General features: G+C 42.1%; 23 protein-coding genes, 3 long non-coding RNA genes and 6 other non-coding genes across 65 annotated transcripts; 21 read left to right on the forward strand and 11 right to left on the reverse strand.

Annotated features, from left to right (window-relative positions):
• The first annotated feature begins 1,298 nt into the window (after positions 1-1,298).
• agxtb (alanine--glyoxylate and serine--pyruvate aminotransferase b) lies at positions 1,299-4,656 on the forward strand. Its single transcript, XM_034614421.1, has 11 exons — positions 1,299-1,665; positions 2,132-2,324; positions 2,434-2,498; positions 2,629-2,729; positions 2,825-2,895; positions 2,985-3,069; positions 3,201-3,299; positions 3,497-3,566; positions 3,731-3,826; positions 4,020-4,148; positions 4,339-4,656. Exons 1-11 carry the CDS (start codon positions 1,393-1,395, stop codon positions 4,444-4,446), a joined length of 1,290 nt encoding a protein of 429 aa, XP_034470312.1. The 5' UTR covers positions 1,299-1,392; the 3' UTR covers positions 4,447-4,656.
• Positions 4,657-5,868: 1,212 nt separating this feature from the next.
• thap4 (THAP domain containing 4) lies at positions 5,869-8,476 on the forward strand. Its single transcript, XM_034613989.1, has 5 exons — positions 5,869-6,005; positions 6,792-6,948; positions 7,260-7,369; positions 7,853-7,956; positions 8,301-8,476. Exons 1-5 carry the CDS (start codon positions 5,981-5,983, stop codon positions 8,415-8,417), a joined length of 513 nt encoding a protein of 170 aa, XP_034469880.1. The 5' UTR covers positions 5,869-5,980; the 3' UTR covers positions 8,418-8,476.
• A 1,208-nt stretch (positions 8,477-9,684) lies between these two features.
• On the reverse strand, positions 9,685-16,573 carry bokb (BCL2 family apoptosis regulator BOK b). Its single transcript, XM_034613988.1, has 5 exons — positions 16,126-16,573; positions 15,378-15,709; positions 13,883-14,011; positions 11,426-11,589; positions 9,685-10,762 (listed from the first exon to the last, which is right to left on the reverse strand). The coding sequence occupies exons 2-5, from the start codon at positions 15,598-15,600 to the stop codon at positions 10,637-10,639; spliced, it is 642 nt and encodes a 213-aa protein (XP_034469879.1). The 5' UTR covers positions 15,601-15,709; positions 16,126-16,573; the 3' UTR covers positions 9,685-10,636.
• A 4,545-nt stretch (positions 16,574-21,118) lies between these two features.
• Positions 21,119-25,089, forward strand: elovl1a (ELOVL fatty acid elongase 1a). Its single transcript, XM_034614429.1, has 8 exons — positions 21,119-21,473; positions 22,247-22,345; positions 22,462-22,652; positions 22,973-23,053; positions 23,610-23,666; positions 23,785-23,890; positions 24,057-24,196; positions 24,293-25,089. The coding sequence occupies exons 2-8, from the start codon at positions 22,285-22,287 to the stop codon at positions 24,602-24,604; spliced, it is 948 nt and encodes a 315-aa protein (XP_034470320.1). The 5' UTR covers positions 21,119-21,473; positions 22,247-22,284; the 3' UTR covers positions 24,605-25,089.
• A 72-nt stretch (positions 25,090-25,161) lies between these two features.
• LOC117778685 lies at positions 25,162-25,626 on the reverse strand. Its single transcript, XR_004616830.1, has 2 exons — positions 25,358-25,626; positions 25,162-25,326 (listed from the first exon to the last, which is right to left on the reverse strand). It is a non-coding gene; the product is annotated as an uncharacterized LOC117778685 (long non-coding RNA).
• A 1,311-nt stretch (positions 25,627-26,937) lies between these two features.
• cdc20 (cell division cycle 20 homolog) lies at positions 26,938-30,521 on the reverse strand. Of its 2 annotated transcripts, none has more exons than XM_034614451.1 (11): positions 30,380-30,521; positions 29,845-30,061; positions 29,605-29,747; positions 29,418-29,514; positions 28,863-28,988; positions 28,434-28,630; positions 28,240-28,334; positions 27,898-28,135; positions 27,665-27,790; positions 27,331-27,448; positions 26,938-27,235 (listed from the first exon to the last, which is right to left on the reverse strand). In XM_034614451.1, exons 2-11 carry the CDS (start codon positions 30,032-30,034, stop codon positions 27,057-27,059), a joined length of 1,509 nt encoding a protein of 502 aa, XP_034470342.1. In that variant the 5' UTR covers positions 30,035-30,061; positions 30,380-30,521; the 3' UTR covers positions 26,938-27,056. The 2 variants fall into 2 exon arrangements, with proteins under 2 accessions (XP_034470342.1, XP_034470343.1); XM_034614452.1 differs by lacking the exon at positions 30,380-30,521 and adding an exon at positions 30,214-30,330.
• A 3,263-nt stretch (positions 30,522-33,784) lies between these two features.
• On the reverse strand, positions 33,785-37,881 carry LOC117778674. Its single transcript, XM_034614419.1, has 6 exons — positions 37,615-37,881; positions 36,633-36,815; positions 36,292-36,549; positions 35,129-35,227; positions 34,806-34,823; positions 33,785-34,532 (listed from the first exon to the last, which is right to left on the reverse strand). The coding sequence occupies exons 1-6, from the start codon at positions 37,679-37,681 to the stop codon at positions 34,447-34,449; spliced, it is 711 nt and encodes a 236-aa protein (XP_034470310.1). The 5' UTR covers positions 37,682-37,881; the 3' UTR covers positions 33,785-34,446.
• A 4,028-nt stretch (positions 37,882-41,909) lies between these two features.
• Positions 41,910-46,949, forward strand: ppp1r7 (protein phosphatase 1, regulatory (inhibitor) subunit 7). Its single transcript, XM_034614027.1, has 10 exons — positions 41,910-42,044; positions 42,650-42,745; positions 42,969-43,024; positions 43,600-43,665; positions 43,804-43,934; positions 44,107-44,269; positions 44,436-44,552; positions 44,656-44,760; positions 44,900-44,986; positions 45,894-46,949. The coding sequence occupies exons 1-10, from the start codon at positions 42,005-42,007 to the stop codon at positions 46,068-46,070; spliced, it is 1,038 nt and encodes a 345-aa protein (XP_034469918.1). The 5' UTR covers positions 41,910-42,004; the 3' UTR covers positions 46,071-46,949.
• Positions 46,950-49,986: 3,037 nt separating this feature from the next.
• On the forward strand, positions 49,987-60,263 carry ubxn7 (UBX domain protein 7). The gene is made up of 11 exons (XM_034614113.1): positions 49,987-50,114; positions 52,245-52,398; positions 52,659-52,723; positions 52,848-52,913; positions 53,592-53,704; positions 54,527-54,673; positions 54,834-54,924; positions 55,899-56,029; positions 56,342-56,846; positions 57,322-57,401; positions 57,808-60,263. Exons 1-11 carry the CDS (start codon positions 50,009-50,011, stop codon positions 57,967-57,969), a joined length of 1,620 nt encoding a protein of 539 aa, XP_034470004.1. The 5' UTR covers positions 49,987-50,008; the 3' UTR covers positions 57,970-60,263.
• Positions 60,264-63,022: 2,759 nt separating this feature from the next.
• On the forward strand, positions 63,023-70,434 carry tfa (transferrin-a). Its single transcript, XM_034614112.1, has 17 exons — positions 63,023-63,273; positions 63,359-63,504; positions 64,696-64,792; positions 64,912-65,103; positions 65,340-65,466; positions 65,603-65,658; positions 66,331-66,497; positions 66,847-66,997; positions 67,111-67,271; positions 67,384-67,480; positions 67,574-67,594; positions 67,963-68,127; positions 68,468-68,609; positions 69,157-69,224; positions 69,361-69,542; positions 69,994-70,180; positions 70,333-70,434. Exons 1-17 carry the CDS (start codon positions 63,234-63,236, stop codon positions 70,365-70,367), a joined length of 2,034 nt encoding a protein of 677 aa, XP_034470003.1. The 5' UTR covers positions 63,023-63,233; the 3' UTR covers positions 70,368-70,434.
• Positions 70,435-74,567: 4,133 nt separating this feature from the next.
• Positions 74,568-95,912, forward strand: eif4g1a (eukaryotic translation initiation factor 4 gamma, 1a). Of its 19 annotated transcripts, none has more exons than XM_034614103.1 (34): positions 74,568-75,021; positions 76,926-77,052; positions 77,148-77,234; positions 77,478-77,510; positions 78,284-78,304; positions 78,582-78,764; positions 79,913-80,012; positions 80,887-80,997; positions 82,403-82,554; positions 82,787-82,879; positions 84,377-84,452; positions 84,563-85,531; positions 85,623-85,708; positions 85,824-86,025; positions 86,766-86,899; positions 87,168-87,287; positions 87,394-87,786; positions 88,019-88,165; positions 88,282-88,518; positions 88,706-88,810; positions 89,613-89,733; positions 89,770-89,924; positions 90,199-90,316; positions 90,401-90,497; positions 90,577-90,980; positions 91,119-91,240; positions 91,372-91,544; positions 91,654-91,779; positions 92,261-92,342; positions 92,469-92,567; positions 93,094-93,237; positions 93,377-93,458; positions 93,581-93,721; positions 94,486-95,912. In XM_034614103.1, exons 2-34 carry the CDS (start codon positions 76,978-76,980, stop codon positions 94,668-94,670), a joined length of 5,373 nt encoding a protein of 1,790 aa, XP_034469994.1. In that variant the 5' UTR covers positions 74,568-75,021; positions 76,926-76,977; the 3' UTR covers positions 94,671-95,912. The 19 variants fall into 19 exon arrangements, with proteins under 19 accessions (XP_034469994.1, XP_034469983.1, XP_034469985.1 ...); XM_034614092.1 differs by having other exon boundaries at positions 82,403-82,557; positions 94,486-95,520; XM_034614094.1 differs by having other exon boundaries at positions 82,403-82,557; positions 84,563-85,425; positions 85,462-85,531; positions 89,613-89,924; positions 94,486-95,520.
• Positions 87,831-87,914, forward strand: LOC117778968. Its single transcript, XR_004616872.1, has one exon. It is a non-coding gene; the product is annotated as a small nucleolar RNA SNORD66 (small nucleolar RNA).
• On the forward strand, positions 88,545-88,619 carry LOC117778966. Its single transcript, XR_004616870.1, has one exon. It is a non-coding gene; the product is annotated as a small nucleolar RNA SNORD66 (small nucleolar RNA).
• Positions 95,913-96,839: 927 nt separating the features above from the next.
• Positions 96,840-102,660, forward strand: fam131a (family with sequence similarity 131 member A). Of its 2 annotated transcripts, none has more exons than XM_034614115.1 (5): positions 96,840-97,068; positions 100,195-100,306; positions 100,402-100,584; positions 101,384-101,521; positions 101,677-102,660. In XM_034614115.1, exons 2-5 carry the CDS (start codon positions 100,216-100,218, stop codon positions 102,216-102,218), a joined length of 954 nt encoding a protein of 317 aa, XP_034470006.1. In that variant the 5' UTR covers positions 96,840-97,068; positions 100,195-100,215; the 3' UTR covers positions 102,219-102,660. The 2 variants fall into 2 exon arrangements, with proteins under 2 accessions (XP_034470006.1, XP_034470007.1); XM_034614116.1 differs by lacking the exon at positions 96,840-97,068 and adding an exon at positions 99,369-99,422.
• Positions 102,661-103,998: 1,338 nt separating this feature from the next.
• Positions 103,999-141,865, reverse strand: clcn2a (chloride channel, voltage-sensitive 2a). 3 transcript variants are annotated; one of them, XM_034614105.1, is made up of 27 exons: positions 141,728-141,865; positions 138,963-139,150; positions 138,737-138,884; positions 122,161-122,332; positions 117,912-118,043; positions 116,966-117,094; positions 116,465-116,598; positions 116,024-116,113; positions 114,454-114,477; positions 113,150-113,228; positions 112,544-112,669; positions 112,013-112,097; positions 111,541-111,642; positions 111,243-111,327; positions 110,771-110,926; positions 110,619-110,688; positions 109,999-110,109; positions 109,432-109,645; positions 109,115-109,248; positions 108,350-108,582; positions 107,907-108,018; positions 107,786-107,832; positions 107,261-107,323; positions 106,684-106,722; positions 106,463-106,567; positions 106,073-106,159; positions 103,999-105,959 (listed from the first exon to the last, which is right to left on the reverse strand). In XM_034614105.1, exons 2-27 carry the CDS (start codon positions 139,034-139,036, stop codon positions 105,444-105,446), a joined length of 3,267 nt encoding a protein of 1,088 aa, XP_034469996.1. In that variant the 5' UTR covers positions 139,037-139,150; positions 141,728-141,865; the 3' UTR covers positions 103,999-105,443. The 3 variants fall into 3 exon arrangements, with proteins under 3 accessions (XP_034469996.1, XP_034469997.1, XP_034469998.1); XM_034614106.1 differs by lacking the exons at positions 138,737-138,884; positions 138,963-139,150; positions 141,728-141,865 and adding an exon at positions 133,272-133,707 and having other exon boundaries at positions 111,243-111,345; XM_034614107.1 differs by lacking the exons at positions 138,737-138,884; positions 138,963-139,150; positions 141,728-141,865 and adding an exon at positions 122,411-122,966 and having other exon boundaries at positions 111,243-111,345; positions 122,161-122,365.
• Positions 122,641-125,236, forward strand: LOC117778504 (zona pellucida sperm-binding protein 4-like). Its single transcript, XM_034614114.1, has 8 exons — positions 122,641-122,947; positions 123,042-123,229; positions 123,785-123,882; positions 123,953-124,110; positions 124,192-124,384; positions 124,475-124,622; positions 124,710-124,785; positions 125,081-125,236. Exons 1-8 carry the CDS (start codon positions 122,659-122,661, stop codon positions 125,176-125,178), a joined length of 1,248 nt encoding a protein of 415 aa, XP_034470005.1. The 5' UTR covers positions 122,641-122,658; the 3' UTR covers positions 125,179-125,236.
• LOC117778506 lies at positions 138,576-139,182 on the forward strand. Its single transcript, XR_004616796.1, has 3 exons — positions 138,576-138,634; positions 138,815-138,915; positions 139,049-139,182. It is a non-coding gene; the product is annotated as an uncharacterized LOC117778506 (long non-coding RNA).
• LOC117778500 (solute carrier family 12 member 9-like) lies at positions 141,528-149,000 on the forward strand. 4 transcript variants are annotated; one of them, XM_034614108.1, is made up of 14 exons: positions 141,528-141,894; positions 142,575-142,709; positions 142,832-142,969; positions 143,055-143,161; positions 143,278-143,476; positions 143,735-143,842; positions 144,190-144,301; positions 144,669-144,826; positions 145,354-145,436; positions 146,040-146,164; positions 146,274-146,466; positions 146,585-146,759; positions 147,378-147,524; positions 147,648-149,000. In XM_034614108.1, the coding sequence occupies exons 1-14, from the start codon at positions 141,690-141,692 to the stop codon at positions 148,583-148,585; spliced, it is 2,823 nt and encodes a 940-aa protein (XP_034469999.1). In that variant the 5' UTR covers positions 141,528-141,689; the 3' UTR covers positions 148,586-149,000. The 4 variants fall into 4 exon arrangements, with proteins under 4 accessions (XP_034469999.1, XP_034470000.1, XP_034470002.1 ...); XM_034614109.1 differs by having other exon boundaries at positions 141,534-141,894; positions 147,738-149,000; XM_034614111.1 differs by having other exon boundaries at positions 141,559-141,894; positions 147,378-147,528; positions 147,648-147,836.
• A 5,329-nt stretch (positions 149,001-154,329) lies between these two features.
• Positions 154,330-176,670, forward strand: per2 (period circadian clock 2). 4 transcript variants are annotated; one of them, XM_034612437.1, is made up of 23 exons: positions 154,330-154,336; positions 161,660-161,878; positions 163,803-163,895; positions 164,148-164,302; positions 164,403-164,524; positions 164,934-165,135; positions 165,388-165,439; positions 165,974-166,116; positions 166,366-166,444; positions 166,565-166,671; positions 166,776-166,929; positions 167,019-167,133; positions 167,355-167,495; positions 167,651-167,741; positions 167,854-168,031; positions 168,155-168,279; positions 168,429-168,635; positions 169,106-169,369; positions 169,610-170,496; positions 172,351-172,588; positions 173,148-173,274; positions 174,268-174,409; positions 174,797-176,670. In XM_034612437.1, exons 2-23 carry the CDS (start codon positions 161,664-161,666, stop codon positions 175,061-175,063), a joined length of 4,104 nt encoding a protein of 1,367 aa, XP_034468328.1. In that variant the 5' UTR covers positions 154,330-154,336; positions 161,660-161,663; the 3' UTR covers positions 175,064-176,670. The 4 variants fall into 4 exon arrangements, with proteins under 4 accessions (XP_034468328.1, XP_034468329.1, XP_034468326.1 ...); XM_034612435.1 differs by lacking the exon at positions 154,330-154,336 and adding an exon at positions 155,470-155,642 and having other exon boundaries at positions 161,420-161,878; XM_034612436.1 differs by lacking the exon at positions 154,330-154,336 and adding an exon at positions 155,488-155,642 and having other exon boundaries at positions 161,420-161,878; positions 167,857-168,031; positions 174,797-175,218.
• A 2,525-nt stretch (positions 176,671-179,195) lies between these two features.
• On the reverse strand, positions 179,196-181,312 carry hes6 (hes family bHLH transcription factor 6). The gene is made up of 4 exons (XM_034612448.1): positions 180,945-181,312; positions 180,774-180,860; positions 180,564-180,645; positions 179,196-180,060 (listed from the first exon to the last, which is right to left on the reverse strand). Exons 1-4 carry the CDS (start codon positions 180,999-181,001, stop codon positions 179,654-179,656), a joined length of 633 nt encoding a protein of 210 aa, XP_034468339.1. The 5' UTR covers positions 181,002-181,312; the 3' UTR covers positions 179,196-179,653.
• itm2cb (integral membrane protein 2Cb) lies at positions 180,938-189,070 on the forward strand. Of its 3 annotated transcripts, none has more exons than XM_034612447.1 (7): positions 180,938-181,058; positions 183,868-184,167; positions 186,144-186,281; positions 186,388-186,576; positions 186,686-186,796; positions 187,002-187,152; positions 187,871-189,000. In XM_034612447.1, the coding sequence occupies exons 2-7, from the start codon at positions 184,081-184,083 to the stop codon at positions 187,960-187,962; spliced, it is 768 nt and encodes a 255-aa protein (XP_034468338.1). In that variant the 5' UTR covers positions 180,938-181,058; positions 183,868-184,080; the 3' UTR covers positions 187,963-189,000. The 3 variants fall into 3 exon arrangements, with proteins under 3 accessions (XP_034468338.1, XP_034468335.1, XP_034468336.1); XM_034612444.1 differs by having other exon boundaries at positions 180,942-181,058; positions 186,385-186,576; XM_034612445.1 differs by lacking the exon at positions 180,938-181,058 and having other exon boundaries at positions 184,003-184,167; positions 186,385-186,576; positions 187,871-189,070.
• An 819-nt stretch (positions 189,071-189,889) lies between these two features.
• LOC117777641 (G-protein coupled receptor 55) lies at positions 189,890-193,667 on the reverse strand. 2 transcript variants are annotated; one of them, XM_034612442.1, is made up of 3 exons: positions 193,621-193,667; positions 192,345-193,110; positions 189,890-191,670 (listed from the first exon to the last, which is right to left on the reverse strand). In XM_034612442.1, exons 2-3 carry the CDS (start codon positions 193,065-193,067, stop codon positions 191,464-191,466), a joined length of 930 nt encoding a protein of 309 aa, XP_034468333.1. In that variant the 5' UTR covers positions 193,068-193,110; positions 193,621-193,667; the 3' UTR covers positions 189,890-191,463. The 2 variants fall into 2 exon arrangements, with proteins under 2 accessions (XP_034468333.1, XP_034468334.1); XM_034612443.1 differs by having other exon boundaries at positions 193,561-193,647.
• A 3,746-nt stretch (positions 193,668-197,413) lies between these two features.
• On the reverse strand, positions 197,414-203,271 carry snorc (secondary ossification center associated regulator of chondrocyte maturation). The gene is made up of 3 exons (XM_034612449.1): positions 202,738-203,271; positions 198,059-198,226; positions 197,414-197,966 (listed from the first exon to the last, which is right to left on the reverse strand). The coding sequence occupies exons 1-3, from the start codon at positions 203,012-203,014 to the stop codon at positions 197,857-197,859; spliced, it is 555 nt and encodes a 184-aa protein (XP_034468340.1). The 5' UTR covers positions 203,015-203,271; the 3' UTR covers positions 197,414-197,856.
• An 893-nt stretch (positions 203,272-204,164) lies between these two features.
• On the reverse strand, positions 204,165-219,033 carry gigyf2 (GRB10 interacting GYF protein 2). 3 transcript variants are annotated; one of them, XM_034612441.1, is made up of 29 exons: positions 218,892-219,033; positions 216,909-216,961; positions 216,558-216,717; positions 216,305-216,400; positions 215,986-216,094; positions 214,890-214,995; positions 214,721-214,761; positions 214,585-214,617; positions 214,285-214,461; positions 213,638-213,849; positions 213,344-213,479; positions 212,822-213,061; positions 212,556-212,728; positions 211,677-211,833; positions 211,410-211,576; positions 211,135-211,229; positions 210,754-210,882; positions 210,531-210,661; positions 210,347-210,447; positions 209,838-209,978; positions 209,589-209,747; positions 208,736-208,984; positions 208,047-208,169; positions 207,650-207,958; positions 206,918-207,120; positions 206,665-206,816; positions 206,362-206,555; positions 205,121-205,265; positions 204,165-205,028 (listed from the first exon to the last, which is right to left on the reverse strand). In XM_034612441.1, the coding sequence occupies exons 2-29, from the start codon at positions 216,944-216,946 to the stop codon at positions 204,961-204,963; spliced, it is 4,044 nt and encodes a 1,347-aa protein (XP_034468332.1). In that variant the 5' UTR covers positions 216,947-216,961; positions 218,892-219,033; the 3' UTR covers positions 204,165-204,960. The 3 variants fall into 3 exon arrangements, with proteins under 3 accessions (XP_034468332.1, XP_034468330.1, XP_034468331.1); XM_034612439.1 differs by having other exon boundaries at positions 214,258-214,461; positions 218,892-219,032; XM_034612440.1 differs by lacking the exon at positions 218,892-219,033 and adding an exon at positions 218,642-218,664 and having other exon boundaries at positions 214,258-214,461.
• A 1,644-nt stretch (positions 219,034-220,677) lies between these two features.
• Positions 220,678-220,749, forward strand: trnap-agg. Its single transcript has one exon. It is a non-coding gene; the product is annotated as a tRNA-Pro (tRNA).
• Positions 220,750-221,192: 443 nt separating this feature from the next.
• Positions 221,193-221,264, reverse strand: trnaw-cca. Its single transcript has one exon. It is a non-coding gene; the product is annotated as a tRNA-Trp (tRNA).
• Positions 221,265-222,078: 814 nt separating this feature from the next.
• Positions 222,079-222,152, forward strand: trnai-aau. Its single transcript has one exon. It is a non-coding gene; the product is annotated as a tRNA-Ile (tRNA).
• Positions 222,153-222,635: 483 nt separating this feature from the next.
• Positions 222,636-222,707, forward strand: trnag-ucc. The gene has a single exon. It is a non-coding gene; the product is annotated as a tRNA-Gly (tRNA).
• A 962-nt stretch (positions 222,708-223,669) lies between these two features.
• On the forward strand, positions 223,670-228,722 carry kncn (kinocilin). The gene is made up of 5 exons (XM_034612450.1): positions 223,670-224,124; positions 225,729-225,797; positions 225,972-226,043; positions 227,514-227,607; positions 228,554-228,722. The coding sequence occupies exons 1-5, from the start codon at positions 223,977-223,979 to the stop codon at positions 228,627-228,629; spliced, it is 459 nt and encodes a 152-aa protein (XP_034468341.1). The 5' UTR covers positions 223,670-223,976; the 3' UTR covers positions 228,630-228,722.
• Positions 228,723-229,512: 790 nt separating this feature from the next.
• LOC117778680 (transmembrane protein 275) lies at positions 229,513-233,241 on the forward strand. Its single transcript, XM_034614424.1, has 3 exons — positions 229,513-230,332; positions 230,515-230,712; positions 231,961-233,241. Exon 3 carries the CDS (start codon positions 232,075-232,077, stop codon positions 232,693-232,695), a length of 621 nt encoding a protein of 206 aa, XP_034470315.1. The 5' UTR covers positions 229,513-230,332; positions 230,515-230,712; positions 231,961-232,074; the 3' UTR covers positions 232,696-233,241.
• Positions 233,242-261,956: 28,715 nt separating this feature from the next.
• On the reverse strand, positions 261,957-265,529 carry glula (glutamate-ammonia ligase (glutamine synthase) a). The gene is given in 8 exon segments (XM_034613557.1): positions 261,957-262,942; positions 262,944-263,022; positions 263,112-263,311; positions 263,397-263,524; positions 263,607-263,753; positions 264,395-264,556; positions 264,652-264,839; positions 265,376-265,529. Coding segments are annotated over 7 exon segments (1,116 nt in total). The 5' UTR covers positions 264,818-264,839; positions 265,376-265,529; the 3' UTR covers positions 261,957-262,708.
• Positions 265,530-266,701: 1,172 nt separating this feature from the next.
• On the forward strand, positions 266,702-269,481 carry LOC117778196. The gene is made up of 3 exons (XR_004616753.1): positions 266,702-267,271; positions 268,711-268,986; positions 269,211-269,481. It is a non-coding gene; the product is annotated as an uncharacterized LOC117778196 (long non-coding RNA).
• The last annotated feature ends 9,596 nt before the right edge of the window (positions 269,482-279,077 follow it).

Below are 279,077 nucleotides of genomic sequence, written 5' to 3' on the forward strand. Positions count from 1 at the left end.
TTAATGAGCCAAAATAATTGGTGGAGAAGAAGTCCTTCCTGAGCATGAAATGGATTCTCCTCACTCTTCCTAAAAATATTTTACCATTAAAATTACAAGCTGCTACGATTCTGGCCTCCCTCCCTCCGTCGGCTTGGACAGAGCTGTACACATTTGGCACTACAATTAAAAAAACAATACAACGTTAGCGGAGCAGCACAAAGGACTATGTGAAGCACCCACAACAAAATGAGGACATGTAACATATGGTCTGAATTCAAGGTGTTTGTCCGACCACACCAAGCGGCCATGTCAACGCTGTAGTGTCCTTGTTCAAGATGAATCCTAACACAGTAGGAATTGCTTGAGGGAAACGCAGAGGAGGAAACACAGAGGAACAAGCCACCTGTGCAACTGAGAAAAATGGGTTGTGTCTTTTTCTCTTAAGATGCACAACACTCCACCCAAAATAATATCTAATCTGAATCCAGTCTAATGCCTGGTGGGAGTCTGCGTTGTGTCTATAGATACAAACTGTATTTCTAGGGAAATGAAGCTTCAAAGGAGAAACATTAGATTAAGAAAAACACTCACTATGATTATATAATGAAGTCTCTGTGTGTGTGTGTGTGTGTGTGTGTGTGTGTGTGTGTGTGTGTGTGTGTGTGTGTGTGTGTGTGTGTGTGTGTGTGTGTGTGTGTGTGTGTGTGTGTGTGTGTGTCTGGCCATCCTTCCTCCTTGGAGAGAGCAGATTGGCTCGGCTAGGAGGAGGCTCCTCTTTACAAAACCAATGCTGAAGTGAGTGGAGGGGCAGACAAAATCAACAAACCACCTGCAAACTAACCTGAACCGGATCCAAGCTGCAAAGTGCAAGTCCTTCTGGAAACTGGCAAAACAACAACACACTGCTGACAAATAAGTTCAGTCTAAATATTGAACTATAAAAAGATTAAGTATTTGAATATCACACATTACACATTTATAGTGTGAACACTGTGTTGATAATAACATCAACCACCAGGGTTTGTATAGTTCATTTGAACATGGACTCATCGATATGGGAAAAGGGCCTTGATAACCAGATGTCTGCAGACTGTGTGACGTTCATAATGCTGAAAAAAGTTTTCAACAGTGAAGTTAAACCTACAACATAACTTATTTGTTCCATTCTCTATTATGACCTCATATGCCAGTGTACCCCTTATTGCCAACCGTGATGCGTAGGAACACAAACCGCCCCTCGGCCAACAGGTCAAAGACCTGTTAAATCTTTACCTAAGAGTCACAGTCAGACTGACTCTCTCTGTCTGTCGGTGTCGACCTCACTCAGTGCGAGTCTCTCAGGAACCAGCACACCAGTCGGTGTCGACCTCACTCAGTGCGAGTCTCTCAGGAACCAGCACACCAGTCGTGATGCAGCGGTCTTTCCTCCGCCGGAGCGCGCTGCTCGCCCAGCAGACTGCAGCGGCCCTCGATGGCCCTTTGGCCGCCAGGAGCGCGCCGCTCCTGCAGCGCCTGGATCGGTCCATGTCCTCCGTCACCATCCCCCCGCCGGCGTGCATGCTGAGGCCGCTCGAGGCTCCGATGCGTTACTTATTCGGACCGGGACCCTCAAACGTGCCTCCACGTATTTTGGCAGCAGGGTCGAAGCCAATAATTGGTCACATGCACCCGGAAATGTATGAGGTAAAGCTTTTGTTGGAAACTAAGACTGGGGCAAATTTAACCCAGGTTCTGAACTTGAACACAATTTGGAGGAGCAGGTGCATTTTCGGTCTTATACAGATATAACACTGTTATTAAAACATTAATATTACATTAAATTTTAAAGTTTGCTCGAAATGGTTGAACATTTCTCCCTCTACTGAAATGATGGTTTTATTTGATTATATCCAACTTAAAGGTTTGTTGTGGTACACGTGTTAACAGTTATACCACCATTCTGCAAAACGATGCATCTACTTTTTATCAATTAAACATAACAAAACCAAATTAATGATAATGGATTGTGACCAAAGTGTTATTCACATCCAATCAATAGCTGTGCGTAATAGGGCAACAGCTATAGGATTTACGCACCCACACAATTCACTCAGTTGAACCCTTTTGAGAAATGCAGCTGGAAAAAAGTTGTTTTCACCTTTTCTCTTAGATCATGAATGACATCAAGAGAGGGATCCAGTACGCCTTTCAGACCGAGAACAACATGACGATAGCCATGAGCGGCTCCGGGCACGCGGCTATGGAATGTGCGGTGTTCAACACGGTGGAGCCCGGAGAGAGCGTGCTTGTCGCCGTCAACGGAATCTGGGGAGAACGCGTTGCAGAAATTGCAGAAAGAATGGGTACATCTTTACGCACGATTTTACGCACACCACCTATATATCTATATATCTATTTATATATCTATCTATATATCTATCAGTATTTAATCATGAATGTTTTTATCTTTAGGTGCCAATGTACATAGAATGGTTAAAACTCCAGGAGGATATTTTACTAATAAGGAAATTACACAGGTAGGCTTAGTGTCCTGTACAGGCTCATCTATCAGAACCAAAACATAACTAAGAAACATAACAAACATAAACAGTAACTAAACACATGTTATGTAATAAATAATTTACTCTATTCTTACTTCGTCCGTAGGCCATAGAAAAACACAAGCCCGTCCTGTTTTTCCTCACACATGGAGAGTCCTCCGCCGGACTCTGTCACCCAGTAGATGGCATTGGGGACATCTGCAGAAAGTGAGGCTCACTCTGCATCTCTCTGAAACAGAACATAAACTACCTTGTCTAATTACAAAGCATAATGTCATATTTCCCAACCCTCTCTCCCGCAGACATAACTGCCTCTTTCTGGTCGACACAGTTGCTTCACTTGGAGCAGCACCAATTTTTATGGACAAGCAAAGTAAGGAAATTATGAGTAAATGAATTGAGAGTTAATCAGTCTGCCACCCTGCACTTGCATGTGATATAATCTGCCTCTTGTTCTCCCAGATATTGACATCCTGTACACTGGCTCTCAGAAGGCCCTGAATGCGCCTCCTGGCACAGCCCCCATCTCGTTTAATGACAGAGCATGGTAAGAAACCACTCTGTGGTGTGTGTGCGTGTAGCTGCTCGTACAGTTCCATGAATTGTCACAACAGTATACAAAGAACTGACAACAAAAAAAGAGTAATTGAATGTCTTTGTCTCTGATACCTCTCACAGCCACAAGATGTTTAACAGGAAAACAAAACCAGTGTCCTACCTCTTTGACATGACACATTTATCCAACTACTGGGGCTGTGATGGCCAACCAGCCAGAATGTAAGTCTGCTGCAACCAAGCGTTAATGTTCTACTCATACCCACATCAACTTTACTTAAATTAGAAATTGCAGATGATCTTTTAGCATGACGTTAAACTTTATTTTTGAACTTTGAACTTTGAAATGTTCATATTATTGTAGAACACCAAGGTTTGGTATGAGAACAATGTTTAATCCAGTGTGCTCTGGGTTTTAGTTACCACCACACTGGTCCTGTGTCTGGATTCTTCGCTCTGAGAGAGGGTCTGGCAATTCTTGTTGAGAAGGTAAATCAGCATTTTACCACTTTTTCATCTATTCAAAGGCTTTACTTCGAATCGGGGGCAATGGTACTTTTCACCACCTTACACATTTACCACACCATTCAATAACCGTGAACTCACCAGCCCCTGCCAGCACCTGAACTGCCTTGTCCTTTGTCTCCCTCTAGGGGCTGGAGGAGTCCTGGAAGAAACACAAGGAGGTGGCAGCCTATCTGTACAGAGGACTGGAAGACCTGGGCCTCAAGCTCTTCGTCCCTGAAAGGGTGAGGCGGGTTAACCACTGTATAAAGGTGTCACACAAAACTACAACAAAAAACCTGATACTTAAGAACAACAAAGAGATACAGAACAGCACTGTAATGTCCTAAATATGAGAGTGCACATTCCTTTAGCCTGTTTGCACTGTAAGATTGTAGACTCCAGATTTTTCTTTTAATTTTGTGACATGTCCTGCAGGATTTAAGGCTTCCATCCGTCACCACCATTGCCATCCCCGACGGTTACGACTGGAGGGAGTTGTTGATGTACATCATGAAACACCACCAGATGGAGATGACTGGAGGCCTGGGTCCTTCCATTGGCAAGGTGAGCTCCTGCTGGTATTTTATCCATTTACAGTCATTTTTGGAATAACGTTTTTTTTTTTAAAAGGGGAATTTTACCGTAAACAATTATAACGAGAGCAATGTCAGAAGTCAGGTGTTTTTATAGCTTCCTGAATCATGCTGCTGAGTCACTGTGGACTCACTCTCCTCTCCATCGCTCTTTTCATTAGGTGATGAGGATTGGATTGATGGGATACAACTGTGAGAAGACCAACGCTGACATGGCACTTCACGCCCTGGCAGACGCTCTCAAGAACTGCAAAAAGAGCAAAGCTTAACAGAGCTTAACATCTGGGGCAATGCATGCATTTTAGTCGTACGTGTGTGCTTTGGCCCGCAGAGATTTTATAAATATATAAATAAAAAAACACAGGCAATGTAAATGTGCCTTTATAGGTGAAGTAGTTAGTAGTAAAAAAGACAGTTATGTAGTGGTCCAGACTGAGTGCACTGTATAATGTCAATAAAGTGTGCTTTATTTTATTAGACATGTCTGTGTGCTTTAAATTAGTATTGACATTTATGCAACTTTCATACTTCCACTTCACTACATGTCAGCTACTACTGTCTGACAGCTTTGGCCCTTTGGCCCTTTGGCCCTTTATAGATGACAGTTTAAAGCGCGTATCTGCAGATGTGTTAATGTTGAATTTTTCTGAAGAACTGTTCCTTAATTTCATATCCTAAATCAAATCTTTAAAAACCCTCTCACAAAGCTGAAACTATTTTGCTGATGTTATAAAATGTGGACTTTTTATGGCTATCACAGACATATGTCAACCTTATAGAATACGATGCATTGCTGTAGATAAAAGTACAAAACTGAGTAAACATTTTACTGCACTATGAGTCATTTTACTTCTTACTTTAAGTACAATTTTGTGATAATTTTGCTTAGGTTTTGAATGCATGACTTTTACTTGTAGCATAGTATTTTTTAAGTGTAGAGATACTTTTTCCTCTCTTCACCTGCCTGAGCTGACGGTCTGCATAAATTACAGCTCGTCCAAAACGCAGCAGCCACACTTCTCACCAAATCTAGTTTCTCTTTGCTGGCTTCCAGTAGATTTTAGAATTAATCTTAAGTTTATATTGCTGACTTTTAAGGCCCGTTCTGGACTTGCATCGAACTACACTGCAGATCTTTTGACCAGTCCTTCTGAGTAAAGACCCAGCTCGCCACTCCACAGTTCCAGCTGAGGACCAGAGGTGACTGGGACTTTTCTGTCAGAAACAATCTCCCTGAGGAGAAGAGTCATGCAAACTCCTTATCCTCTCTTAAATCTCTGCTAAATACACTTTTTTAAGCATGTGCTTCCTCCTAGTACTGACCTTACCATCTATTTAGTTTAGTCTTTTCTCATCTATATATTTTGTATCTCTATTTCTGTGCTCCAATGCTGTGTGATCTTCAAATTGGTTTGAAATGGCTTCATATTGGCTTTTTTTCAACAGTTTCCTATTATTTGCCTTCAATATTTCTTTTCTTACTTTTCCAGGCCCCTGTAACTGTGTTTTGAAAGGTGCTAAGGACACAAAGTTAAATATAATTACTTTAATTCGAGTAAATGATCTGAATACTTCTTCCACTACTGGGAGAAGTATGATAACACCCGTACAAATGTAGACATTTTACTTAAATGTTACTCTTGCCTTTTTTTTAATGCTTCTTACGCCCTAACTACATTTCCCATGATTCCCTGCTGTGCGTCTATATAAACGTCACTTCAGCACGTCGCAGTCTGATTTAAGGACATTAAACCTGGTGGTGTATCCTGTGTGGTTGTTTATTCCTTCCTGTTTACATCAGCAATGTCGTGTCCCGTGAATCACGCGGGTAAGTTGTTCCGTTTTAATCTTCACGAGCAGCCTGTTTGAAACGTCCCCAGCTACAGAGTCGTGCACACTGGAATTAACGTCCCACAGTTGAAGCTGAAGTCTGTTTGTAGTTCCTTTGTACGTACAACTCGAACTCACCGTGGTGCGTTTACGGCCCAGCCTGCTCTCATAATGAACGTAGTGAACTTGAGCTTCAGTGACCGTAAACAAGCGGCTGTTGTCCTGACGCGACCTCTGCATGTAACACAACGAGTCCTGTCTGTTAACGCTGGAAGTGGCTGTGCTGACGACGGCGTTTCACCAAAGAGGAAAATGTCTTTATTATAGTCACACCTTCCTCTGTGTGTTCGACATTAGCTAGATCATTTCTCATCATTTACAACTTCCGGGTAGGGGGCGCTCGTGAGGTCCCCTAAAGCAGGGGTCTTCAACGTTCTTCAGGCCAAGGACCCCCAAACTGATGGAGAGATGGAGCAGGGACCCCCTCCTATATATATTGTATAAAATTGTGTTTTATATTAAACTGGGCCTAGTGCCATGTATAAACATAGCTACCCTGTTATTGTGCATTCAATACTAAGCTATTCAAATAATACACAGGTTCATATCTTCATGTTTTTATTATTGTGTGTCGCTGAATGTGTGCATTGCTGACTGAAAGATAACGTCTTCTGCCTCCATTTATCCGTTCGCCACAATATGTTGGATTCATGTTAATGTGTGTTTAAAGACATTTAAATTTGTGTTTTCATGGAGTAACTGTGCTTATTTTGTGTTTTACCAGCAGCAGAGTTGAACCCAGGCCTCCTCCCCATAGACTGGCTACTGGGTGGCTGGGAGTCAGACGAGCCTGGAGAGGGCTGCTTTCCTTCCATAAAACCTTTCCGCTACAATGAGACCCTGCACTTCAGCCATGTGGGACAACCAATGATAAACTTCATGTAGGTTAACATGGGAGCAATCGGACTTAAAAAGCAACACATCATTGAATAGGCAGACTGGTGCCGCCTTCATTCCCACTCTTGACCCCCCGAACATCTATTGGATGTAACTTTGGTGAGAGGGTACCATCTCCTGTGTGAAATGTGTAACTGCCTGAGAGTCATAGCCTAAATTGCCAGATTCAGGCCCAGAAAGTTGAAGCGTAATGCTGAACTGTAAATCAGTTAATAGGACCTAGAAGTCATTAAACCAGAGTTTATCTCCAATATTCAACAGGGAAACTGAAGCTTGATCCACACTGTGTTGACAGGTTCAATGCGTTCCATGCAGAGTCTAAAAAGCCTCTGCACCGGGAGTGTGGCTTCATTCGAATGCAGCCAGGAACCAACAGAGTGGCGTTCATCGTCGCACAAAACTCAGGTATAGTTACAATTTATAGATTTTGTCCCTGGTTGTATCCTTCTTTTTATTTGCAAAGTCCCCACTTGTCATTGAATTTCCAGTAATCCCTTCAATGCTGGGCATTCTGACTCCTTCCCAAGAGAATCATTATAATGCAATGTTCCAGATAAAAATGGGAACATGATGCAGTCATGTTTATAATTTGCAGTGTTTCTGTTTGTTCTGTCTTTCTATTGCGGTCTTTAGTTGTGCATGTGAGTAAATTGTTCTCATTAATATTATTATTTCCTTAAGATGTAGATTGTTTTAAAAACTAAGTCAAACTTGCATTTTAAAACCTTCATGCTTAGATAAATGGAATTCGATTGTTCCCAGAGTAAGATTTATTTGGCACAGTTGCCTACATTATGTCACATTTGGAAATGGCTAACTTACTTTGTTGTCTCAAGCAAACACACACACACCTCACATGTATTGACTGCAGAGTGCTGTGTTGTGAAGGTCTGGTGGAGATTGAGGAGGGGGAGCTGACTGGGCAGCAGCTGAACCTGCAGACCCACGCTCTGGCCAGAATCTCTTTTGCCAAGGAGCCACATGTCCAGCAGGTAAACGTCTGATTCTCTGACTCTTTATGACCACGCACCACTCTTCATTATTTACTTCGCTTGTTTTCTAAATTCAAATCTGTCATATTTCACCACAAAACAGCAACAGAACTTTTCTCTGTAAATTATCATGCTTCAGCATCGGCATAAGACAGTGGCAGTGGGGCTGTCTGTCTCATTCTTGTGAACACAATAGCCAAAGAACGCAATGACAGAATTTCTTCAAATGTGGTGCAAACATTCAATTGGACTCAAAAAATTAACTGATGAGATTTCAGTGGTCAAAGGTCACAGTGACCTCAAAGGAGTCGTGTGACCTCACCCTCTCTTTTCATTTCTTCCAGATTTCCAGAGTGTTTCAGCTCCGATCAGATGGAAAGCTGGAGCAGACAGTTTCCATGGCAACAGACAACCAGCCTCTGATGCAGCACTTGCACATCATCTACCGTCGGTCATCTTGATTCATCACGCAGGCAGGCTTCTCATGCATAAAAATAACTTTGTCTGGAATGACAAATGTTGCTAAAAAAAGGCTTGGTCAATAATCAGAGATGTGTCAGATAAACATATAAACATCTCTATAATTATACAGTATATCTATAATTCTATACTATGGTATGTGGAATGTTGTACATTATCCATTAATGGTACATACAGTAATAACAGGTAATGGTTTAGGCATGGCTGTGGGACAGATGTAAGTTTTACTTAATGGCCTCGTTTGGGAAACTATACTTTTTGTTTGTTGGAGTTATGTTGCTATTAAATGCCATATATTTGATCTTTGGGTTGGAACGCTTATGAAGGATGATATTGAGGACGGTATCATTTTTACATATCATTGCACTAATAAGTTTGGCAGCTAAAGTAACTGCTGTGCTTCTGGAGTCACTGTTTTGTTTGTTTAGATCAGGAGCTTTATTCGTAGACTGGGTGGCACTGAATTTAAAGTTGTGTTTACAGCTACTTAATATGATCCTAATAATATATGATATGGAACACATGAGTTTCCCCCATGTGTTTCATGGTGTTTGGTTTATGTCTTTGAATGCATAGGACCTTCAGTATAAAAGATCAAATAGTTTTTCTTTTACTTCCTATGTAATTCTTCCTCTGTCCTTGTGGAGTTCAAATTTGAATGTCATTTTCAATAAATATTGAAAAATAAATAATAAATGTGTAAAACTATGTGAAAGTTCAAATTCCCTGTTTTTGTTAATTATTTACATCACAGGTCAGAATCAACTAAAACTCCTGCTGATTTTCTACTGGACATATTCAAAAGAGTCTGTGCGATAGCGTTGGAGCCAATCTAGGTAGCGAGGTCTCACCGATGCACGCGCTCGACAAAATGGTGTCCGTCTCAGCTGTCAATCATGACGTTTCAACAATTTTTTTGTAGCATTGAATAACTAATTAAAACCTGACTGAAATTAGAACTTGAACAAACAGCGTGATCCATCTTTGACAAAAAAATTATTTGACGTGTGCTTTGACTTTTTAGTTTGGTCCATGTCCCATCCATTAACTTGGAGGAGTCTGGGTTTATGACCCATACTCTAACCAGCCACCAGGTGACAAATGCGCTTTGGCTTCAGTTCTGAGATTCATCTTTATACACAGTCTATTGTTTAATTTGTTGATTGTCAAATCCCCAAAGGGATAAGGGTCGGACATAAATTCAGATGGATAAAATATCAATAAAAAATAATCAGCAGCAAGACCATGTCTGAAGATTTAAGTTTATTGTGGATTAAAATAAAAAAAACTTTCAGACACATTTATAAGTTAACACAGTAACAACCATCAGGCATATCACACAATCATTCCAAAGAGCTGTAGAATCGGCTCTCTTTATACTATAATAAAAATATAAAATCATAAATAACCTATTTACAGATTAAAAAGGAAAATGAACACCGGCCAAAACATGTGCAGTCAGTATGTATCACGCCTCCGCTCTTCAGCCAGAAACGGGCACAACGAGACCTGACATTTCTTGATGAATCGTGTCTAAAACTGCACCAGGTCACACCATTTTGGGTCACAGCAGGAAAGAGACACCCTGTGCGTTCATCAAGTACAAAAGTGCAAACCCATGAAGCAGTTGGTACCACCTGATATTGCTCTTCTGAGTGAAAACTCCCTGAGAGTCGTTCCCAGACTCTCAGGATTCTCAGAGACCCAGCCCGCTGAGCATCCACTTTCATTACGTAACAGGCGTCCATCTTAATGTAATATCCTGAGAAAAACGTGACATCACAACATACGACTGTTTACCTCAGGAGTATGAACAGCCTCCCACAGCAGCTCACTGAACATCATCACACATCACAGTCACAACATGGGAGAAGCCTGGTTTACTGCACAGGTGTAAGCAGAGTGAAAATATACAAAGGAGGCGAATGTGAGACACACTTTCCATTTATGCCCTTAAATATCACGGTGACTACTCTTTGGATGAAGGGTAATCACCTGCACACCCATCGGACCCCCGAGACAACACAAACATGACGCTGATGAAACATTTGCCGGTGGCCCTTCAGCAACAGACCGAGATCTGCGGGCGGGGGCCGAGTCCCCATCGAGCACAGTAACCATCTTTTTGTTGATAAGTCCGAGATCTCACTCTCCAATCAATCAATCACGCCGGGGCTGCTGTGCACTCCGTCTCGACTGTTCATGGCTCCTTCATGATGTAGACGTACATCGTGGTGAGGAAGTACTTCAGGGACTCGACGACAGACGACAACCACGGCTGTTCAGGAATGAGTTCTTTCTTTACTACACATTTCGTGAGCTCCGCCTGAAAAAAAAGAAGGACATTAAGAGATATTTTAACAATTTGATTTCTATTAAACTTAATTATGGATTGAGATAAATTAAGAATAAGGCCATATATGAATCTGATTACATAACACACACACACACACACACACACACACACACACACACACACACACACACACACACACACACACACACACACACACACACATATATGTGTATACTCTTAATCGTATATGCACATCATTGTATCAGATCAACCAACAGGAAGAGACAGTCGGCTGAGGAGAGGATAAGGCCTTTCTAAGAAGGATGAAATCAGATTTGGCACAACTCCTCTCTAACGCTTCTGAAAGCAAACTGAGCTCTGATCTACAAATTAGATAATCATCAATTAGTCATAATAGTCATAATGACTCATAATGTATTCAGAAACCAGAGGCAAGCAGTGCTTTACCCCCTTGTTTTCTAAAATGTCAAAGCCAATTCTGTGTTTGTCCACAATGCCTTTTTAAAACAATGCTAATGCAGCATTCTTTAAAGAGATAATATGCTGTACCTGGGAAACCATCTCTCCTTGACTCAAATGTGAAAATTCTCTCAAATCTAAAAAGGAAAAGGAAAACAGCCTCCTCCAAAGCACAGCTCATGATTATCAGCATGTCCAGCAGCTGTCACTTACCCATCCGCCGCGTCTCTTCAACCAAGGAACCAGGAACTTGCGGACAAACTGTCCCAGACTGTCCACTATGATGTGTACGTTGATCGCACGTCCTTGTCTGACGCAGTCCACTGCCAGAGCTCCAGCCACTGCATACATGGATACCACCTTACCCCATGTTATACCTTCAGGGAGAAAAATAGACAGCGATGGGTTAGTATTTAAGTCACACGCTGACACACTCATTCATATCACGCTTACTATTGTATTGTTTGAGCTTGACTGTGCAGAATGATGTAGAAATCCCTTCTTCTTTGCCGCTCTAAAAACAGCACTTGCCAGTGGCAGCGCAGCATAACTGCTGTTTTTGAGATGCAAAGAAGAAGTGATTTCCAGGACAAAGAAAATGTAGTTTTATCTGGGTGAAACAAATATATTTTAAAGACAGGCTATCAGTACGGATTTATGGCCTATACTGCAGGCAGCCACCAGGGGGCCATCAAGATGCTTGGGATTCACTTTTGGGGAGCTGTCCTGTCGTCCATCTTTAAAATCAATCCAATTGTATTTTTATAGCCCATATTCAGAAATCACAATTTGCCTCAGAGGGCTCGACAAGGATCAACACCCTCTGCCCTTGATCCTTAACAAGAGTGAGGAAAAAGAAGACAAATATTTGTATACAGACTATGAGCTCCCACAAGACAACAAGTTTGTTTTATGGTAAATTATTAACAAATTAATATTTAAACGCAGGCCATGACTGGAAACGATAAACCGCCATATGTATTCATAAACATTCCTTTCCTAGGCAACGCCAAACTTTAACATCCTTCTCCTCTGAGGTTTGCTCATCGTCTGTGAGCTGACAGGAGGCCTGTGGGGCCGTTGGTGGACCTTGCACTGAAATAAACTGTAAACATGAGGTGTAAGTCAACAAACTGCCACATTTGAGGTAATGTGGCTGATAACAGTTCTAACTGCGTCACACGCCAGCTGTAAATTAAGGGGGCCAGACTGTGCTGCCTTTGCATTGAGGTGGGTGAAGCACTGATGAAATGTCAGGCATGGGGAGGTCGACGGGTTCAGAAAAGGATTTTGTCTTCATCTCTCTGGGGAAAATGAGATTCATAAAGCTGAAGAAGGCCAAGTTTACATCTTACGAAACAATAAATCTGATAATGAAGGACATCCGGCCACTTGTATGTACGGTTTCCAGGGCAGCAGGGATTGTTATAATGACCGTCTGTGATGCAGTTCAGGGTGTAATGGCATTAGCTTCCTATAGGTTCTGCTTGCTTTGTCATGGCTGTAACGCCGAGCTGGGCTACAGCGTCTGACCGGTGCTATAAGGGGATAGAGCCCTGAGCGAGCTTAAATGAGATAACGGTCCATGAAAGCTGTCAGAGCACGTCACGTCTCGCTCCCTACGGAGAAGCAGGCCAGGAATAGAGACAAGATTGTCAAGGATAAAGCTGGAGGAGAGGAGGGCGGAAAGAGAGAGAACAGAGGTGGGAGGCGGGCGAAGATGGATGGAGAGGCGGCGAGCAATGTTGATTTTACTGAGGGAGACCACAGTGCAGATGGCTGCTCCACAAAAAGTGGTGATGATATGCAGTCAGATTCCATATCTTGCTGGTTTCTAAATTCATGTTAAGCACTTGGCGCCATGATAGCAAATACCACAAAGCTGGAAAAAAGAAGGGCAGGAAAAACAAACTTTCATAACTTAATCTATTTATATCCAGGTTTCCACTGGTCCAAGAAGGCTGGGGCAGCCTAGGTTCACCAGTTTGTTATTTCTTCAGAAGGAATCCCACGCCGTTTCCCAAAATTGCACCCGCGTGACGTCGAAATAAGCGCAAGTTTAGTGAGAACACAGGCATGAAATTCACATTTTAACCAGCCTGATTTGATCTTTCCTAGAATAGAGACAGATTTGAGTTGTTTACTGCGATGCAAACAGACCAATCTCCCCCAAAGGCTTATGCAGACGACATAAAGTCCGTAGTTTTTCATTATGCGTATTTCAAAATGTCTTTGCTGCTCTGAGCAGATCATTTGTCAAGACAACTGAAGACAACCCTCTGAAGCCTCTCCTGAGAAAAAATGTATAAAAGGACAATCCATGATATATAAGGTGGGTTATACTTTAAACTAGAGCCTGACTGATATGATTTATTGGGGGGCCAGTTCCAATACAGATATTAGATGGAAACTTCTGATCCACATATAATATATCACTTAGTTTAACCTTATAAAAAAAACTTATTTGATGTGTATTTGGACTTCAAACTACAGGTAGAATATCTTCACAGCAAGTCAACACCTTATATACACAGAGCACAAATCAATCAATCAATAATTGATACTATCTGCAACAGAGTGTTTGAACTCAGACACTCTTGCTCACCCACATGCCCAGTTCGTAACTTGTAACGTCATCATCGACACTTTCGGGTCAGAACAGCCGTGTACCTGTTGCGAAGATCTCCGTTGCAACGCCGATAAAGGCATCCGAAACCATGTTCTCCATGGCAACCGAGATGTTGAGCTGCCATGCCACGTGCCTGTACAAAGAGGGCTGTATGCACTCCAGCTCGTCGCCTAGGTAACAGAGGGAGAGCACAGAGGGAGAAAAGAACACACAGTTATTCTGAATGAACGAGACCGAAAGCAAACACACAGATTCAGTTCAAACCAGTTATTTAAACGTCTCTGTCTTTACAGAGACACTGAGGAGTTTAGCTGCCGTCTGAAATGTGTCAAGTCATCCGGATGTAATCACCTGGTTCTCACGCACACTGACATAATCCTCCTCTTATCATTTGCTTCAGACTTATCACAGCCTGAAGTAAACAGCACACAACAATAGAAACTACATTATGTGGAAGTCAGTTGGGTCCAGGTCCTTTATTTGTATAAATCAATTATCAATGAAGGCTTAGTGATGGAATTCCTCGGTCTATACTGTGTTCTGACAGTCGATAAGAAGGCAGCATCTCTGCTTTTTAGGCCCAAAATGAATTATCATATCGCCATGACAACTGTGAGCTCATGTTGGCTTTCAGCTGAAGACACACGAGATATTGTTGATTGCTTGTTAAGTAGCAGTGTATCAATTTTATCAGCCGATCTGAGCCTTTCACAGACACATCGGTATCTGCGTTTATATTAACAGATATGAAAAACTGTAATTTCACAGAATAAACAATGCAGAAAAGAGAAATGGGAATTTATGAATACATTTCAACAATTCAAGTTCTCTAAGTTTTTGTGATAAAGGTTTTAGGTTAAACTGTAAAATATAAATTCTTTAACATTTAGTCTTGCACATTTGCCTTGAAATTTTAGTCTTAATCTCAAATACAAGATTGTTGTTATTCTAGCATATCGACTGCTCATATTATTTTATTAATCCACACAGAGGGGTATGTTTCAGGTCTGTTCATTTGTCAGTTTACTTGTTAACAGGAGTTTTAAAAGCCACCATGATCATCATGATGGGGACCACCATGTATTCATAGTGTGAAATGGTAAAGATTGTCCAAAAAAACATTTTTTTTCATAAAGATTTACATGCATTAAAAATCATTTATTTAGCCAATTTAATGCAGATCAGAATCTAAAAGAAAAAAAACAACATGTCTCTACTATTAAAACCTTAAGGATTGTGCAGCCTTATTGCAAACTTTTGAGTTTTTCACTAGTTAAAAGAATAATATTGACATGTCTAGCTGTAAGTTAAGTAGAAGCCATGGTTTTATAACTTCAGGTAAGGCTGTAAATATTTTCAAATAATCAAAACTTAAACAAAGCATAGTATAAATTATTTGGCCACTTTATGTTACTTGGGCTACAAGTCAGGATCAACAGGAGATGACAACCACAGCCTTGAATGCATAAACATGTTGCTGGAATAGTTTTGGCATTCCGTTTTTTGAGAGTTGAGAGGCCATCAGGTTTCTCTTACCAAGGCAGAGCAGGACCAGAGAAACCTCGGCGAGCGCCGCATTTGAGGGAGAGAGGTTGAGTTCAGACTCGGACCATCCCAGGCCGTTGTGGTTGAGCCTGGACAAGATGTAGTCCCTGCACAGGGCTTTGGACTGAGACACCAGCTCCTTCTCTGTCAGCGAGCGGTCAAACACATCCAGGACCTCTGCGGCGAACACAGAAGACCTCCGCAGGACCTCCATGTCCTGCTGCAGAGGATCAGGGTCAGAGAGATGTCTGACCTCTTTGGATCAGCTGTGTCTCAGTGTGTCTTTATCCCCAGGACGTTTATTGGAGGAGACGATTTGGCTGCTGCAGGAAAGAAATAGACTTATTTAGAGGCATCTAGAGAGAACTTGTTAGGATTTATACCATTTTATCTTGATTTTCCTCTAAGAGGAAGAGAAACAATAAAAACGTGGGCGCATAAAGACATGTAGACACAAGCATCTAAAACAGAGCAGAAACTTATATAAGAATATAATGGAGGCGTTATTGTTGTGAGTCACATGGTGGGATAAACAAGATATTATTGCTACACTTCTTTGGATTATGCAACAAGCACTGATACCACAAGATAACAAGATAAATGTTTGTGTTGCTAAGGCACCAACAGACCAACCCTGATTTACCAGACTTGTTGCCAGTGTTTAATCTAAAATAGCCCGAGTGGAACATTTTATTTCATGACCAATGTGTTTGTGCGCCGTGAGAAAAAAGACGCTTACCTTTTACATAGTATCCACAGAAAGATGCCCACGCGCCTGATGTCACAGATATGCGAGTCTTCCAATGATTGATCTCCAATTGATTAATCAGGAAACATCTCACACCGGCTCTCTGTGACTCGTCTCCTCTCAAGCAGCTACCGCTCCAGGCACTTTGGGGAAACCACTGCGTAAAGTTGGGCCTCGGGCTCTCGGAGCTCGTGGGCTGCTCGGTCCACTCGTTTTGCCGAAAAGCACCGGTTGACTGATCCGTGAAACGCAGTTAGTTAGAGGACGCCTACCTGTTGTTCCACCTTCCCATTGGCGCTCAGAGGACGAGTTGGTTTTGCAGCACAGGGAGAGCCTGGGAGGGGAGGGGTTTGACGCACGGCTCCATGCAACTCAACGAGGAGAAGAACGCACGGCGCAGAGAGGGACACAAAACAACTGCACCCTCGTTTTCATTCAACAAATTCCGGGCAGATTATAACGCCTCTACTGTGAATCTCTGACCGGATGTAGCTTTCTGTTATGTCCTTTTAAAAATAGGCCATCAATCTGTTTCCAATCTTGTGCGTAAAAGTCTCAAACGTTTAGCTTTAAACTTGGAGTCAGTGGTCAGAGGATGTTAATCAAACTGAAGCGAGGTCACATACGGGGTTTTCCTGGTGGTGCAGGTGTGTCATATACCTGCTGCTGATCTCCTAACAATGTTTATGTAAGTGTTCCTGCTCAGACCAAAAGAGGCGCACTTTTAATCCCATGCAGGACAGATAAATATAGATGTCCTACTCTGCACTGACCACACAGTCTACTGGGTTTCTGAATAAATGTTCTATATACGAGGCAATTCTATTTGATCTTGTTTCATTTTATTTTACTATGTGAAAATACAATATGGTCAAGTTAAATTCATTGGGACTTCCATAGGTTTTACTTTATTTAGTTTTATTTGTTTCCATTTATGTAAAAACACACTATGGTCAAATTCAATTTATTGGAAGTTCCTTCGGTTTTATTTTATTCTGTTTCGTTTTTAAAATACAATTAAAGTAAAGTTGGCTCTAATTTTATTTTATTTTATTTATTTATATATATACACACAAAAATGACAGGTACTGGCAAAATTATTTTATTTGTGTTAACCTATTATTACCCATTTCTATTGTTTGTATGAATTATGCTTTTTATTTATTACAAAAGTTACATCAACTTCTTGGCCGCTTGGGGTCACTGTTACTCACTCCCATTACTTCATCCCTGGGAACATCAAGAGGATTAATGCAACAAAGGATATATGAGCTTTTCTGTACAAATGAATACTGTTACATTACTAAAAATCAAACACTTACTGCTACCAGCACCACACCGGCATTTTTGTCTGTACGCAAGACGTATCAAAGGATGAAAGGTCCACAAAATATACTGCAATTCAGTCCTAAAGTTCAGCCTGAGATAACTTTTAGAAATAGTAATACCTTCAATAATAGATTAGAATAGAATAGAATAGAATAATCTCAAGATGAAGATACAGTTTGTGCATAATAATTTGACGATTGATTTGTAGGCCATCCATTTCTATACGAATACAGTTGTACAATTTTTATAAACAAGATTAATAAACAAAACATGAAAACTCACAACAGTGTGATGTCACTGCAATGGGTGAGATTATGTGAAAGTGTGACTAAAAAGGAAAAAAAACTGCTCCCATTTGAAACAGGATTCACATTCATACATAAACTTGCCAAAAAATGTAATATTGCAATGATGCAAATTGTTATACTGTATTGTGAAACATACTCAGCCATACTCAGACACCATTACTAACCACTGATGGAATCTAGTTTTGTCTCATTCCTGAAACACAACCGTGACTGAAAACCTATTTATCTTATTGACTGTGACTCATTTTTTAGGCAATCGTACCTGCTGTCATATGAACCATATAACAGCAGGTATGTACCATACTGAGAAATGCATGTCGACATTTTAGTGGGTCCATTCATTCCTTTTCAACAGCCTTTCACATCCAGAGGCATCCATCCTGTCCACTTTGTCACAATTGGCTAATTGAAGATGCCTGGTATGTCACAAGGGCTGGGACTATTCTTTGGTTTTGCTGTTGGACAGAGAACCGTGGGCCACAGACAACACCGTGTTGTGCTGTTGTTTGTTGGTTTCTATGTGATAGAAACCAACAAAATCCAGACTTAAGTCAATGCTCAACTGTCACAAGACCAAGAGGAACAGGGAGTTTGTTGTTGTGTTCTTGAACACGGCAGCTCTGACAAACAGGGGGTCAATGTTGTTGGAGACAATGAAACCAATTCTCATATTCATGTGCAGTTAATGACATGATCCTCCATCAGTCATCTGGGCCAAACAACAAGTCAGCTAGTCCAGCAAAATAACAATATCTATTGGTCACGCTGCTTGTCAGCATCTTTCTGTGGCTTCATTTCTTTTTTATAATAAAGGTTTAAATTCATTATAGTGTGGTTTTGTCATTTTGCCCACTGCTTATGGAGATAACATGCTATTAACTTGGCTGTGTCCTGGCTGATGAGCGACCAGCTTGTTAATGCAGCAGCTTTGTAAGAAAGGCATCAGTCCATTTCTTCCCAATGCAGAAACACTTGGTACGGTCTCTTAAAGGTCCAGGGTGTGAGATTCAGGTGAAAGGGAACTATTGGCAGAGATTGAATATAAAATAATCCTAGTGATGTTTTCACTTGTGTGATTCATCTAAATTGTACGAATTGTGGTTTTCTTTACCAGAGAACCGGCGATTTATATTTAAATACTTTATATTTACATCAGGAGTGGGTCCTCTCTATGGAGGCAGCCATGTTTTTTTTTACAGTAGTCCAAGCTGAACAAACTAAACACCTTTTGAGTTTTTATGACAACTGAAGGTTACCACAGGTTCTCTTTCCTGTTTGGAAGGGGAGGTTGAGTTGAGGGGTGTTCAACTGCAACATGCAACTTCACCACTAGATTTCACTAAATTCTACACACTGAACCTTTAAATGAAACAAAGATTTACCAAAATTCACACGCTAATTTATTCCAGTGAGATCCAGGAATTAAGCAAAAATTTATTTACAAAAAGCCACGTCTCGCAATGTTAAAGAAATTGAAAACAAATTCTCGAGTTAGCCCCTTTGTCCAGATTTAAGCCAGAATCTTATGGTTTCTCTCTTACTCCATGTTCCATCCATACGGCAAGTTTTGTGGAAATCTGTTCAGCAATTTTTGCGTAGGTTAATCCTGCTGAAAAAGAAACAAACCAACAAACGGACAGGGGTGAAACTTAACCTCCTGGCAAAGATATTATCTGTATTCCCCTCATTACCTTCTTTAGAGATCAACCACTGAAACTGAACTGTTAATTGTGTTAACAAGCTCAGTTTCTCGTTTCTGTGACCCAAGGCGAGTGAGAGTGCCACACCTTCAAGTGGCCATTCGGTGGCCACTGATCCCTTGTTTTCAGTACAAACTGTATGAACTGCTCCTTTGTTGTTGTCATTTAACTGTATTTTTGTGCCCGAGTACAATTTAATGTATGATTTAAAGATATGGCTGGAATGACGTGAATGAACTTGAAACTTGAAACAAACAATCTCACAAACTGTCATCGGCCCTATCGCATGAGATATAAACACGAAACCCAGTTTCTGATATATTTTTCCCCAGAATTTTTTTTGTTGCAATCGTCCACATCATGAAATTGGTTCTGACTTATATTAAAATTGAAAGTTAAAAGCACAGCGAGGCAGTGCATTCATGTAGCATCTTTACGTGAACCAAGCTTTGTCACTTCTCCCTTTCTTTATTTTAAAATTCCGCATATTTGCACCTAGATTTATGTACAATACTAGAATGTCCATCAGGAGAGCACATTCCTACATACCTCCGCCCAGCAGCCAGAAAGAAGCCAACATTCCAACAGAAATTATAGGATAGTGACAAAAGATGTACTTTTTCATTTATCCAATAAAATTGCATCAAGCCATCTTTTTGTTTGTATCTATATGGGAACTCTCTTAAAAAGAGGATGTTTAGAATACTAAATGCTGCAAATTTTGAAAATGCTAAACTACACATCGACATAATTATACGAATATACTACAAACATGGTGCATATGTCTACAAATCAGTTCCCATAAATGTGCCAGATTTTTTTTTTTCATCAAGATCCATGAATTATTCCCTGGGAAAATGCTGACAATTTTAAATACCATATCTCACAGTGTTAAAGAAGATTGCTGGATGCACCATAATTGAATAGGTTCTTCCCTGGCCCATACCACATCCATGCACCAAGTTTCATGGAAAACTGTGCAGTTGTTTTTCAAAAAAACGTACAGGAGTGAAAACAGAACCTGCTTGCCGGCAGAGGTAATTAAAATGTTGAAGGTTCTAGTGGCAGTGGTTTGCACAGTATGTAACTAGATGCTTCCTCTTTCCTTTTCTCTCTCTGTCTCTCTCTGTCTCTGCCTCTCTCTGCCGGCAGATTCCTTGCGTTCCAGGCAACACCTCAGTCTAACGTACGTGTGGAGGGGGGGGAAATTTCAAGCACCATCACACCCTTTATTGCAAGTGCTCGGGGAACAGGTAAAACCAGCAGGGGTTGAACAGGAACCAAGCCTCTGGGCCTCCACACAGGAAGGGAAGGGCGACACAATGTGACAGTTTACCTTTAGCCTGGATAAAGTTAGATTTTTTATTTAGTGACATACTCTAGTCTTTTTTTGGAGCGGCACTGTCAAACCTGTTCTTTCACTCAGGTTAGACGTTTTGATCATTCTACCAACAATGTTTCTTCTTTCATGTGAAGCTATAGCCTTATTTCTTTATGCTAATGTTCCCATTAATTGAATGGATCGAGGTTCTTTCAGACCTCATCCATCGCTCTGACATCATCCCCCATTCCATCATTGACGAGGCCCTCCAATCACAAACAGGCCAAGTGCACATAAGGAGGTGGAGCCGAGCACTGAAACAGGGTGTGGTCCTGAAACCAGCAAGGTCTGTAGTAGTGCCCTCGGGTTTAAATTGAGTTGAATGATCTCACTCTCATCGTTATCAGAGCTGGCCTCACACTTTTACTCACCTCTCTTGCTTTCTGTCCATCTCCAACAATTCCCCTAAACCTGTGGGAGTTTCAGCCTCTGGATTTTTACCAAAAGAAACCTTGGAGGACAGCTGGAGGCCTCCACCACCCACAGAGTAGCTCTTTTCATGTGTCCGGCCTCCACCTGATCCCTCACACTGGTGCTGCCGAGGCCTGGGATCCTCTGGGCTGGGTGCGCTGCCTGCTCCGGCTGAGCAGGAGTTGAGAGCTGAGGACCTGTTCTCAGCAGGTGAGTCACTTTGTATGAATGCAGCTCCAGCAGTTTGAGGTGCGTAAACCTCAGGGAACTTTTTGTGTCTGTGCTGCTCCTGTAAAATGCTTCTTATGCTTTGATTGTAAGTCTGATTCTTTGTGTTTTCTGGTTGGATTGGTGACTTTTTGTTTGCCACACGCTCATTCAGTTCAGTGTTTAAATTTGGTTTAATTTCAGGCAGATAAGGACAAAAAATCTTAAATTCTTCCACTTTAACCATATATTTTTAGTTTGGGGTTTGGTTTGTTCTGTAGTTGAACCTCCTGGGATTCCCAGATCAGCTCATTCCTCAGTATCACAGTTGTCTGGCTAGGTTAGACATATGGGCCAAGTTCTTTGCCTCACCTGTTTGACTTGCTCTGTTAGTCAGCAAAGGAACATTTCATTGTTTTAACAGCAGGAATCAGATGGTTCAAAATTCTTCATAAAAACAGCCAAACTAACCCTATTTTGTTATTGTATGATTCTATTTTACTTACTAATTGAATTAAAGCATTTTTTTTTTTTTGAATGAAGCTCAAGTTTGTGCTCAACAGTGAGGACTTTTATGATAAGGTTTTTTTTTTAACATTATGTACATTATGACTCTTGGAGGTGTTTGATGAGCCAGCAGCTGTTTCCTTGTTTGTTCAGTCGGTGGGAAACCAGGTGGATGGGTCTTTCAGTTGCTCACCTGTCCGGCTAACCTCATTTTCAGCTCCACTCCTCGTCTGCTGGTTTCACAATCTTGTCTTTTTCATATTTGTCAGGACTTTCATAGGAACAAAAGAAAAAGCCAGTCATCACCATGCTGGGGGAAGCGATGTCAAACATTTTAGAGTTCCACGAGTATGTACTACTAAGAACCGGTAAGTGTCTTTGTCTCCGTCAGTGATTCATTCCACAGCAATTTTTTTTAAAGATGTGAATTACTGAGCGTGTGTGTGTGTGTGTGTGTGTGTGTGTGTGTGTGTGTCCTCCCCAGATGTCAGAATCAGAGAATACCCTCTGATGCAGAGTCCCGTAGAGATGACCATCATCCTGTTGGCCTACGTCTTCTTCTCTGTGTACGTCGGGCCTCGCCTGATGGCGAACCGCAAACCTTATAGTTTAAAAGCAGCCATGATCGTCTACAACGTCAGCATGGTTTTACTGAACGCCTTCATAGTGGTGGAGGTAAGAAAAAAAAAAGTGACGAATGGAGCTGACTCGCATCTCTTCTGACTACACCTTGGTTAAGAATATGATGGTCTAATAACCATCGTCAACTCACAAAAAAACCAAACTGATGTGTAGTTGCACTTACATGTAGCACTTTGTAGTTAGGTTTTTTTTTAAGCTAATGTACTTGCATGATTCTTGCTATTCTGGGTTTGTACCCTCGTTGTTGATGCACTTATTGTAAGTCGCTTTGGATAAAAGCGTCCGCTAAATGAAATGTAATGTAATGTTTGACATTAAGAGAATGTGTTTTTTTTGTTTTGTTTTACACATAGTTCTTGTTGTCTGGATGGGGCACCACCTATACATGGAGATGTGACCTAGTCGACACCTCCTTCCGCCCTGACACTCTCAGAGTAAGTTGGGTTCATCATCTCGTCTCATTTTATTACACTGACAAAACATGTCTAGTTGAATTTATTAAGTTTTATTATGTCAAGTGGTCAACTAAATAAATGAATATAAATCAGGGTGTATTTTTTTGTTGACTATACCTAGTTTCAGTATTTTAAAGTTCATTTAAAAATATGTGTGTGTATAGGGGTTTATTCTGTGAGCAGGATTACACAAAAACACCTGAAAGGTTTTCCATATAATTTTGTTGCCGATCAGGATCAAGGGGCAGATCCAGGATTATTTTTTCACTTTTATAATTGTTTTAATAATTCTCAGATCTTGATTAAAAAAGGAGTGATATTTTTTGAGAGTTAGATTTGATGCAGTTAGCTTGAATTTAGAGGGACTGTTGGGCTTTGACAGGGGTATGTGCTCTAATTTATTTATTTATTGTTGGGCCCTGAAAATCATGTTTGTTCAGATGATTAATAAATAAATCGGTATTTGTCTCCTTTTGGTGAAAATTCAGTTAAATTTTGAGATCACAACTATTTCCGATCTTTTCCTTCCCCCCAGATGGTTCGAGTTTGTTGGACGTTTTATTTTTCAAAATTCATTGAACTCCTCGACACAGTAAGGACACTTTCATCTTTTCTTTCTTTATTTTTTTTTTCTACTGACTCGTCAGAATATTTTGGCATATGCCTCATGTGCATATCAACTTGAGCTTAGCTGAATTTTTATATTTCAGGTATTCTTTGTGCTGAGGAAGAAACAAAGCCAGATCACGTTTCTCCACGTGTTCCATCACTCCGTCATGCCGTGGACGTGGTGGTGGGGCGTCACACTGACTCCTGGTGAGGTTCACTCAACATCATATCCTCGCTACATACTTTTATCACGTTTACACTTTGTCCCTGTGTATTGTGGCTTAAACAAGGATAATGTATCTATTTTTTTTTTTTTAAGTCCTAGCCATATGTGTGACAGTTGAGACAATTTCCTGTGTTTTTTCTTCTCAAGCTGGAGGAATGGGCACCTTCCACGCTATGGTGAATGCAGGCATCCACGTTATCATGTACTCCTACTATGGACTCTCTGCTGCAGGGCCTCGCTTCCAGAAATACCTGTGGTGGAAGAAGTACATGACTGCCATCCAGCTTGTACGTCCCCATTTCAAAAAACAAAATCTAATACCATTGAAATCATCGGTAATGCAAACTAATTTCTAACCACATGCCCTGTCCCCGTCTCTCCAGGTTCAGTTTGTCCTGGTCTCCGTTCACATCAGCCAGTACTACTTCATGGAGAAATGTGACTACCAGGTGAAGATGTGGATCCACTTGATCTGGATGTACGGAGTGTTCTTCTTCCTGATGTTCTCCAACTTCTGGGTGCAGGCCTACATAAAGGGCAAGCGGCTGCCCGCCTCAAACAACAAGCCGAAGCTGAACGGCTCGACCAGCGAACGTACCATCGCTGTGGCGGCCAACGGCAAGCACAAGGAGAATGGAAACGTGTCCCACTACACCAACGGCAAAATCTTCATGGGCAAAGTAAAGGAAATCTAACTTAAGTGACTGGGATTGAGAAGGAAGAACAGCAGGTGGCTCTACAGCGCCACCTGTCCTTCATCGTTCATGTAGTAGCATATTGGGGTGGCACAGATTCCGATATACTGCTTCTGTTCATAATAATTAGTCTAGTCTTTTAAGCATATGCACATTTATTGGGATATGCCATATTGTTTTTGGTGGTGATCTCTACATGTTACACACTGTTGGTTCTTGTGAAACTATTGACTGTGACACACGCTACATGAAGATTGGTGCTCATCTTGTCACTGATGGTGTTCTCCGACTCGAACTTTACCCACACTGCCGTTCGGCCGGCATGACCCTGGTTGTTTGAAAAGTATCGCACCGTTCCCACTGAAAGACTTGCACGTGTAAATAACTGCCACAAAGCTTATGCCAAAACAAAGTTTTTAATTACATTTTTTTGTTCTCTTGTCTGTTCTTATTTATCATTTGAAATAAAAAAAACTAAAAACTGATTGTCTGTGTCATTTGGAAAGCAGTTGTGTGGTGTGCACTTTTGTAAGAAATATACCACAGCTCAATTTTTCAATTTTAAGAATTGTGGAAATGAAATGTTAAACTGTATATTACAGGAGTGATTAGATTTTTGCGTAATGAGGTGTACACTGCTTTTGTGTGATCATGCATGTCTGAGTTTTGCAACTTTGTATGGTCTATTCTCTCAGCCCACTCTGAGTGAAGTTATCAGGGTGCTTTCAAATACATCTGAATCAAATAAAAGACAATGCTGTAGATGCCGTTTCCTGAATATGCACATACGTGTGTATGTGTTTCTGTTAAATACACCGTGGAAGACGATCGAGTTGTGAAGTGCAAGCTTTTAAAAATTGGGTCTGACATCTGCTGCAAAAAAGACAAAGTAATATGTTTATATGATGTAATTGACTCATGTTTAAAACTTATGTTTGACCTGTTTCTGACTTGAAAGCACCATAGATGTAATTTTCACTTTTGCCATTAAAAAAATAAACAATTTTCTGAACCCATAAGAATCTGAGGTTAGATGAAAGTTTATGTAGGAACACATGTGCAGCACGATCTTGCTGCCAGAGAAAAAACACATTTGTAAATAAGCTACTGTAATTTATTTAGAGCAGATGTGTCCAACTGATATTTCTGTTCCAACCAGACATAACATGGAAAATTCCTCTGCATGTTTTTTGTACTTTTGTCAATTGGCAGGATTATGCAAAAAGAAAACTACCGACATACCCGAGGGAAAAATAAGACATTTTTGGTACTCTAGGATATTTTCCTTCATGAGCATTGCGACAGTGCATATCTTAGCATTAGTTTCTCAATAGAATAATTCATAGATCTATATGAAAAAAAATCTGACTTGTTTAGGGGACTCATGGCTATAGTTGGTGCAGATCCAAATAAAAATCTGGATCCAGTGAATTTACATGTGGCTTCATTAGCAGACGGTTGGACCTTGCTTGAGATAGGTCTCCGAGTATCCTTGTAGTTCAGATAGTTGTCTGGTAGCGTTGTGCATGAATTAGGATCTGCAGCATAAATGCATGATTTAATTTTGTCTTATCACAAACCTTGAGTCTGTCTCAGGTGGTGAAGGACAACCATATAATGCATCGATAGAAAATGTGGTCGAATTAAAAGGAAACAAGTTACAGTGGTAATCTAACAAATAGAGGATTAAAAAAAACAAGCCTTGTGTCCGGGTTTATTTGTTTGCAGTAAAAAACGTCACTGGTGATTAGGGCCCAATCCCATTTCTCCCCTGGTTTTCGAGCGTATCAAAAGAGGGGGGGGGATGCGACATGAAATTGTTAATTATCAACTCCAAAAAAATAAAAATCATGGAAAGAATTTTCAATCGTTCTTAATTTTGAAATCCTTATTAATGGAGAAATACTACATTTGTGGGTCTCTAGGCATTCTGGGAAATTCTCATAGCCCTCGGTTTAAAATGAGTCTGAAAAATCTGTTTCGAGAGCTGTGCAGCACAAACACTCAGCCCTCCTTCATCCCAACAAGTGTCTGGACAGCCTTCCCCTACACATGAATATGCAAAACAGAGGGAAAGGCTAAGGGCTAAGGAGAAGGGGTGAATGGGATTGTCAAGATGCATTAAATACTGATATTGTCCCAGCACTACAATTTAAAAGAAAAAACAAAATGCTCATAACAGTAAAAACATTTATTTATAACCCAATCCATTGTATATAAATCGATCATGATTACAATAAAACTGTACAGTACTGCTTTAAAGTCCACATTTGAACTTTACCTCACTAGCTGACCTGTATAAACAATTGAGACAAATAACCCATTAGGTAGAGCAGCAAGAAGCCATTTATGGCCAAAACACCAGGTGGATAACTTTATTGTTGATTAAATAAAACATGTGCACAAATTAATTATACAGAGATTAAAAACCCCAAATCAAGACAAAAGAAAATTATCTGATTGACTGATGAATGACACCATTGGTTGTTTTCACCATCCTTTCTTTGGCCTTCTTCTTAACCGGATCCACTTCAAAGCTCTTCCACATGCGAATCGTTTCATCCCCAGCGACAGTCGCAATGGTAGAGCAGTCTGGGCTCATAGTCAAACTCAGAACTCTGTCCTCATGACCTAAAAAACACACAGAATGCATATTAGAGTATAGCTCTTTCAACATGAAGTGCCCGAACACGTACAGAAACAGTCTCGCCGAAACAGTTACTCACCGTTGAGCTCTGCGACTCTGGTGAGAGACGGATACTTCCAGATAACGACATTGTTGTGGGCATACCCATGAGCAGAGACCAGTTCTTTATAGTTTGGTGCAAACGACAGTGATGAGATCTGAAAGGCAAAGTTAGTGTAATTGAATTAAAAGGTCTTTGTTGTCACCGCCAAATTAAATACATTCTTAAAACTAAAAAGTAAATAAATGTGATATTTATAACCCCTTATATTTATAAAGCTGCTTTCACACAGGCACTGAACTCCAGAGCGGCGAAACAAATGTCAATTCCCCCCCCCCGAGTCTGTCTGAAAACAGCTTTAAGTGTGCAGTACCTGAGACTGAGTGTCCAGTGAACTGATGCAGGAGCCACTGTTTACATTCCAGATACGGATGTGACGATCACTGGTACCACCTCCGGATGCGAGGATATTTGGCTGCCATGGACACCAGGCCAAAGCCTAAAACACATCCAAAATTGAATGTTACGTTTATAGCAGAGAATATTCATGACAAAGTATTTTCACATCTACCCAAATTCTGGAAGTATAAATACAAAGCTGCTCACCTTGACAGCTCCTTGATGCTCGCTCCAGCAGCGGACTGATTGGCTGTCGTTGCTGGCGCCACCCCCATTCACACGGGGCCAGACGCACACCAAGTTGTCGTTGCCTCCACTGGCCAGGTACCGCCCATCGGGGGACCACGTCAGTCCACACACCTCCTGCGAGTGACCGCTGAGTGTGAAGATGTGGTGGTCTGCCACCCTCACATCATGATGGTGGATGTGTCCTGATCTGGAGCCACTGGGGGAGAACACGGCAGAAAACATCAGACCACCAGACACCAACAAAATAAAAACCACTGGAGAAATGTATTTAAAAAAAATCAGACAATATAGCAAATTTACCTGGAAAGAATATGGTCATTCCAGCTCAGGCTACCAACTCTGGCTGTGTGGCTGGGCATGCTGCGTAAACGCTTCTGGTTTTCAACATCCCACAGCTATAAAATACATAAAAAAACAATCAGTAATTATACTAAATATAGTGCATTTATCCTTATGAACTAAGGGGGTAAATGTGTGTTTGTCACCAAACTGACCTGAACTTTGCAGTCACTTGTGCCTATGGCCAGGTAGCTTCCCTCTTTGGTCCAGGACAAGGAGCAGATGTAGTCCTCCTCACGGTCCAACTTCATGAGCTGAATGATGTCTCCTTGAGAGGCGTCCCACAGGTAAGCAGTGTTATGAAGAGCCACAGCAAGAACGTTTCGACTGCTCCAGTCAAGCAGATTCAAATCTGTTAAAGAAAGAAAAAACATAAATAAGTTGTTGGGAACTCTGGGCACGTCAAAATATTTATGAATGAAGACCTTAACATACAGTATAAAGTGATGCATTGATCTGCGTCTAGCTTATATGGATGGCATGAATCAAAAACATGACGAGTTATGCATAGATTGCTGTTAAAGAATAAAATGCTTGAACATGAATGGACGTGATTAGGAAACACTGAAATGAACAGAACCCACAGAAATCATTGCGAAGTGCAGGAGCATCCAGGATTCTGTCTGGAGTTAAAGAAATGTATCTCGTCTTTTGGGCCGAGGCAGGAGTTGCAACCTGGCTGTAGAGGACTTTCAAGTTGTTTTGATAACCTGCAAATAAGACAAAAAATAAAAAGAGTATTACATTTTAAGAAATCCTCACCGTCTATAGGCATGCAATATTCTTACTAAGCAGAATAGTCATGCAAGCGTAAAGTCAAGGTTTATTTAAATGTCACATTTGAAAAACCACAAATGAGCAAAGTGCTGAACAGGATTAGATATGAAATTTATATACATTTTTAAACAGAATTAATAGAAAATACAAAAACTTATAAATATTTGAGAATAAACATATTGCACAAGTCAGTGAGTCTGAGTGGTTCCGATATGAAAAGGAAAGAGCTTTGATCTCAGAACCTGGTCGACCTCAGTGTGATGGAGTAACGGTTCAACCAAATAGATTTTAAAAAAAAGCAAATTAAAAATGACTCCAGACAGTGAAGCCAGGCCAGAACTGGTCTAACTCGGCTTCCTCACCTTCTGGTGCATTCAGTGGTTTCCCTCCGAGGTGCAGGATCTTTGCGTCTTCAATGTTGTATCCATTCAGTGACACAGACAAGGCTTTCTGGTTGTCCTATAAAATACACACACAGCGTTGATCAGTGCCACTTCTTCACGTACAAGAGGGATCAGGGCAGATGCACCAGAATAGATTATAACTCACCGATTTCCCTGCTGTGTTGGTAGTGTCCAAGCAATCGTTCTCCTTTGTGAGCAGGAAACTCGCCACATCCATTTGGTTGCTGTTTCTGGTGGGGATGAAGCGGTCACCCCCCATTTTGGAGGGCGTTTGCTTTTTATTTTTCCCTATGAACACGAAAACACGGAGGAGAAAACTGCGGTTGGTGATCGCAGAGGTAACAGCGTTGTCAGGTCGCGTGGGTTTTAATGGCTGTTACGTTACCTGGGGTTTTGCTCGGCGTCTTGGAGGAGCTCAGCGACACGTTGGTCGATTTGCCGGGCGACAGGCCGCTCAGGGCGGAGGTGTTGGAGGAGCTGGCCTTTCTCTGCCACCTCGCCATGGGAGCGTTGCTGATGGGCATGTCCAGCTTCAGGATACTGTGGATGTCGTTCTCAAACCCGAAGTGCGCCATTTTCTCTATTCCAGGTTTTCACACGACCTGGACACCGGAGGCGAAGGGAGGGAAAAAAAAGGCGTTTACATACATTTACAATGCACAACAGCAGCTAACCCAGGTTGTGTGTTTAATGTTTGTTAGCTCGGTGAGTTAGCACCACTCAAAACAATGCGAGCTAGCTTCAACCCATTCGCGTTACGTTATTGCTGTTACTCAAAGCAGCTACAGTCGGTGAGACAAACGCAAGTTAGCATTAGCTTCCGCAGCGAGACACATTGTTTTATTTAATCTACTACGACAAAGGACAACTCCGCTGACTACCTGAATGAAACCGGAACTTTAACAACAAATTCAATTCACCTCGTCCAGGAAACGTGGAGGATCTGCGGCTTCTCTCTCCTCTGCTCCCACAGTTTGAATTCTGTGGATATGACGCCACACGGTTTAAATGCCTGAAAGCCCTCCTGTGATTGGCTCGTTCGAGGCGCTGCCGTCATCGCCATGGTAACGTTTACGAATGCGTCCGTTTGATTGGTGGAGGTGACTTCATGACGTCTCAACGTCTGAAAACAGCGCTATCTATCCAAGAAAAAACTATCGCCATCTACTGGGCAAAGATGATAATGATTATTATTATTATTATTATTAATAATAATAAGTCTCTGCTGTATGAACTGGTTTGTTTATATAGCAGATTTATAACAATAATTAAATCAAATCAAATAATAATAATTTAATTAATTAAATACAATTAAATTAAAATAACAAAATAGATAAGATAAAAGGCTGTTTGATTAAAAACAACTATGGACAACTATTAACAAATAAAATCAGAAAACAGACACATTTACATATACATTTTCTGTGGAAAGGTTTAAGTGTAAGTTGCTTCACCTCAAAATCAAATGCATTGATTTGATTATAGCATGATGAATTGTCAAAGTACGACTATAGGAGAAACTAATTGGCTAAAGATGATCAAAGACTTCTGACAATCTACAGGATCTTAATCTAAAAAAAAGGCTGAACAATTCACATCTTTACATGTTGACAGGAGACATTTACATATTTATTCACCCACTGAAAACTAATTAGCACCTGTAAGGTTTTTCTATTAGGTAACTCCTTATGCATAGCATTAGTTTAATACAGCTGATGAAGACTGAAACCACAGATGTAATCACATCAAATATATATAAAATAAAATATTTTTTTTATATTGTCTTTGTTTTGTTACCCAAGAGTTATCACATGATTAGATGTGCATGAACTAATTGATGAGTTAGGTGCTGAAAAGTCATTTAAAAAAGAAATACAACATGGCCACTGTGTTATGAGATTGTTTTAATGAATGCAGACAAAATACTGTATATGCTCTCAATATTTGAGAAGAATATAATTTCTAAAAAAGGAATAATCACATATACAGGACTGTCTCAGAAAATTAGAATATTGTGATAAAGTTCTTTATTTTCTGTAATGTAATTAAAAAAACTAAAATGTCATGCATTCTGGATTCATTACAAATCAACTGAAATATTGCAAGCCTTTTATTCTTTTAATATTGCTGATTATGGCTTACAGCTTAAGAAAACTCAAAAATCCTATCTCAAAAAATTAGAATATTTCCTCAGACCAAGTAAAAAAAAGATTTATAACAGCAAAACAAAATCAAACATTTGAAAATGTCCATTAATGCACTCAGTACTTGGTTGGGAATCCTTTTGCACGGATTACTGCATCAATGCGGCGTGGCATGGAGGCAATCAGCCTGTGGCATTGCTTAGGGTTTATGGATGCCCAGGATGCTTCAATAGCGGCCTTTAGCTCATTTGCATTGTTGGGTCTGGTGTCTTTCAGCTTCTTCTTCATAATACCCCACAAATTCTCTATGGGGTTCAGGTCAGGGGAATTGGCAGGCCAATCGAGGACAGTAATGCCATGGTCAGTACACCAGTTACTGGTGGTTTTGGCACTGTGGGCAGGTGCCAGATCATGCTGGAAAATGAAATCCTCATCTCCATAGAGCTTTTCAGCAGACGGAAGCATGTAGTGCTCTAAAATCTCTTGGTACACAGCTGCATTTACTCTGGACTTGATGAAACACAGTGGACCAACACCAGCAGCTGACATGGCTCCCCAAACCATCACTGACTGTGGGAACTTCACACTGGATTTCAAGCAACTTGGATTTTGCTCCTCTCCAGCCTTTCTCCAGACTCTGGCGCCTTGACTTCCAAATGAAATACAACACTTGCTTTCGTCTGAAAAGAGGACTTTGGACCACTCTGCAACTGTCCAGTGCTTCTTTTCCATAGCCCAAGTCAGACGCTTCTTCCGTTGTCTTGAGTTCAGAAGTGGCTTGACCATGGGAATACGGCTATTGTAGCCCATTTCCCGGACACGTCTGTGAACAGTGGCTTTTGATACCTGGACTCCAGCTTCAGTCCACTGTCTTTGAATCTCCCCCAAATTCTGGAAGCGACCCTTCTTCACAATGCTGTTAAGGCTGCGGTCATCTCTCTTGGTTGTGCAACGTTTCCTGCCACATTTCCCCCTTCCAACAGACTTTTTGTGGATGTGCTTTGAAACTGCACTCTGTGAACAGCTTGCTCTTTGAGAAATTTCTTTTTGTGTCTTACCCTCCTGATGGAGGGTGTCAATGATGGTCCTCTGGACAGCAGTCAGATCAGCAGTCTTCCCCATACTTGTGATTTAGTTTACTGAACCAAGCTGAGTGTTTTTCAAGGCTCAGGAAACCCTTGCAGGTGTTTCGAGTTAATTAGACGATTCAAGTGATTAGTTGAATACCCTACTAGTATACTTTTTCATGATATTCTAATATTTAGAGATAGGATATTTGAGTTTTCTTAAGCTGTAAGCCATAATCAGCAATATTAAAAGAATAAAAGGCTTGCAATATTTCAGTTGATTTGTAATGAATCCAGAATGCATGACATTTTTGTTTTTTTAAATTGCATTACAGAAAATAAAGAACTTTATCACAATATTCTAATTTTCTGAGACAGTCCTGTAGACTCATCCGTGAGAATAAACAGCTTGAAGGCATGTTACTGCAAACACAATAAATTCAAACTGATATTCATTTTCAGTGGTCTCACAACTTCATTTAATTCAAGTATATCAAATCTGTTTTTGGAAATGGTGCAGAAGTTAATTGAATTGCTCTAAAGTAAACGCTTTGTTGGTCACATCTTCAGAGCAGCACAACGGAATAAATGACACGGTGACTCTGGTCAGCTCAGCAGCTGAAATGTTAAACTGCACTCAGTCTATGGCTAAACTTTATGGGGGGGTATTGAAACTAGTCCTTATGGTAGCGCTCTCTTGAAAGGCCATGTGTGCCAGGAAAGCAGCAGCATAATATTGGGCAGGTGAGACGGCTTGTTTTTAAAATTTCTCACTTCTTCTTGAGACCCGGGGGAATAATTATCAATATAAAATCAAATGTTTTTAACTTGAAATCCATCATGAAACCAGTGTATAAATTGAGTAACCACACACTAAAGTTTATATCAAGTGTTCGAGCTTGGATTAAAGGCAGATTTTTCAACATGATCTCACATCAATGTCGACACACAATAAATTCATGCCTGTGTGAAAAGATAACCTTCCTTAGATACAATCAGCGAAAATAATAATTAACAAAACTAATGTGAATCATTGTTTTTTTCCATTTCATTCTCAAATCTGCAGATTAACGTATCCGGGACCAAACCCCAAAAAATAGGATCATATAAAATAAACCTGGAATAAAAGTATCTTTAATTTATAATTTCTGTAAATTTCACACACATAAGAAACAAAATATTGACAATTGCAACAGCACTCATAAATTTAACCATTAGGAAGTATTTTTTTTTTTTTTTATAAATCAAACACCACGGCTAAGTCAGCCTCTTTGGAAAATACACAGAGCCCTTCCATCCAATGTTTTTCAGAAGAGTTTTATGAACACAGTGCTTGACCATTTGCTACATTCTGTCGTAAATTTCATTAGATACTTTGCAGACTTGACACAGAATCTGTCCGACTATGTCAAACTAGTGGAAACTTCTGCCCTTGTTAAGTGAGCAAAAAGAAGTTTGTAGATTGCTGCAGGCAGTGAACATTCTTACATTTCTGTGGGTGAATGCATACATTTGAAAGATACACGGGATAAAAACAGCAGTGTAAAGTGTGATACATGCATGACAAACTGCATATACTAATGTCTGAAATGCAGACTGGTTCGTTACAGTAGGTGGTTGGTGCTCTATAGCAAAGATATGTTTCCATTCATGGAGCGACAATGTCATCACAGAGAGAAGAAACGTATTTAAGGTTAAATCCTGAAGTGGACATGCAACAGTAGATACAGAGGAGAGAGCTCAAACCCAAGTCCGACATGTAGCTTGAGCTTTGTATCACATGGTACGGTAACCATTGCCTTTTTTCTCCGGAACCTTTTCAGTCATGTCCGTGGGGTAATGTATGAGAGAGCCAACAACCCCTGCGAAGAAATCACATAAATACATGCATGACCTGGAAGGACCTGCAGCAGTCATATTCAGTCACAATAAAAGTGAGTCACTTTCGTTCAGCGAATCAGGATAGACACAATCCCATGACTGGCACATGAGCACCTTGAAAAGTACAAGCAACGTGCCCATCAAAAAGGGTATGTTGCTTTCAATCTACTTAATATTTAACTTTCTATCCATCCTCCCCCAACACAGTTAACTGAGAAGTTAAAATGTAAACATAAGGGTTGTTGTTCTCTTACCTCCAGGGTGCCTCAAACCTAGGGTGTGAGAAAGACAAAACACATGACCATGCTTTAGATTTCCCCCAGAGTATGAGGCTTCATACCAAAAATCACATGACAAGACATGTTTTTAAAAAGGAAGGCAAATTATGCTCCACTTTGAGGGGAACTGAGGTATTACATTCAGAGATTAAACATTAACATTAAAGTGCACAACCCTTGAAACTGAATCATTTTGCTGTGTTGTTAAGAATTTAACGGATTTTAAAAAAAGGTCATTCATCTTCATTTATTAGTATCCACATGGAAAAAAAAAACTATCTTTTTTTTTTTTTACTCACCCCTGTTTTTGGAGAGGAGGAGGCTGATCAGGATAAAGCCTGTAAACGCCAGCAGTGCCAGGATGGGGATCAGAACCTGAGGCAAGGGAATCCCTGCACCTAAAGAAAACATTTCACATTTGTAAAGTGGTTACTGTAAAGCATGTGGGGTTGTAGGTGGGGATGGGACCAAATGGGTATTACTTTAGTTTAACCTTTTGATTTTTTTTTAGCACACATTCAGTCATATGACTAACAGTCAAATGCCATCAGCTGCCTCCACAGTTCACAGCCACCAGCAACATTCAAGCAGTTTCTTCAGAGTCATAACCACCAGACAGCGATGGGCCCAGGAAACCTATTATCTAACATTGAGGTCAGTTGTATCTATTACGACCAGCACTGTAGTGAGAACACTGAACAAATGAATCATGTAAAATGCTTAGAGTTCTCCATGTAAAATTAGAATTTTTTGGGCCGATGCAAATGTCAATATTAGGGAGCACGCACACGCACACACACACACACACACACACACACACACACACACACACACACACACACACACACACACACACACACACACACACACACACACACACACACACACACACACACACACACACACACACACACACACACACACACACACACACACACACACACACACACACACACACACACACAAAATGTAATTGTAAAATTCCTGAAGAGACCATGGCCTGTACAACTGAGAATCTTCAGACTACATCCATTTTAAACCAATGTGAATTGAATACCTTGGATTTTGGAATGTTGTTCAGACAAAACAAGACATCAGCTTGGCCCAGGGGTAGTGGGATATCTGGCCAGTCTAATGAAACCGACTGATCAATTCATTGAGAAAATAATCTTTGCCTTACATCCCTTATGTTTACTCTTATTATTATTCACTAGGATGTTCACTCTGATATATCATTATACTTTACATATTTTACAAGTTAAAAGTGTGCAGCTAATCTGGTCATTTGGAAACACTGTTCACCCAGCACAAACCAGCAGTCACAACAATCCGCATATCATCATTATTTTAAAATGAAGAGTTGCACCATGAGTTCAATCTCAGTACAAAGTACTTTTTGTGTAAAATCTTCAAGCTTGATGATGATGATGATAAAAAAATAAAAGCCACAAAGAATACACACCCGACTGTTCCCCCGAAAGCTTCAGCTCCCTCATGAGCCTGATGCATCCATCCTGAAGGCGGATCCTCTCTGCCCGCGTGCGCTCCTCTTCCTGGTCCCACAACACTTTGATGGCCAGCGCTTGTGGAGCATGGGCCGTCCACGTGTCCGAGTGGTCCAGAGTGAGATAGACCTTCCCATCGTAGAACACACGGTCCGTCCAGTGCAGCTCAGACCCCTCCAGTATGCATTCACGAGAGCGCAGAACAGTGTGGTTCCCTAGGGAGCACGACAAGGGATGTCACAAGTCACAGCATCACTTCCGACTTACATACAGCTAGAGCCCACTGTGAATTGCTTACTGAGCACTGAAGTCTGGTTGACACTGATGAGAGCAAGGAGGAGTGCATCAGTCGAAATGGTTTCCTTTATATTGTTGAATTCCTGGCTTGTGCCGGACAGAGAGACTCCATTGAGAAGAACCTGTTCCTCGACCCGCTGAGCACCCACCACTCCCCACTGCTGGGCCTGGACTATGACAGTATCTGATAGAGGAAAAACAAAACATGCACAGTGAGGGAGAAAGGAAGTGACACTCCAAATGCTGCAGTGGGCCCCGTCTTTATACTACACATTTAGAAAAACAGGCTTAGTTCTGTGTATGATATATTTGTACTTGTATATAGTATTTATATTTTATTCTTACAACATTTCCTCCCTTGCGCTGCTACTTCCTTGTGCTGCTGTGTCAATTGTGAATTTCCTCTGTGATGGATCTTCTCTTATTTCATTTTATCAATGCACAAAAGTGTTTAAGTAAAGCAACAAGTCATGCAAAACAGGTTTTTAAATTGAAAGTAACTTGTGCTGCAAATACTCATTAAATGTTATGTGGTTTTTTACTCGTGCAATTCAAGCATTTACTGTCTAAAGTCATTTATACGTGTCATATAAATATAGTGAAATAAAAAAGGGATGCCAGCTTTGCCAGACACACCTGAGCAATCCAAACACAGCAGACATACAGTAAATCATGTCAGACAAAGCTGGGTGGATTTAACTCTTTATGATGCTGCCCTGGTTTATCTATTATGTTGGAAGGTGTTCTGCAAATCGAGTGGATTAATATTCAATATGATCACATGATTTCCATATGAAATAAACACAGTTGGTTTGACGTGAGAAAAAAAAAACTGAACACGAAGTTTCACAATAGTATAAAAGTTTTTGCCAGAAGTACAACACAGATATCTACATGGTCGGTTTCAGTTCCATGTTTCTGCTGTTATGAATCTTTTGGTTCACGGGGGGGGCAATGACATGCAGCACAAACAAGCCTCTTACCCACTGGAGCAGGAAAAGCACGAGACGAGTTGCACAGCATTAGCACGAGAAAGCCAAGAAACTTCATTTCCAGCCCGTGCTCAGCCTCAAATCTCCTGAAGTCTGCACGGTTGGAAATAGCCCGGATCGGTTTAAGCCATTCAGGTGTGACCAGTGCACGAGTGAGGCATCCAGACCAGCAGCTTTACCGAGGACACCGAGGACACCGAGGACACCGATCTGCTGCTGCTGCTTCTGCAGCTCCTCCCCGCCGTGCTTCTTCTCTACCTCGGCAGCCTTCACCGAGTTCTCTTTAAATGTGCATCCGTCTGATCTGTGATTGGCTGACGGAGCTGTGGCTTCTTCTCTACCTCTGCAGCCTCCACCGAGTTTTCTTTAAATGTGCATCCGTCTGATCTGAGATTGGCTGACGGAGCTGTGACCCAGAGGACTCATGGTCCTCAGCAGCAGACCCTGTCGAGCCGGGATCCGATCAGCTCCACGCACACTTATTTATCGAGACACACCACACGAGTCGGCCCACCAGGCTTAAGGTAGCCGGTTCTTCTGAGCACCACCGCTGCAGGCGATAAACTAGTTCTGTTAGAAAGCATAATACCAAGTTCTCTGTGACCACACCGGATAAAGACCTAATACCAAAGTCCCGGCTTGTCCTGGCACGAGTTTAGTTAGACATGTGATTATAGGTAGTTAAATAAAGTGTGGTAATCATAGCAATAAGTAACCATTTACCATTGGCAAAAACAGATGAAGCGCTAATCCCAAAATCAGATTTGTTATTGCATGAGTTTCGTTAACCCAGGACAGGTGATAAGAGTTGGTTTAGTCAAGCGTGGTAACCATAGCAATATGTAACCATTTCCAATGGCAACAACAGATTAAACCCTAATCCCAAAGTCAGGCTTGTTATTGAACGAGTTTATTTAAACCAGGACAAGTGATAATAGTTGGTTAAATCAAGTGTGGTGACCATAGCAACAAGTACCCATTCTCTGTGGCAGCAACTGGTAAAGACCTAATCGCAAATTCAGGCTTGTTGGGGCAAGACTTTACCTAAACCACGAGAGGTGATCAGAGTTAGTTTAGTCAAGTGATCTAACTAAAGCATCAAGTAATCCCTCTCTATGGCAGCAACGGGTAAGGACCTAATTCAGGCTTATGATAGCCCAATATTACTTAAACCTCACCAGTGGCGGATCTAGACATTTTCTAAATCAGGGGTCACAATTTATACAGAGTGTAAGTGTAGTGTCTTTACTTCTGCGTTGTGAATGCTTTTTAAGACACACTTCAAATACAATGTCTTTACAATTGTTTTTATTGTCCGTCCAGCAACAGCTACACAGATGACTGGGATTTTCAGACTTTGTACTCCACACTGACCGCCAGCATATATCTGCAGTTGTGGAAACAAAACAGTGTCTGCATGAAGTTGTTGCGTGCTCATGGCCTTCCCAAGGGAATCCAAGGCAAAGAGGAAGCCCCACCCATGGAAGTGCGGGTAATGTTATTGTCAAAGTAAAACTCCCACTCCACTTCCACATGTACTTCCCGACTCCACCCCCCAAGGAGTCTTGCACACTTAACATGGTGTTCAACATACTTATATAGAACTATGACAAAACATAATGCTGAAAACTCAACAAGAAAGAAACAAAAATAACCTTAACACAAAAGTGACGATAGTTGTTTGGGAATTTATAGGCTGTACATGAAACTATCAGCCATGGAAAGTACAGTAGCACTGGCTTTCATTAAATTCACTGGTTTGTCACGATGCATTTTGCACACACTTTACTTTCAAACATCTTGACAATGTCAATGTTTAGTGTTGTTTCACTCAAAATTCAGACCTGACTGCGTGTAGGCAAAATGCAGAATCAATTCTAAATGCTCAAATGTAGCTGTATCGATCACGAAAACACGGATACTGGTTCCAAGAAGTCCCACTCTGTGTTTAATTCATGTCTTTCTCAGTTTGTGGAAGCACATGATGCCCAGATAAGTTGTCTGTTCAGCAATAGCAGCAAGATTTGCTTTGGGTTTTTGTGGATGTCTAATGTTTAATGTGCTCTTCCTCTTCTTTGGCTATAATTTGATTGGTCTAAATTTCAGGATAAAGCATTGCTGAGTCTGCATATTGTTGGAGGAACTGAGACTCATGACCAGCTGACCAACAGATCTTCTCATGGTGACCATATTTATTTTCCCAGTAAAGCTCTGCATCCATTGTTTGTTGTTTTGATATTGTGGAGAGAGATATCTCACCTCTCTGAGATATCTCACCTCTCTGCGGTGAATGCTGATGTTTGTGTCTTCCCTGGCTCTGGATCAGGTGGTGGCCAGGCTCAGGGCTCAGGTGTCCTCAGAGCTTGAATAAATCCATGCATCCAGGGTTTTGTGGGTCATGGGGGGCTGGAGCCAATCCCAGCTGAAAGTGTACAAGAGTTGGGACACACCCTGGACAGCATATCACAGCATGAACATACAGGGTAACTCTCACATTCACAATTCAAAGTCTCCCATCAACCCTAACCAAAATCTGCATGTCTTTAGACTGTGGGAGGAAGAGTATGAGGAGAAAAAGAAAGGAAGACACAGAAAAATCGAAACAGGGATTCAAATCAGGAACCCTCTTGATGTGTGGTGACAGTGCTGAACTATGTGACTACACCATCAAACTCGTTCTTTAGCGATAAAACAATGACACAACTTTCCCTTTTCTAAAGGGTCCTGCACATTACAAATCTAAAACTCACTGTAGATAAATTCAGAGTCTATCCACCCATTACCCATTGTAGAGGAATGTTAATAAGTAAATTTAACTGCTGCCTGGCTTGTCAATGATTCTGTGACATGTAGCTTCCAAAAATATTTAGCCAGATGTCCAGTTTAACATAATCCTGCGTCTTTACAATCATTCTTTATCTTCTTGAGCAAAGGCTTAAAGTTTAAAATGTATCTTTATCCTGATGCTGTCTGTTGTTTTTATCAGTCTGATAATAAGGAACATGTTGTTCATCTCTGTATCTTGGTGTGCTTATCCAAATAGTAGGTCAAGATTGATCTCTACTGTATGTTCCTAATTTTTTTTATCAAATGACATAGGAGCGTACTAAGGATAAGATGTTTTCAGCTAGTATCTATTTATCTGCTGCGTATGTGGGATGTTTAAAATGTGACATGTTTTGAGCAGATCTCAAGACCTAGTTCTTCAGTCTTCTACAGGCATAATCCTAAAATGGAAGGTATGCAGGACAGACAGGAAAAGATTGTATAAACAATCTGCTGTGAAGGAGCCAGGCTTTTTTCTAAAGACTTGCTGTGCAGCGATACATGGTGAAATTACACAAACTACACTTTTTTTTAGGACTTTGGTTTTAAAAGCGTGTGACTCTGCCCACTTTAAGTAATGGGTTTTACATGGGGGTTTTTTTTATAAAAAAAAAAAGTATATCTTTTCCTTTAATTTCATGCTCTAGTTCTTATACACAAAGTTGGCAAGGCTGCATGAGCCTGCAATGGGAATTAAACAGGGATGTTTAAAATGTGACATGTTTTGAGCAGATCTCAAGACCTAGTTCTTCAGTCTTCTACAGGCATAATCCTAAAATGGAAGGTGTGCAGGACAGACTTATACACAAAGTTGGCAAGGCTGCATGAGCCTGCAATGGGAATTAAACAGGGACCTAAGTTTTTTGTTGGACAATGATCTGTACCGATAAAATAGTAAACAGGAGTGGAAAAAATAAATACATTTGCAAAACCACAATGCAGGAGGCAAAGTAAAGTAAGGCATGTTGATTTGTCTTGATACTTTGAGCAACAAGAAACACATGAGAACAAAAAGACACACATGAATAGGGCCTTCACAGATTTAAAAATATTTTCAAAAAAAAGAACGAGTGAGAGGATATGTGTAAATATTAAAAAAATATTTAAATAGACGGCAAACAGAATAACATTTACATATATTATGAATGTTTTCTTCACACAGAATATCTTGTTTGAGAGTTTTATTGATATGTGTTTTATATTCGATGTACATCACGTAAAAGAAGTAACTAAAAATAAAAATTCTGCGAACAACAGAAAGGAGATGGCAATAAATACAAATAAAAAGACTAAAAGAAACTAAACATAAAAAATATACAGTGGCATAGCAAATGTAGAAAATACTAGTAAATATGATTATGATTATTATTACATTATGTATGATTTTGTTTTAAGCTCTTTATATGCAGTCTATGGTTTTAAGGTATAGTCTCAATTGTTAGTACGAGCCAGTGCGCCTCTGTTATCAGTGTGCCACAGCGCCTCCTGGTGGGCAGCCGCGGATTGAGCCTCCACCGGATTGGCTGAGCGGTTGTCAGGAGTGTTTACAGGAAACATGGCTTCCCTGTCTGCTGGAGAGCTTCAAGAAATGGAAGGTGGGTAAATGTGTGAATATGCAGCCGCGACATGTTTGTACGATGCGGGTGAACCGGTGTTCGTGCGGATGAACATCTGCGGCTTCGTGTGAACACATTCGGCGACTCGTTCTCCTTGTTACTAAGCAGATCTCCATCCTTGGCTAGCTAGCGAGCTAACAGGCTAACAACAAGACTCGCTAGTGGAACGCTATTCAGTCAACTCACCCCGTCTTGCTAATCCACATATTAACAGTTTCACCCTCTCCGACTTGTAAAAAACCTATAATATATAAAAAGGGGATTTTATATTTAACATAGCCGGTCCGCCCATGTGACATGTTACAATTTCAGCTTTAAACGTGGTCCAGTCAGCTAGCTAGCTCGCTAACATAGTTAGCAGTGCTCAGCTTGTGTCTGAATGGGAGTGAGCTAACCTTAGCCTGCAAGCTGTCTCTAAAATTGAATTACAGCAAGTCACGGTCCGATGTGTCCACCGGGAGTTGTAGTCCCGATGGGGGCACGAGTGAATCAGAGGGCAGAAACATGATGCAACAACCATGGCACCCGGACCATCTAGATCTACATCTAATGAAGCTTCTCTTGTGTTCGTCTGCTGACTGCAGTGGACCGGAGGGGTGAGTCCGAGGAGTCTGGGGATGATGAGACCAAGAAGAAGAGTATCAACGGAGACGTGGACCCCAATCAGCCCGCTACCACAAGTAAATCAATACATCTGCAGCTCTGTGACGTTGAAAGGAAGATGTTTTCTAAACCAGCCTGTCAGCTCATATCATCCTGACATGACCATGAACTATACATCTATCATGGCAGTGTTGAATAGCCACCCATCAGTCTTCTCAACTGCTTTAGGAAAGCTTTCTGTGTCTGTATCCTGGATGCAGCCTGGTTATTTTAACTGATTTGATTTCCTTCTTGTTAAAGGTAAAGAAGAGTCTCCGGTTGACATGGAAACCATAACGTTGGACCCTGAGGAAGAGGTGAGAGCAGGGTCTAAAAACACTACTGCTGTTCAGATGTACTCATCCATCTATCCATTCTCTGTACTGCTTATGCATATGCTGGTTAGCTGGAGACAATCTCAGCTGACAATGGGCCAGAGACGGGGTACACCCTGGACACTCCGACAGCGTCCCACAGGGCCAACAATCATTCACATCCACACCTACAGTCAATTTATACCTCTTTTACACCAAAATTAGAGGGTAAACACAGACTTTCTAAACACGGGTAAACCTGCTAAAAAAGTTGATTGGTTCCTTTCCCATTGCTAGTAGAAGAAATTGATGATTATAAAACACTTTATGTATTTTAGAAAGTTAACGTTTTGTTGTAGATGTTATTTGGAGAGCTTGGGATACAAAGCACAATATTTTCAATATGTTTTATTTTGAAAATATATTGATGTGTTTTCTCCAAATGTTTAACCACAACAGCTTCTCTGGAAGACAATGTGTGTGATGGGCACATGTCTGTGCATGACAAAATAAACTCTTGAACAAGTGCTATTACCCATAGACAGGCTGTCATCTATAGTTATCTGTCTTCTTTCTAGGATGTTGATCTTGTTCATTGTCGTATTGGAAAGATTGAAGGATTGGAGGTGCTACAAAAGGCTAAAGTAAGTAACTTCAGTTACTGAGTGATGATCTTTTATCTTGCTTCCAATAATTTTCCTCCTTTTTTTTAAAAGTAAATTCTATGAAAAAAATCAAGTGATATTTTTGTCACTTCACCTTCTATTTATCTCTCCATACAGACACTCTCCTTACGACAAAACCTCATTAAAAAGATAGAAAACCTCGACAGTTTGAGATCACTGCAGGAACTAGATTTCTACGACAATCAGATCCGCAAACTGGAGAACCTGCACACCCTCACAGAGTTGGAGTAAGTCTGGAAAAACTCTGTAATCTCAATGTATGATGTCATGTTTTTAAATGTAGATATACAGGGGTATAGTCTTTTTTTTATATGGCAGAACAATTATATGATATTACAGAACAAAGTAATTATAGATTATGATTTTCCTAATGGAGACATTTGTTTTATGGATCAACAGGCAGCTCGATGTGTCCTTCAACGTTTTGAGGAAAGTGGAGGGTTTGGAGCACTTGACTCGGCTGAAGAAACTTTTTCTACTTCACAACAAAATTGGCAGCATTTCCAACTTGGAACACTTCACAGGCCTGGAGATGCTGGAGCTGGGCTCCAATCGAATCAGGGTGAGATGTTTGAAGTTTGGTTAAACCTTTTTGAGAATGTTGTTTAAATCTTAAAATGTTGCTGTGATGTTACTGGGTAAAAATGCATCATAGGTCATTAGTGAAATAATCATGACTTAATTTTAACATGCTTATTTTGTTTCTCTTGAATTTCTTGTGTTCACAGGTCATAGAGAACCTGGATACTCTCTCATCATTGCAAAGTTTGTTTCTTGGCACCAATAAAATAACTACGCTTCAGAATTTTGATGGTTTACACAACCTGACTGTCTTAAGTATTCAGGTAACGCAAATGTTCTTCAGCACTTCTGGAGTGATTACAAAAATCTAAGTTAAATGTGCATACGGACATGTTTGTAAACAATGTTGCGTACATTTATTTTCAGAGTAATCGGATTACTAAAATTGAGGGTATGCAGGGCCTTGTCAACCTGAGAGAGCTCTATCTGAGCCACAATGGCATTGAGGTCATCGAGGGCTTGGAGAACAATGTGAGTTAAAGAATTTCAATAGCCCCATTTCTAAAAGGACTGGAGGCCAAACTGTCCATCATGCGTTTTACTAAATGTGCAGACATATACACAAAGTTTATTCTGTATTTTCAGACACATTGTTTGTTTACCCTCATAGAAAAAGCTCACAACCCTGGACATCGCAGCCAATCGAGTAAGAAACATTGAGAACATCAGCCATCTGACGGAGCTGCAGGAATTCTGGGTATGGATTATTTGTGAAGTTAAACAAAATTATTTAACTCTGTCTTTATAATCTATAATTGATATATCTGTTTAATTTAAAGTCTCAATAAGCCATGCCAGTTAGACGGTATGCACAATAGCATTGTGTTCGAATTAATCATTTAAATATATATAGTGCATATATTGCCATAACATCTAAAATGCAACTTATCAATTAATATGTAATTAGTTGATAAAACATGATGTATAAAATACTTTAAAAATAGATCAACAAAGGGCTAAAATAATCTAAATTCAAATATTTATTAAAAAGAAAAGTTAAAAAATAACATGGTAAGTTGAGGAACCAGAACTTATTTGACAGTACAGGGTTTCAAAGGAAAATGTAAAAAGATTGATTCACACAGTGATCTAATTATTCCAGTTTTAAAACAGGAAAAAAATACAAATGTTTATATTGTCATCCATCAGTTACTTGTTGACACTTCCTATTTCCCAACACTATTTACACAGGACCCAGATGCCTGTGGCAAAAATAATCTGTCAACGTTAAGACTTTTTCATGGGGTTTTCCACAAAAAGTCAGTAATCTGAATTTTAGGCCTCAAAAGTCTTAAATATGTTAAAATATTACATACTTGGTCTAAAATATGTTTAAATAGGTCTTAATTATGTCAAGGTTCATTAACACTACTTCAGTGATTAAATAGACAACAGACAAATAAAACTACAAGCAAGACTAACATGGAACTTTAACGAATTCTATAAACCTCCTGGTCAGAAATCGTACCTTCTGACTGATTAAACAACAGTTGATTATTTTAACGCTCTGCCCAACATCCATTTGTTGTAAAGGTCCTCTGCCATGCAGGACAATGCTAAGCGTGTCTCCTCATTGGCTACATTTCCTCCCATTCTCTCCCTAGATGAACGATAATCAAATTGATAACTGGTCAGACCTCGATGAGCTGAAGAACGCCAAATCTCTGGAGACGGTCTACCTCGAAAGAAACCCGCTACAGAAGGACCCACAGTACCGACGAAAGATCATGCTGGCGCTACCCAGTGTACGCCAGATTGACGCAACCTTCATCCGCTTCTAAACTGCAGCATACGACAAACCTGCCAACTTCACAGTGTTCTCCCTCACCTCTCTCACCTCTCTCACCTCACTCCCCTGCCTATAGAAACACATTGGCCTCACTGAGTCATGTAGTCACTCCGTACACATATATACATTCCAACAATAAACTCACCCATGGCTCACTCAACATACATACATGCATGTATGTATGCACTCATTCACACCTTGATCTATACTATTGTAGGGAAGCTTATTTATTTTATTAAGCTGGATATGAACTGTGAAAGTAACTGATGCCCATCATACCCCCCCCCCCCCACACACACACACACCTTTCCTCTGCATTTGTTTTTATTTTAATGTTTTGCATGTATAGGACACTGTATGGAGACATCTCCCTCCTCAATCATACAGTGCCCATTAGCAAATAAGAAACCAGTCTCATTTACTGCATTGTTGAAGTTGCACTGCGAACATAAGATAGGAAAAGGGAGGCATTGTTAATAGTTGAGGGACTTTATTGTGGCTTTATTCGTTCTGGTTGAACAGGATGAGACTGTTCTCACCACGTACAACATTTAAACATCGACACTAAAGGGAGAGTCCATGACAAAATATGATTTACGTATTTTAGTCTTCAGAATACATACTTGTTGTGTTATTTGAATTAAAAGGCTTCAGAATGGATCCAGATAGTAAACATGTTTGTCACGGAATCATCTAAAATGAAGCCTTAGATCCTGATCCTTTTCAGTAAAGTGGCATTTTACATATCAGCATAAACTGATGAGTCATTTTAATGAAGAAGTCTATTCCTTCAAAACAGCTCAGAGGCTGATTTTCTGTTCAACAAGAGTGACTTGTGCAGTAGAATAAAGCTAATGAGAATGTAAGATCATTTTAATGTGTTCACAAAGATTGTTTTGTAAGCAGTGGTACACCCCCCACCCCGTTCTGTAAGTCACTGCCCACACTTAGTTTTTTCACCTCTGCCTTTGAGGTTATGTTTTCACCCATGTCCATTGGTTTGCTTTGTTTTTTTGTCCTCAGGTTTAAGCAAAAAGTGCTGAACCAATCCTTCTACCACTTGGTAGAGGGATTGTTCATGGGGCAGGGAAGAACCTGTTAAATTTTGATGCAGTTCATGTTAAAGGGGTGAATCTAGTCATTTTTATTCAGCCATGTGCTCTGAGTAGTATTGTTTTTTGTAACCTTAAATACATCACTGATAACAGCCTTGGTTCTCTTTTGGTCATACATTTTATTTGAAGTGATCACAGGAATATGTCGACTGGTTTTGAAGGGAATTCGCTTGTGAAGGGCAGAGGTTGACACCAACGGGTGATGTTTTCCAATGTAAGATAAACTTCATGCAGTGTGCAGACCCGATTTTCCAGAATTACTTTAGACACCACATTGACACGTTTAGTATTAATTCTTTCTTAAGTAAAGAAATACTGATGTATATTGATTGGCTATTTTGCCATGTTGAAACAATAGTGAATTATTTATGGTCTCTTTTATATAAAGCTTGAGTGCACTTGATTAATTCCCATTTAAAATTAAAAGGCATCTTTTATATGAAAGTAATTTCCCATCTCAGGGCGAAAAGGTCACATGTCACAGGGGTGCAGAAATCTCAGATTTCAGCACATCCCTGGATTAGAATTAAATTACCTGTAAATGAGTTTATAGTGGCCTGAGGCAATACTCGATCGAAATAACATCATGCTTTGTATCATGGAGATATCAGTAGCTAACAGTTCTTTTTTCAATGGAATAGAAATTGCGGTTGCAAACCCTTTAAATCTGATTGTTCACGGTTAACAAACTTTACCATAGCTCAACTGGAGAACATTAATAAGCCCATATGAGCAAAACTGAGGGACATTATGATTTACTGATTATCTCGATATGGATGTACTATTGTTTTATATTTGGATTTAAATTACTATACAATTGGCCAGTGGGATTGGAGCTGTCACTTTGTGTATTTGTAAATATAATTTGGACATGTCATGTAGAAAGTCGGTGCCGTTATCACCTTCCCTTTGTAAAGTGATAAACTTTTTCTTTCTTGTTTACGCCAGGCAGCACAACAGATGGGTGTGAGATACGATAATAAAGATAACATGACCTTTAGTGGCCATTGAATGAGCAACTGCTATTAGCTCTTTGTTGTTAGAACTGAGTTTCAGGGTTTGGACTTGGTTGATGCTGTTTTCAAACTGAATGTATTATGCAAATAACCATACAATTGCACAACTTAAGTCTATGTAGATTTAATTTATAAGCTGTTATATTTGTCATGACCAATGAGCCAATCTTGATGAAATATCCTCTAAGTTGACACTTATCAGCCTTTTTCTAATGTTCTTCATTTGCAACAAAGAGATAAAAAAACAATTATTCAGAAACATAGAAAAGGTATGTTTGTGTTCAAGGTAAGGTATTCCTTTAGTAAATTCACTAAAAGTCACTTAAAATGTAAAATCAAGGGGGGGGGGGGGGGTTAGGGTTAGACTTTAATTTAGCTGCCAGTCCATTCTTGTTTGTAGATGTTAAATTAACCTTGAATTATTATCATGATTCATGTAGAAATTGACTCCACCAATTTATGTCAGTTTCTTGCTTTGATATTTTTTATTTGATATAGACTTTGGCTGGATAAAATTAATAAATTCATGAAAAACTAAATGTCTTAACTTACTCTGTGATTAGGTATCGATTGGGCCAGGCCTTCTCCCATGTCATCCACAAAAATGATTCCAAAATGACGGATGTAGGATATTTCTAAATCGGGCGCCAGAAAGGGGCCACAATTATATCTCCAACATCCAGGACAGTCCCTGATTCAGTTAGATGTACATTTAAGTCCCTGTTTACTGTTAGTTCTATAGCTTTGAGTGAACACACACATCACTGAATATACTGTACATTTATTAATTGCCTCTCGTTCAAGCACATTGTGAACTTCAGAAAAACTTTATTTTTAGTATTGTTGGTTATTAATGAGCTCAGGGGCCAATCAAATTTCAGCTGGAATCTGCCCCTGAAATAACTTATGGTAAAGCAGTAACTTCTTTTTGGAACAGAATTCTTGTTAATTCCCTTGTCATTTCCAGAGAAACAAATTTGACCAATGGGAATTTACATTGGCCAACACATGTATGGGAATCAGCTCATGGCTAAAATATAAATAACATACAAACTCAAGAGGGTATTACACCAAAGAATTTTGCTCAATACCCAGGAGTTACACAGATATTAGAGACTGGATATATTCTTTAATTTGCACAAAAATCCTGTAAAAATTGCAGGTAATGTTGATAATGGGTGTGAAATTTACCTTACAAAATCATTAGGTTTACAAATGAGTTTTAAACTTTAAAATTTGTAATAACGTTTTTATTTATTCAACTACATTACCCTTCTTTTTCAAAACAACTCCTTTTACAAACGTGTATCTACAAAAGTATTACATATATGTACTCAACACAGAAAATAGTCAGCTAAAGCGACAGGACTGTTAAATAAACCGAAACCTTAGATATAATAAATAAAGCAGTAATTACATATATTATGACAAAAAAGCAGATAAAAGATAAATTTAAGGAAGAAAAAAAGAAAAGAAAGAGGGGGGGAATTACTTATTATTTATCAAGTTGGAGCGATTGGATATTTTCTGTAATTCGCATTGAAATCCTGCAAAATTGTGGGTGTTATTTGCAATTCTACATTTAAGGGTGTAAAAAATGTACCGTACAAAATCATTAGGTTTACAATGAAGTCAGTGTTCGGGTTCTGCTCTTTAAAAGGTGCTATAACATGTTTACAGCCAAGCGTCCCACTGAACTACACGACCCACAATGCATCGCAGACCTGCGCGGTGACCGGCGGTGACGCGTGGGCCTCGCGCCGCGCCAGGCGAAGTAGGGAAAAAGGACGGCGCCGCGCATGCGCCACATTTATGTTGTTGTTTGTGGCGGTAAGATGGCGGCGCTCGGAGACGCCTCAGCTCCGGGGATGAATGGGTTAATACAACAATTCACAGCAATAACAGGTGAGAACAACATTTAATTTCAGGTTGGTGCCGCTCAGAAGGTTTGAGGTGAACAGCAGGAGCAGCTCCCGTGTCCCTAAAACACAGGAAATCCGCGAGCAGGGGAGAGGAGGCACGTTGAGTCTCTCTGGCCCCTGCGCTGTCAATGCTCCACACACAGGGGGAAAGCAGCGCCTCTGATCTGCTTAACTCAGGGGAAACACTCGGGAAATGGAGCCGAAACCCGCCGCCTGGGGATCATATCCTCCACAGTCACTTAGAAATGTCTGATATCCGGTGTGGCGGTGGTTGAAGACGCTATCTCGCCCGCAAAAGAGCTGCTTTTCTGGGGGGGTTTTCCGCTCTGCCTGGCTGCTCGGTAAATGTGGAATGGACGTCGGCTGAGAACATTTCCCTTCTTCATCGGCAGCCAGGCTTCGTGCTGCCTTCACTGTCACCTCCACTCTCACTGTGCTGCCAGCCACACTGGACACGTTTCTCCGTCTTTCACCGCCCGCTCGCACGTCCCGGTTTGTGTTTTTTTGTTGTTGCGTGGACGCTGTTAGAAAGGACGGATCTGGTTTTATATTTTCAGTTTGAAGTTATTAATCGGAGGAAACAGGAGCCTCAGGTCGGGGGCTGCTACTAGACTCGGGAAGTGTAACGGACATGCGCAGTGCCAGTGGAGGGATCGCTGTAGTCCGACTGTGCAGCTCCTCAGTTAAAACACAACGAAAGTTCATCCTCAGATCGTGTGTTTTCTCAATTTGCTTGACTTTATTATGAATTCGGTCATTGTGTGCATTAATAATCTGAATGTATTATAGGGCCATTCTGTTTGCTTTTTCATGTTTTCTCTTATTCGCTCCGGATCGTGTGAGCTGTGCTCTGCCTTGCTGCCTTCTTTGTACAGAATCACACCGTAGTCCTTTTTAACGTGGTGTTGCCTTGTGGAAGTTGTTTTACTTTCATTTCAGTGGTGATAGAAGTTTACTAATTTTATATAATGTCAATCAATCAAACTGTATTTATATAGCTGCTTGCAAACAAATCAAATTCAATTCAGAGTGCTTTACAGCTCGAAACGAATTTACCCATAAAGGATCACTATTGTTTTGATCACATTTATAATCCTGGACTTTTTTTTTTGCAAGGCAACATTTTACAACCTAAAAGTCAAGTTTCAAGTTTTGATTTGTCATATGCAAGTTAATACAGGTTCAACAGTACAATGAAAGGTGTTGGACAAGAAGAAACCGGTCAGCTCAGCAGTGCAATAGTTAAATAAAAATAAAAGCAAAGTAGAAAGAGCTTACTGTAAAAGAAAAGTCAAATACAATACAAGTCATAATGTGTAGGAGGAAGGGTGAAAAGGGTTCGAGCCAGAAACTGTGTAATTTGTCGTGGCTGTGTGGAGATTGTGTTCAACAAAGACCAAAAGCACAGAGTGTTGAAGTGTCCACTCAAAGTGATTTACTGGTAAAAATGAATTGTTGGAAGCCATGGTGCAAATTGTTTATTATCACAGTATTGCTATATAACATAATAATAATATCTTTATTTATACAGCACTTCACAAACGAAAAACACGCAAGTGAAATTACACCAAAAATAACTTAAAAGAAATAAAAAATTAAAAACACAAAACGTGTGACAGAAATGTAATGACCACCCATTACAGTAATAAAAATAGGATTTAGTCAAATCATGGCATTCCAATAAAAAGTATGTTGTAAACTTTGATTGAAAGGAAACCACTGATTCCGTCTGCTGTATTTCCTCGTGCAGGATGTTCCAGAGCCTTGGAGCTCATATTTTAAAAGCTCCGTCTGCCTTTAGCTTCTGTTAAAAAGCTCTTGACAGAGGATCTCAAAGTGCAAGCAGGGTTGTATGGGGATGTCAGTTATGTGAATTTATCCATAATCAGTTTCTCAATTGATTTTTTTATACAACAGTGATTGTATCAGATTTTATATTTTAAGTCATACACCTTCATAAAGAAGTAAAAGTATTCGATGGGCAACATTGTTCTGCGTGTTTAAACTCTGGCACTGAATGAATAACCTGGATTGTGTGAGTGTTGACACATTTACTTGTGCAGTTTTATGGGCATATGTTTCTGAATATCAGCATGTCTGTGTCCTCCTCTAGGAGCCACAGAGAGTGTAGGGAAACATATGTTGGAAGCATGCAACAGCAACCTGGAGATGGCGGTGACCATGTTTCTGGATGGAGGCGCAATAGCAGAGGAGCCCAGCACCAGCTCCAGTTCAGCAGCTTCAAGCAGCAGAGCTCCACCTGAAGAGTAAGTTCATACGTTTCTTCACAACCTTCTTTCAGAACAGAGTTAAACAGTTTTTTTAATACACTGTCTTTTTTTACAGTGCTCGTAAAATGTCTCTGCTACTTCGAAGTGGGGGGGAAATTTGGCATTCAAGGCACTGTGTGATTTGGGTTCATGCTGGGTGGTTTAATCAAATCAGAGGCTTTATCATTATAGGCTAACATCATTGTTTAGCTCTAGATTGTTTATCTTAGATTCACATTTGTTGCCTTCTGTCTCAGTGAAGTACGAGCACCCATTCCACAGAAGCAGGACATATTGGTGGAACCGGAACCACTGTTTGGAGGTATTGTTCTAAGTCTTATTCCATCTCATGTTGATAGATCTGAATCTAAATTGCTCTTTTTACTGGCTCTGCTGTTTCAATCATCTAATGAGTGTGACTTTTGATGTGTCTGTTACACGTGCAGTGCCAAAGCGAAGACGACCTGCTCGATCAATATTTGATGGTTTCAGAGACTTCCAAACAGAAACTAGTAAGTAATATCAAAGTTTTCCGAGCTTATGATATGTAACAATTCATTACAATGTCTAAAAACAACTTGACTTCTGATATATATTAAGTGGATCGCTTGCATTTTCCAGTCTGTTTACAACCATGTTTAGACTCTGAGAAACACCCAATTTAATTCAAGATAACAGGACATTTAATTTTGATCGCCTTATAATTACGTGGCTTTCTCCGTCTCTGCGATAACCTCAAGAGCAAATGACGTATGACAAAGGATAAACACTGTTAGTATCGGTCACTCGTAAGGGATCCCAATCGGTCATGGCCCTTTGCTGCGTAACGTGAATAAAACCTGAATACATAACTTCATCTGTGTTCATGATTTGCACCTCAGGTAGATTAGATAGATTTTGATTAAGACACCCCTTGCGGCCGAAGTTGCACTTTGTACATTCAACTTGGTAACCAGATGACCCAAAAACAATTCCCCCAAAAGGATAACTATTTTTGACTTTTTTGAATGGCAATTATTACAGCCCAAAAGTCCGAATAATTAAGATAAATGCTGAAATAAGTTTGAAATTCATTTTGCGTAATAACAACCAACAACAGCCAATTGACAAAATCTGTATTTTCTCTCTGAAGCTTTCTGTGGCTGTGCCTTTACCTCCTGTGATGACTGTGCATGTTTCTCTCTTTTTAGTCCGTCAGGAACAGGAGCTGCGTAACGGTGGGACAGTGGATAAGAAACTGAGCACCCTGGCAGACCTTTTCCGTCCTCCCATTGAGCTCATGCACAAAGGCAGCTTTGAGACGGTAAGATGTCGCTAACTGGACACATTACACTGCACGTCTTTCTTCATCTTGTGGGAACTTTTAATGAAACTTCAGAGGATCACAGGGGGAAAGGGCAGGAGTATGCAGGTTGTCACTTCTGTTATGACAGTGTAATTCACTCACTGGTATTTGTTAAATCAGCTGTTAGAGACTTGGTCCACCATGATAAATGATCACATACCACTGATGTTGATGGTTATAACTGTTCTCCATGAAGAGTTGTATGAAACTGTGTATGTAGTGAATGTGGTTAATTGTCTTTGGTCAAAGTGTAGCTTAAACACGTACACCTTGTGCACTTGGTGTTCATCCACACTTGCCAACTTAAGCTGGCTTCAGACTGTAGGAATTTCAGGCCGATTTAACCTCTATTCGGCCCCCGAGAATTGGTGGAGAAATTTGGTTTAGAACCTTGTTCGGTACTTTAACATCGGGATGATTACGTCAGTAGTGGAACCACAACAGCCAATGAGAGAGACGGACAGATCGGAGCTGCTGACAGTGCTGCCATCAGGCAATAGTAAACATTATGAGGCTAACGTTCGCTAGTGTGCTACTGTTGACAGATCCCATCGAAAAGATAGATAACTCCTGGGTGTGTTTTAAGATTATAGAGAAGAAAACCTGTGAGGATTCTCCTTATGTTATGTTCTCCTTAAGATGCAACCTGATTTTGGTTCATAAAACTCCTGTCGTATGAGCCCAGCTTTAGTAATTCCACCATTTGCTATTCATTTATAAAATGAATTTAATTAATTGTGTTGTTTTGCTGATTCTGTATTTTCTCTTTCGTGTTTACAGGCAAAAGACTGTGGGCAGCTGGAGAACAAGTGGCTAATGATCAACATTCAAAATGTTCAGGACTTCGCCTGCCAGTGCCTGAACAGGGATGTTTGGAGTAACGATGCAGTGAAGACCATAATCAGAGAGCACTTCATTTTCTGGCAGGTATGTGGTTTTAAAACTCTTTTCATTGTGTTGCTCCAGGGTTTCTAAGATTTAACTGATGTGATATAAAACAAATTGAAGTTAATGATCCATGCGCAAAAAGTGGATGATCAGCGGTACAAATAGAAATCATAAAATGTTGCTCTTTCTGTCGTTACAGGTTTATCATGATAGTGAAGAGGGACAAAGATACATTCAGTTTTATAAGCTGAACAAGTTTCCCTACATTTCCATCCTCGACCCCCGGACTGGTGAGCAGAGAGTTCATGTGAATTGAGGCAGTGGTAATGCATTTGAGCTACATGGTATTTAGAAGTCAGTAAATGCACAGAAGACTGATTAGAAAGCTTTAAGAACAAGCGTCACTCACTCTGCTCTGATAGGTCCCTTTTTTTTCTAATTTGACGACATATATCTCTTGCTTGCAGTATTTTAAAAGAATTGTGGGATGCAACATCGTTGTAACAATAGTAATGTCTGTCCTTGATCTTTGCATCATTAATCTTAACAGCTTGGACTTGAGCTTTTGATTTTTTTAAATCCCAAAAAGGTCAAGGTCACTGCATGGGGTCAAAGTTATTGCCTATTGCTAATCTATAAGAAATGTTTTGAAAGCACAATGGATTTACAATGGACTTGAACTTTAATTTGAGTTCGGGAATCAATTAGGGCAGACCACATGTTTGGAGTAAATAAAGAACATGTGAACTGTGCTATCATCTGTGTGACAATACAAACAGAATAAAACTAAGTTAATAGCCAAATGCAGAACCCGAGAATGTTTTAATCTGCCAATGGAAAAATGTGAGGGGAACTGCATAAACCTGCATGCGCAGTTTATACCCAAATCAGGCAATGCTTTGGTTTTTAATTTTGTAATAATGCCTTTTCACAATGACGTCATAAACCTACCATGTTTGAACTATTTTTTGATCTGTATAACCTTCAGGTTCTGTCTATAGTCCTATAGGATGCAAATATGCATTTTGAACTCTTATCGATTTACAGTCTTTCTAGTGCTATTGTTGGTGGAGATATCTTTGAAAAAGTATTTCTCATTCAGCTCACACAAACTCTGACAGGGCTGAAAACATACCTTGCTTGCGCAGCCAAGTCAGAGTGCAGGGAAACTAGTTCCATTTGATGTATATGAAACATGACCAGTCAATTTCATCCGTTGCCTGTATATTGTTCTCTAAATTAATTCATTTACTGACCTTTCTAGGACAAAAAATGGTGGAGTGGAACCAGCTGGATGTGGCATCGTTCTTGGAGCAAGTGACTGGCTTCCTGGCAGAGCACGGGCAGCTTGACGGGCCATCCTGCCACGCACCTCCTGCCAAACGGGCTCGCTCTGTGGGTCTCTCCTCCATTGTGTCCCCTCAAATTCTCATTCTATTTCTTTTTCCCAGTTTCTTCTTCGGTGGCAACTCTTAACAGTTGCAGAGCCATCATCTCAGACTTGGGTCATCAATATGTTGTCATTTTCTCTTCCTGGCAGTAATGGATGTATTACATGTAGAAGACTTCATTTTTAGGGATAGATTAACATTATCGTCTATCTGCTTAGTCATTCATATTTCTCTAAATTTGCAACTATCTTATCATCACCCGCTGTCATTTTGCCCAGCTTGTTTTTTTACAGCTGCACTCTCTTTTTGTTTCTAGGAGAGTCTGATAGATGCCAGTGAAGACAGTCAGCTGGAGGCAGCAATCCGAGCCTCCCTACAGGAGACCCACTACGTGTCTTCAAATGTCCCAGAAGTTCCTGATTCCCCTCGATCAGATGACGAATCGGATGCAGAACCTTTCTCCGACAGCGAGGGTCCCATATCTGTTGATGGCTCAGACAGTGAAACGCCAGCACCCCACGAAGAGAAAAGTTCTACCAGCCAGCACACCCCGGTCCCTTCGGCCACTGTGGCACAGCAGCGTCTACATCCCGACAGTTCAACTTCCTCCCACAGAAAGTCTCCGTACAAAGAAAACAACCACAGTCACAAGAAAGAGGAGAGCAAAAAGAACCACCTGGAGCCCTCGGCTGCCGGTCCTCGTCATCCTCATCCTGTTCCAGATTCAGGGGACAACCACTGTTCCTCGGCAGCAGAAAATTCTGGAGCGGCGAAGCCCAGCACCACCAACGCCTGTGACATGGACTGTCCTGATGACAATGGTACGAGTGTGTGTGAATCTTCACCTGAAACAGTTAAGATGAGGGTCGGTTTGTGTTTGAGTGGGAAGAGTCTTTGTGTTAGTCTTCAGCCTGCAGACAGAGCCCTCTCAAAACGTGTGTCAACAGTTAATTAATGAGAACTCAACCTCTTAAGCCTGCTGCATACTAGAGGATTATCACATCTTAATTTATTTTAAAAATGTGGTAGCCCACAGACATACTGACAGGTGTAACCGACTTTTAATCTTTTAATAATGAGAGCCCACACACTAGACGATCCAGTCCAGAGGCAGGACCTCACACATGTAAACAAATTCAATTTCAGAGAATTTTTGCTCTTGTCAACCTCTGCCAAAGTATTCAGCAGCACTCAGTATGGACAGGAGCATGCTCATATTAGAATTTCCAAATCTGAATTCATAGACTTAATTTTCATGTTATTTGTTGTGTTTTTCTCCTTTTTTTTCCCACATAGGTCCCAAAGCCAGGTTGATGCTCCGTTACCCAGATGGACAGAGAGAGCAAATTTCCTTGTCTTCTAAATCAAAACTTTTGGTGAGAACACATCCTGGCAATTTCATTCGTCATCACTTCACCTGGGATTCTGTGTTTGGGGAAATTTGCTTGTTGCTTGAAAATCTAAGAGCAAAAGAAAATATGCGAGTGAAGGCATAAAAAAATAAATAAATATTGAACATGTTCTCAAACTGAACCACCATGCTCTTGAATAAAGATAAATCCTCCAGAGCAAGGTACCATAGAGATGCTTATAGAGGGATTTATTTTAACCAGGCTAGCTGTTCCCCCCGTTCTCAGTCTTTCTGCTAAGCTAAGTGAACAGCTGCTTGTCCCAGCTTCATATCTATTGTAGTTACGTTTAACATATATATATAAATATATATATCATTCTATATCACATGATTAATGATTTTGACTCCTGCTTTATCACTCTCTTTTCAAGGCACTGGTAAGACACGTCCAGTCCAAAGGATACCCTAATGAACGCTTCGAACTCGTCACCAACTTTCCTAGAAGGAAGCTTGCCCACTTGGACTATGACATCACGCTGCAGGAGGCGGGGCTTTGTCCACAGGAGACTGTATTTGTGCAGGAGAGGAACTAGCCTTTAATCAGACACACTCACTTTTTGCTCCTCTGTATCTCTCTGGTAGATCTCACCCTTTCACCAATGATCTGGGACGATGTTATTGGCCTTGATCCCGTAACCTTCTGTTCTCCTGGAATTAGGCCCCGTTTTCTTTTCTTTTTTTTTAAATTTTTTTTTTTTTTGCCAAGACAACTCGTAGTGGATGGACTTCTTTCCCCCGCCTCTACTAGTCTGAATAATGACATCTCTACTGACAGCCTAATCCCTTTGTAGTGCTCTCCAACTGGCCAGCAAAGTGTTGCAGACTCCAGCATTTCTATGTGATATATTCTGTTCTGAAGCAGGCTGCAGTTCTTTATGATCACTCAGGCACATCAGGATAGAATATATATGATATAGCTCAATTAAATCAAATAAAACCAAAAAATTGATCTTTTACAAAATGTATGATGAGGCAACAGGGATTTGAAGAAAATGTCAAAGAGTATATTTTCTAGTGCTGCTTGTTATTTCCTGTACCTGGAGACCGGTAAAGGGAGACTTGTTGTTCATTCTGACCTAAACATTGTTTGAACAATTATAATTATTTGGACAGCAGGGGCACTCAGAAAAAATGTCTGCAAACTACAAATCACAAAAATGTTTCCACCATCAGTGACACACTTGTGTAGGTCTGAGAGGATTCGGGCTGATCTACACATTTTTATTCAAGTTTCTATTAGAGACTAGTAGATTGTTTTTTGGACTTCAACTTTTGATACAGAAAGGAATCAATGAAGGGTGGTCTCATCAGTCGGACCTACACTGTACAGAGATGGCTTAGAGAGACTGGTATTTAGCTGTAGTCATTGTTTCTTTTCTGTTTTTTTTATATGCTGCCAAGAAAATATGCTGATGTTGAAATATAACCACCAAAACAAAGGGACATTCTGCTTGGTCTTTTGTTAATTTACTCTATTAACTAGTTATTGAAAGAAACCTCATAACTTCAGTGTCACCAATGTTAAAAACCCAAACCATTATTAGAACTGGCATTCAGTAGAGCGTATACCTCCACCAAGGCCCAACAGTCCCCTTAAACTGAAACGTCTTAAAGCCACAGTTACAGGTTTCCAGCCCTATTTATTTCCATACTGTAGCTGAAAAAGCCCCCAATGAAACCACATTTAAATTCACAAGATCCAGATTTTTAACTAGAGCTGCACCAAATCGAAAAAACGCTGAGATATCAGTGACCTTAATATGTCAGATTTTATGCATTATTTCCAGCACTGGCCAACAGCGTTTGAATGCTAATCTAATGGTAGCTATAGAGCTATCAAATATATCGTTCAACATGGTGTCTTGTCCCTCCCCCCCCCCCAGATTTAAACTTGCCATCATCTTTACAGTTGCTGTTCACTAAGGAGGCAGCGATTCCCTGTGTTGTTATGACTGATAAACCTGGATCCCAGCAGAACAAAATGTTATGATGTCAGAGGAAAATAGCCTCTGTCTCTTAAATGAAACAGGACGATAGCTGTATAAGGAGGAGAGATTCCCACACATCAGCCAATTAAGGAGTTTAAACTGGTCCCATGACCAGGTCCGAAGCACATAGTTATAATTTCAGCTTTGTCATAAATTGCAGCTATCAACCTCTTCATACCTTCAGATAAAGCGTCTGTCACAGTTACACTCAGTTCTTCACATGGACAGTTGGTGGTGACAATGTGCCTTGAAGGCGATAAATGTGGAGTCTGTCTTGTGCAGGTTTCAAAATGTTTAAATAAGCTTTGTAAATGTTAACAGGGTAGAAAATGCTGTAGGTACCGTTTGTTCTGCAGACTGTACCGATTACCAACATCCTTCACAATGAACCTCAAGTCTAAGTTGTTGTCACCTCTGCTGAGAAGCTGTGTCCAATACTCCTCATATTTTTCTGTTTCAAAGTTACTTTTCAGGCACTCTGTGATGTGCATGTGATGTGCACTCCCACCTTAGTTTTCTGATGCCAGAATAAGATAACTGGTCAGCTGTTCAAATACATGTTTGATTACAGGAATTAAATTCATGTTTTGTGTTCCCTTTTTAAGATGAGGGCCCCCAACTAATAATAGTTGCAGTGTGTGTTCAGGGCAACGGTCAGAGGTGAAAGAAGATGTCATGCAGCTGAACAAACAGATGAGGACTGTTTTACTCCCCTCGCTGTGAGGATACTGCAGATTGCTTCATCACCAGTTTTTTTTTATATGTATGTGCGTAACAGACTAAAGGTGGGTAAATGTGCTGGCAAAGGACAGTGCAGAATAAATGAGTACTGACCCCATTCTCTCCATTTAACCCCAAAAATCGTTCTTTTGCCCTGATTGGGTGATTTAAAGATTTAAAATTTGAACGTGAGATGCCACTAAAAGGTACACTGCCGTTGTTTTGTGTGTGTTTGTTAGCAAAGTTATGCAAAAACTACTCAACGGATTTCCATGAAACTAATGCAGTACAGGTCAGGACAGAAGCCATTCAATTTTAGTGCAGATATGGATCAGGGGCCGGATCCATGATTTTTCTTCACTTTATTACTTCACATTGTGAGATAGGAGTTTTTCAACATTTTCATTGATTTCTCAGAGAATAATTCATGGATCTTGATGAAAATATCTGACATGTTTAAGGGACTGAGTGTTTGCAATTTGGTGAAGATCCAAATAAAAATCTGGATCTAATTAATTTAAATGTGGTTTCATAAGGGGACTGTTGGGCCTTGACCAAGGTATGAACTTTACTGAGTGCCTGTTCTATTTTTTTTTTGGTTTGGTTTGTGCTGTAGCATCTGGATTTCGAGTTCTAAGTAGAAAATCAGAGGACAAAATATCAACTTCAAATCAGTGGATTATAGTTATGGATGATATACACTCAACTGATATCAGAGCTCTTTTAAATCCTGCATTTCATATAGAAACCTGTATTTACTCCCCAGTGCTGAAAGGTTAATGAGGGAACTGGGGCAGCAGCCTCAGAACTGGTTTGTTTGATGAGTTGTGTGTTGCATAAGAAGGATGTCGGTCCTTTGCAGCAAGTTCTCAGAAAGAAGTCAATGGAAGTTAATGAGTGATCAGTGAGCCACCATCACACCACTGATTTTTGCTCAGCCTCTGAAAACAGTTGTGTAACATCCCCTGTGTCATCTGGACCCTAATCATTTCATCAGAGTTAATTTAATCATTTCAAATGTTTATTTCGTCCATTCGTTCTGAGCTCTGTGTGTGAAAATAGAAAGCTTGGAGGTGGTGTGGTGTTTGAAAGATGGGAGCATTTACGAGCGAGGGTGGGCTCTGATAAACTTGGTGGACTATTTTTTTTTTTGGGCCCACACTAGAGACAGGAGCCTTAGAGAAGGCTCCTGTCTCTCATGGTTGTGGCAGGATCGTGTTGAACCATGAGTCTTGCTGGTAAAAGTCTAGTCTGAAGACATTCCACCTTCCCCACATACCTCGACCTCGAAAGGTGCTGTGGTAGAAAGTAACATTACTCAAAGGCTGCACATACATAAGCCAGATGTGTGTGTGGGTGTGTTTTAAAGGCCCTGGTCAAGTATGTTAACATGATGTGTGGATGTCAGGTGATCGTCACCATCTGAGGATCACGTCACAGTCGACTCCCAGAGGTATATTCGACTTTTACCTCTTTCAAATGTAAAACACTTTCCCTCCTTATAGTGGCACATTTGCAACTGACGTATCCAGAACAAGCTCATGACAAAACAGACTGAGAATGTGCGTATATCCAATCCATAATGCCTTGTTCAACACCCAGCTCTGCATGGTACAGGACAACGTACACTGATGATAAGCTTCTCTGATTAGGCCCAGTCAGGATGGCCTTATGGACCTGTGTCAGGCAGCTTGATAACAAAATTGAGATTATTTCAAAATATTGATGAGCGACATGCTTAAATATTCTCATTTACAACTAGAAACATGAATCCAAAACCAGACTTTTTATACAAATTACACAAAACTCCACACAGCCAGTGTTAGCCATTATTTTATTTTAGTCCAGTGCATGTCTGAAAACAGCTATAGGCTGTTTAAAGATGGATGACATGACAGCTTGCAAAAAGGGAAACCAAATCATCTTGGTGGCCCCCTGGTGGCTGCCTGCAGTATAGGTCTTGAAACCCTGCCTCCTCCATGTTAGCATTTCGATAAGATTGGGTTGGGTTGCTAAGTTGTTTCTGATGTAACTGTTTGTCACTGACCAACCTGCTTGCTTGCACACACCCTGCTCGTGCTCTGATTGTTCATAACCGAAGGCTTCAGGCAGAGAGACATAGAGACGATCGTCAGAAGCTGGTGAGAGAGAAGTTGGCTATGAGCAGTTGTCAGTCAACTGCTCATAGCCAACAGCCTGTGCGGTGAACAGGGTTCAAGAGATGGACAAAGAGAAAAAACCTGGCCTGGTAAACATCTTCACCATCAGTTGTGTCACAAAGACTTAGGATGCAGTATCTGAAATCCATCCAGTCTTCCAGTATCTGCTTAGATCAAAGTCTGCTAAGAAAATTACAAAATATATCGTAATTGGGTCACATTTCAGTATTTGGCAACAAAAGAGCAGGGGTTATTGGTTCATTTACAAATCAACATGAACTTAAGCTCTTGTGTTGGGTAATATTAACTCTGTAAACATGACTTTGGTTTTACCAAAGTTTTACTAAAGTTATTTTACAAAGTGATAAAAACTATATTTTAAAAACTTTTGATAAGTAAACTTCACCCCCCCTGAATTTTTCTGTCGTAATAAGCTGGCTACAGTACAATAATGAAATCATGTAATTTTAAGATAAGGGCATTTCACAGTAGACGAAGAGTAGATAGCATGTAAAAAAAAAGAGAGGCAGAAGGAGGAAAGGAATAAAAGACGAAGCACATGGAAACACTCAATATGTTTTTTTTTCTTTTTATATGAAGCAAAAATGTGTGACAGCAGGTTTAAAATAAAACGTTGACAGAAATCCTGAATATTTGGATCCTGCATGAAGGCGAATAGCTTTGTGACACATTATTGTTCTGCTGGATGAGTTCACACAGTGTCACGGTTGTTTAACAGTTTGCGTCGGTGACTTTCCAATGTGACGACATTTCGGACGTTTTCTCTGCCATCAGTACACAGGCGCATGCACACATTAGGAAACTTGAGCAAACTTCTTTTTTTTTTTTTTTGCAGTGAGGCTCGCTATAAAAGGCCTGAGCTGCCTCCCTGCGGCTCCAGTCTGTGCTGACCTGTCTGTGCTGACCGACATGAAGCCCCTCCTGCTCCTGCCGCTGCTCGGATGCCTCGGTAAAGACTCTTTGAAATTGTGCACAGGCCTGTTCCGTCTTTGCATCTTTGCCTGATTTATTCATTCCAACATGTACATTGACAGCCACCATCGCCTCCTGCATCACTAACGTGAAATGGTGCGTCACGTCGGACAGAGAGATGCTGAAGTGTCAGGCCCTGAGTGGTGTGGCCCCGGTCTTCTCCTGTGTGCAGAGAGCCGGAACCAAGGAATGTGTGACCGCCATCCAGGTACCAACACTCACAACTCACCCACAACATCACTGCATCTGCCCACACATTTCTCCATTGCTTCCTTCAGCGTGGATACTGTGACTGATCTGTTATCTGTTATTGTAATATATATATATATATATATATATATATATATATATATATATATATATATATATATATATATATATATATATATATATATAACAATGACTCTTGTTCAGATTTCAATTCATTGAAGAAGTGGTGGATGGAGGATTCAGATCCTTAAGTAAAAGAGTCAACACCAAAATAATCCGACAAAGTAAATCTGATATAGGCTGATATTTGATTTAAATGATACATTTTGGAAGGTGCACAGTTATCGTTATTTTTATGATCATTAAGATGCTGATTATTATTATGATTACTATTGTAAATGAGACAATCCTGCATAGTAAGTACTTCCACTTACTTACTTTTACATACTGGCTGTACAAATACGCACACACAAACACACTACACAGATTATTGTGATGTCCATTATTTTACTTAAGTAAAGGATCTGAATAATTCCTCCAACACTGATTAAATCAATTGAAATCTAAATGAATAAATCTAACTATAGTTGTTATTATCGGGATTTCTGTTTTAATCTATTTATTTATTTTATATATTATATTTATTTTTATGCCTCGGTTACTTGTGTCTTTCAAACACCTTTTTGTCAATATCTCCATTAGCACATACTTCTTTACAGTGACCAGACCAGACTGGTGGCCAGACTTTCATCTCAATGCAGTGAACTTATTCTTGACTCATTTTGACCTATTATTATTCCTATGCCTTTATTCCCCTCGGTATTAATAAATTATCTACTGTATCTATCCATTTAAATAATGATCATAATAATAATGATAATATAGTTGTCATCATTGTTAATATTACTGTCACCTGAGTAAAAAGTTTCTGTCCACAATGGCCACAATGCAAAAATTCTACATAATTTAATTCATCATACTTCATACGAGAAGATTTAAAATCTGTGCAAAACAGCTGTAAAATATATTTACCCCTGGACTGTTGTTGAGACGTGTAAATTGACATCAAACTAGAGTTTTCAAGCAAAGATACATGCAACATTTTTCGAAGGATCAGTGATTGATTACATTTCCACTGCATTTATACCAATAAAATAGGCATGTTTGGTAAAAATCTTTTTTCTAATAGGCTGGTGAGGCAGATGCCATCACTTTAGATGGAGGGGAAATCCACACTGCTGGACTGGACAATCTGCATCCCATAATTGCTGAGCAGTACAGCACCTGTATGTTTACCAATCAGCTCTCTTTACTGTCAAAATAAGCATGATTCAAAGGATGTTGTGCATTTTGTTTGCACTATGTGTTTTAACTTTTTACACACATTCGTTGGGTGTGCATCTAGCTGCTGAAACCTGTTACTACGCTGTTGCTGTGGTGAAGAAGGGCACAGGATTTAAATTCGGGGATCTCAGGGGGAAGAAAACCTGCCATACTGGGGTGGGGAAATCTGCAGGCTGGAACATTCCCATAGGAACTCTGCTCAACAAGGGATACATTAGTTGGGCAGGCATTGATGACGGAAACCTGGAGGACGGTGAGTCTAATGTTTTTAACGCAATGCTCTAAAAACAACAAAGTTGCACAGGCACTCCATCAGTTTTTAGTCATTCATTTTATAAGGTAAAAAACCTGAAAAGGATGATGTGTGGAATAAATTATATAATTACCAAACAATAGAAGAATGTTGATGCACTGACACTATAATTTTGGTTTGGGGGCGGAGGTGAGTTGCCAGGACTCTGTATTTTTAATTTCATTTTTATTTTGCAGCGGTGGCCGAGTTCTTCCTGTCCAGCTGTGCCCCCGGGGCAACAAACCAGAAGCTGTGCGCGCTGTGCAAAGGAAACTGCGACAAGACCGAGTCTAATCCTTATTATAATTACCACGGGGCTTTCAAGTCAGTTTGAGTTTCTTTCTTTGATTTATCTCAGTTTATCTGACTTTTACTGCCCTATCCTCTCTGCGGAAATACACAATACTACTGTGATGATGACTCTGATGCTGATGCATGTCTGCTCTGTACTGTTTAACAGGTGTCTGAAAGACGGATCAGGAGAAGTAGCTTTTGTGAAGCATCTCACTGTCCCTGGTCAGTGTGACACAATCATCTTGTGTCATGAATTATTGAATTATATGAATTTAGAATTGTCAAATGTCTTTTTGCAGAAATCCTCCTAAATTTCTTATTTTAACTATGAATTGTATTCGAAATTTTTGTCTTTTGAAATAACAACAAAACAAACAACAGCACTGTTGATCGGGCCCCGTCACATTCATATCACAATCACTGAACTATCATGGGCACACATTATATTACCATATTATAACGAGCTCTAAATGTTATTATTTAAACCATCATTTCTATTTTAAACATCTTGCACTTTCTAAGTTATTTCTCCTTCTTATTTAAAAACTAACTCTGTCCATCTCATTGGCTCCCAGTGACAATCTGCTGTAGGTGGATCCAAGCTCTGTTTATTTATTTGTTAAGATTAAATTTATTTTACTTCCTTTCTCACGGTTTTGTAAAATAAATACCAATTCTTTATGAGGGTTTTTTTAATAATTACCTTACATTTAGATTCAAAAGCACAAATAAGATTCTCACTCCCTAACTGATATCCATATGAGCAAACTACTCCTTTGCTAAACCATAAAGTAAAACTTATCAGTGTGAGGATAGTTACACGGTTTATTTGAAACTGTAAGATTGAAACAGACAAAAAAACACTCTAAAATCCCTGTTGTGAACCTCTTTCAGATGATGAAAGGGACGGCTATGAGCTGCTGTGCACTGATAACAGCAGAAAGCCCATAGACCAGTATGAGAAATGCAACCTTGCCAAGGTTCCAGGTCATGCTGTGGTCACTCGCAGTGACGACCAGGAGCTGGGGGACTTCATCTGGAAAAGCCTCGACTCAGTAAAGGTAACAGGATATAGATTTCTATATGTTTTCACCCCGATTTGTTTCCCTAGATGCTGGATTCAGATCAAAATTACTTTTAGCATTTCCACGAAAATTGGGTGAAAGATGAGGAATGGGCCAAGAAAGAAACCATTGAATTCTGGATTTTGTTAGTTTATATTGACATTTTCAGCGATTGATTAGATCCATAGAAGAATTAATGGATCATAATGAAAAAAAATCAGGCACATTAAGGGAACTGATATTTGAGTTTGTGCAATTTGCTGGAGCTTGATTGAATATTATCAGGAGACTGTGAGGTATACACTCAATCAGTTGCCTGAACATATGTTTGTTTGTGTTTTTTCAGAACTTTGACCTTTTCTCGTCGGTGACCTATGGTGGAAAGAACCTGATGTTCAAGGACTCAACAAAAAGCCTAATGCAGCTGCCCCCGAACGTTGACCACAAAATGTATCTGGGTCCTAAGTACTTAGACAGCATTGAAACCATTAAGAAAGGTACTGTAAACACAAGCAGATAAAACACACTGACTGACATTCATAACAACCAGAGAAACAGATATATTGACTGCAGCCACTGGCTTATGATTATATCTTACTTCACTTTCCAGGGAAAACCCCAAGCACCACGTCTGACATAAAATGGTGTGTTGTGGGCGACAGGGAGAAAGTAAAGTGTGATGAGTGGAGCATCAGCAGTTTGGGAAAAGATGGCACCAACTTTCTTTGCATGAGAGGCCTGTCATCTGAAGACTGCCTGAAAAAGATTATGGTAAAACAGTCCTGGCTGAAACATATAAATCTGTTGTTAACTTGGAAAATATTTTTGCTTCATTTTGTGCTGCTGGTTGTTGATTTTCTGTTTATGCCTAAATCACCCGCAGTATAAAGAGGCTGATGCAGTGGCAGTGGATGGAGGTCAGGTGTACACAGCTGGAAAGTGTGGTCTGGTTCCTGCTATGGTGGAGCAGTATACTCAAGGTCAGATGACCGCACTGAAAATAAACTTATGCACTGTGTTTTTATTCCACATTTATCGACCTGAGTAATATTTGCATGTCTTTCTCTTCACAGACCAGTGCGGTCAAAGTGGAGGTAATAAACCAGTTTGTGTTTCTCTTCTTTCTACACATCCGGCAGTTTAAATGAAACAATGAATTATTTGTATCACAATCAAATACACACAATCCCTGAGGAAACATCTAACCAATAACCAATAGCTGCAATGACTGAACTATTGACTGTTAAACAAACAGCTGATTGGAACTTAAACCCTGTAGATTTTCCCTGTAATGATAATTCAATTGTGTAGAATTGTATGTAAATAACCGAACAAAAAAATGATGTACCAATCTGGACTTCTATAAGGACATTCATGCATCTCAAGGTGATCTTTAGGTGAAATGAGTTCATAATTATGGTAGTTTTCTGATCAAGGTCTTTCCATCCCTCCACTCTTGTAGTCACAGGCTCCTTTTACTATGCTGTCGCTGTGGTAAAGAAAGATACAGTGACGAACTGGTCAGACCTGAAAGGCAAGATTTCTTGCCACACAGGCATGGGAAGAACCGCTGGCTGGAACATCCCCATGGGTCTCATCTATGAAGAAACTAAAAACTGCAACCTCTGTGAGTTACCATTGGTTCATTCAAGCAAAGCACCCGCTTTGACCATGAGGCTAATTCTCCTGCTAAGAACGATGTTCAAGTTCTAATTTGAAATCAAATCAAAGCATAATAATGTTTTCTATTGTAGAGAGAGAACATTTTGTTTGTAAATGTTCACTTGCTGAATTTGTTTCCCACAATGTCCACTTGTCACAGCCAAACTTTAAGTTATTTCAAGTTTTTTATGTTTACAATATGTTTTGCCAACATCTTTCTCAAAACCTTAACAAAACCATTGTGCACGAATGTAATTGTTGAGCTGTTTTTTTTCACACAATTTTAACACCAACACAACTCCCAGCGGCTTATTTCAGTAGTAGCTGTGCCCCTGGAGCCAACCCCAGCTCTCCGCTCTGTGCTCACTGTGTTGGCAATTCGGACTCTAGGTTCAAGTGCGAAGCCAGTGATGAAGAGAGGTACTACGGCTACGCTGGAGCTTTTAGGTAAGATGCAGCACTGCCGTTAATCTCTGCAGAAGGTTTAATGTACATGTACTGTATGTTAAAGTAGTAGTTTGACATTATGGGAAATACACAGATTTTATTTCTCTCTGAGAATACTGAGTACCGCAGATAATACTCCTCTCTCTCACACACCCCTTAAACTACGTGTATGTTGTAAGCATAGATTATCACAAAAGTAAAAATACTTCCCCAGAATTGTGTCAGCACTGGAGTATGGTCTGGTTGTATCAATTATCATTTTGATTCTGGGGGAATAACACTGGAGGGGAGTGCACATGCCATGTAGTAATGCTGAGTCCTTACTGCAGCAGCTCGGGTTTGAATTTGGCCTGAATTTAGTCGTTCCCTAATCCCACGGGCTGGAGTTACCATAAAGCCACGTCGTCACGTACAGCACTCTGTACGTTTCTGATGTCCCAGTAACGCATATTACCGAAAATGTCAAACTCTTCCTTTGATTATTCTTCCACTGCTCCCTGCTATAGGAATAACATCATCTCCATATATGTTGTGCCTGTTTTTACAGATGTCTGGCGAGAGGTTCCGCTGATGTTGCCTTCGTCAAACACACAATCGTCGCAGAAAACACAGGTGGTAAGCAACTGATGCCGACCAGCTCTCACATCTATGACAGTGTTGTTTCCGATAAAGCTGTAGCGCTCTTCCATCCCTCTTCCATCCCTCTTCTTCCCCTTCTTCTTCTCTTCCATCCCTTCTCCTCTTGTCAAAGGTCAAGGACCACCTTGGGCCCAAGGTCTCCTGGCCGATGACTATAGGCTGATCTGCCCTGGCAAGGGTCCAGTGCCAGTCACTGAGTTCCTGGATTGCCACTTGGCTAAAGTGGCCGCACACGCTGTGGTGACCCGTTCAGAGATCCGCACCAAGGTGGCCGACTTTCTGAAGCATCAGCAGGTCAGTGATTCATTGCAGGTTTCTTTTAGTTTTTGGTTGTTTGCACTAGAAAATATTTCATTTTATGGACTAAGTTTATAGATCATCATAATTTGGCTTCTGTAAATCTCTCCTCTGTCCTCAACCATGCCATAATCTATCTCTTTTTTTTTTTTACTGTAATGGATGCTTTATTTATTTGTTAATGTTTTATCTCTTTATTTGGTCAAGTATCGTCCTTGTTTGCACCAAGAATAAATCATATTGTCAAATACTTTAAAACGTCTACAGTCACAGTTTTTTCAACTGTGGCAGGAAAAGAGTGAATTGATTTGTTTTGAAATTCACTTTAACTTTCAACTGTACTTTTTTGCCTTTGGTTTTTCAACTCTGGTATGCATGTATAAATGACTTGATTTAAAAATAAATGATTCATTGTTCATTAAATCTAAATTTTTCTGTGTAATTTTAGGGCAATTTTGGAAGCAGTGCCACCAGTGACTCGTTCAAAATGTTCGGGTCGAAACATGGACCGAACCTCCTCTTCAAGTCCTCCACTAAATGTCTCCAGGAGATTCAAGATGACTATGAAACGTTTTTGGGACCAGAATACATGACAGCCATGAGTTCACTCAGAACTTGCAAAGAATCCACTTCAGGTTTGTACCGCTGGAGGTTGATTAAACATTAATGGGACAGTAATTTGACAGATAAACAATAGCCTAGACACTTCACACATACACAGCGTAAAAATAAAGTTTCTGCTCTCCATTCACAAGTCACTTTATGTGTTTTTTTTTCTTCCTGACAGATCTGGAACAGCTTTGCACTTACAATATGTGTTAGGACAACAATTGAAGGGGATCATGGACTTTGTTGCACCTCGGCTGGGTCTCTGTGATTCAAGCATCTTTTCTTACCGACCCCTGTTGGAGCAGAATGATATCTTTTTATTAAATCAATCATGTTTTGTGGATCCATGCCTCACTTTTCTCAAATAAAGCCTGTTTGAATTCTGATTTTGAGACAGTATGTGTTTATTTGATATAAATGTGTTTGAATCAATGTTAAAAACCCAAACCATTATTAGAACTGGCATTCAGTAGAGCGTATACCTCCACCAAGGCCCAACAGTCCCCTTAAACTGAAACGTCTTAAAGCCACAGTTACAGGTTTCCAGCCCTATTTATTTCCATACTGTAGCTGAAAAAGCCCCCAATGAAACCACATTTAAATTCACAAGATCCAGATTTTTATTTAGAGCTGCACCAAATCGAAAACGCTGAGATATCAGTGACCTTAATATGTCCGATTTTATGCATTATTTCCAGCACTGGCCAACAGCATTTGAATGCTAATCTAATGGTAGCTATAGAGCTATCAAATATATCGTTCAACATGGTGTCTTGTCCCCCCCCCCCCCAGATTTAAACTTGCCATCGTCTTGACAGTTGCTGTTCACTAAGGAGGCAGCGATTCCCTGTGTTGTTATGACTGATAAACCTGGATCCCAGCAGAACAAAATGTTATGATGTCAGAGGAAAATAGCTTCTGTCTCCTAAATGAAACATGACGATAGCTGTATAAGGAGGAGAGATTCCCACACATCAGCCAATTAAGGAGTTTAAACTGGTCCCATGACCAGGTCCGAAGCACATAGTTATAATTTCAGCTTTGTCATAAATTGCAGCTATCAACCTCTTCATACCTTCAGATAAAGCGTCTGTCACAGTTACACTCAGTTCTTCACATGGACAGTTGGTGGTGACAATGTGCCTTGAAGGCGACAAATGTGGAGTCTGTCTTGTGCAGGTTTCAAAATGCTTAAATAAGCTTAGTTTTCTGATGCCAGAATAAGATAACTGGTCAGCTATTCAAATACATGTTTGATTACAGGAATTAAATTCATGTTTTGTGTTCCCTTTTTAAGATGAGGGCCCCCAACTAATAATAGTTGCAGTGTGTGTTCAGGGCAACGGTCAGTCGGTTTTTTTTTTGTGTATGTGCGTAACAGACTAAAGGTGGGTAAATGTGCTGGCAAAGGTTTTTTTTGGGCCCACACTAGAGACAGGAGCCTTAGAGAAGCATGGTTGTGGCAGGATCGTGTTGAACCATGAGTCTTGCTGGTAAAGACTGAGGACATGCCACCTTCCCCACATACCTCGACCTACAAAGGTGCTGTGGTAGAAAGTAACATTACGCAAAGGCTGCACATACATAAGCCAGATGTGTGTGTGGGTGTGTTTTAAAGGCCCTGGTCAAGTATGTTAACATGATGTGTGGATGTCAGGTGATCGTCACCATCTGAGGATCACGTCACAGTCGACTCCCAGAGGTATATTCGACTTTTACCTCTTTCAAATGTAAAACACTTTATACGTTGTGCCTTGACAACACTTTCCCTCCTTATAGTGGCACATTTGCAACTGACGTATCCAGAACAAGCTCATGACAAAACAGACTGAGAATGCGTGTACAGTGCATCCGGAAAGTATTCACAACGCTTCACTTTTTCCACATTTTGTTATGTTACAGCCTTATTCCAAAATGGATTAAATTCATTTTTTTCTTCAAAATTCTACACACAATATCCCATAATGATATTTTTTGAAAATGTATTAAAAATAAAGAACGAAAATATAACATGTACATAAGTATTCACAGCCTTTGCTCAATACTTTGTTGAAGCACCTTTGGCAGCAATTACAGCCTCAAGTCTTTTTGAGTATGATGCTACAAGCTTGGCACACCTATTTTTGGGCAGTTTCTCCCATTCTTCTTTGCAGGACCTCTCAAGCTCCATCAGGTTGGATGGGGAGCGTCGGTGCACAGCCATTTTCAGATCTCTCCAGAGATCAATCGGGTTCAAGTCTGGGCTCTGGCTGGGCCACTCAAGGACATTCACAGAGTTGTCCCGGAGCCACTCATTTGTTATCTTGGCTGTGTGCTTAGGGTTGTTGTCCTGTTGGAAGATGAACCTTCACCCCAGTCTGAGGTCCAGAGCGCTCTGGAGCAGGTTTTCATCAAGGATGTCTCTGTACATTGCTGAATTCATCTTTCCCTCGATCCTGACTAGTCTCCCAGTTCCTGCCGCTGAAAAACATCCCCACAGCATGATGCTGCCACCCCCATGCTTCACTGTAGGGATGGTATTGGCCAGGTGATGAGCGGTGCCTGGTTTCCTCCAGATATGACGCTTGGCATTTAGGCCAAAGAGTTCAATCTTTGTTTCATCAGGCAGGCTGTCATGTGCCTTTTACTGAGGAGTGGCTTCCGTCTGGCCACTCTACCATACAGGCCTGATTGGTGGAGTGCTGCAGAAATGGTTGTCCTTCTGGAAGGTTCTCCTCTCTTCACAGTGCAACGCTGGAGCTCTGTGTGACCATCGGGTTCTTGGTCACCTCCCTGACTAAGGCCCTTCTTTCCCAATCGCTCAGTTTGGCCGGGCGGCCAGCTCTAAGAAGAGTCCTGGTTGGTTCCAAACTTCTTCCATTGACGGATGATGGAGGCCACTGTGCTCATTGGGACCTTCAATGCTGCAGACATTTTTTTGTACCCTTCCCCAGATCTGTGCCTCGATACAATCCTGTCTCGGAGGTCTACAGACAATTCCTTGGACTTCATGGCTCGGTTTGTGCTCTGACATGCACTGTCAACTGTGGGACCTCATATAGACCGGTGTGTGCCTTTCCAAATCATGTCCAATCTACTGAATTTACCACAGGTGGACTCCAATCAAGTTGTAGAAACATCTCAAGAATGATCAGTGGATACAGGATCTATCTGAGCTAAATTATCAGGGGACAACCATTGTCCCTCGGCAGCAGAAAATGCTGGAGCAGCTATACATGACATTTTTTTGTCTGGTGTTACTTGGTATCAGATCACCACAGAGGACCTACCACTAAACTGGCAGTTTTTGCCCAGTTGTCACAGAAACAGATCATATGATAATTTTTACTTTTTACTTTCGTTTTACGCTCTAAAATTAAAGTAAGTAAAGCCCCTTCCAAAACAGGATCATACCTCCAGAGAAGTTTATTACTTTATCCACTGGGCACAATGAAAAACATCAATCCTCATTAAACTACAACAACAACAAAAGTAAACAAACTTTAGCCATTAAAACAATAATTAATACAAATGAGGAAATTATTAAGCGGATGTGATAAATCAAATTCAGACATTTAAGTATATAGAGTTTCCTGACATGGGCACTTTGGGCTTTTTATACACATTTGCTAGAGACAAAAGGTATATTTGTGTCTGTGTGTTTTATTATACATTTTGCTTATGTACAAGGTGCTGTATAAATTAAAACTGAAGGATTGAAAACAAAACAGGAAACAATTAAATGCAGTGATCAATGATTGAAAATAAATTGATAAATAAATAGAAATAAAAAGTTGAAAGGTGAATTCAGTCAAGGCAACAATTATCTGGCGTACATCCCTTTGTTGACTTGATTTGAAGGTGATTATTCTGGGAAAATATTGATTGGAATGGCAGTACTGCATCCTGCAATGTGTCCATGCAGAACTTGGTACTGCTCTTTTAATATGCTGTACCTTGTTCTTGTGTGCTCTCCTTCTGTTCGGTCTGTTTTTTGTTTAATCATTTTAAACCCTTTGCTTTCCAGTGTTTAGTTTAGTGGTACTTATTTTACTGCAAGATCACCTCCAGCACTGTGGAATGATTATGTACTCACACTCACTTACTCTTGTTTCTCAAATATGAATTACTTATATTATAAAATGTAATGGGGAAATGTTATTTAATTGAATGACACATCTTATTACCAGTTTTAAAGTGCATTACTACATGTTGTATTCTTTATAGCGCACAACAGAGGATACAACCACATCGTTGTGCAAAAAATGTGTGCAAAAACAATATCGAACAATAAAAAATAAAGCTACTCTCCACGTTAAAGGAGGAATTAGGAACATCGGGGATCAGATTTGTGTGAGGCCTGTGTGGATGAAGTGACAGAAGCTCCTGTGTCACATGACTAAGGAAACCGCATTACATTTTAATTTCCCCGGAAGTTACCCATGCGACTTGGAGGCGCACCGGCTCCACAAACGAGAAACACCGCACCATGGCCTCGCTCTGAGCCGCTACACACGACAGTGGTGTACGTAACGAACCGGCAATCCGTCACCATCGACGCCCTGATCATGGACCCACGGTCCAGAGGCTTTTTTCGGGGCCATCGGAGTTGTCAGTAGTACTCCCAAAGTACTATATTGTTTGATTTTGTGCACTGGCACTTTTGCACGCCCGGGGATTTAAACCGAAGTGACAGCAGCAGCAGCGCTCACCCCGGCTGCCGGTTAGCTAACTAGCACGCTAAGTCAGTAGCCAAGAAAAGGGCACCACTTTGCTGTTGGAGTAAAGGACACGGAAACTACAACACAACTACTTTCAGTAACAGAAGGCTGATCAGAGGCAGATCCCCCGACTTCAAATCGTACACCACATTCACTACTGATTCCCGGTAAGAGTGAAAACTAGCAGCGCCGGAGCCTGGCTTCATTTCGTCAAAGGCACACAGGCTAGTACGTGTTAGCCGGTGTTAGCAGGCCCCGGCGGCTGTCAGACAGTCAGTCGGCACACGGGGAGGGCTGGCCGGCTAATGGTGGCTAGAATACGAGGAGAGTTCAAACCGATGTGAGCTGAATGTCGAAGCGTCGATCCGGTTTGTGTTTTATCTTTTGAGACGGGCGCTTTGCCAAAGTTAAGCTAACGTTAGCCGAAGTGACAGCCGGGGTTACTCGCTCTCGTGGCTAATGGTCACTGTTGTCACCTCCGGCTTCGTGAGGTAGCGATAGTTAGCTCCAACGCTAGCACATTCATGGTGTAAAAGCGATTTCCACCGTGTTTCATACACATGGCGACAATTTGATATAAGGACCGATCACGTTCTGGTTTCCTTTCTCGTGGGATGTTCGCTCCAGTTCTGTGTCAGGTTGGTGGGTCCGTGTCCGTGGAGGTTGTTGGGCCTGTAATTAAATACACCTCGGAGGACAGGGCTGGGCTAAACCGCTAACGTTGAGCAACAATAGCCTAAGTGTAACATAATCGCTGTCAAGTGTTGTTTTGCCCAAAGTGGCTTTTTGTTGTAGTCTGTTTTGTTTTTATGTCCGTAGACACACCGTCAATTTGGTGTAATAAACGTGTCTGGGCTCTTTGTACGTAAAGGTTAAATGTGAACTCAGCGCTGAGCCACGTAGCGTAGCTAAGCGAAATGTCTGGGGTAGTGGGACACGTAACGTTAGCCGGCTGCTAGCTAACGATTTAACTTGCTCTGGTCGGGACTCTCCCCTCGCTAGCGGGCCGGTAAAAAGCCTTTTCGTGCTATAACTTGGCTAAAACCCAGAAGAAATCTCCCCCCGTGTACCTGTCGTATTTAATGTCGGCTCTTCAGGCTGTTAGCCATCACTACCCTTCAGAACCATATGGTATCTTTGTACATCGATGTCCCTGTCTAAAAGAGGCATGGCACTAGCTAGCAGCTAACGATAGTACCCTGTGTCAGCAGGTGGATGGAGCATGACACGTCTGCCAATAGTATTCATACGCGTATTCCAGCATGTGTCTATTATCCCAGGGCATGTGTAATAACAATCGATCCAGATGAGACAGCTGTTTGCAGGTTTTTGAAAAAAGAATATGCACCAAGTGTTATTTGAATGGATGATTTGCACATGTAGCTAGCACAACCAGGGGGCAGTAGCCACTGTTAACACAGTAAATGAACTTTGACCCTAGGTATCCATTTTCTCAAACTCACCCCAAATCGGAGTAGTCCAAGGGGTGTGTTAGCTGTCACTTGAGCTTGGAGTACATATCCACATCACTATAAGTCACCTCCCACCCTGTATCATTGCTTTTCCCTCTCTGGCCAAGTCATGATCATTTAGGAATGTGTTTGTAATGCTCCATCTGTTCAGTGGCTGAGTCTGCAACGGCTGCTAAGGGCTGTACGTCAAATCCCCCTTTTTCATAGTGATTTAATAGCCCCCATGACAATTTTTCTGCAAAAAACAAAAAAGGCAGTTTTTGGTCTGTCGCAGTCTAATCTGAGCGAGTAATCCACAACAGATTTGAACACTGAACTGCCCAAAAGACGAGATTGCAACAGTTGCCGTTATCGTAGGCGAAACCCTCAGAACCACACCCTCGCTTCTTGGTTAGATGTCACCACACTAATGGTTCATGTCTTCACACTGTGCTGTCTGACCTGTATGGCTCCAGTTCTGTGTCAAAGAGATGTGTAACACCTCTGTCTGTGAAAACATAATTAAAATCAATTTTGAACTGAAGGCACTTAAATCGTTTTTTGTAACTTTTCTGATGCTCACCTCATCCTTTTTTATTTCTTGCTCTTCTCTCCATCAGAAAGGCTGGCAACACAACGCCACCCTAATGCAGAACCATAAAAGAGCGTGAAATGAACAAACCACCACAGCCTATAACGGGACCCACCTCTGTCCCAAACCCTTCCCCTTCCCCTGGATTGACACAGGTGAGAGCCACTGACCTCATAGAACTCAAGTTTGTTTTCTGGTCTGGGAGATTAATTTGATAACATCTATTTATCCTCTATTCTCTCCTCTCAAGGCTGCCTACGGTCCAGGACAGCCCCCTTCTCTTGTTTTTGCCACCCCTCCACCTCCACAAATGAACTCTGCACCCCAGACAAGACAGGTATTGTTAACAGCATGTTTTCTTTATTTTTCCCTAGGTTTTAGCATTCATAGTCATTGTGGTATGTTCTTCCTTGAATGAGAAACCTCCCTCTCCTGCTCTTTCACGATGATCTCTGACACGGCTTGTCCTGCTTTAAGGCTTTGGCTAAACCTGTGTATGTGTGCTTGTTACAGTCTATTTGCCATCTTTCACCTTGACTGTCAATCTTGACTTCTTTCCTCTCTTCTGCTGTCCTCCCAGTTTGCTGCAGGGCCCCGTACTTTACACCAACAGGTACTAACATCCCTCTCTTTTCCCTACATTACCTCCGTCTCCCTTTTGTAATGCTTGCTTTCAGTTCCACATGTAGGAGAATTAGATGAGAATGCTGTAGTGTTTGACATAACTTAATTTTTTCCGAGGTCCAGTAACACTTCCATACCGCTTTCTAGAAATGCATATTTGTCTGTAGAACCCGTCATGATGTTTCAAAAGTAGAGTTCGTCAAGGCCTAAGTTATATTTATTAATTCTGCATCTGCACATTACTGTATATTTTTCAATCCCTATGTAATTGTCAATACAATGTTCCAAACCTGCCATGACAATGAAAAAATAACTTGCCATACAGTGTAGTGTCATCTTTTCACGGTTATGTTCAAATCAAAACAAGAATTCTCCTCTTAGCAGCTTTTTGCTTTCCAACATGCGTTGACACTGATACCTGCCTTGGGGTCAGTTTAACAGTATAGAGTGAATTCTATTTCAGTACCTGCAGCAAATCGAACATCAATTTTGGCTTGTGCCTGCGGCCCTTAAAAGAAATCTCTCACAACTTCAAACCACAAGACTTGAGGGGATCCTATTTATATGCAGACCTGTACAGAGTTGCATGCCCGGCTATGATTGTTTGAGCTTACTGTTCATAACTGTGAGATGCACTGCTGCATTTCATCCTCTTACCCCCTACACCCTTTAACCTCAACCTTCCACATTGCCTGTTGTTCTCATTTTCACCTTATTCTCACTCCCTCTCTTGCTCTCTGCTTATGTGTTGCGCGGCTGAAGGGTGGATACAGAGCATTACAGGTAACAGCTTTTCTCTTCGTTCCCCCCCTTTAACTTGGGCAGTGTAGCAGGGAGACCTGACATCCAGTGCAATGTAGGCGCAGTGTAACCCATGAACTGAACTTGCTGTACACATTGGCAGTTGGTGTGTGCATTGCCTCCAGCCTGGTGCTGCTATATTTCTAAAACCTGGATTAGGATTACTATAGCAAAGACACTAAAAGCACAGGCCGAGCAACACGTTTGCTTGTGCTAAGATACATTCTTCATCCTACCTTCCTTTCCTTCTTTTCTCCAGACATACTATCCAAACCGGCCAGCCATGGCCACCAGTGCTCCAAGAGTACAGACAAGTAGTGGCCCCAGACCTGTTGGACCTACCCATGTCTACCCGCCCAGCTCCCAGATGATGATGATTTCCCAGCAGCAGCTGTCTTTCGCTGGATCCCCTCAGGGCTACTTCATCCCCCCTCCTGGACAGGTTGGTTCACTTTAGTAATCATCAATCATTATAAATGCATATTACTTCCCTGTCCAACAACCTGCTCCCATAATGCTATCTATATCCTCCTTATAGGCCCAAAAATAACCTTTTTAGATTACATTTAAAAAATGAAGGTCAAGGAATCAGACATGGACTTATCAACAACTGCAGTCTTGCATTATGGGCTGTAGTCTTAATGCTTGAGTTTTTCAGGCCTACATTTATTAAGAATCCCTGTTTTAACAACTGTATTTGCTGATGACTCACGTCATGAGTTTTGTTGCCATAAAGGACTTCAGTTCTTTACCCAGTGAAACAAATCAGCTTTCCAGCAGCTCAGAATTTCTGGTGGCAAAGCATGTCGTGATGGGAAGCTTAAAAAAATGCCTGAAATATGCTCAGTGTCTGAGCTTGTGACTAAAAAGACATTGTGACAAAGCACATTTGTGCAGTCTACACAAATACAAAAGATGCATTTCTTCGAAAAACAGGTGTTTGCACAAGGAGGGTCATCTTGTATTTGTGTCGGTATGGTAGGTTACTGTAGGAGATGGTGTGTTTTCCCCTTTCCTTCAGTGTTTCATAGCCTGTTTTACATGTAGGAGATGTGCTAAGTTACAAAGGCCAACATCTGCGGCAAACAGTCATCTCTCACAGAAAACACCTCTGAAGTGCCTTGCATTCCTGGCTTTTTCCCCCCTTAAAGCATCTACGTTACCAAGTAACATGCTCGCCCTCAGGCTAGATTGGCTCAAATTGAGTTGGCAGAACAGACACCATTGTAACATGATCAGGAAGCCTCTATGTAGGGGGCGAGACATGTCCAACAAATGCTCGAAGTGGTTGACCAGTCACAACAGAGCGGGACGGCTGACCAGTCACAGCAGACTGGGCTTTTTGGGAGGTGGGCCAAGAGCTAAGAGGGAGCACCTCAGAGAGTGGGTGAAAGAGTTGATGCAGCAATATACAGTATCAGACAAATACCATTTTTTGAACATTACCTTTCAAACATCACAGGGTGGACAACAATACACGCAGACATCCCCCACAATCAAAATTACAAATGTGTAATTTGCCAAAATAGGGGCACTTTAATTCTTCCCTCCTTTTGTGTTTGTTTCTGACTCTTTATTTTACATCTACAGTACCGGGCCCCATACATGCCTCCAACTCAGCAGTATCCTGTGACCAGCGGTACAGCTGGCTTCTATCCGGGAACCAGCCCGGCTGAATACACCACTTATGGTAAGGGGTTTTTGCCCAAAACCAACAACCAAGCACAACCATGAACATGAAAAACAAATTGGTTGTCTTTTCAAAATAGTTCAAACCTCTCGTAAGCATCAGAAAACGGAAATGTAATTGAGAATGAGAAGCATCTGCGTTCGGCCCATATTTGTTTGCATACCTGTCTCTGCCCACAATGTTTTGTTGGGTGTGTCATGGTTTTGCCTGGCTGGTTGGTGTGTTTTAATGTCTTTTCGGGGTCAAAACCCTGCTGTATATGGTGATCTGCCAGTTGCATGTGGTCTGGCTTAGTTCTGCTTCGGTCTCTGTTCTTTCTATCTGCAGTCTCACCTGACACTGCCTCATAGGTTCCATGAAATGACTTTTACTGTTGCTTCTGATACTTTTCTCTTCTTGTGCTGAATATACAGTCCACTTCAAACTGAATGTGGAATTTAATATTGACAGGGAGTTAATTTGAGTTTAAAGGATGTAAAAAGCATGATTGTAACCACTGCATTTTTGTAAGATTGTTTCCCCAAACAACTCTGACCTGTGTTACTGCTGCAAATGCTTTTTTAAGGATGAATGTTCTGCAGTTTTTTTTAACTGAAAGATAAAATAAAAACCTGAGTCACTGAACTTCTAACTCTCCAGAAAGTACAATTTTGATTTAATGGTATGCAAAAAAACAGATCTTTTTGTGGCCTAAACGAATAGGATGTAGCCAGGAACATGAGGAAAGAGTACAGCAAAGTCATCGTTATTTCATGGGACCTCTTTAACACCCTGCTTCCTCTGGATCCTCTCATTAACTCATTCTGCATCTGTCTCCTCCTGCCCTCTCTCCTTACCTCCCTCTCTCTTCCTCTCCTTTGCTGCGTTGGTTCAGAGCCCTCTCTTGCTGCGAGGGAGAGGCGGGGTGGTGGGGGGAGAGGGGGCGGGCGAGAGAACGGCCGTCTCTCTCTCCACGGTGCTCCTCTCACCTCCCAGCGCTACCCCGGTGAGTAGTGTGTGTGCTTGTGTGTTGGTCAGCAGGCTTCTGTGGCACTTCCTGTCTCTAGTAGTGATATTAATGTGCATTTTCTTGTGAGTGAAAGGCAGTTAGAGTAGGCCACATACACACATTTTTTGTAATAAAAATGGTAAGCACAAGGAAAAATATTGTCTATAAATATTTTTAATCAAACAAACATTTTTTTATATTTTTATTAGTGAAGCGTCAAATTAAACTTGAATGTGATTAGGAGAGTGTATACCTTCAGCAAAACACCCCATCTTGCAATGTTCAATAAATTAGAAAATAAATCCTGGATCCACCCCCTGAACTGGATACTTACCAAAATGTAATGGGTTCTAGCCTGGCCCATACAGCATCCTTCCAAGTTACATTGTAATTCATCTGGTAGTTGTCTTTGTAAAGTTTTAACCCATAATGCGCAGTTGAACCTGAGAAATTCGTTATGAATAAAATAGGAATAATTATTATTGGCTAAAAAAATGTATGTTGTTAAATCAAATTTAGTCTCGTTATTACACATGACCAGACATATTTTCACTGGCATACCACAAAAACTAGCCTCTCTGGCCTGCGCTGTTACCAGCTCCTCTGACATTGAAAAGTCTGACAGAAAGAAAATGTAAAACACAATTTACTGTCCCCTGATCAATGAAATCTGTGTACTTCCATTTTCTGCTGTTTACGAGCAGCCTGCCTACACAGAGCTGAGGCTGAACTTGAAGCCAGAGAGTACCGGCACTGACCGGCAGATCTCTTGTTAGCTGGGTAGTCGACACACGTTTCCTAGTCCAAATTCCACTGATGCAATTTCATGTGTTGTAGATTGTTATTGAGTAATGTATTTTGTATAATGACAATGCATTTTTTGTATTTATAATCATAACATTGTCAGTGATGTCGACTGTAAATGTACAGCTTCTATTTGAACTACACAGTCTGGAAGTTGTGTCAGTCACGCAGGCTTCCGTCCTCTGAAGGGGTGATCAACAACTAAAACATAGTTTCAATGTTTCTTACATTTGTTAGCATCTTAATCCAAACACCTCAAAGGCTCTAGGTGAAGACCGTAATGTGTGTGTTCTGACAGGATTCTCCACTCTGTAGGTGCAAAATGTGGGTTGTTATTGTGTGTACGGGTGTTAACGTCTAAATATTATTAAGACCTCCAGCCGTAGAGACACATTAAACAACAAGCAAAAGTGTGTGTGTAGTTGCACCTTGAAGTCCTTTTTACAACAATTGCACACATAATTTAACAAAAAACTAAAAGAAAGATAAACAAAGAATTGTTTTTCATAACCATGAATCATGGGACTCTTGGATCGTTTGAAAGTGCACTTGAGTTTATGTTACAGTTATGCTTTTTTGTTTCATTCTAACCTTCCAGCAGGAGCATATTATCCGGCTCAGCCACAGTACTCTCCATCTGTCCAGCCCACACCGGTCATGATCAACCCCACCCAGCAACAGCAACAAGCCCCGCCTCCTCAGCAACCACCGGCACAGGCACAAGGCCCACTAAAGAGGGAACGCAAACCGGTAGTGTGTTACAACAAAGGGGCACCACATCTCTTGTCTGAGTTCAAAAAAAAATTTGAATAGCGAGTGTCTGTATTGTCTGTTCCGTGTGGAACTTTCCCTTTTACTTCCAAATAACAGCAGTAATTATTATGATGGCTGGCAGCTATAGATGAGTGCTGGCAGGATCATTATAAACTGGTTGTAATTTATTGTTAGATACTTGACCAATATTTGCCATTTCTTCTGATAGATAAGAATACGAGACCCCAACCAGGGCGGGCGTGATATCACAGAGGAGATAATGTCAGGTGGAAGGTCCACCACCACACCGACTCCCCCACAGGTAAGAACTATCATTCTCAACCATTCTCTATTGAATCTGTTCTTAAGTAAATAGGGTTATGTATGTGTCATACATTTATATCACAGATTATATGTTAAGTATTTCCTATTTTGAAAATGCAAACTGCTGTTAGCCATTCTGTACTGATTTATGACATTGTATGTTAGGAAAATTAAGTGAATGAAAAGAAAACTGTAAAAGCTTTTGAATGTTTGATCAAATGAAACTTGAGTTTAAGGACATTTGGAGATTACAACTTTGGCAAATGCTTATTTTTTTCTTATCTGACGATAATAATTTTTTCTAAATTTGAAGAATGTTTTAAAGACAAAAATATTTAATAATTTAGTTTAGGAGATAATTCCTTATTTGTATTTTGTAAGAAAATGGATATTTGAGTTGGTTCGTATGAACAAAGCCCAGATTGAAGGGGAAAACAAAGGAATTAGTTACACGTAAGCAAGCAGTTCATTTTCACAATGGTGGTTGCATGTTTTCACTTCACTATGAGGCCATGCCAAAATCAACACAGCGCAACTCTAGCATGGGATTCACTGAACATACAATAGAAAGGAAGTCTACACACTTATGTGCTGTTCAGAGCTGTGGTTGTATTTTTGGGCTCGATGGCATTAACTTGCAACTCTCGTGAGTTAGCTAGTTTGGAGTGTGGTCATGTCCTTGTGGTGTGGTGCAGCAGAAACCTGAGTGCATTGCTGGAGAGGGTGAAAAAAGAGCCCCCGGGATCATCTCTAGAGGCTGCACCCCACCACCGCAACTCCCATCTCTTGAGAGATGACACATGCACATTCACTACATGACCTGCTCCCACAGACAAGAGCAGATAATACAGTAAATGTGACTTAAGATTTGTAGTTTCATATTTTCATGATGTATATTTGTGTATAATGATAATAATAAACTTAATTTATGTAGAACTTTTCATAGAATAAAATGCAGCTCAACTTGCTTTACACAAAACGGAACAGAATTTAACATCTTTTAAAATGGTAAAATATGTTAAAACTATCACTCAGATCCACACTCATCGCAGTAGATGACAGTCCATAAAAATGCTTAATAATAAAATCTTGATTAAAAGCTGTGAAAATGTTAACAGGTTAAAGAGTTGAGCTAGTAGCAACAGTCTAGTAGGCCACATTCTGCTGAACAGCCCAATAGAAATTAGCTTTAACCATTAAGATCTTGATGTCGGATGACAAACATGTCAAAACATTAAGATAAAAACAAACAGGATCCAAACATGTATTGCCGGTTTTGTCATTAAAAAGTGGATGAAATGGCAGGTGATGATTTGGTTTTGTATCGATGTAAACTCTATGCTTATATGCAGTTAACTGTGAACATGAAACTCAAACTCAGTTGGGATATATCAGGTAAAATATGAAAAATGGAGGTCAATAATGGGACACTTCAATAAAATATTAAGTCACCTCAAAAAGTGAAAGTGTTTTTTTTTGTGTTTTGCGATTGTAGGCCTCCATAGCAGATTTAAGTCCTCCACAGACCAATGGTGAAGTTGTACAGCCTGTCACTACAGTGACGAGACAAGGTGAGTACATTTTCTCATTTTGGGTGGAATAAAAATACAAGCTTCCCTTCTCAAATTCCGCATTTTCCTTTGACTGACCAGAGTCTTATTCCATATGTCCCATTGCCCAGATGATAACATGGAGCCTGCTGTTAGCGCTGAAACCCCTCCACCTCCTGCCACAGCAGATACAGAGCCTGTGCTGGAGGCCAAACAGGAAATGGACAGCCAGATGTCGGTGTGTGCTGAACCAGATGCACAATCTGTAGCCCCCACAGCTGCTACTGAGGATCCATCCCCATTGATAAAGGACGAGCAGTCTCCCTCTTCCCTCCCTCCTGTAGTAGCATCTACTACAACTACTACTCCTGCTGAGGCAGTAAATAAAGACGTTACTAAAGTCAGTGACACAGTAGATGCTCCTGTCAGCCCTTCGGCATCAATAGCAGCACAAGAGGCACCTGTCAAACTAGAGGAACCACAGGCTACCCCAGCTCCACCTGAGAAGGCACCAGAAAAGGAAGAAAAGATAACAGAGGAAGTGAAGAAAGTTGAAAAAGAGGAGCAGGTGGCTAGTTCCAAGTTGGAGCCTGTAGTTGAAGATGCAGCGATAGTTACCCCTGTTAAAGTGGCAAAAGAAGAAGCCGTGACAAAAGCGTCAACTGAAATGTCTCAGCCTCCACCCTCTGTACAGGAACATGCTGCTCCACAGACCCAGAGCGCTGCCCTCATCTCTGCACCTGAATCTGAACCCAAACCTGAACCCAAACCTGAACCCAAACCTGAACCTGAAACTACTCCGGCTGAAACAGCAGAGCCTCTCCTCTCCAACGGTCTTCCTCAGAACGTTGAGGAACTGTCTGAGGATGTTGCGCTTTCAGACACTACATCCCTTGACAAGCCCGATGCCTCTCAATCTCAGGAATCCACACCTGTAGCTAAAATGGCAGCACCAACCCAGGAGGAGGAGGAGGAGGAGAAGAAGGTGGAAGAGGAGGAGAAGGTGGAAGAGGAGGAGAAGGTGGAAGAGGAGAAGGAGAAAATTGAGGATGTCCCTCCTGCCCCTATCAGCTGCCCTACAGAGGAATCTACTATGCAAGGTAAGGTGGAGTTGACTTTCACTTGCGTCTATGAATTAGATCATGGTTATAATTCTGATTTTAATGTCAACACTTTGTCCTTTCTTTGAAGCTGCTACGTCTCTGCCAAAGAAGAGGAGGAACATGAAGGAGCTCAACAAAAAGCCCATGGGAGACCTCCTGGATGCATTCACAGATGTGTGTACCAATCCTTATGGTGTTAAAGTCACTGTCACACATTTCTGCTGTATCCATAAAGTACAAAGCTATTAAGTTTTTAAGTATGACATTCTGCCTTTTATGTTTGCTGCAGGAGCAGGAGCCCAAGCCTGTTTCTGAACCTTTGCCCACTCCGGCCGACCCTGTCCCTGTTGCTCCAGCTGAACCTCCTGCTGAACCTCCTGCTGAGGTCGTAGATGAGACTTGGGAAGAGAAAGAGGACAAACAGAATGCAGTACCTGACAGGCCCAAAGCCACGCCGGAGACAACTGAGCAGAAATACCAGTACAAAGAAGGTGAGTTATGAACAAGAGTCTGAGGGAATTACATTTTCTGTATAGTTAAACAAAACAGCTACAGTACATTTGTCATTGTGATCATGACCTTGAGGTTTGCATGCACCCTAAATTCGTTATTGTATTTGCAAATAAAAATTGCAAGGTTACACATTGGCTGTGTTTCGGTCTTCAAGTTTCAAAAAGAAGTAGAAGCATTCAGTAGAGCACATACCTCAGCCAAGGCCCAACAGTCCCCTTACACGCTGGACCACATTTCACAAACTCCTAGATATCATTCCCCAAATATGCTAAGCTTTTTCATCAAGATCCACAAATTATTCCCTGGGTAATTGTGAAAATGTCCAAAATGCTGTATCTCACAATGTTAAAAAAGGGAATAAAAAGTTCCTACAACCACAGGTTTGTGGAAATGTTTGTGTAATCTTGCTGACAAACAAATGGACAGGAGCAAGGACAATCTCCTTGGCAGAGGTAACCGTATAGGTCTTAACATTATTGGTTAAAAATACAATAATCACTGGCATTGTGGAGCACCAGTGGCGAGATATGGAGAGACTGGCTCACTGTGTACCGGGTTCATGCTTCTTCAAATGTCTCCGTTAAGGCTCAAGACAAATTCTTCCTCCTGTCCATAGTGCTACAGAGCTGTACCTAACTCCCAAGTTAAATAAATTGTATGAAATCAAGAATATGTTTTCCACATCACTGTTAATCCTCTGCATTTACACATCCCTCAGAACAATGGAAGCCGATAAACCCAGAAGAGAAGAAGCAGTATGACAGGGATTTCCTCCTGGGATTCCAGTTCAGCAGCGCCAGTATGAACAAACCTGAGGGTCTGCCCACCATCAGTGATGTGGTCCTGGACAAGGTAGCTGACGTTTTGCCTAATTCTGCTTTGAACTGCGTGGGAAAAATGTAGCATCCATTATGCTGAATGCTTTAAATGCTTGAGATGGATTAAACTGAGTTGCAGAGGGCATATTCTCCTTAAAATTAATTCATGACCTTTGCATAATTTGTTTAAAAATATATATCATGCTAAATATAGAAGAAAACAGGGAAGCTCAGGATACATTTGTCCAGACAGTGTTTTGTATTTGTTTGTGACCACATTTGTTTCCCTGCTGTATCTCCAGGTGAACAAGACTCCTCTGCGACCTGCTGACCCAGCTCGACTAATTAACGTTGGTCCTGATTTTACTCCCTCATATTTGGGGAATCTTGGGAGCAGATCAGTGGGAGGACCACGAGGCCCAGTGAGTCAATTTGTTCTTTCTTGTCCCCATTTTTTGTACTTTATTTGTTAAATAAGGTTTATTTTTACTCAAGTTTCATAATATCTATCCCTTTGCCTCCTTTCAGCCTCCTGGGCCACGTCGCTCCCAGCAGGGTCAGCGTAAAGAACCTAGGAAAATCAACATCAGCAGCATGTCCTTCAATGATGACGTGCAACTCAACAAGGCTGAGAAGGCCTGGAAGCCATCAGTGAAGAAGTCCACTCGAAGCCGCTGTGCCGAGGAAACCGAAGAAGATGACACTGAACAGGGCAAGACTCGGGAGCTGTTCAAGCGTCTGCGCAGTATCCTCAACAAGTTGACTCCTCAGAAGTTTCAGGAGCTGATGAAGCAGGTGACGGATCTGGCGATAGACACGGAGGAGAGGCTGAAGGGAGCCATTGACCTCATCTTTGAGAAGGCCATCTCAGAGCCCAACTTCTCTGTGGCCTACGCCAATATGTGCCGCTGCCTTATGGGAGTAAGTCATTTGATAGTGTCTGAATCTTGTGCTTGTGTCACTCGCTCCAATGATGACTTCTGTTTTGTGCCAAGTGTCTGGGCCACTGAATGTTCATGATGGTATTGAGCATACCTAAATCACTGTACATTTACGTTTTTATGGTTTTGCTCATGGCATGTCATTAGTAGCAAAATTAAAAATGTAAATCCATCAAAAGATACTTACTGTACCTCATGTTTTCCTCCCCCAGTTGAAAGTCCCCACTTCGGACAAGCCAGGAGTTTTTGCCAACTTCCGTAAACTGCTGCTTAACCGCTGTCAGAAAGAGTTTGAGAAGGACCAGGATGATGATGAGATCTTTGAGAAGAAGCAGAAAGAGTTGGAGGCTTCCAAAGATGTAAGATGCGATGCGTCATGGACACTGTCCCAGCTAACAGACATTTATGTAGACTAAACTGATCATTTTTTACACCCCAACACTGAACGCAAACACCTGCTTGTGTGTTCCCTCAGGATGAAGAGCGTGAGCGCTTGAGAGTGGCGCTGAATGATGCCAGAGACCAGGCCCGCCGGCGCTCACTGGGAAACATTAAGTTCATAGGCGAGCTCTTCAAGCTGAAGATGCTGACTGAGGCCATCATGCATGACTGTGTAGTGAAACTACTAAAGAATCACGACCAAGAGTCTCTGGAGTGTCTCTGCAGGCTGTTCTCCACTATTGGAAAAGATCTGGACTTTGAAAAGGCCAAGGTTAGTAAAGCATGAACTCATTCTGTTTCCAGTGATGACTTTTATTTTTGTGCCACGTGTCTGGGCCACTGATTTAGTGATGGGATTGAGGAACTGAGGTGACGGATGAAAATAATAAGTCTTGTTTTCCTATATATGGTTCTAGTTGACAGTCATGTCTTAAAATCCACTTCTGTGTCCCTGTCAGCCTCGTATGGATCAGTATTTTACCCAGATGGACAAGATCATCAAAGAGAAAAAGACTTCATCCAGAATCCGCTTCATGCTGCAAGACGTCGTGGACCTCAGAAAGGTGAATGTGATTTCATCAACTGTATATTGAAATAAAGAGCCTGTATCGAGCAGTACAGATGGTGAGAAATGCTCAGAAGTGTTCCTGATTGAGCAGAACTGTGTTTCACTGTGTGTGAAGTAATCATCAGGGATTTTGAGTCACAAAGAAATGTTTCATGTTGATATTAACCCATTTAGACCTGATGCAACATTTCCGTTTATACATCTTTAAGACTGGGTGATACTTTTGCATGCTTCTCCCTTTTAGAGTCGATATCTCATCCATGATATCATAGTTTTTAAGACCTGTGAATGAACTACTCGCAGAAAAAGCTAAATGCATCAGGGGAAATGCAGTTTGTTGGCGCTCTTAGCGTTTGTCTGTGTGTCAGATGATGGCTGAGGATCTAAGAGAGGGGAGACATGTTAAAGCAAATTACAGCAGATTTTCATTGATGAAAACAACGTTGAAAGATTAGATTTCTACTAACCTGCTGATCAAGGCTCAGTCGGTAGGAAACATGTTTGAGGAGGAAATGGGGATTTCAGGGAGATTGCCAGAGTTTCAGGGAAATGGCAATGATTTAAAAGGAAAGCCTTATGATAACTTTTTTCAAGTCTATCTGCTTCAAAGGCTGAGAAACTGAACTTTTTGTAAATGTTAGTAATTGTGTTAGCTCTCCAGAAAACCCTCCGGTTTAAGGTGGTGGTTTTCAAGCAATGCTTAGTTTTAACAGTGCCTTTTTATTCTGTGCCTTAAGTCTTAATGTGTTAAACATTTCAATACTGCTTGATAACCATCGTCCATCTCTGATCCACAGTGCAACTGGGTGCCTCGCAGAGGAGAACAGGGTCCTAAAACAATTGACCAAATTCACAAGGAGGCAGAGATGGAGGAGCACAGGGAGCACATCAAAGTGCAGCAGCTCATATCCAAGGGAGGTGGCGGTGGAGGTGGAGGAGGTGGAGGTGGTGGAGGTGGTGGAGGCAGGATGGGAGGGGGCATGGGGGGCCGAGGGTCTCACACACCAGGAGGTGGCCGGAATAACCAGCCTCAGGATGAGGGATGGAACACGGTGCCCATCTCCAAGAACAGACCTATCGACACCACCCGCCTTAGCAAGATCACCAAGGTATAAGACATTTTTATTCCTGTCTGTAAAGTTCTTGAGCTTTTCATTCGATTACCTACATGGTTTTGATGCTTTTCAGCACGACCACATAAGGTGAAGTCTTGATTGAAGTTTTGGTTGCACTGTAAGAAATCGACCTGTCTACTTCTCTTTTTCTGTTAAATCAAGAGTCAATGAGAATAAAATTGGCTCAAGTTTACCCTGATGATTTGGGACACTTGTGTGAATGTTTATGTAAAGGGAATGTAAATGTTGTAATGCTTTTTCTCTGTAGCCCGGTTCTCTGGACTTCAACAATCAACTGTTGGCTCCAGGAGGCAAAAGCATTGCAGGCAGCTGGGGCAAAGGCAGCAGTGGAGGAACTGGAGCTAAACCAGCCAGTGGAGAGCAAGGTAAAACATGTTCCTCATAAAGATTGCATGGTTTACGATGCTTTAGCTGCTCAGGGGTTAATCTCTCCTTTTTGCTTCTTTTAGAGTCTGGTCGTCCAGCTACCAGCACCAACCGATTTTCTGCCCTGCAGTCTGGTTCTTCGTTGTCTACATCCGACTCCGATCGCAGAGTTCCTCAGAGGTAATGTGAAGCTGTAAAATCTATCCCTCTTCTTTACTGTTTCACTGCATAGCTCACTGTTTTACTTACAACCCTTAAGGTCAAGCTCCAGTCGTGAGCGCGGTGGAGACAGGGGCGACCAGAAGGATCGCTTTGACCGATTTGATCGCAATGAGGGACGGGAAGGTCGTGACGACAGGAGCAGCAGTAACCAAATCACAAAGAGAAGCTTCAGCAGAGAGTCGCAGGACCGCGGAGGGAGGGCTGGAGACAGCCGGACCCCGACTGATCCCGTGCGTCGCGTCGCCAGCATGACTGATGACAGGGACAGAGGAAGTCGGGACAGGGGAAGCAGAGACCAAGGAAGCAGAGACCGAGGAAGTGGGGACAGGGGAAGCAGAGACCAAGGAAGCAGAGACCGAGGAAGTCGGGACAGGGGAAGCAGAGACCAAGGAAGCAGAGACCGAGGAAGTCGGGACAGGGTTCCAAGCAAAGATCTCACAGGTATAAAGCCCAGACAGGCAAAGTTAAGATTTACAATGGATATAATAGAATTTAATTGTAGTTGTGCATACTGATGAAATGACCATGAAAGAAGTCGCACGACTGAGCTTTAACTTGGACTGTTACTTTTGCCTGCAGCTAAGCGTGAGAGCGCCCCCACTCCTCCTCCTTCTCTCCCTAAACCTACTTTGACTGAGGAGGAGCTGGAGAAGAAGGCCAATGCCATCGTTGAAGAATACCTCCACATTAATGACTTGAAGGTACAACCATGACACAATATACACTAGCATCCGACACTGAATTCCATTGAAATACGTGCACGTTAAGCAGAAAATGCTTTAAAGATCCACTCTGACGGCCTGTGTCTCTCCTCCTCCTCCGCGCTCTGTAGGAGGCGCTGCAGTGTGTGGCAGAGCTCAACAGTGCCTCGCTGCTGTACGTGTTTGTGCGGAACGGCGTGGAGTCAACGCTGGAGCGCAGCACAATCGCTAGAGAGCGCATGGGCCACTTGCTGCACCAACTTATAAAGGCAGGGACATTGCCCACACCGCAGTGCTACAAAGGGTGAGTGCCGAACAGGAAAAACCTCACAATGGCTGACTTTTTTAACTGCAAGTGCATTGTTGTAGTGTTGAAAGCGACACTAAGTGCTTTTTGGTTTTTGGGGTTGCAGGCTAGAAGAGATCCTGGAGGCAGCCGAAGACATGGCCATAGATATACCTCACATATGGCTCTACCTGGCTGAACTCATTACCCCCCTGCTCCATGAGGGAGGCATCCCTATGGGACAGCTCTTCAGGTGAGCTCCACGTTGATTGATGACATTTCTAACGTATGACTGATGCAAAAATGCAAACAAAATTAAATACAAAGGTCTTAAGCTGAAAAGAAGAGGGCGGAGAAGATGTCAACCCGGAAAGACAACGAGATTCAAGGGCTTTTGGTGATGAGAGCCATCGCTGGTGTCCATATTCTGTAAACAAAATCTGAATGTTAAATATTCCTGTCTTACTAAAGGACATATATATTAGACCTTATAATTTCTTTGTACTGCTGTAAGGGAATAACGCTTGGATGTCACTGAAGCACCTACTCTCTGTGATATGTTTATTCAAACATAGAAACAGATCAGTTTCCAGCAGTTACCTTAGAAAGGAATAAACTTGTAACGTAATACAATTTTTCGTTTTGTCACTCGTAACTGTGTGAATGGTAGTAAATAAAACGACAGGACATTAGTTTAAAGTAAGTGAAAAGTTTGTTTTTATTTGTGTCTTCAGGGAGATCTCAAAGCCTCTCCTCCCTCTGGGGAAGGCCGCTGTGCTGCTGGTTCAGATCCTTAAGCTGCTCTGCGACGGAATGGTAAGTCCTACATATCTCAAAGATCAAATCCTGGAAACTTCCACATCCACACTGACATGCTGTTCCTCTAACCATTCACATAAAAATTCCTCATTCTTTTGATTTAATGTCTCTATTCCTCATTAGACCCCTAAGAAGGTCGGGGCCATGTGGACAGAGGACGGGCTGAGCTGGAGTGACTTCTTGCCCAAGGACGAGGACGTCAACAAGTTTGTCACTGAACAGGTTTGTAGGAGTGTGTGGGACTAAAGAGAATAATATGAATGACTGGAAACCACTACACATGCTGAGTTAAAGGTTTGAGGATGAAGCTTTTTTTGATCGGTATAGATTAACTTTTATTTAAGTTTTATTTATATATAAAAAATATAAAATGTACACCGTTTTATTCATTAGTTTACTGATGGGTCAGTAGGATCTGAATATGTCAGGCCCTCTGCTGGGCTACATGGTGAACTACTTCAAATGGCCTGTAATGCTTAAAGACAATAGTCTTTGAATTTAAACTGATCAGGAACCTTTTGAGTATTTTTTTTTTTTCTTTTTTACATTTTAAAAAGTTTACAGCTTTATTCCCTATACCTGTAACTTTATGGTTGAAATAAATAACAAAATACACGGAAGGGATTTTAATTTATTCATGGTTCTGTTTTGATTTGTTATTGTGTTGGATTTTTATTGATAAAAACCCCACTGACGAGTCAATCACTTGATCAATCTTTAAGCTTTCTTTTTTGTTTTTGCATTTCAGAAGGTGGATTTCACCACAGGAGAAATGACGGAGTCAGTGGAAGAGGATGAAAAGAAAACCCTGAGTGGAGAAGAGCTCAGTAAACAGCTGGACAGACTCCTCGAGGAAAAGGCTGACGACCAGCGCGTCGGAGACTGGGTAGAGGTGTGTGACAGGGATTGTGATGTCATGTTTTTCTCAGAAGGTTTGTCAGTGTTTTTGATTGCGAGGCCCCTGGTGACCAGAGTTACATATTCTATGTTAAGGTTCCCCCTGTTAAGCTTTTTTTTGTTTGGTTTTTCAGGCCAACTTGGACGAGGCGCAGGCGACTTCTAACCAGTTCGTACGAGCATTGATGACCGCAGTGTGCCAGTCCGCCATCATATGTGAGTATGACTGACAACAATACGTAGCGGCTGCAGCGCGAATTCTCCTGCCGCCGAACCGACTTGACGCAACACAAATCACAATATCGGGATTGATTTTTGTTTGTTCCTCCTTGATTCAGGTGACAACCCGTACAGGGTGGATCCAAGTCAGATCAAGCTGAGAGCCAGTCTTCTGCAGAAATACCTGTGTGACGAGCAGAAAGAGCTGCAGGCCCTTTGCGCCCTCCAGGCTCTGATGGTGCACATGGAGCAGCCTGCGAGTGAGTGTCCAGCTCTTACTCTGTGTTCGAGCACACAAAATAATCAATACCTATTAAAATGTGTTTGTTTGGGTTTTTTTTGTTAACAGAGAGAATCATTCTGTCTACTACACAATGCACTGAGTTTACTTTCTGTCAGGGGAGAGAAATATTTTGGACTTCTGTGTATTGAAGTTCTCTGGCGGGTGTCCGGCTGTAGCTAGCTGCAGATTAGTCTGCATGTCAAGCTGCCTACTTGATATTACAAAGATAGTTACACACGTGCACAAAAGTGTGTGGACACTCGTGCATTTTACAATTCAACATTCTTTTCTTCCTAAAAGTTAAGAGGCAGCAGCAGCAAGTAAATGCGCAAATTACAATGATTCAACATCTGCAGAAAGCCTGAGACAGAATATTGTCGCAGCTGTTTTGAGTGATAGTTCAGTGTGTGAGAGGCTGAGAGAATGAGAAGCTGCTTTCAGACGTGCACCAAACTTCTCCAGCAAGATGTTTTTTTTTTTTTTGATTTCCGCAGCTTCATGTGGGTGTAGTATCAGAACGAATTTCATGCAACCGCTCTGGTTCCTAATACTTTGGGCTTATTCTTATCTGACCAGTGATTTCGTTAATTGTGTCTCTCTCTGGAAAAGTACAAACATCTGATATCTGCATTAGTGAAAATGACTTTGCTCTGACAGGAAGACACTCAGTGGGATGAGTCTGTTTCGAAACAGTGAAAGGACCTAGTGATCAGTACTGACCTGTGTGTTGTTTGTCTGCAGACCTGCTGCGGATGTTCTTCGACGCCTTGTACGATGAGGACGTCATTAAAGAAGAGGCCTTCTATAAGTGGGAATCGAGCAAAGACCCTGCGGAGCAGACGGGCAAAGGTGTGGCCTTGAAATCTGTCACCGCCTTCTTCACCTGGCTCCGCGAGGCAGAGGAGGAGGAGTCTGACAAGGAATAAAAGAGTGAACTGAATGCTGCCACGCCCCCCTTTGGCTAGGTGGTGGCTCTGCAGGCGGCTCTGAAGAGTTGTGGACAATATTGCCAGAGAGGCAGACTCAAATCAATCCTCAGTGAGGATAAATCTTTATTATTATTTTTTTCCTTTCATGGAGGGTGGACTTGGAAAACAATCATTTCTCTCTACCCTCCCCCTCTTGCTTCCTCATTATGTCCTCACCTGCTTGTCACAGCAAGTGTCCTAATCAAATAAACTTGAAAACTGATTCATCAGGATTGGTTGTTAACAAGGTGTGAACTATCCCACATCACTACGAACCTCTTTAGGCACAATAATACAAACAGACAGGCTGCTTTTCTATGGTTCTAGATAATACTGACGCCTAACATCCTATCTGATCTGCGAGAATAAACAGCAGGGCATGTGTAGTGGGTTTCCCTGATACATGGGTATCATCTTGCCATAATGTGTGTTCAATCCAAACACAGCTCTTCTATCTCTTTGTCCCTTACTGGAGTGTGCAGCATGACTGAAGTGTGTTTCTATTAATTATACAGAAGACGAAATGTACATTGAACTAATCTTGATTTGATGGATGGAGTTTTTAAAGCGAAGGTTGTCTATTTTCTCTTCCTGCTTCCTAGAACTTATAAGAGGACAGAATGATGGACTGATGTTGACCTTTGACCTTTGACTACTAGGGGGTGGTCTTAATGCTTCCTCTAAGCCATCCTCACCCATCCCCAGTAGTGAACCACACTGACTGACTCCTCATCTTTACCTCTTCTGTACTTAAACCTGAGCTGTCGTAAAGGACCCTTAATGACCCCAATCACCGTTAAAACTTGAACTCAACAGAAAATTGACTTGATGAAATATAAAGTTAAAAGAAAAAAAAAAAAAAAAAATACCCACAGAAACGATCCGAAAGCCTTTTCTACTCTAAGTGGAAATACATTTCAGGAGCGTTCTGTAAATATATAATAATAATACAACTTTTTTTTTTTCCCAGTTTTATTTTTCAGAAACAATAAATTGCTGATATAATTGCAGTGTATCTCTTTTCCAACAGCAGTTGTCCAGATGCAGAGGTGCTTTAGATAATCCATTGATTATTAGTTTTATTGGAATTTTGTAAATATTTTTTTGCTTTCTTTATTTAAGAAATTATGCTTCTTTTGCATCTGAAACTGGAAAGATGAGGTAACGGAACATTGCAAATAAAGGACTTATTAAGTTGCAGAGCAGAGTTTTGTACAAGTCTGTTTGAAACATGTTATGTGTCCCAGTTATTTACCTTTTTGTTGCAGAAATACGCTAAAACTAGGAAGGCTGTGACACGGGCTGAGAATTAACCCGTCACATTTAAATAGATCCGGACAAAGTCAAATAAAATTTTTTTCACTTTCTTTAACTTACTAACTCTTAATGTTTTTCTACAACTCGTGTGTAGGGGACTGACGTGTGACAAGTGTGCATTGTGCAATTTGGTGCTGACCTAGAAAACAAAATGCTTTCTACCATCCTTTTTTATATAGAAATACATCCCACGTGAACGAAATATCAAATTCGTCAAAGAAGAATTCCTTTGAGAAAAGAATCCCTAGTCTTTCCACTTGGCACAGGTGCCTGTTTGAGTCCCACACTCTAACCACACGTACACACAGTGGATTTGGTGGCTTCAGCGGCCCCTGTAGGTCTGGTGCCCCAGGGCTGCTGTTTGCACGTGTCTCTATGCACCCTGCAGGCGGGGGCCAGGGGGATCCCTCACAAGTGAGTGGGCGGATGACATTTAAAGAAACTGCAAATATCTCCAGATGTCCGGCGGAGGCCATGTCTGGATACGGCTGCACTGACTGGGACATATAATTGGCCCCTCTTTGTAAATTGTGGCCCCTGATGCAGAAAAAAAAAAACCTGGATCCCGCCACTGACTGCAAGTTTTGAAATCAGACATTCAGATTTCTTTCTGATTTATCCTCTTTCTGCAGACCACAGCAGATGATGAGCCGCCGTGCATGCGTCCTGTTGAATGTGTTTCCAAATATCTGCTGATGAGGATGAGTGGAATAAAATCAAATATGACGTGTAGGAGCTGCAGTGTTTTCTCAGAGCAGCGGGTCAGTGTGATCTAGATGTTGACTGCAGGAGGAGGAGGAGGAGGAGGCGGAGATGTGGTGACACCGCCTCACGTTGATGACGCGCGCCATCGGGAGACATTTGGACAGAGCCTGTGCACAACCCGCATACACCGAGCAACAAATGGTGCGTCTGTGCCGGGGATGTGATGCTGGAGTCCGGAGGATGTGATGGACGAGAGCCGCGCTGTGTCATCTGTTGATCGGATTGGAGAACGAACAAAGCGCATTATCATGAGCCGCCGCGGTCCCGCTTACAGGTAGGTGCCGCGCGTGATCGGGCTGCAGCCGCGGGTGCACGTGGAGGGAAAAGACGTGTGGGGGGGTGGGCGTGCACTGTTGTGTCGTGCGTGAGGTTGAGCGGATGCAGGAGATGCAGACTTCCACAGGTTGCCAGGAGACGCGCTGCTGCATCGTGCGTTATTCTCCCCGCGGTAATAACTGCAGCCCGCAGGCCTTTACCCTTCAAAGGCCTGGATGAGGTGTCATTCAACCGCTAATGGTGCTTCAGTGCTTCGTTTCCATAAAAACAGCAGCATCTCATCCCAACAGCTCTGAAGCTCCATCCATCCATCCATATATCCATCCATTAATATATCCATACATCCCATGTGTGAGGCTCCGGCTGCCAACACACTGGCTCAACTCGCTCCCACTTGTTGGTCCTGCAAGGTGAAGGTCTCATCCTCACAGCTGCAGCTCTGGTGATGTCATAGGAGGAGGCATCACTCCAGTCAGACATGTTCAGTAACATCATGTTAGCCTCGGCGGAGAGTGGACCACGGCCAATAGACACAAGAACCAGGGGCCATAAAGGGGCCTCTATTTACACAGAGGGGCCAATTATGTGTCAAACATACATGCTCCATTCCTGATTCAGTACGGTGCCCATTTAAGTCATTCATTGTTTACTATTAGCTCTGTAGCTTTGAGCAAAGCCACACATCATTGAATATATGTATTAAATTGTTTCTTGTTCAAGCTCATTGTTTGCATCCAAAAAGCTCAGAAAATAACAATTCTTCATAAACGGACATATTTATTGTTAGTGTTAATAAGAGACTGTTTATAAATTAAAAAAAAAAAAGAGTGACAGTACAGGGGAACTTCAGGAGCCAATCAGATTTCAGCGGGGGGCCAGTGCCCCCCAGGTCCGGCCCTGGATCTGCCCCTGACTGGTGACCTGACTTTATACATTTGTTTACATGTTGCCTTTTTTTGCAGAACATTTTAATGTATAATGAAATAACCTATCATTTGAATCATTTGTGACTTACTGTATATACTGTATACTGAACATTGGTTCCACCCTGGGGGGCGGGTCCCCTACTACAGAATAGAGGACACAGAAAGATAAAGTTAGGCAAGTCCACGATGCTGCTGCTGCTGCTGCCTGACCCAAAAGGCGACCACCTGTGGAGCTGCGGTCAGTGTGTCAGGGCTCCACTTGCTCAACACGTGTTGCTCTCATCATGTGTTTAGCATGAGTGACATCTGTGCAGCTCTCAGGCGTGTCCTGCAGCTCTGAAGCTCTCCTCTCCGACGGAGCGGCACAAAAAGTCTGCTCACGCCTTCACATGCTCACGCTCACGCCTTCACATGCCTCCCAGGTCCTCTACCTGCAGGTTTTTGCCTCCGACACACATTCACTGTCACTTTTGACTTCCATCGTAAGCCTTTCACCACAGGAGCCTCTTCTCTCTCAGCTGCTTCGGGAGCAAATCTGCTTAAGGATATCCGTCAAGTCGTGCACGTGCTCGGAGTTGTGTACAGGCAACATGTACCGTCCTTGTTGTAAGGCTCACCTGCCCTAACAACAAGAGGTATTTCAAAAGAGCCCGATCGATATGAATGTACCGATATTGAGAAGTTAAAGATTTCCGTTACCGAAATATAGATTTTAAATCAATCATTCATAAGAAGTTATCAAACCTTTATGAGACAGAAAGGTAATTGAGGCTTGATATGTCACAGTTTAACCATAACATGTATTATAAATAACTATTAATGAATAAAAAGGAAACACTAATTCTACGTAAAATACAAACACATAAATGTGCGTAATTGTTTAATACATTGTTTATTCTGTAAAATAAAACGCTGATACCGATATGCGTGTCACATTGGCTGATACATATCGGTCAGGCCCTTATTTCAGGCCCCTCTCATGAACTACTGGCACAGATTCCCCCGAACCATGAGATCTGCTGTGTGTGGTCATATGTGCATTTGATTTGAAAGAGCAGTTAGTTTAGTTAGGCAGCGCTAACACTTTTAATGGGGATCAGCAGCTTTGGGGTGAGGCAGTTCAGGCTCGAGCCGCTTAGCAGGAGCTGGTCACTCGCCATGTGTTTGCCCGGTTGCATTGAGAACGCCACCACTGCCCTCGTCACCTTCAACCCCCCGATCATTTTAACTGGTTTCACCGGCTTACCGTGGCTTTAGCATCTGTGCAGTAAATTTAGGGCATAGCTGTTTGCTTGTATGCCCGGTGGTTTAAACCGGTAAACCGAAGCTAGGACTGTCAGTTGTGTTGGTGCAGCGTTCTGCGTCTTCCACGATGAGGCTGAGGTCCAGGAGTAGAGGAAGAAGGGAGAGACAGAGGGAGGACGAGGTAGGACAGAGTCTGTTTGGAATGATCTGTTCTCCGGAGCTACTTAAGAATTATTCCTCGTCATTGGTGACTAACCCTCCTCAAGCAGTTCTATGCCACAGACGGTCACTTTTTTTTTGTAAGTGTGCAGAGCTTTTTATAAACAGTCAGTGGTGCAGAGTGAAGTTCGAAAACTTTGTGTTCATCCTACCGGGTTTATCTGCAGTGGAGATTTTATCGTCAGTCTTTTTCATAAAATGAAACAGATTGTTATTACTGTTCATGTGTGTGGCTTCTATGTAAGTTTAAATTATTAACTGAGCTGGTGTTATTTTTCATACATTAGTTGTTGGCTTTTTCAGATGTCTGCGAAGCAAGCACACATTCTTCAGACCCAAGTTCAAAACCTTTCAAAATAAAAGCTCTATAACTCAGCTCGACATAAATCATGGCAGCAACAAAAAAAAAAAAGCCTTTAATTAGTAAAGAGGAATTGGAGATCAGCACCCGCTTGAATGTCTGCGTATGATATGGTGAAATAAAAAAGAAATTATCAAAGTGGCCTGGTTAGCAGCTAGATACAGTATACCTGTATATGAGTTTCAGATTTGTATTTAGACGTCAAGGCTATTAGAATTTTTCTCACAAAAAAAGGGGACAAAGTAAATATTGCCAAAACTAAAATGACTGGGTAGCTGTAGAACTGACACAATCACAAACAGACATTAAACAAAGCTCATTTTCTACTTTCATGCACTGGCTGCAAATGCCTAAAATCAAATCTTTCTTGCAGGTGAAATTTGAGGAGAGTGAAATGATCCCAAAGTCCGGAAAATCTCCAGCAGACTCTCGGAAAAGTGTCGGCATCCATGAGTTCGCAGCCCTCGCCAGATCCTCCTTAAATGGTGACAACTTTTTTTTTTTTTTAACACAAATGTCTGAAATTCTTTTGACTTTCCAACTTCTGTCGTCCACTTCTGTGTCTCTGTGCCGCCTCCAGGCATCTCGCAGGCAGTGAGGGACCATGTGACGAAGCCCACCTCCCTGGCTCAGGGCCGGGTTGCCCACCTCATAGAGTGGAAAGGTTGGCCCAAACCCGCAGACCCCCCACCGGCCGCCCACTCCCAGTTCAGCTCCTATTGCCATCTGACTGAAGGGGAGAAGGAGGCCCGGTTTGCTGCAGGTATTTACCCAAGTGACCTTTACCGACCCTCAGCCAAGGATATGTTCCTCGTTCTCTTCATGTGGCGAGCTACAAGTGCGGTGCATCTACAGCCGGGGTCTGTGTAGGACGTACATGTGTGGGCATGTGTGTCGTACTCAGCTTGGTTTAGCCCCAGCATCATCTTCAGCTCCCACCTTCTGTCACGCGACTAATCCTCTGAAACTCCTGTCCGTCAACGCCCCGCCCCGCCCCCTGCGCTGTCTCCTGGATGACGGCTGGTCTTGGCAGCAGATGGTGGCCTATTAGACAATCTCCCAAAACACTTCACTGCCCACCAATGGTTGCAGCTCCTGTTGTTCTGCTGTGACTCATCGTCTCTGGCGCCAGTGACATCGGCGTGGTTTGATCAAGGGAGAGGGAGGGAGAGTGTGTGTGTGTGTGTGGGGGGGTGGGGGGTACACACATTATGACGTCTGTATCTTTTTATTCTCAAACCCTCATCGACTCAGAAATGAAGACACGTTTTCTTTTTTCTTTTTTTTCGCTCAGTTTGAGTCACTTTTCAAGCAAAAAAAAAGTGTATAACTATAAATCAAGTTGGCAGTAATAACTCCAGCCTGGTTTGATGTAAATATAATGTATTTGCAAAACCACTGGAAAAATCTCCTCTGATATATTCAATCACAAGTGTCTTCTTCATTTCAAACCATTAACCGTGTTTCTGTGATGTTCACATGAGAAGTTATAATGCATAAAATAGAGGTATGTAAAAATCTGGTAGAAGCATCTGCATTAATTGGACGCATGTTTCCCTCAGGCGTGGCGGAGCAGTTTGCCATCGCTGAGGCCAAGCTGCGAGCTTGGGCCTCTATGGACGACGACGACGAGGAAGACTCCAATGATGAAGACTCCCCCAGCGACGGACAGACTCACACCTTCTTCTTCCAGAGCTCAGGTATCCGCAGTCGCCTACGTTTTGCTCATTTCGTCTCATTTCACTCATCGTCTTCATTTTGTTCGCCATCACTGACAAAACGCCTCCTCTTCCCACCCCTTCTCCCAAACATCCATCCATCTCCCAGGTGTTCTGACTCTTTGCTCCTCCCTCAGACGCCACCACGTCCAATCCTATTACCGCAGCCCCACGCCAGCCTGAGGGGGGCAGCAGTGAGGCGCCGCCCTCCGACAGTCCCCTGGGCTCCAGCAGCAGCGGCAGCCTGCTCTGTGGTCGGCCTGGATCTCACAGTGACCCACATTCATCCCAGACCAACTCACCCACTTTACCCAGTGACCGCATGACTCCGTTCCTGGAGGAAGAGGAGCGGCCGGGTGGTCACGGGAAGCGGCTGGCTCCTTCGCAGGAGCAGCACAGTGAGGTCTGCATCCACAACAAGCCAGAGTGGAGGCCTCGGGGCCGCAGTGGCAGGTTCGACTCCTGCTACTCCACCTCGTACTCAGAGTCTCCTGGAGAGGAGGACGAAGAGGACGAGGACGAGGAGGGCAGCGTGTTCCACGAGGCGCGGGTGTGGCACTGCAGCCCGAGGAGCTTCTTCTCGGACCGGGCCTCCTCTGGGGTGGCCTCGTTCGATGAGGAGGAGGAGGAGAGGGATGACGTAGAGGAGAAAAAGGAAGAAAAAGAGTATTATATGTGATGTGTTGTCCATCTTTATGTCTCTTTGAGTCCGTGTTGATTCTGGATATGACATCATCTATTCTGCTTTCTCTGTAAACCTCTCACCACCTCCTCTTCCTCCTCTTCTCCCTCCTCTCCCTCCTCTCCCTCCTCCACTCACTGCCTTCTGTCTTGGCCTTCGGGCCTCTCATGTACTGATCTCGCTCAACCGTTTATCGCTGCTGTGAACATCAAAGTTTATCAGAGAGGTCGAACCAGAATGTAAAGCTGTTGTTCAAACTGAGTTTTGTACATTTTATTGTGAAGAGTCATGTGTTGCTATTGCATTTTCTATGGATATTTTGTAGTGTCGTTTTATTCTGGGTCATGCTGTGTCATGTGGGTCGGGCTACGTTTGATACTGAATGTCTGATTGTCCTGCGTACAAACATATACATATATATATAAATAAATATAAATATGATTCTTTTTGACAGAAAATGATTTGCCCCCCCTCTCACACAAACACAAATGATTTAATCTCTTAAAGGGGTTTTTTCTTTCAATTTAATCATCGACTCATGTACAAAAAAAAACAATTTCATGTTCTCTGAAAAGTAACAATGGCTGTTGGAATTTCAAATGCATAATTCTCCTCTGTACAGAGCGTGTATGTAGCTCTCATCCGTGTATTTTCATATATACAAAGCATATACAGGCCAGTGCCATATAAAGGGAGATACTACAGACTTATTGCTTAACTAGATACGCTGCAAATGCGCTTATACACTCTCTACATTGAACTCCTTATACGTTGTCTTATAAGACGAGCACTACTTCACATTCCATATGCAAACGAAAGAAAGTTAAGACGTTAATAGAATCGTTGCACAAACACAGACAAAGAAAATATGAGCCCGAGTCGGGATGTTGCCACGCAAGATTTAAAATATGGCTCGAAATCATCGCGTGAAGCTAAAACCCATTTGAAGGTCGTGGCACGGACTCACACACACGCACAACAGTTTTTGGACTTGTGCTTCGTACAACAGTTACGTTTCTCATCACTGCTTCAGAGGCCAGGCGGAATTTAATTTGTCATAAAGATATGTGTCACATATCAAGGTGGTAAATATCTACAGGCCGCATACAATACATGTGTGCATATAAGTGTGTGTGTGTGTGTGTGTGTGTGTGTGTGTGTGTGTGTGTGTGGTGTGTGTGTGTGCGCGCTCTGTACAACAGCCAGTAGCTTCCTGTCACAAGGAGCTCAACAGTTGTTCCTTTATCATGCTAGAAACACTCATGTAGCGATTACGTGTGGGCTGTTCAGTTGACTGGCGGTCTACATGTGCCCTTAGTGAACCAGCCCCTAATGTGCAGTAAATTATATTCATGGTAATTACAATGTGCTTTAGCTTTAATCGGAGCCCTGAACCAAGCAGGGGGGACCTTTGGAAGCAGCTGCCTTTGTCGTCATGTGAACAGATCCTGGCCAATGGTGGATTTTTGGGGCTGATATCTTAAACTGCTTTCAGACACTGAACTCGGGATAATCTCCTGACATTCTCCGGAGGGGCTGTATGAGAGAATGTCAGAGTCAGAGTGAGCGGCTCCAGATTTTCTTGGGAGTTTCCCCGGCCAGCCCTTAAGTTAGGAACTCCGGAGAATGTCCAAATGAGCCGATGTGAGAACAGAGCAAGAGATGTGCTCGAGGATTCACCGCGAAACGAGTGGGCGTTTTCAAACAGGTCACCGGTGTCGATGTGCTGTAAACAACAACACATGACGTCTTGTGTCTGCCGCCCCTCGCCTGAGTGGAGAAAGTCCGGACCCAGTTGTGCTGACGTTCTCCGGAGTTCATGTCTGAAAACGGCTAGATATTAAAACAAACTGCTATAGATGCCGTGACGTTGTAACTGCAGAGTGTTGCAAACTAACTAGCGATGACACTGTTGCTTTTACAGTATTATTATTCCTGTATATATATATATATTAACATTATTGGCCAACAACCCTATGGTGTATCAGTCCAGTGCTGTGAATAGGCAGACGTATATATTCATACCATCATGTGCTCATTAAGATCGTTTTCCACGTCTTTTTTCTTCTGTGCTTTCTCCTCTTTGCTCCTGTTTATCGCTCGCCGCTATTTGCATGTGACCTATGTCATGTGACTCATGTCATGTGTTAAAGGAACTTTGTTTGTTTAGACTCCAATGATGAGTCGGGACCAGATTTGAGCATGGCAAGGAAGGTGTCTCTCTTTCTCTCACACTCACACACACACACAAAGAGTAAAAAGATGAACCTGGGAATATTCCATATTTCTTATTGTCATCACTCCGACGAAAAGACCAAACTAGTATTTTTCTGTGTAACCAAATATAGTTTATGTAGTAAATAACTTCTTAAATTATACTTCTATAAATAGAGTTCTGTTGTTGTCCAAAAATGATTAAAAACACATTCAAATCATAAACACAACATTGCACCTTCCACATGATACATGACTGTATATAACGACAGACGACATGACAGCTCCTCCTCAAAAGTGAAGCCAAAGTGTCTTGATCGCCCCCTGGTGCCTGGCTGCTTTATAGGTCATAATCCTCACCTCCTCCATGTTTACCTACGCCAAGGAGGTTTCACTGAGCAGATTTCCAGGAAACTTGGTGGAGGGATGGGACATAAGCCGAGACAGAACTGGTTAAATATCGGTGCGGATCCAGACAATAGGGCAAGTTTACTTTAAGGGGATTGTTGGGCCTCGGTGGATGTATGCGCTCTACTGAGGGCCATTCTAGTAGTGGATGGGACATGGCCAGCCACCGAGGGTGATGAAGATAATTTGGTTTCACTTTTGGGGAGCAGTCATGTCGTCCATCTTTATTTACAGTCTATAGTTTGTTCGGAGAGGATAAAGGCAACAGAGGTCTGGTAGGATCCCTCCTCTCTGACTCCACATCGTCGGATTGTTTCAATTTCAAAACGTGTTCCAAACGACGCGGACTCATGTCGTGTAAAAAAATAATCAGTGCAGGCCTACAAAAGTATTGTTTTTGGTCTTCTCACAGGATTTGTGGACGGTAAAGAAATATAGACTAAAACCAGATTTAGCATTTAAACAGGCATCTGCACAAACACAAAACTCACTCACGCCACAACGTTAGAATCGCAGGTATCAAGGCTGGACTTGTCGGTGAGTGTGACCTCTACAAACATAAGAAACGTCAACATTCATGAGACGACAGGACGGATCAGATCATTCTGACAGATCCTCCTTGTGGGCGGGGCTACTCTCTCCCTCAAGTTCTGATTGGTCCATGTTCGGAGATGGCGGGTCATGTTGTTGCTCTGTTTCGTCCGGCTCAGGAGTGTGGGTGGGCGGGTCATAGTCACAGGCAAGCTCTGATTCCTCAGTGTGGGAGGGGCTGCAGTCAAAAGTGAACTCTGATTGGTCCTCTGTGAATGAGGGACTCTCCTGGAGCACCAACTCTGACGACTGGTTTGTAAGGTCGCCGGGACTGGTTTCAAACTGCAAATTGGTTTGGTCTGAGAAGTTGACAGGGATCTCGTTGTACTGGAGATCGGGTTGGTCCACAGCTTCAGGGGGGTTGGGTTCCCGGGGCAACGAGAGCCCCCTGTGGCGGATGCACAGCTTGTGTAGTTCAGTTACCTCAGATACGTTTGTGCTGTTCCCGCTGTCACGGAAACTGGCCAACGGAGGGCGCACTTTCACTCCAGTCACTGTCACTGAGCCCTCGATGGCCTTACGCAACTGGAGCGCCAACGGCGGTGGCAGAGAAAGGGAAGAGGGAGAGAGAGGAGGAGGTTTAATCATCGTGTACAGAAAATAAGATCTGAACAACTGAAGGAAATACACATGCTTACCTCTTTGAGAGAGACCACTCCAACCAGACGTCCCATGCTGGTCACATAGGCGTGATCCAGACCCAGCAGAGAGAAGATGGTGTGAGTCTGTGGTGGAGGAGAGATGGGTTGTTACCTGGTTACAGACTCATATACAGAGGGGCTTTATTTACATAAAGGGGGGGGGAGTCAATGTGAAGGGAAACACTGTGCAATTTGGCTGGAAAGAAAAGAAACAAAAAGTAATTGTAATTTCAGTAATTTGGCTGATATGGTTTAGCCTTATCCCATCATTAGTCAAAGCACTGAAACCACAGTTAAGAAACACAGACACTTTTTTATTAGGCCAAAATAAAAACATTCTGAGAGTTTAGTTTTCAGTGTTCTCAGTGCTCTTTGTTTTCATGTTACCTTATGCAGAGATGTTTGCTCCACCAGCTGGAAGGGAGCAGGATCAATCTTGCAGTTTTTGAAATCCACCGCTTCATCGAGCTGCTGCTCCTCCCACTCTGCTATCTGAAACGAGGAGAACAACGAGACACTGAAAACTTCAACACTGTTCATTTGAAAACTCAATTTTGTGTATATATATATATATATATATATATGTATGTGTGTGTGTTAAGTCTCACCTCTGTTAGAGTCATACAATCTTCTACTTCAGTTGAGTCCTAAAAGAACATACCATTATGTTCATTAACTACAGTATATCAACCACAGACTGTTTATAAAGATGGATGACACTTTTCCACTTCCTCCCAATATCGCAGTAGCGATCGGGGGATGGAGCCACAGCATCGAAGGCCCATGATACATGCACGGTCGACCAATGGTGAGCCAATCTCGACTGTCAATTTTTTATAGTATCAAATATCTAACTCAAATTAATTGACGTGAACTTTGACTTTTTAGTTCAGTCCATGTCCCATCCACTAACATGGATGAGGCAGGATTTATGGCCTACACTGCAGCCAGCCACTAGATGGCGATTGAGACACTTTGTCTTCACTTTTGGGAAGCTGTCATGTTGTCTATATTTAAATAGTCTAAAGGGAAGATCTGTTAGTTTGTATGTGCAGAACGTTAAAATAAAGCAATAAAGCAATCTTTGATTGGTGCACCACAAACATTTAGGTCCAGCACTCACTACGTGTGTGTCGCAAGGCAACGGTTACCAAGCAACAGTTTCCAGGCGGCAGACAATCTTACCGCCATGGAGATCCTCACTCGTTTGGGCTTCCTCTTCTCAGGAGGAGCTGGCCCAACCGGGCTCTTCCAGTCAGGGAGAAAAGGCATCAACACAGCACGTTAACACAACATCAGTGACACCGGACAGTTTTACACCTTTAACTTGGTGCCACCACAACACTGGATCCCAGTTGGACTTCCAGTGGGAGAAGTCTCTGGGACATGAGCACAATGTTGCCGAGAGCGACACATGAATAGACATGAATCTGCACAAGAAGCCCAATGCTAATGCAACATTGGCTGACAGATCAAATATTGAACGATTCTTGTAAAGTAGTTTTAACCCCCATGTTTTCCCTTAAATATCGTCTATGGGCTCATTCTATTCAACAGTGGCTGTTCAAAGACCCCAGCATGGAAAACCCTGCCGCCTGTGGGTGGATCCTGCCGCAGCACTTACCCTTGAATACAATACATGACACACTTGCACACATGCATTTTTTATATGCTTGTGAAGCTATATGCTTCTCTCGCTCTTGTGCTCACCTCCAGCAGCTCCTTGTCTTGGTCCGCACAGGAGAGCGTCTGAGAACCTGGGAGAGAAAACAACAGTCACTCTTTATTCAGTTTGTTCCTCTATGTGTCCTACTGTGTGTAAAGTACGTACTATTTGGCGTCTCTGTGTCACTGATGGCAGACACAGTTTTCAAGGCAGATTTCAGAGGAAGCTGAATATTGGAAGCCACTGGGCTGAAGGAGGAAGACTCCTCTGTGGAGATCTACATGGAAAATATATTAACAGAAGAAGACACACACACATAGAAAGAATACAGATAACACGGAAGAGACAAATACAAAACATGCACATAAACAAACAGGACAGCACAGGTAAGGGCACAGACGACAGAGACACAGAAGACGTGTGTTAATGTAAAGTAGAAATGAGGGACATTTATTCAGTTTATAAACACTTACCATAACAGCCGTCCAAAACCTCCATCTGTGCCCTTACCTACTACTACATGCTTCACACATGCTGTGTCCACTTTTTCTCTATCGCTACAACCTTATCGCTACAGCCCAGCCCTGGCGCCCCCGGACGCCTCACACCTGTTGGATGCTCACCAGGAAGCGGACCCCTTGGCGAGCGCTGCCCGACGAGTTGACGTGGGTGCAGGGTGAGCTGGGGGTGCTGTCAGTTGTCAGGCTGGGCAGGTGATCGTGTGTGCCGTTGTCCTGGGCCAGCTCGTGGAGGTACTCCAGCCTCCGCTGGCGTCCCAGCTGAAGCGAGAGCAGAGACTGGAGCTGCAGTCGCTCAATGGAGCCCAGCAGGATCATGGATTCTGAAGGAGAAGGAAAGAAAGAGAGAGAGTGATATAAATTATGTTAAGATAAAAGTTAAACTGAAATCTCCGTCCTGCAGTTATATGCATTTATACATATTTTTTTCCAGATTCATATGACTAAATCTAAATTCATTTAAAACTTTTCAGTCGTACAATAAACTTGTGATAAAATGGCTCCAATGTAAGTAAAACCTGAGGTGTATTTTAAAAATACACCTCAGGTTTTAAATACAAATTACAGCCATATTGTATGTAATTGTTGAATAATCTTATAATAACCACAGACTATGCTGCTGTAACAGCCCCCACTCCTCTGGTCTCAGGTTTTCCTGGCTACAGGGATTTGCTCCCAATCTGCCTCGTGAACATCAGTGGATAAGACCCCTTCGTCTCACAGGCGGTAAATGAGGTCGGGGTCGTGGTTCTGTGCGGGGCAGTGTCACGTCCGTCCACACCAAACTCAGAAAAACTATTTCTTTATTGAACTGGTTTTATTTTTGCATTGTTGAAATATTGTTCATGCACTTACCTCTGCTTTCAACCAGGGCCAGTGTTTTGAGTTGACCTGTCAGCAGCATCTCCTGCAGGTCCCGATAACAGGAGTTCAGAGTGATGAAGCGCACGTCCCTGACCATGATGTCCTCCACACGGATATTATATTTCCTGAGACATAGTTTCAGGGGAAGGAGATGGAGGTCAAGTGATGAGAAGGGGGAGCAAGTGGAAACAAGAGAGGGAAGAAAATGAAAGGCCAGATAGGTAGAAATAGGGAAACCAAATCGCTGGGAAAAAAAAAAATCTGCCCTGAGCCTTCAAACAAGACACACACTGGACACGACGACTCACTCGTGATGTCCCATGCCCAGCTCGGGCAGATAAGGAAGTTTCTTGATGCGGATGATGGAGTCGTACAGAGATGGTTGGAGCGACTGGGCCACGGCGTTGGCCAGAATGACGGCGATCATCACAGGCAGGATGTGGGAGATCTGACCGGTCAGCTCAAACACTATGACCGCTGTGGATACAGTGTGGGTGACTGCTCCAGACAGCGCTGCAGCACCTGTGTAGGAGGGAAGTGAGTTTTTTCTGTCTTCTGCAGAACGTCATTCTCATTCATAACATTTAACTCCATCCTTTCACACTAGCCAGTGAGTCACGACCGCGGCAATTTTGTTCTGAACGATTTTCTGTTTTACTTCAGTCAAAAATGGAATGTTCAATCTAAGTGGAATCAATTTTCATCAGTCACATTCTATAAGCTGGTATGAGGTGATAAAAATGGCCGCAGCGATTTCCATCACAGTAGAGAGGAAGAGTGAAAAGTGGTGCGAACATTGGTTATGAAGGTAAATTAGGTACGAAATGGTGGATTTAAGTACAGTGTGCAAAGAAAACTGATTTAGAGCAACTCACCAACTACAGCATAACCGCCAGGCACTATGGGATACACGCTGCCGTCAGCATGTATGCCATCAGGAAACATGGTTGCCATGATCTCTCCAACAAGTCTGCCAAACGCTGCCCCTGTCCGTCACACATTGACACGGCAAGAAATCTTTATCAGGGCTCTGATCATTTCATAATGTTTTATTTTATTCAATTTTCGCATCTGTAAGAATTTAACTGTTATATTTCTGCCCTAATGTTGTGTTTGCCTTCGATTCTTCATTTTTATTTGGTAATTGAAATGTGCTCAGTCAAATTTGGTTTATTATTATTTAAGATAAGATAATCCTTTATTAGTCCAGGGGTATTTGCTGTGTTGCAGCAGCAAAGAGGACAGTCCAATAATTAGACACCAGTAAAAGTGATAAAAAGTAAACATACAATATAAATACAAGGAATAATAACATGATAAATAGAATAGGAATAATTTAAACAGAATACATACAGTGTGAGCAGAATGTTCTAGAATATTTACTATTGAATTTCACCTATAGGAATGAGTATTGCACAGTAAAAAATAACGAGTGAGATTTAAGGGGTTCTACCAGCCGCAAGAGAAACCAATAGAAACAGAGATTTTTATTCACCAATAAGAAAAACTGGCATGAAGGCCCCACATGGAACAGGCATGGTGGTGGCCACAGCTGACATCCAGAACTGAGACAGGCAGAGAAGAAAGTTTGTTTGAGAAATCCTCAAATCGTAATCATCCAACAGCTACATGTGCCAGACGACCTACCTTCATGATGATGAAGAGGACTAGTGTGACGAAGACGTTGACCTGCGGGTGTTTCCAGGCGTGGTGGTGGCTGATGTAGTCGAACTCTTCGGCCACGCCCTGACGGCACCACGTGCGGTTGTCGAACAGCGCCACCAGAGACTCGTGCTGCGTCAGCTGACAGGTCAACATGAGGAAAAAACGTTTCTGAATGCTTGTTTGTTACATCCTCACACGTTAGAATCCGGGATATTTTAGCTTAATTTCTGGATAGTGGGAGAAAGTCGAGATGTCTTCATAAACATATGTTAATCTCCAGGATCTGGAGCACATCGTCTTAATTATAATAACCCATCATAAAACATGACAGCTTTGGGAGCAGGAACAAAAAACTGACCCACAACCTGACACTGACTCCCTTCATTTAAAGTCATCATCAATCATTTAGCAACAATAGAGACATACTCTCAGGAGTGTGAAAGTATGTTCTCACCTGTCCAGCCATGAACTGCCCGAAGCCTGGAGGGAACGTGAGCGTGGAGATGAGCAGGGTGACGAGTGCAGGATACACCAGACGCCTGACAGGAAGAGAGGGACTGCAGGGTCATTAATGTGTGCGCTTGTCACTCTGTGTGTGCATGCTTGATTTCTGCTTGGTGAGGAGGAAGAGGCTATACATAGCTCGCTGTGATGTGGATGAGTTTTAGCCAAGACTTTACTGTGCGGAGGTCAATCTTATCTAAGTGGTAGGGAAGTGTAAAGGATCACAACATGAGGGATCAGATACTCACTTCCTCAGCAAGAACTTGTTAATGGTCTTCTGTTTCCTCATGCACTCTACAATCAGCCGGTTCAGGTAGACAAACAGAGCACCTCCAAAACCACAGGCAATCCTACAAACAGAAAGAGACACTCCTGTTGGGTCTGTTTAACGTGAAGCAAACCCAGAGAGTCCTGGGCTGAAATACAGATTCAGCTTTGACTCATCTGAGACAGGAAGCCAACCAATGTTTACTTGTTTGTTTAATCTATTAATGCATTTTGGCATCAAACACATCAAAAATGCCGCATGGTGATCTGTAAACAGGCTCCACCTCTAATCAGTAGAGTAAAAACATCATCGTATAAAAATCACCCTTCAGCCTCTCAATAGGAACTTGTGATGGTGAGGCTGAACAAGAGATCAGATTCCCTCGTTTACCGAGGCGCCAAACTGCTCTTGGATCAGTTTAACGTTGTGTCAGACGAGACAAACACACTCACCCGAGGATGGCGAACGCTGGCAGCTCCTGAAGGTCGAACGGGAAGTCCAGACGGAAGCGGGTCTTGAAGAGAGCGGTGATGGTCTCTGAGGAAAAGGAAGATTAGGCCTCATTCACCAACCGTTCTTAAGAGGATGTTTGTATGAAGTTTCTCACATTCACCAATGTTTTCTTATCTGGGATTAGTTCTTAGGTAAGAACAGAATCTAAGCACACTCAGGGGGACACACATTTGACAACTGACAAGCTCGTGCAAAATAATCCCCTATTGTGTTTTCTTGAATTTCAGTTGTATAACAGGATTTTAAAGCTTTAAAGCTTATAATTAATCTCAAGAAAGATTTTTTTTTACCTATGCTTATCAGGAATAACTGTACGCGCTTTCAATTTACGAAGACAATGGGATTTATCAATATAAGAACACAGGTGCGATTGACAATTCTGTCACGAGTCTGACGTACAACTTCTTAACTATCTTAAGGAGAAGTTTAAGAAGTTGAATAAACACAGCTGATATTGTCCCGTGTTTTACCTTCCTCCTGATTCCACACGGCCAGCACTCTGAAGATGAAGGCACTGAAGGTGGCAGCGAAGAAGCCCCTCCAGTAGTTCCTCACGGCGAAAAACGTTGATGTTACCTCAATACTGAACAGCACCCCTGCAACTCAGAAACACAACTGTTCAATCCCACAGGAAAACTGTTTCTAGAGAACAATTTAAATCACATGTCCTTAAAAACATCACTGTAGAGCATAATGGTTGAAAACTATATAAAGCGTCTGAACACCACTACCACAGGGACCCGTTACACATTGTCCCATTATTTTCACACTGTCATTTGATTCATTCTCATTATAAAAACATTGATTATATTCAAGATACCTTGATGTGGACTTAGTTGAAATCTCTGATCCTCTAAAACTATGGGAATCATCCTTTGACCTCAATATTCATGTACAATGTAACGTCAATCTGACCAATAGTGGTTGACACACAGTATGTTGCTCTGAATCAGTTAGACTGAGGCACTGATGAAGACTGGCACCCCCTGGTGCTCGTAGGGTAAATATTCTCCTCATCTAATTAGCTCCCATAATTAGATACCGTTCAATCAGTGGCAGTGGCCATGTCGTCTTACCTCCAATAGGGGCAGCGAAGCAGCAGCCCACACCCACTGCACAGGCAGCCGAGAGCATCTCCGTGTTTCTCAACTCGTTCTGTCCAAACACAGACAGACACACACATACAGAGAGAATAGAGCGATGCATAACAAACGCACACACACGAACACACTCTTGTTCTCTATCTAAGTAAGGACACTCACCCTGCCCCTTCCTCTAACCTTTACAACTAAATGTCTAAACCTAGACCATGTCCTGATAATGTAATAAATTATAAATGATTTGTCGATGTTGTAAATTGATTACCCCACAAATGCATACACAAAAACATATTTAAACACACCACTTTTATGATATTTCAATAACCCCAGTGTTTGTTTTAATCTTCATCTGGTTTTACACAATATAACTTATTTTCATTTAAAGTTCATATATATATACTTATGTCACGTGCTCTTCTTTGATTCAAATAAAACTAAATGTACTTCTTTGAATTTCATTTATTTTTGCTGTTATTCATCGTCATGTTAATATACCTAATTTAACAGCCTGGGAAGAGGCCATGGGGGTCGGGAGAGTTTTGCATAAGAAGCCAAACTCTGCCGCTCCGCCTGTGGTCTTTTAAGTCTTCCCTTATTTAATTATATTATTAACTTGTTTATTTATTCTTCTAACGTTGGGATTTAAGTAATTAATTTTGGTTTTAATGAGGGGCTTTTTTAATGTCTTTTAGCACTTATGGTCCTCGTGTGCCTGTGCCCCCCCCCACAGCACTGTGATAGGGTGCTGCGTTCTAACCCTTAAACTAATCTAAACCTAATTCAAACCCTCAACCAGCCTCCTTTGAAAACATGAAAAAAAAATGTCCTGACTGTCCAAAAATGTCCTCACTCTGTAGGGTTTAGGCTCAAAATGGTCCTCAGAAAGTTATAAGTACATGTGCACACACACACAAATGTATTCCGACAGGTATGTATGTGCAAATGCCACAGACACACAACACACAACAGTCAAAGTCACAGATCTTTTCACCTTCGATGAGGTCACACATGTGAACGGGTGAACAGTGTAATATGGGAGGCCGTGATTGAAAACACAGATTGAGTGTTCATTCATGGAATCATGGAATGAGATGTTTGCACTGAAGCGAAGGCAACACAGATCGATGCCTCGCTGCGATGGTTCACTGAACAGAATCAAAACACAGCGCGGACAAATGGAAAGGCATCGGTTTCTCTCAGCCGATCTGAAATGGGCAGCGTGGATTATTAATGCTGATGGAATTGACAATAAAGAAACTGTCTGATTCATGCAGTCGTACCTTGCTTCCCTCAAAGGGCTCTTCCTTTAGCAGTAAAATTGAAACACAAAAAAAGAGAGATATGTGTGAGTGCCATCTGTGCGAGTGGAGAGGTTACCTTGTTTTTTTTTTTCATTCATCCTCCTCCTGGAAGCCATCCAGCTCATTATTCAAACTGCACAAAATCAAACAAGCAGCGAATGAGCTTCGGCAAACACAGTCTTAATTCCACAGTGCACAGAATGAACATGTTCCCAGGCTGATTATATTTAATGGCGGTCGTCGACCCCTGGACGATTAGGAGTCTTTCTATCTGTGCTGACGTGTGTTTTTCCTGCTCCAAGTCTCTGAAGTGTGTTTGCCTCCGTTATTGATGGTGGTGCCGTAGAGGAGAACTGACAGACATACAGCACGTAGGCCAGTGCAGGAAGAGACAGGAGGCCGGGGTGAGGGTTTCACATGAGTGGAGGCGAGAGTGTGTCCTGGAGAGTCCAAGGAACGTCAGAGATTTTTCATAGTCCAGCTATGTTCTTTCATTGTCTTTCTTGCATACGTATGAGGACTAAAGTACAAGCATACGACTGTTTTCATGCTGCTTTTACCGTATTCATGTACGTGCTTATATTTTTACACTTTTACATATCTACCTTTGACTGAAAAGAGAAGCATCTTACGATTTCATTGTACCGGAGTAGAATGATAATCCAGACCTTTCTGATCCTGATAAAAATGAAGAAAATCTTTCTTGAATTTGAAAGAAATCTTGATGATCATATTTAGGGAACTGATATCTATGAGTTTTATGTAATTTGGTGCAGATCCAAATAAAAGTCCAGATCTAGCAGATTGTTGTGTTTTCATTCCTTTTTGTCGTTGCATGGTAATTAATAGGACTAGAAACCTGTAACTAGCAACGTATACTGAGCTAACATAACGTGGCCTTGCCCTACTTGGTGGAGGTACAGAATGTGCTCTCCCTCATTCTAGAGTTAAAACTAGAAAACAGCCCTGACATAGATCTTAGAAATATTCTCATCTACATAAATCAACACTAAGATTTCCTCTCATTCCTTAATAAAAACAATTGTGTTTTTGGAAGCCATCATTTGTCCTGATGATCACAGAAGCTCCGAGCAATAGAAAGGTCTCCAAGTTGATCCTCAAATTATTGATGGCTAATGAAGTGGTCCTTAACCATCAACTGGTCCAGCTGAGCAGGTCAATGACCAACACTTCAGACTGCGGCTGTACTGATGAACTGAGGCTGTTTGTGAAAAATGAGCACTGGTCCTGAAAACAACGAGAAACAACCTCTGACATTGATGTGAGGTAGGATAAATTTCCAAACTTAAAAACAAGTTCAAATAATTAATGCCATTAACAATTATGACTTAATCACCATTGACTTTAGTTATAATGCACAAGTAAATGAGCCATAATATTCATAATAAAAATCAATGCGGTTTACATTAAAAAAGAAAGATTATTGATTTCATCATTTATCTGAGAGAGAACACTAAGTTGCATCAGTGAAGCTCAGTAACTCAAACAAGTTGGATGTGTGTGTGAAAGTCCATTAAAAGGTGGTTACCATTTTAAACATGTAAATCCCTCCGAAAAGAGCGGCCATGAATTTGCTGAGGAGAGCTGCGCACAGGCTGGCGACATGAACGAAGGGTCCCTGAGAGGGAGGACGGGAGAGAGATCGGAGTGTTAGCAGACAGGATATGACTGAAGGCACATTTTAGCGCTAAGTGAAGCTCAAGTTCAGCGGCGTTATTCCAAACCTATGAGAGATTAAACCCTGCTCAGTCAGTACCAACGAATTTACTATGCTCCCAAATGGGAAATGCAAGCAGTAAATCACTTTTTTATTTTTGCCGCCACGCCTTTAACGATGCAAGGAGATTTTTATTACCTCCTGATAGGAAACTTCCAAAACTGTCAAGCTATCTGTCTTGTGTAATTTGTGCAGCCAAGAGGACTGTGGAGATATCGGAGGAGATTAAAGACAAAAACTAAAACCGTCTACCTCCTTCCCCAGTGGCATCCCGCTGCCCAGGGCGCAGGTCAGGCCGATGACTTTGGCCACAAATGTCTTAAAGGTCAGATACTCCTTCAGGACCACCCCCCTCAGTATCGTCTTCATCTCAGGAATGCCTGAACCTGCGAGAGGAAGAAACAAAGGAGATGCCAGGCGCGATGATGGAGTGGGGAGAAAAGAGGAGTTGAAAGAGAGCAATTACAGAGAGAGAGGGATGAGTAGAATAAATGAAGAGCAGGAGGGGGGTGTGCGGGGAATAGCTGATTGATATTCATGCAGGTTTCTGTATGCACATCTCATCAGAGGTATATTTTATGGATTTGCTGCATACGTGACCCCGAACAAATGTACAGCTCATGTCCTTGGAAGCCTTATGGTGCATTGTAGGACCAATTACATTATTCAAATATGGATATGTGACCAGGAATTAGAGATGTGTATACATACGTTTGTGCATATATAGTTTGTGTCTGTGTGTCTGCGTCTTACCCACAGCCTGAGGCGCCAGGATCTGTGTGAATCCCGCGGAGAAAGTGATGAGCACTACAGGGTAGGTGACCCAGGCGATGTATTGCAGAAGCATGTTACTGTCCAGTCCACCATACATCCACTTCTGTGCTGCACATACACAAACATACGTCACTTCCTCACAGGACAATGCAGCAGAAAACTCAACAATTTAATGACTAATTCCCTCGTTTGTCGTGATTTATGTCGTGAACAGATTCAGGTGATTTTTCTCCCATCACTTCTTTGTACTTCAATCTCTGTCTCAATCTCTGCTTTATTTGTTCCATCCCGATTCAGTATTTGGTCAATTCCAGGAATTTCTGCCTATCCGTATGTGGCTCACATACTTTGAGTACCGTTCATTTTATATGCTTCACACCTGGCATGTGTATAGTTAAGATTTGGACACGTGAAACATTCAATATTAATAAAATTAGAATAAACAGGTGACCAGCGCTCTGTAGCAGCGGTGGTTGGGATTCATCAGTGCAAGTGACGTCCGAACTCGCCGCTCAGATGCTGCAGGTCACTGTTACTGTTTCAGAAAGAAAGCTGAGCTGAGTCTGTATTTGTAGAAATGTACAATTTAAGTAAAATTAGCTTTTAAAACCAAAAATCTCAGCATAGAGATAATTGATTATCAGTGCTGAAATTGTATTTATTGATATAGTTTTTGAATTTATTGATTGCATTATTGTTCAAGATCTATACAAGTCAGATGCAGTATGCCAGTCATACGATGTATGTCAGTGCCTCTTAGATGTTAATTTTAAAACATGGCCTCTCATGGATAAATACTTGGTTCTTTCACAACTCTATTGCCTCTGTGAGAACAGTCCTTAACTCAGACCATCTGTCTCACTAATGCCTCCTTCGCTCGCTCTCGCTATCTCTCCCTCATTCTGGCTCCCTGTCTCTCTCCTACCGTCTTGGCAGAAGGCGATGGCGTAGTCCATGACCCAGCTGACCAGAGCCATGAGCAGCCCCAGCAGAATGAGGAAGATCCAGTCCTCCCCCACCCGCGAGATCAGGAACTTCTGGCAGCGAGACGCACACACTGAGGGCATGAAGACAAGAAAGAGGAGCAGAAGGAAAGCAAAGATTGGACATGAATTTTGGACAAATTAACACAATGAGCCTTAGATTTACCAGTTGTGAATAAAGTCCTGGTAAATACACAAGGAGGCCAGAGAAGGTTATTGTGTGGTGAATATGATGCGAGGAGCATCACTTTATCTTCATCCACCTCAAATATGAGAATATGGAGACAAACATAGCTGGGTCACAGTTATAAATGATACTCTTACATTACAATCCATAACTCTGAGTTGGGTCAGCTAAAAGAAGCATCACTGGACTCATTTCTTCCCTCCTGTCTGCGGACACTGCCAAACTGCCTGGAATTCACTTCAATATCCAGAGCAGTCATAGATGTGTCCGTCCCCAGAGAAGCTAAAAAATGTGCTACTAACACATTTGCCAGATCCATATTTCATAAAAACTCAACAGTTTTTTTTTATCGTCCTGCTTGGAACTAATTTGTGTTTGTCATGGAGAAAACTGTCAACTGGGTAAGGGGGCAGGAAAATAGAGAGACAGAGGACGACGAATCAGGCGGACTCTGCTGGCTTAAGGATAAATATTGTATAACATTTTATCTCTGTAAACAAATTCCATATTCTACAAGTACTGTGAGTTTTACTGCGAGTTTTACCAGGGTGGCCAAAGCCAGATATAGATTCTCTTGTGCCACAGAACTCCAATACATTCAAAGTGAGCCACACAGAGGTCAAGAGGTCAAGGTTGAGTCGCCATTTCCACAAGGCATTCTTGAGATATCGTGTTCACGAGAATGGGACAGACAACACAAAAACAAAAGGCCTCCAGTCACTGGCTATCGCCGGAGCAGAGACGTAAGAACAGATGATGCAGCTTTTCTGCAGGATTCAGGTTCCGGGGAATGCTGGGTCTCTAGAGGGAGCTGGGGCAAAACTGCCGGGCCACCTGCTGGATGGCAAGGTGCCACCAGAGAACACGCACATGCTGACAAACCACTCACACAGGGGACACAGTTTAAAACAAAATTAATCTATCTGTTTAAATGACACCAAAAGCCTTTATGTTTATTTATAAGTTCACTGGACATTCCCATGTGAGAGAGGCTGGGAAAAGTTGCATTTCATCCCACACACACACACACACACACACACACACACACACACACACACACACACACACACACACACACACACACACACACACACACACACACACACACACACACACACACACACACACACACACACACAATCTGGCACCTTGCATACTTCCGTGTGCATCTTGGCTCGAGCTCACATCCGCAGGCTCAGTGGCTTTCGCAGATGATCCCATAATGAAATCACACTCAATGCCAGACATTCTCTCCACCTCTGCTCGCCCCGCATTGTATCACCTGACAAACATAACATGTGATGGTGCGAGTGACTGGTAGACAAGAGAACGGCGTAACGTCAGCTATGAGCGCCCAGAGAGCCAAAACAAGCACAAGTGAGGGAGCGGCAGTTTTTAAGTTTGCAGATCTCAGTCACGACCGGCAGCGGAGCCTTTAGCTGCATGTGTAGGCTGCCGTGTTTGAACGCTGCAGCTTCAATTGCTGATGTGAACTGAGGCACATACTCGTAGTCCATCACCCACAGAGATGCTGTTCCCACACACTGATACACAAGAGGAAAACACTAAAACTCCCACTTCCACCAAATCTAAAGGTTCTCTCCTCACACATTACCTAACACAAACAGCGGAAAGCACAACCTGTCCGGCCTGAGTGTCTAACTGAAGACGGGTCTAAAAATATAAACACCTCTTGATCTACGAGCGCACACAGCAGGCAGACAGCGAGCAGCACACACATCACTCTGGCTGGCTCCTGATCTGAGAGTGATTGTTTTAAATGGCTGCCATTACAGCCCGCCAGCGAGCGAGGCTGACCTGATATAGTGTAGCGTTCACCTGTGGTGCAGTCGAGCTTTAATCAGATCACCAGTAACAAGGGCAGGGAGGCAGAGACGGAGCCTGGGAAACAGCCACACTTACTCACTTGTGGGAAAACAAACACTCTGCCTGTCTCTCCCTTATCCCTTTGTCACTTTCTCAGAAGTGCTTAATGTATTGATTTGTATATTTAAAGAGATACTGCACACTTAAGCTCTAAACTAAATTTCTAACTTTCTCTCTCTATGTCATGACATCATTTTTATACATTTGAAAAGGTAAACACTCAAACCCAAAGGTGGGCAGCCCCCTGCCACCATCGACTGCTCGTGAGTGGGCACGTCAGCCAAAACTTGGGGGTGAAGTTACACTTTAAGGGCTCGGTTCAACCAAATCTGATGGTGCAACTAAGAATTTATCCTGCTGTGAGTTACTTTCTCAATTAATCAATTAATAATGTTGTCCATTACAGGGGGTTTTGTTTCACCCCTAAGAGGGAATCAAGAATACTGCTACTTCAATTCCTAGAATTTAGGAGATGTAAACAGGAAGTATCATTTTGCAGTGGATTCAGTGAGATACACTGTGGGCTACAACCATAGACTGTATATAGAAATGGATGTAGACTCTGGGTCCAGAAAGTGAAGCCCATGCAAAAGTGCCTGAAACCTGTATTCTCTTGAAAGTCCAGCAGAGGGTGACTCCACTGATTGCAAAAGAAATGCATTTCTATAGGAGAGACGGACCCTATACTTCTCGCTTGATTTAAAAAGTCAGTAAACATTTTCCCAAGGAGTTTCAAGTCTTCATCAATACAGCATGATTTTCATTTAGTGAATGATGGGCCAATTTAGAGTCAGACAGATGCGGCATCATGTGCATTGGGGCTTGGATACTATGAGCGACAACTGTGCCATCCAACGGGTGCAGACAGCAGGTGTAGGTGTGTAGGTGTGTAGGTGGGTGTGCAGTGTCCTCGAGCTCTCAACCAGGCCCCACTACCCACTCCTCAAAATATGGTGACTTGATGGCAGTGGACAAAATGCCAACCTCGAGGCTTGAGCCTAAATTTGTTTATACTATTGCACCTTTAGCAGTATGCTGAATTACTTACTACGGACAACCATCACTGGATTACTTTGATGGAGGAGAAGACTAAAAAACGTAATAATAAATAATAATAAGTCCTGGTCTTTTTGATTTTTAAGTAGATTTATCATCTTAAATCTGAAAGAAAGAAAATATATTTTTTTAGGTACTTTCGATAAGATGATCGATTTAACAATTAATGGATGAAACAATTCAGCTCAAACCAAACTCCAACACATTTTCTTACTCTGCTCTAGTCCTCTATAGCCAGGCTGTAATTTGGGTTTAATGAATCAGGTTTTCATTTCCATTAATACGTTTCTTCCACATCAGTTCAGTGGAAGTGAGGGGGATTTAATATGCGTAACTAACAGCATTGAAAATTGACATTGAAAAATATTAAAAACAATGTCTGTTTTTACCATTATTATAACTCATCCCCAGAGCTCACTGTGAATTGTTTTTATTTCTATAATGTGCATTAATGAAGGTTATGAAGGTCAAAGTGTGAATAAAAATAAAGTAATGGTGGATGTGCACACACACGCACACAGTCACAATCCTTCACTCCATTAATATCGAGTGCATCAGTCTCAAGTGGAACTCTGCTCCGGTGCCACTCCCTTATCTGCAGTCGTCATCTGGGAAGACTAGACATAAAATTATCTGACAGTTCCGATCAGAGTTCTGCTCACACAAACAAAAAATACACTCAGAGCCAGGCAAACATCTCTGCACACACACAGGCATGCATACAATGAGCTATTGGCAGCCAGCAGAGGGGGCTGTCTTTGTCTGACATTGAGACAGCCCTGTTGGCTGGAGGTCATTGATCAGTCACATTTAATCCTGCTCACATCCCCTCCTGCTCCCGTGTGTCTCTCTGCTGTACTTCAGAGAGGCAGTGTTTACACAACTTTAACACTTGCTGTAGCGCTGCAGTCTGCTGCTACAGGGCTACACACACACCAGATTTGTTTACATGCATTAAACACAGCTTTGGTCTCACCCTCAGGACACGTCTGTGCACTACACTACCTGCACCCTGCAAGTACACTCTAAAGATGTGGGGTTGTTACATGAGCATCACTTACACTTGCACTTAGCACAGGGGTCTTTCTCATAATCCAGCAGATCTGCAGCACGACTGCGAACACTGGTGTTCCTCCGCAGTCCTTTTCCATCCCGCACTCCTCCTCCATCCCGCAGGCGGGCCGCTTCCTCCTTGGCATACACACCCAGCTCCTGGGTGTACCGCCCATACATCTGTGTAAATGAAAAGCAGAATTAAAGAAATGAGGTAGAAATACAGGTACAGCGGGTGGGAGGCAGCAGAAGAAATAATGCAGCAGGTTTGTGTTGGGTCAAGGTAAAGACAGTCAGCTTCTGTAAACACAGCTTTGACTCAACAGTCTTTTCTCAGACAGATGAGCAGACAACGAGTTGCACCTGTCAGCCCACAGCTGATTAACTCTACAGGGCTGCCACACGATTGGCTCCTAATGACGAGAGGTAGCAAACCTCACTCATCAGTCAGGTATAAAGCCTGTGTCTGAGCCACATGTGTTGTCGCAGTTCTGGTCAATACCAACATGGCGCTTTTCAAGAGTCTGGTCGGTGTCTCGGTGGTCGTATTTGTTGTTTTGGTTTGTGATGTTACTGCCCAGCGTTACTGGACACCACTTCAGCAGGAACAGCAGTCTCATTTTCCGTCTCTGCTGCCTCAGCAGCAGCAGAAGGTTCCTCTTGCTGCTCCCTCTGAGAAGTGCCAGGTGGAGGACAGGGAGAAGATTCAGTGCGGGACTCCAGACATCGAAGCCACGCAGTGTGAAAACATAAACTGCTGCTTTAATGGACAGCAGTGCTACTATGGGAAAGCAGGTATGTGGTTTCTTGTACTTCTTATACAACCACGGCATGGTGAGATAAAAAACAAACTAACAGAAAAAACGTGGATCTTATTTCCCTCTCCCAGTGACCGTGCAGTGCACCAGAGATGGTCAGTTTGTGGTGGTGGTGGCTCGAGATGCCACTTTGCCTCACATAGATGTGGATTCAATCAGCCTGCTGGAAGATAACGACCCATCCTGTAGCCCTGTCGACTTCACTGTTGCCTTTGCCATATTCCAGTTCCCTATGACTGCATGTGGTACTACAATCAAGGTGTGTGTCTGTGGAGAAGTCTTTGGGTTATTGATGTGATGCCATGGCCTAATGTTTTAGGGATGCAACAGATTATTTCCTAAAGACTCTCAGTGGTGGTTCTACTTCTAAGATCCTGCACATTAAATATAATTTTGTTTGACTAACTTGAAACCACACTCTGTAAAGTGCATACTGTTGCCAAGTCCCAACAGTCCCCTTAAATTCAGCCAAGCTGCATCAGATTGCATGCTCAAAGACCCAGACGATATCAAAGACCCATGAATTATTCCTTGAGAAATTTGTGAATCTTGGATGCCATCAAAGTGAGAAATTATGCCTTTCTTAACCAATGTTTTGTGGCAATCTGAAGTTTTTGCATAAGTCAACTGATAGACCAGCCAAAGGGTGGAAACAACCTGAAGGTAGTAAAACTGGAGTGGAACCTTCATCGTAAACGTGTTCCATTAAATGCAAAAAGTAGAAAAATGCATCTTTACTTGATAAATGACCCAAACGACTGATCTTAAAGTTGTTTTATTTGCCTACCTTGCTACACTTCTCTGTCCACTGCAGGAAGAAGATGACTATGTGGTGTATGAGAACCACATGTCGTCTTCATATGAAGTGGGAGTTGGCCCCAGGGGCTCGATCACCAGGGACAGTCACTTCGAGTGAGTTCACGTAAATTCTGTTTCTTTGGTTTTCTGAGATGTTGGGTAATTGCTCACACTGTCCCAACAGGTTGTTGTTCCAGTGTCGCTACTCCGGCACAGCTGTGGAGGCTCTTGTCATGGAGGTGAATGATATTCCTCCGCCTATGCCAGTGGCTGCTGCTGGACCCCTCAGAGTGGAGCTCAGGCTGGGTAACGGACAGTGTTACTCAAAGGGATGTGTGGAGGGTGAGTGGTAGAGCTTTAGAACACCTGCGGCAGAAATTGTTTTTTGTGTTTTTTATAATAAAACTAAGCTTATGTTTCCAGATGAGGCGGCATATACATCATTCTACACTGCAGCAGACTATCCCATCACTAAGGTGCTGAAGGAATCTGTGTACGTCGAGGTGCACATCCTGGAGAGGGCCGACCCAAACATCATCTTGAACCTGGAGCACTGCTGGGCCACCTCCACCTCTAATCCTGACAGTCTGCCACAATGGGACCTTCTGACTAGCGGGTATATTAAAACGCCTACAAATGAGTATTTTAATAAACTTTCACCAACTTGGTTTTTGTGTTTTTTAACATGAGATCATCTTTGCTCAAGGTGTCCCTACAATGATGACCGTTACTTGACCAAACTGGTGCCTGTGGACAGCTCCTCTGGGCTTCAATACCCATCACACCACAAACGTTTCATCATGCAGATGTTCGCATTCGTGGACCAGAACAGCTATACCCCACAGAGAGATACGGTACAGTTGAGCTTATTAACCTTAATCAAACTATACAGTAAACGCAAGGTTTCTTGCTTTAAATATGCTACATTGAATGCTTTTCAGGTCTTTATCCACTGTGCATCGTCGGTGTGTTATCCCAGCAGCACCGAGTCTTGTGAACAGTCATGCCACCGGCAACGTGAGTAACTCCTCATGGGACAAACTCAGTAATTGGCTTTTCAATCCAGTAAAAGCAGCTTCAGCAAAATACAGATTTAACCTTTGGTGGGTAGAGGAGAAATTGTTATTGGATCAAGAGTCAATTCTGCAGATACAGAATTGCTATTAAGTGGAAAGCAAATCTGTGCTGAAACCAGAATGTTTGACATTTTTGCTCTCAGACTTCACTCAACAATAAAATGTATCTTTTAAGCACAATTGCAAAACTACACAAATCCAAAGTGACAGATGCAATTTCCTTTCTGCTCTTACAGGGAGAGCTGTGGTGAGCAAAGTTTCCTCAAACCAGAGGGCTGTCGTCTCGAGCGGCGGGGTGATTCTGACCGAGGAGGCAAACCTGCACCAAATCTAAGATGACGTCCACTAGTGTCCATGACTTTTTAATAAAAGCTTGTTTGAAGCACGTACAACTGGCTTGTGTCTGAATGGTACTTGAAGGTCACTATACATTTTTGCTGAGGCAGCACCACCACTTGACTTTGAGAAGTACCACGGTTTCATTATAATTGGATGCACTGCTTTCTGTTTGTACTTGGCGGAAATGTGTAATGGAAAAAATATTACATTGGTTAATCCTGGTTATTGGCAGAGAATTGGAAGCCTGCTACTTGAGAGATGACCGCAACAACAGCTTTACAGCACTGCTGTGGCAGGAACATGATTCAGACTGTAGTTTTCCTCCCTGACATGCTCTTTCAGCACACCACATTAAGATGAGCGTCACGATTCCTCAAGACTCGCTACTCGTCTGCTTCCTGTTTTCTCTCTCACTTTGCTTTTTTGATAAATGTCCCTCTAGGTTTCCCTGTAGATGCTAAAACTTGCAATATCTCTGCTTTGTGCATCACCTCCCTTTTTCTCCCCCCACCCCCTCGTGTTCATTGACATGGGCCTCACGACTCCTCCAGACTCGCTCTTTCTGCTCGCATGAACAGGAGGTGCAGAGGAAAAGCGGCACTATTTCGGTTTGGTTCTCAGTGACGGTTTAATAAAATAAAAACATGAGGTTTTGTGATAATGACATTCAAGCAGCTGCACTACCTCAGTCTGAGCAACACTAGATCTCTCAGGGATCTGCCAGTAGATGTGTGGACACTGGTAAACATGTCAGGAGTGACATGTAAACAGGTTTTGCCACTGTTTTGAAAAAGCTGTCAAAGTAAAATGACTGCTGCAGTGTGGACATTTTGCATATGTGTAATGCAACACTTTCAGAAAATAAAACTGGACCAATATTTGAGTTAATGTAAGTGCTTAAATCCTTTATTTGATCAGTCAAACCTGACAATTCTGATAACTACTCGGCAGTCCAAAAAAATATCTTTACAAGCATTCCTCTTTGTTTAGGTGCCCTCTACTGGCTCACATCTTTCAACAATACTGGCATGTCCTGAAATTCACTATTTCCCACTGTTGTTCCTCTTCCATACTGAAGAGATCTGCAACTAAGGCAATTCCACTACAAGGACTAGATTTTTGTCCCATGTCTCCAAGTTAAGTCTTTTCACAGCCGTTATGAACAGGGGAAATGGTGACACGGACCATTTGCTCTCAGTGTACATATGTACATTCTTAAGATGGCCATGAAAGTTATTGACGGATAAAAACTTGGTATTCCAGTGTTTACTGTGCGACGCAAAGACGACAACCTTCACACCAGGGTGGCCTGTCTAATTTCTGAAAGTCAGCAGGGCATTCAAATGTGCAATAACATCAGAATGAAATATACTCCTAATGAATTCTTGATTTTGAGGATATTTAATCAAAATGGGAAGGAAAAAAGAGGTAGAGCTTGCAGAATCTGATACTGTGCGCCTCTGGATTGCAAGCAACTTTAAAACAACGAATGATTTTACAGATTGACTCAATTTTTGCAATATTGCAGCTTTTGTTTGCGGGAGCAAGGTCTAAAAAATAAAATAGAATGCCTTAAAGGATGGAATGTAGCTGATTTGATTGTAGGATCAAGAAACGGGTGGGGCTGCTATCGAAGAAAAGGAATGAGCCAAATCTGCAGAGCCATCAAACGGGACCTTCGTCAAATTAAGTGCTCAAGAACAACCTATTATCTTTGTGCCAGCTGTTGCTGCAGTTCATCAAACTGTCCATTAAACATTCTGAAATACGTCCCGAAGCGGCTGTGGTACAATTTAAGCTCCCGAGCCAAGCAGTGACACTCACCAAGTTCTCCTCGATTCCTCAATATTCTACAAAGATATTTCATCCTTTTTTTCTTTTTAAAAAAGATCATGATGACCAGATCATCATTGCTTGATGCTGATCCCATCTTTCGTTTTCCGAGGTACTGTTTTTTTCTGCTTATAATTTATCTGCTACATCGCGTCAAGCTCAGTGTGAAAAGCCAGGTGCTTCTGAATTATTTGCTATTTTGTGTTGTTTATTTGCGTCGCCATTAATGTGTGAAAGCCTTAATTGTCATTGATTTTATAGTTTGCTCACTTAATGGGGGGGAAATCTAACTTAAATTGAAAACACTGAATGGACACAAGCTTGGAGGAGGGAGTTCCACTTCATCCGCATCAAAAGAGGAATCATTAGGGTCCTGTTAGTATTTCCTACATTAAATGACCCATATCTGTCGACTACTGATTTCAAACTAGTAAAATACTGCCCTGATAACTGGCCTACATTTTTATCATCACAAGACTGGGAAAGGAAACTATAACTAAACTTTCTTGAATCTTTATGTGTTGGCAGAGGAACTTTCATGCACCCACACATACAGTATAGACTCATGCAAACCCACAACCATCACCAGACAAACTCCCACTACGAGCACAAACGGGGCCTGTTAGTTTTTCTCTCTTGGGCCTGTGTGAAAGCGATCACTGGCCATCTGGAGCACGGCCCCCCCGCAAGAGCAGCAGGTGGGACCCTATGTGTTAAATGAGCTATTATCTGTAACCAGTTTACCTCCCACGTAACCAACTTCTGTACCTGCATTAGTCAGTTTACCTCCCACATCACCGCCCTTCAAACCAGTTCCACTCCTGCCTCCCACTGGTTGCTATTGACTGGTTTTTCATAGACTGTAGAGAGCAGTGTTCCACCTCAGCGCAAAATAGGTTTTCTAATGGAATAAAGTGTATTTACCAAAAATCCATTCGTGTTACAAAGAGAATCCAACCCTAGAGCCCAATGATGATGTTTTTTGGGAGGTGATGTCATTTTTAGGGAGTGAATTTTTTTCTGATGTAGATAAATCGTGCAATAGATTCAAGAGTCTTTATTATATGTACAGTAAAATCGACCGTATCATGAGATTCTTGCTTAATGTTTTATTATTTCTAGATTTTGGTTCATATCATCTTTTTTCTTTCTTTGAGATAATCAATGTATTTATTTTCATCATTTCTAAATGACGACAATTATATTGGTTGAAATGTATCATTTTAACCCTCAATTGCATTTCTTTTTAATAACATCTTTGGAATCAATGCAATTAAAAAAATATATATAGACTGATAAATCAATATTGAAAGAAATGTTCTCCTAAATATTGGTATTGGCATCAGGACCCTAAAATCCATATAAGGCTCTAGCAAGTATCTTCTGTGTACTATCAATATATAAAATGTTTACCAGCTACTCTACCGCAACTTAATCTGACTGTACAGCAGTACTCACTGTGCAGGATCACCCACCGACTTTTTCACAAGAAGAGAGCGCCACATGTCCACCAACTTTCTTCTTGTCGACCCCCCACTTGACTGCTCCGTCACTCACTCTGCCAGCTCTCTAAGTCAGACCATGTGCAAGCCTAGCACAACAGATGAGATAAAAAGTTCTCTATTATTCAGCAATTCCCAAGGCACTGCGGGATAATTTATTCATTGTGAAGAGACAGCAAGGACAAATATTTGACACTATAATGAAGAAGGCTTGAACATCTAAAACTTTCCTCTGTGCTGCTTTTTATTAATGCATATTCATAATGATGATTTTAATCTCCCCCTTTTCTGTGTGAGACTTAAGGGACTGATTGCTGCAGAGAGAATGATGGATGTACTAATGTGGCGGCGTGAGTGTGTGTTGATGAGACCGGGGAAATGACAAAAGGACCAACGCATTGGGGCTAATCCAAGGTTGAACATTGCATTAGAGGAGAAAGTGACAAATTTGACTCATCCCAGTGCAGCTTTTATAGTTATCCATGAGTCAGAACGTACATGTGCACACACACACACACACACACACACACACACACGCACACAAAGTATAATAAACCTGAAAACCCTTGACGCTCTTGAGCAGACCTGTGCATACGTGAAACCGAGGGAAGGTAAAATACACCAAAATACACACGACCATATTAGTAGAAAGCAGAGGGGTGAGGAGGGTCGGGGGTTAACATCAGTTAGGATGAAGCATCAGGAGAGTGACATCTTGTCATATAAAGATTTGAAAGGGGGGCGGTTGTTCAGCGTACATCGCGTATATATATATATATGTATATATACGCGATATACGGTGAAAGCACTCTGTACATTACAGTGAACAGAGTCTATTTTAAGAGTCAAATGAATTGAGATAGAATTCTTCAGTCTGCCGTCACTGCAGTGGTCTGTTCTGTGGTGTGCAGGTAACAGCAGTGTTTGGAAGTGACAGGATCTGAAATGGACTCGAGCCAGCCTCTGTGTCGGAGAACAGACAGAATGCTGACGATGAGGAACTAGACCCCCCTGAAGAGACAGCACTTTTATGTGTGTGTGTGTGTGTGTGTGTGCGCAACAGTGACAGAGGGAACAAAAGATGCTGAAATACTAGATAGATACATACGCTATTGAATTTCTATTCAATACCTGAGTTTTCTTCCTGGAACACAAGCAAAGTTCTGCTGCACCAAATGGCAGCGAGAGGCAACAGTACCACTGTCTTATTTAAAGCTCCAGAAATCCTGGAGCACGGTGGAAGTAAACTGCAAACAGCATGCTCATATTTACCAACCCAACTGGTCTGTGACACGAGACACCAAACAACAGAAAAGAGAGGAGAGAGGCAGCAGATCTCACATTGCTGAGTCCAGTTTTCTGTGGACAGGGTGCTTACTCACTGTTGTTCAGGAGACAATCTTTCTGAATTCTGCACAGCACACTCCATGTTGCTTCACTACTGTGTGTTCAGTTGATGCTATCATACATACTAATATGTATCCACCACAGGTGTTCAATATGTAGAATTTAAAATGAATCAAACACAGATACTTTGCATTTTTTCCCTTCAATTTTTCAGTCGCCTGGGAAATTGTCCATAATCAATACAAGAAATGTTAATTGGGCAAAGCAACAGTTGATACTATCTCACTGCATGAATATAACCCCATCTTCTCTCGTCCTGCAACACTTTAGGTATCTGTGTTTTACATTAAAATGTTGCGGTGGTGTGACTTTAAATATTTATCAACCGCAGACATATGGAAACAGATGCCGAAGTGTGAGAATTGGATGTTGTCAGCGGTGTGTCTTGATCGTCAGTGAAGCAGGTTGCTCAGAAACAAAACACACAGACGCATTCATCCAGAAAGACCAGCCGCATGTTGTGTGATGTGGATCGTTTCTGCGGTGCTGCAGTGCTCAATGGTGGGGGTGGGGGTTGGGGGTTGGGGGTGTGGGGGGCTAAGGGAAGATGTTGGGTGGCGGCTTTTCCTCTTCAGGTGACTTCGATCCCTGCAGCAGCAGCAGAAAAAAAACCTCAAGCCTCCTGCTGCTGGAGGGACATGAACATGCTGTTACAAACATCTGCTCTGACAGAGACTTACCACAAATTCAATTAACACGTAGGCAGATACAGTACGTACGTGTGGGTACGGTACAAACCCTCCTACACGCACATACAGCGGGGTTCAAAAGTCTGAGATCACTTGAATGAGAAATCATACACACACCAGCAATCTAAATGCACATGCAAGACCCATGGAGCAAACTTGCCCACGCTACTGAAAAGAGAAAACACGTGCACAAACACTGTGACACATCCAGACCTCCCACACCTTTTGAAAGCTTTTGAAAGGCTTCAGATGGAGGGCTGCAACACTTTGACACCAAGTCACCACGAACACCGTCTGCCTCCATCTCTTTTCATTTCAGTCTATGACAAACCCCCTTATAAAAAAAAACAATAGTACCCCCTCGATTTTGTCAAGTTCCATGTATTCTCAGGGAAAAAAACATTCCTGATCTGCCCCTTGATCTGGATTCGCACCAAAATTGAATGGGTTCTTTCCTGACTCATACAAAATCCTTCCGCCGAGTTTCGTGGAAATCTATTTGGTTGTTTTTGTGTAATCTTGGTTACAAACAAACCAATCAACCATTAAACAGACCGGGGTGAAAACATAACCTCCTTCCTGGGGATAATTAAGGCCTGAATTCAAACACACTACTTTGTCCATGAAAATCTTAATTGCTATAAATAGCTTGTTTATTCCCTGTTTTACTGTTCTCTTTGGATAATGAGTTCAGTGAGGTCACTGTGAAGTGCTTTCTATGAAATCTCCATTAGATCTGTTTGATACAGCAGCTGAAAATACAGCATCATTGGACAATACATGAATGGATATCATCTACATGTTGAATTGTTTTTCTTTGGGGATGATTTTCCACAGTAGGAAATGTAATCATTGCATTTGCAAAGTAATTATATCAATTATTCAGTTGTAAGCTCTTAAGGATGTTAAAGTTTGATAAGTTTATGATACCCACCACATTTAAGTTAATGGATTCGCACAGCAATGCTCACTGAGTATAAAACTCAAGCAGCCATAAATGAACAGGCTATTTCTGTTCCATTCTCTCGGTAAACGCAACAGTCTATCAGCTGCTGATTCTGTAAAAAGATTGCTGCCAGAAAAGAACAAAGACTGGAGGGACATTGCATTGCATTTTTTAGCAGCTGAGAATGAGGAGACAATCATTTCTGCGTTGCTCCTTCCTGGAGAAGGTATCAGACAGATCTCTACTTTTTCTCTTTCAACTCCGTGTCGTCTGCTCGGTCCTGCTGTGTTTCTGTGCTGCCAAAATATTCCCTGGAAAGGAATGAGTGAAAATCCTCTGAATCTTGCTGATGGCAAACTAAAACACAGAGGATCCTTTCTGTCAACAATGGAATCTAATTTTAGACTGCACCAATACACCTGAAACCCCTGCGAGCCGTCATTTATCTCGTTTTAAAAGGTTGTAGTTTGATATCTGCTGAATCTCTACATGTCATTCAGTTTTCTGAGAGGGGAGCACTGCTTCACCTGAGGGGGGGGGTTTGATGAATCGCACTGCCACTGCTAATGCTTGCATGTGCATTTAAACACACACACACACAACTGCATCTATTTTGGGGTAATGGACTGGTATGTAGGGAGTGAATGAAAAAGCCATTGATCTGAGAGCTATGCTCAGTGGATCAGAGGAGAGGGAGGCGGCAGACAGAGAGTTCCAATCCCCAGAGACTCTGACTGCCATTTTACATTACTATTGATCTTTACACTGAGACACACAGCGCGGCACTGATCGTCACACACCAATATGAGCAGAAGGACACCTCTGTATCACACAGGCCCAACATGGCTGCATGTGCACAGCTGCCCGACGGACCGTGCACGTCATCCTGCATGTATGCCCGGACACAAAAAGAGATGAACGGAGATGAGTGAAGTGCAGACACATGCACACAAAAATCAGGGTGGAAGGACACTTTAATCCACTGACTGACCGCCTGCCTGCCGGTCCCTTTATCTGACTATAGATATCCCTGTGTGAAGTACCCCAGGATATCACTGTCACTCCTGCGATGACATGAGCGGGGGAAAAACTGGTGCATGAAGCATGTGTGTCCGGAAACACTCCACTTTTAGTTCAGTAAGGGCTTCTCTGGCAAACAGGATGGGCTGAGGGGAGGATGACAGAGGAATACATGAGGAGGCATAAGGAGGAACAAGATCTGCAAGAGAAATAGAGGAGATAAGGAAGACAGGACGTGAGCGAAATACACAGAGCTCGGCAAGCAGGGTGAGGATATTAATATTTTAATAATGACTCCACTTAATTTGATCAGCAGATAGCCAGATACATGCATTTTCTTTTCAAGCTGAACAAATTAATCTGACATGGTTTAAAATATAGAAATTAATTATGAGGGTGGAGAGGCTTAGTGTGATGCAACACCTGTGGATCAAGGTGAATGGATGGAGTGCAAGGGAGGGAGGGATGCTCGATAACACAGCAGCAACTATAAGGGAGCAGGAGAATCAGCCATTAAATACAACATTGATCTATATATATCCTATAAAAGGCTGCACAGACACACAATCTCCTTCTGTCCTCACACAGGACACAGTTGGGCAAGCAGCAGCTGCAGCTCTATCCTCCGGCCGGGCAGGCATCCGTGAAAGCCCCATACATGACTGAAAACCTCATCCACGACCAAACTCACCAAAGTTTGCTGATACTGGAGCGTCCGGTTCTCTGCCTTGCCCTTCACCATTGCTGCAATATCCTCATTTAAGTTGCCCGATGTGAAAATCGCTTCGCCAATTAATCCATGGAGGTGGATGCAGCGCAGCTGCAGGCTGCCATCACATGTGTAACAGGTTCCTTAACATGAGCCCTCCTGCGTGATGCAAAGCGCCTGCTGCTGCCTCTGTGCGAGTGTGTGCCAGATGAGAGCAGGTACAGCTGAATGTTGCTCTTGCAGCAGCTCTGGTGCGGTTTGACTACAAAACACCGCCTCCCTCCTGCACAATCACTGAGCTGCTTTGTCTCTCTGGAGTTGTACTGGAGCTGGTGATGTTCCCTGTGCGGACACGCGCAAAGGACTGTCCAGACTAATTGTATTCTTATATTACTATTTTAATTATTCTCATTATTATGATTTGAAATTAATTTAGGTTTTTCAGATTTTTAACAGAGTACAAAGGTAAAAGAGAAATGATCCATAATTCTGTACATATATGACAATTACACGGACTGTATATAAACATGACAGCTCCCAAAAGTAAAGCCAAATTGACTCAATCGCCACCTGGTGGCTGGATGCAGTTTAGGTCAGAAATCCTACCTCCTCAATGTTAATGGATGGGACATGGACCAAACTAAAAACTCGGTTTCTGTCATTCTAGGAATTTCTTATCACACTTGTGCAAGTTTTTCTTCTAAGCTAGGTTTTAATAAGTTTTTAGGGGTAAAAGTCTTGACTGACAGCTGAGACTGACTAGTGATGGTCGAGCGTATGACCTTGCTACAGCAACTCCATTCCCCAATCGCCATTGAACAGACTCTGGCTCCACATGCGCAAGATGGCGGCATTCATATTAAGGGAATCTGAGCTCCATTTCTGGAGAATAACTAAACTGCCAGTGTAAGATGTGCAATACCCCTTTAAATGTACTATTTTTTTTCTTCCTTTACTCCGTGATGATGCAGTCTCAGGATGATTCAAACCAAACAAGAATGACAGTGACACTGTCACTCTTTGAAGCGTGAAGGCAATACGCACCCTGGCCTTGAGGGGAAAATATAAATGATTATGATTGATGAATTGTTAGGCTGAAGGATAGTGTGTAGAAAATGTAAAGGCTTCAAATGTCCCCTATTTTTACCTTCATAAATGTCTTTGGCCCTGTCCGTCTCTCCCAGAAGACAATATCTAGAGGACATCTCACTGGATATTAGTGGCCCAAACACCTCACTTACGTTGTTTTCATGTCCGCAATTGGTTGCGGACATGACCCGGGTTTGTCTTTCACATATGAAGAGCGCAGCAGGGGATTGTCTGAGTCAAATGAGGGTTGGCGTCTGGGTAGACCAGCAGGAAATGACGAACAAATTCTGCTGCATAAATGTTTGCAACATATCAACACTGGCGTCATCTGCAAAACAGCTCTTGAATCCAGTTGTATTTCCAAGTTAACCAAATGTTAGACATTCAATACGTGCATATTTCATCCTGAGATATTTGCGTTCTCTGGAAAATTCAGGAGAGTGTACAGAGTTCAAAAAGTAGTTTAAGACAATTAATGCTGTTTTTTCTTTTTATTAGTCGCCCATTGGTATTTATGTGTATTCTTGTGTGTATTTTAAACGGGACTGATGTCTGTTGGCTGCCTTGTTGAGCTTCTGTGTTTACAGAAGATCTTGTCAGGGGAGCTTGTATGTAACTGAACGCTCCGACATCAAGGTTTGTTGCGCTCTCAGATCATTTCCTTTCCTCAGATGACACCGGTTTACTCTGCGTTCACTTCTCTGGGCTTTCACTAAAGGCTTTTCGGATGTGCTATCCACTGGCAGTGAAATCTGTTGCACTGAAAGATGCGTTGCCAAGTGATCCTCGCACCTGAAAAATAACCACTATTCCAAGGATTCGCTGCTGCTTCGTCAGGAGCCAAATCTGCCACGTCTACCACTGGACCTTCAGTTGGATGGAAAATTCAGATGGTTTGAATTTTCAGGTGTTCAGGATTTTCAAAACAAACGATTGATTTATTGCACTGTTATGGAACTGTACCAAAACAGTGGGTCACTAATGAATTCAAAATGATGTAATCACATTGAAGGATCTAACTGGTCACAGGCCAGAGCCAATTTGAATATCAAACTAACTGATCTTTTACAGATTAAAAGACTTAACTCCTCCGGGAGACAAAGCCATGACTGGCTGACAGATAAAACAGACCTGTGACGGACTAAAACTGACTGGCTGTCAGCAAGGCAACCAGTTCAAAGTGCTGGACCACAGGCAGCAGAGTGAACAGGGACCTCTGGGACCACTGCAGGATTTCACCCAAAAGCACACTCGAGCAAACACACACTTTTCATCACAGAGGTCATTAATCATGCACCACAGGTTCATATCCACCTTGGGCAAACAAGCAAACAACCTGTCCTCGCATCATATTGCTTTGCTGTAAGAGCCGGTCAAGAATGTCACCGTGCCCCCTTCATTTTAATAGGTAGCTGGCAGCCGCAGACAGGCAGAGGTACCGTGGCCCCGGCAGCAAAGGAACTGGGTGCTCTGCAGCCCCGAGCAACAGCCCACTGACCCACATCTCTCCATCTCCACAGGATTCACATACATCATCCACCTCTGCATGGAGGTCAAAGTGATACCAGCATGCAAGAAGAAGAAAAACATGTCTCCTGTGCTTGTTAGGACAGTGAGGAGAAAGATCATTTGTTTTCTGGTCTTATGAAGCCTCAGCGTCTGCGTGATAAGAAAGCATGAGAAAAGGATCACATGTATTTGCCAGACCTTAATATGTGCTTAATAGGGGTTTGGATTAGGGTACTATAATGTAATTCTAAGTTAATAATGTTCCATTGTTGGGAAAGTTATTTTTATAATGGGCCTAAAAGTAATAAATAATAAAATTATAAAATCTGACTTATACGTAAATTTGTGCATTTCATCACACAATCTATTTAAAATAAATGTATACACATATAGTAAGCCAACTACAAGGACCTTGAGTCATTGATGTGCAACATTAAGATGTACAACCACCTGTTTTGTGTGGCAAGTTTCTCGTCTCAGTCATAAGAAAATACTTCGAAATGACGGGAAATAATCACAAAAGATACCAGAATACCAGCAAATAAACCTCAACCCAATCAGACCTTCAATTACTGTTTGCCCTTGAGCTTGGTCTGGACAAAGTTCTGGAGATACGCATGGATTTGGCACTTTATATAGAGAAAAGAGACAGTGATCCATCCTGTCAGCTCGCAGAATACTTACGGTTTCCACTGGGGTTACTTTCCGGATCTTTTGTTTCCTCTCTCTTCCTCGGGCTGCAGATTCAAAACCGTCAGCTGTGTCCCTTCATTGCGCCTTAGCGGGATAATGCCTGACATAAAGGGGCACGCAGCTACAGGTTGCTTCGCACTCTGGAACGATGATGTGATCAGGCTGCGGAAGACTCCCGGAGATAACACTTCATTTTACCGGAGAGAAAATCTCAGTAGATCCCAGAGACTGGCCTGTTGCTGGTGCGCAATCCATATAGCACCGCGTCAAAGTTGTCAACACGGCGCGTGATTACCGGGAGACCGGGAGCGACTGCAGCAGCTGCATGAGTCAAAGAAACTCTAGGATGAGACGCTACTGTCTCCTCATCGGCTCCAGATGAAGTGGGAGGGAAACAGCGGGGTACCGGGTGTCGTGTCCGTGATGCAATGCGGGAATGGTGTCAGTGCCATGGCCCGCAGATTTCTCCTTGTGTGCAGAAATCCAGGCGCTCCGGTCATTATCTGCGGAGCAGCGGCGCGCATTCGTCTTAATTACCGGCGGTCGGGATTGTCTGCAGCGATAGGTGGAGGCTTGGAGGGAGAAAAACAGAACACGTGTTTAGTGTTCATTCTCTCCTCGTTTCTCTGCATCTCTCCCCTTCTCCCCTTCTCCTTGAATGTGGCAGACACACACACTCACACCCTTCAAGGTCTATTATTGGGCGCCATGCGTCTTGAGCATGCATGGCACACGTAAACAGCTTTGGTGCAAATTGAAGAGAGCAGAGGCTCAGTCAATGTCCAGGTTGGGGGTGATGGGGGTGAGCACGTGTGTCTTAAATGATGATGGATGCTGCATTCCCCTGTGTTTTCTCTTATCCGTGTCTTTGAAACCCCCCCTCATGCCAATTGAATTGGTGCGTCACCACGTCCTCCAGCTGCGGCCCCCTGGAATTACACCCCCATGGATGATTTCATGTATCCGGGTATAGATCCTCACTCCTCCTCCTGGGTGATAAATAGTATAAGGTAAACCAGTAAGGCTATTACACGAACGGATTATAACTGACGAATATACAATACAGCTTGGTCAAAATTGGAGTCTAATTATTACAACAAAAGGTTCCAAAATAAAAATCCAGGTTTGGAACTATTGTGTAAGAATTTATAAATCAAAAGTGAAACAATCAAGCTTACCCACAACCTTCAGGACAGGTTTGTGGGTGTCTAAAACAAACTGCACATACACTTGTATACGTGCACAAGTCACACAGATTAGTCACCACAAGCACAGACCTTACCCACACACCCACCCATGTTGCGTGGGCCGGGTGGCTCCCTCTGACATCAGCTTTGTGATTTATATTAACCCATGTGACCACTACTGGCCGGGGCAAACCTTGACAAAAAGTAAATACCCTCCATCTGTAGTGACTGGATTTCACGTCAGCTGAGCAAATTGAGTCTTTCACAATAATAAATCATTAACCTTTTAGTCAGCAAGCACGCTGTCCCTGTAACGCTTCCAAAGCCAACTCTGGCCAGAGGAGGAGCAAAATAATCCAGGCTAATACCAATGAAAGGCCATTCTCAGACTATAGCGCTTTGTTATGCTACGCAGCGGGGAAGTTGAAGCGCATCCTGCTCTCAGGCCAGATAACACTTGCCCTTCCCAGCACTGAATGAGAAGGTGGGAAATCAAGTGCGAAGACGAAACGGACACACAGCACCTACACTACAGTGGAACACCGCATTTTTCCACCTGGCAAATCTCTTGATGGAACAAATGAGGACTCATTGGGAGAGGCTGAGCAGGGCATGGCTTTAAGCAGTGAGTAGTGAGCCTAAACTAATCGAGGTTTTACACATGAAGACATTAGTGCTGTAAGCTGAAGAAGCTTGCAGGTGGTGCCTCAGCTTCAACGTGTGTTTCTGTGTTTTCGTGCAGGACTCCTGCTGCTCTGTATGGTAGCCTCTGAGGTGTGGGATGCTGAGACGAAACCCATAGACTTTGTGTGTAATCGAGCCGCCAGAAGGGTTTTGAATATTGTGGCAGAAATGGAAAGTGCACTGGTGAGTTTTTTTTCACAGTTGAGAGATAAACTTTCCCAACATTTCTCTGTCTATCTTCCCCCCTGCTGGGCTGATGTATCTGTCCTGTTTATCTGTTGTTACCTGTAGTCTCCCATCAGTCCGTCTCTCACCTGTTTGTCTGGCTACTGTCACCTCTTTTCCATGTCTCTTCCTTGGCAGAGTGACTGCAATGCCGTCATGACCCTTTCCACACCGGTTCAGCTGCCCTGCACAGAGCTTCATGTAGCATCTTGGGAAAACAAATCAGTATGTTAGCACATGTATGAATCCAAAATCCTCTGCCATAGTGGATTTATTACTTGCTTACTTATGATTTGAGTGGTTACTCTGGTTTTTAATGATTTGTTCTGAAAACATGTTTTGTCGTCTTTTTCTGTGCATGTGTTACTGCAGTACCAGGAGAGGAGAGGAGACATCATTGCATCCTTGAGGCTTCTTATTGAAGGTGTGAAGGTCATGAGGGCCCTGAGTACGCCAGGATGTGGCACTTCACTGCTGCAGAGATTGGAGAACAACATCAACAACTACTTGGTCATTCTCACACACCTTCAGCTGAGTGTAAGAAGCTGTCACGTTCATAAACTGCCAGCACAAAAGAGTAAAGCGTTCCCATTTAGCACGGATTTGGTGATTTACAGGTCAAAAAATAAATGTACAGTACATGTCGAGGGTAAGATAACCATAATTTTGGATGTCTAGAATACATGTTACCATTTAAATTGACATATTTCACCACCAAGATCCTAATTATGCCTAAATATTGACAGTGAAATGTGGTTAAAACCACCTTTCATAGACACCGAAAGGTGGTTAAAACCACCTTTCGGTGTCTATGAAACGTTTTTTTGTCAGACTTTCACTTTTCATTTTTAACCTACAAATTACCTAAGTAAAATGATCAAAGTGTTGACAAAATGTTGCACATAGTGACTTAAAACTGTTTTTTATTTGATTCAGAGGCATTATCAGTGTCCTGATTTCTTATCCTGTGGCTCTGGAATATCTGTGCCATGGGACTGATGATGTTATGTTGTTTGACCTCGAGACTTCCTTCCTCAGGACAAGAAGAAGATAGCAGCGCATACTTTCCCAGTGAGACAGTTATTCCCAAAAGTCACACATGGGCAAGATGGATGTCCTGCAATCAATGTTTTACATAATAACCTCCAATTTGGAAAGTTATTTTGTGGATCACGTGGCATCTATTGCACTTGTGTCTATCCTGGGAGAGGGATCCCTCACATGTCTCTCTCTGAGGTTTCTACATTTTTTTCCCCCTGTTAATAGGGTAGAGGATGTCGCACCTTGTAAAGCCCTATGAGACAAATTGTGATTTGTGAATATGGGCTATACCAATACAATTTGATTGATTGTTTGATCGATTGATTTCCATTGTCAAGAATCCGTTTTTATAAGTTTTTAAAGGATAACATTTTGACATTTTTGAAAATTACAATTCTCGCCTTATGGTTTGATGTCAAGCCACCTTTTCACATTTTTGCTCACACTCTGTCGTTCTGTTTTCATTTTGGACCAACAGGGGCCAGTGGAGACTCCATCATTGTCTTGTGTTCCTCTAAGGTCGCAGAGTCTGAGCACAGTCCTCCTGAGATACAACCAACTGATCTCAGGCAAACTGGAGAAGTTCATGATCAATATGGAAGACAGATGCCCCCACAAGTGACACACTAACAACTTTGGTGGACCCATTATTCTTCACAAATGACGGGATGGATTAAACTCGGGAGCCCCAAGTCAATAAATTCCACCAACGCAAAACAGCAGGATTGATCTGGACTTCCTCCTCACCCTGAAACGCCTCATGTGTAAAAAGTCTGCTATTGTATCTTGTTATTGACAGACTCACATTTTAAGGGCAAAAAGCAGAAATGTATCTGCGATGATGAGCATCATGGACCAATCGGAGGGAGGTATCGTTGTATCATTCTACATAAAGCTAAGGATGCGTTGAATAGAATTTTAGGCCTTTACGACCAATACAAGCCTACGATCTACCAAAAGGCAAGTAGCTTCTCTTTTTACATGTAGCTTAGAGGCAGCTTTGTCTCGACTTTACTGTTTGCAAATGTATTAAAATTCAAATGATTGTTCAACGTTAAGAGAGCGATCTCCAGCTTGATCACATGGCCAGAACAAAAAAAGTCTACTTGGTATTTTTGGTTCATGTTTTCACGAAAGATTTGTTTAAGTCCTTTTAAAATTAGTGGTACAATGTGGTTACATTGCTAGACAGTCATTGCACTTAAATTAATATACATAATAATAAAAAACATATCGGCTACTTATCAACAACACATACTTAAGAATAATGAAGACTAGAAAATATTGCTGCACTCTACTGGTATGAATTTAATAAGCACATCTTTTTTGTTCTCATTGCACTTTTAGAACTTATATCTGTTTATATTTTTATTTCAAACATTACGATTTGCTGTATATATGTACACGTTCCTATATATTTCTTTTTTTATCCCAATGCAGCAAATCCATCATAGTTTCTTCATGAATGTCTACATGTAAAATCTTCTAAGTACATGTTTGCAACACTATATGAATATGAATGTTGTTAATGATGACAAAAACCTTTACGATGTACTATGCAATAAACAATTATGATGTGTTATACACCCATTATTTAATCACACCTATTTATTGTGTTGGGTGATTAGTTAGATAGAACGGGGTTTTGATTTACGGTGAGCTAGCTTTTTGCTTCTTTTATCGCTAGCTTGTTAGGTATGTGCTGTTGTTATGCTAATGCTAACAGGTGGGCGCATAGCGTGAGGCGGATATTAATCAAGTAGAGAGTGACGACATCAGCCAATTATAGGAAGGGGCGTCATTTTCCAGCTCATTTAACGTCATCAGCTGCACAGGTGAGTCTGCCGGAGGTGAGTGGCGGTAGCTCGGGAAAGCGAACGCTAGCTTAAATGTTAGCACCGTAGCTCCTGGACCGAGACATTAGCCACTAGTTGAAAGAGTTTCTGCTGAAGCCGTCGTCGTTAAAACCGCCATGTCAGAGAAGGCTCCCCTCCTACATTACCGACTCACCACCAGTGGCCCGGAGCCGACGGACGGTTCCAAACACGGCCGAGCCAAGGTGGGCAGGGGCGGCCGAGGGTCCGGGGAGAAACCCGCCCGAAAGCTCGGTGTGGTGTTCGGAGTGATCACACCGACTCTGTTGTCCATGTTCAGCGTCGTCGTGTTTCTGCGAGTAGGTGAGTACGAGGGGGGGGACTCTTTAACGACTCACTTTAACACTTAGAAAAACACTAAGTCTAGTTTAAAAAACCTTGGCTTGATTTGACTCAGGTAAACCGCAGACAGAAGTGTTAGCTGTTGACTAAATTCATGTAGGGCAAAGGTGAGCCATTGAATTTGAAGCTGCATCTAACAAAGGCAATTTCCAATGCTGCTTAACGTGCACGTTGTTTTCTGACGATTAGTCGATTTTCTGTCATTCGATCAATCAACCAATTGTTGCAGCATTAGATTGGATAAAATACAATCAGTTTAGAAAGTTCTTATTCAAACTTTTGCGTTGCTTACTTTTTCAAAGGCTGTAGCTGGAATTTTTCTCACTGGTTTAAAGTATTGTTTGTAAATGTTATTTTGAAAATTATGTATGTCAGTACAATACTTTCAGGTTGTGTATTTGGGTCAATTCAAATTGGTCCAACTGAAGATTTTTCTTTATGTAAAGAGCTGTAAGCAAATACGTTAAATATTTCTTTGCGAAATGACTGAAGTAATAGATTTTTCACACTGTCTATATGATGTAAAAGAATTACAGAGATCATCAGAGATTTTCTAAACGATGGTAAAGCTTCATTATAAAAACATGTATTAAATGCATCAATTGCATTATAAATTCAAGATGTCCTCCCTCTGCTTCCAGGATTTGTTGTGGGACAAGCAGGGCTCTATCAGTCTATTGCCATGTTCCTGGTGGCCTACATCATTATCACCATGACTGTGCTCTCTGTGTGCGCCATCTCCACCAATGGGGCTTTGGATGCTGGAGGTGCCTACTGTATCCTTGGTTGCAGAGAGACTTGGCCTGAATCTTAAAAGCTTCACTTGTGAATCTGACTTGTGGTTGAACTTTATTAGGTGAGATGTGGTGTCCGGTCTTTGTTTAACTTGGCTCCCCAGACATGATCAGCCGAGCCCTGGGTCCCGAGTTTGGTGGCAGCATCGGGATCATGTTCTTCTTTGCCAACGTGTGTGGCAGTGCTCTCTATGTTTTGGGTCTGGTTGAGGCTATTATGTCTGTCTTTGGCATCCCAGAAGGTGAGGTCCATCAGACGCAGTGAGACAGTCAGGCATGCAAGTATATTGATGTATCAGATAACGCTGGTTTCTTGTCCTTTCTCAGAGGGGGGTGCAGCTTCTGCAGGTCCACATCAGGTGCTGCCTTCAGGATACTTGTGGTCTGTGCTTTATGGCACTGGCCTGCTCTTCTTGTGTTTCCTTGTCTGCTTGGTGAGATGTCATTATTTTCATTATACTTAATTCTTGTAAATGAAGATACATTTTTGTCAGCAGTATATTAAGATATATGCCACTAATGCCTCAATGCATTATGTTTGTCTTCACAGGTGGGAGCCCACATCTATGCCAAAGCCGCCTTTATAATTTTCATCATAGTCACAACAGTGCTTGTGTCCATTTTCATCAGTTTCTTCATTGTTAGGCCTGTTGGGTTGGTTTTGCCTGATACATCTGTTAACAGCACCAGCCTGACGATAGCCAATTTTACTGGATTCCGACTCCACACCTTGCAGAGTAACCTCTTGCGTAAGTGTTGGATATGTTGCTGTTATTGTTATAAAAGTAATGGCTACATATTTTACAGTCTTTGAAAGTCTTTTCAAACAATGTGACACCTGTATAAAAAAACATGCAATATCAGCTCTGGTTAGTTGGTTCATAACATTCATCTTTTCAAGGAGAACCCACCAAAATGAATTAGTGATCTGATGGGCCATAGCTCCCTGTTTGCACAGGTGAACTCTGACATGTATGAATGATCAGGTCTCCTGTCACTCCCTCCAGCCAGTTACACAGTGGACTACACCACCGGTGCCATGATGAATTTTGCCACAGTGTTTGCTGTCATGTTCAATGGTTGCACTGGAATAATGGCAGGCTCCAACATGTCGGGTAAGAGTGTTTAAAATCATATCAATAAATGTGTTTTGGAGAGGCCATACAAAGTTGTTGTCTTTTGCCGTTATACACCACTTCAAAAAGGAAGGGACCACAACTTAAGTCAGCAAAGCCTGTGGTGGTATCCCTACCTCCTCTCCAAATCAGTTGATCTACCCTCATATACCCCTTTACCACACAGTGAACTGAGTACTACTGCTGGGCTGGTGGTAAAGTAGAGGCCAAAACTAAAGATGCATTCCTGTCCTATTGTGAAGTACAAACTTATGCAAGTCTGCAACATTTGGTCTGGGGACTTTTAACTGTGATACAAAAATATGCTTCTGTCATGTGTTTTGCAGGGGACTTGAAAAACCCCAGCTATTCTATCCCAAGAGGAACAATTGCAGCTGTCCTTATAACGTTCATCACATACAATCTGCTGAGTCTTCTGGCTGCTTGGTCCTGTGACCGGTAAGTCACACATGCACACATAGTCAAAGACACTTGAATAGAATTAGCACAAATAAGATAAAACGTAACTCGAAGCTTTCTATTGGTGCAAAGTGTCTGATTATGGAAGTCATGTGCATCAAAGCCTGATCTGTAATTAACATGACCTCCGTGGTAAATAAGTATTTGCATTGGAATATTTTTGCTGTCTTTTTCAAAGTTGGATTATTTTAGTTGAAGTTTAAGATTATGCTCAACGGTTCAAGTTCCCTGAATGTAATCACAATCAATATTTATTTAAAATGTTATTAACACAGATAATCCTCAGAATACATTTTCTATTGTCCACAATTTATTTCAAATTTTTTTTTTTTTCTGTCATTCGTAGTTGCCTGCTCCAAAAAGACTACAGTTTTCTGGGAGACATCAATATATGGTCTCCCATGGTGACAGTCGGTGTTTACTCCTCCACTATGTCTGCTGCCATGAGTAATCTGATCGGAGCTTCCAGGATCCTTTATGCTTTGGCCAAAGACAACCTGTTTGGTGAGACTCTTGCTCATGTGTCTAGCTGCACACATTTTTTAATTTGTCTAATGGTTGTTTTTCCCATCTTTATTTAAGATTGAGAGAGCGACTTGTAGATTTCACCATGTCAGCTGTCACTTGTCAGCTGACATGGCCCCGGACCCTTTCTGTAGTGAGGCATTACATTTGTAATCTTGCTTGTTCAGGTTATGATCAGGACTATATAGTTGATCCAGTGTACATGACCGCAACTCCAGCTGGTCTTCTACAAAGCTGAGTCAACCTTTTTAATAATCAGCAATCTGTTGAAAGAGGCTTCCATCTGAAATGTGAGACACTGACCCTTGTTATTAATTTCATCATGTCTCATTTTCCTGGTGTATATTAACTTAGAAAGTATCATTTGACAGCAGATGGCTCGCAGTGTTTTTCTCAGAAGAAAAGTCCCCTCATTGTGGGTTTGGCTCATTGTGGGATGACTCAGTTGTTTATTTGAGTCAAGATGATGAGCAATAACAGACCGAGTGATTTTTGTATCTGTACAGGTGGCGTCCTGGCTCTGGCGAGGAAAACATCTCGGAGTGGGAACCCCTGGGTCTCAGTGCTCGTCTCCTGGTTGCTTGTACAGGTGGGATTATTACACTGATGTCACTTCCCTTGCCCTCGTCTTCAACCACTCCCTGTTTATGTAGCTCTATCATATGTTTGGTTGGTGACCTAGTTAAAAACTTCGGATTGTGACATTAATCAGTCACCATCTAAATATAATGTATATAGTTTTGTGCCATTATGCATTAAGAAATATCAGTGATGCCAGGTCAGAATAATTTCATAATACAAGGTGTTAAAAATTCTAATATTGTATATTCAGAACTTTAAGCCTTAAATAGTCTGAATTAGCAGTAGACCATCTAAGTTGATGCCAGATATCGAGCCTCTGATCTGCTTTGTATTGGCTGAACATTTGTCAGGTGAATGAAACTAAACTAGGGCTGCAGCTATCAATTTTTTTAGTAATCATGTATTCTATAAGATATTCAATCAGATCAAAAATAGCCAGAGTAAATATACAAAAGAGGAAAGAAATACTAAAATAAACAACTAACTCTACAGCTTGAAAGATGTCTGTTATTCAAGAATATTGATGAGACATTTTTCACTTTTCATTGTGGCTTAACTGGTGCTTTGAATCAAGTATAAGCCAAATGATGATCTTTATTTCTGACACTAGGTGGTGCTGTTTGCGGGTAAATTGAACACCATAGCTGGTATTGTAACCATCTTCTTCTTGTTGGTCTATGCTGCCGTCAACCTGGCCTGTTTGGCTCTTGAATGGGCTTCTGCACCAAACTTCAGGTAAAGTGAAGGATATTGTCGTGAGCTAAGCTTCCTGTACTGGATTTAATTTTCAAAAGCATGATTAAAGGTAATTGTCTTATTCTGTCATTATTTTATTTTGACGTAGACCCTCATTCCGTTGTTTTACCTGGCACACCTGCACACTGGGCATCATTGGCTGCTTGGTCATGATGTTTCTGATCAGTGCCATTTATGCCTTTGCCAGCATAGCCTTTATGCTGCTGCTCTTGATGCTGATCCACTACCTTGGTCCCATCAGCAACTGGGGATACATCAGCCAGGCTCTCATCTTCCACCAGGTTCACAGTCACAAACCAACCATCCGTCTCACATCAACAATATTAATAAGGGTTAGGGTTTCCATTATCTACTTCAACAGCACTTCTCTCTTTCTCATCCCATCTTTGTTTGATTCAGGTGCGTAAGTACCTGTTGATGTTGGATGTGCGTAAAGACCACGTGAAGTTCTGGAGGCCCCAGCTGCTTCTGATGGTGGCGAACCCTCGCAGCTCTACGGGTCTTATGACTTTCATTAATGACTTGAAGAAGAGTGGCCTCTATGTATTGGGACATGTGAAGCTGGGTTTACTGGGTAAGAAGCAAATATACATCATTTAATTGGTGCTAAGACCAAAATTCTAATTTTTAGTATTGTAATTCTGTAGGTTTTACAACTATTGAAGACTAATTGTTTTTAAAAGGTGATAGTTAAAGCTCTAAATATGAGCAATGGCCATAGTAGGACTGAGCTATCAGTTTCAATGACTTATAATGTTGACAAATTCCGAAGAGGTATGGGGCACATGTGGTCACATTCTTTTCTGTGTTAAAGCAAATTAATCCAAATATTAAGGACGACCTAGTGCCTCCTCTAATGTCTTCTAACCCGCCACATTTTTACAATCATTCAAACATGCGTTTACGCTCGTCAGTGTCCATACGTTGATTTGTTTGTTGCCACAATATTAACACTGACCACCACCTTTCAGTGTAGATACCTGACCTAAGCCCATTGGGACATAAAGATTTTGAAATGATGTTCAGGACACATTGTAATGCCAGGTGGGAACAGACACTGTATACTTGTGGTGATCGAATCTCTCAGGAAGGATGTTGATACAAGGTCTGAGCGGGGCCGCACACACCTGCTTGTCACAACAAACACATGCTGCCCTTGAGGGAATGAGATGATTGTCTTTTCTCTCTGCAGATGGGCTGCCCTCTGATCCTTTGCAAAGCTGTTATGAATCCTGGCTATCTCTAGTAGATCATCTCAACATCAAGGCATTTGTCAACCTCACCCTGGCAGACTCTGTCCGACACGGAGTTCAGAACCTGCTTTTCATTACAGGATTTGGTAGGCAAGTTTACCTTATTGCTGTACAATGTTGATTTCAATTGAATTTTGATAATGTATCACACGGAGAAGCCTTACAGTTCTTATCGAAGATGCAAATTTGATACTTATGTCTGTGTCAAGGTGGAATGCGGCCAAACACCATTGTCTTGGGTTTCTATGATGACTGCACCCCACAAGACAACCTCCAAGGTAAAATTCTTGTGTCTACAGGCTACGGTTTGGATACTGTCTGTCTAACCAAAGACCCGACAGAGCAGCGGTCCCCTTTCTTCCCCAGTGTGAGGGGCGCGGAGGAAGACAAAGATCTTCAGGAAGAGGAATACGTGTCACTGATTGCTGACGCTGTTAAAATGGGGAAGAATGTGACACTGGCTCGTTACTTTGATCAGTTCAACCGGGAGGAGGTCTTGGGTTCTGGAAGAAAGATTGCAGGCCACCAAAGCATGACGGGGCCCTTTGTCGATGTGTGGCCTCTGAATCTGCTTCAACCAGACAGCCATGGCTACGTTGATATCTGCTCGCTGTTCCTCCTGCAGCTGGCTTGCGTGCTGCAAGAGACTCGCACCTGGAACCAGGCAAGACTTCGCCTCTTCCTGTGCGTTGAGGCTGGTTGCAGACTGCAGGAAGAGGAGGAGACGAAGCTCAGGGTGATGCTAAAGAAGCTAAGAATCTCAGCTCAGGTGCAGATGGTGACTTGGGACGAGGTGGTGGCGCTGCACTGGCAGAGACGAGGAGGGCGGGAGAAAGGGAATCTGGCAGAGTGTGCGCAGAGTGAGGAGAAGATGGAGCAAGAAGAAAGGGCTCAAAAGGAAGATGGCAATGAAATGTTCCCCAATAATGCTGCTCAGCTCACAGAAGAATACATATGTGCTGTCAACAATCTGATTCTACGACACGGAGCCCCTAGACCTGCTGTGCGTTTCCTGTATTTGCCACGCCCACCTGCAGACCTAAACCGTTACCGTGCCTACCTGCACCAGGTGGAACTGTTGAGTCGAGACCTCGGCCCAACATTGCTCATTCATGGAGTCACTCCTGTGGTCACTACTGATCTTTAGATTTTTACTGTCACCTCCATCACTCATCTTGATCCTGCATTGTTCCTCCATGGAACTGCTTTTTGCCACCAATTCATTCACCAGATATTTAAGCTGTCAACCACAGATTCGAAATGGAGATCACAAACCCAAATAGCACTTATACTGATAATATTTCCCCTTAGTTCAATATCGGGCCACAACATGGATGTGGTGAGTTTACTTCTGTGATTACTATGTATAAAGGTTTTGCACTTTTTGCGGAGTGAAAGGAGGAAAAGTGCTTGCGATTCCTTCCCTCCCTGAAGTATTAGTCCTGTGCTCTAGTTTATTTTTCCTTGCATTTTGTAATGTACAGTTTAAACATGGTGGCCGAGCTTTGTTTGTTTTGTATGTTTGTTTATTAGAAAATAAATTGAATGAATTCTTGTATTACCTATTTTTCTTTACAACAGTTGTATTTATAAATTAGCATCGTTAAAATCTGTTGCTCAACACTTTATTAATCTCGTATTTAACAGGAAACTTTAAATCCATTCATCCAGTTTGCTCAGAAGTCATACTCATGACCTGTCTGTTGATTACCAGCAGAGGGCGATATTTGCTTAGTATCGTGGCTGTGGTGATTGTTGTTGTACCAAGTGTGTCTGGGCTGCTGGTATAGTATATTATCAGTGCTAAAGCCAGTTGATGAATATGTACTTTACTAACTGGTTTTCTGTTGTAGGTTTATATTTCAATCTCTAACGATCATGTTTACAAGATGTTGAAATGGTATTGCTTCTCAGGGGTGTGTTTGTGTCATGAATGTTAAAAAATTGATTAAAAAAAAAACTAATGTAGTAACATTTGTTTGAGTATAACATAAGTTCTTTATTAGTCCTGCTATAGTGAAGTTTACTGTGTTACAGCAGCATCAAAAAGAGAATAGTGAAACACGCCCTCTGCAAAAGTAATAAGTTAAAATATACAATATAAACACAAGTAACGTTAAGTTAAAATATGGACAGGATTATCCTTTATTAGTCCCACAATGGGGGAATTTGATATTAGCAATAGGCATCAGTAAGCAATAAGTAACATGCAATACTTAAGTCTAAGGTAATATAGATAATATATGCTATAGAAAAATATGAATGGAATAAAAACGAATGTATACAGTGTAAATACGGGGGAAAAAAGCTGTGAGTCTGCTTCCTGTTAAAATCTTAAGAGGAGCAGAAATTGTGTGATCGTCTTTAACCGAAATATCTGAAGTGACTTAATTGGAATGACATTTGGTGTGCAGATGAAACTGGGCACTTGCAAAAAGAAGAAACCTACAGGTTTAACAAAGATCACCCTAAGCTCATTCCTCATACATAATGTATGTTCCTAACACGCACAGTGCCACGTGAGTAACATGCATTCATTCAATTAGATCAGTTTAGCATATTTCATACTGAGGTCGACTACAGTAAAGAGAAACCACTGAACAAAATGAGATTGAAAATATGTATTGATACTCCACACCAATAAAGTAATCTGACAGTCACATACATGAAATACAAAATTCGGCTTGTGCAGGAGGAATAACGACACCCACCTACACATCACGTACAAATTGCATGTGGGAGGGAGTGTGCTCACAGATGGAGGCAGATTCGGCTCCAAGAACTATTATGGGATCTTGCGTTCACAGGCTATGGAGGAAATATGGGCATCTAAGACATAACACTTTCATCCCTACCCATTTACAAACACAGTGAACACTAACTTTATTTGAAAATGACACGCAGGTAGATCTACTCAAATTGCCAGGGCTGTGTTTGGCATCAGATTCAACACCATGTTTCTCTTCCGCCCGAGTCAACAAGCTGAAAGATGGAAGGACTGAATCACTTCCGACTGGCGATGACTGGGAGGGGGAGATTTGCTGATGGAGGAAAGACATAATGAATATTAAAGACACGGAGGTGTTCTGCTAAGCTTGTTTGATTAAAGAGGAGTCAACGAGGTAAATGTACTTAGTGTTCTAGTTCCCCCTTTGGAAAACTGCTGGTGTCCTTGTCAACAATCGAATTGACAATTTAAAACATAGAACATGAATAGATGGTGCAGACACGTTCAAAAACGTAATTCTCTCCATGGTTTGAACCTCAGTCACAATACCTATCCAGGCCGCCTTTGTTGGACTGTAACCATTTAATGTTCCAGATTTTTTTACTGACTGCTAATAGCATCATCTTTCTGCAGTCAATTCCATCACTGATGAGAGAGTATTTAATCTTAATGGAATTAATGCACCTTACCTACTTAATTTGAAAGTGATTTGAAATTGTGCACTTTCATCGTTGCCAGTAACTCAATTCAAGGTGTCCAGTGGTGCTTGTAGCCTGCTGACTAATATCTGTAGTTTCGGCCTAGAGCCTTAAAAGGACCAGGAACATCCTGTCACCTGACCCCCAGGTACTTCAACCATATGTGAATTGAGGTCATGCTACAAATGTAATGAAATTGGATTGAAATGACAAGAATGCCTGTCTTCCTATGGAACTAACCGGAAACAAGTGTCACAAATATAATAATAACCCTTTTTTATCACTTTGGAGTAATGTCTTGTGTAAAGATGTATGACTTTATAGGCTCAGGGATGTTGGAGTGTGACTAAACCAGTTGTCTTAGTAAACCACTGACATTTGAAGATACGGTTCTTGTAATCTCCATTAGATTTTCAGTAGAAAACATCTAAATTCCCTCTTGAAAGAAAGAATAAAACATTCGGGGTCCCTAATGTTTGTGTTTAGGCTGTAAATTACTGCTGTGTAAATTCTTCCACAATCCACTTGGGCATGAACAACTAACCTGACTCGTGCATTTTTCTCACTGGCTCACTGCCGTTTGGTGGCGGTGAGCAACAGCTAGGATAACTTCTGATGAAGTGAGAACGCCATCTGTGGCGTACGTCACGTTTGCGGCAGAGTGAGTTTTCATACAGGAGCACTGACACCCGCCCACCCGTCAGACAAACTGCATGTGGGAGGCAGCGTGCACACAGACAGACGCAGCCTGGGCTGTGAGGCCTATAAATGGAATCACCGACATGCAAGCAACCAGATGTCTGCTTATATATAATGGACTGAACACAGCATGTATCAGTGTCCTACATGCAACAAATGTTGTTGCGCTCGTGAAAAAAACCATTTCACTCGTGTTTTTTCTACAGCTCTTTCAGTGTGAGGGAGATTGCCCCGTGCTCACAGCCAGGAGGAAGGGACTGAATCACTTCCGGCTGATTGAATGCGGGATGGAAATTTGAGGTGTCTTGTTGAATGGGACAGAAGTGCCCACCACACAAAGAGTGGACGTCACTGCAAGTGTTTCACCTTCAATCCAATCACAGAGTTTTACTGGAAATTCTCGATTGTATTGGCCCACATCAAACAGACTTCAGCAGCTCTGTGTTATACTGTATGTTCCCTATAGTCAATGTACTGGAGGTTTGTTATACTGTATGTTCCCTATAGTCAATGTACTGGAGGTTTGTTATACTGTATGTTCCCTATAGTCAATGTACTGGAGGTTTGTTATACTGTATGTTCCCTATAGTCAATGTACTGGAGGTTTGTTATACTGTATGTTCCCTCTAGTCAATGTACTGGAGGTTTGTTTTACTGTATGTTCCCTCTAGTCAATGTACTGGAGGTTTGTTATACTGTATGTTCCCTATAGTTAATGTACTGGAGATGTGTTATACTGTATGTTCCCTATAGTGAATGTAGTTGAGATGTGTTATAACTGTATGTTCCCTATAGTTAATGTTCTGGAGACATGTTATAATGTAAGTTACCTATAATGAATGTTCTGGAAACATGTTATACTGCATCTTCCCCATAAGTAATGTGCTGGAGATGTGTTATACTGTATGTTCCCTAGAGGTAATATACTGGAGATGTGTTATACTGTAAGTTCAACCCCCCCCCCTTACACACTTCAAATCATTGTTAGAAACACATCTCTTCTCTTTGGCCTTCTTTTCCAGTTGAGAATGCTTTATCTCAGCATATTTGATTAGTTTTTTTATCATTGGTGTTTTGATATATTAGGTATTACGGTTTTCTTGTTGTACCTTTTACTTTGTAAAGCAATTTGGTCAGCCGTGTTGTTTTAAATGTGCCATATAAACAAAGTTGACATTGACAAAATAAAGAGATTTCACAAGTTGTGTTTCTGTACAGTGTTCATGTGTCAAATGGTGCACCCACAGAAGCAAGTCATTTTCGTACGTCAGAAGTTTTTATTTCTAGAATATCTATTCAAATGTCAAAATGCTTTAGATGGATGGAAGCAGGGAGAGAAGGATGGATGGGTGGGTGGACTTTGTTTATCCAAAACTGGGAAATTCCTGTGTTTCAGCAGCAAGTATTATTTTATTTTTGTGAGCAGGGTAGACTGTGATTTTGACTAATTTTCCATAATTTTGTCATGCAGCATTCATCCCACATGAACGTGTAAGTGGGGGAGGACGCAGCTGGGGTTGTCTCTGAGGTCACACATGCTTGGCACTCTCATGCGCCCTCTCACCTTTTTTCTATTGCACTGGCTCAGCCCGCCACAGAGCACGAGGCAACCAGCACCAGTCAGAACAGGCGAGTGCTTTCTGCCATCTGGTGATCTGTTCCGCATGTGAAAACTTGTTTTTCTGTCCGGGTATAAATCACACTGCAGACTCGGCTCCATCTGTGGACCCGCACACGGAATTAGATGATGGAGGAATCAAGACGTCAACAATTTTGCACTGGTTGTTTTATGTAAACACAGTTTTTGTTTTAGCGACAGTGACTCGCAGCATTAGACAATTACCTGCTCTCTATGTTATTATATCGTATATAAGCAATATGTAATTCTGATTTTGTTTTACATACATGTTTTACGTTTTATGCATTTTGACAGAACTGACCATGCAATCATGATTTTTTTTTTTACATGCAACTATAACAGCATGTAAAATCACATTTACAGATCAATGCAAACAAGTAGAAGCTTCTAACTACTTATTCTTCTCTATTTGTGGCGTCTCTGCCCAGAGCAGATGGTAAGACAGTGACCCAGCACCTGTCTAAATGTGTGAATGGATGTCAGGAAGTGTGGCAGGTTAATTCCTCACTAGTGAGTCAGGATGGAAATAATTATTCTAAAGGCAAGATACACTTTTACTTTAGCTTTATACCTTGTTTATAGTGAACAGTTTAATCTTTTTTGTGTCTGGGTAACACTTTTGAATAAAAGTGGTAAACAGTTATTTTATTGTGGTGCATAATGGATCAGTGATAATCTAGCTATTCGAATTCCTTTCTGCGAGGAAGCTGGTTTGCAAGCGTCTCCCTGCATCTGTCTGTTTCCTCCAGGTGGTCTGTCTCAGCACACAGTCCTGACATGGAGATTCCAAATATCCTATGGGTAGGTGTAACGTGGCAGTCGACACGTGTTTAGACCTATGATAGACTCAACCTGTCCAGGGTGCTCCCTGCCACTTGTCCATTGTGAGTTGGGTAATGCTTCAGCCCCTCATCATGAGTCAAACAGAAAGTCAGAAAGAAATGTCAAAACGCAGGTGGTCAATAAACACAACGACACATAACGATGATCAAGTTCATAAATTCTATCACATATTATTAGTCAGTGTAATTAAAGTAAAGAGTCTTTGCATTGTTGGCATCAGTTAACAAACCTTTGCTGCCAAAATTCAGTAAATTCACCACTGACAAGTGATTTGACCTGCAGCAGGCAGGAGTCCAAACCAGACCAAGCCACTAGGGGGAGTTGTCACCAACTCTGAAGAAAAGAATCCACAACCCAAGGAGTGTATGAATGTACTTATGTGTGTGTGTGTGTGTGTGTGTGTGTGTGTGTGTGTGTGTGTGTATGATATATTTCATCTGACTTAATTAAATTAAGTACATGTACACATGTATACATATATGTGTGTGTCTATCTCATTAAATATACAAATATATAAAATATAAATATATATATATACACACACACAAAGTGTTTCTGTTATTTTATGTGACTCACATGTCTGTTAGACCTAATGCAGTTGCAAAATATCCAAATCTCTCTAACTCATATATATGTGTGTGTGTGTGTGTGTGTGTGTGTGTGTGTGTGTGTGTGTGTGTGTGTGTGTGTGTGTGTGTGTGTGTGTGTGTGCGTTAATTAAATGTGTATATTTATATAAATGTATGTATGTATTGATATCTGAAAATTACAACTTTATCTATATACAAAGGCTATATATAATCAATGTTATGCATTTATATGCAACTTTAGGCTGTATACACATAAACAACACATCTCTGCAACAGGACTCACACAAAGTGTTTTGGTTATTGTATACGTATCATACGACGTAATGCAGCTGCAACCTCAACAGTAACATCCCTGCACAGATTTTATATAAGGCTCAATATATTAAATAACAGTCAGGATTAAAAACACTTCTTTACGAGAGTCGAGGAACTTCTCTGCTGCGTGAATGACCGATCAGCCGAGCCGCAGCGGCCCCGCACACACTTGTGTAACCGTTTAGATAACAGCGCTGAGCCGCACGGGGCCGCGCGGAGCCAACCATCGGCATCGCTCCATTCACCAGCAGCTGCGTCCCGGTGATCTGCTCTCTCCTCCCTCACGCCGGTGTGCGGCGCGGTGGGTTTCCACGTGAACGCGGTGACATCCTTATGTAAAGGGAGTGGCTGCCTCGCTGACCAATCGCAGCGCGGACCGGCGACTTCAGCGACCGTGCCCATGGAGGCAGGAGGCGCCGATTGGTCCAGAGCACCGTGACGCGCTGACGAGCAGCTTTCTGGACCAATCGGCGCACGGAGGCAGGAGGGGCTCCGAGCAGAGCACGGAATGAGGTCACCAGCTCCGCGGTAGATACAGAGCACAGTCCCGGCGTGAGCGGAAACTTCAGCTGCAGAGCGCGGTGTGTCGGACGGACTCAGGACCAGAGGGAACCAGCCACAGACACCCTCCATACAGGCACGGGCTCATCTCACGGACCCACCGGAAGCCGCAGAGCAGCTGTTCCTGACAGGTTGGTGGACTTTCTGCTTGTTCGCTCGAGCGTCGTTGTTTTTATAAAAACCGTCTCCAATGCATGTGACACCAGTGTTGACGTGCCGCGGTAACAACATGGGAAGTGTCGGTGTGACTGGATGAAGCGTGGGAGCTGCAGGAGTGTGTCAGAGCGAGGGGCAGCCCCGGTCAGTAGACTGCAGCACACTCCAGCCCTGACCACATAACACACATTTATGTAAGGGCAGTGACGGTGCTCCAGTTGTCTGTGATCACGGTGCATATTGTGTAGAGATCTGGTGTCAGTGTGTGTCACGTGAGAAACACGCCTGACACAAACAGCCCAGTGCAGCAGCAGCAGCAGCAGCAGCAGACACATATGTGAGGAGACTGTCTTGCTGCTCCAGTTTGTGTAACTGTCTTGGCCACGGAAGAAGAGCACAGCACTTATATAAAGGTATTTACATTGGCATTTAAATGCAGGAAAATTGGCAAGAGAATTAAAAGCAGGTCAAAAAAGAGAAGCAGTTTGTAATGTTAAAAATCTCAGGTTATACTCAAGACACGAGCCTTATTTATCAATATCAATAATTAATTATATTTAATTAAACAAGAGCCCAATATATATTGATGCTATATGTATGCATCGTGCAACACAGTTAAAAGGTGTAACACGTAATTGGTTGTGATGTTTTACTGTAAGCTGTAAGCACTAACTCACTGTAAGCATTGCTGGAGCTTAAACTCAAATTTAATAACTTTGCAATTGATAATTTCACTTATACTTTTGATATCCTAGTTTGCATTATACTTCAAATACTTTTCCTTTAAAGAGAAACTTTAATTGATGGGCTTGTGATAAGGCTGGGCTATAAAGATATATCAATAATTATCAAGGTATCATTTTCATCAATAGCAATATAACAAAGCTTCAAAATATATATCGATATATTGCTTATGTTTTGTTCAAGAACAATGAGGAGGCTTACTATGTTTATCAGTTGTTTGTATTCTCTGCTCTTGAAGAAGAGTAACTCCTGACATATTGGTGCATGGTTTCTTGCCTTAAGAAACTTAAAGTGAAAGTCACTGATCCAAAATTGAAGGTGGTGATACAAACCGCTTCTATGGAATAAAATGAATCCTTTAATCCTTTTGATAAAACATTCAGGATGTCAGCATTTGAAACATAAAACCCCACAGTACTTCTCAGTGTGAACTATAGTCCAGCACTGTGCTGTTTATCAGCAACAAGTCTGGGATGTTGAGAGACATGTTCAGTTTTCCGTTTGTGCTCGGCAGAGCGAGGAGAAAAAAACAACTGACGCATGTGAAGCTGTTGAGGGAGAAGTCCCGAGAACTGTTTGAGTGTTCTGCATCAGGCCTGGGACAAATTTCCCCGCCCACCTTTGCAGCACGAGACGAGGTGTCAAATTACTTTTTTCTACTTATCTGAAATCAAACTTTATTCAGGGAATGAATTGGTACGGTCAGAGCAGATCGTGTCACAGAGGGCGTCTCTAAAACAAACATTTTTAACTGAGCCACAAGGAAAATTCGATAAAGCCATAGGTGGTGTTGGAAGGTACAGTAGAGTGCAGTATGCATCGGACCCACTGCAGCTTTTTAAGATGTCACCGAGGATAGATGTAGGTCAAGCAGAAACAAGCTGTAAGCCAACATTCAGTCATGTCTTCACGTGAAATTGACGATGATTCTGCTGCACTTTGATTAGGGACATCAGTCGCATTCAACCAAGCTCTCCTGTTTTCTCCCAAAGAATCAAAAGCAGCCCCGAAATGCTGCATTCTCTTTGCTTTCACACTCGGCTCACGTGATGCAGACTAAAAGAAAACTACCAGTGAAATAGAAATAGAGTGAATGAAAAAAAACTCAATGAATCTGATAACAAGAGAGGACTGTGATTCATGCAGCTCTTGTATCCAGGTTTCAGCTGGCGTCTACCCATGCTGTCTGCAGGGAACATATTTTTCTTTCAAATGTTTAAAAAAATGTATAATGAACACATTTTGTTATGAATTCTTTAAGAATGAAAATGATATCACAGAAGCGTGAAAGTTGCATAACTGTGTCAGTGGGAGGGTCAGGCCCTGTCAGTAGACCAAGCACACTCCAGCCCTGACCACATGACAGCAGCTAACACACATTTATGTAAGGGCAGTGCAGGCGTCACGCAGTGAGGCTGACGGTGCTCCAGTTGACTGATCACAGTGCATATTGTGTTGATATCTGGTGTCAGTGTGTGTCACATGAGAAATACGCCTTACATAAACAGCCCAGTGCAGCAGCAGCAGCAGACACAGATGTGAGGAGACTGTCTTGCTGCTCCAGTTTGCGTAACTGTCTTGGCCACGGAAGAAGAGCACAGCACTTACATAAAGGACACGCTGCGTCTCGGGAAGCGTCCATTCATAATGATGATGTTCGTGTCTATGGCTTCAAGTGAGTTGCAAGTATTTGCCTACAGGTCTGGTTATATTAATTTATATATGAATTTAAATTGGTATTTAAATGCAGGGAAATTGGCAAGATAATTAAGTGCAGGTTAAAAAAAAAGGAGATTTAGTTGGTTTGTTGTGTTGTTTACTTAAAGAGTCGTCTTAATGCGTACCATTGGAACTAAAAAATGTAATTGTGATTTACACCTGGAAACATCTTATCAAAGATTAAATGAGCAAAAACTAAAATCTGTGTCAGTGCTAACTTGTGGTGTTGAGATTTAATATCCAGCGGCAATCAGACTTTTAAAAGTCTATGTGTCAATATTGAATTATCCATTCAGTCCCATTGGCAGTAATGAAAGCCTCAGGAAGTCGGTATTGACAATATGCCGCCTAAACCAAAAGATAACATTCATTTGGCAACAGGCAGAAGAATTACATTTTTTATCTTCACTCTACGAAAAGAGTGCACTTTACAAATTGTATATGGAACATTGCAAAGTTACATTATCTGAGTATAGTAGAGGTTTCAGTTCTTAATCGAGAAGGTGTATTTTTTCGAGAAGGTGTATGGCAAGCTTTTTTTTTATTATTGGTTTACCACAACCTTCACCTAGAAGAAAAGAATGAGTCATTTGACATACATTGTGGAGATTTCTTGTCGTCATCACCTGCACCAGCAAGAAACCTGATCAAATACAATCAAATTTAAATTTTCCAACCTTTAATAACAACCTTAACTTTAATGGTTATAGGTCCCGTCTGAATGGACTGTTAGAGCAATATGTACGCAACCTGTGATTGTGTTTCCCTCATCTATGCCTTGTTAGACCACCTGCTCCTCGATTCTCCTCCATTTCATTGATGTAACTGCCTCTTTCACCTGCTGCCAGCCGCTGTGCACTTTGGAAGGAAAAGCATCATACATGACATTTAAATGTGTCATGGCCTGTGTTTATAAAAAAGCTATAGAAGAGTAGGTTTTTTTTCCCATCTTTTGAGAATAAAGTCAAAATATCAAGAATTAAGTTGACATGTTAATAAATTCTAACTTAATTTTGAATATTGAGAATAAAGTACTAATTACCTCCACCAAGGAGAACGCGTTTTCACCCTGTCAATTTGTGGTTGGTTGGTTTGTCAGCAGGATTATGCAAAGATCTGGTGGATGCACATTTCATTGATTTCCCTGGGAATAATTCATGGATCCTAGCACAGTAGTGGTTGTAACTAGTATGAACTCTTGCCCTAATTACTCGGGCATGCGGGCAGTCCATTCTAGAACTTTGGACTAGACTTTGAGTAGTAGTCACTTCTTCTGCTGCAGCACTTGCCAAAAAGCTTCTCTGTGAAGCTTCCCAACGACCTTGGTTAGCAGTTTGTGCAGAACAGTTCAGGAGGTGTAATATATCGCCTGGCTGAGTAATATGTCACAGCTGGATCGTCCACTATGTGTAATCAAAGGCCTGCTATGAAGGGGATTTTGATTTGATTCTTCAGAAAACAGCCTCAATCACAAAGCTGATCTTAAGTGCTGCACTTTGCGCAGAAAGCAGGTCATTGCCCAACTCACGGCTCTATTGTACCGTGCTCACTCCCAAGGGGGGCTGACTCACCACACACTGACCCAATTCAGACATCAGCAGGGATGAAAACCCCCCTACAGGTCAGGTTTGTGACAAACCGAATTGCATAATAGTGAACTCTCTACCATCTAGGGCCAGAGGACGAGTTGATCATTAACAGACACGTTTTATCACTCTGCGATAAAGGTTTGGCAAAAACTGTGAGCATCTTTTCAAGTGACCAGCTGTTTAAGAACTAGTGCAGTGCCCATAAACCTGTCTGCCTGGAATGGGCTGTTTGCTTGACCCGTGGTGCATTCTCTGCCTTTCTCTGCTTTTCACAAGCTGTACACAGTCTTTCAACGGGTCATTAGCAGAACAACAGACAACGTGAGTGTCACAGTCTGTAAAACCTACGTAGCATATCTTTGTGCTTGCCCAAACTCGACGCACAGGACTTGCCATGGTTTGATGACTAAATAAACACAATAGACATCTTCAGCTCTGTAGAGTGCAGGTGAATTTGTCACGACACAGAGCGGCCTGTCCTCAGAGTAGAACAATTCTTTCCATTGCAGGGCAGAGAGAAAGATATACCAGCACTTAGTCAAGTACCCAGCCAGGACAGAGGTTATACTTGGATGTGGCTTTCATGTGACTGTACCATGTTGGCCAGGAACAGGATTATGTGAGTGCAGTAAAACAAACACTGGGCTACACTACGTCCACCATGGTGTAGTTTCCATAGTTCTGTATCATTATAGGCTAAATTCACCTTTTCACCTCAACCATTTGGCCATTTTAGTACATATAACTTCACATTATGTTCTTGCCAGTTATATTTTACTTTGCTCCACAATTTCTTCTATAGTCGTCAGTCATTGTTGTATTTTTAGTTCAAAGCTGTTTCCTCTGATCATGGTTACCTTCCATTTAAAACCCTGTTGATGCTCCAAGGGAATCTGGCGTTCACTGTTGATCTACATGGATAAGTGTGTAAAGTCCACCATCATAAACCAGGGTTTTTCTTTATTGACCTGTGGTGGCCTTCAGATGAATGCTGTCTAGTGTTTTATGTGTTCCTCGGTGGATGATCCTTTGAAAGGGTTGGAAGGTTCAGATGGGATTGACCTACTGTTCTCAAAGGCCAAACTGTCGACCAGTGAACCTTTTCATTGTACATCAGAGGAGCACCTGCAGAGGTCAGGGATCAAACCCTGCTCTGTTCTCTGATGCTGTACCAGACAAAAAGACACTTGAAGGAGGATTGGTGCAGCATTTGTCTCTTTGAATCAGTTTGAACTGTGTGTGTGTGGATACCTGACCCAAGCCCGCCGGGCCTGATGGAATTGATATGTACTTTCGGGTCCGGTCATAATGGCTTTGTTATCTACTTGAATTTTTAAACTGCACATGCCTGTAATCTGGGAAAATATCCAAACCACAGAACATCTGTGGGGTTTGGGTCAGGCTTGGCTACCTTTCTCTCCGCCTTGGTCGGGTTCGGACAGAAAATTGCAGCCCAAGCCACACTATGTGTGCAAGTTAGGTTTAAATTCCTGTCTTCCAAGTGACCACTGATTCTATCGCCTTTCCAGGCAGAGTTGTGGTTTCAAAGTAAAATGGATAAATGTATTTGCAGATTAGCAGAACATTTTCATTTAAAAACCAAAGTATATGTGTATTTAAAACTTTTCTCAATATCTAAATTATGAATGAATTGCGGTGCATGATGGGTACTGACGTGTGAAACATCTCTCTCTCAACAGATCTATCCACTTCCTACCTTATTCCCTGCAGTGACACCCCTGTTAAAATGGGGTGATTGTTGTTATTTCTTCATCCAACCAATTGACCTGGAACAAGCCTAGGGCAGCACATTTCCTGATGTCTCAAGATTCAGATTCCAAACCCTACCACTTCGCAATTCTGGAGGACCAGGATGCAGCCTCAGGGTGCCGAGCATCCACGTCCTGCAGCTCCATGCCGAGAAGGGCCTCTGGGTGCAGCTCGATGGCCTTGCTGCACACCCATCGCAAGAACGCCCGCTCTCGCTCGCTTCCTGAGGAGGACGTAGAGATGAAGAGCAGTGGGTCGAGTGGGAGCGGGACCGAATCGCACGGCAATGAGAGTCACGGCAGCGACAGCCACGGCCACGGCTCGATGGGCAGTTCAAATGGAAACAGCAAAGACTCTGCACTGCTGGAATCTTCTGAAAGCAACAAAAGGTCAGTAGTGTTTGATGACATGGTCATTGGACCGTATCTTTTTCTGGTATGCTGTCTGTGATTGCAGGTGAAAAGGGAAAAGAGCGAAACACTGAAGTGGAACGCTTAATTGCTCTTCCTTCTGCCCTCATAGTTAATCTTCACAGATTCATAAAATCTCCAAGGTTGAAAAGATGAACAATCACGTCCGTTTCACCTCCCACCACCACAGTCTTGTCATAACAAATGCAGCTGTCGGCATCAGATGTGTCTGTCTGAGTTGACTCATGTCCTAGTGAGCCAAGGCATCAGGGATGGCCATCAAACAGGAAGGGCACTCGAAGCATAAGTGAATCCACTCCGTCCGTCGTCTCTGACCATGAGTTTCCCCCACAAAATACAAACGTGAACAGAGATTGATTTGAATAATAGCTTTTAAATTATATTGCTGTCAATGACACTCTTTCTGCCCAAAGTAAACAGATTTTTTTTGGGGCTAAACGGCGACAAAAAGTAATAAAAGTGTCACATTTTATTAAATGCTTGCTCTCATGTTAAGTTAGTGTGAATAAATCAATGAGCTCAAGAATGATTTGATTAAATAAATTGTCTTTTTCTTGTTTATAATTATGTATAAGTTTAACTTTATTTAACTAATCACTCTCTAAGTACACCCTTAACAGCAAACTCAACTACAGAAGTAGGAATTAACTTTTGTCACTAGGACAAAATATTTCCATGACGCACAAAGGATTGTGTGGACATGAATACAGCCTGACCAAAAATTGTTTTTTAAACAATGCAGTAGGAGTGCAGAGCGGATATTGACCAGTGAAGGAAAAGAAAGTCACACGCTTCAGCGCCTAAGTATTGCCACAGCAACGCGGTATTTGTCTCTTTTTATTACTGGCCGGAGCGAGCAGATTTGCGTGCTTTCAATTTTGTTTTTTTCCCCCAATCCCTACCCTGCCTCTCTTACCTCACCCTCTTTTTATTTTTTTTAACCCACTCCCTCTTCCTGTCCCCAAACACACACACCAGCTCCCTCCTTCGTCTGCTGACGGAATCAGTTTCAGCTTTTTCTTTTGTAGACCACTCCTGCAACGGCAATGTAGCCTCAAGGTTCAAGGAAACATGAACATGTCATTGTACGGATGTATCTGATGAACTTTGTTTACAAGAAGCGATTAGTTCGGTACCTAGTTGTGCTCGGAGAGGCTATTTGCAAATGCTATGTCTATACATAGCATAGTATAGTCATTTAATCCTGTTATTTGTACCAACTAGTGCACTGATAAGCTTGTGGGGCAGCAACTCCACACCAGACACATCCTGCACACAGTGTATATTTTATCAGTCAGTATGTGATATATTATTGTACTTGACGTTTTGTATCTATGGGAAATTATGTACTACATCAATCAAATTGCAATTTCTTTCGGTGTCACTAGCAAAAAAGCCCCCTTTTTTTTACGCCACTACTACATTTAGAAAATACTCTGCACTGTAGAGTAGGAGACCAGGAGTCAGACCGACACTGCAACCAGAATTTCCAGCAGCACCCCTGCTGTCAGATGTATTCAGTCTGCAGCTCTTACTATATTTGTGCTGTGCCCCCGTTGTGCTCGAGATGCACTTAAGGTCGTCAGGGAGGTGAGACTGACCTCAGATTTGAAGTGTTTTCTTCTCTTACCTGGCTCCTGAATGAGAATTGAAGCATACAGTACATGCTGTTCCCCCACTCACCCCCACAAAGACAGAAATCAGCTGATCTTTTTTTGGGCTCACCTTATCAACACCCCGCATTGTAAAGCTGAGCATAGCTTTTTTTTAATATCCCAGGGGACTGTTGGAGCCTTGGTGGAGGGGTGGGCTCTACTGAGTGACATTTTAGTTTTCCTCTGTTTTGCTGCATAATGTTCACTTGTCGTCGTCTCCCCCACAGCTCCAACTCCCACAGTCCGTCTCCTCCCAGCAGTTCAAATGCCTTCAGTCTGCTAGGCTCAGAGCAGGACAACCCCTCGACCAGCGGCTGCAGGTAAGTCCAGTAACTGCAGCTGAAACACTTATTTTAAATCTTTAGAGCCCAACCGATATAGATTTTTGTGGTCAATGCCGATACAGTGTGTCTGTGAGAGGCATGATTTTATCAGCCTAACCCTAATCAAACAGGCATTAATTCTCATACATTGTGAGTTATCTTCTACTTTCATTGTTTAATCTCTTTTGAGGGACCTTTTTCCTTGTTGCAAAATCTGACTGGCCTCTTTTGTCGTTGTGCAACCCACAGTAGTCAGGAGTCCGCCAAAGCCAAGACACAGAAGGAGCTGATTAAAACCCTGAAAGAGCTGAAGCTTCACCTGCCTGCTGAAAAGAGATGCAATAACAAGTCCTCCACGTTAAACGTGCTCAAGCACGCGCTGCGCTGTGTCAAACAGGTGGAAGGTAAGGCTGCGCTTTGTTAGACCTTCACAAGTAAATTCATAAATACAGCTGCTGTTCACGGTGCGTATGTATTCATCAGACATTGACTCTGTTTCTACAGCCAATGAGGAGTATTACCAGCTTCTGATGACCAATGACAGTCAACCTTCAGGCCCGGATGTGTCTTCTTACACAATAGAGGAAATAGACAGCATTACGTCTGAGTACACCCTCAAGAACAATGTGAGTAACTGAGTAAATGATCACTGAGTAATAATCATAGACTGTGTGTAATTTGTTATATACTTATATATAAATACTTTTTTGTTTGGTTCCCTCCACTTACATGGAGGTGGCATTTACAATCTATACTGCAGCCAGCCACCAGGTGGCGATTGAGACACTTTGGTTTCACTTTCATGTCATCCATCTTTATAAACAGTCCATGATGATTGTTTTCACTATAACACTGATATTTATGTTCTTTAAAGCTGCTCATAACAATAAATGCTTTGACAACTATAACAATTCATTAATGTTTTGTCCACTTTGCTTGAATAATGAAGGTTTGAACAAAACAACTTTAATGTTACTGCATTCAAGTATTTTTTTTTTTTATTCATTCCACAAATTTGGATTTTGTGTTCTGCAGGACATTTTTGCAGTGGCAGTGTCTCTGATCACGGGACGCATCGTCTACATTTCGGATCAGGCCGCCTCCATCCTCAACTGCAAGAGAGAAGTGTTCAAAAACACAAAATTTGTGGAGTTCCTGACGCCGCAGGATGTGAGCGTGTTTTACAGCTTCACAACGCCGTACCGCCTGCCGTCATGGAGCATGTGCACCGGAGCAGGTACAAAAACAACACAACATCAGAAAAATCTGACATGACTTGATAAACATCAGACCCAGAGCTGCACTTTTTCAGTTTCGCTTCGACCCCTGTATGCCTGGGAATAAATAAACAACTCAATTCCGGGTAAATTCATCGCATTAAGTGCAGAGCTGTTCTGAACTAATCAAAGCTTGATTGAGACACCCCCCCCAGCATACGCTCCGGAAAATGTTACCTCTGAATTAAAACATTTTTCTTTAACCCTTTCAGAGTCATCCCCGCCTGACTGCATGCAGGAGAAATCCTTCTTCTGTCGTATCAGGTGAGTGGGTGTCGGTCCATCTGCTGCTCGGACCTGCTTGTGTTGTTTATTCATGCTTCCATTCCACTCCAGATGCCTTTCAATTAGTTTGTGACATCATAAGCGTGTTAAGTGTAATCGAATGCTTTTTCCAGGCAATTGACACATACATATAGATACACACACAGACACACATGTACACACATGTACATTTGAAGAGGCAGACAGGAAACATGGGGGAGAGAGAGACGAGGGGAACCAAGGTCCACGGTCACAATAGAACTGCGGACGTTGTGGTGACTTCGCATGCACTCTATTTGGCCTACAGATCGCTCTGCACACACACATTTAAAACACACACGTGCACGGAAGCACACAACATTAATTTACTCTCATTAACTGGACACAGAGATGGATGATTGATGGATGGTAAAAATAACCGCACAGCATCCCCTGGTGTTCAGAATCTTGAAATCCCTAAACCTTAATTGAGAGTATTTGTGAATAGACCATCCCTGTCTAAGCTTAGCTCATCTTCTACATTCTAAATTACAGCGGTGGTAAAGAGTGTGAGGGCAACATGCAGTACTATCCGTTCCGCATGACGCCGTATCGGATGAAGGTTCAGGACACCGTCCACTCTGAGGACCAGTTCTGCTGCCTCCTCCTGGCTGAGAGGGTTCACTCTGGTTATGATGGTAAGTACCTGACTGCAGGTTTTGAGGAAAAACATGATTTAATATCACATTTCCATTTGTTTTCCAGGCACACTTGCTTTTATCAGTTATATTTCTACCATTTCTTCTATATACACTTTTTTTTATATATCAGAAATAGTCATACTACTACTTTAAATATAAATTGTGTTATAAATCAGCACCTTTCCCCAGTTTGTACTCCTGTCAAAGGTTTAACACTTTTCACAATTTCACAAATTTTCTTTAAAGCACCCAGAATTCCAACAGACAAGCAGATCTTCACCACCACACACACTCCCAGTTGCGTGTTCCAGGATGTCGATGAGCGGTAAGCCACGACAGAAATGCTTTTAATGCTGAGCCAAAAAATATATATATGTTGCACTGAATCACACAAGGACATCGTGGTACTAAATAACTGAGATGATAAATGTTTTATTTGTATCAGGGCTGTTCCTCTCCTCGGGTACCTCCCTCAGGACCTGATCGGCACATCCCTCCTGCTCCACCTGCATCCCAATGACCGACCCATCATGATGGCCATTCACAGAAAGAGTGAGTCTACAGAATTATACAGATCAAGACAGAATTTCCTATGTCTGCACTGCAAATCTGTCCACACACTGTTCTAACTTGTGTTTTTGGGGCTTTGTGTATAGTCCTTCAGTACGCAGGGCAGCCATTTGACCACTCATCAATCCGCTTCTGTGCACGAAACGGAGAGTACATCATCCTCGACACCAGCTGGTCCAGTTTCGTCAACCCCTGGAGCCGCAAGGTCTCGTTTGTCATCGGGAGACACAAAGTTCGCATGTGAGTATCAGTCTTAGAAATATCTAAACAGATGCACAGTCTGAACGTTTCTGATCTTCATCGACTGATGTTTTGTCGTTGTCCAACAGGGGCCCCGTGAATGAAGATGTTTTTGTGGCCCGGGCCTCGTCTCTCGGGGAGACAAAGACCATGGACTCTGACATCCAGGATATTACAGAGCAGATCCACCGCCTCCTGCTACAGGTGAGGGAGGATGAGAAATTAAAAAATTTAAGGATGTTAAGTATGGATTAAGAAAGAAGGCAGAATCTTTTAGTCGTGATAAATCCTAGAAGCAGAGCTGAGGGATTAGAGCAACATCTTCCTTTCAAAAGACAAATTAGGCGAAGAGACACTTGGATTAATTTAGGCAGTTCTACATCATCTTCTCCTTTTTAATCTTCCCTCTCTTTGTCTGTGATTAGCCGGTTCATAACAGTGGGTCCAGTGGCCACGGTAGTCTGAACAGCAATGACCACCTTCTGGGACTGTCCATCTCAAGTGAGAGCATTAACAAGGGCAAGATGCTGCGGGAGGAGGAGGAACTGAGCAGCAAAGCCAGACCAGTGAGTACCAATCGAATACAAGGTGGCCATACCTGGACACGATCATACAATAACGGCCCATAGTCCTGGGTTTAGTGACCTATATACAAAATATAACACAAAACATAGAATGAAAATATTATTTCTGACCACAGCGTCTTGTCTCTATCTCACAGCGAACTTTTCAGGAAATCTGCAAAGGCGTTCACCTTCAGAAGAGTCAGGAGCAGCAGACATCCAAACCAGACAACAAGAAAAGCATCAGCAGTAAGTCCAGCTGATAAGCTGCAGACGCATATATGTGTGTAAAATGTATGCAAATAATCATATATGCGGTCTAAGCGCATCACTCGTCCCCTAACCACTGGCCTCTCCCCAGTAGAGTCTGTACAGAAGAGCCCAGCCGTGGTGCAGACCAAAGAATCGCCCACCCCTCTCAACTGGAAGGAGCCGTGGTCTATGGAGGAGAGACAGACATCTGTCCAGGAGGAGCTGGCCTTCAATGACCAGACTGTCTACTCCTACCAGCAGATCAGCTGTTTGGACAGCGTCGTCAGGTACAAAGTTTACATGATTTTAAGGAATAGTATCCGTGATCCCAGAATTTCATATATATATATAATAACTAATTGACAATAAGAGATGGTAAACTGATCAGTGTGTTGTTGTGATTCCTGCAGGTATTTGGAGAGCTGTAATGTTCCCATCAACATGAAGAGGAAGTGTCAGTCTTCTTCCAACACCACATCCTCCAACTCGGATGAGGACAAACAGAAAGGGACCAGCAACATACAGCTGTCTGAAGGTGTGGCACTGCTTCTGTTCACACCTCGAAAGGAAACTTATTGTCACATCATCACATAAAGCTTCTAATCCCTTCACACGTTGCTCTTTAAACTCTCTCAGACTCAGAATACAGTGTCAGCATGTCTTCTCCTCTGTTCTCTTTGGCAGAACCAGCTTTGTTAAAGGATCAGTCTGGAGTTTCTGCTATGGATGATCGAGACAAAAAGTCCGGTGATGCCGCCACTGCAGTAGTTGGCACTTCGCTGCCCCTGCCTGTACCTAACAAACCGGAGAGTGTGGTGTCGATCACCAGCCAGTGTAGCTACAGTAGCACCATAGTGCATGTTGGTGACAAGAAACCTCAACCTGAGTCAGGTACAGTGCAGTGAAAAAATATTTATCTCCAAAATAACGTCATCTGTTACTGCATATTTATACTAAGATATCAGATCAGAAGAAAAAAGGAACCAGAGTTAAAGGTTCAGTGTGTGAGATGTAAGTGAAAGAGATTGCTCAATGGCCACTCTGATGACTATGATTAACCGAAAACTCGAGGAAATCCCTCTCTAATTTGGGGCCAAAATGAAACAGAAGTACTTTCTGCAGGCACTAACATCCTCCCTATAGCCAATGAGAAGGCCAGACTTACAGTCAAACTCACAACCTGGGGATGTAGTAAAAGACATTGATCATATATGTCATACTACACCTACAATAACAATGGGCCATTATTTTACAGGCCACTACCGTGCCTGTTCAACGCTTTTTGTCGTTTTCACTGCAAGCGCTTCACCTGTCATTACTGGACTGTGTGTTAAGTAGTTTCCCCACTGTCATCTGTGCAGAGATCCTAGAGGATGTACCAGGAGCGGGGGAGACGACAGAATCCTGCCAGAACGCTGGGGCTCCTCATTGCGCTGTTTCACATCCCAGTCAGGAGAGGGAGTCCTACAAGAAACTGGGGCTGACCAAGCAGGTTTTGGCGGCCCACACGCAGAAGGAGGAGCAGGCCTTCCTCTATCGCTTCAAAGAGCTCAGTAGACTCACAACGCTGAAAGCCAACTGCTCTGAGTACCTGGAGCGCCAGCGAGAGCAGATCGCCACTGATGGTACCACTGAACACCACACAGACTCATAATCCCTATCATACATCACAATTTATGGGTATATCTTCAAACTGCATTAATCATTTTGGGCTAAACAGCGTAATTTGTAAGAACTGTGGCAGAAGTCATATGGGGCAAGAGGCAGAAGTAGTTACATGATTTTCCAAACGTATTCAGTCGAGAAAAATGAAAATGTCAAAATCACTTATCACTCAACCCATTTTGTTCTTCTCGACCCTCCAGCTGTGCCCGCTGCTCGACCCTTCAAACAGGCTGGACTGGTTACAGAGCCCGTCGCACGGCGAGGAACACGGAATAAGAAGACCAAGTCGAAGCGAGCGAGGCAGGTTGAGTCCTCGGACAGCACGGAGTCCCACTACAGTCATCAGCATCTGCGGCCACCTCGTATAAACCATGGCCTTAACCCCACCTGCTGGTCCTCCTCTGACACCTCGCAGTCCCCGTATGCCATGACCTACCCTGCCATGATGCCAGGCTACCCTCTCCAGGGTTACCCCACACCTGCTTCCATAGCGACTCGCACAGATGCCCCTCTAGCAAATTTTGGGGACAACCAGACTGCCCAAGCCCCTCCCTGCCCGCCATTCATCCATCCTGTTCCCTTCACTGCCCCCATGGTCACCCCCATTGTGGCTTTGGTGCTGCCGAACTACATGTACTCTGCAATGACCCCCGGGCCTCAACCACCACAGCCAGTGTACCATGCAGAGACTGGAGGCTTCACCACCCAAACACAGCCTTTTTGTCAGGCTGCCTTTCCAGGCCAGGGCACCTTCATGGTTCAACCCTCCTTTTGTGTCCAGAATCACTTCAACCCCCAGAACCCTTTTGCTCCTCCGGCCGGTTACCTGACCCCATCGTACCACCTCCCTCTATCCGCGGAAATCCCAAAGGGCCTGGTGGAGGCCCAGTCTCGCCCCTCGACGCCCCAGTCTGGATTGGGAGGAGGTCCGGCGTCCCCACCTCTGTTCCAGTCTGGCTGCAGCTCACCCCTCAACCTGCTGGAGCTGGAGCTGTCTGTAGACCTCCTGGACAACACAGTGCTGCCCCCTGGAGGACAAGGGAACACCGCTGAAAGGGAGAAAGGAGCAAGTGGCACTCCATCCAAGGTGAGGGGGCTGAAGCAAGTAAACAAGGAAATAACCCTCTCTCTGTTGCTGTCTTCTCTCTCTCTCCTTTCCTCCCCAAGTCTTCCGAAGCGTGTGACTGATATTTTCCTTAAACTGTCAGGATAAAATGTCAATGCCTCACTGAACTTTTTCATTGAGGCTTGTGTGGACCCCCATAGGGAGGCTGTGGCATGGTCCCACTACAATCATTTGTCTCTCAGCCCCCTGTGATGTAATGCCATCATCACAGTGATTCCTCAGTTAAAGTGCCAGTATTTTACTGTTGTATTGCGATGCCATATGTAAAGTCGAATCCATCTCGACTACTCCGATGAAATGTGGCCAAGGGTATTAACACATGATGTTATTATCCCTATAGCCGTCTCTCAGTCTCCTTGGTCCACCTGGACCGTTGTTTTGCGAGTGCACGTGCTGTGCCTGTGAGCGTTTGTCTTGGGATAAAGTGTTCTCTAGGCTGAGGGCTTACAGCAATGAGGTAGGCGACTCAACAGAAAACCTCTATACTTCTCCAATCCCATTTCTTCCCAAATCATATGTCAAATATGTCTGTAACAGTTTCCCCTATTATCCCTTTTCATGACTTATGATTTGCACTATCCTTGTCTGTTGAAGAAAATATATTGCGTTGTATTTTTAACGCATTTGAGACTGAGAAACGTAAGGATAACATTCATAGCTAGAGATGTTCCAATACAATTTTTACCTTCACAATGCAGACTCTGATACCTGGACTTTGTGTATCATCTGATATCGTGTACTGATCCAGTACCAGTACATTTGAAAATATAACAACATATATAACATGTTGTAACAGCTGTATGCTACCAACCCTGTATGGAAGTGATGGCTGCTGCTATTTTTGTATGGTCTGGCTCAGGTTAAACCCTTTAACAAACAAATACATACAGAGCATAAATGCCATAGAACTTCTTTTATTATCTAGTTTGAGAGTCAAAACTGAAAAAGAAAACAAACTAATAAATCTAGGGAAACCACAACAATTACTTCCTTTTAAATAGTAACTGTTGCCACGTTGCATGAAATATTGCATATTACATTTTAGGAAGCTCTAACTGACAGTACACTACCGGAAAAATCCCTTCCTCATCGAGATGTGTTTTCCAGGAACAGAAAATTGCAGTTTTATCTGGGTGGAACTACTACACTTTAAAGAAGTGGTATCGGATCAGTACATAGGTTTGCGTACTCACCGGTGCCCGACCCGACATTTTCAGCAGTATCAGAGGCATTTCCTTTGCCGGTATCGGTATTAGAACATCTTTGATCATCGCATTAGTACTGTATGTATGACTTGTTGCACATATACTCTTTGATTTTGCATGCAAGGCCTCTGAGGCTTGAACCACATTAATAACATCAGTAGTTGAATCCAATTTTAGCAGCAGTGGGGACGTGCTGTTGTTTTCTCTGTGTTCTTTTGAACTGAGATGTGACCAGGAACACGCAAAGAATGTTTACAACTATCCACTGCTTACATATTGATCTTTTCACTTTCGCACTCATAAATATATTTTACACTACTTTAAATCAGCAGGAGATGGATTGAGATCACTGTCATGTTGCTAACTGAGCTCAACCTTTAATGGTGTGATATGGTGCACCAGGTTATCGGTGAGGCAGACTGATTTCCATGCTCCTTACAGATATTTACTCCCAATGGAGGCTTCAAATGCAGAGGCAAGACGCAACACAACTCATGACACTGCACCTGCCTGTTTCATAAAGAAGCACTAGACGAAGGGAGCACTGCAGTCCATCTCTGAAGTCAGGCTCCTCTTTAATGCGTTTGTTTTTATGTTTTTTTTTTTCCAGGCAAGCTCACGTGGCGACGGGAACACCAGCGATGCCAACTCTTTATCCAGCGGCATGTTGGACATTCTGCTCCAAGAGGACTCTTGTTCAGGCACAGGCTCGGCCACCTCGGGGTCCATGGGCTCAGAGTCAAACGGACGTGGAACCTCGGCCAGCGGGACGTCCAACAGCGGTACATCTAATAGCAGGACATCAGGCAGTGGAGTGTCGGCGAGTGGGACCTCCGGCAGTGGAACAGGTCCGAACTTAACTTTGTACATCTCATGGACAGCATTAGATTAAATCAACCTCACACAACCTCGGGGGGGGGGGGAGGAATCAGCAGAACAAAGTTACAACAAGTCACATCAGCTTTGTTTAAAGAAGGAATATTATTGTCATATTCAGGTTCATAATTTTATTTGAAAAGATTAACATACTTTAATGTTCAAAAAAACACATCACTGTCCTCAGACTGTCCGTTGCTGCAGCTCCTCTTTTCAGCCCTTTGGTTGAAATCTGGTTTTAGCTCCCAACTGTTTAAAGCCCAGTCTGCGCTGGCCAACTCTGTTGTGATTGGTCAGCGGCTTCAAGTGTGGGGAATTCAGCCTCTGCTCACGCTTTACCTGGCTTTGTTAGGGGGCGTGCCAGACTAGCCGTAAAGGCCGCAGCCTTCAAATCTTTTTACCGTTCATAAGCCATGACACAGTCTTCTGCTGTTGTGTTGCTCTGCCATGTGTAAGGTTAAGTCAGTCTGACAAAGTTACTGTGTTTTTGTGATGAATAAAATCGTTTGACACTCTCCTGTTTGTTTTCAGGAAGCAACAACAGCAGTAAATACTTTGGCAGCGTGGACTCCTCCCAGAACAGCCAGAAGGTCAAAGGTCATCTGAGCGGCAGCGACGGAAGGCCCGTGGACATGGAGCAGAGCGAACATTTCATCAGGTATGTACTGCAGGACCCGCTGTGGCTGCTCATGGCATGGGGGCGCAGCCAATCAGGAGTAGGGTAGTGGCTCTCTAGACACTGCTGTGTTATAGTTAATCAAACTTCTGTTTGTTGTGGAAGGGTAAGAGTACCCCAGTAATAGACTGGTTTACCTTTTAAGACTGTGGAGGATACTGTGGGTTCAGCCAGGAGGCAGAAAGTACACATGATCTCATCTCATACATACACAATAAGCTGCTAGAGGACAATGCAATTATTTAAGACATAAACTTGTTCAGAATAAGTTTATGTATTTATGTTATTATACCATAACATATCTGCACCCTGGCTCTGCTCACATCCCATAGTTTCATCACTGGGACCTGAGAGCTGTAGAAATACAATAGATGGTGGTATCGTTAATTTGTTGGAACTTAAGTTGCACTGTTTGCATTTTACAGGCAGAATTAAATACAGAAATATGCCCATTTTTCTCGAGAAGTCTTCACCTCAGCTTCATAACACCACCTCGTACTCCTCCACACTACTGCCGTAAATAAAAAGGGGTTAACAGTCGTGCAGCTTGTTTTATTAAAACTGTTTGTATTTCGCTCTAGGTGAATTTTCCCTGTGCCTGACGTGCAAAACAAAGCCACAAAGATAGATTTTCTGTTGTGTTGAATTTAGAAACAAGAATCAGGATGTAGTGATATTTTCCACCACCAGATGGCCCCTTACGTTAGCACAGTTGAAAGATAAGAGAAGCCAGACAGTCAATGGGCCTGTCAGCAGATGATTATCAGCAGAGTCAGATTTTTCTCGGGTTTTTCTGAAGTGTTGCAGGAAGTGGTGGTGACAAATATCTCGAAAACAATCATCCTTTTCTTTGTTGTTGTCAGAGGAAGTGATCTTCTAGTGTTCAGAGTTTTTCAAACCCTAACCCTTATAAAGCGTTGTCAGATACGACTGTTGGGTTGTGTGCTGAGTGCCTGTGTTTGCTTGTATGTGCAGTGACATCCAGCAAGAGGACAGAGAGAAGCTGCGGCTGATGCACATGAACCAGCCGTGCTTCTCTGAGGAGCAGAAGAAGGAGCTGATGGAGGTCCACCCCTGGATGAAGAATGGAGGTCTACCCAAGGCCATAGACATCAAGGTAGAATTCAATAGTCCATTATTGGAATGAGAATTCTATATGTGATGAATAGATTTATTGGTTGATATTTGGATGTATCTGTATCCTTCTGTCCCAGAGTAGATGTGGCGAAAAAAACACTGTCAAAAGATGTGAAATTCATTATATAGTTATATAATAACTTAGGTTGTTAAGAAAGAGGCCTCCACATTTTTATGGATAACATAACATATTTTAAGATTGTCACTCTTACAGATTTTATCTTCCATATGAACCCAATTTTGCAGACATTCTCCAGAGTTCATGTCTGAAAACAGCTTGTGTTTCTCAAATGAACATGTATCTCCTCCTCTGCTCCTCTCACCCTCTCGCTTGAATAACTCATGTAAACCTGTGTGTGTTTTCCAGGTGTGTTCCTGCTGTGACGGTGCCTCAGAGGCAGCTACGGTATCATCATCAGCAGCAGCAGCAGCAGTAGCAGCAGCGATGGCGGACTATCAGCCAGACCTGGACATCAGTGACACAGAGACGGGGGAGGTCGGCTGCCGGCATAGGCCCAGAAAAAAGCTGTCAAACACGGTCGTAGTTTCCTGCCACGGCCCTTCGCTTGTCTCCAGCTCACAGACGCACACCAGCCAGACAATGAACTGCTCCAGATTTTCAGAGGGACTTTGAAGATGGACTTGGAAGATGGACTTCACATAAAAATCTTCATTCCTGTCTGTCTTGCTGTTTCAAGAGTTGTACCTGTTAAAATATCAAAGAAAACCGGCTCAGATATTGTTGAATGTAATATGTAGTTGTCATTAAATGACATTTTATTTTAATACACTTACGAGCCGCAGGAGGTATGATTTTGTTGGTGCTACCAAGGGTTGCTGGGCACTATGACAGAGCATGTTATTTTCCATTTGTTTCTGCGCAGCACTTTGGCAAAGATGCGCGGATAGAAGACGATGTGCAGAGGTCAAACAAACACAGAGTGAAAGGCTGCTTTGCACGAACGCCAGGATGTGGCACAGGGGTGAACTAGCCGCTGTGATCATGTCAGTTCCTTTGTTACAGAGAGCCACAGACTCAACGGCGGCTCTCTGAAGACTTTCACTACCTCCATCCTCAGCAGGGGAGGGAGAAATGCTCAGATAGGAGTGCAATCACCATGCAAGGACAATCCATTAAAAGTCTGGATTCCCAAAATTTGCTTGGATTATCAGCATTTAGTCTACGTATCAAAACTACTATTTGTGCAGAAATGTCTTTTTCAGGATGTTACATTGGATAATCTTTATGTAGGATGTTTATTCTATATATTTAAGCTGTTTATATACGACAATGTCTCCTATTTTATGACATAAAACTAAGTAATGTTCTGCTGAGCCCCGGTCGTGAAGGAGGTGGTGAAAAGACAGCCAGGTGCAACACATTCTATAAGCTCTGTAAGTTATATCATTTCTTATAATATTGAATGACGCAACATTTAATATTGAAACTCTCCCTCTCTGGTATTTGGAGCAGCCCGCAGTGCGGCTATAGGAGTTTTTTCTTTTAACATCAGTTCACCAGCGGATGTGGCATTCGTGTCAGTGTTCAGCTGTGAGGCGTTTACTATCTCTGACATTCAGGTTATATACTGTTATTCCAGTGCTCATGTGAATGTTTGTAACACTCCATGACTCATATAAATACATATATATATTTTTACATAAAATAATTTCTGTTTAATTTCTGTGTTTTTTAAGTTATGACGGAGGACAGGGCCACAGATAGAATATTCACTGTAAAGACTGGGTTGTGTAATTAGGACACTTCCCAGTCTGGACCGCAGCACTTTATGGTGGGTGTTGAATGTAAAGTGGAGGGAATATGGATGCCCTGGCCAGTTTTAAAAGTGTGCCACATGACACTTGAGAGCTGGTCTGATGTCGCCCCCTCATAAATATGGAGAGGAGCATCCTGTGGGAGCGACTGGGAGCCAGGACAAACGTGTGGTGGCCTCAGAAGTCAGACTTTAGGGTTATTGCACGGGTGTAAAGCAGCTCAGACAGATGCCAGGTAACTGTGGAGACTTCTTCACTTTGATGCTGTGTCACTTTAAACTACCAGGAAGAAGAAGAAGAAGAAACAGAACTCTTTTCTCTTTTCTCTTTATTCATTTGTCTCTTGTCTTTTCTGTTATTTGAACAGACACTGACAGCAAATGCACCTTATATTTGTTAAATGCATTTCCCTTATTTGTTTCTCCCTTTTTGTTTTATAAAATAAAATCAAATGTTGCCTACTTTCAAGTGCAGTGGTAGATGTGTTCATTTCTCTCATTGTTGACACGTGACAGGTACATCGCACGTGTTAAACCGGACTAATACAGAACTGATGATCGATTAATGAGTGTCAACGACCCAAGGAACTATTGGCTGTTTGCAGCAGATCGATGCTTGACAACAGGGATCCGCTGATCACAGGCTTGAACTGGTTTAAAACTGCGTCTGCACAAACGCCCTTTTTGCACATTTCCAACATGAGATTTAAACACAGGGATTAAACTGCGGTGTTTTCTAAGCGGTGCCATGTCCGCAGACCTTTATCCTCCTCCGTGCTGAAGTCGTGACATTCACCTTCCCCATGTAAATGAGTGTGTGTCCCGGCAGACAGACGCTCGGTAGCAGGCCTGATCAAAGCGGCTCCTGTTCACACCTTCCAAGTGTGAACATTTACAATCTGCCCTCCCGCAGCGGCCGCTTCACACCTCCAGCAACCCCGCAAATCCGGTGTATGGCCGCGGGACACACGCAGACACACATTCATGACACAAGTTCATCATCCCGGGTGAAACGTCTTTCTTAGATATCTTCAATAAACATGATATTAATAATCCAATATGGGAATTGCACTGTTAACAGTATTGTACATATCATTTAGTGAGCTGGAGTATCAAGGGAGAAGTAATGAGTAAAATATAAGATCATGTTTTATTAGTCCCACAATGAGGAAATTTACTATATTACAGCAGCAGGAGTCAAAGTAGGCATCAGTAAGAAATAATAAGTAACATGCAATACTTAAGTGAAAGGAATGGGATAAAAACTAATGTATACAGTATAAAAACATGTGGCCTATATATTTTTTTATTATTCTTTACAAAAAAAAGTGAAAGATGTAGGCTATATTATGTATATTCTCTGTATTTTTATTTAATTGCTATTTTTATTATTGCCTTTTTAATTTCCACCTCATTCTGACTCTCTGCTGCTGTATAAGTGAATTTCCCCAGCGTGGTTTTAATCTTATCACCACAATGCAAAACATATACCCACTATATGCATGATTACACCTATATTATCACACACTGTTTCATTGGATTGGTAGGATTGAGGTGTTGTATCCAATCTCTGTCCTAACTACAGCTGTCAGAAAGTTTTAGGAACAGTCTATGTACTACAAGGTAGTATAATATTTTGTGTAATGTGCCATAAAATGGAAATATTCAAGTAATATACAAGTATCAGGATGCCGTAGCTGATCATATATAGTAATAATAATAATAAACTTTATTTTATCTAGCACTCTTCTTAACAATGTTACAAAGTGCCTAACAACAAAAAGTAAGCCCCCCCGACAGGGCAGTTGACTAAAAGGCCACATAAGAGATAAAGAAATATAGAAAACAAAAACAGTAAAATATCAAGGCAGATCTCATTTTAACTACTTTGTGTAAAGTTGCTGTTTAAGCAGGCGTGTTCTGAAAAAACGAGTTGTAAATGTAGCTGGCAGATTAATATAGTATAAAATAAAGTATTCCTGTATACTGTAGTGGGGTGTAAGTGTAAAGAAACATCAAATACACATGTAAACACCACAACATGCTGAACCTCTTTACTTGATCTCCTACATATTTGTGTTTTGGATACAAATGAATATACAAATGTTAACTACAATCATTTAAGGAATTGTACTTAATTACAGCACTTGAGTACTTAGTTAGTCTCTTGAAACATGTCGTGTCATGACTAATACCTCAAAGCTCATTGTATTAATCTTTTTTCTTTCTCTCTCGTCGTTTTCACCAGTTTCCTCTCACTACGGGTGTTTTAAGACCGGGGACGGTGAGAGAAACGACACTCGGCGTGAACATCACAGGAACACCACAAGAGACATTTCACTACAGACGGATTGGCTCAGGATTGCTGTCTTTTCTTATTCATTTGTAGCTGTAGGAGCTCTTGGTGCAGAGGACCCACACAGGTCACGTCTCGGGATCCGCAGACGCAGGCTTTCAAAGTGTCTCTGTGAATTAGCATGGCTTTTTTGCCCCCCCCTTCTCCAGCTAGTACAAGGTTGTACACACATTCTTCTATATATATCTATATATAGATATAGATATATATCTATATATAAAAAAAATTAGAAAAAATAACCAATTAGTCATAAGCTCTATGCTATTTGACCAAATACTACAGATTTTATTGGAAGAAAGTGGTTGTTTTGTTGCTGAAGAGCCCAGAGTCATGACTGAGCAAGTTATTTGTGCTCAGTTATTTTAAAACTCGAAAAGCCAAAGTTATAAAACCCACGTGTTAAGTCCTCAACGAGGCCTATATAAGGAGCGAGTGGATGACTCATCTCGCACCTCACAAATGTCTACGATGTGCTAAGGGGTCTTGGAGAGATGCTGCACACAAATGGCCAACAGTCGCAGAGTAATAACTAATATCTTGAAAGCAGCTGCGGGTGGGTGGTTAGTGGGATCCTTTTGTGTGAAATGTGTCTCTCTTGGAAGAAGCTGCTGGATCAATGAGATTCGGAACAAATGATTTGTCAAAAAGATGTTTAATGAAAAGCAAGATGAAGTAGCCTAATAACAGACACAATAAAAAAACCTTTAAAATATACTAAATATGAAATAATTTACACACAGCTAACAATCAATTTCTAGTGGGACAGCTATCTTCTATACAGCCCAGTCATATTCAACAAGTAAATATTTACATATGCATTTACCCCCTTCACAGAAGGCAAGGCCTATACATTTCCAAATGAAGACCCTCACCTCTACAACACATTTAATTACGTACTTTAAATACATTTTTGTATAATTGTAGTTCAAGAATAACTTTACAAAGAGCTTCTAAAATGCCCTCCATCAAGTTTCACAGATCTCCGCAGTGTTTCGTTATTTACTGAGGCCTAACTCACATCCTACCACAAACAATATAAAAAAACCCACATCTACTACACTTTGAAACATGCTGCTCCTTTTTAGAAAATGGTCTACCAGGGTCTCCACACTGACTTGGAGTAAGTTAAAGACACGTCCTGGCCGTCAGCCTCCTCTGACGAAGAGACAAGGCTTTGCTCGGAGTCTGTGTCATCCAGGTCGGAGCAGAGGTCATCGGTGGAGGTGGTGGACGGAGCCGGAGACACCAGACAGCTCTCAGACAGGGACCAAGTGCTGTTGCTGCCGGCGGGGCAGTCCGCCAGGCCGCCGTTGGGCAGCATCAACCGGAGCTGGTCCTCATCGTTCAGGGGCATGCTCTCCAGGAGGTGGTTCAGCAGCTCCGCGGCCTCCGCCTGGTCGATCCCGGGGCAGCCGGACACGAAGGCGTGCACATCCTGCATACACTGGATGTAGCCCGCCGCAAACCGCTCGCAGGCCTCCCGGTTCACTGCATCCATCTCTGTGGAGACACAGAACATCCACCATTCAAACAAAAGTTACCATGATGCATCGGTCCATTGTTTATTTAACCAGGAAATGTCAAGACAGCAACACAAACAAAGTAGAATTTAAACAGGTGAAAAAGACAATCAGAGTTACAACATAAAACAAGAATTAAGGCACAAAACAAACCAAAAACATCAACATCCCAGTGATTCCATTTCTTGGTCTAATATAAGATTCAAAAGCATTAAATGGTATCTTACAAACTTCCGTCTTTGTTCAAGCTCACCTGGGGTCGGAATAAGATATGAATACGCCGTTACTGTTATGAATTACTTTATCAGACTAAATAACTATATTGCTCGGTGCAGGAATCATATACTACAAGTAGGCTGGATTTAAAAGTTACAGTTTTAAGTGAAATAAATATATTAGAAGTATGCTGAAATTAAAAGTGACCGGTTTAAGTGAAATGTGAAATTGATTTAACTTCGATTAATCCTTCAAAAAGTTGTTTACCTAGAGCCCTGTTCTTCAGGATGTTCTCCACTCGCTTCACTGTCATCTCCAGCACCTCCGCGTTCTCCATCTTTGATTGCAACTGCACCGGGAAGCAAAGACAAAACAAAGTGAGCGACACCAGCCAAACGAAACCAACACACACCAGTGGAGCTACTGGCCCAGGGAGGACCCCGCATTGTGATAGAAAACACATCCACGTTGACTTACGTCTGTTTCCGCGACGAGAACTCGGAGTTCCTGCAAACTTTCATTGATGCGAGCTCTCCTCTTCTTCTCCACCAGGGGCTTCCTCATCTGCCGGCACGGTACAAGGAGTGAGCACTTTGCTACAGTTCACACAGAGAAGTTCACTACAAAGTGTCCTCGGGGAGTCCTTACCTTCCTGTCGGACCTGCCGCAGTCATCACCGTGTGCGTTGCTGCGGACGGGGGCCATGTTGGTTGGGGAGTTTGACCCGGACGCTGCCGCACAGGAGCCCGCAGAGGACCGGAGGTGGGTGTTTAATCCAGAGAGCCGTTACTGCCCGTTGGTGGGGGACAGATGGCCGCGGGCTTGCGGGGAGTCTGGGCTCGTCAATGCGGCTCCGAGGGGGCGAGAGCCGGGTTTATACCCCCGCTCATTTACATATGAATGGCCGTGAAGGACACGCATCGAGGGCGCGCAACGCTCGTACCCGCCACTGGTCATGTTAGCTTTTGTCCCAGTGTGAAGATCCGCACGTGCACATGGAAGTCTGCTACTCATCCACAGCGGAGACACACAGGGCCCCGTTCAGAGATGGAGCTGTAGTAAAGCTCCTTTTCCCCCTTAGTCCCTTTTATTGTTCTTGCTTTTTTATAAACAAATAGACAACACATGATAGAACAATTGGAAACAATACAAAACTCCCAACAATAAAATAAACAACAACAGCAAGCAATACAAAATCCACAACATAAACAACAACAGCAAACAGTACATAATTCACAACATAAACAACAACAGCAAACAGTACATAATTCACAACATAAACAACAACAGGAAACAATACAAAATCTACAACATAAACAACAACAGGAAACAATACAAAATCTACAACATAAACAACAACAGCGAACTACACAAAATTCACAGCAATAACAACATAAACAACAGCAAGACGGACTGCTTGGTCCTTCATTCCCACTTTATGCACATTTGTGTCATCTGCACATCACATTATGACCTTATATTTATGTAACAACCGTTTTTCTACTCGCTGCTGCAATCATCCTGCACCACTGCACTTTACTTTATAACATTTCTGTGCAAACCACTACAGTTAAAGGTGTAAATGATGTACATACTATATCCCTGGTGTGTGGATCAATAAAGTTGTATTTTATCTTATCTTAACCATAACAGTAACAAAAAAACAATAACAGTGTCCAAATGGGCTTTAGTTGATTTTAGCAAATTTCAAATGTAGTTTGAATAAATAATAACACTAACATGTCAGCATTTGCCCAGATAAGACAATAATAACTTTATATATGTTGCACCTTTCAAAACAGCCATTACAAAGCACTTCACAAAGAGGACAGAATAAAAAAAGTGAAAACAAAACATCCTGGACGACAAGAAGTAGTACAATAACATTTAAAAATCAAAGACAGCTATAGTACTCTAATACAAAACCACGTGTTACAGCAGCAGATAGTCAAAAAGAGGTGTAGACAAAATGGCAAGTGAAAGTACAAAAGGGAATAAAATATAACAAATATAGAGCTATGAAAATAATGTGGGAAGAGAGCGTAGTTGAACACAGCAAAGTGTTACTTACGCCTTTCAGAGTGCTCACCACTATGGGCCATATATCTGCCAATTCTCACATTGCATCATTAGTCAGCCAGGCCTATTTCATGCTTGATTGTGAGCCATCAGTCCTCCTATGAAGACCAGGCTAATGCCCCACTTCTGTAAGGAAGATGAGAGCTGTTTGTAAAGTACCTCACTCGCATGTGTATAAGAGTCTGATTCCAACAAGTGGCCTGGAACAGTGCTGAGGCTGGTGCGGTGGCAAAACAGACGGGTAATCCCCGCTCACTCATTTCCACTTTCAGTACCTTTGTAAGAAGCGATTTTCAGCCATTTTTATTGTTGTATCATCATCTCCAATAACATGTAATGTCCACATTCAACACACTGTGAGCTATATCTGTACTGAGTCACCCAGACAGACTGTCATGACTCTTCTCATATGGTGACGAAGGCCACGTGTGTGTATATCCCTGTGCAAATGTGCACGTGTTGTGCAACTTGCATGTGGAAGGGGAATGTGCACGAGTACATGTAGGCTGGTTTGCAGGCATTTCCACTGTTATCTTTTGGATGTGGGGCCCGAGGGAAGATGGATTTAGTTTGTGAGGGTAGTTACAGAAAAAATAAATTACTGCATTTGATCATTTAACCAGGAGAAAGATTCTTCAACAAATAAAACCCCACTTTCAAACCACAGCCAGTGCCACGTTTAAGAGAATGAGTTTGAATGTCCACTTAAAGGGAGAGTTCACCCAAAAATGAAAATTCACTCAATATCTTCTCACCACTATGCCGAAGGAGGGGTGGGTGAAATGTTTGGGTCCACAAAGCACTTTTGGAGTTTCAGGGGTAAACAGCGTTGCAGCCAAATCCGAAACTCGGATACAATTGAGGTAAATGGTGACGAATTCTTCAAACGTATAAAAACAACGAAATGTTGGATCTGGCTGCAACGCTGTTTACCCCTGAAAACAGCCCCTTACCCCTTTAGTGGACTCAAACACTTCACCAACCCCTCCATCGGAATAGTGGTGAGGAGATAATGAGTGAATTTTCATTTTTACCTTTAAAGTATACGCACAAAATGTCATTGCAATGCTATATCACACAGTACACACTGAAACTAAGACACCTTATTATTAGTACTGAGTTCATGAATTATTACTACCACTAGTATCAGAAGTAGTAACCTGGTGCTAACTTTATTGCAGTGCAGCAGTTATCTGAGAGTTGGAACATCCCTACATTTCCGGATGATAGTGTTGAGAACTCTGACATGGTTGAGAAAAAGGCGATGCAGTTTTAAATAAATACGGAAAGCACTACCATATCTGGCACTAGCCTTCACAATAAGAGCGTGTGATATTTCACCCGAAGTAAAACTGCCAAGAAAAAGCGAAATTATCATTCCAGACAGCTTCAAATGAAACATGGATTTTTGTATGTTTACCCAAGAGGACACAGACCGTGTTTCGGGTTCAATTGAAGCGTGCTAACCGGATGAGGGCTCTTATTTTGACAGCGGCGAGGCGGCTTTTCCTCCAGACCCACACAGCGCTCGTTCGTCAGAGGAGACGCGCTGCTGAGGTCACTGAGTCCCGGGGGCGACGCTGCTCCGCCGCTATAAGAACCATCCCGGCCCGGTGCAGAGGGAAGCAGCGCGGCGAACCACAAGCGAGACAAAGCAAAACAAAAGAATCAGACACTCACACTCACACTCACCGAGCAATCAAACATGGTGAAGATCACTTTCCAGACAGTGGCGGCGCAGAAGCCCGACAAAGAGACGGACGGAGACAAGATCATTGTGCCTCTGGCTCACGTGAGTTTGCACACTTTATTTAGTTTTTTCTTTATGTTGTGTGTGTTTGTGTGTCAGGACTGTGTAGCAGCCTCTGCTAAAGCCAAACTGTTTATTCTCTCCTGGGATGTTTGATTTGTATGTGCACCGATTATCACTTGATCACTTGATGTCTTTTTTATTTGTGCAAAAACACCCTAGACCTATTTTCATTTTAAACAAAAGATGCAGCTGCATACATGGAAAAGCTGTTGTTGGTTATCCTGCTTTCTCTCGGTGCATCTTAAAAATCCCACTGTGCAGTAATATCATAATAACAAGGATTCATCTCAGCCTGGGGATGTTGACATTACGTCACCTGGTTTGCCTCTGCAAGGTGCACCCAGCAGATGTGCAGTCCTGTGTGTGCCCTCTGCACAAAGGGACACCCTCGTTTTGATGGGTTTATACAGTTTTCACATAGACAGGAAGAAGCTCATGTGTGGGAATAGCCTCAGTGTTTATCCCCCCTGTCCTTTGTTGAAACGAGAACACAACAGAGCTGTCAGATGCCACTGCAGCAGCATTCAAGTGACGTCACGGGGTGTTATATCACGTGAATCCTGCAGGTCTCGCTGGAGCGGCCAGGGCCAATCAGAGAGAATGGTAATCCAGGATTACTGTCTGTACTGTCTGTTGTATGCAAACAAGGTCTAAAGACAGATACGCTTTTAATTCTGTGTCTGGATTGGCATTCATGAAAAGACAGAAGTCCACGTAAAAAAAATGGACACATGCATCAGTTTTACTGGTTGTTACCAATTCCTCATTTACCACACAAAAACAATAGAGTAGATCTGTAATCAGTTAAAGGACCAGAGGTTTCAGAGAAACTGAGCTTCTGACACCCTGAACATAATCTGCAACATGGCCGATTCCAGGTCCTTAGTTTCAGATCAGCGATAGATAGATAGATAGATAGATAGATAGATAGATAGATAGATTAGAGGAAGTCAGGTAACCTTTTCTACCTTTTCGTATCCTCCCCTCTGGGCTACCTCCCAGAAATTATACATAATTAGATATCTGGCACATAATGGACGCCTGCCTAAGCCTCTTCCTGTGAGTAAACATCACTTGATGATGCATCCATCACATCTGCGAACCCATTTCCTAACCTCTTACGTCCACATTAATACAACACATGATGTCAAACACTGCGTGTGTTCTGATTGGCTGCGACAGTAGAGGCCCGGTGTCAGAGCCAGTGTGTGTCGCTCTATTAATACGTCCGCCTCTGCTGAGGGACTCCCGCTCTACGTAGATGCTCCCATTTCCACTTTCTCTTTGGGTAGCTGAGAAATAACTGCAAATATGGAGCGTGGAAGTAGGCCTCTAAGAATAGACCCAGACGAACACGTGCCAGCATTTTTCGTCAGAGCCTGGCACAATCTGCTCTCCCCGCTTCCGCTCTCCATAGCAACAGTAGTAGGGAGAGGCAAGCAGATTGACTGAGAGACTGTGGGTGAGCATCTGGCATGTCTCATTCCACTCCTTCCTACGTCTAACAGATCCCCGTGCTTGACTAACAACCTGGCAACCGCCCGTCGTCAGAATTAACTCTGTTACGATTTTGGACCTTGTACAGGAAAGCGCGGCTGGACGTAAAACTCTGCTGACGCTCCATCATAGAAGTGGACATGATTCATTTCACTCTGCCAATATTTCTCCAAAATGTTCCCCAGTACAAATAGAGTTGGATGAAAAAGCGTGTGCTCCGTTGACATCATCACATTTTAACAGTGTGCTCTGGCAGCGCTTCATTAATACATCACACTTACACTAAGACATGGCACAAAAATCCGAGCCACATATTTTTCGTGGCTGTATTCTTTAGTCTTCTCTAGAATTGAAAATAACAATGATAAAAGATCCAGGTTCCTGGATAACTATCTGACTTCACATTGGTGATGCTGACCTGTCCTCTAACCAGACTTTTTTTTTTTTTTTTTTTACAGGAGCAGCTGGTTCTTCCTGTCAGGTCCAAGAAGCCGTTTCCGACTGGCCTATGCTGCCTCACCTTCGGCCTGGTGGTTTTCATGTCAGGACTGGTGCTGGCCTCCGTCTACGTCTATCGCTACTACTTCATACCTCAGGTCAGTTCACTCTGCATCCCTCTCCTTTTTTTTTACCGACAGCCCAGGATATATATAAATAGCTGGGTACCCATACTAACTCATCACTGCCGCATCCCATTAGCAGATCCCAGAGGACAGCTTGTTCCACTGTCGGGTGGTCTACGAGGATTCGGTGTACGCTCCTCTGAGGGGCCGACAAGAGCTCGAGGAGAACGTCGGCATCTACCTTGACGACAACTATGAACAGATCAGCGTACCCGTGCCACACTTTGGAGGCAGCGATCCCGCTGATATCATCCATGATTTTCAGAGGGTAGGTTCAGGCATCTTTATGTTGTTACTGGTTTCCTCTCTTTACATTTTCTTGTTTACGTGTTTAAACATATATTAGATTTTAACCCTGTTTTTTTTATCCGTTCCAGGGCCTCACAGCTTATCACGACATTGCTTTGGACAAATGCTACATCACCGAGCTGAACACGACCTTGGTGATGCCTCCACGTAATCTGTGGGAGCTGCTTGTCAACATGAAGGTGAGGAACTTGACCCGCTTCATTCACTGTTAGTGGTGCAGAGAGCGAGAGAGAGAGAGAGAGAGAGAGAGAGAGAGAGAGAGAGAGAGAGAGAGAGAGAGAGAGAGAGAGAGAGAGAGAGAGAGAGAGATGCTCTCTTCCTGAGTGCATCGTTCCTCCCACAGACAGATCAATTGAGTGATTCATGTGTGTCTCTTTGCCACAGAGGGGGACGTACCTTCCTCAGACTTACATCATCCAGGAGGAGATGGTGGTGACGGGGAGGGTGAGGAGCATGAGGCAGCTGGGCCCCTTCATCCACAGACTCTGCTACGGCAAAGAAACCTACCGCCTCAAACGCCGCAACCAGCACCGACGTGAGTACACATACTCATTTCCTTTTCCTATTCTGGCGATATGAGACGCTAAATAACGAGTGCTGGTCAACTACTGCTAATTTATCACCCTCTTTCACACCACTCGTGTGAGATGTGGACTCATGTGACGTGTGCAGGGAATCCAGCGTTCAGTTTTCGCGTGTGGGAGTGAAGTGAGAATTAGTGACCATGCAGAAAAATACCACCATGACCAAATAGGGACCTCCTTGTGAATACTTCAGTCAGTGTGAAACTGTCCTCTAACAGCCTTGCAGCCTGATTATCATGTATTTGTGTGTGTGTGTGTGTGTGTGTGTGGTGTGTGTGTGTGTGTGTGTGTGTGTGTGTGTGTGTGTGTGTGTGTGTGTGTGTGTGTGTGTGTGTGTGTGTGTGTGTGTGTGTGTGTGTGTGTGTGTGTGTGTGTGGGCACAGCCTAGGAACTTCCTGCTCTGTGACTCACTCGTATTCGCCGTGGACACATCCACACACTGTGGAGGTGGTAGTGATGCGCGCGAGTGATATCTCTTTTGCTGCCGCCTTTGATTGGCGTGACAGCTTTAGAGAGGATGTAACAAACTTCCCCTATATGGATGGGATTTGAGGGAATCACTTCTGCTGATGCGAAAATGGACAATGTGGGCACGGCGGTTGTACAAGTGACATGTAGACTCAGATTCTTGGCACTGAACAGATTTTCTCCACGCTTCTTGTCTTCCAGGTATCGAGAGGCGCGAAGCAAAGAATTGCCACAGCATCCGTCACTTTGAGAATACGTTTGTGGTCGAGACAGTCATCTGCAGCAGGTTCTAAATCTGAGGCAGAAATCAGAGCCATCCAACACTGAAGGCAATTTCAAATCATACCTCTTGAATAAGTTAGTCTTTTACCTGCACTTTAAAAGCAAGTGTTTGTCCAGCAGTTTCAGTTTTAATTCCAATGTTTGTTCTATTGTCTGAACTTGGAATACTCTAACTGTTCATGTACAATGTTTAAGTCTTTTTTTTTTTTTATTCAGTCAGTTTAGTCTGTATATTTGACGATATAAATGTGTTTGGATATATCTGTAGCTCGTCATGTTGTGCAAAACAAGTTAATGTGTTGTCACATTGATTTAAATTATCATTTTCGACTCGTCCATTATTAGTAACCCAGTGCACTGTGGGTAAGGGTGACGATGCTGTTTGACCTGTGCACTCCTGTGAATATCTGTTTCCTGTTGTCGTTTTATTTTGTTTGAATGTCAGAAAAATGGCAAAACATACCTCATGTAGTTAATACGTTTCTTTGCTGGTTTTTATCATTAATGAATGGTGTATATAATTTTGATTGTTCCTAAGCAATATCTACTGTAAATTGACTTTTCTTCTGGATTTCATATTGCTGCATATGCATAGATTTTTATCTGAGATTGTTTTGTGAAGGTTCATTTCTTTATGGTTTGTCTCTGTATTTCCTTTGGTATCACACCGTCCTACTCCTGGGATACAAGCTTTAGACTGTAATTAGTAGCAGTGCTTTACAGAGGGACAAAAGGAACCAAAGTCTGCAGTCAGCGATCCTATGCTTCGTGTTCTATACAGGACATTTAGAGAGAATGCTTTATAGTCTAGATCACTTACTGTAGATGATTTCAAAGGCTAAAATTCTCTTCCTCCTCTTCACTTGGATTTGTACATCGTTTTCAGCTCTTGCCAGCTCCGAATCCTTCTTATTTGCCATTATTATCACCACAATTAAGATTTGTCCCAAGTTTAAAAAAATAAAAGATTTGGGTTGTCTTTCTAATGTGCATCATGGAGCAAATCAGTCTCTGTTGAGACCTATGATAAAGTGCTCACATGTCATCGACCTGGATTTCCCTGTACAGTTTTTTTCTTGTAATATCTTCCTGCTTTAAGAATAAATAATCAAACTTGAATTTTGTCTTATAAGTTTTTATCTGCAACCGACTCGTTCAAACATACACAATGTGAGGAAAGTCTGGGCGGGGGAAGGAATGACGTTTTTTCCAAAGACGGATGATTTATTCTAAATACATCAGGGAGACCAGGCTGATGAGCCACGGAGAAATTGAACTAGTTAACAGATGTATTGTCAAAAGGCAGATTATAATCTCACCAAATCACAGTGACCACGTAACTTTATGTTCATGTGGAGCTACTCTGTTGGGGGTGGCTGTGGCTCAGGCTCAGGAGGTAGACCATGTTGTCTTCTAACCAAAAGGTCGGCATCTCGATCCCTGAAGTGTCCAAGGTACTGAACCCAAAATGGCCCCTGATGGCTGATAAAGACAGTGCTGCACATGGATGCACTGTGTGAATGGATGATTTGAGTGGCCAAGACTCGATAAGTGCTATTTAATAACAAACTAGTTTCCATACAAATATATCTGAACCTTCTCTATCTTACCAAACTATGGTGTCTCGAAGAAAGTCAGTGCCCTTTCACGGTGATGTGTTTTCTGGATAATGAATTTGGATAATCTTCCTCTTACTGTCATCCTGGGTTAAAGAGAATGCAGTCTAAGTGAAATACTATAAAACTGAATTGACAAACTAGGCCTAAACCTTTCCATAACACACATCATGAATAATAATATGAAAGGAAGTTATTGTTCATAAAGGGAAATCAAGTTTTTATTTTCCTTTGTGAACTTCCTCGCAGCTTCTTTCAGTTTTATTCAGTTCACATGCTTTCGTCTTCTGTTTTTACAGAACAGAAATCTGCAGCTTCATCGTGGTAAAGTCATTGTAAAGTCATTCAATTAAATCTAATTGTGTAAAAAAAAAAAAAACATCACCACATCTTCCTGTCAAGCTCTGATGAATACATATTTATGTTCACATGTTTAATTTGACAGAGCCCAGAGATAAAACTGCAGCTCAAGCTGGATCACTTCAGTCTTAAAATCAAAGAAATGAAAGAAAACTGGAGCAGAGAGGAGGAAGGTGTAAAACTAAAACTATCAAGACATAAACAATGTAAGTAAACTAAAACCTGACGGTTTTCATGTTTGAGAGAATATTTTACAGATTATACTCCATCGTAAAAAAGCATTCATGTACAGTAAACACCCTGATAACCACCACAACAACATAACCTTTCAACATTAAGAAAATATGACTATTACACACGTATATTCGTGAAGCTGCATGTTTAAAATAAAAATCCTAATAAAAAGTACAAAGTGAAATGATATATTACATCTTTTGTAAGTTGAAATGTAAAAAACACACCAACCAGTCTTGTTTCTACTCATAAAACTTCAGATTACTTTATGTTCAATTATTTGCCTCATCATTCAGATTGGGATTATTGATAAAGTATAATCATCCAATTATAATTTTTAATTGAATAATTGATACAGGGCAAAATTATTTGTCATTAAGCCACCAGATTTATTTATAGATAATGATGTACATTGTGGGTACTTTAATGTAAATACTATTCTGATGCTATATTTACAGTTACTTCGTTATTTCATTAACCTGTTAAATCGGTGATAGATATTGTTATTTGCATTACAACAAAAAATGTGCTGAAGAAGAAGTCAAGAAATTATTATTTAAGTTTGATAAAAATCATTTGTTATTTTCATTTTCATTAAATTCACATCACAACTAAAATGGTGTTATTCATATACTAGATAAATGAATATGGAAATTAATATTTGCATGAATATAGAAATTAATAAAAAATTATTGAATTGCTTCGGCCTAATTTATTTACCGGTTTGAAGTTGATTTTTATGTATATCTGCATTTTATAGAGATGCGCGATAAATCTATAAATAAATCACAAATAAATTAATATTTTAACCCGTCTCTCATAAAAAGTTTGGGTATCTTTTGAACCAGATTAATCCAGATTTTATCGTCCCTGATCTTAAATCCTATATGTTTGACTTCACTTCTTGAGAAAATAAAATGACAGTGCTCTTTAATATCCTGCTGCTTTCAAGTGAATCATATCCCACGTCAGTGTGTATGACCTGATGGTTTTTTGAGACATTTCTCATGTTGTGGTATTTCTCTTTCAGGTTTCAGAGCTCTTTGAAGATAAAGAGGTGCCAGCCTTCTTCCTGTCATTGGACCAAATCACAAAACTGATCTTTCCTGAACACGACAGCCTCAAAGTTATTCTCTGCTCTGTTTTCAATTGAGGTTGAACTCACCGGCAGCCATTTCTCCAGCCCCTTGAAACACAGGCTCTTCTTTCATTTCATTAACCTGCTAAATCTCAAGATGCCAGATTTTGTGTTAACTGGTCCTCCTGAGGACCCCATCATGTTCTAACTCAAACTGTCCTTCTTCAGACCTCTGACGTGCTGAACGTGCGTGTTCTCTGGCTGGTCATCGACCTCCTGAAGGGGTTTGTGGTGCTCCTCACCTCGTGGGCGATGAAGTAGTAGCAGAGAGCGTCCAGGCAGCAGGTGATGTTGGACAGACACATGGCTACCTGTATGAACAAGCTGATCCTGATCCGGTTGCTGCAGTCCTGAATGACTCCTTGGTGCACCTGCGATTAGTGAAGGGTGAGAGGAGCATTTAGGAAACTCTGCTCTTTACACGTATGAGGAGATGTTGTGTTTTCACCTCTGTCGGTTTTTTGTTTGTTAGCAGGATTACACCAAAAACTACTGGAAACATGAAACTTAATGGAAGGATGCGGTATGGGTCAGGGAAGAACCCATTCGAGTTTGGAGTGGATCTGGATCATGGGGAAAATCCAGGACTTTTTTTTATCACTTTCTTTAACATTGCAAGATAGGCCATAAGACTAGTGTTATACTTTTTTAACTCTCGAGTACACAAAGGATCTATGTGACTTTACTTTTATCATAAATAGTAGTCCATCATTACAAGTGCACCAACTGTGCGTGTGCCCTCAGAAAATGATGCTTATTATTATGTATATTTTATATGAAACCATTCATTTGCCGAGCCAACAGTTTTAAATTAGTGAGAGAATATGGACATTTAAACATCCACAATTCCGCAAGATCTGTACAAAAACCTTATCTGCTATGATTTACGATACGATATGATAAGATACGATGACAGGAGAAAAAGCTCCTGAACAGCTACTGAATGGGCCTTCAAATGAGATTGTTTTATCACCTTTGTTTGTTCCCTACTTTAGCTTGTTTCTCTCTTCACTTCAGAGTTCAGTTTACTTGTAGTTTCTCTCACCAGGAACTGCAGGAGGATGCCAAGGTGGCTCGGGGTGAAGGGCAACAGGAAGGCGCTGAGGCTGCTGTAGATGACCTTTACACAGCTCTTAGGGTGGGGCTGACGAGATCGCTGAAGACCCCAGATGGTCTGCACTGAACAGAAGACCACCACCAGGGCAGGCATCAGGAACCCAAACACCTGCAGGCAGATGATCACAGGGGGGCTCCAACCTTTGTTTGAAAAACTGTGGAAGCAGTGGAAGTCCGCCTGCTCGCCCTCCCTGAAGCCATGGACGGTTGGAGAGAGCACTGCCAGCACCAGCACCCAAACCCCCACGCAGGTCCCTAGAGCTGCTTTGGGCGAGCGCAGCCACTTGGCTTTCAATGGGTAACAGATAGCCACCCACCGGTCCACGGCTATACACATGATGGTGTAGATGCTGCCATATATCCCGACAAAGTACAGGCTCTCCAAGACTGAGCAGAGAGGCTGGAAGGAGGCCAGCCACATGTGGTGGGTCGCATGCATTTTGAAGGGAAGAGGGAAGAGGAGCAGCAGGTCCATGAGAGCCAAGCTGGTCATGTAGATCACAGGCTCGGTCCATTTTCGCAGAAAGAAGCAGAACACCAACAGTGCGGCGACATTTAGGATTAGACCAAAGATGAATATGGGAATGTAGATGGCCATCTCAACATATTTCATCACTTCTTCCACCTCTTTAAATGAGCAGTTGCTTGTCATGGTGTCACTGCAGGAAGTCGGAGTTTGATTGTTGTGAAATTGTCTGTGAAATGACAATTTAATACAATTTGAAAGGAAGTAGCATGATCTTGAATCATTGATCTGTCAGATTAGTCACCTGCAGCCACATGCTAAAATACTTTTAAGGCTTTTTAACATCATATTAATGCAGCTGTATCTAATTTAACACTGTTAAAAACAGTCCCACGAGGATAAGAGTAAAATAATAATCTCACGTATATCTCTGAGGTATGTGGCTGTGATCTACATTATTAGAAACAGGCTACAGAATATACTGCATGTTAAAAATTACATCCACTGCTTGCAAATTACATACTGCAAATATATCATGCTGGCTATAGAGGTGACTCCCTGCACCTCCATTAAAATTTAAAAGTTTTAAATATTTTCTAAATATTTGCTTGTAACAAAAATTCGACACTGATGTTCACCTTGTTACCAACATTCAACTGAAACACTTTGAAAGTCTAACCTGGTGCTGTGTAATATCAGGAATCCTGTGAAGGATATGAATATGAAGTCGCGTCTTTACCTCACGGATGCCAGACTCTCCACTGAGCGCGGAGTGTCTGGCAGAGCCTCTGCGCTAGACACACTTCTGCTTTCTCTACCTTTGTGTCATCACCACTTCCTGAGTCCTGCCACACATCATGCATGTGAACTCAGATGTGCATCACAGCCACTTGAAATCAGAGCAGAGGTAAAACTGTCCAGGCAGATTTACTGTCCATCTTATGTGCCTTTTAAAGATAATCGAATGGGCGGTCGCTGCAAGAAATGAAAAAACAAATGTATTGAATACTCATGTATAAGATTCAGGATTTTTTAAAATTTCGTCTGTCATCAAGTATGTTTTATGAAACATTTATAATTGATGTTATCAAACCACTCCCTTTTTTTATATTTCCAATATGACACAAGACAATTATGTGTAGGAATGTTCGTGCTTGGCGGAGGTATCTGCGCGCTACTGAGTAATTTATACTTCTAAAATGAGATAATTTGCTCTTTCCTCTTTTGAACAAAACAAACAAAGATTTTAAAAAACCTCACAAAGTCCATTCAATCAAGAATTATTGGACAAATAACTTTAAAGGTTTTACCACCACAGTATCAACTGTGGGTTCAAGTCAAGTACACCACAGCAGTGCTTTAAGCTACATGCTAACATGCTTATTAGCAGGTGCAACGTTTTCTATGTTCATAATTTTAGATTAGTGTTTTATGTAACAACAAATTACAGCAGAGGCATCAGGTATTTTGTAGTGGTGCACCGATGTATCGGCCGTATATCAGTAGCGGCCGATATTCGCCTCGTTTACTGCCATCGGCGTATCGGTAATAAACTTGACTTTCACCGATAACATTGGCCGATGTTCATTGGTATGTTTTCTGCAGCCTGCCAATCTGGCATCCAGATTATGGTACACTGACGCCGGGTTTACACCGGGCGCTGAAGCGCCGCGCAGCGCCAAGGAAAGCCAGGCGCCTCCCATCCCCCCCCCCCCTGTTAAACCTTTGTGCGGTTCACATGGGCTGCGATGCGCCGCGCCGCGCCAGCGACCTTCACCGATGGTTTCGGCGTGCGAGCGAGCGTATCGCGCCAGGAAACAGACTGAAAAATGATTTTAAACGATATAAATGACATATTTTATATGATATAAATGATCAAATATGCATCCCATACTTTGTATTCCCCTTCTGTTGTCCTGGAGTTTTAATTTTCCCAATTTTCCCAATCACATAATTAAATGTCCCCCTCTGCCCATCCACTACAGCCACACAAGCAGTCATATAGATAAAAAGAGAGAGGGGGGGCTAAAGGCTTGCTTGGGGGGGCTAAAGGCTTGCTTGGAGAATACGTCATTTACCCCCGAAACCTCCTATTGTGTTGTGTTGCACAGCAAGCTAGTAGTAGCACTGCATCTTGACTTGAATTTATATGGCATTCCCTAAGGGTTTATGCTAGTGTTTTGTAAGGCTGCATTGCAAGCAACTGTTTACAGTTGAGATGATGTCTTGAGTAGGCCTGGTGATACTGTTAAATGTTTGGCTGAATAGGTGTCTATGTCCATCCATGGCATCTAAAGTTACACTTGTCACTTTTTCTGTTTTTCATATTATTCAAGTAATAAACAAATATCGGTATCGGTATCGGCTATCGGCTAGATTGTTGTTTTAAATATCGGTATCGGTATCGGCCAAGAATTTCCATATCGGTGCATCCCTAGTATTTTGTCATAAACCAAAGTACTGCAGCATTGAAATGCAAATAGCTAAAGGCCTACTGATGACACTTGATGAAAAATGAAGGGATCCCTGTTAGCAGGTGACCGGACCTTTCTTCTAAAACCACATATATCATCTCATGCCCGAGTGCGAAGAGTGAAACCGACTGATCGACCATCTGACCAACATGTGGCGCCATGTCGCTAACATGGCAACAGAAAACCAACGAACCTTCGAAAGACTGAACACACACTAAATCTCCAGGGTAAAATGACGTACAATTGAGGAAACTGCAGTGTTGGCAAACACCACAAGTCTCTCGTGAGTGTTTCTGTTAGATTGTGGTTTATGTTTCCTCTGACTGGAATTTCCATCGAAAAACAAATGAAGTCACGCAGGTTTGAGTCTTCACTGACTGTTTACAAAAGTTAGTGTTGAAATGATCACACGGCTGTGTTCATCACTAGGTTACATTATACTTATTTGGCTGAAGCTTTTATCCAAAGCAACTTTCAATTAGTGCATTCAACATCTATGAGGGGCCATTTAGGGGTTCAGTATGTTGCCCAAGGACACTTTGGCATGCAGACAGGGAAGACTGAGGATTGAACCACCAACCTTCTGGATGAAGGACAACCACTCTACCCTCAGCCACAGCTGCCTCAGCCTCAGCCGGTTCTTTGGTAAAAAAACAAACCAAACATTTATCTCAAAGACAGGATAGTTCTTCTTCAAAGTATAAATGTGCTGATGAAGCCGCTGACTGCTACAGTGGTTGGTTCTGTGATCAGTGATTAAGGAAATCACTCTTCCTATCCCAGAGACTGAGATCAGATGCGATTAAAGTGTTCTTTCACTTCTGTCTCAAGCTGCTGAGAGATTTTGACTGATGTGTTAATTTGGTGGTTTCCTGGTTTCGGTTGTGACAATAACATAAATGTATTTTAAGCGTGCGAAGATGCTTCTGTCGTCTTTTTCTCAGACGCGACATTGCAAGATGTGTTAACGATAACGTTTTTTCAGCAACATTTGAATAAACCCTCTGCAGTCAGCATGTGGCACATCTGAACTGGAATAAACCAAGGGTTTGGTGTGGAATAATGTAACGTTACCAAACGAGCCTTTTCAGCAGGCAAGTAAAGTTGGTAGCCACAGCGCCACCTACTGTTGAACAGTGAGGCACAGGCCAATCTGTCCCTTGTGGATAAATGACAACCTTTTTGCACTGAAGATGACATTTTCCTCTGTGATTCCTCATGTTTTAAAACACGAGTTTGGTTGTAGTTTCTTTTGTGTAGTTATTTAAGATACATTGATCCTCTTACATTAATTTTGTTGATTTATTTGATAGGGGCGGTGCTCATTTAAGAAACATTGCATCTTTTTATTGTTATCATAGCTTTTAAAATCTATGTTATGGTATTTCATTGGCAGTATTTTTATTTTCCTGTGTTATTCTCGGCTTATAGGTCTTATAATTGTGGAGCACTTTGAACGGCACCAGCGTATTGATTGATTAACTGATTCAATAATAAAGACATTGTTATAATAATTAAGAAAACTTATATAAATATAATTTGTTGTGTTGACTCAGTGATGTCAGTGATGAGAAAAGCACACAGCAGTCACAGACATTTGGCACGTGGTTTATTGGATTCACTTTTCAGTTTTAAATCTCAAAAATAAAATAAACGAAAAACATCAGGTGGTGAAGTCACCATGGCAACATCCAGCTGTACCGCCGCGGGCTCGGAGGCGAACGAAAAAAGAAAAAAATATTTTACTAAAACAACAGAAAAAAACTAGTCACTTGAGAGCACAACACACATTCACCCACACTGTGACTTCCTGTTTGCTCTGCAGGTCAAACAAACGACCCTGTTCACATCCAGTGAAGGAGCCTTTTAGAAAAAGTGCTCTCTTCTTATTCTGACTCAACAAATGTTTGTACATGGTTCAACACAAACTTCAAAACGTGTACATGGCTGACACCAAGGGGAATATTTCAGAAATGATATTCAGCGAAAGGTAAACTCTTTGAAAGACTAATGACCCCAGCAACACACACACACACACACACACACACACACACACACACACACACACACACACACACACACACACACACACACACACACACACACACACACACACACAAACTCTCAAGACAAACTAAATGCTCACAAACATTAAAAGGCCTCTAGAGCATGCACGCAAAAAATAAAAATGACATGGACGAGCTACAGTTTCCACTGGAAGAGCCAGCCAGTTTCCAACATCATACCTTCAGGAACAGTTATTGAGAGTGTATGTGTGAGTGTGTGTTTACAGAAGTAAATCTGTAAAATAGTCAGTCGAGGGACCTGCCACAATGTTCAGCATCTACAGGGAAGGGAAAGACGCAGCTCAGAGGAGAGATAGGAGGTTAAAGATTGAGATGAGAGGCAGAATACACACAACACCCAAACGTCCATACACACACACACACACACACACACACGCATACACAAACACACACACAAGATGGGACACGTTCACTCTAGGATGCGGTGAACTTCCTCAGTGTGATGACGATGAGGGCGAGGAGGACAGATGCTCCCAGGAAGACTGCTATGACGATGGCTGTGATGGCGCCCGGCCCCAGCACCCCTGCACACACACACACACACATGAATACACACATATAAACACATGAAAACATTTAGTGGTTGTGCTTGTTGTATGGTTTGCGTCAGTTTTACCTTCCTCCTCGTCCATGGCCTGGGAGTGTGTGGCGTCCTCGTAGTCGTTGGTGAAGGACTGCTCTGTCATGTCCTGGAAGGGGTCTCTGGTGGTGACGTCACTGGGTGGCTCCCCTGACATGGTGTCCTGGTTGTCCCTGGTCGTTGAGGCCGGGTCTGCGACTGTCTCTGCAGAACAAGAAGAAGAAAAAACCTCACCACTTGTACTTTTGATTAACCTGGACAAAACACTTTATCCCTGCACTGATGATGATTGGCTGTTGGGCAGTGTGGACTTCCCTGTATGTTTTCCTAAGGCGATAATTTCACTGATGGAGGTGCATGACTTTGCTAATGGCGCTGCAGTGCATGGCTGTACACATGGTTCTGTCTGTAGTGACTCCAACAGCCTCGCTCTTGTCTCAGGCTAACGGCTCAGAGCGAGGCATAAGGATGTCTTTGTGGAGGATGGACATTTTGTCCGTTTGAGCTACAGGTAGCCTCTCTACGTGCGTCTCTTTTCCACATGGGTTCAACCAAGAAAATACCTCCTTCAACCCAGGTTTGGTTGACAAATCCAGTGCAGTACAAACAGCTTTAGGGGAGGCAGTGATTTGTTGAGTGTTGTACAGTTTCTGTACAACTCTTTGCACTCTGGGATGGAAGGAGAACAGACGACAGACCAAATTGTCCTCCGACATTTCTCCCATCTGAGCACGAAGTTACCCTGTGACTTTTCACACCTGTGCAGGAGCCAGAAGAACAAGAGTCTCTCCTCAAAGCCACAATTCTGTCTCCTGACACGAACCTTTGGAAAATTCTCGGGTGAAACCATAGAAATACCTCTGCCACTGCGGTGGCTGTCGTTTCTCTGGTAACTAAACTTTTCGTTTGAAATCCAGAGGAACGGGGGGAAAATGTGAACTTCATCTTCCCCCTGAAATAAAACAAGCCCACCCATTCACACGCTCAGTGATTCACTTCTCCTGCCCTCGACTCTGCTCATACCAACAAAACCGTAATCCAAACATATTTACACTCTGCATATTTAATGCAACATATTTACTTTGTAGCCTCTGACGCCCTCAGTGAACTCCTTCACCCGGTCTGTGACCAAATAAGCCTCAATTAACCGTCTCAAATCAAGTAGAAAACAAGATCACTAATAAACAAGTGTGTGTGATATAATCTCAAGTCTTTGTGCTGCTGATGTATTCTGATGCTGCTGCGTTGACTCTCCGCTTCCTGTCCCGCAGTTCGCTGAAGGTCTGGAGGCCCGGGCCTGCGGCCAGCTCAGCCATCAATGAGGCCTTCAGCCCAGGGCACAAAAGGCAGCTTGTGCGGTCACGTTGGGCGGCGGGCTGCAACCAGTAGCAACCGGCCAGGCCCAAACCAGGCACCGGCCCGGGCACTGGATGTCAAACAAACATGTTTATTTAATCGTCGCTGTGTGTAAAGGGCTGTGCCTCCACGGACAGCTTGATTTAATAAGAGGGCAAAAAATAATAACACCATGTTTTCCGATGGTGTTTGTTTCCACTAGAGGGGTTTACTCAAGCTTGTAATTCGTGTTAAATGGAATTAATGTGACTGAAGCCTCTTGTGAGTGATGCAGCTCCACAGGCCTTTGATGGGAGCTCAGGTGTCCTCCTCCGTCATTACCACGACACACAGACGTTCTTATGGGAATGGGTTCTAGTCTGGATTCTGTTTTAACAATGATAATTATACAAACGTGTAGTTTTTCAGAGAGCTGACTTGTTTTAGGTAGTTTAAGTTAAGTTTGGAGTAAAATGCCTAAAAACCTTTGGTTTTTCTGACCATTTTTTCATTGTTTATTCCCAAGTGACCACTTTTATCCACTACTTTTAATTTAGTTCCTTAATTTAGATGAAAAGTCAAATATTTCAACGGCTTTTGCTTTACTATTTCATTGACAGGGGCAGATCCAGGGACAGGGCCTTGGGGGGCACTGGCCCCAGCTGAATTCTGATTGGCCCCCCAAGTTTCCCTGTACTGCGAGTAGTCTTTAAAAAAAAAAAACTTATTAACAATACTAATAATAACTATGCCAATTTGTTAAAAATACAATTTTCAAAATGTTCTTAATGATGTGTAGCTTTGCTCAAAGCTATAGATTTTACAGTAAACAAGGAATGACTTCAACGTGCACTGAATCAGGAATTGTTCATGGATGTTAGACAAATAATTGGCCCCTCTGTGTAAACTGTGGCCCCCGATGCAGAAAAATCCTACATCCACCCCTGTATTTCAAACTATTCCTACCTTGTTTTCAGTTCAAAATGTTCACTTATTTGTATTAATGTGTTTGACTACTCAACACTAAAAAGCATTACACTGATTTCCTGCTGGAATGTTTATCCTAAACACATATGTTTCATTTATATCTTTATTCTATGCTTGTGCCCGTGGTTGGGAATCTTTGCACCAGATGTCAATCAAGGCCTCTCCTTCTTTGACACCACACAAGTCCAGATTCATAGAAGCCTGGCAGACGCTGAAAAACACAGACGGCCATTTATTTGTTCCTCTGACCTCTTCGGTCAGGATTTCACACCAGCCAGAGAGATGACAAAGCGCGTAGACGGGTGCGTGTGAAAAACAACCAGGCCAGGCACAGAAAAAGCACGAGTTGATGCAGGCCTAACACGACATCGCTGGTGTCGCCTTCCCTCGCTTCACCCTCCGTCCACAGGTCGTGACTACATTTGCCAGAGGAGGAAACTTTTTTAGAAAGATTTTTAGAGTTGGAAAATTGGTCTTGTGACAAAATAACAGTGATGAATCCCTTTTGGGTTTTGCAGAATAAGACTGAGTCTCTCACACAGTCGGATCGGTCATTTTGAAGAAGATCCAATGTGAGTAAATGTCACACTGCTGTTGCTTAAAACTTCTTATTTGACAAATCTCAGTTTGTTTCCCCACGATGAATGACACATCGGTGCTGCATGTCACGCTGCGTTGGTCACTGGGTTGGTGGGAGTCTGATTAAACATCATGTACTGTACATGGCATATTTGTCTTGTCTTTGGAAAAATTAAAAATGTACTCAAATCATAAAAAACTCCTCTGGGATCCATCAAGATAGTTACACACGACAAATCAAAAATAAAGTTTATCCCTGAGTGTTGTGAGGCCTTAAAAATATGTGTCCTCGGCTCCGGAGGTAAATTCTTCTGCAGTGGACGTCAGCGAACTCTCCCTCATTGAAGCTCTGAGTTGAGAACGAGCTCTTGATGAGAAGCTGAGATACAATCGCACCAGATCCAGGCTCAAAAACAGCTTTTATCACAGAGCCATCACTGACTGTCTTGTTTACACTTCTGGATCGACTTGATACTGACAATTTTAAGGTACAATACTGTTTCTACCTCATTTACTATGCAATACTTTAGGACCATGCACTATTTTATCAGCTTTTACTTTTAATGTATAAATATAATCTATAGCTTTTATTTAAATGTTTCTTTGCTGCTATCACTTATCCTGTGAACGTTTCGGAGATGCACAGCACATTTCACAGTACAACGTACAATTACAATAAAGGCCTATTCTATTCTATATTAAAACCATGGCCTTTAGTGAATACTCGGATCTGACAATGCACAATGTTAATATATCGTCAACACCACTACTCAATGTATAAATCAGTAACTTATTTATATGTGTTTTTCTTCTTCTTCTCTCTAAATGTATTTTCTATTTTCCAGGTTGGAGGTTCTGTACAACTTCAGTGTTTCGGTTTCTCTTCTGGAAGCCATACATCTAAAAATAAAGTACAGAAAAACATTTCCTCTTTAGAATTGTACCGTCCACAGCAAGAAGAGGAAGAAAGGGACATTTTTCGGGAAACCAGAGCAACAATGTGTTTGTAACTATGACACAGCTTTAATCCAGCTCAACAGCTCATCTGGACCTCAGCTCGGGAGCTGCGTTGCTGTGACCTGAGATGACTTAAGAGGGTGAAGAAGAGGAACAGAGAAACGCAGATAGAAGTAAATGAAAGTAAAAGAAGGACCAGTGAGTTTGATGCCAATCTTGGGTTATCATCTCATCTTCCGCCTCACTACACCACCACCAGCACAAAAACTCTCTCTTCACATGCACAAAATAAACCCAGCTGCAGGGCTGCGGGTTTTCAGAAGGACGTCATGAAAGCAACTGAGTCATCCTGTTTGTCAAAGAGCAGCTTTCACGGCCCTCTGAGCTGCAACAACTGCATCATTTACATCAGGCTGCACACATCCAAGCCTGTGTGTGTGTGTGAGAAAGTGACACGTATACACACACACCTTTGATTTGATACCTTTACTCAACAGCTGCCTGATTATCTGCAGTTAGAACTATAAGCTCTTGGAAAATAAAAAGCTAAACCTAAACGATCCACAAATTGAAGTAAACTAAATTGAAAACTAACGCAATAATTAAAATCCATTATTTTTCCTAAGAGGTTAGAAACTTGATTCAGAAGCTCTCCACAGTTTGTAATAAAGAAAACTCTATTACATTATTGATTTTAAGAGTGACAGCGAGATTTTTTATAAAAACCAGACTGTGGTTTGGAATCATCTGTTACATGTCCCCTGTAGCACAAGCAGGCAAAGATGCACAACTGTCACCCAGACACACACAAATGAAATATTAAAACAAACCACATCAGTGAGACTCCAGAGGTTTACCTGTGTGAACGAAGGCGACCAGGAGGCCGAGGAGCATCAGCAGGAACACCCTGCACATGCTGATGCTGTGAACCATGGTGGCTGTGGGGATGACTGTCCGACAGGAAAAATGAAAAGCGTCTCCGAAAACTCCTCGAGCAGTGACTTCAAACGAGTGAATCGCCCGGCAGAGGAGCAGGAGAGGAGTATAGGGGAGCGCAGGGGGGGAGGGAAGGGGTGGGACTGTAGGTGTGTGCACAGGATGGTCTGGACACTGTGGACTTTGTGAGAACATCATCGCAGGGACCACCCCTCTCCAGATTCCTCCAGCAACAGAGTTGGGTGTGAGGGGTAAACAATCAGGAGCCACCGACCTTACTGAGCAGGTTGCATCACAAAGGCCCTGCAGGATATTTTACTCCTGAAGGAAAGATCTAACGGTAGAAAGATTGACTTTCACAATGAAACGATGACACTGGTGGAGGAGTACTGTCATTTTTCAGTGAGGGAAAAGCACAACTAGAGCACAAACCACCAAGGAGCAACAGTCCCGCTTATGAAACCACATTTAAATTCACTAGATTATGATTATTTGGATCTGCACCAAATTGAACACACTCTTAAATATCAGTCCTATAAATGTGCCTGATTTCTTTTATCAAGATCCATGAATTATCTTGAAATGACAGAAAATCTGGAAAACTCTGTTAGAGAAAAAAACAAATCCCTTGAATCGCTCAATCAAGTAGTTTTTGCGTAATCCTGCGAACAAAAAAACTAACTAGAAGGGCACATAAAGCACAATCTCACCCAGGGTCGATTGGCCACTTCATCACCATACTGCAGATAAACGTATAGCATCAGATATACATGCCACGTACAAAGAAATGTTATATTAATATCAGTCACCTAAACATTGAGATCCATGATTCTGAGAAAACAATGAAAATGTTGTGATAATAAAGTGGATCCAGGTCAGGGGGCAGATTCCCGAAAGTGTTTTGGACATTTTCACTGACTTCCGAGGTAAGATGGCATCTTCTGACCATGTTGGAAAAAAAGGAAAGAAAATCTGAGATTTCCAGAATTACTGGAATTTAGAGAAGAAACTGGCAACCTTACAAGAAAGAAGTTGTAAAATCAGTGGGTTGTGCATATGCATATATATATATATATATATATATATATAAATAAATAAATAAAGAGGTGACTTTTTTGTTTATCTGGATAATGCATAATAATAACAAATATTCATCTAGTTTATTTAGATTAAAAATCCTGATTCCTGGTTTCTATCTCATGTTCTCTTTAACACCAGGAAACAATACTTTTTCATTTACATTTTGTTAAACTCTCCATAGTGAATTACTGCCGTATTGCTGCTTGACTGAATGTGGATCCAATTCATTTGTTTTCGTGAATGGTTCAGACACAGGTGTGAACAGCCCCACACATCAGACTGTTTTATTATTCCATACCGCAATAAAAAAAGTTTGAGTCCAGCAGATCATTTTCATATATTATAATACAGATGCAGAGTTGAAAGTTTATTCTTTAAACAGCCTAGTATTTTACAAGAAATAGATAACTACTTGGAACTTTTGAACATGCCCTTAAAACAGGACATAAGTGGGTACGAATCCTTGGGCTCTACTTTGCCGTAATTATCCACGAACACCCAGCAGAAAACGGGGAGGGGAAAGAGGAGGAGGAAGGAGGGTTTAAATTGTAAGGGGAAAAAATTTCAATAAATAAAACAAAACTATGGATATAATCTCTCTAACCTTTGCAGAATATCCCCACAACCCCATCCATATGTCCCCACTTTTAAAAGAAACGATCCCGTACGTTTGAGGCCAAATTTGAAATGGTTATCGCAGTGGATTTCTAAAACGGGTACATGCTTTGAGGTGGAGCCGCCAAACAGACTCTCTCCACAAACTCGAGTTCGTCAGGTGACGGGGATGTTCCACTGGCCAGTCTGCTCCAGTCCAGTTCTCTCTTTTTCGTCAGATTACACGTCCGTTACTAACGGGAAAACACACTGTGCCTCAGAGATCCCCGTTTGTTCACAATTTAGAATCTATGGGGGGAAAAACACCAGAGAATGTCTGATAAGTGGGAAACTGTAAATAAAAAAGGTGAAAGTCGTGGTAGCAGTCGGAGGCCGGGGAAGGAGTTTGGGGTAAAACAGCTGCTGTTCTAAATCGGATACAGTCAGTGGCGTTGGTTGGCGGCAGTCCCTTAAAACTCCTCCAAAGTCTCTATCTCTCCCATATTCAATCTCTCAGAGGCCGCGTTCACAGAAAAACCTGAAAATTGAAAAAGGCACAAAGATCCGAAATTAGTGGATGAGGTATAAAGAAGCAGGGGCGCGTTGTGGCTGACGGGTGTTTGCTCTTACCTAGAAGGCTGGGGTCCGCACGGACCATCTTCTGTTTCTTTTTCTTCTTCCCTGAGGTGACGGTCTCAAAGCGCTGCTGCTGGCCACTCGAATGGTTGGACGACTGGTAGAGCGACGGCGATCCTGTTCCGCCCCATACAGAATCCTGGGCGAGAGAGAAATGTGGATGACACATATTTTCCAAACACACATCTGCAGCTCAGTTCACGATTACCAACAGGGATTTTCTGGTTTGATGAAATGTGAACAACATGTTAGCGGATGAAAAAACATATTTACACAATAGGGGTCGAAATCATGATCATTTTCATTATCGATTATTACCGGACATAATATTTTTTTTGACTGTCTTTATTACTCGAGCTCTACAATCAGTTTCTCAAAACATGTATTTTTGTGGGTTTTAAGTTCTTCACCCTGTGTATAAGTAGAAGCAGGAGCATGTGTCTTTGTGAAAATTTCAAGGAAACATTAATAAGGAAAGTGTTGATGGTTGAAGAGAAGTAAAGTAGCAGCTCATGACGACCACTTAAGATATACACAGGTCTGGGTTTTAGCATCACCGTTGCTATGGTTACACCTGCCGTCCACACTACTTGGAGGTTTTCAAGTGCTGTTTGAAAACTGCTGCCCCCGTTTTAGATCAAAAAAACTCTGGGGGAGTCGCTTGCATTTGTTCCTGGTCTTTATCAGTCACGACTCGACTTCCAGTGTTCAATGCAAAGTGTTTCTAACACTTGCTCATCTCTGCTCTTTCTTTTCACCATCGCTGCTTTTTGTTCGTAGCATTTTCTGTAACTAAGCAACCAACTGCAGAGGAGATAATCTGCTTCCTTTTTAGTATGGATGTAGACAATGCTGCTTTCAAAAGTTAAGTGTGGAAAATCTAAATACTATCCTCCCAGCAGACTCTTGATTTCACGTTTCAAACAAGGAAACCTTTAGTGATTTAAACGTATGTGATATGAAGCTTTCACAGGCAGATTGGACAGATTTGGTCTTCATCCTCTTGCATTGCTATGATACAAATGAGTGATGCAGGATAGATTCCCAACTGATGTGGGAATTAGGTTAATGGCCATGTTCACTCATGCCAGGCAGAAATACCTCAGTGAAAACTATTTTCAACAAAAAGGGACAGCTGTCTCTCTTCTTGATCGTATCACAAGGCAACGTGGGAGCAAAGCATTAAGCATCCATATGCTGATCCTTTAAATAACCAGTGGTCCGGTCTCGCTCACCTGCTGCTGTTTGTGGGCCTGCTGTTGGTTTTGCGGCGCCTGCTTCTGTTGATTCGCGTTCTGTTTGGCACGACGTTCCAGGAACTGCTTGGCAAAGTCCTTGGCCTCAGGAGTGTCCCCCAGATAGGCCCTGACGTAGTCGTGCACCTCATAAGGAGAATCCACTTCTTTCAGGAAGGAAGCAAACGTAGGAACTGGCAGGGAAACAGAGGGAGAGTATTTTTGAGTTTTGGCATCCAGATATGCTCCATCAATAGTTGTGGGTGCAGCGCCTTAGCACAACATTATTTTTAAAAGACGTACCATCCAGATTGTTGGCAGTGTTGAGGGTGTGCAGGGTTTGCTCACACCATTGCATGAAGGTGTCCTGGTGGCTCTTGTTGACCCCTTGGAACAACTTTACCAGCTTCTCCTCCTCTTCTACCTTCTTGTTGACTCGCCCACTCGAAGAGTTACTGTATAAGCACAAACAAACGCAGGAGGAAGACAAAAGTCATTAAAAGCTGTGAATTACTCACATCCGTCATGAGAGGATAAAGATGTTTTTAATAAATACCTGAGGTTGGCGTTCCCTTTGTTATTCTTCTGCGTGCTTGCTTTCTTGGTTGGAGGAGGTTGCTGAACAGCCTCCTTCACGGCCTCGTCCCAGAAGCCCATGTTAGAGTTGTGGGTGTCTCCCCAGATGCTGCTGGAGTCAGAGCCCCAGTTAGTGCAGGGGCTGGTGTTGACAGACCCCCACACTGAGTTACTCAGAGATGTCTGTGAAGAGAGCGACATGCGATTCATCAGGATTTATTAAACTGCCTATAATTTTGTTGACATAGCAAGATGTTTGGTCAATTAAACATCAGGAAATAGAGAGAAATGCTTGATACTATTTCCTACAACCCAACTCTAACCCAAGGGAACAGCTCAAAACCTAAAGATGATCAGTTAATTATCACTTTATACAGAGAAAATTTGCTTTTGCACTTAAAATTGATTGTCTACACAGTTCCTGATTAATTTCCTTTTGAATGACTGCTTCAATTATGTATTTATTGTTTCAGTTCATCTTTGTGGTAAATGTGATAAAAACAAGGTAACATGAAAAACAATCAGGCCAATTTGACATTTTACGGTTTGAATTCCAGAGATTTGTGAGGAAAACAGAACCTGTTCCCTGAAATCTTCAAGCAACCTTTCTTAAACTGCTCACAATGATTGAGAACTGAAACGCTTTGATCCATGTCCAACTGTGCAGCAGCTTTCAGCCAGTAAGAAACTTGGCATTGTATATGTCACTTACGGTTCTGTTTTGTGTGCGGCTCTGCTGGGTGACAATGGGGTGTGGTTGTGGTGGTGGCTGTTGCTGCGGTGGGGGCTGCTGCTGCTGTTGCTGTTGCTGCTGTTGCTGTTGTTGCTGTTGCTGCTGCTGCTGCTCCTTTCGCTGTTTCATCTGCTGGGCTTCCTCCCTCTGAATCTCCAGCAAGGACTTGGTAGCAACTGGCTGTTTGGCCACAGTACCCCAACCGGACAGCTTGGCCTGAGGCTGCTGCGCCTGTTGCAGGGCTTGTTGCTGCTGTAGCTTCAGGAGCTCTTGTTGCTGACGTCGCTGCTGCGGGTCGAGGAGAGTAAAGGAGAGTGAGGGCATGACAGGAATTTAATCGTTGTGGAGCCATTGGAGTACCGCAGTTTGTCCTTACCTCCTCCCTGTCCTGTCGTTCTCGCTCCTCTTCCAGTTTCTGGATTTCGGCCAGTGACAGGGCGTTCTGAGTCTGGTTTATGGCGTTGGCTGACTGGTGGCCCCACTTCGAGGAGGATGGAAGCTACAAACCAGGGTGAAGCGTATTGTCAGTTTCAGATGTATAAATATATTGTAGATTTTTGCTGACTAATACTGTGTCCTGCCTATGAGGTGTTGCAATAAAGGACTGGACGATAAAATATTGATGAATCGATGTGATAATATCATGTAAATGAACCAGTTCCTCTTACACCATCTTGGTTTTTTCCATCGTGATGAAGTAACAATGTGGTTCACACACCAACATAGTAGTTGTTAGTTATAAGTAATACTTGGGTACATCCTAGAAACGGCTGTTTGCAGTGCTCTCCGTCTTTTTCGTTGATTTTTCATTAACTTGGATTCAGGGTTTAAAGAGACTCATGCCCTCTGAACCATCGGTGATCTGCACAACCCTTGTAGGCATTATTATTTTTGAATTAAATTCATTAGCCAAAAAAAAAAACAGAACACACAATGAACCTAAAGATAAAATTGACTAATAGCATCATTATTATCACCATTTATATATTCATAGAGAAATTTTCTATGGATAGTGATAAAATTATTATCATGGATTCTTATGGCCACAATAGTCCTTCTCCTGACCTTCATTTGTGCGAGCTGCTGCTGCTGCTGCTGTTGTTGAAGTCTCCTGAGGGCCTCTTGTTGCTGCTGCCTCTGTCTCTGCAGCTCCTGCTGTCTTTGCGCCTCCTGCTCTCGTCTTTTCTGCTCCTCCTGTTGCTGCTGGGCGAGAGCAGCTGCCACCGCAGCAGCCGCCGCCTCCTCCTCCGCTCGCTTCTCGTCCTCACGCCTTCGCAATGCTTCAAGTTCCTCCTGCTTTCTGCGTTCCTCTTCCTGGTGGTCGTTGCAAATTAAGGAGACAAGTTCAGAAGTGATGTTAAAACACTTTTTAAAAAAAACTTTTGCTGAGCAATGGCGCCCTCTGCAGCCACAAGTGGAGATTAATTCTGCACGGGAGTGGTTTTCATGTACAGAACCCCCCCTAAAATAACTAAATTACTTGACCAGAGCTTCCACCCTGCAGCCCCCTTCTCCCCACAATGCTTAACAACACACAGTCTTCATGCTTCCCAGCTCTCCAAGGTGCTGTTGTTTTAACAAAGACACCAAACTCCATTCGGAACCCTTGATGTTTTTTTCCTTCCTGAATATCAGAGATTGACAATGGTTTTTACTACAGTTCAGCATTATTCTTTAACTGGGGCCTGATTCTGGAATCTGGAAGCAGTTGACTAATTACTTTTCACAGGAGATACCCACTCACCCATGTTACACAGTGCAAGAGCAGGTGTTTTGGGTGAGTGTGGGTGAAAGCAGCTCCAATCTACCAATTACAATCCAGTGTGCCATTAAAATGATTTTGAAGCTAATATTTTAAGTTCAGACTATTGCATAATGTTGCTTTAAGGTATAGAACATGTTTACTAAGGAAACTCGCCTGTTTGCGAAGGAACTCTTCTCGTTTCTTTCTCTCCTCTTCTTCCCTCCGCCTCTCCTCTAGTCTTCTGAGAGCTTCCTCCTGTGCCAGTCTCTCCTCGTCTTCTTTTTGCCGCCGCTGTGCCTCTTCTTGCTCTCGCTGCCGCCTCAAAGCCTCCTCCTAAAGATTTATGACACTGGGTGAGTTTCAGTGTCATAAAGGGCTGTAAGTGCTTCAGATTGTAAAGTTCGGATGTTTGACCTGTTTGACCTGTTTTTGCCGTGCCAGCTCCTCTTCTGCTAATCGTTTGCGTTCCTCCTCCTGTCGAGCCCTCAGGGCCTCCTCCAGCCGTTTCCTCTCCTCTTCCTCCCTTTTGGCTCTCATCTCTGCCTCACGCCGCTCTAGCTCCAACTGGTGGGTAATACGCATATTAAAATACACTCATGTTAATATCTGTTGGAATGGAAACTAAATTAAGCACATTTCTGAAACTTCACCTAAATCTTACAGATATTCTGTTTGTTTTTTTATCTCTCTTGCTTTCCTCATTGTGCCTGTGAGTTTTAATAAAAAGCAAAAATTTCATGTGGCCAATCTTTTGACAGTTCGGTCAAATTTGAAATCTTAACAGGTTTTGCAAGTTTGCAATTTACTTTTCAATGTTTTCTGACATCAATACCAATGCATGGTAAATCTCTTTGTTATAATAAAATATAAGAAGCTGGGAGTAGTCTCATTAAGATAAAGAAAACTGAAAAATAGGTAGAAATAATGTTTACCTTTGATGCCTTTGACTTTTCTAACTGTTGCATCTGCTCAATGGTTGGAGCCTGTGCCATGGAGTCTATGGGTAAATCCCAAACACTGCTGCCATCCCATGCTGTCGAGAATGATGGAATATAATGAATTACACTTGCTATAATATGACGTTATTTTTTTTTTAAACTGAAATTTGACACTCACTACTCGGAGCAGCTTGTTTTAGGTTTGGTGTGCAGGAAGCCTGAGAGGACGATTTCTGCATTTCCCACACAGAACCAGAGTCTGGTACAGACAGGGACCGGGTCACAGGAGGTAGGAGGCTCTCAGATGCTCTACAATGACAAAAAGAAAATAAACGAGTCATAAATACAGCATTATCTTGAGGTAGAGCTGACGTGTCTGTAGAATGATGAGTGTTATCGACCTTATCTTGAGTGCCTGGTATTGCTGTAGTAGCAGGTTGATCTGCTGTTGGTGTTGCTGCTGTTGTTGAAGTGGAGCAGAGCTAAGAGCTGCGGCCTTCTGCTGGGCCAGGGCCTGAGCATACTGCTGCCTGAAAGTTGGAAGACACGTGGGTAAGAGAAACAAGAGAAAGAGGAAAGGGAAAGTTAGGGTTGAATGAATAGATCATGTATCACACAAACATGGAATTGAATGTTTTACTATCTAACCCAATATGACCTAAGGCATCAAATAAAAAGGCTCTCTAAAACCCAACCATTGCTTGAAAACCAAAACCCAATGAGGGTTTTCTGAAGGCCTGACAGAATAACCAACTTCTCAGCCTCTGAGGATAATGCCATACCTGAGGAGGTATTGATATTGGAGCTGCTGTAACTGGTAGAGATTGAGAGCAGTGAGCTCCTGCTGCCTCTTCAACCTCTCTTGGTCACCATCACCCTGCATCACATCCAGAGATACACAGTCCCAATAAATAACGTTCAAACAAACAAATGGTACAAACATGTGACATCAAGCAAAGCAGGGACTTCTGGGCCTCTGCTCTGATGTCAGATTGTTAAAAAGAAAAGTCTCGACTTTAAGAAAAGAAAGAAAATGCCACATTTTGCAAACACATGCCTGTAAAGGTGGAGGAGCAGGGCCTGGAGTGAACGGTACCCTCCCCCAAATCTTCATGATCTCTCCCAGTGCCTGAAATACTTCATCACACCCTCTTTTGACCAACAGAGACACTGTGAAGTAACCAGCTTGAAACCACTCAGTCATCTCCTGGTTATTGAATGGACCTGAGCAAGCACAAAACCAGCATTGGAAACAGGAACGGTTTAACATTTTTGTATGTATTTAAGTCACATTTTGAGCACATAAAAGCTCCCCAAGTCTCACCCTGTATCTCCCCCTGGGGATCTTTGTAGAACCACTTGAGAGCAGCTTCATGGGTGAGCGGCATGCCTGCAGACTTGGGCTTCACTGAAGTCTTTGCTGCGAGTCTGTCATCATCCACCACGCCATCTTGTAGGTACGCCACCATCTTTTCTGCCTCCTGGAGAGGAATTTTGTAACGTTATGCATTTCTGCCATATTTAAAAATCAATATGACCTAACATAACAGGTTTGAATAGTCAACCGATTGTTGGGGTTTAAGGATGATTTTCAATAAACAGATTCTGCATGTGAATATGCAGAATCTGACGTTTTCTGGTTTCTCTTTCTAGTTTGACCAAATCACATTTTGAGCAGGCTTTGGTTACCTGCAGGTAAACAGTTCGTGTGGAGAGAAAAGGAGGAGGAACACATTGATTGAAATGAATCTGCTTCATCGAATTCATATGCAGATAGCTGTTGAAAGAGGATTAGGCAAAAATGTCGCCTGGACCTAAAACATCTACAAACACTGTTTGGGTTTTGTGCAGAGAAACATCACCTCTTGTAATCAAAGAAACTAGTTGGACTATAAACAGTGTAGAGTGAACAGAAAAACTCTTAGCCTGGATATCTGCTGTCTACACCAGAACCCCAAACTTTTGGCAGTTCATCAGGTGATAGCTGATGGACTCCGAGAATGATAGTGGAAAGACATCCTCTGACATCATGACCTTTAAGGAAGAGGGAAGTCATTTCCCTAAAATCATACTATTCACAATCTGCTTTTCTCTTCAATGAGTAAAAGATTTTACATCTAAGAAGTGTTTGAGGAATTGTGGTCGAGGACAGCAGCCTTACATTCTGCTGACAGAGCTTCCTGTTACTGGTCAAATAACTCACCTGTTCAAAGTGTTTTAGTCCCTCATCTTCATCTGTGTCGTGTGTCACAGCAGAAGGCCGGCCTAAATGTGCCAATATACTCGAAGGGAAAGGCAAAGGGTTGTTCATGGACACAGGAACCTCCATGGGTTTTTGCTGCGGTAGCTTGACACTGAGCGATGGAGCAGATACATCTGCATTCAACAGGAAATTGAAAAAGCAGATGTTAGCAGGATTTTCTGGTAGGTAGAGTTAAGTGTGAGGGTCAGTCAAGAACCAAAGCCCACCTGTAAGGGTGGTAGAAATGTGGGTCATGGGTAGGGACTCCAGCATGCTGTTGGACATCGGGATGTGCATGGGGACTTTGCAGGGCTCTGGAGGGAGCTCCAGGGGTGGCTGCCGTTCAACTAGCCTCTCAGCCTCTTCTGTTCTGCTCGGCTGGCTTGGGGGCAAAGACTGGCCAGAGACTTGAGGATCCGAGACAGGAGGTGCAACAGGTGGAGGCTCTTCTGACACTCTGGAAAACTCTGGAAAACAGAAAACAACACAATATTGAAGGAATGACATAGGATTACATCTTTTTTTTCAAAAAGAAATCTGTGGGTCTTTTACAATCCTTTTTCTTGACACATTCCAGAGTGAAAACAGCATTTAGCTAAGGGACTATGGTTGAAATCCCAGTGGCAGTAAACGTAGCTTTCCCTGAAGAAGTCACAAGCAACACTGGAGCTTTTCTGTGGCTGAACTTAAAATGTTGATGATCATGATGAGGAAAAAAACTGTTACCAATGTCACTTGAACTAACTGACCTTTTCGGTCAGCCTCCGATTCTGTTTCTTTGGTCTCCTTGTGCTGACCGTCCTCCTCCTCCAAGCCCTCTTCACACTCTTCCAGGGGCTTGAAGTCGAGCTCTGCCTCTTCCAGGATGGGCTCCTTTGAGGCTTTCTGATAACAGATTTACAGAAAAGTTGACAATGAAGGTTTCCAGTCAAAGGAAGTATCTGCTCCTTATTTAAAGAAATCAAGCCATTTTTACAAATAAACGGCAGACCAATACTTCATTACATTGATTTATTCAAAACTCTCCTCAGGTCTCATCTTACCTTGAGCGAGAGAAAGGCGCCTGATGAGTCGAAGGTGCCTGCCTCCTCTTCTGCGTCCTCCAGACACCACTCTGGCAGACTGTCTCTCTCGTCTTCCAGGCTGCCGCTGCCTGACCGTGGCCTCCTGTAGCCGCGCTCCTCTTCTCTCGCATCAAACGGGAAACGGCGACGCTGCTCTGGGTATTCCCGCCACCCTGCTGACCGAGGAGCATCTGAACAAAAAGGGGAAATAGTTAGGATGAACTAACTAATAACTAAACTTAAACTCTTTTGGCCGCAACTGCACAAAGTACATCCATAGATGCCAATGACATTTGGGCATGTGCAAGTCAAAAACACAGTGAAGTTAAGAAATGAAGTCACCAGTGTATCACTAAATTGTCCCTCTAAAATTATTTCACACAAGCAAATCTTGTTGCCGATGTTAATGGTAAGATACCATGACCTGGATGACTGGGAATCTTCACAGATGTAACTCCTCATTCAAGTTGATTGTATGGTAAAATTCTGTTGCCCAATGTATCACCACCACAACCATTTACAGGCTGTAACAAACAAATATTACTTATCCCAAGAACAGGCCACACAGCAAACATGGCAGTTCACAAAGATAAATATATTTGTGATATGGTCAGTGCAGTGCCCACCTGGGTTGGGGGGGCACCACCGGTCACTGTCCCGTTGAGAAACTGCCAGTCGACGGCCCCACTCATCAACCTCGCCATTCTGATCATCACGAGAACAACGCCAGTTCCCGCTCTCTGAACGGAACAAGTCATGCTTCCTCGGTAGGCCTGGCACGACGTCCTCGTAGTTTGCTCGGACTGAAAAGGAGAAGTGGGTAGGGGTATTATTAAAAGTGCATCCATCATCATTACATTAGTAAAAGTGGTGTTTGAGTCAAGATTAGCAAACTCACTTATCAATCAATAATTAAACAAACTTACTGTGGTTCAATTGAAAATGTCCCGGAGCAGCATCTGTCAGGTTCACAGGAGGAACGAGGAGCAGAAGGTAAGCTGGTGCATTTGTCAAAGAGTACCTCATGTATTGATTATTTACACAACAAGATTTAAAACCAACCTGGCTCTTTTCGAACTGGCTTTTCAAACCTCCTATCTCCCCTAGGGACGGGGAAAAAAAACAATACATAAAGTCAAATGTTTGACTGCTGTGTAGCAAAAGTTCATATTGAATATCTGTACAGGGTCAAAACCTCGTACATTTTTGCAAAGAAAACTGTCTTTCATACCTCTCCTCCCAGCTCTGGGAGCGATGCATCTCCCGCGCTCCGCGACCAAAACCGTCCACATCATCAAAACTTCTTTGGTAAAACCCTCCATCTCCTCTTCCTCGGCCTGAAAGCAATGACAGGTAGAAGGGACCCAATATGACTCATTAACATTAAGCAGCTTAAATGCTTAGCACTTTTAATGAACACACTACCAGCACCCACTGCAAATAATGCTGAATCATAATGCTGTAGTGTACCTTTCCATCTGGTAGATGTGCAACAAACAAGTGGTTGTTTATTTAACTTATCATGTTCTCTCCTTGATTCCTAGAAAATAGCCTTTACGATGATGTCGCAGAACAATATTGAGCTCTATTTGAAACTTTTGATTTCTTGTACCTACGACACTTTATAAAACATCCTTCTCTTAAACATGGTGTCTCAACAAAATTTTAAGGAAGTAATTTTGAAAAAAGTTAAATGAAAGACCCAGGCTGTCCCAAATGCTCTGACGATAAGTCTGTTCATTTATAGCAAACAGAAGCCTGCATTAAATTTGAACTCTACCCACTTCCTGGACCTAAAGATGGGTGTGTGCACTTAGGCTGTGTGAATCAAACAGTAAAGGGCAAACAGTTGAGAGTATAGGACCTATAGTGGAGAATAAACTTGACTATAAATGATGAGCTAAAGTACATTTTAGATTCTCTCTTTATGTGTTGTTAAGCTGTGTGCTTTTATAGATTGCCTGCTTAACATTTAGGGCTGACTAATCAATAATCTAAGCACTTTAAAAATCACAAATACATTGTGTAAGATGTACATAGGTGCGAGTGTGTTCATACAAACAGCTGCAGTCAAAGTATGCTGAGTAAGCACAACACCTAGAAAGAGCTAATATTACATTCCTTGTCTCAAGCTGTGCCCAAATTGGTGGGATTCTCCAAAGGCATCTTAACTATCTACAGTTGTTGTGAGTCTTACACAGCACTGAAAGAATATATAAATAGCTAAAAGCAACTAATTTGAAAAAAACACTTCTAGAGTGTAAACTATGCCTGCAGCTACTTGAAATGAGAAAAGAAACTTGACAAATCCAAGTATTATTTCTTACCTCTACCCCTTGAGGTACTTCGGCCTCTTGGTGCCCCCACTATTGGACCATTTCCTCGGCCTGTCAGCCGAAGTACTGCTGCACTGTTTACAGACATGGAAAAATTTCTCTGCAAATACAAACAGGGGGAGGGGAGCAAGGGGGCGGACAGCCAACTCTCAGCTCTCTTCTTGGCACCCATTCATTATTTGGTAGCCCTAATTACCAACAGTAATGTATATTCCAAGAAATGTAAAGAAAAGGAAGCCAACTGGCCTCATAAGTCAGTAACAGTTTTTAGCATTTCTCTTTAGCCTGACAATATGACATGTTCTCCTACCTGTTCCTCCTCTGTAAAAGACACGAGTGCCAGAGGCGGCAGGGGCTCCTCTTGCAATATGGGCAGGAACTCCTTATCGTGTAGGTCGATAGGGATCTGGAGGAGAGAAACAAACAATCACAGGCAATGAAATGCTTTGACAGAATTTGTTATGACACACCAAATAAGGGAGATTAAATCTAATCTCAGCAGTTCCATAATTTGTATGCATATCATGTTGATTGCAAGAATACAGCATAGACGTTGTACCCACCTTGTTATCCTTTACATAAAGTGCTAACATTTCTTCTCTCCCGTAGCGATAGTCTGCAAGTTTATACTTTGGCAACACAGGTGAGAGGGGTGGAGAGGCAACAGGGTTGGTGCTTCCACCACCACCACTGGTGCCACTACCTCCAGACAGGGCACGGAGCCTGGAGACAGAGGAAGGGTTGTTAATATAGAAGGGACAGACAAAGGGGAGACAACACTGGTGCTGAAGTGACAACTGGCATGTCTCAACAGGTAAGGAGAAGCTGGAAGAAGTCATCAAAGGGAAACCAGTTTCACAACCTACCCCAGATTAATCATTAGATTGATCAGGAATTCATTATTGTTCAATTACCATTCTGGTCCAAAGTTGAGTGTCTGGGTTTCAGCCATTCTTCCTTTAAGGTTCTGCAAATATGAAAAGGGAGGAAGGGGATTAGAACAACTTAGACACCTTTGAGACATTATTAAAGCATCATGATATAAAGACAGTTAAACTTAAAATAATATGATACAAAGAGAAACCGGAAATCATCGCACTTAAGAAGCTGGACACAGACATTATTTTTATTTTTCAACGACGGCAAGGATTTAAAAAAGACATCAAAACTGTTGCAGATTAGTTTTCTGTCAGTGGTCTCCCTCTTTATTTGACACGTTATTTCAACTTCAGGTCACATAGTGTTGACAAAACAGTTGCGTTCAATGTAACCCTTCAAAAAGACTGAAATCAACATCTGAAATCAACTCATATCAGGACAGGTAGTTATTTACCATACCATATAGATTTTATTTCCATTTCACAGAGACAACACCTACCACTTCACAGTTTTGTAAAACTCCTAAGTTTTGTCACTGGCTTCAATATGGCCGAACCTCTCAGGATATATAACCCATCCTACTAGCACACACGACCAGTGTACAGTTTCAATGTCCTATGGCTATTTTAGGAAGTCCCCCTGCCTGCAGGGTGGGTTTGTCAGACACCTGGTGGTATTTAAAGCAACAAATAAGTCATCAAAAATAATAATAGGATGTCAACAAAATCCGTCGTTTGTTTACATGCCCCCCACTGTCAAGACTTTAGGAATTTAGGCCTAAAGGCAAAGATCTAGGCAAACAGCGAGACTTTATCACATATCAGGCACAGCCGACTCACAGTAGCACTGACCATATGGAAGTCAGTAGGCCACGTGTAGGTAGACAGAGCAACATGACTGACACCTCTGCTGCTCACTGGGCACGTTTTAAAATACAGTGGAAGCCCAACGCCTGGTGGAGTTTACATAACGTTATGAGTTGTCCGCTGTACAACGTGTTCAGGTCAACTTTCTGTTTGCCTATGTCAACATGAAACCGCGATAGGGGGTTTACAGCAAAGGTCGGCAGGAAAAAAATGCCTGACCGCTAAGTTCTCGTGAAGTTGTCCGGATTGTTAGCTTCAGTAAAAAGTAGACAGGGGAGTTGAGGAGCACTCAGCAAACGCACGGGGATCAGGCCGACCCGAGCCGAAGCTAACGTCGGCGACATCACTGAAACAAGCTAAAACCCTGCTCACAGCGCTGCCTGGGATCCGCGATGGTCACCCGGGAAGGTTACGATGGAAATGATCCACGGTTAGCAGCATTACTTTAAGCTAGCGCAGCAAGCTAACACGTCAAATAAACACGAATCATGTACAAGACGTGTGTCACTGGCACTGGCCAACATGTCCCCTAACGGTTAAAAGTTGGCAGCAGAGGTGCGGTTGTGTTGAAAGGTGGCGACGTACGGGTAGTTAAAGAGCTACTCGCTACATGCGGGTGCCACAGCAGGGTATTTTCGCCAACCAGCAAAACGACCAGCCAACTGTGTGGGTCTGCCAGCGCGTTAGCTCGCTGGCTAACTAGCATGCTAGCTAGCAGCGCTTTCCTCCCACCGTATCGCTGTGGAACGCGAATGTTCACACGCGTCTTTACAATAATCAAGTTTCCCACGGAAGAAATGGTCTCGTCACGTATTCTACCAAACAAACCAAACGCTGCCCCCCGAGTTAATCCTATCTCTCCCCCCCAACACTTGCAGCTAGCACGCTAGGGGGTTAGCTACCTAGCTACACGCGGCCTTCCGAGCAGCCTGAATCCACAACAAAATTTCCTCGTCGGGCCGTCCCACACTTCACACGACCCGGACGAGCACACACGGGCACTGGAGCCCGGTGCTGCGAGGCCACGTAAACATGGTGGTGCAACAACAGTCCTAAGCGGCCGAGCTCATCGGAGTATGGCTCTCTGACATGACACTTTAATTAACTGTACGATCCGTCCTATTGTAGTGTATTAAACTTTGGCTGTCTTACCTCTGCTTGTTCTGACAGCACAAGGTTTGTATTCGAGTTGTGTGGCTCTCTCTCTCTCTCTGGGCTCTCTCTCTCTCTAGCTCTCTCACTCACTCGCTCTTCCTCTCTCTCACCGTTTTCCACAAGATGGCTGAGTGCGGGTCACATGACTCCTGATAAAACCCGTTTGTCGTGGTGGGATTTGCTGACTGGTGCGTGTTCGCAGAGAACGAGGTGAGTGTGAGAACGTCATGTGTCGTTGTCATGTTCTGTCAATCTGCCGTGCACAGTGCAGCCAGACATGTCGGACACGTCACACAAACTGTTTTCTAAATGAAGCGAGTGTGAACTTTGTTTTTACACATGATCCAAAGTATTTAGAAGAGGCTGTAGAAGCCGCCCCCCCCTAAAAAACACAATGTACAAATGTACATAAGTTCACTAGATCTGGATTTTTATTTGAATCTGCACAGAATTGTACACACTCATGAATATCAGTCCCCTAAACATGTCTGATTTATTTTTTAATCAAGATCCAGAAAATATTCTATGAGAAATGAAGAAAAAATTTGAAAAATGTCCAATCTTTCAAAGTACACAGTAAGCTTCTAATACACATGTGCAAACCGTGAATATGCCTCTCAGAATAATAACAGAATAAAATACAACCATATAAACACCACATTTCCTTCGAGAACTACATTTCCCCACTATTTTTTGTGTTTATACCTGTTGAACTGTAGAACTTTGAGACTCTTTTGGGTTTTCTTTATTGCAATGTGTTGTCATCTATGAACTAAAGTAAAGTAGTCCAGACTGGACAAACTAAACCTTTTGAGTTTTTATGACAACTGAAGAACTTATGACTACCACAGGTTCTCTTTCCTGTTTGGAGGGGGAGGGGGAGGTGAGGGGTGTTTAGCTGCTAAATGTTAAAGTAAACTAAAGGCACTGAGTAGGCAGCATACCTCCGCCAAGGCCCAACAGCCCCCTTTATAACAACACATTTACATTCACACGATTTGTATCTGCACGAAGTTGCACAAACTCATAAATATCAGTCTCCTAAATATGCCAGATTTGATCATTACCATTCAGAGAAGAAAATAGGTGTAAATGTCTACAAAACACCCTGTGTCACAGTTAAAGCAAAATTACACATAGTAGAGCATGTACCTCTGCCAAGGCCCAACAGTCTCCTATGAATCCACATTGAAATTCACTAGATCTGGACTTTTATTTGGATCTGCATCAAATTGTACAAACTCATAAAGATCAGTCCCCTTAACATGCCTGACTTCTTTTTATTAAGATCCATATAATATTCTGTGTCGTCCACTTGACCAAAACTACGACTGTCATTTGGTCTTTGTGAACAGAAATGTTGGTGTGTTATTTTTCCATATACAGTAGGGCAGTAAAGTGAGATCTGATCACAGATCACAGAAGATGCATCCAGGATGCTTTTTAATGCAATATGAGCTGTCCACTTGTGATCAGATCCCTCAGGATGGATGTTTATGCCAGGTTTGAACAGGGTCCAATAGGGAAACTGCAACAGGGCCTAAATGCTTCCAAAAAAAAAAAACCTGTTCACTAGTGTTCTTATTATCAGTTTTGTTAGGGACTTCACAGTAACAATCAGAGTGGTCCCTGCATTGTTAGCAAATGTTTGGGGCCCTGTATGACAGTCTATTTCGATTTGCATTGTGCTCCTGTACTCTCCTAAACAAACAATTGCATGCAGTTTTCTAGCCCCAGTAACTATCTAACTATCTGTAGCACTACATTTCCCTTTGCGCTCAATGGCTCGTTGGTCTAGGGGTATGATTCTCGCTTAGGGTGCGAGAGGTCCCGGGTTCAAATCCCGGACGAGCCCTCGGTGACTTTTTTTTTTCCTCCATGAAATGAGGCACTTACTTTTTGTCTTCTCAGCTCATCTGCAAGTACAAGTACAACTCAAGGGGTATTATTATTCTGTATTTATTTATACATTTCTGTATTTATTTATACTTAAGTCATGTATCGTCCTCCATAGAAATAAATACATGTGGAAATAAATAAATGTAGAAATATATTTAAGACATTTATTTATACATTTCTATATTTATTTCTGTATTTCTGTATTTATTTCCTTATTTATTTATGCATTTATTTATGCATTTCTTTATGTATTTATATATTTCTTTATACTTAAGTCATGTATCGTCCTCCATATCAATATTCATATCATTTGCTGAAATAAATAAATTAATTGTCGTTCTCTCTATTGCATCGTATGTTCAATACATTTGTCAACAGCGGGACGTTAAAAAAAAGGATTGACCCCGACGTGATTTGAACACGCAACCTTCTGATCTGGAGTCAGACGCGCTACCGTTGCGCCACGAGGTCTGTCCAATCCATGGAAACCTCGCAAAATATATACTATTCGTAAAAATGTGACCAGTAAAAGTTGACGGTATAAGACTGGCAACAACATGATCCGCTGTCGGACCGCTGTCACCGGACCAATGACGAGCTCCCACAACAACATGTCGCCCGGCAGAGGAGAAGCGTGGACTCCTGAATATGAAGAGAACATAACACAATTAATAAAGAAGCATAACAACAACGAGGTATTTATAATATTTAGCGAGAAAATGAAGAAGTGGATTCCAGAGAACTGTTGAGTTTGATTGATGTTTGATTATATGGACTCAGGGCCTGTACTACGAAGCGAGTTCAACATGCCCTGGCTATCTCTAACACAAATGACGACGTGTCAATCATTAAAAACATTTGTATCCATTTTATTGCACATGAATGATTAAACCCTCCTCTGTGGACATCAAGTATCATAGATTTGGTATAATACATATTAAATTCAATAGAAAGGGATAATTGTTATGGATACATTCTACTATTAATCCCTCATTACATCTACATTTGAAAATATTTTCATTTAAAAAAACTAATACCAGTTTAACCTGCTGGACATGTCTCAACAATCAGTGACGTGTCAGGTTGGTCATGACGGGTCCACACAGTCCACAACCCGTCATCAGTTCGATGAGTGTCCCACTTCAGCTACAAGCGGAACCCAAGTCAGCAAAACCTGACCCAACAGACTGCACAAGCAACAGGCAAACCAAAGTCTGCGACGCAACCAGTGTCACGAGACGGATGGACGTCACGATATATAAGCCAATTTCGAGTAAGGCTACCCGGCCGGTTAGCTCAGTTGGTTAGAGCGTGGTGCTAATAACGCCAAGGTCGCGGGTTCGATCCCCGTACTGGCCACACCTCCTTTTTTTGGTTGTTGTAATGTGTTGAAGGTTCAGTGTGTAGAATCTAGTGACATCTAGTGGTGAAGTTGCATGTTGCAGCTAAACACCCGTCACCTCCCCCTCCCCCTCCCCCACCAAACAGGAAAGAGAACCTGTGGAAGTCATTAGTTCTTCAGTTGTCATAAGAACTCAAAAGGTTTAGTTTGTCCAGTCTGGGCTCCTGTAAAAAACATGGCGGCCTCCGTAGAGAGGACGTGCTCCTGATATAAATAGAAAGTATTTAAATATTATGGGCAAATTCTATGGTAAAGAACACAACAAGTCCTACAGTTTAGATGAAACACGCTAGTGAAAACATCAAACTTAAGTCATTTTTCTTCTATCCTCCACAGCATGGAACAAGAGATGTTACAGTTTTTCTAAATTGGTAAAACTCATGTCCTAATACCCCCTCTCATCAAATAAAGCACATTAGCTTCCTTTCTTGCGATATCTAGCGTTGGTGGTATAGTGGTGAGCATAGCTGCCTTCCAAGCAGTTGACCCGGGTTCGATTCCCGGCCAACGCAGATTTTTTGTTCTTGTGGTTAAAATTTCTCTTTGTGCAACATTTACTATAGACAACTGCTCTTAAATCACAATTAAACCTTTTAGAAACGTACGGCTCGCAACTTTAACACACACAATATCTATCTTTAATGTGTTTTATATTTGACTTTATTTCTATCTATCTATCTATCTATCTATCCATCTATCCATCTAAATATCTATCTATCTAACTATCTAAATATCTCTCTCTCTCTCTCTCTCTCTATCTATCTATCTATCTATCTATCTATCTATCTATCTACAGAAGAGTTTCCACAACCTGGCAATTCAACATGTTGACACACATACAAATATAAAAAACTGTGGCATGTGTGTTAACTTTGCTTCGCAAGCCACAAAGGCTATAAGTCAATAGAAGTCAGCTGCATACTGTATGTGACACATACACAAACACACACGCCCCTCATGACCAGCACTTATAAATAATAGATTGAGACATGTGCCTCTAGAGAAAGAAGAAGGGAGTTCACTAGTTGAGCAGAACATATGTCAGTGTTTCTCCTCCATGCAGTAAGTTCATTTGTTATCCTTTTCACCGGTGGTAATCCTGCTTACCCACTTTTTCCCCTTGTTGCCATGGATATGCTATTCCTATGGCAACTGCAGGCCTTTACGGATGGCCTCGGGCCCCCACCGTAGAGGACTCTCTGAACCTTTCATTATACATTCCCTTCGAGCTCGCAGACAAATCACACAAGTAGCACATACTCCGACTCTGTCCGTCTTCCTCCCCCCCCCCCCCCTCCATGTTAGTAGCCCTACCATTGTCTCATTTTTAGGTCTTTGACCTGCTGCACATTCAAACAGCTGTTCGTCCTGCCAGGATTCTTTTTTTTGTTGTTGTTGTGAATTTCCCTCTAGGCACGCACTGATACTGGATGCCAGTGCTGGTAGAGAGAAAGCTGTGATCAGATTTGTAGCACACGTATCGCTGTCATTAGAGTCCGCGCCCTGAGCTTTCCTAATTTTCAGCGGCAGTGGAAACCAGAGCTCCATCTTTAAAGATGCATGAGACGTCTTGAGCAGCAGAGAGTAGAGGTGGAAGCTCAGCCAGAGAAAGTGTTTCTCTGGCAGTGACAGTGAAACAAGCGAGGGGCGCGGCTCATGCACATCACAGGAGAGTTTGTCAGTGGCAGTGAGGGGTCCCCAAGTTGAGGCAGAGTACAGAGTCAGGACTGTGTGTGTGTGTGTGTGTGTGTGGGGCAGGTTGAGGGGCCTCCGCCTGCTGAATGAACCCTGTTAGCATTGGGCAGTACCAGGGGCTACGGGTGGGCTCAGCCCTGCTCGGCATTGTGGCAGGCTGCATCATCATTGGGGTGTCCAGGGAGTGTGATGCTGATGCTGTGGGAGGCATCTTCCTGGGAGCAGGGGGCCTCGGTGAGTAGATGTTTGAGACTCTTGAGACTGGAAAATGCATTTAAATGATTAAGCTTAAATTACAGGTTTTAATCCCATTTTTCTGTCATAATTCTAACTCATTATTAACTGAAGGTCTGGACTCCTGGAGACCTCACATTCTCTTTGCAGCTCAGAAAACATGTTTAGCATTGTCTTATCTCCTTCATAATTCACGATTTTCCCTACTTTCTTGATACTTGCTTATATACAGGATTTTGAATCGGTGACTTGTTTCAGGAAGCTGCTACAGAAACTGTCTGATTGGTTTCATTTGCCGAGACCCCAGCTGTGAATTGTGGTTAAACACAATGTATTTTAGTGCACAGACCATACAACAAAGAAAAATAGGAACTATTTCCTGATTTGGTACAATAACAATGCTTATTTCCACATTGTGTCTTCATCAAATTTGCACCCTCAGTTCCTCACAGAAGAAGAGGTTACATCTCAATGTCTTTTCTACATATTTGGCTTTTAAACTGTATATTTGAAGAAAAAAGATGGTGGATTTCGCAATAATTTAGATATTTATGCATTTGGCTCCAGGATCAGTGAGACAACTTACAACAGAAAAGTGAAGATGTTCTCACACACTCGTCCGACTCTGTCAAATATTTAGTATTTCAAACCAATGTCAAAAACAAAGATCTGTGGCCTGTGACATTATCCGTCCACTTTTCTTCAAAAACACACCATCTCTCGTCACCATCTGAAACAAGAGTGTAACTGGAACCAGCTGATGGCTGGAGGACTTGCCTTAACTGCTTTCCTGGAGAGAGAGAGAGAAAGAGAGAGAGAGTAAAAGACGAGGCTTTTGATCCGAGACAACATCAACATGCATAGTTAATGTGAAACACACTCTCGCCGATGATTCGATCAGCGCTCAATAATTCATTTATTTTTCTAATGTGCGCAAGAATTGGGCAAATTATAGCTGTGTCCGGCAGCTCGGCGGAGACGTTGGCCGTGGCAGCACTTGTGCAGCTAAGTAGCATCTAATTATGTGTTTTGGGGCTCATGCGCCATGATGCCTCCTCCAACACATGGGCTGACTAATGAGCATGAACAGAGTGTTCCTGGCAGATTCTTTTCACTCCTTCTGCACTCTCATGACATTTTAGACACAGACATGCATCACAGCCACCCTCAGGGCCTGCCAGGGTTTAATGACAGCTCTTATGGCTTTTAGGGGAAATCAATATCTGTGTTTAATTGGAGCAGGTTGAAAGAGTTTCTTTCTTTTAAACCCCAGGTATGGCTCACAGGTATTCAAATTTCACATATTAAATTTCCATAATTTAAAATTTACACTTGATTAGATTTATGCTATGATATGACAGTGGGCATTTGATATTCTTTTATTTTGCTCAGCCTGCAGTACACAATGTTTTCTTCCACCCCTGGTCCCAGTCTAGTAAAAAGCAAATTACCAAATCAATTATGATTGATTATTATTTCTCTGGAACCAAGACAATGTCGATGTGAAATCCTCATTTTTATACGGCAATCATTCTGTTACTAAGCATGATGAGAGCACTATAATACAACCAGGGTTACTTGATTAAATGGCGTCTGCTTTCCAGGCCTGCTCATATCGATATACCCCTTCGTAAAAGCCTGGCTGAACATCAACCATATTCTCCCATCCTTTGGTAAGTTTTCATATTTATATTCGTTGTTGGAAAATTCAATTCAAAGGCATTTTAATCTGGTTTCATTCCACGAGCTATGGATTGCCTCAATTTGTTCACGGCACAAATTACAGAATTACATTTGTCATATCCAAGAAACTATTTAGGTTCAGAGCATTCATCTTTAATTCTCAGGAAACTTCAGAGTTCATCCCACGGCTGCCAATCCTGCTCCGGAACAACCGATAGAAACTCTCAGACGAGAAGGTGAGTGTTGGAGCCGTCTAAACCGAAAAGCCACTCATCGACACAGCTATCACATAACACCTAAAGGGATAGTGTTCAACTGCTTGATACTGAGCCATCAAGTCTGTGTCCGATATTGGTTAATATTAAAATCCGACACTGGTCTGTACACGAGAGAGCTGATAGGTAACACCAGTGAGAGCGATGTTGTATCTCGGTGGTTATTGCAGAGCATCAGGCAACTCTCAACTCATGGGGGGGCAGTTGAATAGCAAAGACATTTTTTCTTCTAATAATTACTTTTTCTTGACCCAGATAGGAAACATTACGAGATCAAGCAAAGACGCATAAGAGAGACGAGCCACTGTGCTGGTGAACATTTTGTATGAAATTCCCATCAGAAATTCAAGGACAAGCATTCTGTGTGTTAGCATCATACAGCCATGCAATGTAATAAAAATCTGACCTGCCAGCCACAGGACTTACATGTGTAGGCTGTAATGAAAAGGAAAAACCAACTAGAATGGCGCAGTAGAGCGCATTCCTCTGCTAAGGCCAAACAGCCCCTTAATTCAACCGAAACCAACAAAGCACTGCAGCTCATGAAAACGTAATCTCCATAGCAGAAGAATGATATTTTTTAAATCAAAATCCATGTTTGTTTCCCTGGGAAACTGGTGTGAAAGTAAAAAAACTCACAATGTTGGAGAAAGGGATACAGAATTATTGGATTCCACTCCTGTTTTGTTTCCTGGCCCATGTGCCATCCAAGTTCTTGGAAATCCATCCAATGATTTTCGCGTAATGTTGCCGACAAGCAAAAAAACAATAAACTTGAATGGCACTCAGTAGAGCTCATAGATCCGGCAAGGGCCCTATTTCACAATCTTAAAGGGATAGGTCACCGAAAAATGAAAATCCACTCATTATCTGCCCTCCACTTCGCTGATGGAGGTGTGGGTGAAGTGTTTGAGTCCACAAATGCTTTTTCGAGGTTCAGGGGTAAACAGCGTTGCAGCCATATCCAATACAATTAAAGTAACTGGGGGACCACTTCTTCAGACGTAAAAAACAACTGAAAAAAACAGTTGCATTTGAATGTCAGGGCTTACAGACACTTGAATGACACAACAGGAGCAGTATGGAGGCATTTTATGTTTTTTTTCTTTCGTTTTTTTCCGTTTGAAGAATCGGTCACCAGTTACTTACATTTTATTGGCATTGGCTGCAACGCTGTTTACCCCTGAAACTCCAAAAGTGTTTTGTGGACTCAAACACTTCACTCACCCCTTCATAGTGGTGAGTGGATAATGATCTCCTGGATCTGCCCCTTTGGCACGATCAATACAATAAAATGAAAGGGATTTTTCCCCTCTCATCCTTCCGCCAAGCTTCTTTTGAGCAGTTTTTGTGTAATTCTGCTGACAAACTGCTGTAACGTCTCATTGACAGCTGATGTGTCTTGCCATGTGTTCCCTTTTGGTCTTGCAGGGACTCAGAGTCAACTTAATCTGGAACGTGGTAAGAGTCGTATGGGAACCTTTGTGGAGGGCGGACCAATGGCCGAGACCAGCCCAGAAGAGGGGTATGAGATTGAAACCAACCTCGTCTTTCTCTGTTGAATCATGCTCATGTGCAGTTGTGGATTAGTGATTTACATACAAGAGCAAGAAGTGGTCAGACACTTATACAGTACCAAAAAGGTTTAGATGAGCAGGATGGGGAGGTGGATGGTTGTACAGTACAGATCACTCCAACACCAGAGGGCTCACATCCCATCTCTGGGTACCGAGCTCAAAGAATAGGTAAGCATGAAGTTTTTATAGATAAAAGTCCTGCCTCTCTGGCAGGTTTAGTGTAGGTCCTGCTGAGAGGAAATTTAACATCTTAATGCTGTTAGGGATCCCTCAGGGGTCAACACTGGGCCCAGTTTTAGTCATAGTTTACATACTGCATCAGATTCTCACTAACAATCAGCTATGCATTTATTGTTGATCCAAAAAGTGATCTGTCATCAGATCAGCATTAGTCAGAATTTGGTGTGAGAGGAAACGGCTTTTAATTTTTCCGTTTTTTTGACTCTGTAAATCGACCCCACGTGCGACAACATCCTGACCACTACGGCGCAGACTCTGGCTCCGAATGCGCAAGATGGCGGCGTTCGTACCCAGGATATTTTGGCTTCGTGTCTGGATGGTGGGAGGAAGTGGAGACATGTCGTCCATTTGAGAAAAATTGAGAAAAAATGTATTTAATGTGTATTTAGATTTTTTTAGATCAGTCCATGTCACATCCATTATCTTTATGTCGTCCATCTTTATATGCAGTCTATGCTTTAGCCAGTAAAGCCTGACTTCCACACGATCCAAACTATTCAGAGACTGCATTCATGTGATAGTTCCAGTCTGTCCGTCTAAGTCTTTTTATTGCTCTGTTAAATAACTGATGCAGAGTTAAGACGTTTTTAATAAGTTAATAAAAGTTGTTTCAAATGAAAGGAAGACACATTACATTTGTGTTTTCTGTTGCAGGACATCTTCAGAGATGCCAGACGTCTTGTCTCGGCGGAAACAGAAACAATCCCCCTCTGATGGAGACCTGCCTTGATGTCATCACATGATCTCACTGACCTTTATTATTCTGCTTCCCTGTTCATCTTCTTCATTTCTTCCAAGTGTAATACAAGAAATGTTGAGCAAATATTTTGGATTCATTGTTTTTCCATAGAATTGTCGCATCAACTGTCCTGTTTGTTAAGATCACCTCATGGTATTGTCCTGACGTGGTCTGATAAACATATTAAAGAGTAGAAAGTGACTGTTGGTGAAGCATTTCTATCACTCCCGAGACTCAGGGAAGCAAATTAGTCCCACTTGCTTGCAGCTCATCTCATCATCACACAATGTTCTCAGCCCCCAATTATAAAATTATTATGGTCGTTATGTGATGATGAGACTCGTACACAATTTGGCTCAAGTTCCCTGGCTTGTACTTGACATGAGCAAAACAAATGGGGGAAAACTAATGTGTGTATACACACACACACACACACACACACACACACACACATATACACTAATAGCATACGTCTGTTGCACCCACACAGTGAGCTGCACCCCTGCAGTGAAACATAATGCATTGATATTCAGGAGAGCACAGGCAGGATGGCTGCTGCATGGGGAAGAACGCTGTGCTCCGACAAAAAGAGTGAAGCGCTGTGAGGCTGAATAATGGCGATGGGCCTCAGCAACAGGAGCACGATGAGTCTGCGGTGTCTTGATGATAACAATCAGTTTGATTGTCAGGCCTTAAATCACAATGTCTCACCACAACCCATCTGTGCCTGCATGACGTTAAATACTGGAGGGACACATAATTAATGATTAACTGAACACCAGCCAGCATGGGTTGACGTGATAAGACGCAGATTAATGGGCCTATACATAATATTTCTATGAAAATTACCTGAATCAAAGCCAGAGTCAGAACAAGAGGGAATAAGTCATTTTAATATTTCAAGCATCAAACATGAACCTATCCCAGCATGCACTTGTCAAGAGGAGCACAAGAACTTTAAGAGCCTGTATACTGACATTTAAAGGGTCAGTTCACAAAAATCACAGAAATACATTGTCCCGGTCGACCCTGAGCCACACAGAGAGATCGCCAAGACTAGAAAAGCGCCATAACATTTAGATAAGCATTACTGGCTCAGGCTAATCGAGACAGAAATTTTAAATATAATGTATCTCAAATCAGAAATTAGAAAATAAATACTAATAAATTAACGGAACCTACTCTTAAAATCTACACAAGTAATATTGAAGTAACCACACACACACAGGTTTTTCTGTGTATTAGGACTTTGCATTGACTTCCATATATTTTGGAATTCAAACTTAAAGCTAATCTTAATATAACATTAACCATTAACCCTAACCCTAACCCTAACCCTAACCCTAAAACCAAGCCTTAACCCTCAAACAAGCCTTTGACGTTGTGAGGACCAGCCAAACTGTCCTCACAACGTCAAAATGTCCTCACAATGATGCTATTGAACCAAAATCGGCCCTCATAACATGCGCGTGCACACACACACACACACACACACACACGCACGGCAGGTTGTAGACAGTGGTTACAGGATGGATCAGTGAGGAGGAGGAGGAGGAGGAGGCAGCAGTGTCACATCTGGATGATCTGCGTGGCTGATGGAGGATGGAATAAGCGGGACGTGCAGACTCCACTCTCTGGCCGGCGGACAGTCGCTCCTCCCGGGCAGCAGGCTTCATGAGCGGCTCCCCCTCCACGTAGGTCCGCAGCAGGATGATGACCTGTCAGGTGCTGCGTGCTGCGTCTCGCTCCACAGCGGCAGCAGCGGCACAGCCTGGTTATGTCGCGTCTGAGCGGCGTCAACTCCGAAGAAATCACCTGAGTGATCTTCAGCCTCCGCTCGGATTATTGTTGTTTCTTCTTCCACCTTCCCCCGCAGGTCTCCTCGCCGCCTTGTGACTGTCACGTCATGACTTGTGCCCTCGGGAGCGTGAAGCCACGAAAGCGTCAGGATGAAAACCCCTCGTTTTGGTGCGTGCGCGTCCTTTCAACCTCTCCGTAATTACGCGCGGCGATTAGGCCGATCGATCTATTGATTATAGGCGATGAGAAGACCTTCAGTGTACCGACGCACAGGGTAAGATGCTTTAGATTTTTACATGAATGCAACACGTCAGTGCAGAGAGCATCTAAATGTGTTATCATTTGTACCAGGGTCTCAGATTTATACAGTTACAGAAAAATCCTCTTGTACCTCCTCATCCTCTCTCTTCATTTGCACTTGAATGAGCTGCACTGGGAATGCAGATGTGATTGCACATCACAACAATAATAATAGTACAGATAAATAATGATTCCCCAGTGGCCTATAGCTGACATTGAAGCAGCTGCGGTGGTATTGCACATATTTTCCAGTAAAATGAGGATTATTTTCTTATTAATACTGAGGCTTAGCTATCATGATTAGATGTGACCATTGATGCTCCACACATGTCTCTAACCTGTTGTTCAATTATTTCCATCTTTACTTTCCTTTTTTATGCTTCCTCTGCCACAGTCACAATGGGCACTCTTTACTTTTCAGGTGTCCATGTAAGCACCAGTAAATAATGTCAACATTGAAGCTTTTATATTCAGCAGTGGTTTCATCAGATCACGTGAGAGGTGTCATCGGACCTATAGAGGCCAACGCTAGTGTTTTCTACAACTGAATTAGATAAGATAAGATCATATAAGATAAGATAAGTTAAGATATAGCTCTGTCCCACAATGAGGAAATTCACTTGTTACAGCAGCAGATAGTCAAGATGAGGTAGACTAGTGAGCATGTGAAAGTATAAAATGTAATCAACATAGGCAATGAAATAAAGAAAAAAAAGAGAAACACAGAGTGTGTTTGTATGTACAATATCCTCCATTCAGACATAATATTATGGGTAGAGAAAAGTACTTGAGCAAAGTGCAGTGGCACAGGATGATTGCACAAGGATGAATACTGTGTTTGTGCATTTGTATAATGAGACATGATTGTAAAATATATGTACGTATGACTGAGTATAAATACAATATGATAGGAATATAAAAATGATGTGTGAATATATATATATAGAGAGATATGATTTCACATTAGTATACAGTATGCTATTATCACATGTAAAAGTATCTGATATTTACTGTCACATGTCAGACTCCAACCTCTCCAGATTAAGAGTAACATGGCACAGTGATGAATGTTCAGAGCTCATTGATAGTCACATAAACACTTCACCGCCCACAATGCTCATCAGGTAGTTGTCCACTGATACTGAGAACAACAGCGGTGTGAGTATCTGTTTGCATCTAATAAAAGAAACGGCTCTAATTTATCATGTGCTGTTATTTACAGACAAAGATTAGGACTTCATTTAGACGTCGCCATGGGGAAGAGTTCGGACTGAAACCCTGGGAGATAGAGTAACGCCAAGGAAGAGTGAGAGAAAGAGCGAGCAGGGGAGAAATCATGGTCATCACAGATAGAACCAACGGCACCCCTGTACCTAAAAAGGAGTCCCAGAAGAAGAAGAGGAGGAAGTCTCGCCCTCATGGCCTTCCCTCTCCGGCACTCTGCTGTGCCTGTGGCCTATGCATCATGCTGGCTGGACTCAACATCACTCTGGTGGGAGCGTTTGCCTTCAGCACACTGGTGCCTTCTGCCAATCCCCCGATCATCATCGGACCTATCCTACTGCTGGTGGCCTTCTCCTTTTTCGGGGCCTGTTGCGTCTGCAGCCGCCTCCCACCTCCCCACAGCTCGCGGAGGTCAAAGGTGGGAGGCAGAGGCACGGGAATGATGGGACACGGCGGGCTGACTGGCGGGGCAGCATTTGAAATTGAGACCAGCGAGCACACGCTGCAGGACACTACAGCTGTGCAGCTCAGCCCCGAATCATCCCCTGGGTCATCCCGGGCGTCCAGCCCAGAGAGGGAGGCTCCCGATGCAGCCCCACCAAGCTTCTGCAAGGTCTTCACCATGGAGACCAACGGACCTTCTTCTAATTCCGCCACTGCAGTCTACTCGGCCTCCACAGTGCCAGGAGGGGAGGTGAGGCTCAACCTGCCGCGTGAAGAAGTGGTCGCCTAGCAGAGAAGACACTGTTCCAAGGCCAGAGTGCTGGCAGTGTAAATATCCTTCTGGGCCGAGGGCTCGCTGAGTGAGATTGTGTCCTTTAGTTTACGTCGTGCCATATTTCTGATTGTGACAACTTCTTAAAAGTATGCTTTTGACTTCTCTTGCTGTGCAGCCCACTGGTGATTAGCATGCAACGTTGATTAACACCCAAGTATTTGTGGAACAGAGGTTTTGGAATTTAAATTCCTACCTCTCCTGTGCTGTTTTCCTCCAAGTCTTTGTTTCTGTTTTTTAACGTGGGGCATTATGAACAGTTGTGTCTGAAACAATACTTTTACTAGTGGAAACCTCAAGTGTCAGCTGTGATTTCGCGAGGCTCTCCTGAAAAAAAAAATGTGATTGTGGATTTGGTCTGAAACTTTAATGATTTTATGTGAAAGGTCGGTAGTGAAAGCCATAGAGTTGAACTGTGCAGGTATGTGATGACATTTGACATTTTGATATGCCATTCTCAGAGCTGAGCTTGTTTTGGGGGCATACAATATTGCATCTCACAGGGGTCCCAAGGCAATATAGTCCCACCTCCTGGTAAATTGTAGGCATTTACAGTTTTTTTCCCCAGTGAGTGATTATACAACACAACCAACACATTTTGAAATGGACAATAGTGCATATAGTGTTTTTACATGTAAGTGTGTGCAATGTTGGCTTGTGGACGCATCATTCTTGTAGTTTGACAAACAAGAACACTGTGATTATAATGTTTCGCACCAAAATCTCTGCAGACTCTGATTTCACATTTTTATTGACGGTAACTGTAACTTAAATCTCAGTTTCAAGGTAAGGCTGGGCGATATGGCCAATTTTTTAAATAAAATAATCAAGATTAAATTGTTCACATCAATCGATATCGATATCGATAACTATCACGATAAATCTCACATTATTATTTATTTTCAATCTAAAGACAGATTTTTTGCCCCTGTGAGAATGTTGTGGTTTTAAACTCGAACATAGCTGATGTAGATCAACAGACCTCAACAGAGGTTTTCCAAAAGTCAAAATCCCATTCATTTTCTGAAAAGAGAATTTCATTATCAGCCATAATATTTTACCTATCCAAGGTAGACATACCACAAGCAAGGAGATTGTGAAACAATGGTAGATGCTCCTGTAGAAGCCACAAGTCTGTGTGATATGAAGTATGATGTAAGAAAAACTGGTTTTATTTGCGAAGAACTACAAGGCAACCCACAACCCTTGGGTATAATAGTGATGTCTGTAATTGGTGGAGCCCACTGTTACCATGGAAATGCTTATCACAACTGCAAAAATGTTGTCGGCTATGATTGGATGGTTCTGCGTGACATTATGTTTGCCACAGAGTAACCATGATTTTGGTTTATGGGACGTGTAGTGTTTTTTACCCTTAAAAATAATTATGTACACAGTCTTGTACCTTTGCCTTTTCCCCCTTTTACAAGATAATCTTTTCCTCTAAATTAAATGTTTTATGGTCACGATTTACATTCATCTCCAGGATTAAGCTCTTTTAACAAGAATTTTCTTTTTTTGTTTTGTTATAATGCTATTGAGGAAAATTCAATTGATATTGTTTGATATCATCATACGTTTTTCAGTGATTTCGATACAGTGTAATGCAGTTTGGATCTTGAGCCATGTGGAACAGAGACTTACGTAATGTGTCATGTGGATGACATAATTATTAAGAAAGTGAATTTACAGTGTGATTGTCCACAAAAAGATCATAATGTGACATTGTAACCCAAATTAGAAGATGTTAATTTTCATTTTCCCATGTGTAACATTTACTTCCACTGGACCTAGTATACACAGCATCTATGGTAAAGCCAAGAGCGAGTTTGAATATTCAGCTTGCATACAAAGTATTTGTTCCCCATCACTGTGATGTCTTTGTCAGTTATAAACCTGACTGATATAAAAAAAAAAGACATTCAAACCCTGATTTCCTTTGAAAGGAAAGTTGCCTTAGACTGACACATCAGGATCAAACTAATGAGGGCTAAATAAAAATGCACAATAGCAGTTTTCTTCAGAAAAGCCTTTATTTGGCTCTGGATTTCTATTCCATGTTGTGTGGAAAAGCCTCAGCAGCTTGTTTTTGTGGATGTAATAAATGCATGCAAATGGCTCCTAGGTGTTCCAACTCAGAAATATCTATTTGGACATACAGCCACTGACCTGAGCATAAAATGTTATCCTCCATTTTCTGTGACAAGAGAGACGAGCCGTTTCTCTGTCAAAGCCAAACCAGAGGGCTGAGCTTAATATTTGCATGTTCAGAGAACTGAATTATGGAAATCGCAAACATCCTGTTGTGAACTATTTGTGTTTTATGTGTGTTGAAGCTTGTGTAGCACTTGATACAAACATTTGAAAATTTAAAGGATAGAGTATTTTTGTGAAGACTATCATTTTTCTTGATTTTAAAGTATCCGATCCAAATGTGAATCCTTCAAAATATCTATATATAAATAAATAAAGAAGCTCTTTCAGTACAACATGAACCTTTCTCATTATGTATGTGTGGCATGACACCATGTACTTGCTACATTGCATTTTGTGTCACCATGAAGTGAAATGAATAAAAAATGTCTGACTGGGTTTGCAGCATATTATAATATCAAGCAGGTTCAGTGTGATCTTGTAGGGTTTTCCTGGGGTATAATAGTCTTTAAATCAATTTCTTTGGTCTATGAAGCAGTTTGTAGGAAAATGACATAGCAAATGATATCCCACATGTCAGAGAGATGACGGATAAACAATTGTTCACTTTATATTTGAGTCTAATATCCTTTAATGCCATACCAGTGTGGACACATGTTGAAAAACTCCTTCAACCCCACATAATGATGCAAATAATGTAATTTCAAATGATCTAAAACACTAAAGAAGCTAAATTAAATTCAACTTGACTTGTATTGAGCCAAATCACAACATACAGTATCTCAAGGCTGTTTATATAGTGAGGTTGCGACCAAACAATATCATAGAGAAACCCAAAAGTTCCCTTGAGAACCAAACTCAGTGCAGGCCGACATCTGCCTTGACTGGTTGGGATGAGCTGAGAAAAACGGGGGAGAGACGAGAGATGGAACTAGCAACAGTTTTACAGTCACAGTCAGTCGCTCTCCAGTTAAAATGTATGCTGAGCTGTTTTTAAAGGCCGGTGTGAAGAACAGAAAATGTTGTCCCATCTTATCAAGATGGCCTTGAGTGAGGAACGAGCTCCATCTGGCTCTGTGCTCTGGTTCTACTTAAGTTTAAAGCTGCTGCCACTGGAGGGCCCTAGAGCCTCATGTATGACCTTAAAATAAAGTTACATAAAGTGTCATTTCACATCAAACCAGTAGATGTCAGTCGATCATAACAACTTCTCTCTTGGCTATTTTTCAGCCTGTCAGAGAACCAATGATGTAGTAGATCATACTCAAGTGCCTCTGATGACATTGCAACTGCATAGAAAAGTATCGGCGTGAATTAGAACCATATTTGGCGTTGTCGGCTCCTGTCACAAAGCTTTATCTTGAGAAGTCTGCAGGATAGAAGTGTTAATAGCCTACATCTGAGAGATTTCTTATCACCGGGTGAAAACATGACACTCGGTTGTGTTTGGCAATCTCAGCTCATAGTGCTAATTGCATCCATGTTATGAGAACATCGTTCTCTGTGCACAGTGCTCATGAAGCTCCCCCTTGTGTGTCCGCTGTGCTCGTGAAATGATGAAGGCACAGATCCGGGGTGTCCTACTTTCTGAGACGGCTCACAGATGACAAAATGGACTCAGGAATATCGTTTTTCTATTGGAAAGGCAACAAAAACGGTTTAATTCTTCATAAAAGATTAAGTTTGGTATCACACTATGAGTTTTACATCCACCTAGTCTTGGTTGAGGGTATACAAAAAAGAGTGGCTACAATAATTTACATTAATTGATTTATTTGCGAACCCCGTTCACTTTGGTATTATTATATAAAAACACAACAAGATTGTGTCTGACCTGTTCCCTGATGGATTTTTACACATGTTTACAGTAATCAAGGTTTAAAAAAAAAAAACATCAGTAAGAGTCTGAGGCAGCAGATGGTGGGTTGTCATTGTTGCTGGATAAGGATAAGAGAAGAGACTCAGCCAAGACACTGACGCTGTCATATATCAGCAGCATATAATGGGATTTTCTGTGATCAAGCCTGTACCAGAACAGTTAGTATTGTGGGGAAACAACACAAAAACATACTGCAACTGCTTCCAGGTCCATGATACATTTCCCATGGGGCTGCAGTCAAACATGCCAACTTCCTGTCTCTTCTGCCTGTTGGCCTTGTGTGAAGAGGCTCATAAAACACATTAAACGTTTCGCCAGCTGGAGGCTGCGATATTTACTGCCTGACGGAGGTGAGCAGGTTCGTAGGTAAGCTGCAACCCAAGGAGAATATTTCCATGTTTATGCTCTTCGGTGAGCAAAGGTAAAACGAGACGTGTCATAGTTTACCGCTGCAATTCTGCTTACTAAATGGGAATCAAGCTCTGGACCTTTGAACCTGCGTCTCTCTGTGTGTCCTAAAGCAGCTTTAAAATCAATTTTTATGAGCACTGTAAGTTCCTCATGGCCTTTCCGTTACCTTTTGAGCAAATTTGTCTCATAGGGCTTAGGTTGCGACATCCTCTGTCCTTGACACTCATGTACACTGGGAATGCACATGCTGTTTAAGGTTGCCTGAAACAGGAATTGTATATTGTATATTACTTGTTTTCTACTAAGTCGTTGTATTGTTGTAGAATGCAGAATTTTACTGCACAACAGCTGTTAACACAAACAGCGTCAGCAACAATTATAATGGATTATCCACGTTGCGTTCCATAGGTAGCCAAGGTTAATGGAAGTTGATTTCTTCCGGGAAGGGGGTCATGTGATAGGAGGCTGAAGAATCAACGTCATTGTTTCCTCGCATCTCCGTTTCTGCACGTCCACACTAAAACGCAGCCCCAGTTTTCAAACTAAAACGGGGCCGACAGCATTTAGTTGGTAGCCTGGACGTCAGGTGTATCTGTGGAGTATCTGCACATGGATGTGGCCTGAATCCAAATTCTTGGTGATGTGACTGTTTCATACCAGATGGTGAGTAATGATGAATGCTTTCAGCAACACTGTCTCATCCTTTGACCTGATTGGGTTGTTTTTTCCCCCGACACCAATCAAATCTACCCTGTGACTGCAGAATGTTGTGCAGCAAACAACAAGAAAACCACTCAAAGAGGCTCAGACACACTGTAAACAAGCGGCGGCAAACGCTGACACTCTTTCATAAAATCTGTTGGCATGTTGCATCCATATTGATGAATTGCAGGAACACTTATATATACACAGCAGTATCAGCAGTCTACCCTTCACAGCATCACCGTGTGTTACAAAGCCACTGACAAGGCAGTCGATACGTCAAATATTATCAGAGTACAGTCTCTTTCTGTTGACATCTTCGAGCAGATTGTCACTTTGCACTCTCTCACGTCGTTCGCACAGATTACCAGGCTGCTGCACCCACTGAGACTGATTGTTGCTGATGCTGAGATGTGCTGTGATCAACTGGAATGGTCTGGAAATTTTCAGGCGCAACGCGCACAGCTAACCATCGAATGCAGTGTGCAGCAATGTCAAGATGCCGCACACACACCGACGAAACACTGCTGCAGCTATGCACACAAACACACACATGCAACCATTCCATCCACTCCAAACCGGTGCATGGCGGATCTTGACGCTGGGCTCATGTGCTCCTGGGTTGGATGTGCTTGTGTGTGAGAACGCTCTCAGTTGAATGAGTCGGCAGAGGAGGAGGGGGATGGAGGGTATAATCAAGCTGAAAAGATTAGGGGAAGACGAGCTGCTGAGGATCTATGAGAGCGGACACTGGTTATATAACCCTAACCCACTTCCCTCCGCTCACAAAGACAGACTGGGAGGGAGGGGAAGGAGGAGGATTTACTGAACTGGGGTGAATCCTTGTGTTTAGACTGAAATGAACGAGGCCATTGGTTATCTGGGTGCACTGATGGTCCAGATAACAATAGGAGTCAGATTCTCATTCAAACACCGTTTCTCCAGGTTAACAAGAAGGTTGCAGATGGTTTTGTCAGAGTAAAAGCACTGACATATTTAGCGCAGGAGAACAAGCTCGAGATTTGCTTGTTTCTGATCACCTCTGGTTGTTGCACCACAGTGAGAATTCTTCAGTCCCCGATCTGAAAGCCCTGCAAGTGAAGAGTTTGCACAAGATTGGCCTCTGAGTACCTTTGAACACACGATTTTCTCATTATCAGGAAACATATCAAAGTTGGCTTCGTCCAAAGTGTTGATGGCGGTGTTTTGGTTCTCCATGTGCCATGCATGGGTGGGACCTGTGATCGCCGAGTTTGTTTCTGTGACAGCAGCAGTTCTGAGGGTGACACAGAGAAGAAAGCTCCTCACTGATCAGGGGTGAAGATACATCGGATTTCATCGAGGGTCCTGGCTGCAATTCCACAGCGCTCTGCATACCAATGAGCGCCGACAATGGGAGCCTCGCCATTCTTAACTCCTCCATTCACCAACAGTAAATGGCAGTTTATTCAAGTGGCCGGAGCTGTTGCATAACCTTGCCTTTCACAAGTCCATATGTGGGCCCATGTGAGGAGGAAACATACACAGTTGTGCACGGAGAGAGAATCCCGGTGCAGTTCCAGGAAAATATAAAGCGCGGAACACTTTGCAACAGTGTGACGACCGGGGCCCAGCATAGTTTGAATGGCAATCAAACCAGTGGCGGGCAAATCAATCCCTCTTTCCCATATCCAGCCATTAACCAAGCCGATCAATGTTGCCTTCGGTTGCTTCAGTGACGCTGCGAAGCTCACAGTGTTTACAACTTGTTTCTCTCCACCTCAACTGAGGGTTCGTTGACCTGCTCCGGGAATATAATCCTGTTGCATGTGGCCCCACAAGCACATGCCCACTAATCAATACATGGGCCCAAAATAGAACGGTGGTGTGCTAATATTTAAGGATGACTACTGGTCAAATATTTAAGTCCAGCAAGCAAACATTTTGTTTTGAGAGGAACGTGTAGTGAACCCTCTCCAGAGAACTTGTTTTCCGGGATGTAATATTCACTGTGAACCATGTGTGGCCCTGGTGTCACATCAGGACATTATGTACAGTCAGTGTTTTTAAAGATTATGTTCGATGAGACAGCTGCATGCTAAGCTCAGGCTATGCTTACCAAACAAAATGAATACTGTATTGGGATGTCCTGGGGTGCATAAGGCTTGGTAAACAACGTGTGGTACCACTGGATTCCAGCAGAGGCCCCCCCGACTCAGAAAAAGCTCTGTGACAATAGATGAGAAGCACTTCTCCACAGCAGGCTGCCTCAGACTGGTTTCTGTGCCCCACATTAAAGGGAGGTTGTCACGCTCTGGAATCCAACATTGCAGCGATGTCAGCTGTTTCTGTGTTTGCGATGATCTTACTGATGTGGGCACTGCTGATCATTTATGAATTTGCAAGCGAATAACTCACAGATTGCTTTATAACTTGTCTCGTTCACTCACATAAAGGGAACTCCCATGATGTGTTTTTGCAGAAAAGGCAATCTTCAGTCATTACAATGCAGCGCAGATTGCCACTTATTGTACCTTTAACCCAGGCTGCTGTTATGTCTGCTTTTGTGGGCTTGTAATGCCATGATAATAGCTTTGCCGCGTGGCTCATGTCAGGGGAGAAAGAATGATAAGTAGTTTGTACTCACCTGTGCACTGTGCAGTTCACCACTTAAATATACAGTGCATGGAATAATAATGATATGATCAGTCAGAGGAGACAGTGGAGGAATGACTGATCAAATGACTGATCTCAGCGTCTCTAAGAGCCATGTGTTGCATGTCAGGTATTCACCAAGACTCCTTTGCATAAATAATGACGATGTTTAGAGCACATGACTGAACACCCACCACACCGACGCACCAGCAGCAGCCGTCAAAGTGAGTTAAAGTCCATTTCCTGCAGAGAGAAAAGACCTGATTGAGTAGTTTGCTTGTAGACACGGGCCACCTGTGGAAGAGAGGAAGCTCTTCTCACTGTACGTCCAACAGGCCGTTTTTTTAGCCGACAACCAGTTTGCCATGGCAGCGGCTATCTGAGCACCACACTACGGGGGTGGCCGGCCTGTGTCAGTGCTCATTACCATCCTCCGCCTGAGTGGATGCCTCTTCCAGGAGTCCTTTCCGACGAAATAAAAGAGAGACGCTTTACACTTTAATGACTTTCCCACAGTGCCTCTCCAAAACAACAGCTCCCCTTAAATTGCTTTGCCTTGGCCGAGACTGGAGGAGAATCCCCACTGCTCAACAGAGGAAGGGAAATACTGAGTCCACTGTCTGTCCACTCGGCAAGGCCAGCCAACGGGGGGGGAATAATCAGGTCTTTATGTGGCGTGGGGCCTACAGCGGACAGCCTCTGTATTGTCTCCACACCATCACCCCCCCCCCTCACCCTTATCCCGGTGGTTTGATTGTTCCTCAGCATCCAACACATGGTCACGTTGAGACAACCCCACAACCCAAATGAGGGCTTGTGCATCTACTTCCCCCAGTAGACTCTGACCCAGCAGCCAGTTGGGATCCAGTTTAAAGCAAACAGATGAAGCAATATGCTCTGTCACATGCAGTTCAATAACAATCTTTTCCAGGTACTTGTTCTTGATTAGATCCTCTGTTGACATGTTTATAAAAGTGCACAACAAGTGGTTTATTTTGATGAAACCACAGTCTAACTCTGTCAGTGTAATTCTGCAAAAAACCCTCCTATGTAAAGTACATTTATACGAAATGCAAACACAAACGTCTACATGTTAGCTCTGCAAGGACAATGTTGATTAAAGCCAGTTATGTAACCAGTGAGATGTTTGAAGTGGAGAACTGTGCATGGTTGGTTTCTTTCTCCAACTTTAATCTCCTGAGACTTTATGAAAAAAGATTATCATGTTGCAGCCTGTTGTCAGTGATCTTTATTCAAAGATATGTAACCTTTACATATTAGGGTTAGGGTTACGCTGGGGTAACCCTAACCCTCGCTCATTCATTCCTCCATTCATTAATTATATAGAAGCATTTACTCATTCTTCAAAGCTTAAGGCAACAGCTTTATCATAAAATGTCATCAGGAAGTTTTTCCAGAGGTTTGGATCGATCCAATCATGAGTCAGTCAGTTTTATCTCATTTTAATAGCATCAAATAACGTATTAAAACTAAACTTACCAGAAAAACTAAAACACTTGAACATATATCAGCCTCGTGTGACAGGGCCCCTCGAGACATCTTGTGTTGGAGAAGCACAGATTTTAAAAGTGAAACTACTTTATTCAGTGTTTTCATTAATTCTATCCATTGAATTAAATGGTCCATTTTGATGAGAAATGTACATATTGTGCATTTAAATTGCCTGAGTCAAAATCCTGGTTTGAGATTTGACAGTTCCTCCAATTGCTCATGTGGTGATTCAGCATGGAAATTCACATTGTCATTGATATCAATGCTAATTTTGGCCACGACTGAGTGAATAGTGTTGTACATCCTGTCTGCAGGGTGTCAGCAAACAAGGCCTGTTGTGTGTGTGTCTGTATGTGTGTGTGTGTGTGTATGCGCGCGTGTGTATAACCAGTCATGGAAGTGTGTTTAAGTATGTGTTCACTTTGCTAGGAAACAATGATCATCATATATAAATAAATCATCAGTTTACTGTTATTGTGGCTCAGTGATTTCACCACAAATCTTTTAAATCTCTCCTTTAGCACCACCCTGTTATCTGCTATTAATGACCTCACTGCCGTATACTGCAGTTAAACATATATGATTAAGCAGTTGCAAAACCTTCTAACTCTACTAACAGTCCTCAAATGTAACTGTGTTTGATGCTAACACATCAAATCCAGATGTTAACAATGGTGTAAACATGACACTGACAAAACATCAGTATGGTAGAATTGTTATTGTGAGCATGATACAAATAATAGCAAATAATAGGACTAGAGAGACAATCTCAAGTTTAGTTGGTTTTAGAAAATGATTCCCCATCATGTGATGTCATATGATAAGTGACGTCATGAAGAGGTCACAAAGAGGTCAAGTATTACCTCATGCACAGTACAAAAACAACCTAAAGCTAATGACAACCTTCTGCCACTTCATTATAACGTCACTATATCATGTCATTATTACAATATAATAAGGGTTTTCCATGATTGACTTATACATAGAGCATGTGTAAGGTATGCTTTGGCTTTTTGTTACGTTTCATCATTACATTAAATATTGAAGGAGAAAAACAACCTTTTCTGTTTGAGTGCAAAGAAATTTGTCTCATTAGCTCAATCAAATGTGCATTTTAATCATTTGTGGGTGTTTTTCTACGACAGTGATTGTTATGTCATCGGCATCAACGGGCGAAGGAAGCACAAAGAATAGAGACTAAAGGAAGCATTGAACTTGAGAGTTGATATGTTTGTCCTGGAACAACAGGCTGTGAAATCAAGTCCCTGGCCAGACCAGATATTCTCCCATTCTTTTTCAGATTTGTCTTGAATGGGTGTTTGCAGCGGGCAGTAACTGACCTGAAACTGAACAACCCCCTCCTCTTCTACCGATCTGATTACATGTATTCAACCTGTTGGTGTCTGAGCAGTAGAAAGACTGAGAGAAAGAAGGAAAGAAAGAATCACATGAAACTAAAAACCAGACAAATAGCAAAAGAAAACGAGTGAATACCAGACTGACGATAGAAAGGAGACTGTCGTTGTAACACCAGGTTGATCCAACCGCCTCCAAATAGTTATGTAGAATATAATGTGTGGTTTATTGGTAAATTAGTATATGGCACACCTGTAATGGGGAAGAATTGCTCAGTTTTGCAACCACACTAAAAGACAATCAGGTTTACTAGCTCACTGTGGAAAATAAAAGGCGTCGGGCGTCACAAGGAAGCAGCTGCTTCCTCAACTTTTACTGACACAACACTCGACACAAGCTGACTCATGAAGACCAAATGCATAAATGCACTTCTGCTTACTCAGAGGTCTGACACAGTGTAGACGCTGCAGGAGGTGGTTTCTACCCATACGTGTTTGTGGATGTCAGAGAAGTGCAGATGTAGAATGAAGGGGGAGGAGACAGAAAAGGAAACAGTATTGAAATGTTTAGTGTGCACAAGAAATGTAACATTTTCAAATCAAATGGATGTGATGGTGAAGAAATTAAGAAATGACTGTTATAGACTTAACCTGAAAGTATCTTGTGTATACTGCACAGACTTCTAACATCTAAAACATCATCTGTGCAGAGGCTTGAGAAGGGGACTGTGAAATTATACATTTGTTTTATATACATTTGCAATGGGTACATGCAATATAACAAGTTGTAAAATTAACAAGTTAAAACTATTGTGGGTTTAGTTGTGGGATTCAAGTTACTGGAATTAAATTGTGAGATGAATATGACATAACTTACTTACTATACCAAAAGCTTTTAATCCACACCACAGTATAGATTGATCAAAATATGAAACTGCTTAAAAATAAAAGTATTAATTTACACAACTTTGGATTATGTGTTATACAGAGAGCTGATCGCAATTGAAACAATCAGTATGAGGAAGTTTCATTTCACATTTGGTAAATGATTAATAAAAAGACTCACACTAAAAACACCTCAGTTAGTAAATGATCAAATGATGTTTGAAAAGCAAATTTCAATAAAATTAAATAAATAATCTCAACTGCACCTATAATGCTGTCCTTTCGGGTCAAGGTTCCCTCCCTGCCGAGCTCAGAGGCCTTGTGAGATGCTGGGAGAACTGTGCACGGTGTCAGTGTCGCTCGCCCGGTGGTTGGCATACGGTTTGCCATGTGATGCCGGCAGCATGACGGTGAGATCAGCGTAATCAAGATGTCGTCTGGAGACACTGCTTTCACACAGGCCAGCCAATGAGTGGCTGGCCTGAATTAGAAGAATTAGATTTTTATAACACCAGGCATCAATGGTTACTTAAGTTTAAGTACAAATACATAGACATAAAAGTACCATATTAAGTTTTCTACTTGAGTAAAAGTAAGGAAGTAGAATTAAAAGTTGTAGGTGTTTCCTTGTCATCAACGAAGGGGGAGGTGTCTGATGAGACCTGCCCACTCTGATTGGATCAGTGGATCGATTCCCCTCTCGTTACTGATTACATTTGAAAATATAAAAAAACAGTGTGAACATGTAACGCAGAAGATTAGTGGATTAGAAAATACAGATATTTGCAGATATTTGTAGTGGATTAAAAGTGAAAAGTACCAGAAAATAAAACTACTCATGTAATGTACCGATACATGAAAAATGTACTTAGGCTGAGTAACGAAGTAAATGTACTTTGTTACATCCCACCTCTGCCAGCCATGATGAGAAAGATGTTAATACATCTGCTACTACAAAGCTTTATCCTTTTGTTCTGTGCAAAATAAATCAAACAGATTTTTTTTGAGCGGATCAGTGTTTGAGGATTATGTCCTGTTTTGGTGTGCGGTTGACTGTACTGGGAACCAGCAGTGCACAGGGAGGCAGGATGGGAGTGAGGGATGTACAAGGAGCTGAGGTAGAAGAGGAGCACTTGTTCTATTTCCAAACTCCCTCAGCGAGCCGATGCCCCACCAGCTTTCACTGCAGGCAATGACGTCTATAGGTGTTGACCTCTCCGTTCGCATAAGCTCACACTGTATACAGATTTCAGCCGTGTCCTTTACGGAGCTGTTATTTTCCCCTTAAACCGGGATTTGAACACGGAATTTTCTTATTCTACAGTGCAGCTTGTGCTTGCTGCATGCGCTCTACCTGGTTCAGTGTCTGCCGGTGCAGAGAGTACAGTCAAAGAGGCTTACGGCCATCCGCTCCTAATGAGGCTTTGCACACTCCAGACCCACTGTAAAGAACAATGACCCAGCTGTGTGCGAGCCTTTTCCCGCCTGGTGCCATGGAACATATGGAAAGTAGCTCTTGTTAACAGGTCAGTGGAAATGTGCCGCGTCCTCAGCTGTTTACGTTCTTCCGCGGCCACAGATTAGACCGGTTGTATTAACTTCACAGACGGCGTCGGGAACAAGCCGTTCTCAGATGTTTCCCAGGCCCCGTTCAGAGGAGAACTTACATAACATTTGGGGACAAGATAACAGAGGCTTCACATATTCAGATTCTCTCACCCCTCTGCACATCGCTGCATGTGCACAGTGATTACATTTCAGTTCTTGCCGATCACCGAGCCAGTGAGCACTGAGAGGGAGGCTTCTTATGTTTGAAGTTTGAAAGAGGCTTTAACCACTCTCCTAATAATGGAGCCATTGAGATCCGAACGGGCTTTCGCACAAACTGAGCTCGCAATGAATAAACAAGCCCCTCTTACATAAACAGCCAGCAAGGCCAGCTCCAATTATCATACAGCTACGAACAATAGGCTTCCGAGTTAAATTTCATGGTGTCAGAATTGGTTCGGACTTTGTCCTATGATGGGTTTGGACGTTTCGGTGACATCTCCCCTTCTTTCATTGCAGTGTGATACAAATCATGGCATCACATTTGGAAATGTATTCGCTCCGTAAGGAAGAATGCAGACTCCTTCACTCGGTGTTAAAAAGCAACTGTAATAGGATTATAAAGTATTGATCTGATTTCAAAGCACTTCCGATTTCCGCAGGGGTTTTACAGCACGTACACGCACCTCCCTGCGCCGTCGTACAGTACAACGACCACACGGCTGTTAATCATCCCGCTTCGAGCAGCCGGTCATCCGTGGTCGTTCCTCCTGCAGGTAGCACTGAGGCCTGAAGTCCAAGAGAGAGGTTATTGATCAGGTTTCTTTCAAATGGGAGCCCCGACCTCTCATTGACCTCGTCACACACCAACAAGTGTGCACTCGATCAACTAAGGACAAAGGTAGTTCCAGAATTAGACCACAGCCAAAGGTCGAGGTATTTCACACAGATATTAAACCTGGCTGTTCAAACACTTGGATTGTGCAAAGAAAACAAAAACTACATGAATTAGATTAAGTTTTTATTAATGCCGTAGATCCATTTATCAACATAAAGCTTAATCAGAGAAAAATGTTGATGATCAAATTGTCACATAACTAAAGTTTCATCAATAATAATCACTACCTGGAACATTAAATGCAAAATAATATGTAGGAAGGATCCAAGTAATCATTATTAATATTAATATAATTTATTCTTATCAGTGGACATTTTTGGATCAATCAATTAATAGGTTTGTTTATAAAAGTCAGAAGTTTTACGAGAATAATTTTAGGGGGAACCCACAACAGCATTTCAAAAGTCCGAAATCTAAGGATATTTGATTTAAAATAATGTGGAAACGTTTAAAAGAATTTAAATAGTTTTAATTTATGGATTAAAGTTGTTTTATCTCTTCTAATATATACTATGTTTAAACATGTGTATGTTTTATCCAGCTCTGCATGAAACCCATCACTGATTCAGAATGACCTCATTGCATCTCCGGGCTTCAACCTGACATTTTGTACCTGATCTCTCAGTTGTAAAGTTCAAAGTCATATTCCATAAATCTTATCATCACCATAACGTGCAGAGAAAAGTTAGGGTCACTGTAAAAAAATAAAGGACACTAAAATTCCTGCTTCCATAAACCCAGCATTGACCTATAATAAAATGCTTTTTTCTGTGGAGACTGCAGTTTAATTCTTAGTATAGAAAAACACTTCAGGACTCTCTCTGAAAACATTTGTTCTGCCGGTGGCAAGAAGCATTATGTTTTCAGGTTGTCTGTCCGTCCCACCATTGTGAACACAATATCTCAGGAACGCCTTCAGAGAGTTTCTTTAAATTTGCCCCAAATGTTTAGTTGGACTCAAAGATGAACTCATTGGAATTTGGTGGTCAAAGGTCAAAGGCACAATGAGCAAATTTTCTTGTGAAATTTCAGCAAAACACATCAATATTTCTCCACAGTTTATGCAGTTGTCACCTGAACTCAAAGATTTACTGATTAGATTTCCATGGCCAAAGGTCAAAGGTCACAGTGACCTCAGACGAGTCTGGAAAAAAATGTATGTAGAATGAAACTGCACTGGATGGTGGAGGCATACAGCTGCAGTGTGCTATTTCTTGGCCTATCCCGGCCTGTACTATCTCACCATGTCAGGAGAAAGTCAAACAAAATTCCTGGATCTGCCCATTTATTCGTATATGCACTAAAGTTTAATAGGTTCTCTCCTGACCAATACTGCATCCTTCTACCAAGTTTCGTGGTAATATACTGTAGTACTTAGAGAGCAAATTTCTACCGGTTCCCTTAAATTCAAACAAGCTGCACCAAATTAGAAACTCATAGATTTAAGTTCCCTATGCCTGATTTATTTTCTAACATGAATGAGTCACTGGAAATGAAAATGTCTGGAACAATTTAAAGTGAAAAAGAAAGTGATCAAAATTGCTGGATCTGCCCATTCATTTCGATTAGCACCAAATTTGAGTGGGTGTTCCCCTGAACTATAACGCGTCCTTCCACTAAGGTTTGTGGTAAACTGTGCAGTCGTTTTTGTGTAATGCTGCTTACTTACAGACAAACAAACAGATAAGAGAAGCACCTCCTCGAGACGGCTCAGCTAAATGTCTCTGTCCTTGTCGCTGCACATGGAGCAGGGCACGTTGAATAACAAGGCTCTGTGCTCTGTGCTCTCTGCTCTGTGTTGCACCCCAGAGAGGAACAATCAGATGCCTCTGACCTGACTCGGAACGGGTTGAGTCGGGTGATGTTACACTGTTACACGAACAGGCTGCTGTGTGCCAAACCGGATGAATTGGGTCCATGCCGAAGGACAATCCCTGTTTTATCCCGCTGTCCCTGCTGACGGCTCCTGTGCCACAATGCACCGCTCTCCACGGGAACGGTTCCCACGGTGCAGTGAGCAACCTGGGACAGGGCTGTGTGGGGAGTGGTGTAAGAGAGAACCAGTGTTTACCTGAGTGTCTGTTTTGCAGCCTAGAAAAGGTGGAAACGGTATAAAAGAGAAGAGGAGACAATACAGCCTTTTTTTTTTTTTATAAATGTCAGAGTTCAAAAGACAGGTGCAGGTTTTATAGGCAGAAATGAATGGACCTGTTGGCGTGCTTTAGTGAGGACTTTCTTTGGGGAAGCAAAACGAGCAGAAGATGTGAAAGTGATTCAGAGGAAGTTGACCCAGACACGGAAAAAAAGAGAGAAGGTGTGTTTCTCCACACATGTAATATGCCTCCAAACATTTTGTATTTTAAAGACAAAAGAATTTCCCACAACTTTATTTTGGAAGGATCTGATAATGTCTCTTCTTTCATTTCATCAGTTTTCATCAAGCCTGGACGGTTTATCCAGAGTTTAAAAATAAAAACAACTTCACATTTGATTAAATATTAGGTTCATGACGGAGTTGCATGAACATAGAGGGGATATTAGGAGAATTTACACATAAACGATGCCGATGTGTACGTTTTACAAACAACTGCTGGTGTTTTCTTATATGACAGAAAAAAACACTCACACATTTCCAAGCCTTGTCCGTCAGTCTTCTTTCAGAGCTGCACTGTATGTGCATTTTTAATATGGTTCAGAACATCTACTGTACATCACTGTCTTGATGATGCTATTCATAACTGCAACTGTTGCTATAGTTAGAACTTATGTAATCAATTACGCTGCCATTTGAAGATATATGAAAGGCCCATTATGCAGGGCTGTATGAATAATATTCCTGAGCACTGCCGCCTTAGGGGTCGCCCACACTTTCTGTATATTCCCTTCTCCTCTGGCCACTGGAGGGCAATCCCTGTCTGTACAGTTTACAGTGTGACAATGACGGTGTGACAATGCGTGACAATGACGGCTGATCAGGACAATAACTGTAAGAAATGAAATGATTTGTTGGCCAATGTTTTAACCAACTCTTTACTAAAATGATATAATTTAATTTAAAAACATACCAAGGATGCTTTTTCATGCATTTTGTGGCAAACAGTTGTTTACAGCATCACACAGTACAATACAACTGATGCTCTGATGCAGTTGTCATTAATATTATTTCCATGAGTTAGATTTTCACCAAACGTTCGTCTCCTGACCAACTAGTAACTACTCATTCAAAAAGGCACATTACCATTTCTGACCTAAAATGAGTTGAGGCACATTTTATTTCGCAGATTATGCTGTCAACATGCAGCCAGACATTTCATTTAAAGCTGCTCTCAGTCATGCACTGACATTTTGCTGGAAATGTCCAGAGGGTCTGTAGGTGAAAACGTAAATGTTTGAGTAAATTGCTTTTCCAGAACTCCTACCAGCCTCCAGTAAAATATCCGTAAAATGTCATAGTGAGTCCATGTGAGAATACAGCAGGAAAATATCCAGCAAGTGAGCAAGTTGATGATGCTCACTCATTCGTTTGAATGAAGCCAGTCTGGAGGTGCAGTTTGGGAACTCAACCATCATCCAGGAAAGAAATTGAAACAAGCTCTTTTTTTTTTTTTTGCTGAAATGCAACAGGAAGTAATTTGACAGGTTTCTGCATTAGCCAATGAAATATGTCCATATATGCGTACTTAGTAACATCAATCACTGGGAAAATATATATTGTTTTTGATATTGGAAATGCAAATCACTTCCAAATATGAGCCTTTGTTTCCCAGAACCAGGAGCATCTGTCCTGCTGATGTTGTGGAAAGTTTTTGAGGGGACATGGTGACAGAGCAACAGACTAACAGGTGCAAAAACAAAAACAACTCTGGGGAAGAAAGAGGAAAATTCAAGTCCTCACACTTCCTTTTGTGTCCGTCCTGATTGTAAATGAGCACTTCTATTTTGTGTTTAACAAAGAATCACTACAGAACACATCACAGCTAACACAATGTCTTTAATCCAAGAGGTAGAGTTGCATGTCCGCGTCTGTTTGAGCTGTTAAAAGTCAAATATCTGTGGGAAAGATTAGGGTCCGCCTGTGCAGCCTGTAATCTCAGTTTCACCTTGCTGCTGATGTAAGTTGTGTCAAAGAGACAGCTGCACCGCCTGGCTTTCCATGAGCCTGTTTATCAATGTGATATCAATGTTCTTTATTTAGTTTGTGAAGAGAACACGACCAGAGGAGCCTTCAAGGTCGGTGCGTTACCCGAAGGCAAAGGCGAGTGGCGTGAGGAAGAGGATTACGACCGATTCTTTACAGATGTTTATTTAACTGACAGACACAAAGACACACAGTTATTATCAAAATATGAATAAAACCTATAAAAACCTGTATAATAGATGTTTGCTCAGTTGTACAGTGGCAGAACGACATTGGTATATTGCATGTATATCGCCCCCTGGTGTCTGCCTGCAACTTCTTTTCAAAACATTTTTTTTCAATAGATGGTGTCTGTCATTGTAGGTAGACAGACCACCACAATGATGTTTCCTCTGTTTAAGTTTGGTTTTAACAAATTATTTGATGCTAACTTGGGGACTGAGACTGACTCGTGATTGGTCGATGGGACCTCGCTTTTGCGGCTCCATCCCCTGCAGAGATTTGGGCTCCAAATGATGTCATCGGCACAAGATGGCAACATTGGGATATTTTGGCTTCATTTCTGAATAGAGGGAGGAAGTAGAGACTCGTCATCCATATGGAGGAAACTGATAACATTTTAATGCCTGCGCTTTTAGCATGAGGACGGTATCTATTGTAATATGTAAACAAAGAAACACGTCAATAAAAAACGATGATAATGACAATGAGGAAAATGATTATAATGTGAAAAAGTACTGCTAACGCTAATGCTTGGTGAATAGCCAATATCTCAATAATGCTGCAACCAGGTGGTCAGAATATTGAAACTGCAAAAATCATGGATGAGGGATTGAAATATTGATACATTTACTCTAGTAGCCAAAGGTTTTATCCTCTAGTTTATATTTTATGTATTTATTTATTATTAATTGTCTACTTTTTATCTGCTGCACATATGCTCTGAAAGTGCCAAATGTTTTTAAATTAATTTCCACATGTTGTTGGTCTCTCTTAGTCATTATCTATACAATATTGTGTCAGTATTACTGACATTGCCCACACAAATGATGACTATGTTCAATACTTTTGTTTATTTTTGTTACTTCTGTTGCTAAAAAGCAGCCGTATTGCGGCTCACCTTGTCCGAATGTGGCCTTCTCAACACCATTCTTCACACGTGTGCTTGGACGTGTGTTTTTGTCTTCAAAGAGGACCACTGGTGTCTCAGCGGCCTGTTGCACCCCCACTGCTTCATGACCTCCTGCAAACCTCTGGCCCTCCGCTGCAGTGATCCTGTCAGTCTGAACAGGTTGCATACAGACACCAAGAAATCTGCCTTATGGGAAAATGCGTCATTGCTGTATTTTGTATTGTGATTACTGGCCATGGATTAGGAGAAGATTGATTCGCAGTGTTGACAGACCTTCCAGTAGCATTGCAGCAGTTATTTATTCTTTGGCCCTTCACTCATTTACTTGACTTGTTGTTGAGGCTCCGTGAAGGCTGGCCGTAGTGTGTGTGTTGGATGTACTGAGGAAAATAACGGATTTGCTGGGATTAGGCCTTCGCAGCAGACTAATGGCAGTAAGAAACTTGCTGTGGCACCATCAGATACATGATCAGCCTTTAATCTGACTGAGGCTCAAAGGGGTGTGGGGGTTGGAAAGGGCACTGCTTTTGTGTGATTATTTTTTTAAATCTCTGGGTTAGAAGGAGGCCTTAAGTGTTCGCGATTTATCTGCCGCTGTTCTCGTCATCCTTACATTTTCAGACAGTATAGATTTTTTTCAGATTACAAGAAACCAACAAGAGATGTAGAGACGTGCATGACACAGCGCGCACGTGTGTGTGTGTGTGTGTGTGTGGAGAGATTCCGTCTGTCTGTGGTGGCTTGCTGAACCTGACACGCTGTTGGCAATTATGCAACAACAGTCTGCTTCTGTGATCTGATAGATTAGAGCCTGAGCCTGGTGTCTCTTCACACCAACTACAATGCAGAATAAGAATGTACGTCGAATAAAGACAAATAACAAAATGAAGATAAGCAAAAATAAGCATTTAAGTAATATCAAAGAAAAACCCAGTGAAAACCACAGACATAATTCCAAAATGGACGATTGCGTCTCTGCTTCGTGCCATTATCCAAAAATGAAGCCAAAAGATCCTGAATTCAAATGCCGCCATCTTGCGCATGTGGAGCCAGAGTCTGCAGAGTAGAGATCGGGGGATGGAGCCGTGGTAGCGACGTCCTGCAGATACACATGCTCACGACATTTCACCCCTCGCCTGAATGGTCTGGATATTTTCCTGTTGTTGTGAACACATCTGACCCGGACATTTTCTAGGCTTCATCTGAAAATAGCTTATGTGTAAAATTAGTGGAATGGCTCTTTAAAGGTGAAGCTTTAAAGTGTCTCAGGTTGAGGTTTTGTTTTTCGTGACTCATTAACTTGTTTTCTAAAGCAAAATACACTGACGGCAACTAAGGAACTAATTATGACATATCATAATTGTTATGCAATCATACATCATGATGTGAGCTTTGTCTGTTTAATTTGGCTTTACACACAGAGTCAGGGTGTTTTACACGTCCAATCATGTGCATACATCCTGGAGCTTATGTAACCCGAGCGTAGGTCACATCACTGTTGGAGGGCAACAATAGGTTAACGCAGGTGCAAAGCAGAACATGTTTCAAAATAGCTCTGATTATTTCTGTAATCATCGCTAATCTTACATATATCATTTTATCTGCTGTTTAAACCACAGGGTCATCTGAGGTGAGAGCCGTGGTCTTTTAACTGTTCTCAGATCAGCCGTGCTGGTTGGACTTGTTGATCTGGTTGAAGTGACTCAGGACTCCCGCCCCCTCATGACTAACCACATTGAAATCCTATCAGTCGTCCCTTATGTATGAAGTTGAATGAGGTGTCTATTACACAGAAAAAGACTTACCTCAGAGGTGAGTCTCTCAATCATCTGGAACAGAGGTACATTCACAATCAAGTGTGGTATTTAAGTACATAGTTTGAGGTACTTGAACTGGGGTATTTTTCCTTCCTGAGGCCTTGACCCTGGCACTGCAGTTGTGATTGCACCCAAGATGCACTGGGGATCACTGAGATCCGATTCACTCATTCCTTGACTAAAACTGGGTATTTCTCTTGGTATGAACATTGTTGGAAATATTTTGGATAATGTCAGTATGCAAGTCGACAGCATATATATAACCTAAGTCTAGTTGTTTTCAAACATTTGAATGCAGGATCGTTCCACGTCATATCTTCAAAACAGACCAAACAAATGGATTTAGAACATTTTCCCAAAAAAGCATGAAATATTCCACCAGTCTGCCTCATTTTTTTTATCTGCTACTTCTAGGTACATTTAATCCTCTGAGCATTACACAGGGACGTCACTGGCCTCTGCCTCACCCAGTCACCTTGTCACCGCTTTGTCTTAAAGCCAGAACAAACACAATCAAGATTAAACTGATACAATGTGTAATATCTGCTATGCGCCTTATCCAGACGTAGGTCTGACGTGTTGGAGAACGTTACTTGTTTTCTTAATGATGAAGAAGCAGTTTTGACATCGTGGCGTTTCCCTGCAGTTCCCATGAGCTGACTTCATAAACACAGAGACATGTGGGAGCACTGAAGCAGCAGTTTATGCTTGTGCGTGCGCTGAAAGGGGGTGGGGGGGGGTGGGAGGTGAAAAACAGGTCAACAGGAATCCTGGAAGAATAAGCATTCCCTTTGTTATGCCTGTAAACAATAGCGAGAGGTGTTCAATAGGGAGAGTGACAGACGGGCTTCTCCTGTCTTAGCTGGTCAGGACTAGAACCACGTGGATTTAGGAACAAAGAAAGACAAAGCAGGGGTGTTTTTAACTCTCTCTCCCACCAGCGCCATTCTCTGGACCTTAGGAAGTGCCTGCTCACCACCACCAACAATGGACTTTACCCAGGTGGTTTGCCTTATGTCGAGTTCAGGCCTGTCTTAATATCCTCAGGACAGTGTGTGTCTGTTTGTGTAGCGAGGTGTGGAGTGGATGCTGTAGAGCTGCAGGAAAGAAGTGCTGACCAGGCAAGAAAGTTTAAGTTTACCTGCTGAATCCATGAGAATTATCAGATGAAAAGTGATTGTAATAACTTCTTAAGCAGTAATGGTGAAAGACAGAGAGAGCAGAAAGAAAGAAACAATAGTCTAGTTTGGTTTAACAGTTTAATTTGGTTTATTTCGTCCATTCCAGTGTAATCTAAAACAGTTTTTCTACACATATATTTAAATTAATTAAATTTTACACATTCATACACATAGAGATTGCTTACTGTTTCTTTGTTTTTTCTTTATAAACTGTCTTGAACTGAATAATATTTGAGTAACAAAAGTTTGAAATCATTGTTCAGAGATTTCCACAGTTTCTCCATAAACAGAAAAACACATCTGCTTTCATGTGGTGTGTGCATGTGGACTTTTGAAATTACACTTCCTTTCATCCTCATAATTTGAAATGTATGTAGATATAGCTTCTGTTTCAGGTAGCTAAAAATATAATAACTTCACTAAATCCTTTAACATATGTGACTTGATAAACAGTCAAACTGTTGGTTTGTTCTCTTACATTGACCTTGTGTCTGAAATTAGTTTAATATGTGTTATAAGCCCCTAACTCCTTTGCTTTAAACTAAATAAGGAATAGGCAAACAATACAAAAAAAGAGGAAAGAAAGAAAGAAAGAAAGAAAGAAAGAAAGAAAGAAAGAAAGAAAGAAAGAAAGAGGACCTATTTGTTAGGAAATGACAGTATCTTTTTATTTCCTCATAAAGATTAAAGATTCAGTCGGCGTCAGTAGAAGTCATGAGGAAGAATGAGCCAAGAGCAGAACAAACACATTTCAGGAAGTGTCTTTGAAGCTCACAGCTGCACATGTAGTTAATACTGTTTATGGCCACTACAACAGCATGACTGTGTGATATTATCTAACTTTTTGTATTGACCACGGATTGATATCCCTCTCTGCATGTCCTATTCTATGAGTGTCTCCATCCTGGGTTAGGGTTAACATTGAAATTAGCAATTAACATTAGCATTGCAATAAACAAAAAATGATAATGTATTGTAACATAATATAATGCATTATAAATTATTATTATCTGCACTGTTAGACCTTATTCAGCATAAATAATCACCGGTCTGCCAAAACCCAAAACCCGGTCTAAATAAAGCAAAACGTCTCTAAAGGTTTTTATCATGCTGTCCACAATGAATAGAGTCAATGGAGTCAAGTCCTAATAAGCTGCGCAAACCTGTGTGTGTGTGTGTGTGTGTGTGTGTGTGCGTGTACGTGTGCATGTGCTCTCTGTTATTTATATCTTGCTCTTAATTGCTGCACTGACCCAAATTCTTCTTTCTTTCCACTGCTTTGGTTTTTAATGAATTAAAAATGGAAAATAGTGAAGCGGTAAACGTGTTCCAAAGAGAGCCAGAGAGAGTCAATATATTAGCAGCTTATTAACAAATGCTAACATGTAGATTAGATTGCTCTGTGTGTTCAGACACTTCTTGTCTATGAGGCTGCCTTTAAACACGAAGAGAGAGTCGTCTGCGGCTGAGCAAGCACGTGTTGGGTCAGTCTGCGAAAGTCGCCAAACATAGCTGGAGAAATAAGAGATGTGAAAATAAGATATATTGAGTCAGCGATATACAAACAAATTCCACATTTGTGGTTCAGGGGCCTGGAGGATAACATCTGCTAACAATGAAATGGACCCTGTTTTCCAACTTTTTACTTCATTCAGAACAACTTGTACAAAGTTCCACATAATCTACTTAGTATTTCCTCATCCTACAAAACAAGCTACACTCTCTCCTGTATGATCTTCCTTTTCAGTATATAAGTCAGGACCTGGTGGTTTTTATTACTTGCTCAGCAGCTGACAGACAGGATCCGCCGGACAGCAGAGAGCAAACAAGGGAGTGCTAAAGCAAATGTCTAGTTTGCTCCTTAAGCTTCACATCACATTTGATCAGATAGTGATAGAGTACATCCGTGATAGAGTTGAAAGCCACATGTTGCTTCTTAGGGTCCAAAGTGTGGGTATCAAGTGATTTTTTTTATTGTTTATTTCTTTATTGTTTCTTCCAACAGAGCAACTTCAAAAACAAAAAAACACCTTACACCTACAGGTCCCTTCTGGCATAAAACTGGATCACTAGAATATGTTTGACTGTATGTGCATATATTGGAGGGGGGGGGGGGGGGGGGGGGGGGGGGGTGTGTCTACAAGTGACCCACTGTGGTGCATGGGACTGGATTTTGACCATAGCATCATGGTGGAAAGACTGGTTTTGATGAGGGGGTGGAAAACACCAGGGAGCCAGTTATGCAAGGAGGTTGCCTCATGTGAATACATTTCATATGGCAGCATTGATAGATGGGACAAATACATTGAAAAAAGGGAAACTATATTGTTTATCTGTATTCAGATTATGAAATATGACACATGGGAGAAAATGTGAAATGTTTGCAATAACTATTCACACACACTCTATACTGCTAAAGTTTTTACTTCATTTGCAACAAATGTCAAACTGCACCTTTGAATGTATATGGTTTCAGTTTTGTATTCTATTCTATTTGCCTTTTTTGACAGTAAGCTCTTTCTACCGTGCTTTTGTTTTAATTTAACCATTGCAATGCTGAGTTCTACTGATTGCCTTTCTTAGTATATTTTCACAATTATCTTAATGTGTCATTTTCATAACTTGCAGCTTTTAGTATCGTGCACATCCCTTATTTTACTTGACCATTTTATTGTCAACTGTCAGCTGCTGCAGTGGAGGAGTCTCCCTCACGAACCAATACAATTTCATGCTACGTCAGTTTTTAAAGATGACGTGATTTTCTGGACAAACGTAAAGAAAATGTACATTTGGAATTACTATCCTATGATTCTATCACTTCTGTTGGAACGTCGGAGTTTTTCCTTGACCTCTCATGACGATATGGAAAATCACAGAGAGTGCGGACTCACGGTGGGGTGTGCGGGTCGGCCATTGTGTGTGTGTTAAAGAAGGGTCAACCCCTGCAGATAAATCTGTTGGAGACCTTTCGGGGGAGGGGAGAACTTCTTGTGAATTTGGAGACGGAAAAGCACTGGAAGTCCGGCCAGCTATTCAGTCAGGAGAGGGTGGACTGTTAGAACCACAGGGACACCGAGTACAACTGCATGGACAGTCTGTGAACCAAAAGCTACATTTGGTTAATTGTAACTTATTTGTCCTCGCACAAGTAGCAGGACTGGATGGCCTATGCTCTATGCAACAATATGGAACAAAAGGGGCATTTTAAAGCATTGCAGGGGGATTGTGGGGGAAAATTGCTCTAGTGCATATAATTTAAGGTGTACAGTTATAGGGAGTTATAATCTTAAATGCTTTAAAAGGGGAAGATACTTTGGATCATGACAAGTGAGCAGACATCTGCACTTTATTCCACATTGACAGCATTGTTACTCGCTTGGTAATAGATTTAACACACTGAAACTTTCCTATCCAGTTTTCCACAGCATTTCACCTGGATCAACCCCACTGCACGTCAACAACACTTTCTGGAAGCTGACTGATCTTTGATATCTACAGTATCTCCTTCAAATAAACAAAGGCAGACTGACCTGTGTGTCTGTGCTGCAGCAGTAGAAAACTGTGTCACTGTGTCATACATAACGGCGTGACCAATCAGGGTGCAGGTAAGCAGAGTGGCTGCATCGGATCTAGCGACTGCCCAATCACACGGCAGCACTCAGCCAGTCAGGATGCTGCTAGTCTCAAACGTTGCATCTGTCTGTGTGAAAATACCAAACCATGTGAATGTGTGCGCCTGTGCCGTGGAAGCAAACATGCCGCGGCTTGTTATTCTCTGCCGCTGCAGACAGGCCCGAGTTCACATATGTGTTTCTGAGAATTCATGTGAGCATGTTGTGCAGATGCATGGGAGGGGGAATAATCTGTGTGCATGTGTAGGAGAGAGGGATCTGCAAGAAAGGTTAAAGCTATTCTCAGAAAACTAGATTTAGCTCCTGGTGAAACCACATTGATGCAAACATCTATATTTTGGTCGGCGTTTCTATCTAAACCGAAAACACAAAACCCCTTCAGATGTTCTGATACGCAACATATTGCTTCTTTTCCTCTTACTTTTTTCTGCACGCCAAGAAAAGAGCCGATATCGTTAAATTTCCTCTCCATCTATTGCAGATGTCTTATGCAGAAAAACCAAAAAACCACAAAGCTGCAGTTTATTCCCAAGTTGTTCTGCAAATGTCACCGTTCTCTCTGGTCCTAAGTCGTGGCTTTAATGCAGACTTCCCTTCTTTTGTTGCACACTGTGGAAGGAAGAGCTCATACTGGTTTGAGCTAGTATGATGTGTTACACAACAACACAGCACAAGTGAGGACAATCATACAGAACACGCACTGACAGCAAAACGGCGACCATTAAAAATGATTGATGCACAGTGCACATTTTATTGTACATCCATGTGCTATTAAATGTTAGATTACCAAATTGTCAGCCACAGTTTTATTAATATGTAAAAATGGTGCGATAACTTCGCGTGTGTTCGCTCTCTCTGATTGTGTGAGAGCTCACTAACTGACTAGCATCTTAAAGCCGTGTTTGGCCAGGGGGCTTTTGTGTGGCCCCATTTATGAGACCCCATTTCATGTTTTTTTTCCCCCCTCCTTACATAACATGGATGTCCCCCCCCCCCCTCGCTCTACACAAGAACCAACACGATCCAGCCTGTGCAGTCCGGTGGTTGTCATAGCAACAAGGCAGCATCCCTCTCCATCTTTTGTCCGGCGTCTCCCCTGTCGTGTGAGCTTCCCAGGCAGAACGTGGCTCGGAGTCATTTTTGCAAATGGAACCCCCCTGCAATTGAGCCCCGAAGCGACAAAAGCGGGAGATGGCTTTCACACGTTGTAGCGAGGTGGTAAACATCCTGAGACGGCAAATTACATTTCAAGTGTTAAATCAGAGGAAGTGAACACCCAGTGACGAGCTGGATTCAAAAGATCCATAGAATTTTGTGTGACTATATTTGCTTTTTTCCCCCATGTTCTGACTATCCATGTTTCTACAGGGATATAAACATATTGGCACAGGTGGGGTGAGGGGATGTGTTGGGGAAAAGAACACAGTGTTCCTTTTTGTGTCTGGGAATGGAGGTCTTACTGGGAATACGAGGCGTTACTGGGAATACTAGGCTTTGATGCGGTTTAGTTGCCCTGTAATTGTGTGGCCGTTAGTGGGTGAGGTTTTTTGTGGTCGAGGTCATCCTCGTAGAAATGACAGCACATGTGTGGGACCTGTCCCCTGTTATTGCTCCACCATTCTCTAGCTGCTCTGCACAGCAGCTACAACATGAATGCAGACAAAAGCAGATGTAATTTTTGTGCCAGATTATCCCCAATTGTGTTCGTACCATAAAAATTGGGATAGTGATGATGTTTCAGGACACATTTTAGGCATTTTTCCCCCAAATCTGTGACTCTCAACCACCTATAGAGGGAGTTTGAAGGACAGAGAAGTTTCAGATCAACTGACCAAATCAGTGTTAGAGTGCACACGTTGGCTTCGGGCCAAACGACATCCTCTGAAGCAGGATTGAACCTGCCCTCAGTTTTTACGATTGGTCAACTTGTCCCTGGCAAAGCCAATCAATGAGCTGACTAATGTTCTGTTGTGGGGGCAGCTGGGATGTAGGGGAAAGGTCTCCAAGCAAACTCTGTTGCCCTTCCCCCCCTTAGCAGGGAGAGGACACCAGAGGTAAATGTTTATGCCCCGTGAAATAGAGTGTGGTTGAAATGTGTCCTGATTCTGACGGCAAGAAAACAAAGAATTCCTTCACTGTGTTTACATCTGTGAAGTTCTGTCTCCAAACCCTTGGAAACTTCAATGATGCCAGTACGATCTTTATGAGCTGCCATATGCAGGAACTCTAAATATGCTGGAGTATTAAAGAAATCTTTAGTTCAACTTATGTTTTGTGCCTTCTGCCAGCAAGCTCTGACCCGATGCTCGTCCGGTTTGTGTTTTCTTTGTCAACAACAGGATCAAGACAAAGCAAGTCTAAGTCTCAACCACAACAATCTGTGGTGCTGCCGTATTGTTCATGACTCAGCACTTCTGGGAGTACTGGCCTCGGGCTGTAGCTGTGAAGGAGTTTAATAACTGTCTTGTGAGTGAACCAGTCTCCAGTTACTTCCCACACGACCCTAAAAAAACACCGTCCCGAACAAAGCAGCCGTTGAGCTCCTGCCAAGACACCAGCCTGACTGAAACATCACATTTGGCAGAAGGCGCAGTGGCCGTAGAGCTTTTATGTGTTTTACCTTTGTGTACACGTTGCTTTACTTTTTCCAGTTAACTGCTGCGTCCCCACCTGTTTAAACAGCTTTTAAATGTGAGACACTTACATTTCCGGCCCGGCTTCAGCTGCTCCTTCAGCCAACTTGGGAGATGTCAAGTTGTTTTGAATTAATTTGTACTTGCAAGTTGATCAAACTTTCAGAACAAGTGGTTTGAGTTTCATGAATGATCCAATCTGCGCTAAACCAAAAGCAAATGCAAGCTAATTTGTTTTGTTTTCATTTGAGAAATAAGCTTTCTTATGTTAAAGAGTTAAATGAGAAGATCAATACCACCACTGGCTGCAGTCTATTAGCTTAGCATAAAATCAGCTAGCCTGGCTCGATCCAAGGATAAGTTAATCTACATGAGAATTGATTAGTGAGCTTTAGATGTCCCAGGCCTGCTTAAGTAACCGGTTATCATTTGCATAGAAGAGCAACAGCTAGCCAGCCTCTATTCAGAGTTGACTAAATTACACAAGCAAGGTATTATTGAGCTTTAAAGGCCTTCGTACAGATCCAGGCTTGCCTTTTAAACCGGTTGCTAGCTGTAGCCTCAGTTTGCTTAGACAGCTAGAAGGTCTTGATTCAGGGTTAACAAAGTTAATCTAAGAAGCAGTAGAGGCCTTTGCGTATCAATATGAGAGTCACATTAATATTCTCATTGAAATCTTGGTAAGAAACAAAAAAAGCATATTTCCCAAAGTGTTGACCTATTCTTTTAATTTCTTTCCTTTTTTTTTTTAAGTCATGAGTCACACAGCCATGTTGTGATAAAAATAAAAGTTTTAAATGTATCAATAAAAAACACCAGCTTCAGTAAACTTGATGTTTTACCAAATCAGGTGCATTACAATATCGCAGTTAACAAAAGGATAAAACTCCTTAAGGAAATCTACAAATGGCATTATGGACAGATCCACCACAATATAACAACATACGTCTGGGTATAGACATCTACAAAGTGTACCTACAAGTTGTCAAATCAAGTGTGTGCCAAAAATCTGACGACATCGAACGTTGCCATTTAAAAATAGACACTTCATAAAAATCAAAGAATTAGTAACATCGAAGACTGGATACTCGAAAAGGCAGGTCAACATATATTAACAGTACATGAACTAGTCAGATTTATTAAGTTCGACATGCTGTCCAGCCTTAGCAGCTCTACTCTTCAGTGTCCATGTGCTTTAGTTCTTTCAGTTACAGACAAAAGGGGGAGATGACATGGGTTATAAAACAGTGTTACAAAAGCCAATCCCTTCGAAAGTGGAGGGGAAAGACATACCCTGCTATTACCTTGTCGTATTTTAAGTTGACCAGCCAACTTTAAGCCATTAAAATGCAGGTTAAAATCATCTCAGAGGGAGAGAGAAAATAAAAAATACAGTACTAGCTTTAAAAGAAAAGATAAATTGAGGAGGGCAGTGGGGAGTCAGTCAATGAGATGTGGATTTAGTAATCCGCAGTTTCGTCTCCCTCCTCGTTCAGCAAACAGGTGCGGATGAGGGCCTCGATCACACCGTACGGGTCGCAGTTGGCCGATGGGCGGCGGTCCTCAAAGTAGCCTTTCTTCTCCTGGCCCACGGTACGAGGGATGCGGATGCTGGCGCCACGGTTAGCCACACCTGCGGAGAATTCGTCGATGTTTGAGGTTTCATGGTGGCCGGTGAGACGACGGGCATTGTCGAGCCCCCCCTTTGGGGTCATAGGCACGGATGTGATAGCGGTGCCTCTTCCCAAGCTTCTCAATGGACTCTTCGATGGCTCTGAAAGGAGAAATCACAAGGTTCCCCATCAGAAATAATAAAAAATGTGTGCTTAATTAGCAAGAACTAAAAAAGCTTTGGAGACTCACTTTAATCCACCTTCTTCCCTCATCTCCTTAGTGCTGAAGTTTGTATGGCAGCCAGCACCGTTCCAGTTACCAGAGATTGGCTTGGGGTCAAATGAGGCAACAACACCAAAATCTTCACAGACACGGTGCAGGATGAAACGTGCCGCCCAGAGATGATCACCCATGTTGATACCTTCGCAAGGGCCAACCTGGAACTCCCACTGAATACACACACATCATACGTCATGGTCAATTATGATTCAAATTGACAGTTTAAACCATAAACGCATATTTTACTGTCATTACCTGAGCAGGCATCACTTCTGCATTCGTGCCACAAATGTCAACTCCAGCATAGAGACAAGCTCTATAATGGGCCTCCACTATATCTCTACCATAGGCTTTGTCAGCTCCCACGCCGCAGTAATATGGACCTGCAAATATGACGATTGTTAAACCAACAAGACACATTCCCAAAGAAGAAACACACAGAAACACTTTGAACTTGCTTCTGACCTTGTGGTCCGGGGAAACCATTAGATGGCCAGCCAAATGGGTGTCCGTCTGTGCCCAGGATGGTGTACTCCTGCTCCATGCCGAACCAAGGATGCTGATCGTCCACCATCTCCATCACCTTCTTACATGTGATTCTAAGGTTGGTTTCTGCAGAAAAGAAAAACTCTCCGTTTAGAGGACAAAACACCAGCAGCGTCAAGTCTAGTTACATGGGCCAGTTTTGCAAACCACTGTTTAAAATACCAAAGAAAAATACACACAACCTTTAATTTCTAGGGACTGTGACCTTCATCGTGGAAATAAGGCAACAACAAAAATAGCTTTTGGGGTCAGGGTTACAAATGTAAGCTGTACCCCCAAAAAAATACAAAAAAATAAATATCTGGAGGGCTAAAAACCTCATGCATGAGAATGAATGGGCATCTGCAAGTGGAAATGTGTGCCTATGTGTTACATCAATGAAATGTGAGTGTGCATGCTACTGTGGGTGGGTCACTTGAATGAAACATACCAGGACTCAAACATTCCAAATTATGAACAGTTGGAGAGGTTGGCTCTCATTACATGCTTGTTTATCCAAGATGACGTGTGTAAAAATAATAAGACGTGCTGGACGTCATTATTCTATTTATAAAGTAATGCCACATACACAAAACACAGTCAAATTACTCGAGTCATTGCTTCATGTCAACTACTATTTCAGTTACTACATATTAGTCATGTTATTCAGTGGAGGGCAGCAGCCTACGAGTCAGGGCAACATTACATGAGCTGAGCTTGTTTGTTACCTGCAGGTTTGCGGTTGTACTTCAGCACTTCACACAGGACAAGCTTGTTGGGGTCTTTACGAAATGGGTCACGGAAAATGGCAGCAGGAGCCAGGTACATGTCGCTGTTGGAGCCCTCGGCCTGGTAGGTGCTGGAGCCATCAAAGTTCCACTCAGGGAGATCTGCAGCAGCAGCAGGAGGAGGATGGAGGCAATTTTACAACAATGAATTTAAGGCGCCAGCTTTATGAGCTTTTAAGACTCGGAAGGTTTCTTACCTTCAATGCTCTTAGGCTCAAAATCCAGGGTCCTGGTTTTGCAGCGGAGCCCCTCTCCGGTCCCATCCACCCAAATGTACATGGCTTGGACTCTGTCCCCCTGAGGCAGGTCCATGTACTGCTGTTTGACAGCTTTACTCAAGCTGGCGCTCTCGGACGTGGCCATCTTCTCTCCTACTACAACACACCTGAGGAGAAGAAGAGAAGAAGGAGGGATACAGGTAAACGAGATGAGCATGGGACTGCGCTCTGGATCGCACGTTGCGTAAACACCATTGTCTCTTTCTTCCAGAAACGAGAAGAGCGGGTGGGGGTGGGGGGGAATAACAGTTCCAGCATTTTCCTCACTCTCCACTTGGAAAACAAAGAGACACTTAAACACCTCTTGTGCCTGAATATTAAGACTGAATGAAAAACCGCACACTACCGCCAATACTAAACAGCAGGAAACAAAGTGACGAGCGTCACTACTCAACATCCTGCTGATTGTTGTCGTCACGGTAACGACCGGTGATGCAACATTGCATAACAAGCTTCCTGGTTGTAATCCATCCCCAACACACACAAAATATCACAACTAACACCTGGATCAACGTGAGAAAACACACAAAACACACAAAACACACAAACACAACACAAACACACGCTTGAGACACAGATCAGAGTCTGAAAGTCTCTAAAAGACAGAGACCGAAGGAGGAAGAGGGAGAAAGTGACGAGTTACCTGGAGAAACGAGGAAGTCGAAATAAAAACTAAAGGACAGACAGGTCCAGTGTCTCGTCGAGTGATGTATCGCTAGTGTTTCTATCATTCTCCGGTACCGATGCTCCGGGTCCGGCCTTTTTATAAGAGCAGGAGCTACTCTCTGATTGGTCGGAGTCGTTGGAGAAGACCCGAGCCGCAACGCCCCCCCCCCCCAAGCAGGAGCCCAGCCGCGTGCGTGCTACGATGTGTGGCGTGACCTCCTTCCTCTGAGCGCGTGCGTACCCCTCATCCTCACACCAATCCACGATGATGAGGAATTAAAAGGGAGAACAAGCCTCAGATGCAGAGCTTCCGGGAATATATATGAAAATAAACGTGCTTCCATGATCAGGCAACGTGGGACAAAATGTTCAACTCGGCCCACGTGTGGTTCTTTGTCTGCGACGCCACCTCGTGGTGCGAATCGGTCACTGCAAGACGATGCAGGGTTTTAAATAAGGGGAATTACGTAATCCCCACAATCCTCTGGTGTTGGTTCAATCTGGTTTTGCACTGGATGCCCACGCGAGAAAATTGTGTAAAATGCATCCATAGTGATGCATGTTGAAAAATCACATGTTAACTTCAAAATCAGATTAATTGCCAAATGTGTTTTCAACATACAAGGAATTTGCTTTGGTATTTGTTGCATAACGCAGCAAATTAGCAGGCAAGTCATGGAGTAAAGAACTGTGCAATAACGTTAAATAAACTAGAATGGGACTCGATAGCACACATACGTCTGCCAAGGCCCAACAGTCCCTTTAAATTCAATAAAGCTGCATCAAAGTTCACACACTCATAGATCTCAGTTCCCTAAATGTGCCTGTTTTTTCACTAAAATCCATGAATTGTTCATCTCTTGCAATGTTAATGAAAGTGGAAAAAAATGTAAATCCTGCATCCGCACTCCTGATAAGCACCAGAATTTACTGGGTTCTTCCCTGACCCACATTCTTCCACTAAGTTTCATGGAAATCAGTTTGGTTGTTTTTGCGTAATCGTGCTTACAAGCAAACATACAAACCAACTAACAAACGGACAAGGGTTAAAACAACCTCCCTCCAAAGAAAATCCACACACACACACGGTATATGCTGGTAGTGATGGTGTGTGTGACACAATGTCCATGATGGGGTCAGTTGGACGGCTGCAGAGGGAAACTGTTCTTATGGAGTGAGGTTCTGATCTAAATATTTAATATTCATGGACTGAAATGAATAGTGAGGTAGGAACAAAGAAAAAATAATTCTATTTAATACATCTGGATAACATTTTCAGCCTTTTCTCCAATCTTTGCTGCAATTAAATGTCAGGAGTTTTATCAATTGGTGTGGTGGTGGTTGTTTTTGACCTAAACACAAAAACAGGTTGAAATGGGGGTCTTCAATAAATTCAAGAGGGTCAGGGTGCTGGGTGAGGGGCAGAGCAGGAGACCTGGGGCAGACGTCCCAGGAGCAAAACATGGACGGAGCAGAAGATCTCAGGCGACAACCCAGAGGTCAAGAAGAAAGGCGTAGCAGCTCTGGAGGGTTTCAGCAAAGGCTGGACTGCTGAAGAGGTCGGGCAGGAGGCCAGAGGTGAGGACTGACAACCAGAAAGGTGGAGCAGCTGGGACGCTGCAAATGAGAGGCTAACACTGAGGCTAGCAGGCCAAAGGCAAGACCACAGTTAGACAAGCTGGAAGTTAGGTGACTAGAAGTCTGGCTGGGAATCCAGGGTACTACTAAAGTTTTTCAGCCAGAATTTCTTCAACACCACCTCGTGTGCCACCCTGAGAGCAGCCTCCTTATCTGATCTTGTCTTTGATTCTTCCACGACCCGTAGACCCACTCAAGAGATTCCTACAAATCATGATTGGGGGGGTGATGTCTGGTGAGTCCATGTTTATATTGTGGAGGTTTGGAGGGGTTTTGGACCTAAATGCAGACACAAAAACAGGTTTGTAGCAGCGATGTGGTTTTTAATGAATGAAAACAGACTCACTGGCAGGTTGGATTTCAAGCAGGCAGGACAGCAGGTACTAAATCCAGTAGTTGGCATAAGGGAAAACACGGTAAAATCAAGAACATGAACTGAGAAAGAAGAAACACACACACTGAGAGAACACTGGAAACAAACTGACGTGAGTGACGGGAAAACAGAGACTTAAATACCCACAGGAGACAGGAGTGATTAGGAACAGATGAAACACACCAGGGAACAGAGGCAGAGAAAGAAAGACAGGAAGTAAAACTACCAAAGGAAACATTAGGACACATCGGGCAGAAATTTCAAAGTAAAACAGGAAACAATCAAGTCGGAGCTCAAAGTATTCGCACAGGGATGTGAATGTTACAGCCTAAAACAGATGTCTCAATAAAACCAGGAGGAAGTTAGAGGGAAAGATTCTCTCTGGTAGAGCTGAAGAGGACTCCTACAAATCTGAGACACGAGAAGAGGCCTCAGACCGGGCTTTATTGTGAAAGATCTCTTATGAGAGCAAATGCTTTTTATGTAAAATTTAATCAGAAGAGTAACTGGCTAATAAAGTAGTAGAGTAAAAAGTGAAGTATTTTGCACCTAAATGTAGCTTAAAGTGAAAATACAGAATACAAAATACAGCTCTTTAGTAAATGTACATAGTTCTTTTCCACCATAATATGAGTGTATCGGCCGAATCTGTCCCAGTCTGACAACGAGGAACGAGACACAAAGCTCTTTCATTATTGTCACACTTTAATTCCCGATGGGAAGCAGTTCTTTCTCTTTATACCTTTGGCTCGTTCTTCCCCCTCTGGTTGAGGTTGTTTCTTAAGCCAAATGTCAGGATCTCCTGACGACATCAAGGTGGGCAACAATGCCTCAGTTTAGGCAATCAGGCCAAGTAAATTCATTCAGTCAACAAAGGTTACATTGTACAGGATTCATCATGATCAATACATAGGGGAAGTGAACATGAATACATTGTGCATGATCGAAGGTTACGTTTCCCTTACAGTCCGGTGTTTTTTTTGCATAATCCTGCTAATTAACAGACGGATGGTCAAAACAAACAGTCGGAAAAAGTAACCTCCTAATTCCAAGAGCAGCTCTGAATAGGAAAACACTCGCTGGCCTGAACATCCCTTGAATTAAATGTACATAAAAACACTGCCCTGGTCTCACACATGTTGCTGAATGTCATCTCAGAGAGCCGATCATCTCTCTTTACGTCTCAGAGTTTGCCCATGCAGCCTTGATGAAGCAGTACAAATCCTTGTTTACTTTACAGACAGTATCATCTTTTGTCAATTATTGCTTTTCCCCTTCTTCAACCCTTTTCCCAGGACCAGACGTTGTCCAGGTACACGATGGACATGTCTCCTCTAGGCTGCAGTCTCTGCACACAGTGGCTCAAGGTGGTCATTAAGAGTTGTGGGCCCGGGGGTGCAAATACCCCGCTGCACCACCTGGTACTGTGGCGGCAACCGGACATTTCTTTGAACCTGCTCCTAAACGCAGAGAACAGACGTCCCCACCGAAGCTCTTGCAGAAATGCTCCTCGTCCATAATCATGTATCTTCCCAGCCTGTGGTCCTCCGGCAAAACGATGCCCTGGATTCAAACTGGTGAGCATGATGCGTGTCAACTGAATTTAGAAACAAACAGTATTAATATTAACAAGCTCTTTCATGTACAAATGTATGTCGACATGGATTATATCTACTTCCTTTAACTTTCACTGTGAATTTCCTATGTCCTTCAATCTTCTGTTCTTTGCTCGAACAGGTTTTTGCCTCTATATCTCATATTTTCTCCATCACATAATTATCTGCTGTGTCTTTCTTTGCAGTTTTGCTGTTTAGTGAGTGTAGTGCCTCATCTGATGGACTTGAGGATGAGGAGGGAGAGTAAGGTAATATTATAATTGCTAATTCAGGTTATATTAACCTTGAATCCCCTGAGAGGCCTGGATTTCCTTACGTCAAGACGACCGGAGGGGTGTTGAAATAAATTGTAATATATATATATATTCTGCTTAAGGCTGAGTCATTTAAATATATTGATTTGATTCGAATATCTTTCCAGTATCACCATATTGTACATTTATACAAAATGCAGGCAAAATAATAGAACTGAATTGACTTGGAAGTTTTCCTGATTTCACCTCCTCGTCTCATTTTATCAAACTGATTATTTTCTTACAGATTAAACATGTGAGTAACTCTACCAGAGGCAGAGAGCACGGACGTCTCCTTTTTAAAACCAACGATGATGCTACACTTTCCTGCTTCTTCAGATGGAGACTGATTGACTGGACAGTGACGGAGCTCATGTTCCCCTCAGAGGTGGGAGCTTGTTTAATTAGCAGTGCGACACACATCTGTAAACAGAGGCGTGTTTAAGGCCAGAGACAAATGGAGTCTAAACCTAAAGGAGCAGAATTCAAGCAACAAACATCAATGAAATTATATTCAGATTTTAAAATTTAAATATCTGTATTTTTAAATAAAAAAGCACATGAAATTTAATATGATAAACAACTTATAGACAAGCGGTTTACCTTTTATGTTTTTACCAGTTTACATTACATTACATATCCTTTAGCTGAAGCTTTTTATCCAAAGCGACTTCCAATTATTTATTAGGGGCAATCCATGGTTCAGTATCTTGCCCAAGGACACTTCGGCATGCAGATGGAAAAGACTGGGATTGAACAGCCGACCTTCTGGTTGGACCGCTCTACAGTCGTCCCCTGGGCTACTCATGGCTACTAGATATGGATTTTATGAGGTATCCATATTACTGTACTAGATTATTATTGCTCATGAGCACAGCATATACACATATACACATATATATACACACTAATAGTAGTAATAATAATGATAATTAGTTTTATTCATACTACATTCTACTTTCCCTTAGTTGCAAATTGCTTAACATAGAGATTAGGCAATTGAAAGATGAGCAGTTGAAACGAGAAGTATAATCTGTTCATAAAACAGAGGAACAGTAATCAAACACAACATATGTCACAATGAGTCTTTACAGAATTGTATCTGGCTTCATCTCTTCTGCTGCTTACTGCTCCACGATTCTTTAAATCAGCTTAATATTTGATCAAACATGCAAATAACACTCAATAAATATGCATTGGGGGTGCACGCGCTGAGATGTCTTTGATTTTCCAGCAGAGGGCAGCAGCTACCAGCACAGGACTTCATCCAGCAGAACTGTCGTTTCTATTTTGAGTCACAGAGCAACATGAGCGGTATCTTTACCTGAACCTGTAGATATTTCTGTAGTGGACAACATTCAACAGTGAAACTAAATACAAAAACAATCTTTACAATTTAACGCAGTTCATTTAAAAACAAAATATCCAACATTTACTTTGATGGAAATTAGATCTCACATGATGTAATGTGAGCTGCTTGTCAGAATATAATCAATGGAGGCCTCGGTAGAGAAGATTGAAGAGACAGGGACCAGTGAGGCTATTTTTTTTTATTTTTTAGCGATTTCACCATAGTGATTTGAGACATTTCTTTTAAGTCAGACACACAAATTATAGATATTTTTGAAATATGCGCCTCTGTATTCTACAAGCGTATATTTTCAAAAAGAGCTTTTTGCGTAAAAATTGCACCTTAAAACTTTAAACCCCACCTCCTGGTGTTGCAGATCCAGGTTGATGAATAACCATCCGCACATCCTACGCCTTCACCCCATTCAGCCTTTTATCAATTAGGCCCCATAACCTCCACAATCCCCTCGTTCGTCGTATATCACCATGTCCTCTGCAAACCACAGGACAACACACTACCTTAAAAATTAATAAGGCTGACAACATACTTGTCGCTGTTTCAATGCCCAGCGTGTCCTCTGTGACTCATCAGTTCAGCTGTAAATCAGGCCAGTAGGAGCCCCGAGGGAGCGGCTTCCTCTAAAGCTCCTTCAAAACACTTTATATGGAGCATCAATAACCAAACACTTTGCAATAACACTTATTGGCACAGCGGTATGAAATACTATTGATTGTTCAAATGAAAATCAGCAGGAGCCCGAGCTGCTGCTGCTGGGATTGAGGCCTCTGTGTGATTTTTGTCTACTCTCTCTCTCTCTCTCTCTCTCTCTCTCTCTCTCTCTCTCTCTCTCTCTCTCTCTCTCTCTCTCTCTCTCCGTAGAGGATGAAGGCAGAGCAGCGTGAGGCATCATGGGTTATATTTAATCCAGCCATGCTCTTCTTTGGGATAATAACTTTTTTGCTTCATTCCAGGACTTGTCTGTCATCTTGACATGGCAATATCTCCCAACTCCAGTGTTTCATAGTCAGTTTCATTTATTTCCAAATACCATTTCACACCCTGCTGGCTTTAACTAGGTATTATACAGCGTGCGGGGAGTGTGCTGCAGATTGAATCGTGACAGAGACAACAACGTTTCTGGTGAAAAATAAGTGAATATTGTAAGTGGCAGACTATATAAAATGATTTTTTTTTCTTTTGCTCCATTTTCTTGGCATGAATTTGTGTGTTTGTCATCCAGGTCCCTCCAGTTCATGTGGGCTGTTTACACCTGATAAAATATGGCTGTCTTTGTTTTTCAGTTTTTAAATTAAACAGTGAACACAGAATCCTTCCCCTTAAACAACATGATTTTGAATGGAAATGCTTTTGTTCTTTATAAAATTTTTTTTTTTACAATAGTTGATATTCTCCATATTACTCTTTTAGGTTTATTATAGTTATTAACTTAACATGTTGAAAATAATTGAAGCAAACAATGTTTTTTTTTTCCATATGAAGGATTTTCTTACATTTTTAGTTTTTTGTCATAATATTGTGAGTTTCTTCTCAATTATCCTCATAATGCTAGGACTTCATCCTTGAAATGTCCCACGTTTTCCCCTCAACATGGCCAACATAATGAGCTGGTTAAAACTGAAGAAGAAAAAAAATTGTCAGGAGATGTTACTTTAGCGTTTGTTTGTTTGTCTTTGTCTTTGTTTGTTTAATATGTAGATATGCTGAAGTTGTTTTTTTGTTTTTGTTTGCAGCAACAACAACTTGTTGATCTTTATTCTAAGCTAAGATAACCACACTAATGCTAATCAGCTCCATACTGATATTTTCTTCTTCTAACGCTTTGCAAGAAAGTGAAAACGTGTATTTCTCTAAGTGTGGAATTATTCCCCCAAATGAACTATCGCTGTTTCTTTAGCACAAACATTTCAACAGAACATACGTCATTGTCTCCTGTAAGTGTGTCAACTGCAACGGACATGCAGCAGTTTGTTTGGTGGTTGATTTGTGGGTTTGTGAGCAAGATTATGCAAGATTTGCTGGACAGAATTTCATGAAACTTAGAGGAAGGATGTGATAAGGGAAGAACTCATTAAACTTTGGTGAAGATCCGTTTCCGGGGGCCGATGCAGGATATTTTTTTTCATTGTCATTTGTCGTTTGTGCTCTACTGTGCTAGTTTCTAGTTTCTAGTTTGCTCTTGTCAGGTGTGAACTACTTGCAGTCTTACATGAAGCTGAACTTTGTGTTTTTTATTGTCAGCACACATCAGCCCTTCAATGAAAACATATTACTCCTGAGTAAAGCTTTAAATCATAAAGTGCACAGATATATACTCCAACACAACAAAACCAGGATGAATTTTTCACCGATGTCGCTGCATTATTTACCTTTACACTCTCTCGCACAACAATAAAGGAATGTTTTTGTCATTTATTTATCCTTCTCCTGTACTAACCCTGCATGGGTATGTGGAGAGATCGCGCTCGTGGTGCCAGTAGGTGGTCCTGCCCATGGCTTGGTGGGTGAGTGTGGTGCAGTCCCTGCTGCCACTGCCACTGACATATCAGAGCTGTTTATTAAGAGGATGACAACTCTATCAAGCCCCATAAGCGGGCCCTCGTGCACAGGAGTTCTTTTGTTACTTTCAGGGAGAGTGTCATCAATCTTGCTGCCATGCTACTCTCTTGAGCTGTTGATGGCAAACACGATTCCTCCCTTTCTGCCTGGCCTCTCCCGCCTCGCAGTCTGGAATCAGGCGTGGTGAGGGGGATCGGGGAGATAGGAGGACTTTCCCCGAGAGTGCCTTTTCTTGACAGGCGACAGAGCGGACCATTTGGACACCAGGGGTGGATATATGGGACCATGTAATGAAAAGATGTTGACAGGACCTGCTCGCTCTGTAATGAAGGTCCTCTGGAGCTGTGAATGGATACACACATCTTTCACGCTTTTGTCTCCCTGCCGTTCCCACAGAATCCACCTCGTCCATTTGAACAAAAAATAAAGGAAGGTGTAAGAGAAGCATCCCAGACAACACTCACAGTGTTAAACATTTACATGCAACAACGTGGTGTGAATTTTTAATGAAACAGCGACTAAGTAGATTTACACCCACGACTTGTAGCTGAATCCCTTCTGCATCCGCCTGTGAAGGTGCAGTCGCATGTTCAGCCTCTTTCCTCCCTCTGTCAGTGCTGCTCAACACTCAGTGCAGCTCACAGAGATGGACTATGATGTATGTACTCCACTTTAGCATTGGCTGAGGTCACAGACTCCATAAATGTCTTAGACAAGTCTGATATTTTAATCTCTTTTTAGTGAGGGGATGTTGGGCCTTTGCCCAATCAATACACAGGGCAGTAGCCTTGCCAAGATATCTCGTGGTTGCTTTTCATTGTTCTGCGTGGAAGCTGAAATGTCAACCAGAATGGCGCTGATCAAACGGAAGCTGAAAAACAATTTTTTTTACAATGCAGAAGATTCCCCAACCACAGTCTGGAGACGCCTCTCGTCTCGAACACCTACAATGTTCCCTTTTATTATTCGCTAATCAAGTCCAATCTGTTAAAGAGTTGGGAATGGAGGGGGAGGGGGGGTTTGCTGCCTTTGTTAGCACACAAAGCCAAAAAATATCAAGACTCTCACATTAACATTGCTAATTTGTTTGCCAATGGTTTCCTAGGCGCTGAATAATTGGCTGTGAGATATTGTTTGTTCAGGTGTTCTGCATAATTGAATTCTGTATTGAAAATACTGTGGATGAATGTTGGATGAATACTGAAAAGAATCTTGTACTTTGCGATACATTTCTTTGAAATTGCTGTAGATTAATTCTCGACCCAATGGCGACTAGTGATGATTGCCGAATTAATTATCTGGGTAATGTGTAAAGCACACATGTTTTGAATTTTAAAACAACTTAACTCGTGTTCACCCGTTTTCAATTAATGTCCTCTTGTTGGATATCTCTTTGTGGACCCTTCTGCACATGATATGCTTTTCCTTTACGCATGATGACCTTTTGAAACTCACAGATTGATTTCATGCATCAATTTTTTTCCGCTGTAATGCTGCTTTTGTCAGCGTTCCTCTATGAGCTGCGTGCTGATAAGCCCGTTAATGTGTGTTGCGGTATAGCCGGGCCCGTGTGCACATGTGGAAGTGATATAGCGTCCGGCTGGACACATGTTGACAGAGCCGGATGATGTATTTGATCATAGTTAGTTGGGAGAAGGGTCTTGGTGCAGCTTGATTCAGCTGCCTGACGCTGACCTAATGCCTCGGCTCCATCCGTCACCTTGTCCTCCCCTTGACTCCTCACCCCGTGATCCTTCTCTCCCACCCCAAAGGACTCAAGAAAAACAACCCAAGTGCTCGAGACCCTCCCTTTACTCAGACGGCTGTCTGGGCCGAAATAAATTAGAAATGAAATCAGTGCTGGGTCTTTGTTTTCTAACACATTTCAGCCACACATTTAAAGCCACTGAATCATGTTTAAATGAAGTTATTAACAGTGCAATGCAAGCCACAGTGATTAAGCAGCGTGAAATCGGACCTGAAACTGCTTTACAAGTGACACTGAGCAACATTTGGAAATAAGGTCAAACAATTTTTGACAATGTAATAAAACATTTTGTTGACTTTAAAGTTCGAAGTCATCGTATAGAAACATAATATGCTAACAGATATCACAGGTCTTGGAGTACTATACAAAAAACGTAAACGATGTCACTTAATTACTTTAAACTAAATTGCCTTCAGAATAATTAATGAAGTTGTTTTGTTTTGTTTAGTATTCTACTTGAGTCACCATCTTCCTTTCTCCTAATTATTGATGTCAGATGGTAATGATGATGATGCTACTAGCAGCTGTTTTTATCAGGTTTGTCCCAGTCGTAGTCTGGAGGAGAAATAAGATGTTTTTGGGTCGTGTATTTCTTTACATTTCTCATATCAGGGATTTCACTCTGCAATGGAGACACACACTTTTGTATAATTTTACTTTGTTTGGTGAGAGCAACAAATTCTCCTTCTGAACGACTGTTAGGATTCGTAGCTGTTGACTCTCCTGTGTGTTGGACACTCAAACTGTGACGAAGAGCGTTAACTTTATCCAAGCACATCTGTGGGGCTCATCTAGTGAAGCTGCGAGTTTCTTGACAGTCGCCATGATACATGGCAGGAATGGGCGTGTTATGTTCACCCTGACCATACAACCAAGGAAGGAACCACCCTGAAGGATGTTGGTCTACTATTGAATGCTACTTTTCTTTTATTGTGGTGATTTTTTTATCCTATTGCCGAGCCGATTTACTGCTCATGAATTACCTCGGTGTCTGGATCAAACTGTCTCACAGGCCACATATGGATGCATATATCTACTTATGTTTTAGAATTTAAAAACACAGACATTTAATTGTGGCTGTCTGATACTTATTTCCTCAGTTCTCTTTCACAACACAACCCTTGTCTCTTCAGTAAAACCTTCCCTTTCATTTCCAAATCAGTGTTGTCTGGGGCCTTCAGCTCTTCTCGTGCTTCTCTTTATCGCACAGACATTGTTTGTGTACGTGTGTGTGTGTGTGTGTGTGTGTGTGTGTGTGTGTGTGTGTGTGTGTGTGTGTGTGTGTTTGACTCTCCGGTCTGATAATCAGTGACAGAGATGTTATGGGAGTGTGACAGAGTTCTATTTGCCATAACTGACATCTTCATCCCATCACTTTCCTTGTTTTTTCTGCAACTTACCACGTGCTGGCATCTGTGGTGTTTCCAGGCGGATACACTGCAGTGGACTGGGAATTCAGAGGATTCAGACAAGGCCACAGCAGCTCAGGCAGGTGGAGAAAAGGAAGAGTCGTGCACACGAGCTCTACGAGAGGAGACGGAGAGAAAGAGGGAGGGAGGGAGGGTAAAACTGACTTGGTTCTCCGAGTCTCATATTTGAAGTGTTTAGCAGACGTGCTGTCAGATTCAGAGGTCAGAGGGGATGATTGTATCGACAGGTTTTATTCGCCAATCATAACTGAGAAAGAGACAGAAAGCAGGCTTGAGCAGCGAAAGCTTGTGATGCAGAAAAGAGCCATAAATCACCACTTGCTGTTTTGTGCCAAATGAAAACTGAATCAAAGCAAGAAGAGCTGTTGAATGTGCAGCTGATTTCCATAATCCCCTCAATAAATTCAAGTATATTTGTGCTCTCAGCTAATATGTCCAATTGAATTTGGCACGGGCTGGTTTGAACTGGATTTACACTTGGAATCATCATCTAAAGGCAAAAGGCAAACCTCATTCATTTGAAATGGGAAAGGAGATACCCCAAGGCAGGGGCGGATCCAGGGGCTGAAATCTGATTGGCCCCTGAATTGCCCTTGTGGTCTTTTTTTTTCATTATTAAACTACTCATTTACTTACAACACCAACAATAAATTGAACATTTGTTGAAATACCAATAACAATTTTGAAAATATATTAAATGAAATGTGACTATAGAGCAAACAGTAAACAAAGAAGGACTTCAATGTGCACTTTACTGAATCAGGAGCTGTGCCTGGATGTTGGACATATATTTGGCCCCTCTGTGTAAACTGTGGCCCCTTTATGGCCCCTGATGTTGAAAAACCCTTGATCCACCACTGCCCGAATTCAAACTGCAGAGATGTAAACTCTTTACTATCAACATTTTTGAATTTGTGAATGTTCACACTTAGACCCTTTCACTCACCTCCCTCTCACCACTGCACTCATTTGTACCGTCACAGTTTATGCATAAAATCACAAACACTGTCACAGACTGAACAGCATTTGCGGTTGGGTCAAAGTGGGACATTCATCAGCAACAAACAAAACCAACTCTTGTTAACAGATTGATAGCACAACCTCAGCACGACTGGTGCAGCTTGCCTGTCCCCTTTCATGGGCTCCTCCAAATGTGTCCAAGGAACACGTGCTTCAAACCAAGAGAAACAAAGGCTCCAATGGGTGGGATCTCTTGGGTATATCCCAGGATTCATTGCAAGCAACAAGATGTCCGATGCTTAAGTATCAGGCTGCAACTCAACCGAAAAGCTAATGGTACACATGTTAAAAACAGACAAGATGAAAAGTGAAGGCAAAGCGCCTTGATCGCCACCTCCTCCATGTTAGCAGATGGGACATGGACCATTTTATTATACTGATGTCTGTTCAAGTGCTTATTTGCTCTGTAAGTTTGGTTTTAATTAATTAACTGATGCCATAAACATTAGGCGAAACATCGTGATTGACAGCTGTGACGGACTCGTGATTGGTCGAGTGCCTAGCAACTGCAGCTCCATCCCCCTATTGCTACTGCACAGACTCGGGCTCCAAATATGCAAGATGGCTTTCGTGTCAGGGATATTTTGGCTTCACTTCTGAATAGTGGGAGGAAGTGGAGATGTGTCGACCATCTATATACAGTCTTTATTTTGTGGCAACACATTATGGTTCTGTTTATTTCCAGAATGCCAGTTTTTCATGATAAAACAACCTTGTTTTACGCTTTTCGGCAACATAACATTTCTTTAGATAGAAAAGGTCTAACAGCCTGGAGAGAAGGAGAATTTTCTCAACACACAAAGGAGGAAATAATCAAAGCATCTAAATGCTTAACCTCCTCTGGAAAAACGTACTTTGGTGTCTTAGTTTCTCCATCACGCTCTGATGAAGGCCTACAATTTCATTAATTTGCTGTGTTTTCTTTCCATCTGACACCTGTTTTTTTAAATCTGAAAACTGAAAAATAACCTAATACAATATAAAGGATACTTGGTTTTCTGTGATCAGTGGAGACAGAAGAGAACTGAGGGTCATACTCTGCAGGATAAATGAACATACATCTAGTGTTTTGCAGCTAACTCGAATGATTTATTATTTGAACAATGATTTACAGCAGGTCTGCATGACTTCAATTCACTGAGGGAATTTTTACAATTTAAATCTTTTGGTTTTATTTCACCTCCCTGTGATGATGATTGTAAAATTAAGAATAGATTTTTTTTTTTATGAACTGCAAATAGGCCTGTTACATTCCTTTGAAAAAAAAAAAAAAACTCTGCTTTTATTAGCTAACAGCTCACATTACTAGAGAATAATTAAGATCCTGTGCATGACTTGCTCCTAATGTTATTCTCTCCATGTCACTGACTGGATGAGTATACAGTGTGTGTGTGTGTGTGTGTGTGTGTGTGTGTGTGTGTGTGTGTGTGACGCAGAGGGTGTTGTGTGTCTCAGGGCAGTTTGCGGAGGCTTTTCAGTTGCCAGTGGCCCATGATGCCTGACCCCTCCCTTTCTTTGTCACCGCTGGCGGCGTACTCTGTTTTCCCCCATCTCCGTGGCAACCAGCGCCGCATGCTATTGTGTTGATGTTTGTCCACAGCTAAGGTGTCGCC

The sequence above is a fragment of the Hippoglossus hippoglossus genome, chromosome 17 (genome assembly GCF_009819705.1).
Source record: "Hippoglossus hippoglossus isolate fHipHip1 chromosome 17, fHipHip1.pri, whole genome shotgun sequence".
Taxonomy (NCBI): domain Eukaryota; kingdom Metazoa; phylum Chordata; class Actinopteri; order Pleuronectiformes; family Pleuronectidae; genus Hippoglossus; species Hippoglossus hippoglossus.

What these genes read in the sequence shown, in the direction of transcription:
- fam131a (XM_034614116.1), top strand. Translation starts at nt 99,369, where the DNA reads ATGAGGCTGAGGTCCAGGAGTAGAGGAAGAAGGGAGAGACAGAGGGAG. An exon ending in CGCCAGATCCTCCTTAAATG is followed by an intron (nt 100,307 to 100,401) that starts GTGACAACTTTT and finishes TGCCGCCTCCAG; the next exon opens with GCATCTCGCAGGCAGTGAGG. An exon ending in GGAGGCCCGGTTTGCTGCAG is followed by an intron (nt 100,585 to 101,383) that starts GTATTTACCCAA and finishes TGTTTCCCTCAG; the next exon opens with GCGTGGCGGAGCAGTTTGCC.
- elovl1a (XM_034614429.1), top strand. Translation starts at nt 22,285, where the DNA reads ATGCTGGGGGAAGCGATGTCAAACATTTTAGAGTTCCACGAGTATGTA. An exon ending in GGGCGTCACACTGACTCCTG is followed by an intron (nt 23,891 to 24,056) that starts GTGAGGTTCACT and finishes TTTCTTCTCAAG; the next exon opens with CTGGAGGAATGGGCACCTTC. An exon ending in ACATGACTGCCATCCAGCTT is followed by an intron (nt 24,197 to 24,292) that starts GTACGTCCCCAT and finishes CCGTCTCTCCAG; the next exon opens with GTTCAGTTTGTCCTGGTCTC.
- agxtb (XM_034614421.1), top strand. Translation starts at nt 1,393, where the DNA reads ATGCAGCGGTCTTTCCTCCGCCGGAGCGCGCTGCTCGCCCAGCAGACT. An exon ending in AATTTTTATGGACAAGCAAA is followed by an intron (nt 2,896 to 2,984) that starts GTAAGGAAATTA and finishes TTGTTCTCCCAG; the next exon opens with ATATTGACATCCTGTACACT. An exon ending in TGGCAATTCTTGTTGAGAAG is followed by an intron (nt 3,567 to 3,730) that starts GTAAATCAGCAT and finishes GTCTCCCTCTAG; the next exon opens with GGGCTGGAGGAGTCCTGGAA.
- gigyf2 (XM_034612439.1), bottom strand. Translation starts at nt 216,946, where the DNA reads ATGGCTGAAACCCAGACACTCAACTTTGGACCAGAATG. An exon ending in CAATATCAATACCTCCTCAG is followed by an intron (nt 210,883 to 211,134) that starts GTATGGCATTAT and finishes TCCAACTTTCAG; the next exon opens with GCAGCAGTATGCTCAGGCCC. An exon ending in AGCTGGCACGGCAAAAACAG is followed by an intron (nt 209,748 to 209,837) that starts GTCAAACAGGTC and finishes ATAAATCTTTAG; the next exon opens with GAGGAGGCTTTGAGGCGGCA.
- per2 (XM_034612435.1), top strand. Translation starts at nt 161,538, where the DNA reads ATGTCTCAAGATTCAGATTCCAAACCCTACCACTTCGCAATTCTGGAG. An exon ending in AGAGCAGATCGCCACTGATG is followed by an intron (nt 169,370 to 169,609) that starts GTACCACTGAAC and finishes TCGACCCTCCAG; the next exon opens with CTGTGCCCGCTGCTCGACCC. An exon ending in GACCTCCGGCAGTGGAACAG is followed by an intron (nt 172,589 to 173,147) that starts GTCCGAACTTAA and finishes GTTTGTTTTCAG; the next exon opens with GAAGCAACAACAGCAGTAAA.
- LOC117778680 (XM_034614424.1), top strand. Translation starts at nt 232,075, where the DNA reads ATGGTCATCACAGATAGAACCAACGGCACCCCTGTACCTAAAAAGGAG.
- eif4g1a (XM_034614083.1), top strand. Translation starts at nt 76,978, where the DNA reads ATGAACAAACCACCACAGCCTATAACGGGACCCACCTCTGTCCCAAAC. An exon ending in CACCTCCCAGCGCTACCCCG is followed by an intron (nt 80,998 to 82,402) that starts GTGAGTAGTGTG and finishes CTAACCTTCCAG; the next exon opens with CAGGAGCATATTATCCGGCT. An exon ending in GTGCCAGTCCGCCATCATAT is followed by an intron (nt 93,459 to 93,580) that starts GTGAGTATGACT and finishes TCCTTGATTCAG; the next exon opens with GTGACAACCCGTACAGGGTG.
- itm2cb (XM_034612444.1), top strand. Translation starts at nt 184,081, where the DNA reads ATGGTGAAGATCACTTTCCAGACAGTGGCGGCGCAGAAGCCCGACAAA. An exon ending in AGCTGCTTGTCAACATGAAG is followed by an intron (nt 186,797 to 187,001) that starts GTGAGGAACTTG and finishes TCTTTGCCACAG; the next exon opens with AGGGGGACGTACCTTCCTCA. An exon ending in ACGCCGCAACCAGCACCGAC is followed by an intron (nt 187,153 to 187,870) that starts GTGAGTACACAT and finishes CTTGTCTTCCAG; the next exon opens with GTATCGAGAGGCGCGAAGCA.
- ubxn7 (XM_034614113.1), top strand. Translation starts at nt 50,009, where the DNA reads ATGCGCCACATTTATGTTGTTGTTTGTGGCGGTAAGATGGCGGCGCTC. An exon ending in CATCCTCGACCCCCGGACTG is followed by an intron (nt 54,925 to 55,898) that starts GTGAGCAGAGAG and finishes TGACCTTTCTAG; the next exon opens with GACAAAAAATGGTGGAGTGG. An exon ending in GGACTGTCCTGATGACAATG is followed by an intron (nt 56,847 to 57,321) that starts GTACGAGTGTGT and finishes TTTCCCACATAG; the next exon opens with GTCCCAAAGCCAGGTTGATG.
- LOC117777641 (XM_034612442.1), bottom strand. Translation starts at nt 193,067, where the DNA reads ATGACAAGCAACTGCTCATTTAAAGAGGTGGAAGAAGTGATGAAATAT. An exon ending in GCATCCTCCTGCAGTTCCTG is followed by an intron (nt 191,671 to 192,344) that starts GTGAGAGAAACT and finishes CACTAATCGCAG; the next exon opens with GTGCACCAAGGAGTCATTCA.
- clcn2a (XM_034614105.1), bottom strand. Translation starts at nt 139,036, where the DNA reads ATGCACAGAAAAAGACGACAAAACATGTTTTCAGAACAAATCATTAAA. An exon ending in GGATGCCACTGGGGAAGGAG is followed by an intron (nt 116,114 to 116,464) that starts GTAGACGGTTTT and finishes CCTCCCTCTCAG; the next exon opens with GGACCCTTCGTTCATGTCGC. An exon ending in AACAAGTTCTTGCTGAGGAA is followed by an intron (nt 111,328 to 111,540) that starts GTGAGTATCTGA and finishes TCTTCCTGTCAG; the next exon opens with GCGTCTGGTGTATCCTGCAC.
- snorc (XM_034612449.1), bottom strand. Translation starts at nt 203,014, where the DNA reads ATGATGTTCTCACAAAGTCCACAGTGTCCAGACCATCCTGTGCACACA. An exon ending in GGTCGCCTTCGTTCACACAG is followed by an intron (nt 198,227 to 202,737) that starts GTAAACCTCTGG and finishes CTTGTTCTGCAG; the next exon opens with AGACAGTCGCAGACCCGGCC. An exon ending in GGCCATGGACGAGGAGGAAG is followed by an intron (nt 197,967 to 198,058) that starts GTAAAACTGACG and finishes GTGTGTGTGCAG; the next exon opens with GGGTGCTGGGGCCGGGCGCC.
- LOC117778500 (XM_034614108.1), top strand. Translation starts at nt 141,690, where the DNA reads ATGTCAGAGAAGGCTCCCCTCCTACATTACCGACTCACCACCAGTGGC. An exon ending in TGTCTTTGGCATCCCAGAAG is followed by an intron (nt 142,970 to 143,054) that starts GTGAGGTCCATC and finishes GTCCTTTCTCAG; the next exon opens with AGGGGGGTGCAGCTTCTGCA. An exon ending in TGTGAAGCTGGGTTTACTGG is followed by an intron (nt 146,760 to 147,377) that starts GTAAGAAGCAAA and finishes TTCTCTCTGCAG; the next exon opens with ATGGGCTGCCCTCTGATCCT.
- ppp1r7 (XM_034614027.1), top strand. Translation starts at nt 42,005, where the DNA reads ATGGCTTCCCTGTCTGCTGGAGAGCTTCAAGAAATGGAAG. An exon ending in CACACCCTCACAGAGTTGGA is followed by an intron (nt 43,935 to 44,106) that starts GTAAGTCTGGAA and finishes ATGGATCAACAG; the next exon opens with GCAGCTCGATGTGTCCTTCA. An exon ending in TGACTGTCTTAAGTATTCAG is followed by an intron (nt 44,553 to 44,655) that starts GTAACGCAAATG and finishes ATTTATTTTCAG; the next exon opens with AGTAATCGGATTACTAAAAT.
- kncn (XM_034612450.1), top strand. Translation starts at nt 223,977, where the DNA reads ATGAACCCTGTTAGCATTGGGCAGTACCAGGGGCTACGGGTGGGCTCA. An exon ending in CCTGGGAGCAGGGGGCCTCG is followed by an intron (nt 224,125 to 225,728) that starts GTGAGTAGATGT and finishes TCTGCTTTCCAG; the next exon opens with GCCTGCTCATATCGATATAC. An exon ending in CCATATTCTCCCATCCTTTG is followed by an intron (nt 225,798 to 225,971) that starts GTAAGTTTTCAT and finishes TTTAATTCTCAG; the next exon opens with GAAACTTCAGAGTTCATCCC.
- tfa (XM_034614112.1), top strand. Translation starts at nt 63,234, where the DNA reads ATGAAGCCCCTCCTGCTCCTGCCGCTGCTCGGATGCCTCG. An exon ending in GCCGCTGCTCGGATGCCTCG is followed by an intron (nt 63,274 to 63,358) that starts GTAAAGACTCTT and finishes GTACATTGACAG; the next exon opens with CCACCATCGCCTCCTGCATC. An exon ending in AACTAAAAACTGCAACCTCT is followed by an intron (nt 68,128 to 68,467) that starts GTGAGTTACCAT and finishes CACAACTCCCAG; the next exon opens with CGGCTTATTTCAGTAGTAGC.
- hes6 (XM_034612448.1), bottom strand. Translation starts at nt 181,001, where the DNA reads ATGGCCCCCGTCCGCAGCAACGCACACGGTGATGACTGCGGCAGGTCC. An exon ending in TTCTCGTCGCGGAAACAGAC is followed by an intron (nt 180,646 to 180,773) that starts GTAAGTCAACGT and finishes TTCCCGGTGCAG; the next exon opens with TTGCAATCAAAGATGGAGAA. An exon ending in CCTGAAGAACAGGGCTCTAG is followed by an intron (nt 180,061 to 180,563) that starts GTAAACAACTTT and finishes GTGTCTCCACAG; the next exon opens with AGATGGATGCAGTGAACCGG.
- LOC117778674 (XM_034614419.1), bottom strand. Translation starts at nt 37,681, where the DNA reads ATGAAGTTTCTTGGCTTTCTCGTGCTAATGCTGTGCAACTCGTCTCGT. An exon ending in CAACCAGACTTCAGTGCTCA is followed by an intron (nt 36,550 to 36,632) that starts GTAAGCAATTCA and finishes CGTGCTCCCTAG; the next exon opens with GGAACCACACTGTTCTGCGC. An exon ending in GCTTTCGGGGGAACAGTCGG is followed by an intron (nt 35,228 to 36,291) that starts GTGTGTATTCTT and finishes TGTTTTCTTTAG; the next exon opens with GTGCAGGGATTCCCTTGCCT.
- cdc20 (XM_034614451.1), bottom strand. Translation starts at nt 30,034, where the DNA reads ATGGCGCACTTCGGGTTTGAGAACGACATCCACAGTATCCTGAAGCTG. An exon ending in TGCACTTCGCAATGATTTCT is followed by an intron (nt 28,631 to 28,862) that starts GTGGGTTCTGTT and finishes TTTCTTTAACAG; the next exon opens with ATTTGAATCTGCTTGACTGG. An exon ending in AGCATCAAGGAGCTGTCAAG is followed by an intron (nt 27,791 to 27,897) that starts GTGAGCAGCTTT and finishes GATGTGTTTTAG; the next exon opens with GCTTTGGCCTGGTGTCCATG.
- thap4 (XM_034613989.1), top strand. Translation starts at nt 5,981, where the DNA reads ATGTCGTGTCCCGTGAATCACGCGG. An exon ending in GTGTCCCGTGAATCACGCGG is followed by an intron (nt 6,006 to 6,791) that starts GTAAGTTGTTCC and finishes GTGTTTTACCAG; the next exon opens with CAGCAGAGTTGAACCCAGGC. An exon ending in AGGAGCCACATGTCCAGCAG is followed by an intron (nt 7,957 to 8,300) that starts GTAAACGTCTGA and finishes CATTTCTTCCAG; the next exon opens with ATTTCCAGAGTGTTTCAGCT.
- bokb (XM_034613988.1), bottom strand. Translation starts at nt 15,600, where the DNA reads ATGGAGGTCCTGCGGAGGTCTTCTGTGTTCGCCGCAGAGGTCCTGGAT. An exon ending in TCTGGTCCTGCTCTGCCTTG is followed by an intron (nt 14,012 to 15,377) that starts GTAAGAGAAACC and finishes TCTGTTACCTAG; the next exon opens with GCGACGAGCTGGAGTGCATA. An exon ending in AACGGAGATCTTCGCAACAG is followed by an intron (nt 11,590 to 13,882) that starts GTACACGGCTGT and finishes TTCTCCCTGAAG; the next exon opens with GTATAACATGGGGTAAGGTG.
- LOC117778504 (XM_034614114.1), top strand. Translation starts at nt 122,659, where the DNA reads ATGGCGCTTTTCAAGAGTCTGGTCGGTGTCTCGGTGGTCGTATTTGTT. An exon ending in GTGCTACTATGGGAAAGCAG is followed by an intron (nt 122,948 to 123,041) that starts GTATGTGGTTTC and finishes TCCCTCTCCCAG; the next exon opens with TGACCGTGCAGTGCACCAGA. An exon ending in ATACCCCACAGAGAGATACG is followed by an intron (nt 124,623 to 124,709) that starts GTACAGTTGAGC and finishes AATGCTTTTCAG; the next exon opens with GTCTTTATCCACTGTGCATC.